This window comes from Arvicanthis niloticus, chromosome 4 (genome assembly GCF_011762505.2).
Source record: "Arvicanthis niloticus isolate mArvNil1 chromosome 4, mArvNil1.pat.X, whole genome shotgun sequence".
Lineage (NCBI taxonomy): Eukaryota > Metazoa > Chordata > Mammalia > Rodentia > Muridae > Arvicanthis > Arvicanthis niloticus.
In genome coordinates, this window is record NC_047661.1 from 8,609,504 (window position 1) to 8,897,861 (window position 288,358).

General features: G+C 41.7%; 1 protein-coding gene and 2 pseudogenes across 4 annotated transcripts; all 3 read left to right on the forward strand.

Annotated features, from left to right (window-relative positions):
* Window positions 1-5,747: 5,747 nt before the first annotated feature.
* On the forward strand, window positions 5,748-10,179 carry LOC117706795 (small ribosomal subunit protein uS11 pseudogene; annotated as a pseudogene).
* Window positions 10,180-57,199: 47,020 nt separating this feature from the next.
* On the forward strand, window positions 57,200-189,796 carry Tbl1xr1 (TBL1X/Y related 1). 4 transcript variants are annotated; one of them, XM_034499999.2, is made up of 16 exons: window positions 57,201-57,338; window positions 120,033-120,099; window positions 153,392-153,494; window positions 163,137-163,282; window positions 164,548-164,773; window positions 165,314-165,446; window positions 165,846-165,987; window positions 166,419-166,482; window positions 166,576-166,673; window positions 167,575-167,635; window positions 175,985-176,106; window positions 176,259-176,333; window positions 178,723-178,850; window positions 179,492-179,657; window positions 184,153-184,254; window positions 185,039-189,796. In XM_034499999.2, exons 3-16 carry the CDS (start codon window positions 153,437-153,439, stop codon window positions 185,063-185,065), a joined length of 1,548 nt encoding a protein of 515 aa, XP_034355890.1. In that variant the 5' UTR covers window positions 57,201-57,338; window positions 120,033-120,099; window positions 153,392-153,436; the 3' UTR covers window positions 185,066-189,796. The 4 variants fall into 4 exon arrangements, with proteins under 4 accessions (XP_076788304.1, XP_034355890.1, XP_076788303.1 ...); XM_076932188.1 differs by lacking the exon at window positions 57,201-57,338 and adding an exon at window positions 57,667-57,816 and having other exon boundaries at window positions 185,039-185,522; XM_076932189.1 differs by lacking the exon at window positions 120,033-120,099 and having other exon boundaries at window positions 57,200-57,338; window positions 185,039-185,314.
* Window positions 189,797-281,097: 91,301 nt separating this feature from the next.
* On the forward strand, window positions 281,098-281,773 carry LOC117706796 (Y-box-binding protein 3 pseudogene; annotated as a pseudogene).
* The last annotated feature ends 6,585 nt before the right edge of the window (window positions 281,774-288,358 follow it).

Below are 288,358 nucleotides of genomic sequence, written 5' to 3' on the forward strand. Positions count from 1 at the left end.
TTAGGACACTGGTCAGAAGCCTTTAGGATGCTGCCATGGTTTGAATGTGAAATGTCTGCAACAGACTTGCATGTTTGAACAGCTGGTCCTCAGTCAGTGGCCCTACTCTGAGAGACTGTGGAATGTTTTGGGACCTACCTGACAGAAGTAGGCCTGCTGAGACGGGAGTTGGAGATTGTAGCCCAGCCCTGGATGCACACACTGCATCATTCTGCTTCCTGGTCTGCAGTAGCATGAGTGGGTAGCTGCAAACTATGGGGTCACCACAATGAGTCACATGCCCTCAAACTGTGGAACAATACAAGATCCCCCCCCCCCCCCACACACACACACCCCTGTTTAAGTCACTTCTTCTCAGGCATTTGGTCCTAATGGCAAGAAAAGCATTAAGATTTCTAAAAAGCAGTGGGCTTACAACTAGTAAAATGACTTCCTTCAGTTAGTTCCTTTAAGATTGATATATTTTATGTATGTGAGTTCAGTGTCATTCTCCTCTGACACACCAGAGGCAGGTGTCAGATCATACTACAGAGGGTTGCTGGGAATTGAACTCAGGGCCTCTGGAAGAACAGCCAGTGCTCTTCACCACTGAGCCATCTCTCCAGCCCTTGGTTTAGTTCTTATTGGCAGGTATTTTAATGCTGGGCTGCTTTCCTAGAAGATACAGAAACATGGCACAAAGCAGAGACTAATGAATGTATTTCATGGTTTTATCTTTATTCCAAGCCAGAATATACAGACTTAGGAACCAAGAAAAGAAGCCAGGCACGAGGAGGCTGAGGCAGGAAGATCACCATGAATTAATTCAAAGCCAACATGGGCTAAAGAATGAGTTCATAGCCAAGTATCTCAATGTCTCCCGTATGGATCATTAATGAGAATTTTACCTGGACTGGCTCATAGCTCTGTGGTAGAGCATTTGCCTATTTATGCTCTAGGCTCTGATTCAGCTTCCAGCATCTGTAGAGAAAGTTATTTCATAGCCTCTGAGCCCAAGCTGTAAACACTAGAAATTGCTTTAAGACTCAAATTTCTATAAGGTACTTCCAGGTATTGTTGCTATAAATGTGTATGAGGGTCCATAGGGCACCCACTGAGATATTCACATTTGTGTTTGAACAAGGAACACATTAACACAGATAGAAATACAGATGGTTTACTAAGAAAGACAAATCACTTGGGAGAATGGAAGTAGGCAGAGAGCTGGGACAGGTCTGAGGCTCAAAGGCCACTGAGTCCTGAAGCTTTGAGGCTCAGCCGTGGAGCTGCTTTCTCCAGCATTTAGAGAGTGTGTTGGAACCTTGTGGGTTTTGTTTGTTCCATTTTTCATATGCCCCATCTCAGTAATGAAGCCCTCGTTTGGAAGAATTTTCAGTCTTCCTCTGCCATTGATTCCTTCTATGTATGTTTTTCTTGATGTCCCTAAGCCTCACTCTCCTGCCTTCTGCCATGTTCTTTCCTAAATGTGAAGAAGAAACTATAGCCCCCCTCCTCCCCCCGGCATGTCTAGAAACAGCTCTTGAAGAGTGACCGTGTGGGTTACTGCTGATTGAAGATCCCAGTAAACTGAATTAGCACTGGGCTAAAAATAGAAGCAACAAGGAATGCTTAATCTATGATGGAAGCGGTAAACAATCCAAAATGAATTGCAGAAAATACAGCTGATTCTGTTTGCTCTTGCTTTATTATGTCACTATAGTATGCATTTATAATTTAATATATATGTTACAAAATACCAAGCAGAAACATGGAAACACAATCATGGCTACATATATTAGATCTAGAAACAGTTTTGAATCTACTTGCTCCATGAGAGGGTAAAATCACCTCATTAGGAAAAGGGTTTTATTCTTATTTATGGGAGATGTATAGGTGCAGGTAGTGCAGGTAAGTGAAGGTGCAAGTGTGTGCCTATGTGCATGTGCATGTGTGTGTGTGTGTGTGTGTGCATGCGTGTGGGTCCATGTGCATGCATGCATGTGTTTGTGTGGAAGCCAGAAGACAGCCTTTGAGGCCATTTTTCATGTGCTATCACATTTTTTTTTAATTTGACATTTTATTCTTTATTATTTATTTGCGGGGTGGGGAGGAAGCATACATGCTACATACAGAATGTGCATATATACCAGAAGACAATTTATGGGATTTGTTTTTTTCTTTCCACGTGTGTCTTAGTTGAAGTTTCTACGGCTGTGATAAAACATGACCGTGGTGGTTTGAATATGTTTGGCCCATACAAAGTGGCACTACTAGGAGGTGTGGCCTTATTGGGGTAGGTGTGGTCTTGTTGGAGTGGGTGTGGCCTTGTGCAGTACTATGGGGGCTGGGCTTTGAAGCTCTGCCAAGAGGGAAAGAACCCTTCCTCCTGGCTGCCTGCAGAGGAGAGTTTTCTGCTGCTGCCATGGGATGAAGACATAGAACTCTCAGCTCCTCCAGCACCATGTCTGCATGCAGGCTCTCATGCTTCTGACCACAGTGATGATAATGGACTGAACCTCTGGACCTGTAAGCCAGACCCAGTTAAATGTTGTCCTTTATACGAGCTGCCTTGGTAGTGGTATCTCTTCACAGCAAAGAAATTCTAAGACAATGACAAGCAGCTTGGAAAGGGAAGGTCTTATTTTCACTTACAACTGATACATTCCTTACTGCTGGAAGTCAGGGTAGAAACTCATGCAGAGCAGAAGCCTAGAAGTGGAAAGTGAAGCAGAGACTATGGCTTGCTCCCCATAATTTTCTCAGCCTGATTTCTTACAGGACTCAGGAACACTAGTCCAGTGATGGCAACCCTCACAGTGAGCTTGGCCTTCCTCATCAGCCAGGAAAATACACCACAGGCCTACCCACACGCCAATTTAGCTGTGACATTTTTGCTATGGGGATTCCTTCTTTCAAAATGACTCTAGCTTTGTCAAGTTGACATAAAACTAACCACTACAATGTGGGTCCCAGGGATTAAATTTGGGTCTTCAGACCTGGTGACAAGCACTGTTATCCACTGAGCCATTTTTCAGTCTCATCCCATTTTGAAACAGGGTCTTTCACTGGGACCTGGAGTTCACTGCTTAGGTGGCCAGGTAGTCAGCCCAGGGGTGCCTACTGTTTCTGTAAGACCCCCCCGCAAGGGGACCCCCACCCAAGTCCGGACCTGCATGTCCTACCTCCTCCGTTGCCTCTGCTAACAGCAGAGAAACAGAATTTTCTCTTGGCTACAAGCTGTGGGACAGGACCTGCCTGTCTCACTGTTCTGCAGCAGCACTCACCAGCTGTTCTATCTCTTTTTCTGCTGGTGGTCATGTTATCTCTTTTTAACTTAGGATGTTTTACACAGTAATTTCAGTCCAGAAGAAAAGAAAAGAAACGACGATCGTCAGTCAGAGTCCAAGAACATATAAACCAAATAACACAGATAGCTCACCCCTGCCACGGGTGGCATAAACAACACAGATATCGCACCCCTGCCACGGGTGGCACAGAAAACACAGACAAACATACCTGGCCACATCGGCCAAACGCGACCTCAGACGGAGAAACACACCACGTCTTCTCCTCCAGATGGAGAACTCTGTCTCCCAGATTCAGAAACTCAACGGTTGAATCTTTCAACCGCCCGGCCGAATCCCTCGACCGTCAGATGGTCAAATCCCTTGACCTAGCCGGCTCTCCCAGCTCTTCTAGGGCATCCCCCAGGGTTGCAGCTACCGCTGGTCACTAAGTCCTGACGGCCTGTAGTGACCGCTGCCCAAAACCGAAACCATGGCACAGACACAGAAACCAAAACACAGAGACACAGACAGCAGCGCTGCACTCAGACACACTCCACTCATACAGACCTACCTCCAAGAGGTCTGTGTCGTGAGTCCTGGGGTCGCGCACTTCCCGGCCCATGCACCAAAATGTAAGACCCCCCCGCAAGGGGACCCCCACCCAAGTCCGGACCTGCACGCCCCAAGGACACACGAGAGACCTTCTTGATGCAATTGTAGAGGAGGTTTAATGACGAGGGCCCTCGGGCTGGAACATATCTCACACAGGAGATAGAGGTTCCGCGCCTGGACCCAGGGAACTTGGGATATTTATCGGTAGGGGTTGGGGAGAGCGGGAAAATTTGGCGCGGTTACATATGATTGGATATTTCAAACATCAGCAACTTGCAGAACTGGCAGAACTTGCAGAAACTTGGACCTCCCAGAAAAGGGAGGGAGAGAAAAGTAAACACCAGATAGCCCATTACTCACTTGGGCTTGTTTGGACTTGTCTGGGCATGCCCTTGTATGCCTTTATTTTTTGTCACCCTGCCCCTGCAGGGGCTTAATATTTTTATTATGACTATATTTAACAAATTGTTGGTGGTCTTTGCTGACTATGAATTTTTGTTATTGTTACAATGCTGCTTTCAAATTTTGTTCTCACATTTCTCCTCTCTAGCACTAAACATACAAGTCCATACTGACTTTCCTATGCTTTTATATTTCTTCTTGGAAAGAGACAGACTGGGCCATCTTTCTAGTTCATGTTCCTATTTCCTATAAGTTTAAGCTAATAATTAAACTCTTTTGTGACTGTCCAATATATTTAAAAGACTCTTTTTGGTTTTGATTGTGTGGTGCTTTGAATATGCTTGACCCAGGGAATAGTACTATTAGGAGGTGTGGCTTGTTGGAGTAGGTGAGGCCTTGCCGGAGGAAATGTATCACTTTGGAAGTAGACTTTGAGACCTTCCTCCAAGCTGCCTGAGAGACAGTCCTGTCATGGCTGCAGTTGATATAAAATTCTAAGTTCCTTCTCCAGCACCATGTCTGCCTGGATGCTGCCATGCTTTCTGTGGTGATGATAATGAACTGAACCTCTGAACCTGTAAGCCAGCCCTAATTATATGTTGTCCTTTATAAGAGTTGCCTTGGTCATGGTGTCTCTTTGCAGCAATGGAAACCTTAAGTGAAACAGATTGTTTCTTACTTTGTCTTGATCTTTTTAGGTGCAATCTTAAAACAGTTACTTCATAACTGTTAAAAATCAATGCAAACTAGCCTGGGATTGTATTAGGCTTAATTGGTAGTCTTTGCCTACCATGCACAAAGTCTTGGGTTCAATCCTCAGCATAAACTACGAGTGGTAGTACACACCCATAATCCTAGTATTCAGTAGGCGGAGACAGGAAAATCAGGGGTTCAAGGCCATCTTTAGCCAAAGACATATAGCAAGTTGAAGGCCAGCTTGTACTACATGAGACCCCGGAGGAGGGGACATGTAAGCTACCTGACGTCTACTATAGGGAACAATGGTGTAGATACACAGAACCGAATTTTGAATTTTACAGATTTGGAAACTTCTTCCTGCATCCAGCTGAAATCCTGTTGTTCTAGCGTGAGTAGCAGTGACTCTGCCAGCTTCTTCCTCTGGAGTGATCTGTGGGTTATGAAGACAATAGTGATGTTACATGATAACTTTTTCATTAGTTTAGTTCAGGATTTGCTTCAAATTATCATGCCTAGTAGCCTAATGTGTTTCTCCAACTCTATGTAAGGACAGCTATGTTTCACCTTTCCAAGTAAACTGGCTGCCGTTAAAAACTTCAATGGTATGTGAGCCAGGGCTCTGCTCCGTGGATACAGCACTGAGAACACTCAGCACCTCTGCTGGTTAGCCAGAATGGACCTCACTGTTTTTAAATAAGTCCCCCCCCCCCCACAACAAAAGCTATATATTCTCTTTCCAGTAAAGGAGTTTGGAGATGACTTTCAGAAATGGCACCTTGCAAAAGGAAAGAAAAGAAAAAAGAACAAGTCATTAACCTTGAACCTCAAGTGGCTGAAGGGAAAATAGATTTGGTGTCTGCTACATCTTTGCATCCTTCAATGATACCTTTGTCCATGTTACCGTTGGTTCCAGCCTGTGCTGCTCCATGCTGCCCCACATTTGGGGGTCAAGTGCTCTGGTCCGAGGGTCAGTCAACAGGGTCTAGCAAGAGAGAGAGTGGGGATGGAGGGGCAAGAGATGCAAAGAATGGAGACAAGATAGAAAGTCTGATCAAATCCCCCTTATTAAAAAAAAATCCTGGGTATTTATAGGCACAACAGGGGAAGACAGCTACAGACACTTTACCATGTGCACCTTGCAGCTGAGGGCACTAAACAACAAAACAAGGTATGTGCGAAAAACAAGATGTTTATCAGAGTGTGCTCAGTTGTTGTAGGCTGTTGAAAAACAAGTCTCTTGTCCGGGTATATGGTCCAAGATGGCTGCAAAAATGATAGCCGCTTTCTGCTAGGACTTGGCTCCCAACAACCGTTCTTCCTGGAAAGGAAGCCTCTGTAGCAGGATAGTTATTCTGCTACATTGTATTCACAGTGGAGCTTGGTGATTAGGCAGTAGAAGAAGAGGTGGAGCTGGGAGAAGAGTGGAAGGGAAGGGGAGAAAAAGAGGAACGGGAAGGGGAAGGGAGAAAGAGAGGAAGGGGAGGAGAGGAGGGGGCTATCAACCATAGAGGAAGACGGATGGGTTGAAAGCTGTCCTGGGTAGCAACTTCTATCAAAATATTAGATATTGGGTAACAATTCTAATTGTGTGGGCATCTTGTTATTTGAGCATTTCCAAATATATAAAGCTTTCGGATAATCTTTAAGCATTAAGGAGTCTCATTTCTACCACATACTGTGAGGATGGCAGATATTGTCTGGGTTCAGCTGAGCTTTATGGATGCAGCGTGGTGGATTGGCAGAGACCCAGAGTGTCTCATGGGTGCCAGGGCCTGTGCATCTAGCTAGCCAGAGCCCTGGTCAGAGCCAAGGAGCAGTGGGAACATGGCAGCTGCCCGGGAACAAGCCAGACCAGAAGCCATTTTCTAAATATCACCCCTACAAACCACCTGCCAAGTGACTGGTGCTATGAAAGAAAAGGCTGATTTTATGCTGGGCAGTGGTGATGCACGCCTTTAATCTCAGCACTTGGGAGGCAGAGGCAGGCGGATTTCTGTGTTCAAGGCCAGCCTGGTCTACAGAGTGAGTTCCAGGACACCCAGGGCTATACAGATAAACCCTGTCTCAAAAAAACAAAAAACCAAAAAAACCAAAAACCAAAAAAACCAAACAAACAAACAAACAAACAAACAAAAAAAAAAAAAAAAAAAAAAAAAAAAAAAAAAGGAAGAAAGGAAGGAAAGGAGAAAAAGCTGAAACTGACAGAGGTAATTCCTCTCTATATGCAGCCATGTTGGCTGCCCCAGTTGCAGCCCAGAGGGACAAGGATCTGGGCATCACTGCCTTTCATATCAAACTCCATGCCAAAGGAGAAAACAGGACCAATATTTTTAGACTTGGAGCTCAGTCAGCCCTCAGAGCTCTTGATTGCTAAGAGATGAATATTGGGTGGATTGAGGATGTCACCCTGTCCCCTCTGACAGCACTTGAAGGAAGGAGGATCGTAGGGGTACTGTCTGTAAACAGGGCTTCTCAAATTATTTTCTGTTAAGAATTTTTTTTGTGTAAGCAAAAAAAAAAGATATATGTGTTTATGTGTATATGTGTTTAATTATCTAAATAGATCTTATGTGCTATAATTGTATTTATAACATAGGTAACATATTCTATTCTGCATATGTTTAAAGCAAATATAGATTAGCTTAGATTAATAGACTCTGCTATATCAAAATTAGTCTTTCTAATGTAGCCATATGCTTGTTACCTCAAAGAATATTACTCATCCTGATGTTCTAAGCTGTTAATGAGACTCAGAAGTGGAAACACAGTATCTCATTATAACATTTTTGTAAACAGTGATTTATTGACATACAGGTGAGTTGAAGTTATGTTAAATAAAATATTACCAGGAAAAATATGTATGTTGAGAAATTCATAATTTGGCATCTATTAAAAGTGATGTCAACTCACCTGTATAAATATAGTTATTCTGTGATAGAGAGATATAGCTGTGTGTGTACAAATACCTGTGTTCTAGGCTATAAATGTAAGTATTTGTTGTATACTACAAGAAGAATCAAACTCAAGTCTCTCTTGTCATTCTAATGCCTATGTTCAAGCAATATTACTTTCATCAGGTACTTTGCTTAGCTGAGAAGCAATAAGCAAAAAAAAAAAAAAAAAAAACAAAAAAAAAAAAAAAAAAAAAAAAAAAAAAAAAAAACACCACGTGATCTTGGGGTGCAGACATGACCCCTAGAACTCTCAGAAAAAAGTAAAATAATGAGATTATAATACCAGGAAATACAGCCAACAAATGGTGCCAAGTGCCATGAAGAAAGTGTTCTGGCCAGGCAGTGGTGGCGCATGCCTTTAATCCCAGCACTTGGGAGGCAGAAGCAAGTGGATTTCGGAGTTCGAGCCAGCCTGGTCTACAGAGTGAGTTCCAGGACAGCCAGGGCTACACAGAGAAACCCTGTCTTAGGAAAAAAAGAAAAAAAGAAAAAAAGCATTTTGTGCTATGGGTCCTCAACAGTCGGGGAAATGGATCTGACAAGGTGATACTGGAACTGAAACCTGAACATGATGTCAGAGTAGCCAGTGTGCAGTGTCTGCTCTCGGGGTAGATGAGCGTGCAAAACAGCAGAAAGTAGCACTGACTCTGAACTTAGCTCACCACCATGAAGAAGACTGTGCCACCAGAACGGCTACCCAGGAGCCCTTGCCCCTCTTACTGGAGTGCTGCATTCCAGATATAGGACAACACAGCCAGCGTTTACTTTTTATTATTTAACCTGGGCTCTGAGACTTGAACTCCACTGTGAGACTCACACATCTCATGCTTTTGTTTGCTGAGCCATGTTCCTTACATTTAAAAGGAAATTATAATTATATGTGTGTGTGTGTGTGTGTGTGTGTGTGAATTTTTATATATTAAAAATAAAAAATTTTCATATTATCACCTGACTATAAATTTAAGAAACAGATTGAGAGAACTTAAGGGAAATAGCCAACACACAAAAACAAAACCCACTTAGCCTAAAGCACAGATAAACATTTTAGTGTGGATGTATTATATAAGCAGACTCAGTTTAAAATTCAAACTGCTCACTGAAGAGGAATTCATTGTCACTCCATGCCTTTTATGTCTAAAGTCCAGTGCACTGCACACTAGTGCTCTGGCATGAGCTCCAGGAAGCCCAGGGCCAGTAGAGGGCCAGCTCACCTGGATAAACAGCCCTGGGCCATTGCTTTCCCACTCACCTCTTGAACAGTAAGCCTTCTGGAATGTAAGCATTCAGGAATGCTCTGGGGGAGGAAAAGGGTCATGAGCAAGGACACATCTGGTAAAAATTAGAAATATCAAAGTCTCCAGAACCGTTGGAGTGATAAGGAGTCTGAGGGTGCCCCAGCTCTTGAACGGCACTCAGCAGAAGACACCTCTATGTGTTTGCAGGCTGCCAAGGTTCTGTTAATCACATCAGTGCCTGTGTGCAGCACCTACCCTACCTTTCAAGGTGTGTTTGATCTGTCTCCCATCCAATACAGCCATCTTTCTGAAGCCTCAAACCACCTGTTTAAAATAATAACAGTAAAGGAAAAGATAAGAACTATTCTTGAAGAGTTGTTGGGGAAAGAGCACACTGCACTTGACGAGAATGTCTTTTTAGGATTCACTACAGTTGATTTTCCTCAGTGTTGGAACTGAATGATGTCTGTTGGTTAAACACCTGCTGCACTGCTTGCCTTGCATTTGGAAGCCAAGGGATCGGGATGAATCTGTCTTCCTTTGTCACAGATGTATTCAGTGTGACAAGTGCTTTTACTAGCAGAGGCACCTGGGAACCAAATGGGAAAAGGACAGCTTTCTCTTCTATTCATGGGGGAAATTCAACACACACACACAAAAAAAACCCAAAAAACAAAAAAAACAAAAACCCCAAAAAACAAACAAACAAACAAACAAAAAGAAACAAACAAACAAACAAAAAAACCACCCAACCAGATAAGGGTAAAGATAATGAATGTCTTGCTTCTTTCAGGGACAATTGCAATTTCCCAGAAAAGAGAAGGAAAGAGGCGTCTCCCAAGTCACTTGGCCTTCTGCCTGCAGGAACTTTGTAGATTTTGGTCTGGAAATGCAGACCTCAGCAGAGCGCTGTCAGTGCCAGTGAACTATAGGAAGGCCTCAATGACTGAAAGAAAGAAAGCAAACACCACAGAGAAAGGGTCTCAGAAACCTGCCTTAGCTCTCTCCTGAGGGACTTTGAATAGCTGGAGTGTCCTCACACTCCCTACCTACCACTCTAACTGTTCTGGAGACACTGGTGTAGCAGCTGGGAATAACAACTTACTGGAAAGTACTATACAGTGTAGGAGCGTGGCATCTGGAGCAAATGGAGATTACAGGACCTCAGGGACCAGAAGGCAAACGAGGAACAACCGGAGCAAGAACAGAGCAGAAAGGAAGCTGACTGCTGACTGCCAGGGAACACTGGGGCTTCAGAACGACATTTATTGTCACAAGTAGTTGGAAGTTGGGGGGGGGGGGGGGGAGGGCGCAGGGGCGGAACTGCATTCAGTGAATAGAGATCAGCTGTGCTGAAAGCCTCAGAGTAGAGCCTGGTGAGTTCAAATCACCAGAACCCGTGTAAAAGTCTTCACCTGCTTGTAATCCTGGCATTTGGGAGTACAGGCAGGAAATCGGCAGACGAGTTGGCTAGAAAGACTGGCTGAGTGGGTGAGCACTGCGTCCAACAGGAGATCCTGCCTTAATAAGGGAAGTGGCAAGCCATCAAGGAAGATAGCCAATGGTAGCCTCTGATCTCTTCAAACCCCTGAACATGAACACACAAGCACGCACATGTAAGTGCACACACATACACCACCTTAAAAAAAAAATCATGATGCTGTTAACAAGTGCTTACTGCCCTTTGCCGGGGACCTATGGTCAGTTTGTCGTATCCACATCAATTGTCTCCTACCATCCATAACTCCAGCTCTAAGGAATCCAATTCCTCTGGTCTACAGGGGCACTTGCACTCACATGTATACACATATATATTGCAATTAAATATAAAATTTAAAACATTAGATTCCAAATGCTAGTAGTCCTGAAGATATGAAAACTGATAAAAGTTAAAATAACAAACAAAAATACATCTGATTAAAATAAGTCTATTTTGCTTTAAATGTACTAATATTATTTTATTTTGTTTGACAGTCTTACTTTATAGCCCATCCCATCCTGGAATTCAACTTGTTACACAGCCTTTTACTGGAGGCAATCCTCCAGTAACTTAAGGCTACTTTAGAGATGACATAACAAAATATAAAAGCAAAGAGGCCTGGCATGGGGCCCGTGACCACAGTCTCAGCATGTGGGAAGTATACCAGGGAGGATCAGGAGTAAAGGTCATCCTTGGCTACAAAGAAAATTTAAGGTCAGCCTGATTTAAGGTCAGCCTGGGATACATGAGACTCTGTCAAAAAAAAAAAAAAAAAAAAAAAAAAAGGAGAAAAACTAAAATAGAGCACACACTAATATTCATTTAAGTAGATAGCAACTCACAAAAAGAACTGTTGAGGTTTTATCTGTTGCTATGTCTTGGTTTTTTGTTTGTTTGTTTGTTTGTTTTTCGAGACAGGGTTTCTCTGTGTAGCCCTGGCTGTCCTGGGACTCACTCTGTAGACCAGGCTGGCCTTGAACTCAGAATATCAGCCTGCCTCTGCCTCCCAAGTGCTGGGATTAAAGGTGTGCACCACCACCACCCGGCTGTTCTATGTCTTGTAATGCTAAATTCTATGCACAAAGTCTAAGCAAGTTCTTTATTGAGCAAACCTTGTTCCTTGATTTAAAACTATTGGTTAAATAAAATTGGCTATATCCAATTATTGGACAGATTAGAGATAGATGGGTTTGGCGTGACCTGGTTAACGGAGAGAGAGAGGAAGAGGAGGAAGAAGGAGAAAGAGGTGGAAGCCGCCTTGAGGGGAGAGGAACCATGAGCACATGGCCAGGAGAAACAGTAAGTATCTGGGGTACACCACTGGAGAGGTAGCCAGACCAGTAGTTAGAAGAGCAGGTCAGGGATTACTCCTTATTAATTGTAAAAGAGCCAAATAAAATAAGTATGGTCTGCATCTTATTTATTGGTAAGCTTGGGGAGGATAAGTTTAAATTGGTGGTACTACAAAGAACAACGACACTGTTGAAAGGAAAGAGAATTAAAGATAAGTATTCTAGTCAGGGTTGTTTTGTTTTGTTTCTGTTGTTGTTTGTTTGCTACAATGAAACATTATGACCAAAAAGCAAGTTGGGGAGGAAACGGTTTATTCAATTTACCACTTCCACATCACTGTTCATCACTGAAGAAAGTCAGGACAGGAATTCAAACAGGGCAGGAACCTAAAGGTAGGAACCAATGCAGAGGAGAGTCCTGCTTACTGGCTTGCTCCCCATGACCTATGGCTTGCCCATCCTGCTTTCTTTAGAACCCAGAACTACCATCCCAGGGATGCCACCACCCACAATGGGCTAGCCTTTCCCCCATTGATCACTAATTAAGAAAATACCTTACAGCTGGATCTCATGTGCATTTCCTCAACTGAAGCTCCTTTCTCTCTGATGACTCTAGCTTGTGTCAAGTTGACACACAAAAACAGCCGGTACAATAAGAGATTTCAGAAACTTCTTTAGAAACATAATCACAATGTCCAATATAAGTTATGTGTATATTTATGATAGCCTCACTATGCAGCCTTGACTGGCCTGAACCTCTGGGTTGGCTCTAATCATGCTCTAGTCCTCCAACGTCTTCCTTCCCACACGCTGGGATTACTTTACAGTTGTGAGTCACCATATGCAGCGCATATAAAAATATGTAAACATCTGAGAAGCAAAGAACTTTATTGCAGAAAACACAAGGTCCTTAGAAAGATAATCAAGGAGAAAGCACCTGATAGAACCACACGGGCAGTTGTGAGCACTGCCGTGGACCTGAAGAAAACCTGAGCACAACCAAGACAGAAGTAGGAGCTGTAAGGGACCCACACATTCCCAGGACCAGAGGAGCAACTAGTCCAGGTAAAAATTCACCAGTTCTCAAAAGATTAAGAGTGGCAAAGCAAAAACTATAAACACTTCTGAAAGTAAAGCAGCCTCAAATAAATGAAGATAGAATGAGATACAATGTGTTTATGTCACTTTCCTAGTACCCGAGGTTGTGATCATTAAATCCCCTCCAAATAGATGTGTGGCTTCAGTGAAATTCCTATCATGTATCAGCAGGCCTCCTGGCCCCCACAAATTGACAAATGATTTTGACATGGATGATTAATTATAAAAAATAAAGCATGGGGTTGTCAAAATAGCTCAGCAGAAAAAACTGCACTTGTGGTCAAGCCCAGTGACCTAGGTTCGATACACAGGACCCACATGGTAGAAGGAGAGAACCAACCTGATAATTTGACTATTTTATTTATTTAAAATTGTTTGTGTATGACTGTTTTGCCTGTGTGTATATATGTATGCTACATGCCTGTGCCTGGTGCTCTTAGGGAAAGTCGTGCCTACCATGAAGATACTCAATTGTGCAGAGTAAGTTCTGTAGGGGAGGGTTCAGCCTTTCAAAGTGAAAGATTTCATCTTCCTAGCTATGTGAGGGAGTTAGCCCCATTGTCTTTCCTCCAGTACCTACAGATAATATCTGGATAGCAACTTCATGGAAAGCCCCAGGGTAAATGCTTAGTGAAGCAAGTGGTTATTTTCTGACCCAAAGAAGATAAGAGGGATTGCTATTTATTTATTTATCTATTTATTTATTCATTTATTTATTGTGGGCATTAGGGTTTCTCTGTGTAGTCCTGGATGTCCTGGAACTCACTCTTTATAGACAGGCTGGTCTCAAAATCAGAGAGCTGTCTGCCTCTGAGGATTAAAGGCATATGCCACCACCATCCTGCAGTATCTTTTTTTCTATTTTCTTTTTTATATTATTTGTGGTGGCAGTGGTAGTGGTGGTTTGTTGGTTTGAGCCATGCATGGTCTCATATAGCTCAGGCTAGTCTCAAACTTGCTTTGTTGATCGGGCTCACCTTGAGTTTCTTATCTTCTGACTTCTATGTCCTGAGGTCTGGTATTACAGGTTACAGCCAACACTCTATTTTAATATCTGTAATTGACTGTAGCCATTAAATTTTGGCATAATTTGTTACCCGGTAGTAAATAACTGACATAGATTTCCAACTGTAGGATTTATTGAAGAAAATTAATTTTATAATATGGGTAGCTAGCTAATAAGCCCTGTAAAGCTTTTGTTGTTGTGGGGGGGGGGGGGAGGGGTGGCTCTTAAAATGAACTTATAATGTATCTGGAAGGCATTTGGAAAGAAAAATACCAGAAGTGACCAAGTTGTATTAGAAAGTGGCCAGTTTAATCTGGATGAACTAAAGGTTGCTTCATCTTTTTGTGCCTCCAAAATTAAAGAAGAATATTCCACAGGAAAAACTGGTACCTCTTTTAGAGAGTTAAACACACAGAGAAGGGTCAGAGAAGCCAAAGCAAGAAGGAAAGTGGAAGTGGATCTGGACGTGCCAAGATGGAACATAGAAATTAGTAAGTAGTAATTGGAATTATCTTTGGGAGGTAGATTCTAGCAGCATGAAGGCTAGGCAGTTGCCCAGCCATTTGGCTGCTTGAGGCATATTGAAATATAAAGGCTATCTGTTTGTCTTTTATTTGGTAACAAACCCTGCACCAGAATTTATTAATTAAAATATTAACACATCAGGCGTGGTGAAGCATGACTATAACCCCCACACTTAGGATATAGGGGCATGAGAACTAGGGTCACCTTCCTTCAGGTTCATACTGAGTTCTAGCCAACCTGGGGCACATGAGAATCTATCGAAAAAGAATGATATATTATTAAAATATAAAATAATAGTACTAAATAGAAAACATGAATTTTGGCATTCTTTCTATTAAAAACTATTTTATCAATAATCACATCGTGCAAATATTTCAATACATCCAGCAAAGGAACTAAAAGTAGGTTGGGGATCCAGGTTTGGTTGCATACACCTGGAATCTCAGTTCTTTGAGGGTATAGGCAGCAAGATCAGCAGTTCAGGGTCAGCTTCAGCTACATATTGAATGGTAAGCCAGCCTGGGCTACAAGACAACATGTCAAAAAAAAAAAAAAAAAAGGAGAATGAGGAAGAGAAATTGCCCAAGCATTACAAGCATGTGGTCAGTTTGTTTGACGCAAATACGTGATGATAACTCAATAGCAAAATAATAATTGTTATTGTTGAAGGGCTCTATAACAGGACAAAGTGTGCCAAACGTGGTGTACACAGGTTTTTCTCTTTCTTCTTTTTTTTTCCCTTGCTAAACCATGAGATTACATTTCTAAAGCTAGCCCCCAAGGTCTGTCCCTTATTTAGCCACTGACTCATATCTGAGACAAATCACCAAGGTCCAGCAATCAAAATTCATTACTTGGCTATATTGGCTAGCCTATCCAATCAGGATTTACCAACTCACCCTAGCACAAATTCCCCCTTTTCTCCTTAAAACCCACCTTTGCAGAGACACCTGTTGCTTGCTGTCTGCTTTATCAGACCTAGAGGCAACAGTCCCACCACCACCCCAAACCCATCCCCTATCCCACCCCTATACCCCTGTTTAGACATATAGGGTAATAGATCTCCTTTGTGCTGAGACTTTAGTGTCTGGATGTGTTCTGCACTCACTCAGAGGTACGCCTTTTACAGTTGTAGTGTTAGGAGTTGGACTCTGGGTTATGCGTAGGAGAAGTGCATGCTCTGACACAGGGCTGTACCCTAAGGTCCTCAAGAATAATTTTCTAACTGTATAACCGTGTCTGCAAACTAAGGAAAAAAAAACACCATGAAAAAAATGATATCAAACATTTAAACCAGGAATCATAAAAGAAAAAAAATTATAAATGTACTCCGCCAAAATTAATTTTTTTCTATTCTTAAGTAAGTACTGATCTAAAAAAAGTACTGCTCTTCAAGAAGAAACACTGTTAAGAAAACTGGAGAGTGAAGAAAGAGTATTGTGAATTCAAGGCCAGTCTGGGCTACATACCCCTTTGAAGGAAGGAAGGGAGGGAGGGAGGGAGGGAGGGAGGGAGGGAGGGAGGGAAAGAGGAAGGGAAGAAGGAGATAAAGGAAGGAAGGAAGGAAAGAAGGAAGGAAGGAAGGAAGGATGGATGTTGGGCCTTGGACGAGGTAACTCCATTTAACCTGTTACCTTCAGTCACGTAGGGCACAGGTAGAGGGCATGATTAACAAGTCTCTACCTCCAGAGATTTAAATATTAATGAATTATCAAAAGGCCAGGGGCGTAGCTAATTAAGTTTTTCCCTCCCCTTTTTCCTTCCCTATAAAATGAGAGTCCCCTGGCCTTTGGCGGGGGAAGCGTATACCACTTGTGTCCATTCACCATGCCATGAACAATAAAAGCTTTGGAAAACCGGACTCCACGTGTCCATGGTCTCTCCGCCTGATTCCCAGCTTTTGGAACCCTGGAGCCCGCCGGCCCGCCCACCGACAGCTGCGTGAATGTGGGATCCTCTGCTGGCGGGATGGGAAGCCCGCCAATGAGACCCGCCGCCGGACTCCCCCCCCCCCCCCCCCCCCCCCCCCCCCCCGCCCGCGAGATTTCTTCCCCACAGAAGGACATTTAACAGCTAAGTCACAGACAGGGAAAATCTCTTTGCCACTCACGTAACTTGTAACCAGAATCTTTACAAACTAATTAAGAAAACAAATGTCTCAACTAAAAATAAGGCAAGCGATGAAATGGCTCAGTGAGGCCACTTGCCATCAGCCTAATGACCAAGTGTGATCCTGGGACCCTATAGTAGAAGGAGAGAACCAACTTCCACGTGTTACATGTGTGTGTGTGTGTGTGTGTGTGTGTGTGTGTGTGTGTGTACACCCACATGCATACAAAGATAAATGTGATTTAACATTTTCTTAAAGCAGACAAGACACATGCCAGGCAGTAGTGGCACACGCCTTTAATCCCAGCACTTGGGAGGCAGAGCAGGCAGATCTCTGAGTTCAAGGCCAGCCTGGTCTACAGAGTGAGTTCCAGGACAGCCAGGGTTACACAATGAAACCCTGACTCAAAAAACCAAAGGGGAAAAAAAAAAAAAAACCAGACAAGACACAACAAACCTCACACAGAGATTTATTGGAAGAAACACAAAAGGGTGGCTGTCTCTGCTCAGGCAAGAAGCAACAGAGAACTGAGCAGAGACAGGCTTATATAGAGTTTTCTGGAGGTGCACTTTTCCACAGTGAAGAGATCCAGAGTGAGAAATGGTAGGATTTCAAGCCCAAAAACTAGTGGGATTTCAAGCTCAAGAATTTACTGTATTTGGATTTTACCATGTGTGGGTTTTGCCATGTTTTCAAACCCAGAAGTGGGCTTGAAACTTTTACCCTACATGGGGACATGTTTTTTTTAAAACAAAAATACAATGTGAAATGTCTGAAGAAAGTTAGGATCTTTATCGTACAGGCATGGCTGGATACAAGCAGAGCAGAATAAATGAAAATGAAAATTTTAAATCAACAAAGTTGGTGATGTTTGCTATTCTCAGGAAAAAAGAAAACGTCAAAAACTTGCAGGTGTGAAACAGTGTGTCAAAGGTCTGCCATTGACTGGATTATGGGTTTACAGTGGTGACATGGATTATTAGAAAATAATTAACAAGACGTAAGGAAGACAGCCACCAGCAAACCTGACAACCTGAATTGTAAGACCTGAGCCTACAAGGTGAAAAGAGAGTTAGCCCAACAAGTTGTCCTCTAACCGCTACATGGATGTGACATAGGAGTAAACATTCATTCACAAAAGCAAGTGCAAATGCACACACACACACACACACACACATCATGAATAATATGACTAAATAATAAAGACATTGTTTTTTTTTTTAAAAATTAACACATGTCTTTAGTATTCTGGGGAGGAAAAAATCATCTGCAGTCTATAAATTTGAACCATATTAAACTGACATTTGGTTTTGAGAGTTAGAGGGGGAAAAAACCACTTTCAGATAATCAGGACTCTAAAAATACATCCTCCTTTCCCCAGATCCTCTCAGAACTTCTCATCTATGGCTCCCTGTTTGTTGCCTGCTTCTGATGTCTTCCCAGCACCTCTTTTGCCTGGTCCAGCTGGGTCTTTGCATCAGGCAAGCTGCACCCTTCCTTCCTCTATGAATATCCCTAGGGAACTTCTCATTCCTCTCCAGTTGCTGTCTCTTCTCAGCATATACTATAAGCCATTCTTATCTCCCACTTCTCTCTGTTCTCTGGACCACCATCTTTGATTGTCTAGAATGTTACATGTCCTTCCTTGGCTAGCAATGTTCTTCCCCTGCTGTTGCTTCATGCTTTGGCATCTTGATCCCTGTGTTGTCTCCCCAGAAAACTGAGATTCCAATCACCTGTTCTCACTCTTTTATCATTGACTCTAATGGCATTCTCCCCATACACCTTCCCTTACGTTTGTAATCATTGTGTTACAAGCTATAACTAAATGTATTGTAATAACTTGTTGAGTGTCTTTTCATCAATAGATAGTCAGCTATACACAAGTGGTCTCACTTTACCCACAGTTCTGTGGATGAGAATGCAATCTCTATGTATGTCTTTGGGGTTTTTTGTTGGTTTGTTTGTTTTGTTTTGTTTTGTTTGCCAAGCCTCTGAAAACAGTACCTCTCCAGCTTCTCGTGGTTATTTGGCCACATTCTAACCAAAGACATTAAGCAGAATTGTGACTGTGTTCAACTTTGGTTTTGATCTTAAAGAGAACACTTTAGTCTTCACTTCAATGTGCCCCTTCTACTAGCTAGTAACCTTCATAAAACTGGCTGAGTCCAGCACCTCAGATGGAGACAGCAATAGTTCAGAGGCAAATGCCTCTGACCCCAAGGAAACCTGTCTTACAGTGTTTTTCTTTGGCTGGCTGTTTATTTTGTGGTGCTGGGATTTGAACCCTGGTCTTGCATATGCTAACAAGAGCTCTACAATTTCCAATTCTACATTTCCAATTCGTGAACTATACATGAATATGAGAGACAAAGACAGAAAGACAGGTTAGAGACTGCTGCCAGGCAGTAATGCACACCTTTAGTCCTAGCACTTGGGAAGCAGAAACAGACAGATCTCTGAATTCAAGACCTACAGAGTTCACAGGCATCCATAGCTAAACAGAAAAACAAAACAAAACAGAAAAAAGAAGAGAGATTTGATTTCTCGAGCCTAGACTCCTTCCTGAAAACTACTTCCCCTCCCCCACAGGAAGTATTTCCAAGCAGTCTTTGTTCTCACTACAGTTCCTCATATTCTTCCCCTTTCTCTCAAGGGTCCCATAAATATTTATTATATTCAATGATCTTTTTATATAACCTTTCAATTTTTTATTATCTAGTTATCTGGATGCCCTCTATGAGACTCACTCCCTCGTGCCTTCAATCTTACATTATAATGGGCAAAGGAGATTTAAGTGCAAATGCGTCTTACGGGTTATATTTGGAATCTAAACATGTCCCTGCCTCTACGATAGATGGAATAACCATGCTGAAATGGCAAAATCTAAGTCAGTGTGTAAAGGTCAAAGTATACCTTGAGTTCCCAGGGATACTGGTGAAAAGAACCACAGAGTTTGTTGTGCAAATGGTCACATATGGTGATGCACAGTGTAATCCCTTCATATACACACCCAGGAGGTTGAGGTAGAAGATCAGGCTACAATGTAAACTCAAGAAGGCCAATCTGGACTACAAGAGACCTTGTCTCAAAAAACTAAGAAGGAAAATAAACATGCAAACCTTTGCAGCACAGTCTCTTGGTGGTTTCTATTTTCACTGTACCCCCTTGAATTGCCCTGCCTAAAATATCTTACTAAAATGAACATTTGTCTGTGTCTGATCCTCTGCTTTGAATCCTTTCCTAGATTCCATTGCTCTGTGAAAAAACACCAAAATTGACTCTGTGGCTTGAGAGCCCTTTAGAAAGCCTCTGCCTACTCCCCCGCCCTGTTCACATGTCCCTCTCCCTGGCTTTCTGCACACCAGATCCATCTCCCTCCCTTCATCTCCTTCCAAAGTGCCACTGCTTACCCAGGGAAAAGCTGGACAAAGATTTCCCCCCTCCCCACCCCACTTTGGACTCATCTTCTTTCCTCATTCCTCCCTCAATAGTTTAATGCCTCCTGAAATAACAGGTTTCTAGAATACAATGCCTGAATCCATTCGTCAATTCCAGGTTGTCAACTTGTCATGGTGTAGAATCATCTAGAGCCATGCCTCTGGGTGTGTCTGTGAGGGCATTTCTAGATTGGATTGAGGTGGGAAGGGATTGAGGTAGGAAGACTGCAGCAGAACTGTAGGAAAGCTTTTTAAACAGAAAGGTAAACAACTCAAAATAGCTTCAGGAAATCCCTGAAACTGACCAGATTCACTAGGCACTTCCCTGCCCGAGTAAACAAAGCCAACAGCAAGGAAAAGAGCTACCAAGAAAACTGCAGCAAGCTGAGCTCCGAAGACTCAGGGCAAAAACTAGAACAGCTACCTAGAAGCAACAGAAATCAGTCAAGTTGCTTAGAAGAGGCTTAGTCCAACTGAGGTACCTGAACCAATCCAGGCATGGGGCACTCTGCCTAACTATGACATGTCATGATAAATTGACAAGTAGAGCTTTCGTCTGCTTAGGACAGCAGTTCTCAACCTGTGGGTTATAACATCTTTGGAGGTCAGGAGACCCTTTCACAGGGGTCGCCTGAGACCATTGGAAAGCACAGATATTTACATTCATAACAGTTATAAAATTACAGTTATGAAATAGCAACAAAGTATTTTTATGGTTGGGGGGGGAGCTCGCCACAACATAAGGAATTGTATCAAAGGTTCACACAATTAGAGAGGATGAGGACCAATGGCTTAAGATGATGATTTTAGGTTTCACTGTTTTGTATTCTCTTTTTGTTGTTTAAGCATCTATGTATCAAAGGTCCCTTACTATTTACTTTTCAAATAAAAAGATTCTAAATCACTATGCATTTCAAGGGGGAAAAAGATGTAAGAATTAAGAACTGGAGTGAGTTAGAAATATTTTCTCTTTCCTTTTTTAAAAAAATAAAATTGGTATATCTGCTTCCTGAGCCTCCCCCAGCAGCCCCATTGATCAGATATTTGAAAACAGAAGGTGTGCACTAGCCCCTGAGTGCTAAATTACTTTTCTTTGGCTGGCTGTACCTGCAAATCAGTCTTTTCTGTTCCATTCTCCCAGGAAGAGTAACATTTCCATAAATCTTTTGTATTATCATGTTTCCCATAGAGATAGAGAGTTGGACCTGTCAGCTGTGTGTACTTTTCTAGCACCTTGAAAATATCTGATAAAAAAAAAAATCATAGACTTCAGAAGCTGCAAAAGACTAGACGCTGATTGTAATCTGCACTTCCTGCTTGCCTTTCCTCACATGATACTTGCTTGATCTCAACCAGAATTTTCTCTTAAAGACATAAAATAACCTCCTTGTCTTACATAGAGCAAATAAAGTACCTAATCACATTGTAGAACTACCCGATAATGACTCTACCTGTTGATATATCTCAGTCTACTGACTTTTAATAGGTACCTTTTCTTATATGCCAATATAAGTTGGCAACACTATAATGGCAACACTATAGGTAGCCGTTTTGTCCCCTATACCTAATATTTCAGCCTTTTGTAGAAGATAAAGGGTGATGTGCTCTCTTCTGCAACAGTTTTCTTCTGAAATTAAGATGCCACATTATCAGGGTCCAGGAAGACTGGAATACTAGTTGAAGGTCTGGAGGGGATTCAGGCAATGGGCATTTATCAGAAGCATCTAGTTAAGAGACCCAGGTGAACAGACAGGGAGCAGTGATGTCAGTTGGACTGGTTCACACCAGCTTGCAGCAACCCCAGGGCTCACAGCCATTTGGAGCAGTTTATAGCATGCAGCTGATTCTTGGATTGTGTCTTTCAGTCAAGTGGAAATCTGCTGAGATAGATATATACAAAGGACAAAAGTTAAAGTTTAGAAATTTTAAGGGAAATCTTACATTTGGAACTTTTTTTGGGGGGAGGGGGTTCTCTGTGTAGCCCTGGCTGTCCTGGAACTCACTCAGTAGACCAGGCTGGCCTCGAACTCAGAAATCCACCTGCCTCTACTTCCCAAGTGGTGGGATTAAAGGCGTGCGCCACCACTGCCTGGCCATTTGGAACTTTCAAGACCATAGGCCTGATAGTTTGGGGAGGAAAGAACTCCTAAGCCCAGGGTAACAAGAGAGATCACACCACACCCTCAGGAATACTGAGGTGGGAAAGAGAGATCACAGCCTCAGGAACACTTAGGTGGGAAAACCCAAGCTGTACTTATCTGGAACCCATTTGACTTTTGAGAGGTGGGTCCAAGTCTTATGATTCCCTCAACTCCATAAAGCTTGCATGGATTTTTTAGTTTACAAAAAGAGATAAACATTTTAGATATATTAGCATTACTACTGTTCTGAAATCCATGTTGTTGAAAAAGCTAACAGGTGGCTGTAAGACAGCTGGAATGAACTCACTCCTTTAAGTCATAGTAAAAGCTATGCATTGGGTTAAAAAGCATGAACATTCTTTCCTCTCTCCAGAAGGATGAGTATATATAGATTGGACACAGATGTTTTGAGCTCAATGAGAAGCCTTTAAGTCTATACTTAGAAAACAACCAAGGGAAATTTGAAATATTGTACTTGTGACTGATAATAGTAAGTCCTTTACCAGTGTATCAGTACTCTATTGATCAATATTAAAACTCAGAACTTTTGAAATCTAAGTATAATAGCATAGAAGAAGAAAAGAAAAAGACAAGTCCCTAGAGCAAGACCAGACCCAAAGCAGAAGCCCCTGCTATGCTAAACACACATATATAGGCACTTATGCTGGACAGGGGTCATTTCTTCTATTTCCAGATTAATATTTGTTGGAAAGGGGACCATGACAAGTGACAAAGGGATCAGTTTTTCAAAAACAAGTATGAAGTAATTACAGAGGAAAAAACATAATGGTTCACAGGGAATGAGTTAAGTCATGATTCTTTATTGGTACTGACCCGGCCCCAAACCACCAGTCCTTCAGTGGCACACCCAGCAGCCCACTGAGCTGGGGCCACATGGAAGTTCTGAAGGCAGAAGGGTTGGAATAGGGCCTACTTGGCTATAGTAAAAGTGTCCACACCAGGAGAGTACACTTGTATGTTACCCGTAGCCACAGCCCCGCTCCTCCAGGCTTCTATTAGATTTACAAATATATAAATACATTATATACAATAGTGGGTCTGGGAGGCAGGCTTCCCACAGAGGCTCAGCTGATAGTTATGTCTCAGAATTCTAAAAAGGGCACTGGGCTCCCAGAAATGCATTCCGTGTGCTGAGAACATTTACTTAGACCCTCCAAACTTACATAAACTTAAAATCTTTTCTATCCAATCATTTACCATGAGACACAAGTGATTGGTTACTGAGAACAGTCATTGCAAAGCAAGTTCATAAAGTTACGTTTGAAACCTGTTTATCACTGGGCAGTGGTGGCGCATGCCTTTGATCCCAGCACTTGGAGGGCAGAGACAGGCAGATTTCTGAGTTTGAGGCCAGCCTGGTCTACAGAGTGAGTTCCAGGAAACAAACCCTGTTTATCTGTTAATAGGAAGCCTGTTATCAAGGCAAAACTGTCTTTCTTTCTCAGTAGGAGATCTAGTAGCTCCAGAAAAAGCAAAGCCTGATTCTTACATATAAAATGACCTGAGAAGGTAGCTGCAACCTTGGGGAAGAAGCTGGTTGCTGCTGTCAAACCTAGCTATCCTAGCTGTCTGTCAGTGCCATCAGAGATTTGAGAAGGATAAATTACAGCTGAAAGCGTAATCCAAATGGTCTATGTATTCATTAAAATGACAAAAACTTACTAACTACCTAGGGGATTAGCCTAGGCTCCCTTGGTCTTGATGACTTCATCAGGGCCAGAGGCCTCAGTGATTGTCGGTTCAGAAAATCTGACCTTCCTGGGTAGAAGTCTGGTATACCTTGCCTAGGCAAAGTGGGTCAATGATCTCTCCAATGTCCTGCTTGTCCACAGTCTGGGCAGAGTCTTGTGGTGGGGGAAGCATGGGGAATTTTGCTCAGTGGTTAGCCACAATCCAGTGTGTACCCTACTTTTCTTATTTGGAAAGTAAGAGTTGCATCTAGGAGCTGGCATTTCTGTCTATCACGGGAAGTTTTTTTCCTTTAAATATTTTAAATGCTTTATTCAGCAGATCTCTGAAGAGTTTGAGGACCATGTTCTATTAAATATACATGATTTTTAAACAAACTTTGTTTTTAGTTACTAGCTTTAGGCTTAACCTTGAAAACATACAAAAGGCTAAATAAAGTTTGTCACTGTAAATGAATTATATCTGAACTTAGGGTGACTATAAACATAGTTCTGAGAACATTAAAGAATATGCTTGTTTATGAGGTGATTGACCATTAACTTGCATGTCTTAACTATCTTGGACAGTTTATATTAAATTAGTATCTTTTATAAGATTAGAATTTGTAGCTTTATCTTTATTAAATTTGGGCCTTAAAAAAACAGTTTCTAGATTGAAGCTTTTCTAGTATTAAAATAAAACTTTGAATCATAAATACATTCCATGGGGAGATTGGCAACTTTACTTTCCCAGTATTTTTATAGTACACAATTATAAAAATAGCACAGTTTCTTATATTTTTCAGTTTATCAAAATACCTAAAGATTATCAAAATTAGCAAAAACAAAGAGGTTAGACATACATTCTTAAATTAGTTCCTGTTGGCCTGAATAGACCATTAGTAAGAAGAAACATTCAACAGACTCTGGCAGACTGCTTAGTTCATGTCTTGCTGCGGCAATGTATGAAAGACATAAATATCCCAGTTTCTGGTGTTTAGTGTTTGGGGCTCATAGCTATGTCCCTAAGTAGTTAGTCTTTTACTTGTTTTATTTTTAAGATTGGTTATTAATAAAGACATCATAATATAAAACAGTTTATAAACATAAATATACTATAGCCTTATAAATTTAAATATTTAATGAAAATATCTTTTTTTCATTTAAATTTTCTGAAAAATTCTAAGATTTCCTTTTAAAGAAGTTTAAAATATCTCAACTGTAGGTTCCTGCAATATCAAAAAAATAAAATAAGTACAAATTTTAAAGTATTTTTTAAAAAATTATTTATTTAGCCGGGCGGTGATGGCGCACACCTTTAATATCCCGGCACTTGGGAGGCAGAGACAGGTGGATTTCTGAGTTCGAGGCCAACCTGATCTACAGAGTGAGTTCCAGGACAGCCAGGACTACACAGAAAAATCCTGTCTCGAAAAACCAAAAATAAATAAATAAATAAATAAATAAAAACTAAAAAAAAAAAATATTTACTTTATGTATATGAGTACATTGTAGCTGTCTTCAGACACACCAGACGAGGGAATCAGATTCCATTACAGATGGTTGTGAGCTACCATGTGGTTGCTTGGAACTGAACTCAGGACCTTTGGAAGAACAGTCAGTGCTCTTAACCACTGAGCCATCTCTCCAGGCTCCCCCCACCCCCTCCTTTTTTTTTTTTTTTTTTTTAACTTCAAGAAAGAAACAGGGCACAACCATAATCTAGACAGGGAAAAAAAAATAATCTTCAACAGTACAAACAACTCAATGCTCAATATCTGGCAGTCACTCACAATTTTCTGGGCTTCCCCAAGGGGCTTGGCTCACCTCTCTAGCCCCGCCCTCTCGACACATACAGCCTGTCTTCCAGGCCCTAGCAGGCTCCGATTCATAGCAGCTATTGCTTCGAGTGACCATCACATGGCAACAGCATCTCCTAAACTGCCGTGGTCCCTCTCCTGGGCGCTCTTCAGGAACTCTAGCCCGGCCACATAGTGCCAAGCCTCAGCTGCTCTCCAAGACCCCTCATGTCTTGAAACAAATATCTCCTGGGTAACTCTCACTCTAAAATGTTTACCTGCCAGGGAGAGGTATTTTCTTGTGTATGAACACATGGAGGTAAAGTTTTAATACCTTATTAAATAAACCGTGTTTTTATGACATTGTTTTCAGGATAAAAGTTATCATACAAAATTCATCCTAATCTAAAATATCTTGGAGACCTATTTTTGTCTTCTTGGTTGGTTTATATAATGCGGTTACCTTTAATCTGCATGGTGATGAAGACGCATGACATCCACCCTCTCCAACACCATCAAAGATGGTTGCTAACCATGTAGCTGCCTCCGTCCCAATAGAGCGAATATGGCAGCAAGCCACATGTTGCTTATATCTCAGGGTGACAGCATAGCACATGGTTCTTTTAAATTTATCTACATATAAATTTAACCATCAACCCGCCCTGTGTTACAAGATTTAAGCTAACTTTTTTTGGTTACAGATTTTAACAATACCAATAAATCTTGAGGTAAAAATGTTCACATAATAGTCTTATAAATCCTGAGACAAGATTTATGTCTCAGGAAAGTTTTAGACAGTTAAATGAAACCAGTTTTGTTTTGTTTATTTGTTTGTTTGGTTTGGTTTGGTTTTGGCTGTTCTGATTTCCTTTCTTCTCTCAGTCACAGAGTCAAGTAGTCAAGTGGCATGCCTGGCATCCTGGCATAGAGGAAACTTTTAGGTAAGTATGCTTGGGTCTAGACAGGAAAGAGCCATATCCTAACCCCAAAACCAGCTTTTCAATAAAGTAGTACAGCATAAAACAACTATTATCCACGCTCAAAAGACACTTTAATCCCTGTTAAACTGAATGTTAAACTGAATCCAGTGACCAGAAAGCTCAGTGGTAAATTCTGAGCCCTTGCCATCAAATCAGCTGTGGCAAGTAGTAGTATCAGTGGTGCCTGGCCGCAGTAGAGACAGCAAAAACAAACCAATAAAGCCGAACACAGAAAGATCACAGACTCAAAGGAGACCAGTCAGAAAACAAACATGGAGTGGCCACAATCATTCATAAATTCAACTGTTCCTGACCCGTATCTGTCTTGCTCCTATGTTTGCAACAAAATGTACAGACACACCAGAAAACACACATTTAAAAAAAAAAAAAAAAAAAAAAAAAAAAAAAAGGCAGGAAAAACTTTCCAAATAACCAGAACCAGGCAGCAGGCAGGCAGATTGCCATAGATTGGAGAGTATTTAGGTCCTATTGAATGCCTCCAGGTCCCGGATTGAAATTCCACAGAACCTATCCAGATGTGACTTACCAGGGGAGGCATCCATAGATGCTTGCTTCTTTTCTCAACATGGCAGTTCATTCTGGTAGTCTGCAAAACTAAAAGCCAGAACCTAGGAACATCTCAAGGTGTACACTTCCTGATGTGGCTCTTCAACCCTAGATCTGGCTTTACAATTTGGATGGTCTCATTTCGCTGGGGCCTCCAGAAAATGTTAATCCCACAAAGCAAGAATAACACCACTACCATAAATATTGAGATAAACTTGAAGCAAGCTTTAGCAAATATTAGCAAGGGTGATGGGCATTAATCCATACACAGGATTCCCAGAAAATGGACGCAAATTATAGTATTCCGGTGTTTATAAAGGCAAAACCTATAAGGCTTCTCCCCTTTATCCAATATGGGGACCAGTACATCCTGACATACCTCATGCCCACATACCTCCTATGTGTAGCAAAGCACATCCTGTGCAGTTGGGGTAAACAACCTTGTTTACAGAAGTAAAAACATGTGGCTTGTTATCCTACATAAACAGCCCCCAGAATCCCAGGCAGTCATTTGTCTTTGGGTACGCGGGGCTTATAGAATAGAAGCATTTCTGTCTTATAGATCTCTTAAGTACAGTAATTTAAACTTAAAACATAATTTTAGCCCTCACATTTGGTTCTTTTATCCCCCTGTTGGTTTTTATTTTATTTATTTTAAGTGCTTATTTGTTTTCTAATAAGAGAAAGAAAGGAAGGGTGTGAATTTATGAGGGTAGGGAGGTGTGGATGATCTGGGATGAGTTGGGGGAGAGGAAAGTAATTAGAATATTTTTTAAAAGCTATTTTCAATGAAAGAAAAAATAGTACTTGGTCTGTGAGATGGCTTAACAAGTAGAAGTGCATGTGATTCAGGCCTGATGACCTGGTTCAATCCCCAGATTCTACTGTGAGATAAGAGATTCATCTCTTGAAGGTTCTGACTTTTACATGTTAGCCACAGCAAGTGCACACCAGAATTACACACACACACACAAAGAGAGAGAGACAGAGACAGAAACAGAGACAGACAGACAGACAGACAGACAGAGACAGAGAGCGCGGGACAGAGACAGAAGCAGAGAAACAGAGATGATAGTTTCTCTTGATAATGAGATTATAGGATTGTTTATGTTTGTATCATGATTTCCATAACTGGACACTCACTTTGTGACTAACAGAGAACTATAACCCATTCACATATCCAGTTGTCCATGACTCTGGGGTCAATCTTTTCCAGTTGACCCAATCTTAAGGCCAAACAAAATTAAAGATGGTGAGAAAATTGTCAGTTATGCTCTCAGTATACTTTTCAGTGGACTCTTTTGTGTGTATGATCTATAAATCTAAAATTCCAGATGATGTGTATGGTTTAATTAATTGTATATTTGTTGCTAGTCTATGCTTATATGAAGACCCTGCCTAGAAAATGGCTGAGAGTTCATCATGAATGTCAGTGTTGCTTTCCATTTGGGTAGCAGTTCCCAACCTGTGGGTAATGACTTCTTTGCAAACCTCTTTCTACAAAATACATTATGATTCATAACAGTAGCAAAACTATAGTTACAAAGCAGCAATAAAAATAATTTTATAGTTCAGGGTCACCAGAACATGAAGAACTGTGTTAAAGGGTTGCAACATTGGGAAAGTTGAGAACCACTGCTTTGCAGCTTTGCTCAGTCACTTAGGGGAGTATGGTGGAAGAGGCTAGATAGTAATGAACGTGTGTGGCAGTTTCCTGTAGGAGAAAGGAGTGAGACTTTGTAGCTGACCTAATGTTATATCTGTAGTTCCACCAAAGACTTCTTCTCCCTGCTATGTTTATCAATAATTTAGCTATTATGGGACACAGAAGAAGTGGTTTATATTTACAGAAAAAAAATATTGAAACCTCTGCAGAACATAAGGCTACCTGGTCCAGCAGTAAATCTGCGTGCGTATGTAGTAATTACTACCTTTCATATGCTGTCTAAAGCTCTAGTCAGTCAAAAGTGCTGTTTTTCTTCTATGAGCACGGGCTGGCATGGAAAGCACATTGTATGAGTTTTGTCACTGACTTGCTCTGAGACATGGCATAGCAGGTAAATATAAAGTTCAGGTTTTACAACAACTCCAACACATTCTCCAGAAACTGCTCCATTGAAGTGTGTGTATATCCACATAATTCAAGGGTCTGTATATGTACACATGTGCTATTTAGGAAGAAGTTCATTATATAAGGTTCATGTATTTTTAAGACTAAGAATGTCATTTCATGAACTATATTTTTGCAGGCCATGTAAAATTAGATTCCTTAAGTCAAATTCCTTGTATCATTAAAAATTAAATGATAAGGTGGTTCTGCTTGTAATCTCAACACATGGGAGATAGAAGCTAGAGTCTCTGAAGTTCAAAGTCATCTTTCACTATCAGGGGGTTTGAGATTAGCCTGGGATACAGAAGACTCTGTCTCAAAAGTGGGAGGGAGTATGATTGCAATATTTAAAAATGTAACGGTTTTGAAAAATTTAGAGACTAGTACAGAGAGAATGTATTGCTTTAAAAATATCCATATTGTAACATTGATATCATAGAGAAGAAGATACATTTTGCTGTTTGTCTCTGCAGCCAGGACTATGCACAACTGAAGTCAAGTGCGTGCTGGTTTTTTATTTTTCCTTTTTAGAAGCAGCTGCAAATCACTGAAGACTTGAGGTAAAGATGTAAATATAGCAGTGTGGTAAAGCGACACCAGAGACAGGGAATGACCAGGGAGGTTCTGTGTGCTGGGATCCTCAGCTTTCAGGGACAGGAAGGAAATGCTGTAAATGACTTTTTTCTCGATCTCTACCAGCTCACTGTTTTATTTGCTCATTTGTTTAGAAACTAGTACAGAGAGAATGTGTTGGTTTTTCCTCCTCCTCTTTGAACGAAGTCTCACTCTATAGTAGCTCAGGTTGATCTGAGACTTACTGTAGAGCCCAGGCTCGTCAGGAACAGAGCCTCTGCCTCCTAAGTGTGAGAGTGGCTCTTTCATCCCAGAGAGTTACCTCTTCGCTATTTTTAAATACTTATTTTTCTTTCAAATTCTTATACTGTACTCATTCCAATTTCTATTACGTAATGTAGAGAGGGGCCTGGGGATATAGCTCAGTGACGGTATGCTTGACTGGCCTGCATAATGTCATTGGTTCCATCCCTTCATGGTGATGGTAGTGTTGGTGTTAATGGTGATGATGAGGGTAGTGGTAATGACAAAGAAAATTAAGGTAAACAATCCTAGTGATCATTTCTAATATGGCCCCTTTGTTCTGTCCCTTCAGGGTCAATGGGAAAATATCTGGCACCTTCCTACAAAGAGCACCAAAAGCCTTGCTTTCCAGATTCCAGAAGCCAATGGAAATCCTGGCTGCTTCTAGGGCTGCCCATAGCCACTGACAGAGAAGATCCCAGATGGTGAGAGCCTTTCCTTTGCCTTGTGTCTTAGTAACTTTTCTATTGCTGGAAAAAGCACCATAACCAAAGCAGCTTACAGAAGACAATTTATTGGTGCTTATGGTTATAGAGGGTTTGTCCATGACCATTGTGTATGGAAGCAGATTGGTAGGCATGGTGCTAGAACAATAGCTGAGAGCTTCATTTGCAGGAGGCAGAGAAAAAAGAGCTATCTGGGAACATCAGTGGTTCTTAAAACATCAAAGCTCCCCACCCCCAGTGACACACCTCCTCTAACAAGGCCACACCTCTTAATCCTCCCCAAACAATTCCACCAACTGGTACCAAGCTTTTAAATATATTGGCCTAGGGGAATCATTTTCACTCAGACTACGTACCTTCCATATTTCTCACCAAACTATTTTCTTTCTTTTCTCTCTCTCTCCCTGCCCCCTCTCTTTTCTTTTTTCTTTGTGTGTGTGTGTGTGTGTGTGTGTGTGTGTGTATTTAAGAGCCATAATGGATTTCTAGTGATTACCTCTTTAATCTATTCTGTCTTTAAGTCTCTCTCTCTCTGTGTATCTCTGTATCTCTCTCTCTTTGTGTGTGTGTGTGTGTGTGTGTGTGTGTGTGTGTGTGTGTGTGTATGACAGGGTATTTGTGTACCCTTGGCTGTCCTGGAGCTCATTCTATAGAGCAGGCTGGTCTCAAACTCACAAAGGTCCACCTCCCTTTTCCTCCCAAGTGCTGGGATTAAAGTCGTGCAGTACTACCACTTGGCACAAATCCATTTTCTTGGCAGAGCTGAGGTGAATCTAAAACCCTTCTAGCAAAGGAGGGTAAGAAAAGTTTCTCTAAGGTTGCCAGCTTGTAAAACAGGGAAGACATAGAGTGAAGAATCCAGAGACCTCCAGACAATACTCCTCTCCTTTGTGTATTACCCAATCAATGCAAGTAGTTCTGTTGGACTGGAATAGAAGCATTAAATATGCATGGGGAAGACACATTACTGGCTGGAGAGAACTGGAGAGAAGGAAAAGGAAAGGGAGAGAAAGAGAGACTTAAAGACAGAATAGATTAAATAGGTATTCACTAGAAATCCATTATGGCTCTTAAAGAGGAAGGCTACATCATTTAAAACAATCCTTTAGGACAAGGACAGGAATGGACTTCCTGGTTGTGTGCGGTAGCAGCCTAAACAGAAAACAAGGTAGAAATCGCAAGTAGGGAAGTCTTTCAGAAGACAATGTTAAGAACCCTCTAGTGGCATGCGAAGTTTGTAGTACAAGTCAGAAAAACCCCAAGTAAGGAAGGGCCTTTGTGGAAGATGTGGCCCCTGGTCAAGAAGAAATATTCTGTTCTTAACAATATTCTAGTATAGCTAGTAGGACACACCTTTAATCCCAGCAGTAGGGGAGGCAAAAGCAGGCAGATCTCTGAGTTTGAGGCCAGCTTCTTTTACGGAGTGAACAGGACAGCCAGGGTACACGGAAAACCCTGTCTCAAAACGAACAAACAACACTAACAACAAAACTTTCTGGTATCATGAAGCAATATAGCTCAGTTGGTACAGTGCATGTCTGCAGGTTAAACAACAACAACAACAACCACCCTGCATTTAATTCCCAGAACTATATAAACTGGGTGTGGTGGTGCACATCTGTAATGTCAGCAAAACAAAGCAAGAACAATAAACGGCACTTTTTATAATGAACTCCATCTTCTGCTCCACCCTGCAGGGAGCTATGCTTCTGTCAGACTCATCTGTCAGACTTCTGCATGCATATGTCATCTACAGCCCTTCAGGACACGCATCCTCATCTCGCAGGTCTTTATAGGGCTTTTCTGGAGACAGTGAGACCTAGAATGGCTGCTCTTTTAGTGGGCAGAGGCAAATTAGAAGGAAACATCAATGTCATTAGAAGGTCAGGGGAGAGAGATAATAGAATCTTGTGCCCTTCTCTGTTTTCCTTCTTCCATTTTTCCTTCTTTTGTAATTCTTATTTCTTTTTTCTTAAAACAAGGTCTCATATAGATTTGGGTGACCTGATTTGCAACATCTCTAATCCTCTGGCTTCCTTGCCACTCCAGATTTTGAAGATTATAGGTGTGGCTACCACACCCAGTGTATGCAGTGCTGAGTGTGGGACCCAGGGTTTTGGTTTTCTTAGGCCTATACTCTACCCTCTGAGCCACATCTCCAGTCCTCTCTGACTTTCTTCCTTTCATCCTGCTCCCCAACTTTCACAGCAAATTCTCTTTATATTCTGTATCTTCATTAACCAACTCAGCCCACATTGAATATCAACTCCAGTGTCTGACTGCCTCATGTGTTATCTATACAAACAATAGCAACACTCCTTCTAAAAGGTATTATAAGTATGTGGCCACTCCCAGAAAACATGGGAGTTTCTACAGCTGTCAAATAGTCAGTATAAGCTTAGATTTTTTTCAAATCCTACTTTTAAATGCTTTAACCTCCCTTCTAGCCCACTACCTGCCAGGAATGGAAAAGGAAAGTTATTAGGATACAGGGAAAGTAGACCTGTTTAGAAATTGTTCTTTGGAGCAATTCAATCTGTATTGTCAGAAAATTAGCAGTTCAGAAAATCACCGGAATGAATCATCAGCAGCAACTCGATCCACTCAGAAACACTTTATGAATATACCTGCAGTCCAGTTCACTAGTACTGAGATGGCAAACACGAATCAGCAACAGTGACATAATCTAGCAGAAACACCCAGGCTTCCTCCAAATCAACCTGAGCCAGAAAGTCAGCGGGAGCAACTGGGACCAGCAGGGGCACCAGGAGAAGTTCTTAGCTGTGCCTCTCTCAAGGAAGTGAAAATAGGCGTGGATGCAAGACCAATGAAGCATTGCAAAGCTAGCTATGCAAGTTCCCCCACCCCCATCCCATCACCCCCATCACTGTCCATTGGGTCCTATTTATACTTCCTCAAAACGTCATGTGTCTTCCCATGGATCTTGCCTCACCATGTGAGTCTGTCTTAGAAAATCTCCATGTGAGTCTGTCAGCTGACATTACTTTGCCAATTGGCCTGAGCCCCCAGAAGCAGCAAGAAGCTGCCTGAATACCACCAGAGGTTTTTTGGTGCATTTCCTTCTATAAAGTCACAACAAATGATGACCATTAAGGAATAGCAAGGCATACCAATCCCATCCAAATCTTCTACCATCTTTTGAATCCTTCTTAACGTCATGTGTCCTTTTACGTGTTTGTTTAGTGAAACATCCTTTCACCTGTGTCTGCCTCAGGAAAACAGCCTTTGACATAACTGACTCTCCAAAGAAACCAGAAGTTTCCACTTCAGTTAGGGAGATCACATGTTGGCATAGCAGCACAGTTAGCATTTGTAGAAGCCTAGTTGATGAAGTCATATGGTAGGACTCAAGAGAAGACTGATATTGGAAGTTAGAAGAAAGGGAAGTCAAGGCTGGGGTCAAGGTTAAGGTTTTAATGAAGCTAGGACCTAGAGACACAAACAGACAGAGGGATTGATGTGGACTAAAATACTGTAAGAGGAATTTAGTGACAGGAATCTGGAGCATAAAGAATACAAAAACTTGCTGGGCAGTGGTGGCGTATGCCTTCAATCCCAGCACTTGGGGGGCAGAGGCAGGCAGATTTCTGAGTTCGAGGCCAGCCTGGTCTACAAAGTGAGTTCCAGGAGAGCCAGAGCTATACAGAGAAACCCTGCCTCAAAAACAAACAAACCAAAAACCAGAAAAAAAAAAAATACAGAAATTTAGAACATGGGTCTCCTGGCCCTTCTCATGACTTTTATATCAGTCTGGTCTCAGCAGCTTGCCACAGTTAAAGAAAGACTTGCGGCTCTGCATCCTGTCTGTGTATTTAAGAGCACTCTGAATTCATCTGTATTTGTTCCTGAAACAGACCAACAAGAACTGCTGACTACAAAGGAACAAAATTAGCTCATCCCTGTAATTGGGGAAGATCTGTCTGTGGGAGAATCAGTTCATTGGATGAAAAGTCTTGTTGTGATCTATTCTTCTATACTTAATGTCCCTTTAACCTGATAGAAACTTTTATAAATCTTCATTTAAAATACAGATGTTGAGTAGCTGAAAAATATTTATCATTCAAAGACAGATTATATAGTTAAAAAGAGAGTGAAGAATGAATAGATAAGAGAAATGCAATCTATTAACACAATGGAACTGTCTTCAGCCAGTAATGTTTTGGGGAAAAAAAAGACACAACAGGACATGAACACAAATAGAGCAAATTACGCCCATCACAGATAGATAAACATGCTTTGTAGAATTTGTCGTTCTCAGATTTTGTATAGATGAATAAAAATTCTGTGTGCATATATGATACCGAAATAGAAGTAAAGCTGCCCAGAGGACAGAGGTGTCTGAGAGACTGGGGAAGAATGAGCGCAAGGAGTATGTTCAACATGTAATACATGCATGTATGAAGCTTTAAAAAAATAACAATTTAAAATGTAGATCAATTCTCATGTATTGAAGACACTGAGCGTGCAATGCGAAAGCTTAGAATTGAATTTTGGAATTGATAATTCAAAGTTTAGAATGCTAAATCAATTAAATAATATCTTAAGGGTTTTACTGGGGGTGGTGGAGGCTACAAAAATGCCTCAGCACTTACAAGCATTTGCTTCTCTTGCAGAGGATCCAAATTAAATTCCCAGCCCCCACACAAAGCAATTCACAACTGCCTGTAGCCATAGCTTCAAGAGTTCCGTGGGTACTGTATTCATATGTACACAATGATACAAAGACACACACTTATATGCACAATTAAAAAGAAATAAAATCTTTAAAAAGTGTTTAAATATCCAGGGGATGGTGGTGTATACCTTTAATCCCAGCACTCAGGAGGTAGAAGCAGGTAGATCTCGAGTTCAAGGCCAGCCTGGTCTACAAAGTCAGTTTCAGGCCAGCCAGGACTATTCGGAGAAACCCTGAAGAAAAAAGAAAACAATTTAAATTGGAATATTTAACAAATTACATAATAAATTTAAATGACTGGCTAAATAAGATAGAAGATTTTATCAATTGAATTACTGATCCATTTGACATGCATACAAATAACCCTGTAGAGACATTCAGATGTGGTCCAAGAAATGACTCAATAAACTTGGCTACCTGAGATGTTTAGTTTATTTATACTTATCTAGTTTAATTTATTGAAATCCTTATTTGTCTAGTGAAAAGCTAGCCTCAGATAGACTTCCCATAACCCACAATAAAAGGGAAGAACCAGCTCCCCCAAATTGTCCTGTGATATCTACATGTATACCACAGTACACGTGCATGTATGCACATACACCATACACACCCCCACCACCCACCCACACAATTATAAGGAAAATAAAAATTAAAATGGTCTAACTGTGTGTATATGCAACTTGAGTAAAGAAGCTAAATGCCTATTTTCTTCTTTATAATAGATAATTTCTGACTAAATTATTGGAAAATTAAATTGGTATTTCACATTTGTCTGCCTGTATAAATCAAAATGCCATAGTTTAGTTAAAAATAATCAAGCCAGTTGGGCATAGAGGCACATGTCTTTGATCCCAGAACTCGGAAGGCAGAGGCAAGTAGATGTTCAAACCTAGCCTGTTCTACAGAGTGAGTTCCTAGGATAGCAGGGATACATGAAGAAACCTTGTCTCAAATGGTCCACAAAAAACAACAAATAAAAAAACAAAAAACAAAAATAAAAACCTCACTAGATAGGAATGGCCTAGGAATTACCCTTAAGAAATGTACTACTGACTTTGGTGTTAATGATAGCAACCACAGTAATTTGTTTCAGCCAAAACCAAACCAAACCAAACAAACAAACAAAACAAAACAAAAACAAAAAAACAAATTTACACACACACACACACACACACACACACCCCTAACTTACCATGTCCTATTTCCTGGAAAGGGAAAAATGTAATAAATTAAACACAAAGAATATATTATGACTGTGATGGTTTGAATGAGAATGGCCTCCACAGGCTCATATATTTAAATGTTTAGTCACCAAAGAGTGGAACAGTTTAGAAAGGATTGGGGGGCATGGCCTTGTTGAAGTAGCTGTGTCCTTAATGGATGTGTGTAACTGTGTGCTGAAGTTCCAAAATCCCATGGCCTCGATTTCTCTCTCTCTCTCTCTCTCTCTCTCTCTCTCTCTCTCTCTCTCTCTCTCTGCCAGCTGCCTGAAGCTTTGATCATGGTGTCTTTCACAGCGATAGAAAAGCAATTAAGACAATGACTGTTGATATGCGTATCGTTAGCTCTTCTAAAGTTGACACAAATATTGTCATTGGCCATGTTTTCCTTTTTTATAAAATATTTTTATTATATTTTCATGTATGTGTATTTTTAATACATGTGTGTATATATAATACATGTATTATGTATCTGTGTGTATGTCTATATTGCATGTGTGTCTGTATGTGTGTGTGTGTGTGTCTGTCTATCTATATGTATGTGTGCATGCATATACATGTGTGGAGGTGAGGGAACAGTTTCCAGAATCAGCTCTCTAATTCTACCCTACAGCTCCAACTCAAGTCACCAGGGTTGGTGGCAAGTGACCCCACTTACTGAGCTATCCTGTCAGTCACCACCACCATCCTTTTTCATTCTTTTTAGAACACGGTATCAGGTCACCCAGGCTGCCCTTGGACTGCTATGCACTATGTAGCTAAAGATAATCCTGAACTCCTGCTACCTCTACTCTTCAAGTGCTGAAGTAATAGGACGTTTTGGGTTCTGTTTTTGTTCCTGGTTTTGAGACGTGGTCTTTCTACCTAGTTTTCTCTGACTGGCTTCAGATTCTCAGCAAGCTTTCCTCAGCTTTCTGAATGTTCATCATCATAGTACTCATTCTGGACAGTCCAGATGTGAGCGACAAAACACTGGACCACAAAGGCTGTACAGGATAAGAGTATGGCCAGGATTTAGACATGTACATTTCTCAGCCAGCAAGCCTGTCTACTGCCCTGCTAGTTCTCAGGGAAACGAACTTTATTTGTCCAGTGAGAAGTCTGCCTTGGACAGACTCCTGGATGATATTATGTTATGACTCTGATGGGGGAAATGGCCAATCATCTGCTCTTTTCCTACCTCCTTACAGTCTTTTGTCTTCTTGTCCTAATTGCACCCTAACTTAGAATCATGAAGTGAAAAATCATTTAGGACCAAACCCAGTAGCCTCTTATTGTCTGCATGGTGGAACTGAGGCTACTGTATACTTCCCACTTTCTTCTGTACCACTTAATTCTTCCAGGGTCCATGCATCTTATAAAATATTCACAAACTCCTGTGAAATATGAGCTAAAAAGTGTGATCATTGATGGGCTGGGGAGGCAGCTCAGTTGGGAGGGAGCTTGCCTAGCATGGTTTGAAGCCCTGGAATCTAACCTTAGTCCTGCATAAACTCATTATAGTGAAATAAACCTATAATCTCCCAACACTTGGGAGATAGCATCAGAAAGCTTAAAAGTTCAAGGTCATCCATTTCTACATACAAGGTCAGCCTGGGTTATATAAAACATTTTTTTTTAAGCAAGGGGGCAGAAAATTGCATTGCCTAGTTTGCAAGCAAATAGAATTTATAATAGAACACAATTCATATGTCCTACAAGAGTAGAGAATCTTATCTTTTTTTAAAATCATTTTTTGAGATTACAATTCCTCCTCTCTTTTTGTCTTTGTTAGGATTTTACTGCTGTGAAGAGACACCATGACCAAGGCAACTCTTATAAGGACAATGTTTAATTGGGGCTAGCTTCCTGTTCAGAGGTTCAGTCCATTACCATACAGACAGGAGTATGGCAGTGTCCAGGCAGTCACTGGGCTAGAGGAGCTGAGAGTTCTTCTCCCTCTTGTTTCAAAGGCAACTAGCAGAAGACTGACTTCCAGGAAGCTAGGATGAAGGTCTCAAAGCCCACGGCCACAATGACACACCTACTCCAATAAGGCCACACCTCCTAATAGTGCCACTCCCTGGGCCAAGCATCATATTTGTCTTTCCCCAGCCTCTCCTATGTACTCTTTATTATATTCATGGAGGGGCTGTGTTTTTTAAAAAAGGTTTCTTTATATCTACAGGATCCAACACAGTATTGTGAATGCCCAGGGGGTTCACAAATTTTAGTAGTGGATGATAAGCCAGTCTTCCCCCCCCCCCCCCCCCCCCCCCAGCTATCAGCATTATCCCACATAATCACCAGACAGGGAAGAGTCAGTTCTGCTTTTACAGATCTCCAGGGAGTGTAAATCCAAACCTTCTTCCATAACTCATTTCATTGTCTAGTCAGCCTTAGCATCTGCTAGAAGCTTCTTTCTAAAAGGGTAGTATTTATAAACAAAGGATTCCCTGGATTAGACCCAGCCACTTGAATAACCAAGTCCACCCTCATGAGAAGGATTTAGCTGGGACCCTAGAGTGGATACTGGTGGGAGGTGTGGGAAAAGAGACAGCAATAGGTTTGCTTCCTGCTGGGAGGAAGTAGCTTAGTGTTGAGTGGATAAAATTGGCCAATGCTAGTGTGGCTGGAGACTGCAAGAGTCAGGAAGCTGTACATGTGCAGTGCTCAGTAATGGTACACATCGAATCTGCAATTGGTTATCCACCATTTTAGACCCTTGGGAGGTCTAAAAGCAGGGAAGGGCCTAAAAACTGCCAGCACTTTTTCCATTATTACTCAATGATATCCATGCTACTTCCCATCGATAAGAAAGGGAAATACACACTTATGATAACAAATGATGTTCAGAACTTCCTCTGTAATGTGGTGTGTACATGCCTGATTGTGATATGGGTATGGGTGCTTGGAGTTGGGGTTGGGGTGGGGACTTGGAGTGACCAGAGGTGAAAGAAGGAAAGGTTAGTCCCTTAGGTCCTTTTGTTGTTGTTTTTGAGACATCATCTCACCGTATAGCTCTGGCTGTCCCAGAACTCACTATGTAGACCAGGCTGGCCTCGAACTCACAGAGATCATCCTGCTTCTGCCTCCTATGTGCTGGGATTAAAGGTTTGTGCTTAGTCCCATGGATCTTAATAAACAAAGGTAAGGTATCTGAATTAGAACTAGAAATCAGCCAGGAGCACCTTTAATCCCAGCACTGGAGAACCAGACGAAGGTGGATCTCTGTGAGTTTGAAGTCAGCCTGGTCTACAAAGCAGACCTACTAGGACAGCCAGAGCTACATAAAGAAACCTTGTCTCAAAAAACCAACCAACCAACCAACCAACCACCCAACCAACCACCCAACCAACCAACCAACCAGCCAACCAACCAACAAACCTACCCGGAAAATCAAAACTGACAACTAAAGAGAAGCATTGAGAACTCAGTGAAGCTTAGGACAGGAAGGGAGAAGACAAAGCCAACAGGGCCAGTTGAGGAAGGGCTGTGAAAAAGTAAAGCAGCTGAGACGCTGACCACATTAAGGTGGAAACAAACCTTGACCTCCCAGAAAATCGGCTTGTAGAAGAAGCCCATTCTGAAGGCAGTTTCCATTCTCTGGTTAGGACTTCCAGCACTCAGGGAGCATGGCCTGGCTGCAAGAAAGTGACCATATACTGTAATCAGAAGCCACACCTCCCTGCAGGGACTAAGCACCAAGTGCCCCTAGGTCTGCTGAGTGCTACTAGAGAGGAGAGGAAGTATTCAGTCAGGGAACAAACATGCCTCAAATTCTATTGAGCTCCAACTGTTTTGCAGGAGAAAAAATATGGCCTACATTTAGCAGTATGCTTGCTTTCAGGATGTCAGGAGCAGAAAGAATGGGTTGTGGACGACTAGCAGAGTGGATTGGTACTTCAGTGATAACATGGCCTGAGTCACTTAAGAGAATCTAGGTCAGTTTAGGGGGGAAACTTTCTGGCCTACCATGTCTAGTCCTTTTCCTCCAGGGTCCTCACAACCAGAAACTGCATTTGACTGGAGAGCAGTGGGAAACTGTGGCTTGAATAAACCTAGCTGACAAAAGAAGCCTGCTAGAACTGAGAGCTTTCAGATGGAGAGTGGGTAGAAAGGTGGGAGCTGAGAGTAGTGACTGGCAATGCTTCTAAATACTGTCCACCTTTCAGACTAAGACAAAGGCTCTGTCCACTTCCTCCATCTCCTCATCTCCATCTGCTGTTAAATGTCAATATACATACATGCATGCATACATACATACATACATTTTCCAGCCTGCTGGAGCTCTTCTCAACTTGTACATAAATGGTTTATTTTATGAATACTGAATCAAACAAAGAAAATCTCCACATAAGAGACAAACCCCTGGAGAAATGGTTCAGTGTTTAAGAACACTTGCTGCTCCTGTAGAGGACCTGAGTTGAGTTGACGGCTCCAGAGGCAGTTGAACCTCAAAGAATGGAGTCCATAAATGAAGCCGACTAAAGTCTCCTGGAATAGCCAAATTCATTTAGGGCCCCCAGACAATTTATACTCTTAGTCTTAAGAAAGGTCAACTGAGTAAAGTTCTTATGGGTTTAAGCTGTGTACAATCACGAGGGGAAAAAAAAAAACATGTTTTTCCATAGGAGCATATAAAGGCATTTAATTAACAGCAGCTGTTAGGAACCAGGTCTTCCCACCCCCCATCCTGCCTTCAGCAACTCAGCAGCAGCAGCAGCCCATGGAACACTCATACTCTTTAAAAGATTTCTACCAAGTCCTGCACCCTCTTCCTCCCCCCACCTCTTGTTCCTGCTTAGAGGCTGCCTCCCCCTGTTCCCTCTCTATAAATTTCTTGCATGAGATCTGTTGCATGGTATGATTTCTGCCCCCATCTACCTAGGGACTCTTCTGCTTCTAAACCTTAACATTGATGCTAAGACTCAGATAGGATACCTTGGTGTCTGTGCTCCCCTTCAGTATCTGAGCCTCACTAGGCACCAGGACCCTACTGGCCCTCTCTGTCCCCAACATATCCACCTTCTGGCCCGCCAATCACTGACAACTAGTGAGTGATTCCTCTCAGTCTCTGATACTCTTGGGGGCAGAGGTACCCAGCTCTGACTCTTTCTCTTGGGCTAAGCTTCTTTTTTGAGCTCAATTTTAAACTTTTGACTTCATTCAAAATTCCTGGTACCAGGCTCCCCTTGGGCTTTTAGCCCTGACCCTACCTTATGAGGTGACAACCTATTAAATAGCTGTGCCTCCCTCTTTTTGTCCCCTTGAGCCCTGAGGACATCTTGGACTTCAGGCCTTAGACCTTCCCTTCTTACTCATCTATGTGAACATCATCCACAGAAAACATCCAGTAGCTCCTGATGACTTGAAGGCTCCAATTTATTCACTTAAGCTACAGTTGATGGATGTGTAAGTTTGTTGCAAAGTGGGAGCCAGAGCCAGACTTAGCTAGAGGGGGGAGTTGGGAGTAGGGGCAAAAAAGTGGGTCAGCTCAGTGTTTACACACTGGCGTTAGAGTGTAGCTCAGAGTACTTGTTCAGCAGGATCAAGGTCTTGGGTTCAGTGCCCAGCATTTCACAAAACTGGGTATGATGATGCATGTTTGTAACCACAGCATACACTGTCTCAAATACAAATAAAAACATATAATCAAGAATAGACTTTATTGTTAGCATTTCACATATAAAGTAGGAAGTCTTTGGGGACTTCCTACTTTATATGTGAAATTATATATAGCTTGGGGAGAGAGAGAATCTTGGGAATATGATCGAACAAACAGCCATTTTACTAAGAAGCCCCTGTCTGGTCTTCAGCACTGTGGCTCCTTACTTGTAAAGCTGAACTCTTCAACGGAGATGTAACAGAGTTAAACTGACTACTTCCTTCTTGCTAGGGCAAGCTTCTCAAAGATGTGGACATATTTATTTCATTTGGAGTCCTGAGAATGAAAGAGTTCAAATCCACTTCCCTTAGAGCTCAGCCTTGCTGAGGTTCACAGCTTTGCAGGATTATCACAGGCACCAGTTTCCAAACAAGATGTGGCATGAAACAGAATTCTTGCCCAGTTGCTCATGTGTGCAGCTGTGCACGGCATAAAAATGCCAAGGCTTCTGCTTCCCAAACAGTTAGCTGAGTGGAGCCAGTAGAATGGAGCTCAGTGGAACCAAGCACACATTGCAAGAGCATCTTCAGTCAGCTCACCATGGCCTTTCCTTATCAGAGCCCATTTCTCTGTCCTGGGAGGTCTTGTTTCAAAACAAGCAGCCAAGAGAGCTGAGGAGGCCAGGATCAAACTTTAAAGTAAGTGTGTGTGTGTGTGTACAGATATTATTATAGCAGAAATAAACAAAATGTAACCTACAGATAACCTTCTTGCTATGAACAGTTTCTAATCTATTAAATGGTTAACAGGGAGGAGAAGGAGAATAAAGAAAAGCACAGCCTAAAATGTACTACCTGGCAGTGAACTTTGCTGAGCCCAGCTCAGAGCACCTGGTTGCCCTTTGACCTACACTCCCCTTTCTTGACCCCTCGTCATTCCCTCTAGAAAGGAACTGACCTAGTTTTTCCTCAGCTGGTGATCATTTACCAGCAAATACAGCTCGCCTTTCTGCTCAAAGGCAAAGCCACCAAAAGCTGCATTTCCCAGCCAACAGGATACTTCACTCCTCTTCTCCTACTGCCATTCCCTGGGCTTCCCCCATGGAATCAGGGATAGTGACGCCCCGCCTCCAAGCAGTGAGAGTCCAGCTTTTCGTTACTCAGGGCAGTGGAGAGGCGTCCTCTAGACATGAATCCTTTCGGACTCAAGGAAGGGTTCATGAGGCCCTGGACTCAATATGAAGACCCGGAGTGCTTTTAGACCACCGGCCCTTCACTAATTCTTTCCATTGCTAAGCTGAGATCTGCCCATCGTATGTTGTGGTAGTTAAAATTTTGAACTCAGGCTTGAGATGTAGCTTACGTGGTGGAATGCTTGCCTACCATGCACAAAAGCCCTAGGTTCAACTCCAGTGGTGTGTGAACCCAGTATGACGTACACTGCTAGTCCCTGCACCCCAGTGGTGAAGGCAGGGGCATTCTTACATACATGGTGAGTTAGAGGCTAGCCTGAGATGCTTGAGATTCTGGCACAAAGCACGAAACAAAGTTTTAAAATTAATTCCCTAAATAAAATGTAGTTCTGGAGACATTGGTCTCTTAGTGAGCTAGTGGCTTGGTTTTTTTTTTATCATGGATAGGGGAATAACAGTATTTTCTATATCACTGAACTATATAATAATTCAATTATTTCGTCTGTATCACGTTGTTTTGAACTCATGGTAAGTTGCCAGTTAAGCGCCAGCTCTCTGTTGCTTAGTATTCTGAGGCTTAAGCAGTGTCATGGCTGGCTTCAGCCACAGTCTGTACTTCTTTGCACCAATATAGCTTAAAGAAAAGTCCATTTTAAATTTAGGTCAGGCCAGCTCCACAGGGCTGGCAAGAACAGATAAAGCATGTTGATAAGGCTTCTCAGCTCTTTTTTTTATTTCTTGATGTGTAGGGGTGGGTTAGAGTGGGTAGAGTGGGCTGGGTTGGGTCAGAGTTCAGTTGGGGGTTGAGATAGGGTATCATGTAGCCCAAGGTGGCCTTGAACTCACTATGTATCAAAGGATGACCTTGAACTTCTGATCCTCCTGCTTTTAGCTCCCAAGTGCTGGGATGACAGGTATGCGTCACAATACCCAACTCTCCTTTGCTCTTTGTGTGTATATGCATGGGTTGGTTTCATTGATAAACCCTGACTGCAGAAGCTAAGAAAATAACAACAGTAACAGTAACAAAAACCAAGAAATAAAATAAACCTGAGAGCTCTCGTTTACATTCTAACGCAATTGTCCTTATGTTTAACAAAAAGAAATAAAATCAATACAATTTATCCAATACTATTTAAAAAAACAAACAAACAAACAAACAAACAAACTCCATTTCATACAGTGTTGGCTTTCCAAGATTGTGAAAAGTGTGATCGAACTGGGTGTAATGTACAGGACTGTAATTGTAACACCATTGAGGGTGAAGCAGGTGGTTCTCTAGTTTGAAGGCTGTGTGGCCTGTGTATTGAGATCCTGTCTGAACAAACAAAGCAATGTAGTGGTTAAAGTCTTTAATCCTGGCATGTGGGAGGCAGAAGCAGATGGATCTTTGTGAGTTAAAGGCCAGTGTGGTCTACACGGTAAATTCCCAGATAGCCAGGTCTATGTAGAGACAGACCTTAGAGAAAAGAAAATAGCAAAACACAAAGAAGGGGGAAAATGAGGTTCAAATGTATTTATGTTTTAAATCAATTATTTTCTGTGCACATGTGGGTGTGTCAGTGCTATGGTGTATGTGTATGGAGATCAGAGGACCTCTTTGTACCTTTCCATGGACTTAGGGATCTCATCCAGGCTGTATGTCAAGTGCCTTTACTACCTCACTACTCATTTTATACATTTTTATATCTGGACTTTATATAAGGTTTTTCCAGTTTTTACCATGCCAACAAGCACCATACATATCAGGAAGGCAACTTTAATGTGGTATTTACTCCCTCACCCTCATAAGACAGGTTCTTATGTAGCCTAGGGTAGCATCCAATTTACTATGTCGTAATCATGAGAACTGGTCCTGCTCTCTTTACCTAAGTTGGTAGAGAGCTGGAAGAATACACATGTACCACCACAGCTGTTATATGCAGTGCTGGAGCTGGAACCACGGGCTTTGTGCATTCTGGGCCATCACTCTACCAACAGATCTCTAAACTCCCCCCCCCTTTTTTTTTTAATGCTATAATACTTTACTTTCAGAAGCATGCATGCATTAAACGGCCCTCTTGAGTTCATAAGGATTAACTGTAGTTTTAATAGCTGTTAAATCGCCAAAAGACTGGACAATCTTCAGAAAACGTAGTGGATTTCTATTCTAGTGCCTATAAGACTGGTGTGTTTGTGACTTTATCGGTGTCAGGGCTAGCCACTTGCATGTACCCATGGCATGTCCAGGGTTGTATCAGGATGTATCAGGTTGTATCTAATAGGTGGGTTACAAAGCCCAACTGTTGTGAAGAAACAGTGTAAACAGAACTGTCTGCAGGCATTGTTTCTAGATCACTCTTTGAAGGGGCAGGACTTGCCACTGGTTGGTTTCAAGGAAGGTTTAAGGTCTTTCAACCATATTGAGAAATACTGTCAAGTGTTCTGTCTTCAGCCAGCATCTGCCAGCACAGTTAGCCATTTCATGCACTGGACAAGCATCTACTGTGACCTGAATATTTGTGGCCCCCCACCACAAATTCATATATTGCCATACAACACCAAAGGTGACATAAGAGGTAGAACTCTGCCAGCCCTCATGAAAGAGTGTGCTAGTCTTCCTAAAGAAACAGGAGCTAGGTTGTCCTCTGTGCCTTGTGAAGAAGACAACAAGAAGTTGCTAGCTGAGCACAGAAGTGGTCCTTTCACCTGACACCAGATCTGCCAGAAGCAGCATCTTGGAATTTCAAGCTTTCAGAATTAAGGAGAAATTTCTGTTGTCTAGAAGTTACCCAGTTTATATAATTTGAAGTAACAGTCTAATCCAAGATAACTTCTCAGGTTACCTGGGATAGAAGAACTCTTTATTTTTATACGAATGTCTGTGTGTTATCTACCTGTGTGAGTATATGGCACATGTGTGAAGGTATGTATGGAGGCCACAGAAGGCAGCAGTCCCTGAAGCTGAAGTTACAGACTGCTGTGAACTGATCCATGCGGGTGCTGGCAACTGAACTGTAGTCTTTTGAAAGATAGGCAAAGGCTTTCAATCACTGGGCTATCTCTTGGATTCCAAAAATTGTTTATTTAAGGAATAACTTTATTTTTGATTCAGGACAACTCAAAGCTAAAGAAAGCAATATGCAAAATAAAACCATAGTACTGGTGTTTTTCCTTATTTGAAAATATTTTTTCCATATCTGTATTTTGGTATTTTCATATTTATATTTGGTATTTTTGTGGGATTTTTTTAAATTGTTTATTTTATGGGGGAGGTAGTGTGTCAAGTAGTGTAGGCTGGCTTGCAGTTCATTATGTAGCCAAGTACGTCCTTGAATTCCCCATCCTCCTGCAAGTTAGTATTACAAAATTTTGTTTGGATAACTCTTTTAAATTTCAATACAATTTAACATTTTAGAATACCTAATAGGGCCATTGAGATGGCTCAAAAGCTAAGAGTACTTGTTGACTTCAATTGGATCCCTGGGACCCATATGGCAGAAGGCTATTATCAAATGTGGACTGGGGCATGTACACATAACAAATAAGTGTAATAAAAAAAGAATATCAAATTATTTCATAAAGCCAATGTAAAACGTGTAAATTAGAACTATGATTGATTTAGATTTGTGGTTTCAGGTTAAGAAGATATGAATTTTACTAAATCTATAAACATGTTTGTAATGTTCATAAGAACTTGAGTCACATTTTAGAACTAGTCAGTCATACTTATGAACATTACTTAACTGCTTTTTCTACTTGTGAACAATTTAAGCTTTTTATTTGTTTGTTTTCTGATTTTTTTTTTTTTTTTTTTTTTTTTTTTTTTTTTTTTTTTGGTGGTGGTGGTGTTTTGTTTTAAGACATGGCTCTCTGTGTAGCCCTGGCTATGCTGGAACTCACTCTGTAGACCAGGTTGGCCTTGAATGTGAAGACCCACATGCCTCTGCTTCCCCAAAGTTGGGATTAAAGGTGTGTACCTCTACTATTGGACTCTCAAATGTACACATGCAGCTAAATACACGGGAATTTAATTAACCAAACTACTGCATACCTCTAAAAGGGATGGAGTCTTAATCTTTACCTTTTACTTGTCATTTTGACACAGCATTTCACTCTTAGCTTATGCAGGCCTTGAACTTGTGGCCTTAGGCTCCGGTGTGATCACAGGCGAATGTTGCTATGCTAGGCTCTATAACTTTAATCTCAAAGGTTAAAAGAACAGTCAGGTTTTCAAATGTATCACTAATAAGATTACTGTAGACTGGAGACCCTGTAACCATGTTGTCATGTGGTCACAGGAAGGTGGTGGGCAGAGCAAGAGAGAATGGCTACTCACGTTGTTTTTCTAATCAGTACATACTCTAATACAATTGAGACCCCAGAGGACATCCACATGACTGACCAGCTCTATCTGTAGCTCATGCATATTTTCCTGTGCTTGGGTAGGAATCCCGTGACACACATCCCACTGATGCGCTCCTTTCCATTAAGCAGCTCTGCTCACTTAGAATATGGGCCTCACATTTTCTTTATAGTCAAGGACAATCTTGAACATCTGATCCTTCGGCTTCCACTTCTACATCTTTGGGATTTTCCATGTGTGCCACTGTAAACAGTGGAACCTCCAGCTTTGTTCCCCCAATGCTAAGTAGTTGCTCAACCAACTGAGCCAAATCTGCAGCCCAAACATCAAAGGTTGCTTTGTTTTGTTTTCCTTCTACCACCCCGCCCCGACCCAGAAATCCTTTGCCCTTTCTTGTGTAGACTTGAAAGTCTCCCACCACGGAAATGGAGACTGTGTTAGCAGAAGCCTTAAGTTTGTGTTCTTGGCTTCCCTGCAGCATGACCTGGGATCCACTATTTGACTTCATTATGTTGTGCATCCGACTGTGGGTCCAGGGCCCAAATAAGAGACAGAAAGACCTTGTTTCCTTTCTCTGCTGTTAGAACGGAGGGAGAAGGGTCACCAGAACCTGACCATGTTGATACCTTGAACTCAGGCCTCCTCATCTCCAAAACTGTGAGGAATGTTTGGCCTTTATGCTATCCTAAGGAAGACATTGCCTTTTACAATATGTCTTGAAAGTGCTTGCACCATGCATTACAATGTTACAGATGAGAGAAACTAACACTGCCCATGGCTTTAGTCAGTATTCTCATGTATACAAAGTCACTGTGTACTGACCCGTGATTACATATGTTGAACAGGACACTCCTAATTAAAAAAAAAAAAAAAAATAGCTGGGCTTGGTGGAACAGACTTTGGATGCCAGCACATGTGGGAAAAAGCAGGTTTATCTATCTCTGTGAGTTCAAAGCTTACCTGATCCCATCTCAAACAAACAAACAAACAAACAAAAAAAACATTTAAGCCAGGCTTGGTGGTGCATCAGCAAAATCCTAGTACTATAGAAGTTGAGTCAGGTCAGGCGGTGGTGGCGCACGCCTTTAATCTCAGCACTTGGGAGGCAGAGGCAGGCAGATTTCTGAGTTTGAGGCCAGCCTGGTCTACAGAGTGAGTTCCAGGACAGCCAGGGCTACACAGAGAAACCCTGTCTTGAAACACCTGTCTTGAAAAGAAATTGAGTCAGGAGGATCAGAAGTTCAAGGTCATCCTCAGCTATATAGTGAGTTTCAGGTCAACCTGGGCTATATGAAACCCTGTCTGAAAACAAAGAAACAAACAAAAACAACAACAAAACAGAACAAAGCATGTGGAACACAAGACACTTGGAGCTGTCAGATAACTCAGTATTCTTTACATTGACTGTTTAGTTTACTGTGTCTATACCCATCATTTTATTTAAATTACATTTATCACGTGTGTGGGTGTACATGTGTGCAGATGCCACAGCACTCACGTAGAGGTCAGAGGATAACTTTTGAGAATCTATTATCTGTCCCTAAGGTTGAATCTAGATTGCCAAACTTCTTAGCGAGTCTTAAAGTCACTTCTCCAGTTCCGGTTGCCTTGGAACACCAGATGTACAAATCTGTCTGTTGGGTCCTGCATTTTCCTGGAGACATTTCATACTCACCAAACGATAAAAACAAATACTTGTTTTTAAAAATTGATCCCCTCTTCTCCACCTCTGAAAATGGCAACTTCCTTCTTCTAGATCCTTGGTCTACACCTAGTGATCATCTTTGGACTCCATTTGTTATCTTGACAAGTGCATCACTGAGTCAGATACAGGGACTTACACCTCTACTGTTAGTACTTGGCGGCTGAGATAGGAGGAGCACAGACCTCAAGGCCAGCCTCCAAACACCGAGTTGTGGGTCATCCTGGGTACAGAGTAAGACCCTGCCTGTACACGATCTAATTTTTCTAACTAGTATCTGACACCATCTCTCGGATTTGATTTTTGTGAGTCCTTAGCACCCTCTTGCACTTGGTACTCTATGTAGGAACCAGAGCCATGTTCTGTAAAGGAAGAGGGCCAAGCAGTGTGTTTGCTCAAGGCTTTTCTGCGGCTTTCTATGTCTGAGAAGTGAAAGGCCCCTTTACCCCTCTTTGCTTCATACCAAGCAGTTGACATTTGTTCTTGTTTCCAGGATACAGCAGTTGTGCTTTTCTTTTTTGTTGTTGTTGGGTTTTTTTTGTTTTTGCTTTTCGAGACAGGGTTTCTCTGTGTAGTCCTGGCTGTCCTGGAACTCACTCTGTAGACCAGGCTGGCCTCAAACTCAGAAATCCACCTGCCTCTGCCTGCCACGTGCTGGGATTAAAGGTGTGCGCCACCACTGCCCGGCCAGTTGTGTTTTTCTTGTTTCCATGTACTTAATGTCCCCTCTACCTATAAGGCTCCTTTTCTGATGCCCGGTCCTTAAAGTTCTGCTCATGTGTCAACATAACTCAGCAGCCTTTGCTATCTAAACCAACACACCATGCTTAAGCTTTACTGTTATTTCACTCTTCAGTGTGGTTACCTAATTCCTGGTATGTGCAATGCTAGAGAGGAGAACGTCCACCAGGGGCTGGACTTGACTGTGACAGTGAGACCCTGAAAAGCCACTGCTGCATGGAGGCGGTATGCTATAGAGTAGAGCAATGTAGCTTTTTTGTGTGTATGCATGTTTGTACACTTTGTGTATATGCTTGAGCTTATGCGCGTGTATATGTGTGGGGCACATGTACACATGCATGTGGACATCAGAGGACATCTTCATGTAGCTGTTTTTCTCCTTTCTTTCAATGGGTTCTGGAGGTTGAACTCATCAGGTTTGCACAGAAAGCAGCTTTACCAAGAGTCATCTTTTTGGCTCATGCTCAGCATCTGCGTGGGTGGTGATGATCGAACTTAGGGCTTCAAGCTTGCAAGGCAAGCACTTTCGTAAGCCATCTCTCTGGCCCCCAAAGCTCGGTCTTTGACAGCTTATTCAAATGTTTCCAACTCTCGGTCAGCAGTAAAAGGACAAACCTCACCGAGCCATTTTATATTCTTTGTGACAAAAGTTAAACCATAATGCAACTGTGGTGGTTTGAATATGCTTGGCCCATGGGAAGTGGCACTATTAGGAGGTGTGACCTTGTAGAAGGAAGGACATCACTGTGGGGGTGGGCTTTGAAACTCTGCCCATTGTGGATAAGCCATTCTTCTCCTAGTGGCCTTTAGATATAGAACTCTCAGCTCTTCCTGAGCCATCCCTTCCTGGACACTGCCATGCTACTGCCTTGATGATAATGGGCTGAACCTCTGAACTTGTGAGCCAGCCCCAATTAAATGTTCTTTATAAGGACATGCGTTGGTCATGGTGTCCCTTCATAGCAATGGAAACTCAAAGTAAGACAGCAACTTAATTTTTTTTTTTTTTTGGACAATTTCACATAGTCCAAGATGGCCACAAACTTTATGTGTAGTTAGAATGACCTTGGATATCTGATCTCCTTTAATCTACTTTATGTAGTGCTGAGGATGAAACCCTGACTTCACACACGATAGGTAAGCTCTCTAGCAGCAGAGCCAACAAAGCCTCAATTGTTCAACGTGGATATATTTTTGAAAGTTTCTTTATGCTCTTCCCTCCTTCCCCCCTTAGTACAAGACTAAAATGTAAACTCCATAAAGCATAGGGGCTGTTTGGTTCACTGTAAACAGCTTTGGAATGCCTTCTCACACTAAGCATTTGATAAATATTTGTTGAATGAATACTGTGTGAACACAGTATGAAGCGTTTCATGCTGCCAGAACAGTACAAGACTCTCAATAAAAGTAGGTGGTTGGTAAGACAATTTGCTGTGTATGGTTGGCTTTCTGTTCTGACTGAATCATGAACAGGATATAATCTGCTACTTCCATATTATGAGAGATATGAATAGTTTATAACTGTGATTTTTTTCTTTCAAGATTTTTATTATTTTAAAAATTCTATGTGTACGTGCGCATCTGTATGTAGATATGTTCAGTTGCCTGTGGAGGCCAGAAGGAAACACCGACTCCCTTGGAGCTGAAGTTCAAGGCGGTTGTGAGCTGCTTGGCATGAGTTCTTAACTGATAAGCTGTCTTTTTAGCCCCTTTTCTTTTTTTGGTTTTTCAAGACAGGGTTGCTGTCTTGGGACCTGATTTGTGTTACTGGTAACATTTAAATCAGTGGCACCTGATCTAGCTCGTAGTTACAGAGCTGGCATCTTCCTGACCAGGCAAGGCCTGAGGCCACGAGCTGTGGCATGTTCTTGCTCCTGCTGCAGCTCAGGTGGGCCAGAACACCGGCCCTGGCAGCCACGAGACGCCAGAGTGGGAGATGGTTTCTGCCTATCTACCACACTGTCACCACGAGGGTGGGCTGAGTGGAGTGCTTTAATCTCAAGGAAACTGTTTTACAACTGTGTGTGTGTGTGAAGCTAGAGTTTTGAAGCTAGAGTTAATAGTCAGTTGTAAGCCACTTGGGTTCTCTGCGAGAGCAGCAAGCACTCTTAACCCCTGAACTATTTCTTCAGCATCTGCATCTTAGAGATGCAGATAAATGGGCTACAGCACAACTGTAGAATGAAATGTTCATCACCTCAACCTTTAGCCATTCCAACGTACAAAATCAAAGGCAAAATTCAAGCAATAATTAGACCTGTACAAATTCACAAAAAAAGTTACAAATTTTTAATGGTTTAAATATAAATGTTATGTTTCTAAAAAGGACAGATTATTACCACTAAGAAGTTCTATAGGAAAGGGACACATTAAGAAACATCTCTTAGTTGGTAATTCAGTTGGGAAAATGATTGCCTTGTTCCTAGGGACCATCTCCAGCACTGCCTAAAGTGAAGCTAGTGCTGCACATTTATAATCCAAGAACTTGGGAGGTAGAAACAGTAGGAGCAGTTCAAACCATCCTCTGCTATGGAATGAATTCAAGAACAGTAGTCTGGACCATTTGAGACAGAGGGAGAAGGAGAGGGAGAGAACAAGAAGTAAGTTTTAGGGCCAGAGAGGCTGCTCATTTGCTCATCTGGTACTATTTCCACACACACACACACACACACACACACACACACACACACACACACACACTGGCTAAACTATAAGTTGTCTTACTTTGAGAACACTTTACCCAAGGAGCATTATATAGCAAGATTTTAACCACTATGATGCTTTAAAATGTTTATATTATGTAGCCCATATAATTAAAATATTCAAAACAACAGTATGTAGATGCATCGTACCACAAGTATTAGCCCCGTGCTTTAACTTGTGTCTTTCATTCACCCTAACACTCCTCAGTGGCTCATGCTAGCCGGGCTTCCGTAGGCATCCTTTCCGGTGCACTGGCTGGTTTCTGTTTCCTTCTGATTTGTGCAGAGCTTCTGTGGTTCTTGGGCTCCCAAACTGTGCTGTCAAGACTAATGAACAGCTTGACCACAGCTCAGCACCTGAGCTTCTCTCTCCATCTGTGCAGGGTGTACTCCTTGTGACCTCTGCTCATCAGCAATGACTTTGTCACTGTGCTCCTTGACCTGTGATCACATTCCATAGGTGTTGGTCCTGATATAGTCTCTCAAACCCACCAAGCTACATGAGGAAAAGCCTGCTACCTCATCTCCCTTGTTCTCCTAGCCAATCAGAGACGGCCACTCTACTCTAACCCTCGGGCGGGGGTTTGGGGGAACATCCCCCTTCTTCTCCCTGGAGCCACATTTAAAATGGCTATGTGACAGTTGGCCATAGCTGTCTTTGCCCAATCCAGAGCAGTTGTAAAACAGAGATTAAAGCACTCCATGCAGCCTGTATGCTCAAGCAGTGACGTAAGCAAAACTATCTTTAAGAACCCCCTAAAACTGATCAGATTCACTGGTAAATAAAAGCTGACAGTCCCTCTCCTAGAAAGTGAAGCTGAGCCACTAAGACTTTGAGAGGAGGAAAGTTGTAAACCAGAGTCCAAGACCAGACCATCTGTTTGGATGAAGTAGAGACCAGCTGAGCTGCATGGAAGAGGTTTAGAACAACTGAGGTACATAGAAATGACACTCTCTAACCTGTTGAGTGTCTGCAGACGGTGTGCTGTGCTCCAGGTTCCCAGCTTTGTGAGTTGTCACCTATGCTTGGGTGGGCTTTGGTGATGCAGCTGTCTTTGAGTCATTTCTGTACCTGTAAAGAACTCCAATAAAGCTCATTGGTCACCAAGTTGGAGTTTGCTGGTGGTCTGTACTTTGGTTTGTTGTAGGTTCCCTGTTGTGGGTGAATAGATGAGTGTTTTATCTCCCAAAGAAAAGTTCTCTGTCTCTTTCTGTCTCTCCTCCCCCCCCCCCCCCCCCCCCACTTCACACTCAAGATTAGAAAAAACAAAACATAAGAAATCCTGAAGCTACACTGAGTTTTCAGATGGGTTCCAGAATCCAGAAACTATAGCAGCCAAGCTCCAGGGTCAGGTGAGCAGGGAGGCTCAAATATTTTCCACATTTAGGCGCTTTTTTTGTGGGGGGTGGGGGGGGAGGAAGGAGAACATCTGAAAGAATGTTGGGATTCTGTTGATTTTGTGTATTAAGTGTATGTGAATATAGAGTATGGACTCAGAGGACAACCTTCAGGATTTGGTTCTAACTTTCTTCCTTATTTTTGGATCAGGGTACGTAGCCTTGGCTGGCTTGGAACTAACCATGTAGACCTGACTGGCCTCAACTCAGACGTCTGTCTGCCTGATTCTGCCTCCTGTGTGCTGGGATTAAAGGTGTGCCTCAAGGTCTCTCTTGCCTCCAGTTTTGCTCTACTGTAAACTTGGCAGGTGGCATGTCAATCTGCTGAGCTACCTCAAAGGCCCAATTACTGTTTAATAATGGTAAGAGATCCTCCTAGCTGTTGGGAGGGTGAGACAGGAGGATTGTCAAGACTTTGAGATCAGCCTCAGCTATGCAGGAAAATCCTCAGAATCAAACACACACAAAAGACCAAACAAACCATGAAAGCAAATCTTCCAAAACTCCAACCAACAAACAAAACATAAAAACAAAAAGCCTGAAAGGGCACTTTACTGGAGCAAGTTTAAGGTACAGACCCCCCAACCTTGGTGACTTCTGTCATGACATTCAAATAAAGCAGTTTATGTACACCTACCAAATGAACAGGTTCTCACCCTCATTGTCTAGTGCACACAAAAAAACTTGAGGAGCAACCTAGCTCAGGCTGTAAGAGCTTCTGCCTGGAAGGAGGATGGTCTTTGGAAGAGATGTCTCATGGGAGGTTGGGAATCACCTGCTTGGAGCCGGCTGTAAAGACTGGTGAACATCATTATCCAATCAAAGTGTGGTTTGATTTTCTTGTAGCTGTTGTTTAGGACAAGGGCTGGGAATCTTAGCTCCCTCTAGCCATCCCAACACCCTAAAATAGTGGGTGTTTTCGACAAAGAACCTGCATTGCAGTGTGAGGTTTATGTTGATCAGACAACATACCAGGGGGCAGTTCTTACACACATGGGAAAATACTAAATTCTCTGGGCAGCAGAAGGCCTGCCTCAGCTTTGGCTTCCTCTGCAGTTTCCCTAAATGTCCAGCAGTGTTTTGGAAACCCAGCATAATCTACATTCTCATCAGGTGACATTGTTTAATCTAACATTCCCTCTTTCACATGTGACAATAGCTCCAGGGACACCCAGGCTCAGGCTTTGAACTTTTCTGGTAGAAAGGGCGTTTCCAACTCCATAGACTTTCTTTGGTGGCCCTTCCACTCTCTTCCAGCTCTGCCTGTCATAACATGCAACCGAGTGACGTCTCCAGGGAGGGGCCCATCATCAGAGAGTCACTGACCTTGGCTGAAAGAAATCTAGTCTAGTCACGGAGTTGGTTAGGCGGCACAGTCTACGGTTGTGAAAGTTATTTCAAATGATACTTTGTTTGAAAATTTATGTTTGAAGCACTAAAGACCACTGCTTGACAGGAATACACGTTTCCCAATGTTTTGACAACCTGAAACTAGAACCTTTCACCAAAGAAGGCTGCAAAGTATTTTTAAAGATAGTAACAGAAAAGCAGAATTTCAAGATACATGTTAGAATTAAAAGGAATGCTGCCTCTTCCGCCCCAGGTCTCTGGAAGGCTCAGCAAGGTCACCGCAGTATTTAAAATCCTCTGCGCTCCCGCAGTCACTTTTGACATTATTGAGCAGCCAAACTGTACTTTAGAAACCGCCTTCACGTGCCAGACGCATGCAGAAAGTAGAGGACATAAACTCCCGTGGATACCACACCGCGGTGCATACTTAGTGAACATTCATTCTATGGCTTTATTTTCGCTCAATGAGAACTGATCGATCAAACCTTCCCGATAGACCCAGCACACAAGTCGCACACTTGGGCGCACAAACTTCCATTACAGCTTTGCGTTTTCACCAAACCCCTCTCGCCGTGCGCGCGTCTCCCCGCGCTCGGTGCTCCGGGTCCCATCCTAGGATTTGCTCAGGGCAGGCGAAGCCCCTTTTCAGGTACACTTCGGAGCAGGCGTGTTTACGCGGATCGCAGTGTGCGGCGCTTTGCACGCGGAGTCCGTGCGGAGCCCATGCCGAGCTCCCGCACCTGCCCGCCGCCTCCGGGGATCGAGCGGCCGCGGCTCGCAGAATTGCTCCGGGCGAAGGGACCGGAGCGCCACCCAAGCCGCGGGACAGCACAGGCTGCGGGCTCAGGAACTAATGCGCGGCGAGCCCAGCCCCCAGCGCCGCGAGCGAGCCAGGGAGGCTGGGTGGAGGGAGAGCGCAGAGAGTGAAGAAGCCGAGTGTGGAACGGCTAGCCGGCCGCCACCCCCACCGCCGCGCTGCCTCCGCCGCGGCCCCGCCCCTCCGGCGTGCCCCTCCCCCACCCGTGCTCTTCCCCCTATATTTCCCCTCCCAGGTCCCCCTCCCCGCTGAGGTTCCCCTCCCCCATCCCAGGCTCAGGCTCCCTTCCCCCTCGCCTGTCCTACTCTGGGCTCCCTTCCCCCTCCACAGTCCCTTTCCCCACCCCTCCTCCAGGCTCCCCTCCCCCGCACAGCTCTCCTCTTCCACCACCGGGCTCCCCTCCCCCCTCCCGGGTTCCCCTCACTTCCTCCCCTCCCCCTCCGGGCGCGCCCCTCCCCTCGTCTCTCCCCTCCCCCCTCCTCGGGTCCTCCTCCCCTCCCCCTCCTCCCCTCCCCCTCTCCTGTCCCTCCTCCCTCCCCGCGCGCCGGGCGCAGGCCGCTCGGGTTTGTTTTGCTGCGCGGCCGCCGCCGCCGCCGCCGCCGCGGGCCCGGAGCTCATTTGTGCCTGGCTGGTCCCCGCGCTCCCCGGTGCCGAGCCGGAGCCGTTGGCCGCTCGCGCGCTTGGCTCTCTCCCTTAGTAACAGCTCCCCTCCTGCCTCGGTGCTGCGCCCTGCCCCCGCGCCCCTCCCCCGCCGGACCCGCTGCCCGGCTGTCAGCGCCCGCACCCCAGGGCGCCTCGGGGTGCCGTCGGCGGCCAGGAGGGGAGCGCCGCGCGTCCTGGAAGGGACAGCGTCGCCAAGCAGGTGAGCGCGGGTCCGGGGCGGCGGGCGCCGCGAACTTGGCCTGGGCGCGGGGGAGGGGCGGCTGCGCTCACGTGCTGCCCCCCGGGTCCTGGTGGCCGGGCTGCGGGAGGCGCTGGGCCCCGGCGAGCGGGCGTTGGGGGCGCAGGCTGGATGCGGGTCCGCAGCCGCCCTATGCTGGCATAGCGGGGGAGCGGGCAGGGCTCGGGATGGGTGCCTGTCCGCGCTCGGGCGCGCGGGCTGCAGTCGCCCGGTCGCGCACCCCTCGGGCTGTGCCGCGCGGAGACCCCGGGAGGCGGCGGGGACCGCGGGCGGCTGTTGGGGCGCGGGCGGGGGAGGGGCGCGGCCCTGCCTCGCTCGCTCAGGACGCGCGTGTGGGCACCTTGTGCCTGTGGCCTCTCCACAAGGAGGCCCTGGCCACAGCCTCGGTAAAGTTGGGTCAGAAGTGTATACAGTTGGCAAACTTATTGCCAGCTTCCTGGTAAGTTTTGGGGTGGCACACAAGTCACATTATCTTCTGACAGTATAGAGGCCACGTTGTGAATGTTTGCTGTGTGACTTCCTCTTTGCAACCAATGTCTTTTTTTTTTTTTTTTTTTTTTAAACGGGGACTGACTTTCATTAAGTAATTCCATGTTGAAAGGCAGCTCGAGGCGAATCATGCATGTGTTAGAGTGTTCGTTAATTTTGGAAGTTCTCAGTTTGGATTAAATTTAGGTTGTGAAAATGGTGTGTTCTGTGTAACATTTGGCTTGGGTGGTTTTTAAGAAACGCTCTCTTTGTTAGGTTACCCAACACTGAAAATAATTTGGTGATCACACAGAAGTGTTGGAATGTGGCTAAACACTACATTTCTTTAAGAGTCTGGAGTTTTCTTAAAACCTTGGACTTCACTGGCCCCAGGGTGAAGGGTTTTCCTACTTATGCCATTTAGTTAATTAGTGAAGTTTACTGCTGGCTTTCTTGTTTTCCCATATAAGAACCTTATGCTGGTCTAAACAGGTTAATAAGGTACGGTGGATGAAATGATGTGTTATTTCTAGTTTGAATCCTGAGATGGAAATCTCCCCCACTAGTATAAAGTAAGCTCCGTTTTTGGAGCAACAACACAAAGCCCTATCTTACTGACTTGACTTAGCTAAAACGTTCTGCAGGATCTTGATAGTCCATTGAAGGTAGTGAATGAGTTTTGGGTTTCACTGTGTGATTCACGTTCAGTTTTGTTAAATAAGACCAATGCTTATTGGAGCACTTCAGTAATCCTGACTTCCTGGGACTGCGTGTTCTCACCACTTTATTAAGTTTATAGTCTGGGAAAGTAGGGCATCTTTATCTGCACAAAAACACTGTGTATCAGTTGGATTGGATCGTGGGAGTTAATGGCAAACTTCCCAAATTATCACTGAGAGTTCTAGAAACAGTTGGCATTTAGCTGTGGGGGAGGGGTGGTAGGTCGCAGGCGTGCCTGAAAGGAGTTGGGCAGGTCCTGTGTGACCTTCGTGTCTAAGTAGATAGAGGCTTTTCTGCTGCTTTGAATGTTTCTCTCGTAGTTTTGCTGGTCTGCATGGCATAAAGTCAGTAATCATAAACTTTAAACACTCAAATTATTTTTCGTGTTTCCTTTCGTTTGAAGAGTCGGCCCTCTAGAATTTCGGACAAACGCTAATCCTGTGAGGGAAGATAATATGTGTAAAAAGCTAAGCAACTTAATTAACTTGTTAATGACGTCAAAATTCTTGCAGTTCACCCTGTCTTTGAAGCACACTTCCAATCTGTACCTGTTAACATAGGAGACTCCGGTGGTAAATGGAGTGTTTGTTTTGTTTTGCCCCTCCCTCCACGCCCCCCAATATTGGGAATTGAGCCTAGAGTCTCACTGTAGCTACCCCAGGCAAGTGCTCCACCCCTGAGCTACTGCCCAATCTTGAGATTATATTTTGAATTGACTGGTTAAACATTTTAACTTTTTTACATAAACCCAAGAACCTCTTTTGGAACTTGAAGTCTCCTTCCTAATTAAGGTTTTTGCAAGACTGATTATCATAATACCTGTCTGCCAAGAGATCCAGAAATAACTGCTTCCTGTGAAACTGGTAAGCTTTCAAGCTAGTAAGCAGGAAGGAAGCTACTGCTTCATAAACATGGGGTCTCCGATGAAAGGGTGTGACACAAGGACCTTTGAAACTTGAACCTGTTGAGTGCTAGTTCCCATCCGAAGTTTCTCCACATAGTTTCTCAAAACTAGGATGGTTCCTGTGGACATTGACTGAACCCATGTAGATGGAGTTGAAACAGTTTGTTAAGTTTGATACATAAAAACAGAAATGCTTTGGAACTCCTGAGAGAGATGGTGGAAACATTGGCTCTGCTTACAACTGCTTTTCTAGTACATGTGAATTTGACTCATTTTCAGAAATATTTACAGTGTACATCCCTGAAGTGGGAAGAGGAAAGCAGTGAGCAGGAGACTTTTTACATTTTGACCTCATTACCCTGGTCCTTCACTTTGCCTGCTGAACTGCCACCAACAGAGACCAGTGATGATGGTCAGGAGGTCTGACTATGGAACTGCCTGTGGCATCCTACATAGTAAAAGTACAATTAATTGCCCTTTTACCAGAGAGCCAGAAGACAGGGACTCTGCCTGAGCAATCTTCAGGAAGGTGGGAGGCACTGCTGCTGTCATTCAGACATTCAGACTGATCCCCTGTGGTCAGTCTGTAGTGTTGGCTTTCTCTGAGGAGATGGAAAGGAGCTCCAAGGTGTTTATTATTGGCTTCGAAGAAGCCTCCACCCAGGCCTTTTTGACCCTTGTGCCATGCTCTTTCTAGATGACTGTTTATGACACATTTCCCTGCTGCCTTGCCACACTTGCATTTCTGATTTCCTGACAGACTTCTTGTTTCTAATTGGAATGAGCTCTGAGGTACCTCTGTCAGGTGATGGAGTGGTTGGATGAATAGTCTAGGAGTCCTGGCATCTTGCTTAAGCCCTGTAACTGTCTGCTGAGGTGTGGTGTCTTGTCAGTTACTGTTTTTCCTAATAATGTAGCCTCCAAATCCTGGTGGTGGGAAGAGAGTATTAAGAATGGAGAGCAGAGTGTAGCCAACAGTCTACACAACTGAAGGTTACTGCATGTTGTGTTGTGTTGTAGTGGTCTGAGCAAGGGTGCTTTTGATAACTACTCAGTCTCTGTCTCTTTCAGGTGATCTACTTGGAGGGTAGTACTTATGCCTTAAGATTTCCCCTTGTATCACAGAGTTGAGACAACGAAGCTAGATGTGTAATGTTCCGAACAGTGTTTGACACACCACGTATTGCCAGAGTGTCAAACTGTGCATTGGGTTGGGAGGTAGCTTCTTTGTATTACATTTTACTTCTTGTTACTCCTTTCCATGGGGGCATAATGCCATGAAAAGCCCTTGGCAGGTCTGTTTCCTAAGTTCCTGGGCAACATTCTTGAAATGAACAGCATAATTTATTTATTCTCAAAATTAGACTGTACTGTCAACATTTCCTGGGCTCATCCATTTTCTTGGGTGATGTGGATACAGGGCAGTGTGGGGGTCGGTGGGTGAGGTGGGGTACAGGGTTGGTCCCATGCCTTGCTTACTGTCTCTTCTGACAGTTGTGGTTAAGGCTTCAAATTTGGGTGTCCCACTGAAAACAGTTTTCAAGTGTTTAGCTAAAAAGGAATTCTTGAAGCTGAGTTCAGCAGGACTTGCAGTGTGTATTACAGGTAGATGTTTTTCTGCTCTCCGGCTTTGACCAGCTTTGAATCTGCACTCCGTGTCTAAAGCCGCCAAGACAGCTTTCCTCAGGAATACTTGTTTAGGTAGTAGTCCTCGGTGCCACTAATACTGTGTGTCAGTGTGTGAGATCTGTACTGGTGCTTTGACAAGTCCTCGTGACAGTATGAGCAACTGGTACCCTAAATTTAACTGAGGATCAGAGGCTCAGGTGGTGAGCTCTGAGGCCAGTGTCTTCTGGCATTGAGTCCACAGGAAGTCCATGGATGTGAGAGAGTTTTGTTTAGCCTTTGTGTTACTGTCTTTCTGAACAGATTTGTTCTCTTATCTACTGTAACTGACAGTGTCAATTGTTTAACTGATTTTCATCCGTTAGGTACCCCCTGGAAAACCCAAAATGGTTGCCTCTTGCCAACTGTCCTACCAAGGTCATGGGCTTCAGCCTGGCTTTTAGGGCTCTTTTTGACCTGTTCCACCTTCCCATGCTCCTCTCTGGCAGCTGAACTCCTGCCTGCCTCTCAGATCTTACAGCTCTGTCCCCGTTACCACTTCAATTTTGTCATGCCCTCCCTTTCCCTTGGCTTTTCCCCCTAGTTTTAGCTCCAGGTCTTGACAAGTGTCTTTTGCAGTCATGACACGTTCTCTGGTTCCATTGCATTTGATGCCTGGAGCAGCCCCTTCCCTCTTTTGCTTTCTTTGTGTAGGTAGGTCATGTTGTACCATGGTGTGCTGCTGTGTCTCTGCCTCTGAGGGGAAGACATGTTTTACTTAGAGAATTTGTTGAAGCTCTTGATTATTGTATCATGAGCTCAAATATTATTTTCATGAAAAAAAATCGGTTGTTTCTGTTAGGCCTGTGTTACAGTGAGCACTGATGTCTCTGCCCGTGGCATTGATGTACCAGAATCCTCAGTCTCACTTAGACTTCCTGGGCCTACGTAGTTTTATTATAGACTCGGGACTGTTCTGTCATTGCAGTTTTTATGCTGCTGGGAGTGGACAAGGGAGAAAACTTGGTTCATTCTTAGTGTTCAGTGAAAGTGGATAGGTTTGTGTCCTGTGCTCCAGATGGTTTCTCTGTGTAACCCTGGCTGTCTTAGAACTTGCTCTGTAGACTAGGCTAGCCTTGAACTCAGATCTGGTTGGGAGAACATCCACCTACCACTGCCTTCTAAGTGACAGAGATCAAAGGTGTGCACTAATCTTGCCTGGCTAGGTTTGTTCTTTGACCTGGAATAGTACCTGCAGTATTAAGGGAGAATGTGAGTCCAGTTAGGAATTGTGTCACCTAATCAACTCTGTCCCATTGCACATGCTGACTGCTTTTTACCTGAAGTGCCTAGGACTCAGAAATGTTTTGGATTTTTTTTTTTTAACTCAGGTTTTTCCATGTGCATCATGGGATCTTGGCCATGGAATGGAGTCTGAACCTGAAGGTTACTTTTGTCTCCTGTGCACCTTGTAGCACAGCATAAAGTAATGTCATATTTTATTTAGTGTTGCCTGTCTTGTCACCTGAGGTTGGGGTGGAGTTTGGGTCTGGCTGATGCTTATACGCTTTTGGATTTTTGGAGTATTTCAGATTGTGGTCTTTCTAATTAGCAATGTTCAACGTCTGTATGCCAATAAGATGCTTAAAAGTTTGGCCTTTGTGTGTGTTGAGACGGGCTCTCATTCTCCTGTAGCCTAGGCTTCCTTTGAACTGAGCACAGCCGAGGCTGGTCTCGATCTGTTTTCCACTTCTGCATTGTTGCTGTTTGATGTTGCCAGTTTGGCTGTTGTTCCCTTTAAAGATGTACAGGACTTTGCTTTCTAGATGCTTTTTATTTCTTTGGAATGTGTATGTATATTTTGGTATGCATTTGGGTAGTTTCACTAGTATATAGCATATATATACTAGATGTATAGTCTGGTCAGGAACTTGCAGTAGTCCTGCCTCTGCCTCCTGAGCGGCACCACCACATCCTGCCAGCATTTAATCGTTTTGGCCTTTTAACACAGGCTTCCTCAGCCTTATACCTAAATAAACTTGTGTTTTTAGCTTTCTTTGATTAGAACATTCTGATGAACACTGGAGCTTGATTTGAACCATCATTTTTAACATGCTGGCATTTAACGTAGGTCTGCTATTCAGGGTACCTGTGTGTGATCTACCAGAAGACCCTTGTCTTCGTCATCTTCTCTCTGGAGGTTTTTATGGCACAACAGTGCTGTATTCATTCTAACCCACGAGGGTAATGGATGCTAAAGGCAATTAATTGATTTGATGTTACGTCCTTTCAAAATGTCTAATTTAGAGTTTAAAAATGTGTGCTTTCCAGCATGATTTTGAGTGAACAAAATGAGTTGAGCGCTGCTTGGGAACTGTAGCTCAGAATGTGCTGCACACAGCATGCATGACCTCTACAGCACAGAGAGCCCAAAGGAAGGAGGAAACTGGGTGCTGGTGAGTGGGCAGCAGGCAGTGGAACTGTGGAGTCTGCCGCTTGGGCAGACTGTGTTTCCTTGAGGAGCTAGCTAGGAGAGAACTTGGGGAAGTCAGACATGATTGTTCTAGCATACTTAATATTTTCTTCCTGTGGTTTAGAGACAATGTATTCTGTAGCACTGTTTGACCTTGAACTCCCGATCCTTCCAACTACCCGGGATACAGATGTGTCTACCAGGTCTGGCTTTAGTAATTATGTGAAACTACTCTGGATGTTCAAACTTGTCCTCCTTCCTACATATCTTGTGTAATCCTGACTGGCTTTGAACTCTGATTCTCCTGCCTCTGTCTCCCAAATGCTGGGACTATAGGTTCAGGCACCATGCACGCACGACCTGTTCTTTTTCTATATTTTAAGTAAAGATGTAGTTAGAAAATTTAATTAATAAGTGAATTTTACTTTTTAGGAATTAGACTGTAATCTGCTTGTTTCCCCCCCACCCTCTCACTGAGCTGAATTCCGTGTAGTCCTGGTGGGATGGCCTCTTTCTGGATGCCTAGCTGAGGATGATCTTGGCTTCTGCCTTTAAGTGCTGGGTTTACAAAAGGGCACTGAATAGTCTGTTCATGCACTTCACGGGTTCCCCCCCCCCAACCCCCCCATGCTGGATAGCCTAGCACTTGGGGCCTTTGTATTCCCTCTGAGGTCAAAGGTATTAGTGGTTTCTTTCTTCTCTATGCTCTAGGAGTTAGTGTGAGTGAAGAGACAATCAGTGACTCTTTAGAAGGTTTACAGACTTGTACCATATTACTCTGTGTTTACTTGAATGTGGCAGCATTTTATATGCATCCAGTGCTAAGCCAAGATTTACCTTGGCTCTCAATTAGAACTATTATTATTTTTTACATTTATGATGTGTGCACTCCCACAGCTACTGCATGCCTGTGGAGGTTGACTTCTGAAAGTCAGCTCTCCTTCCCTCTTGGTGCATCTGGGTGTTGGATTCAGGGCTTCAGGCCTGGTGGCAAGTGCCTCTTTGCCCATGAAGTATCTTTCCAGCCCTTTTATTTCTTCTTGCCAGGGATTGAGCCCAACAGATGGTTAACACCCTACCCCCCATACAAACCATGGTTACAGAGGGGAAATCATTTAGCTTCTGTAAATTTGTATCAAGGTAATGAACTGAAGTACTTACTACCTGAAGTTTTCTCACTCAACTAATGATTGTTAGTATGCTCAGTATGTCACTTCTGTGTTGAGATGTGAGTCTTTCAGTTAAAAATAGTAAACATTTATTTTGTGTGTGAGTATCAGCGCGTATGTGTGTGTGTATGTGTGTGTGTGTTGTACTGTGTGGAGGTTAGGACAAACTGCAACAGACAGTTTTGTTCTTCTACCATGTAGGTTCTAGGGATAGGTCTCAGCCATTTTGCCAGCTCCAAGTTGGTTATTTTGTTTCAGAGACAAAGGCTCATGTTAACCCAGTGGGTCTTATTATATAGCTCATGCTGGTGTCTTGAGCTGCTGGATTCTTCTGTTTCCCAAATGCTGGGATTGTAGGCATGTATTAGCATGCTCAGCTCTCTTATAAAATTCCACTTTACCAGAATGTATATTTATTTAAGTTAGAGGACAACCTGGTAGAATCAGCTCTGCTTCCATGTGTGTCCTGGGAATTGAATTCAGATCTTTAGGGTTGGTAGTGAACCTGTTGAACCATCTTGCAGCCTCCAATTAAGCATTTTTTAATGTTCTAGACTGATTGTAGTTGCCGTTAATTCCAGGGAGGGTGGCAGAGACAGGTGGATCTCTAAGTTCAAGGTTAGCCTGGTCTACAAAGCCAGTGAGACCTTGTCTAAATAAATAAATAAATAAAGAAAGAAAGAAAGAAAGAAAGTAAAAAAAAAAAAGGGAAAAGAGACTCTTAATTTGGATAATTAGAAGAGGGAAGGGCCAGACTTGGTAGCTCAGATCTATAATTTCCAAATTCAGGAGGTGCAGGCAGGAGTATTGCCTGTTCAGGCTATCCTGGGCTGTATGGCAAACATGCAAACCTTTAAGGAGACCTGTATTTTTTCCCCACCTTTCCATTCAGTTCTGAAAGAGCTACATCCATTCATTTCCTGTAGCACTTGATATTTATTCCTCAGATTCATTGGCAGAATTAGAGTGTTATGTGATGGAATGTGTTGGAATATTTTTGTTGTTGGGTTTTGTTTTTGTTTCAAGACAGGGTCTTACTATATGCAACTCTGGTTAACCTGGAATTTGTTGTGTGGACCAGGCTGGTCTTGAACTCACAGAAATCCACCTGTCTCTGCCTCACAGATGCTGAGTAAATGGCCTGTGCCACCACACTACATGCTGGTATTTATTGTAGCTGGATCTTTTTTAAAGTTGATAAATAGAAATAAAAAGTTCTATTGTCCAGAAAGACCTCAGTATTCTTATTTCAAAAACATTGCTTCATCAGAAGTTTGTTAATCAGGTGAAAACCAATTCTCTTAGGCTGGTAGCAGGTTTAGTATTATGCTAATCTTTGGTTTGGTGGGATTGCGTTGCTGTGTGGAATCTGTGTGAATCTTATATAACATGGGAACTATATTGACTCCATGAAGACATTAGATTTCTAGTCTGCTTTTGGTTGCAGTTGCTATCACGTAGAGCTATGTCACTTGTACTTATCCATTAGTAAGTAATTTAGATTGCTGATGCAGGGGCTCACTTTCCAGTTATCTGTGTTATCTCATTTTCAGCTTAAGCTGGAGTAACTTGAATGTTCTGTTCTCATGCTAAGATTGCTGCCCTTATGAGATGTATGTCAGCCTTCCTGAGGCAGTGCCCTCTCTTGAGCAGTAACTAGAGACTAGACAGGGTCTGTTGGCATTGGCAGCAGACTTTACTCTAGCACGTTACTGTGCTGAAGAGCTGGCTCCAGGAAGTGCTGGCTTGATTCCTGTCCCTCCTATTTATCTGTGGATGGTTTTGTGAGATCATGTGACTATTCCAGTTGGTTTGCACATCTGGAAGTGGAAGTAAAGGATTAGCTCTTTGTTCATGGATTGGCTGTGAGGATCGAAATAAGAATGCATGTAAAGGAGTCAGCACGGGGCTGGCAAGGAGTTCTCGGTTGGTGTTGGCTGCTGCCTCACACCCTTTAACATTAAAAGAGATGTTTTTAAAATATGTGTTTGTGCTGAGTGTAGGTTTGTGGATAGGAGTACAGTCCTCAGGCTGGAGAAGGGTGTCCAGTATCGTGGAGCTGCAGTCACATGTGTTTGTGAGCTGCCTGATATGGATGCTGAGAGCTGAACTCTGGTCCTCAGCAAACCATCTTTATAGCCTGCTGCCCTTTGTCTGGGAAGTAGCAGTGTAGTGGAGAAGATTGGGCAGTGTAGAGTGTTGCTGTGTTTGAAATATGTAGGGTTTTTTTTTTTTTTGTTGTTGTTGTTGATTTTTTTTTTTTTTTTTTTTTTGAGGCAGGTTCTTGGGTAGCCCAGATTGACAAATGGTTATACAGTAGAGATTAACCTTGATACTCTTTGCCAAGTGCCTGAGCTTATAGCAATCTAAAACCATGCTTGTTCCAGATGTGCTGCTTTATGTAGTGTTTGGTGACACTGATGTTTCAGGAGGAAAGTCACCACCTTAGTAAATAAGTAAGTCGCTCAACTTTCTCCAGACCTGGGTCAGTCATTTCCCATGTATTTATAAATGTCAGGAAAAACTTATGACGTGATTGGTATTCATAGAAGCCTGGACGAAACGACACGGTTTGCGTGTGCAGAAGTAACTGAAATAACTAAGCACACAGGGGTTGTTAACAGGGTACAGTCATTTTCCATACTTCTCCCCTAGGCTTGACTGCATTTTCCCCCATATCTCTACCTCTTACTTCTCAACTTGATGTGCACTCCCTTCCATTCCCCTTCCCCATCTAAATTCACCTTTTGAACCCTAATTACTTCAATTTCTGCTACTCATATACAGGTTGGTGTGAGTTCGGCCAGTGGAGCATTGTTGACCTACCCCTAAATACAACTGACTCCCTCTCCCAGAAGTTACCAGCTGTCATTATTAACTCACTTAGGGGTGGTGGCTGACTAGCCTCTATGCCTTCTGTACTGGAATGTTGCCTGTCCTTGGTAATTTTGCATGTCTTACATAGGCAGCCACAGCAGCTGAGAATTTATGAGGGCATCAGTCCTGTCGTGTTTAGAGACACTATTTAGCATAGTCTTGCTGAACCTCTGCTTCTTCTGCTTCTTGCAGTCTCTCCCCACCCACTTGTTCTTGCTGTTCCCTGAACTCTGGGAACCCATGTATGGTTGAATACTCCACAGATCTTCTCTATATTCTGACCAGCTGTGCAATAATTATCATCTACTTCGTAAAGAAGCTGTCTCTCTCATAAGGTCTGAGTGCTGCACTAATATGTGGGTACAGATGTATGTATCTAGAGCTGCTTTGATATTATGTCCATTTAGCAATGTAATAGTATTACCACCCCTGGGGTTTAGAACTCTGGAGCCATGGGTTCTTGGCCAAACTTAGAGTGCCAGATAGAAGTTTCTTCCTGTGGAGCTAGCCCTGAAACCAGTTAAAGGAAGAAAGGAAAAGAAACAAAGCTACTTGCTACCCTGTAACATGATGTGCCAGGCTTGGACCTATAGTGCTTGGCAGTACTGTAAAAGTGAGCAAGCAGGGAGAAAGCGTCATTCCTCCATGTCCTATGACCATTCTTTTTAAACCTATAAATTGATTATAATTAAAGATATTTTATTATTAATTCAGTGAACTTGGGAACTGTGGATCTGAGGTAATATTGAAATATAATTTTCTATGTTTATGAGTTTATCATCAGTGTTCAGAATAGGAAGAAATTTGACATTCTTATTGGTAGAACACAGACAAATAAATTATGGTCATATTTATTGTTCCATGCCCTTGATTTTTTTTTTTTTTTTAATGTAGCTCAGGCTAGTCCTGAGCTTCTTCCCTCAGCCTCCTGAGTGTTGGCATCATAGGTGAGTCACTGTGCCAGGCTTTCTGGAGTCTGTGAGCTGTCACTTGTTTCTAGACCAGATGTCTGCAGACATGTCTTAATGCAGTTAGTTGGCTATTTGTAATCAGGTAGGGCCTTCCTGAGGACACTTGTCTTACCAGTGTTTTACCTGGAGCCTCTGATGAAGTAGAAACTGCAGACTCTGCTCATACTGAATTGGTGAGGCTTTCCAAATGATGTGAGGGGGTTTCTGGGCCTTCTAGAACTTTGTCTTTTGTCTCTTTGAAGGTCATATATGCCCAGAAAAGAATCTAGCAGTTCCTTGCTCCTCAGACTCGTGTGTTCAAAGTATTAGATTATCAGGCCTGCTTGGGTGTCCTGTTTTGCAGGTTGGGCTACCTCTAGAATCTTTTTTTTTGGGGGGGGGGGGGGGTTGGAGCAGCTTAGATATGCTGTTAAAATCAGGAATATTCCCAAAACCAGAGTAAAGAAGACTTGGACCTGAAGTTACTAGTTATAGCTGATTGAGTCATTGTCTCCTGGTTTGTGTTGGTTCCTAACTCTGTTCTTTGTAATGTGGTTCCCTGCTAAACCATTTCTCTTTCGTTCTGGTCTTCATGTGAGTTCTTGGTCCACTATATACCTCAGGTGGCTTGCTCTTTCACTGTGATGTACTTGGGGGGCTTTGAGGCTGTGCAGTACAAGTAATTAATTCTGTCTCCTGCTGGCTCTTGAGTCATTTGCTATGTCATGGAAGGAACTTGACTTTCTTCACGGGTCTGTGTTGAATGTTGGCTGATGGTAGAGCCCTTTCATTTCATGGTTATGAGTGGCAACAAAACGATGGAAGAAAAAAGAGCCGGGCGGTGGTGGTGCACGCCTTTAATCCCAGCACTTGGGAGGCAGAGACAGGTGGATTTCTGAGTTTGAGGCAGCCTGGTCTACAGAGTGAGTGCCAGGACAGCCAGGACTACACAGAGAAACCCTGTCTCAAAAAACCAAAAAAAAAAAAAAAAAAAAAAAAAAAAAAAAAAAAAGAAATAAAGAAAAAAACAAAAAAGAGAGGGTCAAGGTTGGGAGAAATAGAAGTAGCTCTTACGGTTGTGAGCTGGCCACGTCCTTAGCTGCTGATGCATACTTCCTAGATAATCCAAAACTTTGGCTACTGGAGATGTGTGGAGTAGAGGGATGTGCAGGGTAAGAAGTTAACTAGGCTGTCAGGATCTGGCGTTTTCAAATAATCCTTCAGAAGAGAACATCTTGATTATTTCTTTAGAACCAGATCTGCATTTGAGAAGACAGGGCTTCCCCTTTACAAATGAACTAAAGTGATTGCCACAATACTTCATTTATATTTTCAAAGAAGTAAAAGTTCACCAGTAACTTTTAAATTAGGAAGGAGAATGCAGTGAGAAGTGTGTGCTGCCACTTTGTCCTGGCGTTGGTCTGCGTAGCAGAGGGAGGGAGGTGTTCCTTTGGGCACTTCGTTTTGTAGTCTCCTGTGGGTAGCTTGACTCCTTGCAGCTGTACTCCGCTTGCTTGTGGATGTGCTTTTGCACTTGTTAATTCTCAATCTCTTTACTTTTGGGGCAGCTCTTGTGCAGAGCAGGCTGCCTTGCTTCATGACTACTTTGTCTTTGTTGTGTTTCTTGTCAGATGACTCAGTCTGGTGGCTGCATACCCTGGTAGGTTGTTCCCTCTGTTTGGACAAAGTGGCACAGATGATTTCTACAAGGTTTTGAGAAGTGCCTGCTCTCCCTTGACCCCCAGTCTGAGACAGTAGTTTACTGTTATCTTTAAGCAAACGCTGTGATGTCAGCCAGTGAGGTAAGTTTGGTTACCTCCAGGACTCATAGCCTGAGTTGAGTCGTTAGGACTCACATGTTAGGATGAGAGAAACTACTTCTGGAAGATGTCCTCTGACCTGCACTTGTGCAAGGTGGCACTTCCTGCTCACCTGCACATATGCCATCACACATATGTGTACATGGTGTAACTTAATGGCTGTGATTTGAAGCTGCCAGAGGGTTCAATTGTCAGTATGGATAGTGGGAGGAAAGCTGCTGAGTTCAGGAATAAAGGAAAGTTTGGAATCATTTAATTTACTAACTTCCTTTCCTTGCAAGATACTGCATATTTCTCATGGGTTTAAGTAGAATGGAAATTGGAGGACAAGCTCAGAAGAACGGTTCAGGGTGTGGAAGACGGGGAAGCTCTGCGACTGCACCAAGGCCGCTGCTCTGGCTTCCTTCTGCACTCTGGCCTCCCTGTCCTTGTTTTGCCTGAGGATCCACAGTACTGCTCACGAACTATAGCAGCTCAGGAGGCCAGAGAGCTCTTCCTTTTCAGGGCTTGTTTGGCTGGCCATCTTTTCAGTGTCTTCCCCCCACCCCCACCTTTGCCTTTTTGAGAGAGAGCCCTACACTGTAGCCCTGCTGGCCTGGAAAATGATGTGTAGACCAGTCTGGCCTCATACTCGGTTATGCCACTGTCCCAGCTTCTGCCTCCCTGGTGCTGGGATTGCTTCTAAGAGCTCCAGGCTTTTTGTCTTAACTACATCGGTCCCCCCCCCCCCCCCCCCCCCCGGGATTGGATTCTGCTCAAGTTCAGCAGTCTCAAACAGTTTGGTTTTTGTTTTTCTACCTGAGATTAAACATTTTTTCTCATGAGAAATTAGCCACTAAAATTTCTACTAGTGTTTTAATTTGGATTGTTAACTTTGGTAATGTTTGTCTGAAAGTTGTGTAAGGGTCCATGATTTGCTAAAGAATGATACCCCAGACTCAAATAGTATGGAAATGCAGAGTGTTTTATTCTATAGAGGTCCAGCATGCTGGGTTCTCCCGTTATCAGAATAGAGAGCTTGCAGGTCTGATTTAAAGCACATTAGGGAATTCCAGGGTAGGTGGCCCTTATGTTAATCTGTTGGGTCCCCTCTCTAAGAACATTGCATTATGGGGTATGGAGGCTGGGGGATGTCTGGAAACTGCTGCTGACCCCTTTGTCCTTGCCTCAGGTCAGGTGGTGGGCAGTTTCTGAGGCCTGGACTAGCCTGGAATTGCCCAGTTCTTGGAAACAGATTTAGACCCAGTCTCCTTAACTGCCAATTTGAAGCCTGTTAAGGACTCAGCCTAGCCTCTTCAGTTGTATGGGTTTTCAGTGTTTCATTTTTTCTGTTTTAAATTCCTATTGTCTTCAGCATTTGATTTTCCATAAACTGAAGTTTTCCACCAGTCTGAGTTGTGTTGAGAATATGTAGCAGAAATACCTTCATGTGTTGTTGTGTGGCATTGTGGAGATGTTTGTTGGCATTTTCTATTTTCTCAAACGGGCCACAATCTGTAATCTCAACAAGGATTGCAGCAGGAGGATTGCAACCAATAGCTAGCCTATTGAGTCCTGGATAGCCATGGATAAATGGTGATATTTGGTCCCCAAAATTCAGTCAACAAATAAAAAGGCTGAGTATGGTGGTTCACACATGTAATGCTAATGTTTTGGAGATGGAAGCAGGAGAATCAGAAATTGAAGCTTAAAATGGATTGACTTTTATTGCGGGCTATGTTAGAGCTCTTTACGAAGCTGGCATTCAGGGTGGGCTGGAGGAGGGGAGATTACATTGGTAGTTACATAATGGTTGTAGCTAGTTCTCAGTAGTTGAATCAAACTGGAAAAAAATAGGCAAAGGGATAGTTGAAGAACTAAAATAGTTGTGCTAAAATTTCAGCAAGTTACATTTCATTTCTTTCAATCTAGATATTTCATCATTCAGTAATAGGAGGTGGGCTAAAACCCCCAGTTTTATTGACAGAGGTTACGTTTACCTATTTACCTGGGAGGTGGTGGTGTTTAACTCTGATCTCCTTTCTAAGGTTGGCAGTGAGTCATAATGCAGGTGAGTTGTGCTATAGAAGCCCAAAGCAAGCTTTCAAAAGGGTTTATTCAAGCAGGGGCCTCATCAACATAGGGAATACAACACTTTCACTGAGTTATTCCCTTAGGGAAGAACAGCAGGGCTGGTACCAGGAATGTCTTGACACAACAGTCTAGCTGTTTTCACTCCTTCATAATGGTCTGGTCCTTACTGCCTTTAAAGTATAATGACAGTACCTGGAAAATTCCTGCAGGACTCTGAGCAGTGTAGCTGGAGAAGGGATCCCATTGTTGCATTAGAATTTGTTGCTCCAGAGTGCTGGAGGAGATGAGCTTGGGGACTGACAGGGGTAGCCATTTATAGCGGGAAGGCTGGATGTTACTTAAGATTGCCATTTACTCCGAAGTGACATTTATCTCTTCAGCTCTGTCACCCAGCTTTTTCAAATGAACCTGTTTTAAGATGAAGACCGAAGATTCTCTTTTGATAACATGTGTGATTTTCTTCAGTTTGTGTAGGGAGTAGGGGCTGATGGGGTCTGTGCTCAGAAGAAGCTCCACAGTAGGGATATGAGGGGGAAGGCAGCAAGTTCTTTATACAAATATTGGGGACATTGTAATTTTTGAGGAATAAAATCTAAGATTTATTCTGAAACTTTAATCCCAGTACTCAGAGGGAGAAACAGGTGATCTTTCTGTGAGTCTGAGGCCTGCCAGGACTAGAGAGAGAGAGAGAGAGAGAGAGAGAGAGAGAGAGAGAGAGAGAGAGAGCCTGTCTTGAAAGAAAAAAGATTTATTCTATTTATTTTATGGTATGTGTCTGTGTTTATTTTTGTGTGTACTTTTGTGCATGTGCATACAGCTGCTCATGGAGGCCAGAGGCTTCAGTGCCTCCTCTGGAGCAGGAGTTAAGCTGCCTGTCGTGGGTTTTAGCAACCAGACTTGAGTTTTCTATATGAACAGTACATGCCCTTAACTGCTGAGCCATCTCTCCAACCCTCTTTACTCTATATTTAAATAATTTCTGTGTGTAAAAAACTTTTAAGAAAATATTCAGTTCACCAAAGTAAAATGAGTTGCTGTGTAAAATAAGCTTGCTGAGACCTAAGGCATTTAATTTTTTTCTTCTTTTTTTTTGGGGGGTGGGGTGGGGGTGGGTTACTTTATTCCATGGTGGCCAGCACCTTTGTAGTCTAGGCTAAGTGCAAGGTGGTGGTGGTCGATCCTCTTGTTCCCTTTCCCTTACTTGTGGGATGTGCACAGTGAGCCACCACACCTGGCTGCCTCCTTTGAATTCTCTTGCTTTGTTTTTACCACCCAGGAGTATGACTTATCCTTGACATTTCATTATTCTCAGCCCTTTAATTACATATATGATTTAAACATGTTGGTCAGATTACATGGAAGATGTATGGTACTGAAACATTTCTCAGATACCTCAGTTAAAATTAGCAGTAAAGATTCATAGAGAAACTTGTATTCGTTCGTTTCATGAGGAGAATTAGTCACATCCTCTCAAACTATAGAGTCTACTAAAAGAAATACCAACCAAACCCATGACTGTGAATGCTGTTTTTCTCTAATGCATAATTGGCAGGACGGTTTTGAAAATTAAACTGTTTAAAAATAAGGTTTCACCTTGCTCTGTGTACGTTTTAAAACATTGTATTAAAATATATTAAATAATTGGAGAAAATGCTATTTGTATTTGTAATTTTTAAAGCAAAATCACTTTATTTATAGGTGTGTAAAACTTTACTGAAAGTTTCCAGAGATGGCCTCTCTAAGACAATGATAGTCTGCACTTGGTGAAAGTATTTCTGAGCAGAGAGCAGAGGGACCTGTGAGTGATAAGGTCAGGAACAGTGGACATGGCGTAGACCTACCTACTTGGGTTTCTCTTGCAAGTGCTTTAGTTTCTGTCTTAAGGGTACAGGGAAGGAGCCCAGCGAGGGTGCAGGCAGGAGAGCTTCTGCCCTGCCAGAGGGCATTTTCTGTGAGAGGGAATTGGGAGGACTGGATTGTTTTAAGCAGAGCAGCAGACCTTCAGCTGGGTACCTAGTGTGCGGTGGAGAAGGGACACTAATTCTGCAGAGTAAGGAAGTTCATTTGGTACAGTGTGTGGAGGACGTGCATGAGGGACATGTTCTGGCTATATTATAACCTGTGTTCTGATGTCTGCAGACACCATTGGGGTCCTACCAGCCTCTGTTGAATACTTCCATAGCACGCCCCTCATTAAATTAACTCAGTGAATCACAAAATAAAACAAAAAAGACAAGACTGTGGGAAAGTCTCTTAGAGGGAAGAGCTAGTGTGGGCTGGAGTTTACAAGTGGTTGGCTGGGAAGGTGGTTGCTTGGTGAGGCTGAGCCAGGCTGTATTGCTGGGGCCCTTATTGCTGGACCTTGCTCACCTCTCTTTGCTGGAGATACCAAAGTAGTTAAAGATTACTATCGCATGAATATCTAAAATAATTCTCAATCAAATAATAGAAGTTTTAGATTTAATAGGTAAATTCAGAAGTAGTTGGGATTTTATTTTTTATATTTAGATAATTTAAAAAAGTGTGTTGATACTGTGATAAAAATGCACAATTCTATAGACAGAGGGCATGGTGGACGCCTATGTACAGGGGCACCAGGAGGCAGGGAGACTGATCATTCAGGGAGTTGTATTTTGGAGCATTTAGAGAATTATTATTTCTTAACTTCTTTCATTTTAATTTTTATTTGAAATACACTTCTTAGAATTTTGCGCAAACGTGGGCAGTTAAATACAGTTTTATAGAAAAGGTTCATGGGCTCTCTGTCTCATTGAAGAAAAACAAAGGGGATCCTTTTTAATTTAATTAAAATATAATTACATTATTTCTCTGTCTTATCCATGCTCCTCCTTCTCCCACCATGTTTTGTGTAAATCCCATGGAGCACAACAAGCGGCAGCACTGGGTGCCAGAAACCAGCCAGCTTTAGAGAGGATGCCAGATGGGTGGAGGACCACAACTGCCACAGAGGGAGACCTGAAGCTGTGGCAAAGATGGGCAGAACTTGTTAGGAAAGAACTGAAAACCACCTGAGCAGGAGTGGAATGCTCTGTAGAACTGAGGAGCCTCACGGCTAGAAACCATAGGGAAGGGGAGGGACATGAAGATGAAATAGGTTTCAGCACAGCTTTGTTTTATTTTACTATAAAGTATGTAATACCCCTGTTTACCGCTTATGCCTTTAAAAGAGAAACATTGAAATATAAGGTGGTAAAATTTGTTTTTAAATCAGGGTGGTGGTGGTGGTGGTGGTGTGTGTATAACACAGTAAGTGTGTCTTTAGATAACCTTGTCCTGGTGATATTTTCCATAGCCAGTAACCTGGCATGACATAGAATTGGGCTGTGAGTGTCATGTAGATTACCGCTATTGTTGTTGGTGCACAGAGCATCCTAGTTGAATTTGGGGTAGCTTTTAGGTCTTGAGTTGTCTCTGTGCACCTGCTGTGGCAGAATTGCTCTATTAACTGAATACCATTCTATAACTGCAGACACAACAGAGAATGGTGCAGCTGTTTGGTTGATATTTTGAGTGTATCTAATTTAAAACTTTTAAATAAAAAGGAGGGGGGGTTCATATGTGTGATAGAAGCGATCAGGCAGAGCAATTGCCCACTGTGTATGAGACCTGAAAAAAGAGACAAAGACATACAGAGGGACATGCCTGGCTACTATCATATTTATATATTTTTATTTCATCTTATATTGAAAAGCAATGGGAGCTGTTAATTTCTTACTTCATGTAACTGGAGAGTAGTAATTATGAGGTTTTGCTCTGTAACAATGTTTTAAAAAGAGTTGGTTTGCTTAGGTCTGTTAGGTTTGCAGTGACAAGTCAGAAGGAAGGGAGCTGTCCCTTCCTGGGCTTTGTTCCCAGTGGCCAGTTAGTATTACCCAGAATTCCACGTCAAGCTGCTGCTCATAGTACATTTTGACAAATATGATGTGTGACTGCTGTACAGTATTATGTGAAGCATCTCCCTACCTTGTCCCCATCTCCCTGACTCTGGCCACCTGGGATCTTCGTTTAATCTCCATTGTTGGCTTTTCTCAGGCTATGTGTATGACTCAGACAATGTGTGGCCTTTTCAGATTTGTTTCTTAGAGTACTGATGTTTTCAAACCTCTTTCCTGTCTTGTCTCCTCAGTTTATAGCACCTTTTTCTATAGTGCAGAACACATGACTGTCTGCATGAACATGGCTTTATCTGGTGACCTACTGATTATCTTGGTTAGCTCTGAGTCTGAGTAGTTAAGAACAAAGCTGCTAGGAACAACTATGTGTGGGTCTTTGGGTCAACATAAAGTTTTTCTTGTGTGAGTTTATGTAGACATCAAGTAGCATAATTGTTGGAATATATATTAAGGCTGTATTGTTTTATAAGGAACAAAGAAGAAGTCTTCCAAAGTGTGTCTGTTGTGCAGCAACAAGAACATCCTGTCTCAGAGTCCTCCCAGTGGTTGGTGGTGATTTGGACTGTTTCCATAGGTGTGTGGCAGTGTCATTTTAATTTTTATTTTCATGGTCAGTATATGATACTAAATATTTCTCATATGCTTAATTTCCACATATGTATCCTTTTCCTTCTTTTACATTTATTTATTTTGTGTTTGCGCATGTGCATGCTTGTTAGTGTAGTGGGCAGAATTCAGATAAGTGCATTGCTTTCTTTTTGAGGTAGGTTGTCTGTCTCATTGAACTTGGAGCTCACTGATTAAGCTAGACTGGCTGGCCAGCAAGCTCTCTGAGGCACTGGGTTACAAATACGTGCCACCACATCTAGCTTTTACATGAGGTACTGGGAATCTGAAATTAAGCATTCTTGTTTGGTGCCTCAAGTGCCTTAATGACTGAGCCATCTTCCCAGCCCCAACTGTTTTCTTATTGATGAGTTTTAGTGGTTTTTACTATGTGCCAGGCCCTACTTTTGAGCCATAGCTACTGGGAAAATGTGTTCTTTGTATAGTTGGTTAGTGATCTTTTATCTGATATATCTTGCAAACATTTCTCTGTGTTTTGTAGCCTCTTCTCATTCTGCAGACATTGTCATTACGGAGCGGAAAATGTTAATTTAAATGAAGTTCTGATTATCTGTTGTCTCCTTTATGAATTTGTCCTGTCACTTCTGTGATCTGTTGATGTCTTGGGTTCTTTATCTTTGAGAAGTTTTAAATAGTTCTGTTTCACAATTAGGTATCGATCTGCTCCATTGCTGTGATGAATTGGTGGTCTGTGTCTGGATTCCAATATTGTTTATTTATCTCTTTTCTCTCCCCTTCCCTCCCCCCTTCCCCTTCCCCTCCCCCTCCCCCTCCCTTCCCCTCTTGTGTATGGGCATTTTGTCTGCATCTGTGTCAATGCACCAAGTGTTTGACTTGGTTTGTGAGACCAAAAGAAGGATGTTAGATCCCCAGAGATTAGAGTTACAGGTGAGCTGCCATGTGCATACTGGGAATTGAACCCAAGTCCCCTAGAAAAGCAGCCCATGTTCTTAATCACTGAATGCCCAGGATTCGTTATTATTGTAATCACTCCAGCAGCGTTTGTTGGAAAGAACCTCTGCAGCATGTTTTGGGAGCTCTGTTCTTCCTCCTTCCCTAGCTCCCAGTCTTAATTAGTACAGCCCAACAGTCTTGAGGCCCAGGTCTCTCTCCTCAATATTAAATAGGCTATTCTGGATCTTTTGCATATAAACTTACATAAAAGTTTTGGGTTTAGTTGCTAATACACATAAACTAACTTGTCAAGATTTTGACTGGGATTGAATTAAATCCTTTGTTCAACAGTTGGGACATTGGTGTTGTCTTGATAGTATTGATTATTCCTGTCTGTAGACATGGGATACATCTCATTTACTCGGTTCTTTGACTTACATCGTGTAGTTCAGATTTACGTTTAAATATTTCATTTGTTTGGATGCCATCTTAGCCTGTTTTCCATTATACCACAATATTTAAGACACGGTAGTTCATTAATATCAAAGCTTGTTTGGCTCCTGGCTCTCAGGCCCAAGAGCAGGGTGCTGCTCTCTGCTTGGTAGCACTGAAGGCCTTCTGCTGCACTGTGTAGTGGTCAGTGTGCTAGGTGTACATATGTGTGGCTCAGGAAATGTCGTAGCTGAGGATAATTTGACATTAGTAAAATGAACAGACGGTCAGTGTCCGGCCTTGATTGGTTCTGACAGCTTTATCTGTCTGGATGCTATCTGTGACCCACTCTAGCCTGTGATTCTTTACCCTTCTGCCCTCAGGCCACGTGCCTTTCCTTTCCTTTACGTAAATGAAGATGATCAAGCTTGGCGTACAGGCTCCTGCCTGAAGTCTCAGCCTTTCGACGAGGCCGAGACATGAGAGCAATGAGACACACACACAACACACACACACAACAACATGCACATACACATGCACACTTCTGTGTCCATGATTTTTTTTTTTTTTTTTTTCTTCGAGACAGGGTTTCTCTGTGTAGTTCTGGCTGTCCTGGAACTCACTCTGTAGACCATGTGTCCATGATTTTTTAAGGTGTGTCTTTTTACTTGTACTGTGATGACTGTGATGACAGGTGAAGACTGTGTGCTGTCACTCCTGCTGGGCTCCTTTGATCCCTCCACACTGACCACGATAGACCTGTGCTCAGTCCAGACCCCAAATCAGCCCTCCTAATTTATTTAGTTCGCTAGGTAGCTGGGGCTTTGCTGTATCACCATGCTGTGTCAAGCAGTGTCCTCTCTCCCAACCTCTTTCTTTCCAGATAGTTTGATTTTTTTTTTCCCCCTCTTCTACCTCTTTTCTACAGGCTTTCACTTCACCACCATGGACCAGATTAGTCAAATTAGTCTGGGTGTTAAGAGCTTTACGGAGGTAGCTACCTCATACAAGGAATGCCACCTTGCCCAAGCTATGTTTTGCTTTGTCTTGTACAAAAGCCCTAATTGGACCTTGAGTCCTCTGCCCAGAGACTATTTACTGTTGATTATAAATTTTTTTTTCAGACAGCGTTTTATGTTGCCTAGGGTGACTTGAACTTAGTGTCATTCTGTCTCTACCTCCTGCATGCTGGGATTACAAGAATGCAGTACTATTACTCCTGTGGGCTTCATAAGAGGATTGACAGTTTTTTGTTTTTGTTGTTTGTTTGTTTGTTTTTTTTTTTTTTTTCCCAGAAAGAGATTGGTGAGCAGCACTGTCTCTTCTCCAGGGAGGTCTTGGCAATGGCATTAGATTGGTGACATTGCCCAAGCTGGTAGTGCAGCCTGTGGTGCCATGTTACTTGTCATTGCTGGTCATCATCAGAAGCTTCCTGGGCACAGAACCTTGGGCACAGTGCTTCTGGAGTGGGAAAATGGCTCACAGCTCAGAGCCAAAGCAGCCTGCTAACTGCATGGACTGAGATGCTGGTATTTGACATTTTGTTCCCTTGAAGTCTCTTTATATGGGGATAGTGGATATTATGCCAGAATAGTGGCATCTTGGGTGGGGTGACGATCTCCTTGGAGTACTGGGTCCCCCCCATGGTGACAAGTGCCTTGAACTATTGGTGGGCCACTGGTTACGCAGCACAGACTTGTTTCTGTATCTGTTAATCAGAGGTCAACTTGACTCATCTTTTTTTCTTATTGTTTTCCTGAGACAAGGTTTCACCGTGCTTCCCTGTCTTGGAACTCATTCTGTAGACTAGACTGGCCTCCATCTGTCTGCCTCCACCTCGCGGATGTTGGGATTAAAGATGTGCACCATTACAGCCTAGCTAACTGGACTTACCTTAACATTAATTATGTGACTTCATAGGGTCGAGAGAGAGAGAGAACCTTGCTCCTGGGGCTTGTTGAGCTCTATGTGTGACCAGATGGCCTGGTCACTCCTTGTCTTTAGTATTGCCTTCAGGATTTAGGTGATCTCAGCACTGCTGTGACCGTGGCCTTGCAAAGGTTGTCCTGGTACTCTTGGTACCTGCCTCTTCACATAGTATCATCCACCTTTTACTACCCAAGGGTGTTGCCCTTGTGGTAGAAGTGATATTTTGGATTTCAGCTTTGGGCTGTTCTGAGTAAAACTCGAGGATGTTATAGTCTTCACATCTTTTTACAACGTTAGACTTGGAACTGATGGTATGTCAACATAGTCTGTAAACTTCAGTGGTTCGTTGCCCAGGGCCTCTCAAGGTGGTTATACCAACCTGCCCAGCAGCTGTTGGTATATTAGCAGGCTCTGCCTGCTCCATGCTTTGGTTCACACATATTTTTTTAAACCTGTTTGACCCCCCCCCCCCCAAAAAAAAAAGAAAAGAAAAGAAAAGAAAAAAAATCACAGTAGCTGTAACCAAACACTTTGGTTACAGTTTGGATTCTGGTGCTTTGTCAGGGGTTTGGTTGGTTTTATGGAGCTTCAGGAAATAAGGAGGTTGCTCATAGGGCTGACAGTATTTCCAAATTATGTAGGGTCTTTATAGCTTTAAATTTAGCATTTCTTTCTTTTTCTTTGTGTGTGTGTGTGTTTCTTTTTTGCTGTTTTATTTTAAGGCATGGTGTCTCCAAGTAGCACAGACTAGCCTCGGCTGCCAGCTACTAGGGGTCACAAGTACGGGCCACTATGCCAGGCTTAATTTATCATTTTCTGTTGCATGCTTCTCTTGTACATACATGAGAGAAAAATTGTGAATGATTGAAATATCCACTTTGATCTGCCAGTGTGTTGTTCACTTTGCTGCAAGCAGTAGAGCAAGTTAGCTGGGAGTGCATCTGAAGTGAGTCTAGAGGGAGAAATCCCACTGGGGCCAGGCTCTTAAGCTGGTTTTGCAGTTGAAGAACTAGCCTGGTTTCCTTTTCCTCTTCCCTCCCCTCCCCTCCTTCCCTCTTCTCTCCTCTTTTCCTCCCCATTCTAGGCTTAGGAATCTTGGCAAGTGTTTCCGATTCTATCCCTGAGTCCCTCTCTTAAATCTCTGGTTGTCTGTTACTTTGGAAGGTCCACTCACACTGTTGGTTCAGGTCTAGTTCTGTTTTATGAAAATGGGAACACTGGTCACCCAACAGTAATTATAAGATAAATACCTTCAGATGGTATCCTACAATTAATGATCGTGCATGTGTGAGAGTGAGCCAACAAGCAGCATCCCTCTGTGGTTTCTGTTTCCATTCCCTTGCCTATCGACAGCCCAGTGATGTAATGTGACCTAGAAGTATAGTCTCAACGTACCCTTTCCTTGCTTAAGCTGGGTTTGGTCAGTGATATTACAGCAGGAAACTAGGTTTATACTGGTTCCGGGGTTTGTATGCTTTCTGGATTACCAGTGGCTGTCTAGTGTTCTGTATAGGATGGTATTCAGCCAGGGTTATATGTAGTTCTGCAGCCTACATTATTCTTCAGGCCTGTCAGTGGCTTAACTCCTGTTCCTGCTTCTGAGCTGCTTCCAACAAAGTAGCGCTTGCAAAAAAAAAAAAAAAAAGTAGCATGCAGATTTAGAATTGTGCCTTGACTGCTTGGCTTGACTGGGGTCTTCTTCTCTGTCTGTGTGCATACACTGTCATTGCAGTGTGCTATGCATAAGAGCTGCTCTGTTCCAGTTTGTATCATGTACTATATGTGAGAGACAAGGTATCAGTAGTCCAGACTTGTTATGTAATTAAACTTGTTATGTAATTAAAGGTGATCTTATTCTGATCCTCCTGCCTCTCTCTACTTATGAGCGCTGAGATTACAGGCGTGTACCTGTATCTACCCACATATGTCCTCACATACTTGGGCCGGGGTTGGAGCCCAGGTCTTCAGGCATGCAACAAAGAAACAGTCTGCCCACTGAGCTGTGTCCCCAGTCCTTACACATTAGCTTTAATTAGCTTAATTATTGTGCTGTTCATTCTTATGATTCTCTGAATTATTTTAAAGAGGGTTGATGTAATTCTAGATTAGAGCAATTTCTTTGTTGGGGGAAGAATTATCATGATCTGTTTTTTTTTTTGTTTTTGTTTTTGTTTTTCGAGACAGGGTTTCTCTGTATAGCCTTGGCTGTCCTGGAACTCAGAAATCCAGACCAGGCTGGCCTCGAACTCAGAAATCCAGACCAGGCTGGCCTCGAACTCAGAAATACGCCTGCCTCTGCCTCCCAAGTGCTGGGATTAAAGGCGTGCACCACCACCACCCGGCTATCATGATCTGTTAAATGGCCTTGCCATTTACCAAGGGACCCAGGGCTGGGCAATGCAGTGGTCCCAAGGTTGTAAAAGATTGTGATGATGAATGCCATCATTACAGAACAGCCTGTGTGGGCATGTAAGCAGAGATGAGCATGAACTTGGCCACTTTCCAGAAACCTGCCTGGAAAACAGAAAAAGCAGAGGGGTATGGGAGGGAGAGGAAAGGGAGAGAGGGGAAAGAGATATGAAAGCAATATACTCCCTCAATTAGGGCTAGATGAAAGGACAGTGAGTGGAGTATCAAATGTGGAAGGAAACTATCGATGTCTCCAAGGCTGGCCTTGAACTTTCGATCTTCCTACATATATCAGAGATAGCAGGGAAAACAGGCAGGCACCAGCACTTGGAGCTATGAGGTATTTTTAAGCACAGATGACATTAGCATGGCTTATTTCACTAGCATCAAGGGACAGTATCATTGGGGAACAGTGGCACTTTGTCCTGCTGCATCAAACAGGCTCACTGTAGATTCTGCTGTACCCGGAGCCTGCAGTATGTCCTCTCAGCTTCTGTGAACCTCAGAACAACTTTTCACTGCTCAAGGATAAACGATTCCCACTAGACTATGTTCATTTGCACTAAAATCTGTTACATACAGTTAATCCAGATTGGTTCAATGAGATAACAGTGTGAGGGAAATTCAGGAATAAATCCAATATAATTATAGTGAATTAATATTTGTTTGGGCTGGCTGTGCTGAAATCCTCATGTAGCTGCCGCACGTGTGCTGTCACCCTACTGTCTTGGTCTTTAGGACCTTTTGAATGCTATCTTCACTCCTTCCAGTGTACTCTTATCTTCTCCAGACATGCACGATGTGAGCCATTCTGTCCTCCAGCTATTACAGACAGCTGCTGTGCTTATAGGCATTTCTCTCACCCACTGAATTGTGTATATACACATACATACATGCATACGCACAGATACTAATGTACACATCTGCATGCACACATATGTTCTCCTCAGTGGTCCTGATGTTCGAAGCCAGGGCCTCACCCCTCCCCTCCCCTCCCCTCCCCTCCCCTCCCCTCCCCTCCCCTCCCCTCCCCTCCCCTCCCCTCCCCTCCCCCCCACCCTCCTCTCTTTCTTTCTTTTTCAATACAGGGTTTCTCTGTGTAGCCCTGGCTGTCCTGGAACTCACTCTGTAGACCAGGCTGGCCTCGAACTCAGAAATCCACCTGCCTCTGCCTCCCATCCCGGCTTAGGCAAAAACTCTTTAAGCTACACATCCAACTTAACGTTTTCTAGATAACAATAGATTCTGTAGGCATCCACTCTCAAGAATTTTCTCCCAACTGATCACCCCATCTCTCTTCTGAGACAGGTCTAAACATACCCTACTTTGGCCTGGAACTTGAACTTCTTCTGCTCTTGTGTCCCTGGGATTTTAAGCCTGTGTAACCCAGCCCAATGTTTTCTTGGAATAATTGACTTTTAGGAGCACACTATTCAGTTTCCTGATTATTTTAGTTTCCTGAGATCTCTCTAATGCTGATTGCTGATTTTATTTCACTGTTCTCACAGTGTTAGGCCAGTTTGTTTGATAATATTCAAATCTTTTATTTAGTGTTTCCTGAGTTTTCTGTTCTCTCTTTAGTCAGTAACTAAGAATCAGATACTCAACTTGCTCAGCCATTGGGCACACAAGTTCTGTTTCTTTGTGGAACTTTGTTTTTGCTTTATTTATTTTGAAGTAATGTGATGAGGTTTATGAATGCTTAGTGTTTTTTCCCTGTGTTGTTGATCCTTTATTATTACTACCTTTTTACCTTGCTCATATTCTGTGCTCTGACAGTCTGCCTTATCTGATGTTTCTGCAGTCATTTCATCTCTCTCTGTAGTAGAGCTGGCATGGTCTGTGTGTTTCCCTCTTGATTTTGTTTCTCTGACTATCTGTGAGGTCTGAGTATGTGTGATATGGAGTAGCCTTGCTTGTTGAGCTAGTTTCTATCTCTGCTTTGGATTAATAGAAACATTTCATTGTACCTGATTACTGCCTTGGACTGTTAGGTCAAGCTCTATCCTTTAATCACCACCCATGTTGAAGTCCTCGTAAGGGCTTACCATTCTCCTCACTCCTCTTTCTGTTGTATATGCAGATGGATCCATCTGGTATCCTGTTCTGCCTTAGTAAAACTTGTCTTATGCTGCAGGACTGCTGGTTATTATTTTACCTTTGTAGATCTGAAATAGTCATTTTATCTTCTCTGCTGGCTAGTTTTATGTCAACGTGAAACAAACTAGAGTGACCACTAGAAGTGGGAGCCTCAACTGAGAAAATATCTCCTTAAGATCAGGTTGCAGGGAGGCTTTGTTAAGTCATTTTCTTAATTAGTGATTGATGGAGGAGGGCCCAGTCCATAGTGGGAGGGCTGACCTTGGGGTAGTGGTCCTGGCTTTGTTCTATCATAGAGTAGGCTGAATGAATTCTAAGGAGCAAGTCAATAAGCAGTACCCCTCCATGGGCTCTGCCTCATCTCCTGCCTCCAGGTTCCTGCCCTGTTTGAATTCCTGTCCTATCTTCTTCAGTGATGAACAGTGACAGGAAGTGTAAGCCGAATAATACCTTTCCTTTCCAAGTTCCATTAGTCATGGTGTTTAATCATTGCAATGATAATTTAATTATGAAACCTTCATTTTTTATTTTGTTTAATTTTTTTATTACACTAATTTTTTAGATTTTATATGTGTGTGTACATCATGACCCAGGAGTAGAAGTCAGGCATCTACTCTATGGAGTTGGTTTTTTTTTTCTAGGGATTCAGCTGTGTCAGCCTTTGCAGATGCGCTGTCTGCTCAGCCATCTTGCTGGCTTATTACTTGGGCTTTATAGTTAGCATACAAAGCAGTAGGCTTCCTTTTGGCGCCCTCACACACACTTTGTTCTTACTGGGCTTCTCCTGGTGCTTCCGTTTCCTGACTTGTGCTGTTCTCTTCCCTTCCTTCTTGTTGGCACCTTTCTGCTTCTGTGACTTGAATTCATGCACCTTCCTCCTGCTTACCGTCTCCTCTCTTTTACGGACCCCTTTCCAGGACAGCCCCACCCCCAATACACCTGTAAAAGGACTAAAATCTAGGATTTGCATAGGGAGAAAATGTGGTAGTTGACTTTTCTGAGTCAGAGTTATCTTAGCACAGTTGTAGAATGCATATGATTTTCTGTTAATGTCTTGATTTTGGTGTTTTGTAAGGCTAAATTAAATTCCATTGTGAACATTAACCATATTTTCTTTCTTTTTTTTAATATGAGGTATCTAGACAGGTCCTATCTCCTGGGTATTGCAAACTGTGCATTAGTAAACAGCTCTGTGGCACGTAGACTTTTCTACTATACGTCCACACAGGTTAGGTCTGGATCAGGGGCACAGTTCTAATTCTAACACTGATTTCCTTAGTGGCTATACTTGGCTTATTTTTCCTGCCAGCAAAGGAGGAGTTACTCCCCCACTTGTCAGCATGATTTAGCTGCTGTTCTCTTGGTGCTAGCCATTCTTTCTGTGGTGCATTGGAATATCAGCACTACTGTGCTATTTCCCAAATGGTTAAGGTTGTTGAACGTTTCTTCAAATATTTAGAATATATACACTTTAAAAATGTGTATGACAGTTGTTTTCTTTACTGTTCAGAAGCCTTTTAGTTTCATGTTTTCCTACTTGCCAGTATGGAGACTATTTCCTGTGCTATTGTTTCAGAAAGTTGTTCCCTGTGTTTTCTCTGTGTTTCAACATTTTAGTGTTTCAGATCGTACATTAAGGTCTGTGGTCCATTATGAATTGATTTTTATGCAAGGTGAGAGATAGGGATCTAATTTTATTCTGCATGTGAGTATCTAGTTTCCTGCACCATTATTTGGAGAGCTTTTTTCCATGTATATATTTTTTTATACTTGTCATAAATTTGGTAGTAGTAGATGTAGGGGTAACTTTTTGTGCTCATTGTTGTCTGTGGCACTATAGAATCATTTGAGGAAAGGTATTAAAATATATTTAGCATTGTTTTTGGCCAGTGTTGGTTTGTTTCCTTCTTTCCTTCTTCCCTCCCTCCCTCCCTCCCTCCCTCCCTTCCTTCCTTCCTTCCTTCCTTCCTTCCTTCTTCCCTCCCTCCCTCCCTCCCTCCCTCCTTCCTTCCTTTTTAAAAAAATGTCTTTGTGTATGGGTGTTTTGTCCGCATTTTTATCTGTATACTATGTGTATGCAGTGCCCATGGGGGCCGTCTAATCCACTGGAATTGGAGATACAGATGGTTGTGAGCTGCCATGTAATTGCTGGTAAATGAACCCAGATACTCTGGAAGAGCACCTAGTGGTCTTCACTGGCGCGTCATCTCTCCAGGCTGATTGCTGTGATGGTAGTGGTCTTTCTTTGAACCAGATTGATCTGGAGGTTACTGTGTAGCCCAGGCTGCTCAAAGACATAATGATGCATCTGCCTCAGGTTCTGGGATTACAGATATACTATCAGTCCTGGCTTTCTAGTAATATTCTTTGTGTTTAGGTTGCTTTGGCTCTTTGGAGTATTTTTTGTTTCCATATGAACTCTAGATCTGTGAAAAATTAAAATTTTGATGGGCACTGGCAATGGATCTGCTGTAGCACCTTTTGGTACATTATCTTTCACAAGATTTGTAATTCCACCCGTCTGTGAGTGTAGAAGGTCTTTCAATACTCACGTCTCAGTTTCCTTCTATGGTCAGAAAGTTTTCTGCAGAGGTCTTCCTTCCACTTTCTTGCTTAGGTCCATACGTGGGTGTTTTATTTATTTTTAAACTATCACAGGATATTTGTCTTGATTTCTTTTTTACAAAGTTTTCTAATTGACTTATAGGAAAGCTACTGGTGTGTCTGTGTGTGTGCATTTATATTTGTATTCTGTTAGGTGGTTTCTGGTCAAGTGCTTAAAGTCTTTTGAATATAGGTGTGTTTAATAAGCAAATATAGATAAATTTTCTATTTCTTATTTCTCTTATTGTTCTAAGTAAGAGAATACTATGTTGAATAACAGTGGCGAGAGAGGATACTCTTGTCCTTTTGCAAAGTTTGAAAGAATTTTTTTTTTTTTTTTTTCTGCCTAGTGTTGGCTAATACTTTGTCATGCATGGCCTTGGCTCTGCCGTGTTTAGTCCTTGAGGACTTTTATCAGGATGGGACTTTGAATTCTGTCATAGTTCATTGAAATGACCATGTGGCTTCTATCCTGAAGTCTGTTTATGTGTTGTAATACATTGTCTACCTTATGTACTTGAGCCAACCTTGCATCTGTCTATAGAAGAAACTTAATTAACCGTGCTGTTTGTTCATTGGAATGTGTTTTTAAATTTGATTTGCTGGAAGATATTTGAAAGTTTTCGCATCTGTGTATATCACAGAACTAGATCTATAATTTTCTTTTTTGTTGTGTCATCTAGTTTTGATACCAGGAACAACACCTGTTTTTTAGCATGAATTCAGTAGTATGTATTCTCTTCTGCTTTGTGGAACAGTTTGAGAAATACTGATCTCAAACTAAATGATTTGGTTAAATTCAGCAATGAATCACTCTGATGTTGGGCTTTTCCTTGTAGGAGACTATGTTAGTCAATGCTCTTGTATTAGAACGTATAAAGTGAATCTTTCTCTATGTAGGAAGGAGATTTATTAGAAAACTTTACAGGCTGTAGTCCAGCGAGTCCAACAATGGCCGTGTGTGAACCCAGAGTCCAAGAATCCAGTAGACCTCAGTAGGCTGGATGTCTCATTTGGTGTTTACTAAGTGCTGGTATCTGAAAGAAGTAGACTGTAATGCCAGTGAATGCTAGCACCGTGAGAACAAGCAGGCGAAGAGCAAGTGCTTCCTCCTTTCATGACTCTCTCACTCACTCACTCACTCACTCACTCACTCACTCACTCTAAGGAGTATGTGTGGAGGTGAAGGAAATAAACTCCATGGCTCTTGCCAATATACAAACCAGGCTACCTGGCCTGGAAGCTTCTATCTTCCATGCAGTGTAGGTACACTGAGATTATGGGCTTATCTGGCTTTATTCGAGTTCTTAGGATCCACACTCCTTCCTTATGTTGGGGCGCTCTACCTGCTGAGCCATCACCTGTGCTGTTTCTGTGTTGACTTTTAGCTTAGATGATCTATCTAAAGATGAAAGTGATGTGACCTTTTGTGCTCATTTGTGTTTGTTGCCTATATCCTTAAAATGACTACATCTGTTGGTTGTATTGTCCCCTTTTCATGTGTGGTGGTCTTTTTTCTTCCAATTTTTACTTGAAGTCTCCTGTATGAGATATCCACATGACTTGGCTTTGGTGTTTATTTTTATAAAGTCAAATATGTTGACTTTTAGCTGTTACCAGTTTGTGAGTGGCTTTGCTGGTAAGGTGTTTTTCTTGGAGACATCATAAAGTTGGATCTATTTCTCCGTTTGTCTCTGTCTCTCTCTGTCTCTGCCTCCCCCACCCCCTTTTGTTCAGATAGTTTATGTGTCTCTTTTTATGAGTTGTGACAATTTACATTTAAGAACATCATTGAGAGTGATTTACTAATTTACGTAATTTCATTGGTTCTTTTTCTAGTTGGTTAGGTTTTATTGTTTGCTCTTCCCCCCATCCCTGCCTCCGCATATATATGTATTATATATATATATATGTATTAAGGCCCCCCCCCTTCTTAAATGTATTTGAGTTTTGTGTTGGACTAGTGGGTTTATTCCTGAGCTCTCATTGTTTATGTCTTGGTACTATGATGGTGTCTGCATTTCCCCTGTGCATTGTATTTCTGTGCACAGCATTTCTGCGGTGCTGGTGGTCGTGGGCTGCCTTAGCCTGTGCTTCCCTACAGCATTCTGCTTCCCCACCCTCTTTAAAGGGTAAGTTTGATGGATATAGCAAAGTCTTGCCTTGTATTTCTTCATTGTTTGATACCTAACTTCCTGTGCTTTGTTGGCCTTTAGAGTTGCTGATGAGGGTTGGATGTTACTCTGATGTGCTTTTCCTTACAGTAGCCTTTAAGACTTTTTGTGTTGTTGACTTATGATGTGTTATATAGAGGTTGTTTTCTGACCTTGTTTGGAGTTTAAATGCTTCCTATCTTTTATGTCATTGTTTTTTTTTTTTTTTTTTCAAATCTGAAAATATTTTCTGGTATAATTTCATTGAACAGGTTTCCCATGCCCTTAGTTTGAGTTTCAGCTCTTGTACAATGGTCTCTGGATTGTATCATGACTGTCTATCATACTCGTGCACCTATTAGGTATGGATTTTCTCTGTCTGGCATTTTATTCTTGATACTCCTCTTGGTGAATCTGTTAATAGTGTCTCCCCATTTCTAATTTTTCCCTTTTTAAAAAAGGGAAAAATCTTAATTTTTGTGGAGAATGTTCCATGTTTCTGACTTTCTTGTTCATACTACTTGTTCTCTTTCATTCTGGATGTTGTGTGTCACTTTTCTCTCTAGGTCTTCTAGAGGTTAATGTATCAGTTTTACTAGTAATCTTTTGGGAGTTTGATATGGCATTTTCCTGTCTGCATATCAGAGTTGAGTTGTAATCTTTTGGAGGATTCAGATTGCCTTGCTTTTCATGTTTCTGCGTTGAGAATCCGTGCACCTGTATGTCCTCTGTTTTATTTGAGAATCTTCTCACTGAGCGGCCTATGCTTGAAGCACCAGCCCTTTCTTAATGGCACTTCTTCCCTCCACATACCAGGAGCCTCCGCTGGAGCCTTGTTTGGCTGGAGTGTCACCCTCTTCTCTTTCACTGTCTTGGTGAATTTTCAAGGCTCAATTTTTCTGTCTGTCTCACTGATTTGCCTCCTTACTGGGGTTATGTAGAGGGATCTTTCAGTCTGTCATCTTACCAAGAAGGTTTTCTGGTTTTCGCCTTATGTTCCCTGGGTTCTTTCTCTTGATTTGTTCTGGTTTTTCAGTTTTTCTTATGAGTAATGTGTAAGTTTTTGAAAGTCTGAAAATATTTGAATGGCAGATTTCACTTAGGAGAGTGCCACTGCCCGATGAGTTTCAAGCCCTTACTGGAAGATATTTGAGTGGTAGGTGAGGCTACTTTCTACAGTCGCTTCTGGCTACACATTTGGTCACTGACTAGAAATGCACAAGGGGTCAACTCTAGGATATAGGAGTCTGGGTCAAATCTTTTTCTCCTGTCACTTGAGGATCAGAGACTTGTTTTCCGCTTTCAGATTTCACTAGCATTAGTGTAGTAATAGAACAATAGGTAATTTTATCCGTGTCCCCACACCTTGGTGCCGGGATCATGCTTAGGCTCTTAGACCATGCTAGGAAAAAACTCTTACATCCACAGTCCTTTTTGTTACTCTCCATTTTGACACAGTGACCACTAAGGCTAGCCAACCGTGGTCCTCCTGCCTTAGCTTCCAGGTAGATAGGATTGCAGGTCTGTGCCCCTGTGGCTGGCTTTACCTTTGTTTTTTGTGACAGGATGTGGTATGTTGGATTCGAGGTAGAGTTATATATGCCCTCCTGGGCTTGTGATTGATGCTTCATCGACTCCAATAGTTGACGTTAAATCTCGGTTCTGCCCTTCTGCTGTTGCTGTATGCTAACATGTGACTGCTTTGAAGAGACTCAGTCCCTGTTGCTCATAGTGTTTGCTGTTGGTTGTTGAGATTGCTTGTTCTTTTTTAATTTTATGTGCATAGGGTGCATGCCTGGTGCCTGTGGAGGCCAGAAGAGGGCACCAGATACTCTGGGATGATTGTGAGTCACCATATGGGTACTGGAAACCACACTCAGGCCCTCCCTCTTGAAGAGCAGGAAATACTCCTGACTCCTGTGTCAGTTCTCTAGCTTCTGCTTGTGTGTTTGATTGGAACATAATAGGTGCCTCCCTCTTGAAGAGCAGGAAATACTCCTGACTCCTGTGTCAGTTCTCTAGCTTCTGCTTGTGTGTTTGATTGGAACATAATAGGTGCACACTTACTGGGTACAGTGTGGTATTTTGAAGCACACAGCTAGGCTATAATTATAAAATCATTAATTAGATGGTTATCTCAAACACTACTTACATTAGGAGCATTCAGAGCCCCATTGTCTTTGAAATACAAATGTTATGAGTTTATGAGTGTTTTGTATATAATGCTGAAAATATAAGTTAAGACAGTTATTCAAGAGATAGTATGCACAATTTAGGGATTGACCTTACTGGAGCCATGAAGTAAGTAAGAACCATGTGTAGGTACAGCTAGGAGTTGGTGGCCAGAGGGCGCTGAAGGAGATGCTTTTCACTTAACACCTCCTTGTTTATTGCTTGTGGTCAAGAGTGTTAGGCCCACACTGTCCAGGTGTTTCACATGAGATCGGGTGAAAACTGGAAAGACTGTAGTGTATTATCGTGCCAGTAAAGAGGACTGGCCGTGTCCGACTCAAAGGCAGCATGCCTACCTTGCATACACAAGATCTGTACAATCCCCAGGCCAGGGTTGAGGGCAGTAAAGATAGTGCCAATGCCCAGGACTTTTGAGTCTTAACATGAGCTGCTTTATACATATGTGCGTGAAGTAGGAACTAGAGTTTCATGAAAAAAGTAATTTGCCTGGATCCTATACACTCATATTTTCTTTTTTCTTTCTTTCTTTTTTTAATGGATCTGACTTGGCTGGGTATAATCCTTTCATGCCTGCAATCCTAGGATTGAAGAAAGTGAGGCAGGGGGATTATGGGCTATAGGCAGGCTGAGCTACACAGCAAGACTCTCCCTGTTTCCATGTATGACTCATTTATTGTATTTATTTCATGATGTGTACTAAGTGGATGAGTTGTGCAGCTTGAAAACCACAGTGAGTCTTAGAGTAATGGGAAGACAGAACAAGCTGGAGGCTAGACAATGTTAGGTTCGAGATTAATGGTTGTGATGGATGTAATTATTTTTTCCTGTAGAAACACACAGATGAACCTGCCATGCAGGAGGAGAGGGGTGTTCTTGTATTAGAAATATAATAAGGAAGTCCAGGTGGGAATCAGAGTTGTGGTATTTGAGTTGTGTCCAGCTCACAGGTTCAAGGTTACCTAAGGGAAAATGGAGTGCCAACAGCTGGGGCTGTACAGCCATAGCTGACGAACTTCCTTTGTAGTTTCATGGTTACTTGTCATGTGTTCTAGATCACAGTCTTCTTAGGGACTTGAATTCTTTTTGTTCCCCTCAGCAACAGCAGCTTTTAGGCCTCCAGGCCTACAACTTTGCCATTACAGCTTGGTTCTTTGTCTCTTAGTAGGTCTCTTAGTCTGCTCTCAGCATCCTCTGTGCTTTCGGCTGTACGGTGACTTCCGGTGGCCTCCATCATGTATAGTTTTATATATTCTCAGTTTGTTGTTGTTGTTGGTGGTGGTGACAAGCAGCAGAGTCTAATTAATTGAAGAAAAAGAGGAAGGGCACAGTTGTAGTTCATTTAATTATAGAAAACTTAAGGAAGAGAAACCAGATTGTAGGTCAGTAGCTGGCTGAGTCCTGAGTGGTGGATTGTCTTCAGTTATTTACCTTGAGAACCTTATGTTTTCTCCAGCAGAGTAATAGACAGTATGGTCTAATTCCAAGACTACAGCGGAAGCTGTATATAGTTGCTTCATTGTAAAGTCAGAGGTATGGAAACCACAGATTTCAGTACTAAATTACTGCCTAAAAGTGACATTCCAGAGAGCAGCCCCTTCACACCCAGTATCTCCTGGGGCTGCCTGCTGAGCTCACACAGGGGGTATGGGTGTGTCTGTTGAGCTCACACGGGGTTCAGAAGGTGATCAGAACTTTAGGAGCTGTATGAAATTAGAGTCAGGATATTTATCCTGACCCTGTGTAAGAGTGGAAGTAGACAGATGAACCCTTACATAGTACTTTTGGATTCTTGTATTTTAAAATGTGAAGCTATGTGATCCTGTTTCTTCCGTAGTACATGACTGGAGAGGCAGCAGACCTGAAAGAATGCTGGTCCTAGTTGAAATCCTTACATATGTCTGTGTATGGCCCACTTTCCCTTTCTGGGTAGTTTAATTTTTTTGCATTTGTTCATATGTTCCAGTCCTGGGACATGTGAGTTTCTCATCTTAAAGCCTTGTGTCTTTGTTGTGGTCATCTGCCTAGGATCTTGTACCCCTGGTTGTCCCTTGCTTGGATTCTTCTTGTTTGGCCCTCAGCTCATGCTTCTTCCTCTTTTCTGGTTATCTTCTATCTATTCTCAGGGGCCTTGGTTTTTACTAAGAAGCAGTACATTGTTTTATTTGTTACTTTTAAGTTACAATTAGGGACTTTCACAAAGGCTGTAGACAGGCAGAGTAGCTGCTGAAAACTTGCCACAGCCTAAATGACAGCCCTTCCCTGGAGATGTTTCTGGGAAAGGATGCTGTAGAGTTATTTGGGTTGAAGTCCTCAGCTCTAGCTGCCTCCCTTTTAGCAGCTACCTGTTCCTGTCTTGAACCACTGCTGCGTTCGCAGGTACCTGGAGTATCAGACAGCTCCCAGTACAGTCCAATGGGGGCCTTTCATGTCTCATGCCCGTGGCATTATAATCAAGTCCAGTGGCATATATTTCCCCAACACACCCCTGTGTACTCTTGCTGCCTGCATGTGTGCACGCATGCGTGTGTGCGTGTGCATGTGCCTGTGTGTGTGTCTCACCAAAATCTCTCTGCTCATAGTAAACAACTACTGGTTTACAAATCAGCCTCTGGCCTATATCAGGGGTCTCCACTGTTTGGGGGTTATCAGTGCTGTCATTGTGTAGTTAATAACCCCTTGAGTACTTTTATGTCTATGTTGTTTGTTTACTCTTCTATTAGACTATGCGTGCTAGTAGACAAGGAATTGTGCCTGTATTGGAAGGTGCCGGGAGTTATCCAAATATCTTAAAATTTGATGAAAACTACTCGGAGCAGAAAGTGTCTGTATCATTTTGGGATGGTGGTTTTTTAGTTGTAGTCACTCAGTGTGTGATACTCCACACTGTCAGGTGCAGTAATGAGGAATGGCAGGAGTATCTTTGTTTGATTCTCCCTTCTGGGTCTTTGTGTTTAGGCAAATGTCGCTTCACTTATTTGTGTTGCTGGTTATCTTGTAGGAAGAGTTAGAAATGCAAAATATTCTCCAAACAGGCTGCCACTAAAAGAACGTATTTCATCTCTTCCTATAATCCTAGTACGTAGGGGACTGAATTTGAGGTTAAAAGCAGCCTAGGCTGCATAATTAGAGTCCGCTAATTCCCCAGCAAGAAAACAAACAAAGTATCACCAAAGAAATCCTATTATTTTAGTATTTATTATCAGGTTGGGGACCAATTAAAGAATAGCAGCTACTCTTTGAGTGTTTCTTTCCTACAACAAACAAGTGAACTGTGTGTGCTTGTGTTTCTGCCCCTCCCCCACCAAGACATCAGGGCTAGAGTAATATTTCTGTTTTACAAAACTTCAGTGTGAGGCTGGAATTACTGTGCATGTGAAGTACTATGTTTAAGACCATGGTTAGTAATTACTGGCTAAGGCAGATTTGGCTGCAGATAGAAGTTACTGTGTTCCTGTACTATTTAGAAGGGAGGATGTCAAGAATCTTACAGTGAGTGGCTAGCTACTCTGACCTTTCAGCACAGATGAAAACAGTCTCCCTTTACATTCACTGATTCCAGAGCGACAAAACACTGCTTGTCCATTCCCTGCTTCATTGTATACTCATGCTCATATCAAGTGTACCCTCACGGACTAAAATGTTTTGACCATGCTTTCTGAAGCCTTCAGGTGGTCTCTAGAAACCCTTTTGATGAGTTGAGGCTCTGACCATCTCTTTATGAATCTCTGCTTTTCATTCCTTGTAAGTCACTAGTATTCAGCTTAGTTGTTTAGAACTTTTGAGTATTATAGCTCCAATTTAAAGTGTAAAAAGTGTGTGCAGTAAGGGGGCTTTGACACCAGTTTCCAGGGACTTGTGTCTTCTTTCTGAAGCAAGTGGTGCTGTTAGTTCTTGGGAGTCCCTCCAGAGGTGATAGTGTTATATACAAAAATGTAAAATACTTTCAATTTTATTTTTTTCAATTAAAATTTTATTGTAATTTATCTGTGTGTTTTTGAATTTGACTGCCAGAGCCCTTTTTCCTGGAGGTTTTGTGATTGGCACTCCACATGCAAGTGGAGTTTACATGTGACCCTGTTGGTTACCAAACTGGAAGATGATGCTTTTTCAAGTAAGGAACTTGAAAAATAAAACAAAAACATTATTAGTGAGAGATTAGGCAGACACAAAATCTGTATATCTTGGTGTGCTTCTGTAAAGTTAGAACAGCCATTTTGAAATGTAGAACTTCATATTATATTTTAGATTTTCACTGTTAGAGATATTTTTAGGCACTTGTCCACCACAGAAATTTAAAAAAAAAAAGTGTTACAGGATTAAAGCCAGAAAATAACTTTAAATCCTGTTTCATGACTTGTATTTTTTTTTTTTAAAGCTTTTATTGTATGGTGTTGTGAGTCAGCCTTTCACTTGTTTTAGCTTAACAATATGTTAAAATCAGGCCAATAAGTTCAGCTGAAAACTGGTTTTTGTATTTATTTTTCCAATTAGATATGCTATTGCTAGCTTCATATTGCACAACAGGTTGTTTCATTTCTTTTGATAATGTTGCCATGAATAACATTGGAACAAGTTATTTTAAAATGTGGGCACATTTTTTGGAGGATAAATTCAGTGAAATTTTAATCAAAATGAAAATCTATGTGCTTTTGAATTTGACTGCCAGAGCCTTTTTCCCTGGAGGTTTTGTGATTGGCACTCCACATGCAAGTGGAGTTTACATGTGACCGTGGTGGTTACCAAACTGGAAGAGGAAGCTAGGATCATCATACACAAAAGAAAGCAGGTATCACACAGTTGAAGAGACTTGTGTGTAAAAGGAATCTTTTATTGGCCTGATTTAATTGTTGTTTCCGAGGCTTACTGCCTCAGTCTGCTAACCTAGAAGTCCTGGAAGCTTCTGACCTATGTACAATCTAATCTAAGCCTAGAGTGTTTTCAGCCTCTGAGACTTGCTGCTGAATATGAATAAGCTCACCCTTTCTTGTTCTTTCTGGTCTCAGGCTGGCTGGTTCAGTTTAGCTGTTCTGGCATTAAACTCCTCTCTATGCTGACTGATTTAATCTGACTTCTTTCAGGTTCTCCTGAATTGCTCTGCTTGACTGCAACTAACTTTGGCAGTCTGTTCTAATCAAATGGCTCTTTTTCATTCTTTGGCTTGTTCTGTCTTCACCTGTCTCTACGTTGTTTTCTTCAACCTGTCTCTGTACAGCTGTCCCAGTAAGTAAAACTGCCTTCTCCTTTTCAGGACTGCTCACTTAAGTAGCCTCTCTTTTCCTCTCTCTTCTCCTGAGAGTTTATATCCTATTCTGTCAAATCTTTCTCTGATCCACCACTTTGTCTGCCACTCAAATAGGCATCACTTTTAAATGGGAGCCTCCTTCTACAAACTAACTTTACCTTCATTTGTTTGTAAAAAATGATGATGTCCTTGGGCTGGAGAGACAGCTCAGTGGGCAAAAGTACCTGCTACTCTTGTAGAGGGCCAGGTTTAGATCCCAGCACCCACATACCTATATATGGTGGCTTAGAACTATTTGTTACTCTAATTTCTGGGGATTTAGTGTCCTCTTCTGGCTTTCTTGACCATTAGATATGCACACAGTATACAAACAGGCATGCAGACAAGCATGTATAAACATAAAATAGAAATAAATACATAAAAAGGGAGTGCTAATGTTTAAAGTAAGGTCTGAATAAGGAGTGAAAGTGAGCATGGTGCTTGAAGACAGAGCTGCTCCAGCGTCAGCGTGAGCGAGGCAGGGCTCCAGCTCCGGGACATCCCACATCTTCTTCTGGACTCTGGCACCTGCACTCACACTTGCTTATGTTTGTGAGTGTGCACAGACTAACTTAACAATTTACAACTGTTTGTTTTTAGTAATAATAAATGAGTTAATTTTACAAGTTTTATTTTTATATTTGTAACAAGATTTTCAATGTTTTGATAGGTTTATAAATACCACTAATTAGGAACGCCTGGCTTGATTTTAATCTTGGTCATTTTGCAGCACTATACTACATGTGAAATGGCTCTAAACCATACTTTCCAAGCTCCTTAAACTTGACTATAAAGTTTCATATGGCTATTTTTTCATTGTCCAGTCTTACTTTGAAAGCTGTCAAAGATAAAGGCAGAATAGGAAATTTCTGGTACTTTTCTTCTTTAGTTGCTGGAGTGTTCTGCATTTCATTTGCTTCTGAAATGTTGAAATGTGGATATTGTTTCTTATATTACCACGAAGCGTGAAAGACTAGTAATAACAATAAAAGACCTGAGCGTGATCACCTATACGCTGGAAGGAGGGTGGTGGAAGGAGGGAACTGACTCATAGGTTGTGTCTGATCTCCATGCTCACACTGGGCCCCTCTCTCTCTCTCTCTCTCTCTCTCTCTCTCTCTCTCTCTCTCTCTCTCTTTCTCTCTCTCTACCTACCTAAACTGTAAATAATAGGCAAACATACTCAATAGAAAAATGTAAAAAAAAAAAAAAAAACCTATAAATAATAGGTAGGCCTTTTACTTTTTTCTTTCACAGTCTACAAAGGGCAGACAGATAAGATGTTATATTAAGCAGTCACCTACAGTTGTCACAGAGTGATTGTAATCCATGATACTACAAAGGAGATAATTTTAAACAGTCAGAGCTTCTGAATCTTTTGCGATTTCTGTGATGTTGGCTATACCATGGACGAGTGATTCTTGTTCTGAAGGGAATTTGTGGGAACTGAACACGAATTGATGCTCTGTATAATACTCAGGCAGCTGCATGTTGAGACACAGCCCACAGCAAAGAAGTGTTTGTCTGTGTTTTGAGACAGGTCTGTAACCTGGCTGGCCTAGAAAATCACTGTAACTGAGACTGGCCTTGAGCTTCTGGTCATTCTGTGCCTTCTTTTCAAGTGCTGGGATTTAAAAAACATGCTGCCATACCTGCTTCCCAGTACTTTCTTCGTTTTAACTAGGTTGTGTGTGTGCGTATGTGCATATATGCATGAAACTTTTGTGGAGGCCAAAGGACAACCTGCGATGTTAGCACTCAGGTACCCTTCAGTGTGTGTTTTCTTTTTTTGTAGATAGGGTCATAACTGTGTGTCCTTGGCTGGCAGGGAACTCATTGTGTAGTCAGACTGGCCTTACTTTTACAGGGATATAGCTAACTCCATCCGAGATTAAAGTTACCGGGCTCCATCCAAAGATATTTAATGCATCATGTTGTCAGTGACAGATTAATCTTGAAAACAAATGGCCTGTTATTTTACACAAATTTATTTTTCAAGAGAACTGTAGTTGTATTTGTTAAAAGTGAGGTTTGAGCTACCCATTCTGGTGTTCTTAGAATTTAATGTAAAGTTAGCTGGTTTTATTTAGTTTATTTCTCTGCTAACACCTGTCAGGATTTTGTTGTTGTTCTGGGATGCAACCAAGGATACGTTATCATGTCTTTGTATGTACGTGTGCTGAGCACGTGTTTCAGTGTTTGAGGTTGTGCTGGAAGTTCTAAGGCCCTGGGTCACTGTTGAGTGGCTGAGATGTAATACCTAAGCAGGTGAAACGGTGCTGGTCACCATCTTAAAGTGCTTAGAAGTGAAAGGTTCAGTGAAGCTGGAAGGAGTCGGAAGGTATTTCTAGCTGTGGACATGATGGAGGAGAGGCTCAAGGCATCTCTTAGGTTTATCAGTAGTAACAGTTGAGCTACACAGCACGAAGAGAGCCCTGGCAAGATTTAAGTTTCTGGGTTTTTCAAAAACAAATTGTCTTTAAAAAAAAATAAATTTGTAAGTATATTACAAAAGATTGATATTTGTCTTACAAGAAAGCTTAAAAAGGAAAGGAAGAGCCTTGTGATGACACTGAGATACAGGATAGGCCAGGTTAGGCCCTTCCTAGGGTTTCAGGACATTGCTGTGAATAAAGCAGGCATTTCTTATATGTTAGGGGGCCAACTATTTCCATTTTCAGCCCTCAGGTTTCATCTTTTGTTTGGTTCTGCTTATATGAAGCAATTACTTGTTTGTTCAATAAAGAAAGAAAGAAGTTACAAAACCCGTTTCTACTATAGAAGAGGCAGGTAGTAAGCACTGCCAGATTTCTTTTCTTTTCTTTTCTTTTTTTTTTTTTTTTTCGAGACAGGGTTTCTCTGTGTACCCCTGGCTGTCCTGGAACTCACTCGGTAGACCAGGCTGGCCTCGAACTCAGAAATCCGCCTGCCTCTGCCTCCCAAGTGCTGGGATTAAAGGCGTGCACCACCACCTCCCGGCACTGCCAGATTTCTTTATTCTTTCTCTGGTTGATTGATCAGTCATTGGTCTTGAAGATTCAAGAATTAGGTTAGTCAATAATTCTAAAATGTAGTTGAGCTGTGCTGCTAAAAGACCCACGATTTCTGCTTAAGGAACAAATCCAGTAGCAACTTTGTTGTCCCAGTGAGTCTGTATCTTTGTGCTCAGATCTATCAGGACAGGGCTGAGTTAGTCTCTGGCTGCTGTCACCAGGGGCTCTGACACTTAGCTGGTTGGTTAGGCAGCTTTTTTCCACCTTTGTTCACATCTGAGACAGGTAGAAACAGAGATGTGGGTCAACAGGATGAGTTGTGTATGAATATAGTCACCATGAGTTGGGGTTTCACACAGTGGTCCCAGGAGGCACACAGTAAATTTTGTCTTCTATAGGCCCTTGGGAGAACTTCATAAGGTCTTCAGTGACTCTTAATGTCCCTGGATGCCTGCACGGTGGGTGGCATTTCATTGGCTGTATTTTCAGGTCCAGTATTTAGCTGGAGTCTCCTAAAGTTTCACTTAGAGTAACTAGCCCATTTCGAGTAGTCTCTTGGTAATGTTGCCTGGAAGAACCCTAGATTGGTAATGGAACATATTCTCCTTTATTAGATTATGAATAATCTTAGTCTATACCTCTTACATACTACACAGGGTCAGGGTCTGGCCTTAGGCTAGACCTCGGATCTTCATACTGAAGGCCTTAGTGTTTGATAACAAAATTTAGCTGCTAGGCAGGGTACCGCTGAACCTGAACTCTACCCCAGCCATCAGAAGTTCCTCTGCTTCAGTGATTGCCACTGTTTTCTCTTTTGGCTGGTTGAGGCTCAGCCAGTACTGGATTTGAGTGAGACCTTATGCCTCCAGTGGCAGTATTACCAGTAGTCAGTGAAGGGCTTTCCTGTAAATGGCTGAGATGTCACTGAGCCCCCAAAATGGACATGAAAGCAGTCCTCCCCTGCTGCTGGTCATGGAGGACTTTGAGCACTCCTGCCACAGCAGCAGTTACTTGTCAGGTTGGGTCATTAGTAGCATCTAATGACGTTTGTGCACCTTTGTTTTTCAGGGACTTTTACAAAATACAGACACAGCTGTCCAAGCCATTCTTAATTTTGTATGCAGCCTGTAGCTTTCAAAGATAGGATCTTAACTATGTAGCCCTGTCTGTCGGTAATCTGTCAGACTAGTAGTTTCTCTTAAACCTAGTCAAACATTCACAGGTCTGCAGCATGTTCAGTTAAGGTGTTGCCACAGTTACTCTAATTGCCAACAGGGGTTTTCTGTGAACCTCTTCTGAATTAGCACTTGAGCATTTTTCTCTCTCTGCTCCCACCCTACTTCTTCCTCTACTGCTTAGACAAAGCCAAGGTCGTTGGCTTCTCTGTGCTCTCAGCTGCATAGTTAAGGCTTGCTTTAGTTTTGTCCGTCTTGTTTACACAACAGATTTGAGATGTCTTGCTCCCCAGTGTTGCTGCATACCAGTGAGTATGTTCTCTTCCCGCACGTTTGGCAGCATTCAAAAGTTCACCTTGAGCTGGTGGATCAGTGAGATTGGCTGTATCCTTTTCAGTGTAATGTGAGAACAGCTGAATAAATAGTAATGCCTGCTTCTTCCTCTTACTCCTGACGCCTATCACACTGTAATAGCCTGTTTCTAGGGTGGTAGTTTTACCTGTGTCGAGAGCAGTAATCCAACACTGTAGGTTCTAGTAGGAATGCTACTGTACACACAGCTTTGCCATATTAAGCCCGTTCATGTGTTACCAAAGCTTGCATTCTTGTGCATGCCCAGTGTTTACCAATGACTCCTTATAATATCCTCAGGTTTGATAAGTGAAGTCTGACAACTGATTGCTATATCCTTAATGTTACATGTTTTATTCGCTAAAGGATAATTTGAGATGATCCTGAAGTATAATAACTTGAGTGTAGTCCTGGCAGAATTTAAGAGTTCCTGGTAACAGGTTAAAAATGCCCTTAGTGGCATCCAGCTGTGCTTTATTTAGCAGGTCTTCCTGCGTCTATAAAAGAACAGACATTCCCAGCCCAGATACTCCTTTAAAGTGTGCTTTCTATCATACCAGCTTTATTAGGTCAGTACAATTATTCCACACTTTATAAAAGTCATTCTTCGTAAGCTGATTATGTAAGTATAAAATCATGTTACTATGAAGAGGAATTTTGCTTAAAATTACTAAAAAATAAAACTACAATATTGTGTGTATGCGTGCACATGTGTGTGTGTGTGTGTGTACAGCGTAATACTGTAACTCAGAGGTCAACTCAAGAAATTGGTTTTCTCCTACCATATGAGCTGTAAGATGTGCTGTGATGCATGGACCCACCTAGAATTCAGAATGAGTTATTATTGTAGTAATTGGTAATGTGACATGCAGGACATACACACCTTGGTGTATAGTAAATGAGTTATTATTATAGTAATTGGCAATGTCTGCATGCATGACATTCACACCTTGGTGTGGATTTTCATTTTTTTTTTTTTTTTTAACAAGCTTGACACCTGCCAGTTACATAGTTAACCTTGTAAGGACTTAGCCAACAGCATTAGTTGGCCCTACCTCCACCAGCTGGATCTGAGTTTTAGTCTCCTGTATTCATTACTGTTTGTACTGACAGGCATTTTGGGTTGTGGAGTCTCTGCTCACCGACTCTCTGTGCTCTGTGGAGTATCTGCTTGCAATTTACAGTTGCCTCTTTCTGAGTTGTATTTTAGGTACAAAGTCCCTTCTGGAGTGATTTGATAGAGTCTTTTCTTTGGGGTGCCTTCTTATGCCTATTGAAATAGAAGGTTGAAACCTGGGATGCCAGTTGACTTTCTCCTTTTGTTGGTGGGTTTAGCAGTGTTTAAGAAACCACTGCTTTATTCCAGACCATAAAGACTTATTCCTCTGATTTTTTTTTTTTTCTTTAGCTTCCCACTCAGGGTGCGCTGTTTATGCATACAAAGTCAGTTTGTACCACTGCATGTCTTTTGATGTCCTTTACCACACACAAGCTCTCATGAATGTTGTCCTTTGAGACCAGATTTTGTTTTGTAGCCCAGGCTGGCCTGAAGTGTATCATTCTCACCTCAGAGTCTTCAGGACTGGGAGCACAGGCACCAGCCAACACTTCTTCACACTCCCTAGCTCATTTTAACACATTTTCTAGCAACTTAAAGTAAGTTTTGTCATTGTTATCTTTAAACTTCAAAACTGCAGCTCAGGTATGAGAGACTGTGAGAAAGACAGGCTTTCCAGGAGTTTGAGTAGAGATAGCCTTGCTTTGGGTATTTCTCAAGTCTCCAGTTAGAAGTTCAAAGTGAACCCCAGAGAAGAGATAGTGATTAAAGCTGTCTAGTAAGGCAGTCTCAAGTAACTTGCAGTCAGCACAGAAATGATTGTGTACTAGCTATGATGCCCCGTCCTGGATCTCTGAATATCCCCTAGGCCGATTGTCAGGGTTTCCATTTCCCTTCTAGATAACACCCACATTTGTTGAGCTTTTCCCCTTTAAGGCTCACCCTTTCTTAAATCATGCCAAGTAGCGGAATGAGAGCAAGGGAGTGAGAGGTTTTGTCTCAAGTGACTGAACTCTGGAAGGACACTTTGGTTTGGCTTCATTATGTGTCATCATGGAGGTTGGTGTCAGAGCCCATTCCTTTACCCTGATCAAAGTAATCTTGCTTCCCATGTACTCAAAGAACTGGAGAAGGGAGAGGGGATGACCCTTGCTGGCCAGCAACCCTTGGGATGTGCTTTTCTCTATCTTGCCATTTCTGGGATTGTAGGCATGCAGCAGCATACTCCACTTTTTACAGGTGTTTTGTTTTGTTTTTTTCTTAATGGGATCCAGATGAATGCAGGTCCTAAAGATGCTTGCATGACAAGCACTTTCCCAGCTGAACCCAGCCCATTTGGCTTTTGGTAATACTGGTTGAGTGGACTAAGAATCTGAATTTTAGCTGTAAGACTTGAACTTCAGAATACTGTGTTTCTCAAAAGTAAGTTTGGGATCATAAGCACATGTCTATCATCTTAGAGGGATACTTTGTGGATACTCTTCTCTTTGCAATTATGAGCACAGGTCTGTCACTTTAGAGGGATACTCTGTGGACACTCTCCTCCTCCTCCTTTGTTGCTTGCAGTCATGATTGGGTGTGTGTCTGTTTAGAGTGGTACTTTGTGGATCCTCTTCCCTCCTCTGTTTTGCTCTGGCTCTGCGGAAGATGGAATCCCAGGCCTTCACAAGTTTGTGAGCATGCTACTGCTGAGCCTTATTTTAAGTAGGAAAAGCTTTTTGAAGTAGTCCTTCATGTGTTGCTTAACACTTATCTTTCCTTTTTGAGTCTTAGGAATTTTTCCTTTTAATAGATTTTTCTAGATTTTTATTTTGAGCAAAGCCTGGAATTTCTTGGCTAGGAATTTGCATGGAAAACCTTTTTTTTTTTTTTTTTTTTTTTTTTTTTGGAATGTTGTGGGTATGTACAGTGGAGAAACTGGACTTTTGAAGACAAACAAAAATTGTGTAGTGAGTACTTGTGATTAAGAAGTTAAAAATAGTCAGTGCCGGTGATACAGCATATTTTCCTTGCTATTTGGGAAGCTGACCCAGGTAAATCACAAGTTCAACTGCAACCATAGCTACACAGAGGTAGTACCCAAGACTATCTGGGTAACTGTGAGATCCTATCTCAAAGTTAAAAAATAAACAAGGTGGACAGGAGTTGTATCACAATGGTAAGACGGGCACAGCATATTGGAGGTCCTAGCTTCAGTCCATGGGGATAAAAAAATAAAATACTGTTTCAGTGATAAGAGTTCTCTGAGGTTACATATAAGTTGTTATAATAATTAAGATACTTCTTTTATTTTTGAAAGACCATCTTAGGGTTTCTGTTGCTATGAATAGACATTATGGTCCCAGTAACTGTTATAAAGGAAAACATTTAATTTGGAGGAAGGCTTAAAGTTTAGAGGTTTAGTCATTGTCATAATAGCAGCAAGCATGGTGGCGTGCAGGCTGACATGGTTCTGGAAAAGGAATGGAGAGTTCTGAATCTGGATCAGCAGGCAGCAGAAAGAGAGGAGACACTGGGCCTGGCTTGAGCATCTGAAACCTCAAAGCCACTTCCTCCTTCAAGGCCACACTTCCTAATAATATTAGTCTCTATGATCCAGTGGGGACCATTTTTATTCAGACCACAACAGCGACCCATTTAAAGATTGCATTCTTTAGATTTTTTTTCTCCTCATTTCACCTGGAGTTAGTCAGAACTTTAACCCCCTCTGCTGTCATTTATAGGAAAAGCCACAGAACATAGAGTATTGTGTATGTTGTTGTCCTGTAGCTTCATTCTTGTTTATAATGTTTAGCAATCTTGTTAAAGGAATTTGTGTTAAAGAGTACCCACATTCAAGGGCAGTAAGCTCTATTTTTATTTTAAAAATGCCATTCTGGGGCTTAGACTTTCAGGTTTCTAGTGATAACTTTTTGTTACTTGTATCCACGGGACACTAAATCACTCATAAAATCAAAAGTTATGTCAGGTATGAAGGTACTTTGATGTGTGGTGGTTTGAGTGAAAATGGCCCCAATGGTTTATGGGGACTGGCACTATTAGAAGGTGTAACCTTGATGGAAGTAGTGCATCACTGTAGGTAGCTTTGACATTTCAGATGCTCAAGCCAGACCCAGTGTCTCATTGTCTCTTACTGCTGCTTGTTGATCCATATTCAGAACTCTCAGTTCCTTTTTCAGTATAATGTCTGCCTGTATGTCACCATGTTCTCCGTGATGGTAATGGTCTAAACCTCTGAACTGTAAGCCAGCCCCAGTTAAATGCTTTTTTTTTTTTTTTTTATAAGAGTTGCCACGGACATGGTGTCTCTTCACAGCAGTAGAACCATAACTTAGACACTTGCCACAAACAGCCTTGTGGAGCCTTCGGTTCTCACACCCCAGTAACAACATCATTTGTGAAAGTTTGGTTTTCCATGTGCCAAAGAAAGAGCCAGGGCTGGAAGGTGTTACTGGGGTTTTTGGACCGTGTACTTTATGTTGATCACCAGATAAGACAGAACCTTTCCATCACTAATATGTGTATCTGACTAAAATGGTAGTGTTTAGCATGGAGCTAAAACTTGGAAGATGCGTGAACTCAAGTTGGGCTGCTTTGTGAAGGGAGACTGTAGAAGGAAAGGGGATTGACTTACAGCATTTTCATCGCTCAACAAACAGCTTTATCGTAAAACATTTAGCATACAAGATTTGAAAGTGTATAAGAGATACACAAATTTCCAGGCTTTTTCTGCTTATCACACTAGCAGTTAACAAAATACAGTCCCTCCCTCTTTTCCTCCCCATTTCTCCACTCCTTGTCCCCACGCCCCTTCTTTCTCTCTTTGGTGATGTGGTACTGAGCACCGGCAGCCTTTGCCTCCAGTGCCGCCTTCAGCTTCTCAACAGTTCCTGATTGTTCCCACTTTGGTGACTGTGAAGACTGTTTCTTGTGGAGAATATTTGATTGATTGACTTTAGAGTTAGAGTTAGTTTCAGCTTAGTGTATTTAATTAATATATAAATGAGAACCCATGTCTGAAGACAGAAGTCAGAATGCAAAGAATCTGGACCAGAAGTCTTGAGATCTTGTTCTCAGCCGACAATTTAGTGGTTATTAAGAACATGGACTGAGTGTCTGCACTCTTATGGGTTGGTAACTGTTGTGAATAGTTGTATAGATGTAGAACAGACAATGTAACATCTTAGAGTGTTTGTAAAATATGGCTTGGTTCCTGCCTTCGGAGATAACAGTACAAAGTACTGTGTTCTATCATGTTAGTTAATAGAAATTCTAGCATGAGTTAAAAGTGTGGAAAGAGTGCTGTGACTGGGGGAGCTAGCCTGTGGTCTGTTATTTAATGTGCTCAATTTGGATAAACTTGATGTGGAGAGTTGGGGTTAGATGAATACGGAGATAGTCTTAGAGGAGGTTAGAAGAACAGTTGGAATGTGAAACATGAAGTCATGTCTTTGCATGCTTTTGGACCTTGTTCCCCAGCTCTGGGCAGTGCTTGGTGGACTGTAGCATTTGTTTAAGGGGAAGAATATTACCAGCAGGACATAGTCTGTAGTAATTAGCTGAGTTAGTTGAGTCTTGAAAAATGACCTTAAAGATATGTAGGTCCAAATAGTAAATCAAATCAGTAACATTGAAACAAAGAAGGCACCATTAGAAATAGAAGCCAGGTCAGAAGTGGTTGGAAAGTGGTGACAACACACAAAGGTTATCTATACTGTTATTTGCTGCAGAATCTTAGTATTAGGCTTGGCACTTAACTTTCGTGAGGTAGGAACATGCCCCTCATAGGTACTTCATAAAGGTTGATGAGATGGCTGTTTCTCAGTATTGGGAGATGTCTTGTAGACTCTAGCCCCAAGGGGTTTTCTGTTTGAGAAGCTGTATCCTTGTTCTCTTATTTGTGATATTTGTTGTAACAAATCCCAAGACTTGTGGAAGGAAAAGGTAATGATAATGACAGCTCCAGTAAATGACCTTGAAGAAAATTGACCTAAGACCTAAATACAAAATACAGATTCAATTTTGAGGCTGAAGAGTTCTTTGGACATGTTTTTTTTTTTTTTTTTACTTGTGGTTGGTTAGAGTATCCAGAGAGTCAACATCCTAAGTATGATATTGGTTTTGGAGCAATAGGAAGCAGTCTTGGAGATATTAAAGGAACTGCACAGTAGATAGCACTGTTGTTGCCCAGCTGTATCTAAGCCAGCCCCACAGCACAGACAGCCACAGGGCAGGGCAGCGCAGCACTGCAAGTACTCTTGCTAGTTAAGAGCAGTTTCAACCATCCATCCTATGGTAATTAAGAAACAAAGGCAAGGTACCAGTATTTTCTTTTGCAGTTCTTCCTATCCCTTTTGGTAACCATTTATCCCACTCATCTCTCTACAGATGCATTAACCAAGGTTCTCTAGAGCAAGTTCTGAACCTTCCTCACACTGTGAGTTTTCATGTTGTGGTGACCCCCAACCATAAAATTATTTGGTTTCTACTTCATAACTGTAATTTTGCTGTTGCTATGAATTGTAGATTCTCAAGCTGTGAGTGTCTCAACCCCTTAGAGATCTAGCAACACTTTCACAGAGATCCCATATCCATCATATCAGATATCTACAATTCATAGATATCTAATGCCAGTGAAGGAATGGACTTGCCAGTGAGAGCAGGCAAGCAGGGAGAGTAAGTTTCCTTCTTCCATGTCCATGAAAGGCAGGCAGGTTAGCTCACCACTGCGCGCGTGCGCGCGTGCGCACACACACACACACACACACACACACACACACACACACACACACACCGCCTTATTTTATTATGCTCTAAGCAGCTCAGTGGCTGGGTACTTTCAAACTCCTGGCAGGTAACACCCTCTCCTCTCTGATATTCCTGAATTATGACTTACTAAACTCTATATTCTAACTTAGTTGCCTGGCCCCGTAGGCAGACCTCTCAGGCTGCCATGCTCTCCTGGCTCCTTCACATGACTGTTCGCTCTCACTTCTCCATGTCTTAAGTCCTGTCTTCCCAATCATGGCCATTCTCTAAACTCTTCCTCTTGCCCCCCTTTGCCTGGAAAATCTAAAGTCCTGCCTCTGTCTCTCTGTCCAGCTGCTGGCCACCGGCAACTTTATTTCACCAAAGTCAACCGGGGGCAGGGATCGTCAGTGTCACAGGCAAACATGCTGGCTCCTGTGTAATTTGGGGAGCTGAATTAACACAACTAGCATTAGAACCGGCCCACAATAGTGGGGTACATGGCTGGAAGCAGCACTCATGGTGGCAGGAGCAGAAGAGCGGAGACCTCACATCTCAACCACTTACTAGAAGCACAGTGGACTGGAAGTGGGATGAGGCATTAGACTCCCAAAGCTGGCCCATCATCTGGCTCCTCCTGAGGCTCCACCTCCCTGTAGTTTGTCCAAACAGCATCAACATCTGGGGAGCAGATGTTGAAATGATGTCTGAGCTTATAAGAAATATTCTCATTCATATCACTATGTTTGATTTGTTGCTGAGTATTGATTGATATATATATATATAACAGTTGAAGTTCCTAAGTTAGTCCCTCCCTCCCTCCCTCCCTCCCTCCCTCCCTCCCTCCCTCCCTCCCTCTCAAAACTTGATTATCAGCCATGTTCATAACCTGCAGTCTCAGCACTTGATGGCAGAGGCAGGAGTACTGACATGAATTCAAGGTTACACTAGGCTGGATAGTGAATTGAAGTCCAGTATAGTTTACAGAGTTAAAAACTCTGGGGAAACCAACAAGCCAGCCAGTCAGCCAGCCAACCAAACAGCTTGATTATTTAGACTCTTGAGTTATTCTTTGTTTCCTCAAGCTGTTGTTTAGCGTCTCCTGTTGACATTGCACCCAAAAACACTCTGCATGTGTTGTGATGGGTACATTTTGTTTGTCTTCAGTTAAAAAATATACCTTTAGTTTTTCTGACTGGCAGCTAGAATTTCGTATGACCCTTGCCGTCACTCAGTATCCAGCTAGCTTTGGTGAGTGAACAAACAGGTGTGGTATTTCACAGCATAGCGAGAGAGCCTGACAAATCACAGACAGATTCATTTCCGAAGCCCCAAAGCCTGTCTTCTAATTTGTTCTCTGGCCTTCTTTTTATGGCCCTTATTTTGAACAGTGAAATTATTTTGAATGTTTTAATTTTGTCTAGGAATATAGTTTATCTTTGGATAAAAATAGAGACCTCATTAGGTGGTTTTGAGCCATAAGACTCTGTACTTGGAGGGAAAGGGCAGGTGATTTGGAAAGTCAGATTTCAGAACCCAGAATTGTAGAAGTAATGAATGCATGCACTGAAGTAGTCAGGAGCCGACATTTTTTCCCTTTCTTTCTTCCTTTTTCTGAGGCAGGGTCTTGCTATATGGTCAAAGTTGTTTCTGCTATGGTCAAAGCTGTTCCTGAATTCTGATCTTCCTGCCTCAGCTGCCTAAATGCTGAGATCATAGGCACGTGCCATTGCCCCAGCTTAAATAAACTTTGAATGAGTGACTGTTGAATGAATGTTCTACAGACTCTGAAGAAATGAATTAATTTTGAAGGTGCAGAAGCTGGGCTTTTATATATTGGCTGGACTCACCTACTTTCTTACTGCCTGAGTTAGGGCATGCATTACTTTATTATTCTACAAATATGCCCTGGGTTATGGCTGGTAAACAGGAACTAGTAATGGAGACTGAAAAGCCACAATTCATACACTTAGGAAATCTCTAGGTGGCCATTGGCTCAAGACTTGCTTTCAGATTGCTATGGTCTTGCATAGCAGTGACGTCTGGCTCTGGATTGCCATGCACCCTGGAATTGAACCCACTCTGCTTCTCCATCTTGTGAATGAACAGCCAGTTTTGTCTTATGCTTCTCACCTAGTGATGTGCAAAGTAGGACTTGCAGGTTTCTTTTAAATTTGAGTAGTCACAGTACCAGAGGAATTAGAAATGGGACCGAAGCAGATTGTAAACACCTTTATTACCAGTGAAGATGCATCGTGATAAAATTTGGATATTCATTTAGTTTGCTCAAGTAACCAACATCTAGAAAAGTGAATGTTTACTGTCTATAAGGCACAACTTTATATGAAAATGTGCAACTTGGTCTGTTAATGTTTTAAAATTATTTTCATGTCATATGTAGATGAAAAAAATAGGCAATATTCAGAGAATTCTGGGTGACTGTCAAGATCAAAATAAAGGCACTGTTTAGAATTTCTGAGTAACCAAAGAAGGAATCATGAAACCTGCTAAGTTTACCCATTAACTGTTGTCATGAAAATAGTCTCTCAGGAATACAGTCTTGCTGATTTGGGCAGTAGTTTAAAAAAGATTTTTGGTTTTTAGAATTGCTTATTCCATTTTATATGTCTGAGTGTTTTGCCTGAATATATGTACACATACCACATGCATACATGGTGCCGCAGAGGCCAGAAGAAGGCATTGGATCCCTAGAACTGGAGTTTTGAATGGTTGTGAACTACTTCTTGGATACTGGGAATTAAACCTGGGTCTTCTGCGAGAGCAACAAATGCTCTAAACCATTGAGCCATATCTCTAGCCCCTATACAAAAGTTTTATTTGCTTTATTAGTGCTTGGAAGCCAAGAAGTGGGAATACTGTTTAATAATGTTAAATTGTTAGAGGTTTTTTTTTTTTTTTTTTTTTTTTAAAAGGTTGTTTGGTTAGTTCATTACTCATGATCATTTTTAAAATGGCTTATTTTTAAATTTTTATTTTTAAAAGAAGTCTCAATGTTACCTAGTATAAGTTTGAACTCCAGGTCAGGTGAGCTTCCTTAGTTTTTTTTTTTTTTTGGGCGGGGGGGGGGGTGGTCAGGGGCATGGTAATGGCCCATCCTGTTTTTTACATTGAGATTTTTCAGAATGCTTATATACAGCTTTGTTTAAGAACAAAGTCCCAGTTTAGTGTTTAGTAACCTGTACATTCACATTAGGTGTGTTGGTTGGTACTTTACCACATCACATCAGTGGTTCTAGAAAGGGTGGACCAATGTTTTTCACCACACAAAAATCTAAGCTAAAGACATGGCTAGCATGTATTAAGCACATCTCAGTTCCTAGATCTTGCTGCACATCTGCTTAGACACTTGGTTCAGTGTACGTCTCTGTAAGTAGCACTGTACTCGACATCTGCAGAGGGCTTGGCTGGCAGAGAACTGTCAGGCTGTTCTGTGCTCCACCAGTCTAGAGCTTTCAAGTTCTTTCTCTGTTGATTTCCAAATAGTTTATAAAGAATGGCTGAACTGAGGCCAGCAGTCATGCTCAGCAGCCTGATTACCTTAGTTCCATACCGAGCCCAGGCTCGGGGAGAGCCGACTCCTGGGAGTTGTTCTTTAGACACACTCTCTACTGCACACATGCATGGACATGCACATGTGTACACAAAAACAGTAAAACCAGGATGAAAAAAAAGACTAGACGAGTCCCTGAAAAGGAAAGCACTTAAATGTGTTATTGAATATTATAATGTGTACTAATACAGCTGGAAAATTTTGAGAGACATTTGTGTTTACATTTGTATTTTGTAAGCTTCACAGGTGAAATAGCCTGGTTTGGCACAAGCATATACAATGTTGAGATACCCAGATCAGGAGGAGAAGAGGAACAGAAGTGTGTGTGGATGACTAAGCCAGCTGTGTGATTGTCTTCTTATGCACTCCTTTTCATGGTGGCCACCAGAGAATCTGGCAGACAGTGAGAATGGTGACCAACTTTGCATTAAGCCCTTGAACTATATCATGTTGTCAACAAAGAAACTGTCTCTCTTCCAGAAGGAAGACCCACTTGTCCTCACCTGTCTGATTTTCTGAAGTGCCCTTTCTAGCTAGGTGCCATTCCCTTTAACTGTTGGGAACAAGGAAGGCTGGAGAGGTGGCTCCGGAGTTAAGAATACTTGTTGCTCTTGGATTCAGTTCTTAACAGTCATGATGGGCAGGTTATAATGACTTAGAGCAGTTTTAGGCCTGCTTGGATGTCTGCATGGAGTGTGGCACATGCACTTAAGTTGCACCCCTGCCCCAATAAGCCTTAAAACAAAACAAGGCAAAATAGAAAAGCTGCAGTGAAACTTAGTTGATTAGATGCTAGCACTAACATATGTTCACAGAGCTCCAGGGAGGAGCTGGCCTTGTCCTCACAGTGAGTGATGCTGGTGCTGTTACTCTTTTGAGGTCTCTACTGACCTGCTGCTCTGCTCTGACCTGAAGAAAGATTCAAGCTATAGACCCACGGGAGGAAAATATGGGCAATACCTTTGAAGAACAATGGTTATATGTGTGTATGTAGCATGAACCTTGTATGATGTAGTGCTTCAAAGATGTAGAAATTAGTGGATAATGTACCTTCAGGCATACAATATTTCAAAACTGAGGATGATTATTAAATCATCTTAGTTACCATTCCTTACCTTTACAACAGAAATACACTTGTAGCATTCTGAACTTCAGATATTGTTTGCATCTGTTACACTTTGTCTTCCTATTTTTTGTTGTGAAGGAGTTAAAAAGTATTATCACCATTGATCTATATATCCTTCCTCCCTCTCTCCCACCTGAGGAAATGATACCGTTTAAACTACTTACTAACCCTTCATGGGAGGCTACAACAAGACAGTCTGTTCTCCATAGGTTCTGAAGTAGTATCTCTCAGGTTACATCTTCTAGTTGAGGAGACAGTCATGAAATGACTAGCTACAGTGTTGGCAAAGGTTTGGTAAAGTATGGGTCCCCTGACAGTTAGCCAGGGGATGCTCAGCTGCAAACATGTGAAGAAGCACTTAGAAATAGCAAGGAATTGGAGCTTTCTTAGTGGCAGGAGGCAGAGGAAGGAGAAGCTGTATTTACAGACTAGTGCAAGTCTGGGGTGAAAGTTGAATTGAGATGCGTTGGGAAATAACTAAAAATGGGAGGGGGCACCTCATTTACTTCATGTAATGACCTGGAAGCCAGTTTGGGCAGAAGGGCAGTTTTCTGTTTTCTATTCTTTGCTTGAGAATTGACTACTGCTGCTGGGAGTTGCACAGTTTAAGGAGGAAGTGCATCAGTGTACTCCCCGTGCGCCAATAATCTGCTTCAGCCCTGTATCATCAAGAACAGGGGAACTATTTGTGCACGCTATGCTGTTGCTTTGAACGAAATTGAGATTTCATTAACAGTAGCACCTGAACTGGTATAACTAAGTGAATGATTAAGCATTATCATAACCAAGAAACCCTCTGTTGACAGTTTGCTTCAAAATTTAAAGAACTTGAAGTTTAGATACCAGCGATGTCGTACTTACTACACATTTTGGGAGGCGTGCCTCTTTAAAATATTTTGGCCTTTAGACTTTATCAGCATTGCAGAAGTGAAGCACATTTGGAAGGGAGTTGACGAAGCTTGGAGGTGACTGGGCAGGCAGACACGACAAGTTGGATGGCTTTTTCAACTTTGGGTTGGGTAACTGCATAGAAATATAGCTCTCTCCCAAAGTATGTAAGGGATACCATGACTCCTGGAACAAAGATTGAAGTTACCCCTAAATACATGTTCCAATGTGGTAATAGTCTTATGAAGCCCACCTTTTTTATTTTTTTATTTTTAGAAGCTTTCAGAGGCTCTTAGGCTGATCAATCAAACCCAGACATGCTTTGTAGGAGATGAGATAGTAGCTAGCTGTTTTGTCAGAGCCAGTATGGACAAAGGACTAAGGTGCCTCATTCCTCCTCCTGTGCCTTATATTTCAGAACTCTCGAGTTAGAAGTGTCACCATGGAGTTTACTGTTGCTGCCCACCAATTGGGGAAATGGGGGAGGGATGAAATGAAGGTTCATAAGCATTGGTAGAGCCGAACCTATCCCAAGGCTGAGCTTCCTTGCAGGCTATGCTGAGAGTGCTTGTAAGCTTAGGTTATATGTGGGAGAATATTTCTTAGACAGTTCCTGGCTGAGACACTGTCTCTCAAGGATGATTTTTTTAGGTTGGCCCATTTCCAGAATCTCCCTTCTCTCCCTGTTCAGGTCTGTCTGTCCTCCTGTCTGTGTGCTGCCTAGCATCTCCCAGTGCGTTGTAGGCGTGACTTAGGTACAGACTTATTCCAGGGAATTTACCAGTAAAAGAAGGCCAGCTAGCCTCCCTGGGATCCTAGAGCTGCACATTTTTCAAACAAGTCTCTTCTTGCTCTTCATCTTCTAATGCACAGTGGGACACAGTTGAGGGGAACCCTTCACAGAACAAGGCCAAGGCCGGCTGGGTTGGGGGCTGCTTTTCCATACTTGAAAGAGCTTTGGTTGTCTTGATTTTACCAGTGAAATATTTTTAAAGTAGTGGTTATAGGTGTACATGTTTTCTGGGAATGCTTCGAGCATCTGTAGCTATTTCAACAAGGTTTCCTGTCTAGGCTGCCGAGAGCTGATGAGAACGCAGTGCACGTTTATTCTTTCAGTGACGTTTTCCTGTTTCCTGCTATCACATGTCTTGGGAAAATTTTATACATCGTTTTTAAGAATGTTAGAACACTTTTATGGAAATTTATTTAGAGTCAGACTGATAAAATTACTCAGGTAATAAATGGGATCCCTGACAACCTGAGTTGAGTCTTGGGAGCTAGAAAGGAAAGAACCAACTCCTAAAGACTGTAAATTTTTGACCTCCACATAATGGCATGCGTGGGCATGTGCCCTTGCACACACATATCACATATACACAAATAATAATATTTTAAATTGAACTTGTTATGAACAATTAAAAGAAAAATTTCTGACTTGTGTATCTCCTCAGTAGCATTTGATACTGTTTATGATACCCTTCATAATACAACTCTAGGTAAATCTCTATATTAGAATGTCTAGTATCGATCTCTCTTAGGGATTGCAGCTTTATTTGTAAAAGATGGAAGATACATTTTTTTTTTTTTTTAATCAACAAATGAGGAAGGATCAGTTGGAACTGATTTACTTATATAGCTCCCTTAAAAATAGCCCCATTTGGAATCGGCTCATTTATCATCTTGGAAATCATGTACTAAGGGCACTGGAAATTTCTCCCCAGGAATTCATTTAATAAAATCTTCTTTACCTTCTTATTTATGGAGCTGGGGTGAACCACAGCTGTGCATGCTACGTCCATCTTAATGAACACAGTCGGCTATGGTAAGATTGTAATTTTTCCTCAGGTCTAAATGTGACTTTCAGAGTTTTCCACACAGAATGGAAACTCATTGCTGTCTTGCTTCTTTAAGTACTGCCATGCACTTAGTTGCACAGGCTATTGGTCACAGGCTGTGTTGCTCCCTGTAGATAGATGGTTGTTGTGTTGGCACTTTCCCTGAGGCACGAGCCAGCTTCCAATCAGTGAGCTGAATGAATTAATTCTTAGAAACTAGTCAAGTAATTTTGTTATTTTGCAGATATTTTTTCATAAATAAAAAGCCTATTTTTTACATTAAAAAAGCCTGGTTATATGGTTACTGGCATTACTTGGGAGATGTTTGCGTAGTCACAATGTCCATGCTAAAGGCCCTTTCTAAGATTATTGCATTATTCACTTTAGGTACATGCTGATAATAGCTTAAAAAAAACCAGAATTATTTTGTTTGGAGACTAAATGAACTTTAACAGTCTATAAAGTTAGCTTTGTAATTTATGAGGTGTACTTTAATTTTCTGTTAGTGGAATGTCAATCTGTCCCTGCCACCTTCTGGACGTGGAGAGCAAAGGCTCTCGTCATGAGAATAGTGGCCAGCCACTGTCTCTTCAGTCCATGTGTTTGGTCGGTGCCTAGATCCCACACCTGTGCTGTTACAACAGTGAATCCAAAGAACTACACATCTTCCAGGTGCTAGTCTCAGTTATAGAGGTGAGCAAATGGGCCCTGATGTACAGAAAGGGCTGGGGAGGCATGCTGGACAGCTATGGGAGAGAGGTATGCTGAGGGAGCACCCTCCCCGTGGCTGGTCACGTAAGGGGCAGTTCCATGTGGGTTAAATCCTGGAGGAAGGAATGGGGCTAGGTTTGAGGGAAGAACCTCTTTGTAAGTGCATTTCCAGTACTGAAATGTCAGTGCCACTCAGAGGCAGCCACAGAGGATTGAAGGCTGAGGTAGAGGAGCTGACAGAACCAGACATAACGTGGGCCATAGTGCACAAGTGCCAGGGCATTGCACGTCCCAAGCTACATGGGCTACCAGGCAGATTGAGATTGTGTCTTCAGAAAACAAATGGAAATTAAAAGGCAGATGTGCAGGACACAGCTTTACAGCTTGGCTCTCATTTGTCCTGTGATTAAAGCACATCTGTAATGTGCTTCTTCTTTGCAAGTGTGTGTCTGTCCTACAAGTTTAATTTTTGTGTGTGTCATTTGCTTTTGAAATGTGCTGCACAGTATTTAGGTGGCTACAGGTAAATGTTGCTTCATCTCAGAACTGTGATATGGCCTTCGGTGTGTTGATAAGAATTCCTGTCTTTAAGTTGAATTACCTTGACACAGCTGTGTTTCACTATCTGCTGTTTTCTGAAGATGAACTTGTCCTTGATGCTGTAGAAACAGTTATTTACTTAACCATTTAAATGGTACTTCTCTTAAGGATAGAAGTCTAAGGAAAAGTTAAATAAAAAACTAAAGAGTATTGAGGAGAGATAAGTAGTAGAACTTCCATTAAATACATCTGTAGGGGTCATAAGGAAAATTCTCACTGATGCCAAGGAAGAAAAAGAGCCCTGGAAAGAAGGAAACTAACTGGAATGGGCTGGATCAGTATTTTACCCAAGTAATGTGTGGCAGTTCATGTGTGTGGATGGATACACAGATGTGTGTGGTTAGACACACACATATGTAGAGCGTCCTTGCTAGTTTATTGACACTCAGTTGAAGTGACAGCAATGTTTCAGACACTTGATAAGGGCTCAGGCCTCCAGTGCAGCTGGCACTGATGGACACCGTTCGCTCTCCTGTTGTCATCCCATCTCCCAGCAGATGTCAGTGGTCACTGTAACTTTGTCCTGTGGATGTTTGGATAATGGTATCTACTTTTTAACGAACTTTACAAGAATATTCTTAGGAAGAAGCTGCATATTGAAGTGAGAATGGACAGGGTAGTAGAGTTAATTTTTAGAAACTAAAATGAACACCTACCTGCTCAATCTAATCACCATAGGTGTCTGAAATTAAAGATTGTCAAGGAAGCAGGCACGTTCCTTTTGAAACTATTAGTCTAAGTGCAAGCTGTGTCTTACCTTTTTTTCTTGCTGTTCTGGAACTCACTATGTAGTTGAGCAGTCTGGCCTTGAACTTAGAAATCCCCTTCTCCCCCCCACCCCCAGCTCCTCATACTTAAAATGAAGGTTTCACACCTAGGTCAGTGGACTGGTGTGTGTTGCCATGACCTTCTGTAACTAATGCTAAGTTGAGTTCTGAGTATCACCTCTTAGATGTGGCATATGAAACATAATTTTTTCTTTGTTATCTCGTTTATTAAATCCCGACTTCAGGTTTTTCTCCTTTTTCCCATTTCCATTCTTCCACCCATCCCCCCATCTATTCTGCCTTCATTTCTGTTCAGAAAAGGATATACCTACCATGGACATCAACCAAACATAATATATCAAGTTGCAGTGAAACTTGGTATGTCCCCTCATATTATGACTGGACTAGGTAACCCAGTAGGAGGGAAAAAGAGCCCTAAAAGCAGGCAGAAGAATCAGAGACAGGTCCCCTTTGTCCCCTCCCCCTCCTCCTCCTCCTGTTAAAAGTCCCACAAGATGACCCAGCTGCACAACTGTAATACATGTGCAGAGGGCCTAGGTCAGACCCATGAAGCTCCCTGGTTCTCAGTTCAGTTCTTGTGCTCCTGTGAGCCCGCTTTAGTTGATTCTCTAGGTTTTCTTGATGTGTCTTTGACTCCTCTGCCTCCTGTAATACTTTTCCCTCTTTAGCAGGATTCCCTAAGCTCGGCTGTGGGTCTCTCTGCATCTGTTTACATTAATTTCTGGATGAAGCCTCTCCGATGACAGTTGGACTAGGTACTGATCTATATGTATAGCAGAGTATAATGAAGAATCATATCACTGACTTTTTATTGTTGTTTTGCTAGTGATATTTGATTCTATACCAGGTCTGTGGGCTAGCTCTCCAGATAGTGTCAGTGGTGGCCTCCCTCTTGTGGCATGGGTCTCAAGCTAGACCAATCATTGGTTGGCTATTTCCACAATTTCTGCACTACCTTTGGGCCGCAAACCCGGTCTCCCCTGCCCCACCTCACCCCGCCTATCTTGTAGGCAGGACAAAGTATAGGTTGAAGGTTTTGTGTCTGGATGGTGTGTGGGAGATGGGAAGACAGATCTTTTATGTTCATGGAGCAGTACAATTAACATAGTAAAAGTGGTCATCCTCCCCAAAGTAATGACAGATTCGATGAAATCCCCTTCACATTTACAACATTATTCTTTACAGAACAGTTGAAAGAACAATACTCAACTTTATATGGAAAACCAGAAAACCCAGGATTAGCTAAAACAGTCAATCTTGTACAATAAAAAACAACTTCAGGAAATATCATCTTTTCTGATTTCAAGCTGTACTAGAGAGTTATAGTAATAAAATCCACATGTTTAGCGTAAAAACAGTTGATCAGTGGAATTGAATTGAAGACCCAAACATAAATCTACATACTCTTGAACACCTGATTTTTGATAAAGAAGCCAAAATTATTTAACAGAAAAAAGAAAGCATGTTCAACAAATGGTGCTGGTCTAATTGGATATCTGCATGTAAAAGAATGCAAATAGATTTATTTCTACCACCATGCAGAAAACTGATGTCCACGTGGATCAAAGACCTCAACATAAAACCAGATACATTGAACCAGGTAGAAAGTGAGGAACAGCCTTGAACACATTGGCACAGCGGATAACTTCCTGAACAGAACACCAGTACTGCACAAGCAGGAAGAGCAACAATTAATAAATGAGACCTCATGAAGCTAACAAGCTTCTGTCAGGCAGAGCAAACATGACTTTTCTGATGCAGATGTCCCATGGGTAAGGGGCCTGTGAGTCACCCACCAGGGCAATAGAGGGGAAAGCCTGGAAGATATAAAGTCTGAGATGAGCACCTGACGTGTGATTGAAACAATTCCAAAACCAGATAAATGTGTCTGTCATCACAATATATAGAATGTATGTTCCCATCATTCCCATGGCTCATGGCCATGTCTGAAGAACTTTAATGCAGTTGTACTCTCTGGGAGTGAGCTGAATCGGGGAGGTCACACACGACCTTCCCCAGATGCTGGGCGGAAACTGGATTAGCCTCTCAGGACTATAAGCATGCAGTGTTTGCTGCTGCTTGTGACACAGCTGTGGTGGAGAGTCTCACTGTTGGGACACTGAAGACTTGTATAAATGAGTATTTTGAACATGTGGAGGTTGGCATGGGAAATCTTAAGTTGAATTTGGGCACTGAAACTATTTTCCTTTTCCTTAGCCTCAGCAGCTTGTGATTGGTAGTTGGATATCCAGTTGCACATCCTCACATCAATGCACTGCCAATGGTAAGGTGCTTCTTCTTTTTCTCCTGTCCGTGTTAGTGCTTTATAGCTGTGTTTATTCTTGTTTTTTTTTTTTTTTTAAGAGACTACTGAGAAAAATTTCTGAAAAATCTCAGAAAACACAAAAGTTTAGAATTTATAGCTAAAGGAACCCTATTTTAAAATTTCTCATTTTCCTGTAATTTGTGTGGTTACCCAGTGCCTTACTTTTTTTGTTGTTGTGCTGAGTCAATATGACTAAGGCAACTTACAGAAGAAAGCCCTTCTGTTACAGATGGGGGCATATGGTTTTGAAGTGTTCGAGTCCATGACCACGGAGGCAGGGAACACCAAGGCAGGGAGCGTGGTAGTAGTCAGGTCGGCACAGTGCTTGAGCAGTGACTGAGAGCTTACGTGCTGAGACAGCAGCTGTGAGACAGTGAGAGAGACCTAACTGTGAGTTGAGTTGGTGAGATTGTGAAACCAAGTCCACCCCCAGTTATACATCTGTCTCTTCCAGTAAGGCCACACCTCCTAATTCTTCCCAGTTTCAGCACCTAGGACCCAAGCATTTGAATACAGGGGACTGTGGGGCCATTCACATTCACATTCAGACCACCACATGTGATGTAAATATGATCTTTTGTGAAATGAACTACATTTTGTGAGTAGAATTAATTGCTTTTGTTAAAAATTTGATATTGATAGTAATAATTCCTTTATTTTTTGTTCATCATTTTAGTGAGTTTTACGATATTGTGCTTATCCTGATATTACTAGTTAATGTGCAGCTAAATGTATAATATTTTACATTTTTATTTAGTTGTTAACTTTAGGGGAAAGACACCTTTACCTTTTTAGAAAGGTTTAGAGGTCTTTAATTTTGAATTGTAAATCTCAGCTGTTATGTAAAAATGACTACATTTCCTGTTTGATGACAATAGTAAAGTTGTATTAAATTCCTAAGATTTGTTTGTGCTATAGGTTCAGTGAGCTCACAAACTAAAATTCAGAATGATTTTATTTTAGTCTAATATTGTGTGTTTGGGGGTCCTTTTGCTTTGTGTCTTAGACATTTTTTTTAATTAAAAATTTATTTGACTGTGTGTATCATGCATTTTGACATGTTTCATTTTCCTGTCTTCACTCCCACCCCCCTTTACTCCCTCTGGGATATTCCTTCTTTCTAACATATGCATGTGCCACCTGTACCCCCTCTTTTTCTTCTTCTTCTTCTTCTTCTTCTTTTTTTTTTTTTGAGACGGGGTCTTACTATTAACTTAGGTTGATGTAAAATTCAGAGAGATCAGCCTGCCTCTGCCTCCCAAGTGCTGGGACTGAAGGTGTGTGTGTACCACTGCATCAACCATGGGCTTCATCATGGTTTATTTCGGTGAGTGGGTGCTTATGTGCTGGAGCAAGGATAGCTTTCCAGTGGCTACCCTTTTGAAGGGAAAGGACATCCCGGCCCCCCAGCAGTCATTACCACCCACTGGAGCCTTTTAAACAGTAGTCTTCCTACTTGGCTGTTGTGTGTTTGGGAATAAATAGAATGACTGGCAGTCCCTTATACCCCACATTTATATTGCTGAGATGTGATTACCTTTATTACATCAACAATGATCTGAAAATATTAAATAGAAAATTATACAAATAAACTGTTTACTGATTTTTAAGCTGAGCACTGCTATGAAGACTGTGCTTGTCCTGTTGTGGATGGGAAGCTTCCTACTGTCTAGTGATCCACTTTTCCTGCCCATTTGTCAAGGGTACATGCATGCCAGTAATTTTTTTAAAAACTTAATAATACCCCTTAGGGAGGACGAAGACCTTCCACTGGTTAGAGGAGATAACTTTGTGGCCACATAGCCGTAGCTGGGGAAAGGCTCAGTGTATACAGTGTATACTAAGTGCAGTGTCAGAAGTTTATTTCCCCAGTTGAAGGAAGAGATTATTTCCCGTTTTCCTCTGAACATTTCATGTGCCATTGCACTGGTGAGAGGGCCTAGTCCTGGTGAGTGCTGCTGATATAAACACTGGGGATTGGTGACCCCTTTGCCACCTTCCCTGGACCATACGTTGAGTTTACACTGCCTTACCTCTTAAAATGCACTTTATATGACCAGAACTGACAGTTTTCCTTTCTCAAAGTCTCTTCATGTTAGTGGGACTCATTGGCTAACAGGGTATGTGATATTAGAGAGAAAAGTTACAGCTCCCTCTCCCATCCACAGCCCCTGTTACAGATGCTCTTTCTGACAAATTGTGCACTGCTATGTCCTGCCTGATTATTGTACCGGTTTCATCTCGAAATATTTCAGTATTAGAAGTTGCATACTCCTATATAATTAAAATAGCATTTTCTGCCTTAAACTGGCATTAACTTTTTCATGTGAAAAGGAACGTGAGTACATGTTATTCATATTGGAAACCACAGAACAGGTGCTGTCTTCACCATTGTTGACTCGGCAGTGGTTGGGTGTCCATCTAGACCTGTGCCTCCTTCATTTTTTTCCTCCGGGTAAGAGTAAGTTAGGGCCCTTCTGGAAACAACATTGTAACAATACTTGTCTCTTCCTGATTGTCCTCTTTTAGTTTCCATATATGGTATCTGGATGTCCGTCCATGTTGTAGCCAGTAGCACAGTCTCCTGTCTTACTTGCCTTTCTTTTTCTGAGATGGTCTCATTTAGCCTTGCTGGCTTGGAACTCACCAAGGTCTACCTGTTTGTCTCCTCAGTGCTTGTGATAAAGGTGTGTACCATCATGTCTGTTCTGTTCCCTGCTTATTTTCAAAGGCTGAAGAACACACCATTTTATGCATATTTTTTTCTTTGATTAGTGTTTTGCTTTGTGGGCATTTGGATTGGTTCTGGTTTGGTTTATTCATGGTAGTTATCTGAGATCTTGATTTCAGATTTTAAGAAGTTCCTTTTGGCTTTCTGAGCAGGCTTCTTGGAGCGTGTTGTGTTTTAGTTTAACATTTTTGAGGATTTTCATACTGTGGACAAGATGTTGGTTATTTCATAGGTGTGAGATGTTGACAATTTTTAATAGCCATTTTAAGCTTCTTGAATTTATGTTTTTATAGAATGTTGACAAAATGCCTAGTTGCTGTGCACAGTTTACTTAATTATCCCTTTCTTCCTGTCTGTAAAGCTTCCCCTACTCTGTTTTGTTAATTATATTTCTTTAGGGAAATGTTCATCTTTTCTTTGTATTTTCTGCAAGTCAGCTAGGTTCAAGGGTTTGATGTAATTTTGGTCTCCTCCCTCATTATGTGGAAGCCATGGAGGGCTTTACTAGTGCATCCCAGAAGAAGCATCTAATAGTCGAGGAGGCTCATCGGTGACTGTGACCGAGATGCCAAATTCATTCTTCCAACAGTGTACACAGACATTAGTGCTTCTACAAAGGAAACCTCGTGTCCTGCCTTGTACAGGAGATGCATGCACCTTGGTTTTGTTTGTTTGTTTGTTTGGGTGGTTGTTTTTTTCCCCTTTCTTTACTGGTTTTAAAATACTGACTTGTTCCCCAGGTTCCTAGAAGGTAGGGTTTGTTTAAGTGTTATTGTGTGCTTATAGATTGACCATCTGACATATTTATTGCTTTGTGGTTTTATTATTACTAATGTCAGATTTTCTTGGCTAAAGGAGCCTTTTCAAGCTGACTTCAGTCTTTGAAATGACGGTAGCAAACATGGATAGATCCCTGCTGTCCATCACAAGATAGTCCATCGCCTTCTGCATGGCTCTAGTCTCCACATCAGTCTGTTTGCTCTCAGTACAAAGCAGAAGTAAGGCCACAGGAATGGGTTCAGGAAGTAGGTTGATTCTGGGGAAGCAATGTATGTGTATTTCTTATATAAATTTTGCATTTTATTTTTAAAATTCAACTTCTCTGTCAGTTTTTTCATGATGAAAGATACATAACAAATTAGGAAATATTTAAAAATAAACAAGACTATAAAGGAAAAAACTCACCAATATGTTAAATATTAGTAATCATATTAATCATAGCTAATGTTGACTATATAATTGCTATATTGCTTATATATTAATAATATAATATATAATTATTGTTAACAATCATGTTAATTTCATCCAGTATTTAAATTACATTTAATAGTGAACAATAAAACAATAAAATGACATGTAATTAAATATATTAAATGTAGACTTCTGTTCTCTGAGTCAGAGTCTCTGTATATATGTACGTTCTTATGTACGTATGTATATAGCTCAGGCTGACCTTCAATTCAGGTTTCCTTTCTCAGCCTTTTAGTGCTGAGGTTACAGTGCACCACCTGTCCTTCCAGAGCACAGCTTAGTATCCAGGGTGCAGGAGCCAGTGCTCCTCTGAGATCTGGAAAGGAATGAGTGCTGTGTTATCTCCTCCTGCCTGTGTCCTGCTGGTTTAGTGTTGTGTTTTGAAATTGTTGTTTGTCTCATTCTGGCTCAGGTTGGCCTTGACCTCACTGTGCCATCAACCTGAACTGACACATTTGCTTCCTGGGTTTCTGAGTGCTGGGATGACAGACTTGAGGTCCACATTTTATTAATGCATTTAGGTAATCCTTGGTTGGCTGCATTGGATTTCTGTCTAGTATTTGGCTAAATTTTTGATTGGATACCATTTCTTGGTGTGGTATAGTCTTGCTTTTTCTCTGTAAGTGCTTAAAAAAAAGAAAACAACCCAAACTACAGTTTGTCTAGCTTTAAAAATGTAGGCTAAAGAAGTAATAATCTCATGCCCTTTTTTGGACGCACACCCTCTTGTCGACTCCTTGGATACCAGGCACATGTGGTGCATAGACATACACGCAGGCAGATTATTTACCCATTAGATAAAAATAAATAAATAAGCTTTGTTTGCATGTGTGTTTGTGTATAAAATGGGCATTTTAGAGTGCATCTTGTAATCAGCTGAGATTGTTTACTGTGGTTCTTCTGATTGACATTTCTGCTAGAAGGTGTTTTGATGACTATATGCAGGTCCTATTCTTTAAATATTCCAAAAGCAATTTTGCTTAACAGATAAATTTGTGAACCTGTTCCATCAATTTGTTTAGCCCCATTTTTTTGTTGTTGTTCTGATTCTACAGTCATTCCCCAACATGTAAAATATAACTTCATTTAACAAGAGTTCTTCTCATCTTAGAACCATGAAGGGCTCTGTTAGGCTTATTAGTTTCTATAGAATTGAACACTTAGTCACATCTGTTTGTTTTCAAGTACATCTAAATGTTCTGCTGTGTGGACAGGGTATGAGGAGGGCAGGTCAGGGCTGCCCAGCATTTCCTAATGACCTGTCACCCATTCGTGCACAGCCTTGCTTTGTCCAGGTGCTCGGGAAAGTTGGATGGTGTGTTCAGGTTGATTATCCTAAAAGAGCAATCTAGGTAAGACTTCCAGGAGGTTATGTTTGTGTGTGTCTCTGTGTTTCTTCCTCTGCCTTAGTTGTCTAGGTAAGACTCAAAGCACTATGGTGATAAGAATTGAGAGAGTAGGGTCCCTGAGAGGAAACAGTTTTCCTCCCATTTAGTATAATGCTGGCCATAGGTTTGTTGTATAGAACCTTTGTTACATTGAGGTATGCTCCTTCTAATTCTTGGCTTTTTTTTTTTTTTTTTAAATGAAGAGGTTTTGTCCTTAATTCTCTTTATGTGCTGACTCGCACTTAGAGTTTTGTGTACGTTGAACCAAGCTTGCATCCCCGTATCAACTTGGGTGTGTGATCTTAATGTATTCTTGAACTTGATTTATAAGAGTTTTATGAGAGTTTTTACATATGTGTTCATTTGGGAAATTATCTGAGGCTTGCTCTCTGTGTAGTTGCCCAGTTTGGGTATGAATGTAATGCTGTTGTAGTAGAATGAGTTGGAGGACCTGCATGGTAGGAAGGGAGAACTCTGACAAGTGTCTGTCCTGAACGACAGTGTGAGCTGTGACAACCCCTTCTCTCCTAGAGAAGAAGTATAACAAAGTTACAAGTTTGGTAGGCTTTGCCCGTCATCCATCTAAATGTGCACTTTTCTTTATTGACAACCTTTCAAATTCCTGCTTCAATGGCACTGATACCAGGTTGCTTATATCATTTTAATTCTGGTAGGGCCTACATGGGTTAGAAACTTCCATTCCATGTAGAGGTTTTTAGAGTATAAATGATTACAGAATTGCTAAATTATTGGCTTATTAAATTGAAAGCTGTAGGAACCCCACCCCCACATCACCCCCACCCCTTTACCACTAAATGTATTTGTTTTCTCTTTTTTTCTTCTGGCCAGTTTGTTATTCTTCGTGGTGTTCCCCCCCCCCCCCCCCCCAAGGAATTAGTGCAGTTTGACTGATTGGTTGTATGGTTGTTTTTAGCCTCAGTTTCACAAATTTCAGCCTCTGCCTTTTAGCACTGCTGCCATCTGTAGTTTTGTTGTTTGTTTGTTTGTTTTTCTTTTGGATTACTCTTACTCTTGTTTTCCAGGACATTGGGGTACGTTGTTAGCTTATTTGTGATTCCCCTCCCCAAGTAAGCTCTCAGCGGTAAACTTTCCTCTTAGAACTGCCCTGGCTGTCCCAAATGACATGGCTTGCTAGCTTTCATATCCATGATCTTTGCTTTGCTGAGGGTCTCAGTGGTCATCTCAGGGTATGTTGTTCTATCTCCATGCATTCCTGCAGTTTTTTAGTTTTCTAGTAATTGGTTTCAAACTTTATTGCATGTTGATCTGATGGATAAGAGGTTATTTTGATTCTGAGTCATCCTAGCAAGCCTAGATTGGTATGCAGAGCACTCTGTGGTCTCAAACTTGTTGAGCTTCTGCCTTTTTCCTGAATGCAGGGATTAAAGTTCTGCACCAGCACACCAGCCTGTTCCCGTTAGTGCATCTGTAAGCCTAATCATCATCAAATATTTGAAAAACTGTTATTTCTAGCCACATAATGGATGTCTTTGTTAGGGTCTTACTGGAACAAACACCATGACCAAGGCAACTGTTACAAGGACAACAGTTAATTGTCCTTACATGTTCAGAGATTCAGTCCATTATCATTTGGTGGGAGCATGGCAGTATCCAGGCAGGCACGGTGTAGGCAGAGCTGAGACTTCTCCATCTTTATCTGAAGGCTGTTAGTGGAAGACTGACTTCCAGGCAGCTAGGGTGAGGGTCTTAAGCTCAACGTCCACAGTGACACACCTACTCCAACAGGGCCACACCTCCTAATAGTGCCACCGCCTGGGACAAGCATGTACAATCACAATAGGAAATTTCTTTCAAAATCCTAGGAAATGGAAATTTCTTTCAAAAATACATTTTTCTTTTATCTGTTTCTTATCATGTGACAATACATGTGACAGTACATGCCGCAGTGTACACACCAGTGTTACTGACTCGACCATCGATTTAGGCATGTTGACATCCTCTCTTACCCATTCTGACAAATTTAGGATGGAATTTCATAGTAGTTTATATTTGCATTTTCTTGATGACTGTGAGTGGTGAACATGTCTTTTAGTGCTTCTCTTGAGTTTCCTCTGTTGAGAATCTACTCCTTAGAGTTGTATTAATTAAATTACTTAGTTTGTTTCTGTCTGGTTTTTTTGAGTTCTTGATATAGTTGGGTATTAGTCCTCTATCAGATGTGGTATTAGTGAAAATCTTTTTGTATTCTGTGTACTGCCGTTTTGACCTGTTGACAGTGTCCTTTGCCTTATAGAAGCTTTCCAGTTTCAACTTATTAATTGTTTTAGTGTCTGTGCTTTCCTTGTTCTGTTCAGGAAGTTGTCTCCTGTGCTTGTGTATTCAAGGCAGTTCCCCACTTTCTCTTCTGTAGAGTCCAGTGCATGTGGTTTTGACCTCTTGGATCTGAGTTTGGTGCAAGATGATAAACATTGATCAATTTGCATTCTTCTACATGCAGGCATCCAGTTTGACCAGCATCATCTGTTGAAGATGGGCTCCTCACCCCACCCCCATTGGTTGTTTTTGGCGTCTTTATCAAAACATCAGGTGGCCAGAGGTGTCTGGATTTATGTCTGTGTCTTCATTTCGATTCAGTTGGTCATCTTGTCTGTTTTTGTACCAATAGCATGCTTGTCTTTATACCAATAGCATGCTTGTTTTTATTACCATAGCTTTGTCATACAACATGAAATTGGGAGTGGTGAGACCTCCAGTTAGGATGGTTTTAGCTATCCTTTTGTTGTTGTTTTGTTTTGTTTGTTTTTGTTGCTTGGTTAAAGTTACCCCAAGATATTTCATCATTTGTGACAATTGTGAAAAGTGATATTTTTCTGTTTTTTTTTTTTTTTTTTTTTTTTGGGGAGGGTGTTTTTGTTTTCCCAGCTCATTTGAAATTTTTGCATAGGAGGGCTACTGATTTTTTTTTTTTTTTTTGAGCTAATCTTGTATCCAGCCAGTTCCCTGAAGGTGTTTTATTAGTTGTATGAGTTTCCTGGTAGAATATTCAGGGTTGATCCTATCCTATCTTCAGCAAATAGGGATACTTTGGCTTCTTCCTTTCCAGTTTGTATCCTCTTGATCTTCTTTAGTTGTCTTATTGTTCCAGCTAGAACTTTAAGTATGGTATTGAATAGATATGGAGCGAGTGGACAGTCTTGTTTTATTTCTGATTTAGTGAAATTGCTTTGAGTTTGTTTCCATTTAATTTGATGTTGGCTATTGGCTTACTGTGAACTGCTTTTCTTATATTTAGGTATGTCCCTTTTATCCCTAATCTCTCCAAGACTTTTATCATGAAGGGGTGTTAGATTTTGTCAAAGACCTTTGGCATCTAATAAGATGATCATGTGTTTTTCCTTTCAGTTTGTTTATATGGAGGATTAGATTGATAGAATGTATGGGATGAAGCCTACACGATCATTGTGAATGATGTTTTTGATGTGTCCTTGGACTCAGTGTACAAGTACTGTTTTATTGAGTATTTTAGCATTTATGTTCATAGAGGAAATTAATTCTCTTTGTTGAATTTTTGTATGGTTTTGGTGTCAGGGTAACTTTGGCTTATTAAAATGAATTTGGCAGTATTCCTTCTGTTTGTATGTTGTGGAATAATTTGGAGTATATTGGCCTTAGCTCGTCTTTGAAAGTCTGGTAGAATTCCTCTGGTTCTCTGGCTGAAGTGGCCTATTCTTGAGTAGAAGGTCTCCATCTGAGTGGGGGGCTAGACTACTGACAGCAGGGATGGCCTCTGTTCAAGCAGAGGGTTTCTGCTGAATTGCCAGGGCTAGACTTCTGGCAGCCAGTGTGGCCTCTGGTGTAGCCCGGGGTCTTCCTCGGTAATTGAAGGCAGCTATACAGTGATAAGGAAGTGGGGGAGGGCTGGATAGGCACTGAGAAATTGGGGGTGGTTTGCTGATGGCAGTGTACCTTGGGTTTCTGTGTGCCAGTGTGGCCTCTGGGGAAACAGGGGACTTTAGCTGGAGGTGTGGGTCAGGATAGGGTGACTAGGAGATGGGTGCCGGGGAAGTGTTGGTGGTCCTTGTGCCAGGGGGCTTTTCTGGTGATCTGTGGGACTAGGTAGACTGGTAGCATTCACTGGAGGTGCGGGTTGGGATATAGGCAATTATTAGTCTTTAAATTTTTCATGTTGCTTCCAGGAAACATCAAATTTATATAAATGTGGCATACTTTTGGGGTCTATGGAGTGGTGGCATTCCATTTCTTGACAGACCAAGCTACATGAGCATGATCTGCACCTCCTTTCCAGCTGGTGAAACTAAGCAGAGCACCAGAGTGTGCTCCGGTGCCTGCATGAGGAGAGGGACAACCCTTACGGTTCAGATTGTATCACAGAGCAGAGGTGGGTGGAAGATTGGTTAAATTGTTCCCAGTTTTCAATTTTAATTATATTAATTATGCATAATGGCTTTTAGTAGAACATTTTCATGTATATAATATATTTTGATCTCCCCCAATACCTTCTCTCAAACCTCTCTTATTTTCTTTGATCTCTTTCTTCTATCTAGCCAGCCTCTCTTGGATTTTCATTGCTTTCTTGTCTTCTCTCTCTCATTTCCTTCCCTCCTTTCCTCCTTCCCTCCCTCCCTCCCTCTAAATGATGGAGTGACAGCATATTTTTAATTAAAGTTTTTATAGGACCGTGAATCAAAGGTTATTTACAGATGCATGGACAGTTTTACTGGTGACTACAGTAAAATGTCCTTTCCTCCTGAGGCCCTCTCCTGCCAACTGTTAAACTGCTTCTACATCCTCAGGGAGGGGAGGGGCCTAGCAAGTAGTCCCTCCTCCAAGAATGGTTGGCAGCGAATCACATAAAGTTTGAACAATATTCATTCCTGGTGATACTGACTGGGGCTATAGGGTTGGGGGTAGAGTGCTGGGGGTGATAGTATGCAGGTGAGAAGAAGTTTGTCCTACTGTTCTCGAAAGTTAAAAGATTGTTATTTCAGAAAAGGCTTTTTAAAAAAATTTTTTTATGTCCAGCTTTCTTTTTATTGGATATTTTATTTACATTTCAGATGTTATTCCCTTACTGCAATTCCTCCTCACCCAGGAACCCCCATCCCATCCCCCTTCTCCTGCTTCTGTGAGGATGTTTCTCTCCCCCCCCCCCCCCAATGGCATGCAGCCTTCATGGGACCAAGGATCTCCTCTCCCACCTATGCCCAACAAGGCCATCCTCTCCTACATATACAGCTGGAGCCATGTGTCCCTCCCTATGTGCTCCCAGGCTGGTGGTTTAGACCCTGGGAGCTCTGGTTGGTTGGTATTGTTGCTCTCCTCATGGGGCCACAAACCCTTTCAGCTCCTTCAGCTCCTCCTCTCTAACCCCTCCTTTGGGACACCCTTGATCAGTTCAATGGTTAGCTGTGAGCATCCACCTCTGAATATTTCAGGCTCTGGCAGACCTCTAAGGACACAGCTATATCAGGCTCTTGTCAGCATGCACTTCCTGACACCCACATCAGCATCTACCTTTGGTGACTGTACATGGGGTGGATACCCAAGTGGAATGGTTTCCTTCAGTTTCTGTCCCACACTTTGTCTCCATATTTGCTCCTTTGAGTATTTTGTTACTCTTTCTAAAAAGGACTGAAGCACCCACACTTAATCTTCCTTCTTGATGAGCTTCATGTGGTCTATGAGTTGAATCTTGGGTATTGCAAGCTTCATTTGAAATAACAAAAAAAACCCAGGATAGCAAAAACTATTCTCAACAATAAAAGAACTTCTGGGGGAATCACTATCCCTGACCTCAAGCTGTACTACAGAGCAATAGTGATAAAAACTGCATGGTATTGGTACAGAGACAGGCAGGAAGATCAGTGGAATAGAATTGAAGACACAGAAGTGAAACCCGATCCTTGACATAGGAGCTAAAACCGTCCAGTGGAAAAAGGACAGCATTGTCAACAAATGGTGCTGGTTCAACTGGAGAACAACATGTAGAAGAATGCAAATTGATCCATTCTTATCTCCTTGTACAGAGCTCATGTCCAGGTGGATAAAGGACCTCCACATAAAACCAGATACACTGAAACTAATAGAAGAGAAGGTGGGGAAGAACCTTGAATACTTGGGCACAGGGAAAAAGTTCCTGAAGAGAACACCAATGGCTTATGCTCTAAGATCAAGAATTGACAAATGAGACCTCATAAAATTGCAAAGTTTCTATAAGGCAAAGGACACTGTCAATAGGGATAGTGAATGTGGGCTTTCCATTGTTTTTGTCGTTGTTGAAGGCCAGCCTTAGTCCGTGGTGGTCTAATAGGATGCAAGGGATTATTTCAATATTTTTGTATCTGTTGAGGCCTGCTTTGTGACCAATTATATGGTCTGTTTTGGAGAAGGTACCATGAGGTGCTGAGCAAAGGGTATATTCTTTTGTTTTAGGATGAAATGTTCTATAGATATCTGTTAACTCCATTTGGTTCATAACTTCTGTTAATTCCACTGTGTTTCTGTTTAGTTTCTGTTTCCATGATCTGTACATTGCTAAGAGTGGGGTGTTGAAATCCCCCACTGTTATTGTGTGAGGTGCAATGTATGCTTTGAGCTTTAGTAAAGTTTCTTTTATGAATGTGGGTGCCCTTGCATTTGGGGCATAGATGTTCAGAACTGAGATTTTAGTAAAGTTTCTTTTATGAATGTGGTGCCCTTGCATTTGGGGCATAGATGTTCAGAACTGAGAGTTCATCTTGGTAGATTTTTCCTTTGATGAGTATGAAGTGTCCTTCCTTATCTTCTTTGATAACTTTTGGTTGAAAGTCTATTTTATTTGAAATAGAATGGCTATGCCAGCTAGTTTCTTGGGACCATTTGCTTGGAAAATTGTTTTCCACCCTTTACTTTGAGGTAGTATTTGTCTTTGCCACTGAGTTGCGTTTCCTGTATGCAGCAAAATTCTGGGTCCTGTTTACGTATTCAGCCTGTTAGTCTACGTCTTTTTATTGGGGAAATTGAGTCCATTGATGTTAAGAGATATTAAGGAAAAGTGATTGTTTCTTCCTGTTATTTTTTTATTAGAGGTGTAATCATGTTTTTGTAGTTATCTTCTTTTGGGTTTGTTGAAAGATTACTTTCTTGCTTTTTCTGTGTTGTCGTTTCTCTCCTTGTGTTGGAGTTTTCCATCTATTATCCTTTGTAGGGCTGGATTTGTGGGAGGATATTATGTAAATTTGGTTTTGTCATGGAATATCTTGGTTTCTCCATCTATAGTGATTGAGAGTTTTGCTGGGTATAGTACGCTGGGCTGGCATTTGTGTTCTCGTTGGTATGACATCTCTCCAGGGTCTTCTGGCTTTTATAGTCTCTGGTGAGAAGTCTGGTGTAAATCTTATATGTCTGCCTTTATATATTACTTGACCTTTTTCCCTTACTGCTTTTAGTACTTTTTCTTTGTTTTGTGCATTTGATGTTTTGATTATTATGTGACGGGAGGAATTTCTTTTCTGGTCTAGTCTATTTGGAGTTCTGTAGGCTTCTTGTATGTTCATGGGCATCTCTTTCTTTAGGTTAGGCAAGTTTTCGTCTATCATTTTGTTGAAGATATTTACTGGCCCTTTAAGTTGGGAATCTTCACTCTCATCTATACCTATTATCCTTAGGTTTGGTCTTCTCATTGTGTCCTGGATTTCCTGGATGTTTTGGGTTAGGAGCTTTTTGCATTTTGCATTTTCTTTGACAGTTGTGTCAATGTTTTCCATGGTATCTTCTGCACATGAGATTCTCTCTTTTTATCTCTTTTATTCTGTTGGTGATGCTTATGTCTATGACTCCTGATCTCTTTCCTAGGTTTTCTACCATAGCAAGTCCTGGACACACTATCACACTGGAAATGCAGGATTCAGATTTAAAGTCACTTCTCATGAGGATGATAGAGGACTTCAAGAAGGATAATCTGGGGTAGTCTGCCTTTGAGATTTCTTTATTGTTTCTACTTCTATTTTTAGATCTGGATGGTTTTGTTTAATTCTTTTACCTGTTTGGTTGTGTTTTCTTGCAATTCTTTAAGGGATTTTTATGTTTCCTCTTTAAGGGCTTCTACATGTTTGCCTGTGTTCTCCTGTATTTCTTTAAGGGAGTTGTTTATGTCCTTCTTAAAGTCCTCTATCATCCTCATGAGAAGTGATTTTAAATCTGAATCCTGCTTTTCAGGTGTGATGTGGTGTCCAGGACTTGCTATGGTAGGAGAACTGTGTTCTGATGATGCCAGATAACTTTGGTTTCTATTGCTTATATTCTTACACTTGCCTTTCACCATCTGGTTAACTCTAGTGCTACCTGCACTCACTGTCTCTGACTGGAGACTGTCTTTCTAGTTATCTTGCTTATGTCAGAACTCCTCAGAGTCCAGATGTCTCTGTGATCCTGTGATCCTGAGCTCCTGTGTGGAAGAACTCCTGGGACTCGGGCTTCCTCTGGGATCCTGAAATCCTGCTCCCCTGAGTGCAGTGGTTCCACCACTGCTCTAAGATGGTTCAGGATATGGTGTCTTCACAGGAGCAGACCTGCTAGGTGTCTGTTCTAGCCAAAAGGACCAAGCAAGGGACGGAAGGGGAGTGGTATTCCAGAGGGGCGGGGTTTGGGTGGGTGATGGGTCCAGAGTGCCCCAGGCTCCCAATTGTCGTTCTGGGGCATAGGGTTGTCGGGGAGGGTTCTCACCAGGTACTGTAGGAAGGTTCAGGATAAGGTGTCTTCATGGGAGCAGACCTGCTAGGTGTCTGCCCCAGCCCAAAGGACCAAGCGAGGGTTGGATGTGTAGTGGTTTTTCAGAGGGGTGTCGATGGGTGATGGGTCCAGAGTGCCCCAGGCTCCCAGTTGTGGTAGGTTAGGATAAGGTGCCTTCATGGAGCAGACCAGCCAGGTGTCTGCCCCAGCCAAAAGCTTATTTTAAAACTATTTTACTTTTCAGTGTAATTTTTCTTATATTTTAATATTTTTTCTTATTCTGTTGTAATTTCATAGGAAGATCTATTATTCTCTGCTGTTTTTTTTTTTTCACATTACTTTGTCTAATGATGCTTTTCATTCAGTCTTGAAATGTCCGTTTGACTCTGTGCTGTGCATGCCTTTGAGGCTGATTTCCTTTCTGTTTAGGGCCTCTCGGATAAATTTTCAAGGCATCTTCTTAGGCTTAGCATTTGTTACTGTTGTCCCTTGTCTCTTGCTCCTTGCTCCGTTTGGTTTGTGTGTTGAGTAGTTTGGAGCTCTATTGTCTCTGGACAGTGTTAATTTAACATTTGGCCTTAATTTCAGAAATTGCAATAGGTAATGAAGATGCTTAGGCATGGAATCTAGGCTGAGCCCTAGCCCTTGGCAGTGAACAGTGTCTACCAGACTTTGGAGTCTACTGGCTCTGCTGGTCTCTGAAGCACTCGATCCTCAGGATCTCAAAGGTCTTACCATAATTGATGCTGTGGTGTACATGGTGACATCACCTGGTGAGTTTGTGTTGGTTCATAGAGAGTTACTTGAGTCACATCAGCAACTCTTTAGGTTGGGTATTTTCTCTTACTTTCTAGTTTTGCTGCGTGTATTTCATGACTTAGCTTGGCCTTTTTATTTTTCACCTCTTGAGTAAGGAATATGTTTGAGGCAAGGGTCTTGCTTTGTAGCTCAGCCTCCTAGGTATGGGAGTCGGGTGAATGCTGTCAGGGTTTGTGTCTCAGCTTTTAAAACTGAAAGTAACTTAATCAAAATATTAAGGGTTGAAAATAGGAAAGTATGTCATTTTGTGTTATCATTGTGTGTTTTATAGATAGTAGAGGGTTTTAATTAGGGAGAATAAGGAGTGGCTCCTATGCAACAGACCCCCCCACAAGTACTACTGCAGTTCATGGACAACCCATGAGAAAATGAACCCTGAAATAGTCCAGGAACAGGCTTCTTTGACACAGGAGTCACAAAGATTCAACACCTTTATACACTGTGATAGAGTAATATGTGAGGAAGGAGGAGGTGTGGGTAAAACCCACACCGAATGAGGTCCCGAACTGTGCTCTGAGATCTGGTGATGGGTATTGCTGTCCACAGCCTACAATGATGAAGCCTGGAGAACACACTACTGTGAACCTGAGTCTTTCTGAGTAACAGAAGGACTGTGCTGTCTATCTAGCAGCTAGGATTCAGCTTAAAGCATGAAGGTGGGCTTGCACACGGCCGCCGTAGTTGTGGTGTCTAGTGTAAGGAAATGCTGACGCTTTGTGAGCATTCTAGTTTCTGTGTGTGTCTGAAAAATTTCATAAAATCTTATAAAAAACTAAAGACTAGTAGGGGGAGGTGTCTAAATCAGGTTCCTTTGTTAGTTGAAGTTGTATTCAGTTCTCACAACTAGAATAAATTTACCAATAGCTCATGATTCATTGGCAGCAGTGCTCTGTCTGCCCTTAGCTCTGAACTACAGGGGTAGAGAAAAATAGAAAACCGTGAGTAACAGTGAGTGTGAGAAGACAAAGCACACTTACCTAAGTAGTTTGTTAAGTTCAAGAACTTAACAAAACTGGTCAGTTACAATCCGAGGATGTTAAGTAGAGAAACCAGAAATGAGCACTGTGTAACTTCTACATAGTGTGCAATCTTGGGCTTCTTATCTACCAAGGGGTAAAAGTCCTTTTACCTTGCATCCAGACTGTATATGCTGTCCACCAGTGTGGCTAGTGTTGCATTAGAGTGCCGTGCTGACATTTTAAAGTCTCTTACCATATTTTATTTGTAAACTAAATTGTTGTATACAAGAGAAATAAAGTATATGTATGATTTGTTAACATCTGCTCTTTTGGGCTGATTGGGGGGCTTGTAGACTCCTTGGCAGATAAGGGATGCTGTTTGCTGTGTTTCAGAATGGTAATAGAAAGAATGAAACCTTCTATGAAATGTATTCTTGGAGTGGATGGATACCACTTGCTTTGGTTCAACTGAGACTGGTGAAAGACCCAGTTGTTGGGATCACACATCAAGAGGTTTTAAAAATGCTATCATAGGACATGATTTCACTTTCTGCTTACTGTCTTACTTGAGACCAAATTATCAGTTACAAATAGAGTTTAAAACAATTTTTTCAAGAAAGATGTGTTAAATGAACATAACTTTGATAATATGCTGATATTATCTAGGTCTTCAATCTAGGTAGCCAGCAGACGGTCAGTGAAGTAAGTGTTTGCTGTACAACTATGTGGTTGTGGGTTTGGATCACAGAAACCACACATGGTCATGGGTACACATTTATAACCTCAATACTAAGATGATAGAGACTGGCAAATCCTGGGGTCTCAGTGGCCAGTCATTTTAGTCAAATTGTTGAGCTTTTAGTGAGAGACTATCTCAAAAAACAAGCTGGAGAGAAAGCAATTGAGGAAAGCTACAATCATGGACCCCTGGCATACATACCTACATGATGTACATACATATGAACACGTATGTGTGTGCCACACACAAGTCTGCATTTAGACTTTAGGTGACAGTTTGTTACTGAGTTGCTGAGTTAATAATAATAATAATAATAATAATAATAATGTAAATAATCACAGTTGTTGTGCACTTGTGTGGCTTCTTTAGAGAGCTGAGACTGAGAGACACACTGCCACTAAAATCATGCATTGCAGTGATGTCCAACTTTATTTGTTGAAAGTGAGGGGGTTCTCATATGCTGTTAACTATCTTTGCATTTGCCTTGTAGCTAAGGATGGCCTTGAACTTGTCATCTTGCATTCATTTCGTGGTGCAGTAAGCACCATGCCTGACTGCAAACTTCAGCTCAAGAGTGCTCAGGTTTCTGTTCCTTTCACCCTTTTGTCTTTCTCACCTAATAAATATATTGCAATAACTAGTATAAAGCATATCCCTCCAGTGCTTGTAACTGTTAGAGCAGCACCACCTTGTGCTGGGCTGAAGCAATCTTGTTCATTCAGACTGTCTATATCTAAGACAAGCATTTTAGTCTTTAGACTTTGGAAATATAGTTTTAAAAAAAAATGTGTGCTTACTCGTGCAATAGGAGGCATGGGGATGAGATTATAGTGTAGGGCAGAGCACATGTCTAGCATGGATGAGGCCCTGGGATTTGTTCTTCACTGTCTTAAAGTTTCATTGCTATAAAGAGACACCGTGACCAAGATAACTCTTATAAAAGAAAATATTGAATTGGGACTGGCTTACCATTTCAGAGGTTCAGTCTATTATCATCATGGTGGGAAGCATGGCAGCATACGGTACTGGAGGAGCCAATAGTTCTACATCTTGACCCAATGGCAACAGTAGGAGACTCCGTTCTGCTGGCAGCTAGGAAGGCACAGGACCTTAAAACCCACCCCCACAGTGACATACTTCCTCCACACAAAGGCCACAACTCCTAATAGTGCCACTTCCCATGAGCCAAGCATATATAAACTACTGTACCCACCAACCCCCTAAAGTAGGAACTTTAGCCAGGAGCAATCAAATGGGTGTGCCAGTTCACATATCAACTACTTACTTAAATGCCCAAACCTTACCTGTGTGGTGATGTTTATTTATATGGGTGACTCTTGTCTGCTGGTGTTTGTGTATGAGTGACTTCTTCCAGGACAGTGTGACCTAAGGGAGATTAATTTGTACAGAGGTGCCTGTACAGTATTGTTCTATGTTTCAGTGTGTTCATTTCTACTATTAAATGTCTTGGGCTGAGAGGATGACTCAATCGAGAACCTGAGTTTGCAACCAAGAACTCATAGGAAAATCCCACTGCTCCTAGAATGAGATGGAAGAAGAGACAGACGATGCCCTGGAAACTCATGGACCATTTATCCTGGCATGCGCAGCAGCCAACAACAAAAAACACTTGTCTGAAAGAAGGTGTAAGGAGAGGACACACACACACACACACACACACACACACACCAGATAATATCTTAATGCTTAAGTCTCTGTGGGAAGACAGATGGAAAAAATGACAAAGTGGCTCTTGATGAACTGGAGCCCTAATAATGACCATTGCATGTGATGGCATTTAATCAGCTTGCTACATCGGTTAGTCATAATCTCAAAAGTACAATTGAAAATATAATCAGCATAAATGATTATAATCTTTGGAACTTTTGTTCCAAAGCTTTTGATCCTAGGACCACTGTTTCATTTCCACCATGATGGCTTTATTTTACTCTTGTTTTTTTTTAAGTGGAAAAATTCTGTTAGTGATTCTAAATATTACTTTAGATACTATATCTTGCCAGGCTAAAGTATTCTGATGACTAAAATGTGAATTGTGTATATGCTAAGTTATTTTAAAATCACTTTAGGTAATTTGCATTAAAATGAGCTTGAAAGCTATTCTTTTAACAAGTTTGATTAGCATAAATTAATTGTTTAAAATAACTGGTCTGGTTGCAATGCTTTTGTTCTCCTCTGAGTATCTAATAGGTATACCATAACTATAGTCTCCTCAGCCCCCACCACACAGCCTCCCCTGCTAACAAGTCCTTGTAATTTGAATGCTTGATTATGTCCATGTCTGCTAGAAGATGACCTGGGCGAGTTGTGATAGATTCCTGCTATACAGTTAAGCCTGGTAGTTCTCATGCTCACAGCGTTCTCAGTTCATCAGTGTGAACACAAGAATGGCAGATGGCTTGTCTTCAGTTTCAACCATAGTTAAGTATGTTGGACACTGGACTGTAGGTTGCATTTGAGCAGTCAGTTAGAGTCAGGAAACAAGGTGGAAAACCCTGACGGCTGGAATTCTCACAGGATCTTGCTGGTCATCTGCTTATAGATGTGTAAATTCTTTGAGTAGAAAACAAACATTAAGATGTGTGCACCAATCAAAGGAGGAAGAAAGTAATGAAAAAAGAGCGGGAAGGTTTCTTAATTTAGCCTTGTCAAAAAGGAAAGCCAGATCCTGTTTTTTGAGATTTAGCCAGAAAAATAAAATTATGCATAGGAAAATAGCATCATTAACAGTGAAATGTCAGAGGCATAGTTAATTTATCACATATTAAAATAAAATAAACAGTTACTTAATTTATCATCTTCCTTGTCATTTCTTCAGTATCTGAGTTGGTGACTGTTTTAAGTACGTAGTACTAGCTCTCAAACATGGCATGTTGGCAGTACATGTCTGACTGGCATTTAGGCCATGGTTATGGAATGAGTGTTCTTACTACATGATGGTGGTGCTGTCCTTGACACTCAGCAGTTATCCTGCCTACTATCTGCAGTTAAACACTGCCACTAACAGAGCGCCCTCTTTGACTGCTTCTTAGCTAACAACTCAGGATCTCTGTGGGATGACAGTAGCTTTCTTGGTCCCTCATTCCAAGACCCCCAGGATTGCCTTCCACATGGACATAGTGTGTTTTCTCTATGTACATATAGCTTGGATCACATGTATTAACGAAAAGAAAGGTCAGCAGTGAGGGAAATGGAGATTATTTTCCACCATGGGGAAGTTTTAAGCCAGGTTTAATGTGTGTACCTCAAGTAGGGAAATGGGGAAAAGAGTGGTGTTGTGTCTTAATTCATTGCCCTCATTTTTCACACAAACTGTGATGGAGGTAGAGCTCTCCTGATTGACTCAGGAATTGCATCACACCATTCAGCGTGATGTTTCTTGGTTTTTGAGACAGGGTTTCACCATGTAGCTATGGCTATCCTGTAACTCACTATGTAGACCAGGCTGGGCTTGAGCTCACAAAGACCCACCTGCCTGTGCCTCCCAAGTGCTGGGATTAAAGGCTTGTGCCACCACTGCTACTACAGCCTGATATCTTACTTGATTGAAATAATTAACATCACACACAGAGTGAGCTTTTAAACAAATTAAAATTTAAAAAACTAAATGAGCACACAAAATGTTTTTTTTTCCTTTGTACATTAGCTGCCTCTTATCAATCTCAAGTTGTTTTCTAATTTTAATCAACTATATTGTATATTGGCAAATTAAGGTCATTACAAATATTTTGGGTACTAGCTGAGGGTGTAATATTCAGTAGTATGATACCTACCTTGACTAGGTGGGGTTCAGAGACAGCTCCCTGCACTGCCACACTGCATGCTGCCCACAGATCTTCAATATTGGTTACTTTAAAGGTTTTATTTTGGGCACTACAGCTTCTTAAATTTGATCACTGTTATTTAAGGAAAACTCTGAGTAAGGCAGTTGCTTATTCTCCAGCTCCTTTGGTCTGACCAGGCACCATAGCTGTGGCAGGAAATATGGATAAGGTCATGAACTTAACTGCATAAATTGAATTAAAAGCAAATACAAGAGTTTGGCCAAGGTCTGAGAAGAAATAAGAGCAGTTTGTGTGAGTGAAATACCAAAAAGCCAAGAATTATTAGCCAAAAATACAGCATGCTTGGCAGCAAAACAGCCTGTGGGCACAGGGAGGAGATTGTATTTATGTTGCAAGTTGCATTGTTTGTTTTTCTACATTGATGCTCACTCAGCCTCAAGTTGGCTCATGTGCCCCCTTAGTAGAACCTTACCAGCCTAGGGTGGCTTTGCCTGCTTTCTGATTTGGCAGCCCTACAGTGTCATGTGGTCTTTGAGGTCCCTGAAGGACTGTTACAAGTTCTTGAGTGAGCTCACATATGTTCGCTTGGGTTCGTCCCACATGAATTGATACTTGTGAATGAAAGGGAGGGGTTCTAAAGCAGCTCATTGTGTTACGGAGGCTGAGAGGTCTGACATGCCATTTGCAAGTGGCAGAACAAGAAAGAACTTCCAGAGCCTCAGAATCAGGTGGTTGATGTGTGTGTAGGTGGAGGCCTAAGTAAGACAAGAGAGCCTGGGGAGCTGTGTAGGCCTGCAGTTGAGCTGGGCTCCAGAGGCCTACATGGGAGGGAAGAGCTATGCTGAAGGGGAGAGGCAGCACACGCCACACATTCGCTGTGGTTTGGGTAGCAGATGAAAGTGGATCATATGTATAGTCCACAGTGCCAAGCTCTTCTAGAAACACCTTGGGTAAATGTGTCTCAATTGGTGTTCCCTTGATGATGGCCTGTTCTGTGAACTGCCATACTTGTATTTCCATCCTTGTTCCCTTAAACTTCCTATATGTCGCCATCAGGTGTTTTGTGGAATGTGTTGCCTGACGGGACTTGAGATTTTAACTCGTTATTGAATGATTTTCTCAAGTAGCTGGCTATTAACTCATAATCTTCCTGCCTTGGCCTGGGATTCCAGTGCTGGTGTTTGTTTGTAACTCATTCTAAACTCAAGCTCACTGTGTAGCTAGTGCTACTGAAGACTACTTTCCAAGTGCTGGAATCAGAGTTTTTGTGTCAGTGAAATAGGCAACCCTTACATTTTACTGTATACTAAAGCATTGATGCTAAACAATAAATATTGCTTTAACTTTTTGAATGGGTTTTATGTCACAGGGTCCCAAAGGACAAATTTTTACAAGACAAATTTATAAATGCATTAAAGTTTTGGCATTCATTGCCTGTCTACATTCATTTGTAAAACTTAACTGGTCTGTATACAAGTTAACAGTTGAGATTGAGATAAAGTGTGAGAAGACAGACATGTAGATATATGTCATGGCGATTTTCCTGGAAAGAGGTCTAAAGAAAGATCAGGTACAGATAATGCTCTATTTTGATGAAGGCAAATTGAATCATGCAAATACTGTTTGTTTTATCTTACTCTAGAGCAGTGGTTCTCAATCTGTAAGTTGTGACCCCTTTGGCAAACCTCTCTCTCTAATAATATTTACAGTTCATAACCATAGCAAAATCACAGTTATGAAGGAACAATGAAGCAATTTTCTGGTTGGAGTCACCACAACATAAAGAACTGTATTAACGGGTTGCAGCGTTAGGGAAACTGAGAGCCACTGTGGCAGAACATGAGAACTTTGACAATGGTGCCGTGCTGTGTTTAAGCACTCCCCCCTGTAAGGTATGGAGACTGCATTTTTACCTGCTGGACAAGTGAAATGGATGGCACAGTGAGGTTAGGTGACTGTGCTCAATGTTAAAGCTCGTAAAGGGGAACATCGGTTTCCTAACTTAGAACTATTTCTTTGAAGAGTAATGTCGTAATACTTTGGGACACAGAGGAAAGTATCCCATGTCATTCGGTATGATATTTGAGCAAGTATCACAGGGAGAACAACATTTTTACATAGTTGTGAATGGTTTAGAAAGGTTTCTGACCAAGTCGATGGCTGGTTTTAACCAGAATTCAGATGAGGATTACTACTTGATTTTTGTGGCTGAGTTTTCATCGATTTTTGCTTTTAAATTTTTGTTAGGTACTGAAGATCAAAGCCAGACCTTGTTCATGCTAGGGTGGCTGTCTACAAGGTTGCTAAAATTGTTCAAATCCCTTCCACTTACAGTAAGAATCAAGAAATTGATTCATTTGCACTGTAATATTCCTAGAGCTAAATAACCTTTCCTTGATAGTATATCTAAAAGGCCGAGATGCAGCTGAGTGACAGTATACCTGCATATTGTTTAACATTGTTAACACTACTTCTGACATTTCTGGAAAGTAGTGATTTGAGACTTAATTTTCTTCATTTCATATTCTTTAAACATAAGTATTGCCTTTACAGTATACCAATATAGTATAAACCTTATGGTTATATTCCTTTCATTGGTACTGATACTAACTAGTAAGGTGTTACTCTAATCTCTCTTCTGGGGTCTGTTATAAGTATTTTCCATTGATGAAATGAGTCAGTTCAACCCAAATTAAAGTAAAAAAGCAGGTTTACTGGGAAGCTGCTATTGGTTGGGTTCACTGGTCCTAAGGAAAGGTGCCAGGGAAGTTGCAATGGGGAGGGAGACAGACAGAGGGCATGGGAAAGAGAAGATCGTGCACACACATGGAGAAAATGCAGAGTGAGGGAAACAGGAGACCAAAAATGTCTGGACTGTATAGGGAAGAGTTTCATGGGGAGGGAAGATAGAAAGTTCAGAAAAGAGGGCCCAGTGTGCCAACCATGCCCTGTAACAGATAGGGAGGGACTGAGGGATGCTGGGAGAACCTGGAGGATAGGTCCGCTTTGGTATGTAAAATATGTACCTCAGCTGCTTGTGCTGCGTCTGAATCCCAGTCTGAACACTATATCTCTTCATGTTGGAATTTAGTCTCAGTGTGTTGTGCTGGGATGCGAGTCCTTGAGTATGTGATGCATGTAGGTTTCCATATGGTTTTTCTAATATCCTTTAGTGTTATTCTTTTCTCTGTCCTTGTCTCTGCCCTCTCCTCCCTCCCTCCCCCTTATTATTCTTCCTTTTTTATATACCAGTATGGGTAGACCCCAGGACTCTAGAAAGGGACTTTTGGTGGGAAAGGAAAAGAAAGATCTAACAGGAGGAGGCTAGTAGAACACAGGTGGTGTACCGGATATTCTGACAGGCTCTTCCTTGAAGACTACATCTTTTGGTGTCTATATTATTACTGCTGTATATTCTATAGATAGAAGTAGCTTATAGAGGACAGTGCTATGCCATGAGGAGATGAAAATTTTTCAGTATTGTTTATCTTATTGAAAATGCTCCTTTGTCATATATTTAACCTAATTTCTTGTTTTTAAAAAAATTCTAATTAGTAGTAAGCCCGAGTTTTTGTTGCTGGGTAATAATGGCATGTCTTAGTGGCTACTGGGATGAAGGCTCAATTTGCTCAGATGGGGATCATACCTTCATAACCATGTTTTTTGCCAAACCTCTGAGGTGCAGGTGCTGGGTTAGTTCTTATCATGTTAAAAATCTGAACTATTATATTATTATTATTATCTGAACTATTATTACTATCATAGTAAGCTTATTGAGTACTAGTTTAGTAGTTTAAAAGTGTTACTAAAAAGCCCTTTTATGTGGAAACACCATCCCCCTCCTCCCCTCTCAATTCCTCCAGCACTATGAATGGCACCATTTGGGAACAGTCTTGTGAGTTAGCAATCAGCTCACATTGAATGATTAGAGTGAGCTTGCTTGCTTCAGTGTGGACAGAGTTCTGGTAAAACTGGCACGCTAGACAGAGTGGACGCTGGCCATGTACAGATGACACAGAAGCAAGCAGATGCACTGGGCTGAGGAAAGAACCAGATGAGTGTGGTAGCTCCCAAGAGGCCTGCCATTTGCTTGGGCTTTCAGTTGTGGTCAGTAGAGCTGAGATGAGTTCTATGAGCTTGGTTCTAGCCATGTAGAAACTGTGCAGATGGATGCCGACTTGAGTACTTTGTGGTTGAAAAGCTGCTGCTTTTAAATCGGTGTGTTTTGCAGAGATATAAGCATATTTTTATTGTGATAAATTACTCTATTCTTAGAATGCTGCTATGTTTCTGGGGAGTTGGAAAGGACATAGTTCTCAAGTTTACTTACTGGATTAGTCTCTGTACTGGAAAGTTGGTAGTTTAGGCTGGATGGAGGTGGAAGGGGTCCTATCTCTGTTGAGGCTTCCCAGTGGACTACAGTGGTAATGACTTATATACGTATAGGGATTTGAGGAAAGGAGAGCCTTGTTATGTTTGAGTATTTTCTAATTCATCCACATTTTTTATGTCGTTACCTCCAGCAGTGTGCATGTGTAGATTCTACTTTTGACCTTGTTAGACACTTTGGCCCGTTTTCTTGACCTCTTTGCTCACATTGTTAGAGTGTACAGTGGTGGGTATACAGATTGTTAGAGTATACAGTGGTGGGTATACAGATTGTTAGAGTGTACAGTGGTGGGTATACAGATTGTTAGAGTATACAGTGGTGGGTATACAGATTTTTAGAGTGTACAGTGGTGGGTATACAGATTGTTAGAGTGTACAGTGGTGGGTATACAGATTGTTAGAGTGTACAGTGGTGGGTATACAGATTGTTAGAGTGTACAGTGGTGGGTATACAGATTGTTAGAGTATACAGTGGTGGGTATACAGATTGTTAGAGTGTACAGTGGTGGGTATACAGATTGTTAGAGTGTACAGTGGTGGGTATACAGATTGTTAGAGTGTACAGTGGTGGGTATACAGATTGTTAGAGTGTACAGTGGTGGGTATACAGATTGTTAGAGTGTACAGTAGTGGGTATACAGATTGGACCACCTGTAACCTGCTAAACTGGCTGAGAAGAATTTGAGAACTGTTTTGCAGCCAGTATCTTTATTTTTATTTCTGTACCACTACCAGGTGCAGTACGTAGTAAATGTGATTCTGCAGTGCCCAGGCTCTGTTTCTTTGATGCCATATATATTGCAAAGTAAGCTATAGTCCTCTGTAGCCTTGAACAGGATCTCTCTCTGAAGTAAAGCTATGGGAGAGAGCTCAGTTTCAAGTTGCAGCTGCAGTGAAACACTCTTAGTAACTAGATCTCAGCAGCAGAGAAGCTGCTTCTCCACCCAAGCCTGCCTCTCAGTGTAGAGGCTGTTGTGGAATGGGATGCAGCCTAGAATGTCTACAAGGCCTGCTGCTGCTTTCCTCCTCCTCCTCCTCCTCCTCCTCCTCCTCCTCCTCCTCCTCCTCCTCCTCCTCCTCCTCCTCCTCCTCCTCCTCTTCTTCCTCCTCCTCCTCCTCCTCTTCTTCCTCCTCTTCCTCCTCCTCCACCACTACCAGCACTTCCTCCTCCACTTAAATATATACTCTAATTTTGATTTTATTTTATTTATTTATTTATTTATTTATTTTTTGCACGTAGAATAATAGTTTTTAGTGACATTGTTTGATAGAACTGTGGTATAGTGAGGTAGAAGGTGGTGCCTCTGCAGGCCCATGCTGAGACATCCCTTCCCCTGAGATACCAGCCACACAATGGATATAGTATAGAATAGAGTTTATTTAGGGAATGGGGAGGGCACTTGAGAATGGAGTAGAGATGCAGAAAGTGGGGGAGGGAGGAGAGAGAGAAGAGACTGTCTAGGAACATGTGGAAAGAGAGGCAGGAGGGGAATGAAGAGAAGAGACAGAGAGGGTAAGAGAATGAGGAGGGGGCAAACAGCCCCTTTTGTAGTGAGTCAGCCATTCCTGGCTGTTGCCAGGTAACTGTGGGGCAGAGCCTAGAAGTAATGCTAACAGACATTTTTGTGAACATGTCATTGTGATTAGTTCATATTTGCCTCTCTGTTGTTTTCTTTGTTCTTACTTATTTTACAATTTTTGTAAATCAGTCAGTCTGTCTGCCTATCTATCTATCTATCTATCTATCTATCCATCCATCCATCCATCCATCCATCCATGCCAATCTATTCCAATCCAATCTATTCAGTCTAATCTATTCAATCTAATCTAATCTATCCATGACAAAGTGTCTATACAGCTCTGGCTGTCCTGGAACTCTTGTAGATCAAGCTGGCCTTGAATTCATAGAGATCTGTCTGCCTCTCCCACCTGACTGCTAGGATTAAGGATTCATACTACCACAACTGCCTCAAATTTACTTATTTTTATTTAACAAGTATTAGTGTTTTGCCTGCATGTATATATGTGCTCTGTGTGCATACTTGGTACCTAAAGAGTTCACAAGAGGGTGCTAGATCCCCTGGGACTGGAGTTACGGATGGTTGTAAGTTGCCATATATAGAGATGCTTGGAACTGAACCCTGGTCCTCTGTAAGAATAAGAAAAGTGCTGAGTCATCTCATTCATGTCTCTATATTTAATGTTAATGGGTCTCTATGGGATAGAACAATGACAGGAATACATGCAGACAAAAATAATGTGTGGTATGTACTATTGGTATTTACTGCATCAGATACTAAAAGTGTAAAAATTTATAATTCACATTTTAACATAACTTCATGCATAACATAGTAACACAGATCATGTGTTTTATGAAATAAAAGTGTTTTCCAAGAAAAGCATTTAGATGACATTGTTTTATGTTTTTGCAAATCCTTTAATCTCTGGCTTGATGCACAGCTGGGTATTCACATCTGCTCTGAATTCGAGTCTGAAGATGGTGCTGCTGCAGTTGAAACATATGGGGAGCCCTGGCTGTGCAGGAGGGCTGGAGTGTTTCCCAATTAAAACCAGAATGTATTTTTGGAGTAAGTTTCATAGTCTTCTTTATTACCAAACTAAAATATCAGCAGATGAACAGTTCTTTTAAGGGTTCACTGTGAGCTGGGTCAGTGAAGGTTTTGCATATGTGTTTGTTGTTGTTATTTTTAATTAAGTGTACATGTGTAGGTATGTGCCTGAAGAGGCCAGAGCATGCCTGCATCTCAAGCTCCTCCCTCATTTGGTGCTGGAACACTGCTCCTGACTCCTGAGCTCTCTGCCCCCTTCTGTAGTTCTTTCATGTTAAAAATATACAGCAGACTTGTCTCAGAGTCACAGAGATAGATCCACCTACCTCTGCCTTTCAGGTTCTGGATTAATGTCTGCCGCTATGCCTGGCCCTTTCTCAGCACATTCTCCATTCCTATGTAATTGTGTAAGTTTTGTGCTGGCCATTTGAAAAAGAGTTTCTAAGTTAAGAAAACTTTTCCCAAGCTTGTGATACAATATTAAAATATCAGAACCATTAATTAATTCACCATTTTTTTCATTATCATTAGGTGCTGGGACATTAACAACTTATAACAGTGTTTCTAAAAATCATAAGATTTTTTTTAATTGAAAAGTTTAAATTTAATCTTTGCCAACAAATTTTTGTATTTATTTGGAAGTGAAAGTTTTACCTTTTTCATTTGTAAGAAATATTCATGGGATGCCAACTGAGAATCCATTTTGCTATTTGAAGTGCAAGTTAGCTCCAGAAGCCAAGGCCTGTGTGAGCTTGATGCTCTGTGAACTGGGTATTAAAGGACATACTGACTTTAAGATACTGATAAAACTAACTCTTAAGGGGGAGCTTTTCATTTGGTTTTGTTGTTGTGCATAGTGATGAAAAATTCCTAACATGGTGTTCGTATCTGTGAGATGGGAAGCACATCTTTGCTAGCTAGATATGTGCAAACGTTAACTCTGTTAGAGAAGGGAATACGGTATAAGACTGGGTGAAAGAAAGCTTGCCCCCACAGCGCCATAAAACCCTGTAGACCTTCTCTAGAGACGCAGTACTACCCTGAGTTTTAAAGCTGATCACCTTTTGCTATGCCCACAAGTGTATTTATTATACCTGACTTGAAGCTCTGAGTACCTGGGCCACCTTAACAATGAAACATATTTTCTGTCAAGTGGAGAGGATGCATCTTTCTACACAATACCTGCTTCTCATTGCAACTAGAGATTGTATAGCTTTACTGGCAAGACACTACAAAGGTCTGAACCCTGTTTGGCCTCAGGTGGGTGTGAAAGAGTTCTTTGCTTAGTGTATTTGCCTTGGTTCCTCTGTGGGGTTTTTGGTTTGTTTTGTTTTGTTGTTTGCCTGCTTGCCTTTTGGTGCAGAAAACCTTGGAAGCGCTGTCACCCACCCTCTTGCTTTTCCCCAGTTTTCAAGGTGGGTGGATTGTTGGTTCCTGAGTACTGAATGCAGCTTATGCTCACCCTTTGCTCTTGACCTTTAACGGGCACTCGTCGTCCATTAGGCCACTGATGATTCGAAGGTTTTCTTCTGTTTTGAGATACTACACTGGGAACTTAGTCTCTGTTGACCCCCTGTTTGCTACAGGTCCATCTGGTACACATTCGACTCTTGCTCTTCTAAAGAATTCTAAATACATCAATATGTGAACACCTTTCTCACCTTACTGAAGGCTCAGTGGTCTTAGTTTACTTATACACCTCCTTACTCTGGAGCTGTTTTCATAAGCATCATTATAATGTCGTGTTCTTCCACCTTGGCTCCGCATGGTTTTCTCGATCATAGTACCTGAATTTTGAGCAGAGAGCTTAATCAGTTCTGGTGGTTAGCCAACTTTTGGAAAGCATGGACTGTTTAGTCTTGTATTCTCATAGGACTGAAGTTGCAATGATAGATTAGATTGATTTAATTTGAGAAGATTGTGCTACCTTTTCTATGCTAGTAGAAGAGTGTAGCTTTTTGGTTTGATTTCCCATATGGACTTTGTCCTATTCTTTCTCAATGAGAAAGTGGTGAGGAAATGTATCATATAACCTGTGCTCTGTCTACTAGATTTCATGTCTCACTCTTCAGTGTCCTGTCTACCTGGTTGAACTATAATTGATTCAGTTTTCAACACATAGTTAATGAATTCTGTATACTCTCCATTTTCAAAGGATCTTAGATACTTCTGTAAACTGTCACTCTTTTGAATGTTTAGAATGTTTTATAAATTGAAGACAACATCTGAACTATGAAGTGATCCATCACAGGTCTGTTAATGTTAATGAAGTTGACTCTACGTGTAGATTCTGGTTGACTACTAGATTCATTTCTAAGATTCTTTCAAGTGGCTACATTGTGATTCCAATCTAGTGTTCTATAGTATCAAACTGTGGTGACTATCTTGTTTGAAAACAACACAAAATTAACTGTAAATACAGGAAGAAAGTACCCCTTTATGTAAAATGGACATGCTGCCAAGTGTATTCTTTGGAGACTTACCTGAAGATGATCACATGTCAAGAGAGAATGGTGAATTCCATTCATAACTGTTTTCTGCTTTTACTACTTTCTTAGATCCCTTTTTTCTGTTACGTGTGAAGCTCTCGTTGGCTATCTGTACAATAGAGCGCCATATTTAAAGAATTAAATGTGACTTGTAAGAAAACAGGTGATGTAGATTCAGTGATTTTTTATTTTAAAAGGATTTTTTTTTCCACTTTGGTGTGAATTTCATAGAATGAGTCCTAGGATTGAAAATACTATATAAACAGCATTTATCCTTCTCTTAGGAGTGAGGTTTCTCTCTTTTTAAAAGTCTACCCAGATGGCACGGATGTGTTTGTGTGTGAGCTAGGCAGTGTAGCACCCTGTGCATATAGAGGAGGAGCCTCACCTCCTACCTTGTTGTTTGCTGCTGTGTTTTTCTGCCAGCTCCCAAGATGGTCCTGTCTCTGCTCTCTGTCTCATGCTAGGATTGCTGGGGTGAGAAACCCATGCTGTGATTTCCAGCTTTTATGTGGTGCTAGTATCTGGATTCCACTCCTCCTGCTTTTGTGGCTAGTGCTTTGATCAATGAGCTGTCTTTCCAACCTGGGAGTGTGCCAGCAGCCATCCTTAAATCTTATGCACAGAAACCATAGTGTTGACACACACAAAAGTAGGAATATTATTAGCTGTTGCTTAAAGAATTTAATTGATTTGGCCATGCATGGGGTCACACCTTTAATCCCAGGATTTGCACACAGAGGCAAGTGGATCTTTGTGAGTTCAAGGCTAGCCAGAGCTACATAGAGAGACTCTGTGTCAAAAAACTAGAGTTCAAAAAGAATTGATTTGATTTTGATAAAGTGGGTCTTAAATTAATTTTTCATTAGTTAATCAAGCAACCTGGGATATATATTTTATTCAGAGGGTTTCTTCCTGAGATTGTATTAAGATCTTCATATTTTCTTTACTTTACAGTTTACAAATGTGTTTTCATAAGAAGGGTATTATTTAGTCTTTAAATAATAAAAATTCTTTACCTTTTAAGATATGTTTCAGAAGATGTGAAAATGTCTCAAAGCTCTCATTTCTTTAATGTACTTTATACATACAAAATTGTATTACCTTAAACATTTGTAAAGTTTTAATTATTTTTAATGAGATGGGAAATTGAAAGTAGCGTGTTTTTAGTGCTGTTCCAGAGAGGGTTTTACTGGGGAAAAATAGGACGTTGGCTGGCTGGCAGAGGCTGCGAAGTGTTAGTGTTCATCTACCCCTCTTCAGTCATTCCTAAAGGGTATGGAATGTTCAAAGATGGAATCTGGTTCTGAAGGACAGATTCAAGCTCTGAATTCAGCTGTTAAATTTATAGGTATCAAAGAATGATCCCATAGTTTCAGACGTGGCAGTGATGAAGCCACATGTGGTGGCTGACATGTACCTGTAGTACCAAGCCAGTGACTTGGGAAGTAGAAACAAGGTCAGCGTCAGCGAGACAAGCTCAAAAGGTTGTTAATACTTAGGGTACCATGGTGAAGTCTTCCCACTAAAAACAAAACCAAACAATAATGGTTTTACATTTGCTATAGCTACTATAACAAATCCCACTCCCCCCCTCCCCCCCCCCAAACAAAACAAAACAAAAAACCAAAGCCTATTCTCAGGATCCAGGGTGCTGGACATCCAAGTTCAAGGGATTAGGATCACTGTCTTCTGAAGCTCTCTTAGGTGTTAAGGTTGGTGTTTTCTAAAGCTGCTTTGTGCCCATATACCTGTGGGGTATCTCTTAGAAGGGTACATCCCCCACCCCCCACCCCCCACCAAAAAAACCCTCTAAAACCGAAAAGCTTTATTTGAACTTACAGATCTTGAAAGACTGTCTTCAACACAGTCATGTGTGAGGTGGGTCACTTCTTATGCACTAGTACACAGTGCAACAGTCTACTGTTGTTCCTAGTTACGATACTTTGGATGTAGAGTTAAAAGGTGTAACAAACTCACCATGTTAAAGAGGTGCCTGTGCTGCACCTCTTGGCTTCACACAGTCACTTGGCATAGCTCTTAATGAGGTCCTAGTGAGCAGCCTGGTCACAGATGAATGAAGATTGCTTTCCTGGCATTGAGAGCTCACCCTCCTCCCCCCCCACCCCACCCCCACCCCCCAATTCAGGAGTGTGCTAGTAGAAGATGCTCTGTCTATCTAAGTCCTTGTTCGTTAGGGATTACATTGTCTGTGTATGACATGTTCTGTCTGCCTTCGAAGATGTGATAACATCTAAGCCGCTATTGCTCATGTAGATTGGTGACTTGGGTCAAGGTTTGAGATTAGCAGTGAGACCTACTAGTGTGGAGTTTTTCCTACTGATCTCATTTGTCCACTCTGTCCTGTACTTCTGGTAACCATCAGAGATTAGTACTTGAATATTTCTGAGTAGTAGCCCTGTCCATAGGGTGATTTTCTCATTTGTCAGTCTCATATTGAAGTGAGGAACGTAATACTGAAAAAGGAAGGATGTTTCTTTTTTCTTGAAAGGTTTTTTTATTTCTCATTTTGGTTTTCTTTTTAAAAACTATGATGGGGTGGGGTGGGGCTAATATTTAACATACAATAATTACTGTGAAGTGTAAGTTTCAGTGTCCATAAATAAAAGTTTTAGTGGAACACAAGCATGCTCTTTTGTTTGCCTTTATTGTTTTATACCACATGGTAACACTGAATAGTTGTGACAGGCTGTCTGGCTGACAGAACCTCAAGTCTTTACTGGCTCTTAAGAGAAAATTTCCGACCTCTTTTTAAATTATGAAAATAGATTTATGCTAATATATACCTAAGTCTTGTCTTAGTATGTCGCTGGCACTATATCATTCTATCAGTAAGAGAATGTGGCATTATAAGACTGTTCCAGCCTCATGGCTTTATGAATATTCAGATCCTGTGTATATAGGTACACAGACTTGATCCCTGTGTTAGGAGCTGGAGAGATCAGGTCCACTAGGAGTGCAGAGATCACGGAGAGAGCTAGAGGACAGACAGGACTGAGGCTCCTCCCTGCTCAGGCCTTTAAGACTGTGCCTTTTTTCAATAACTGTTACCCTAGAATCTTAAATCTTGCCTTTTTTTTTTTTTTTTTTTTTTTTTAAGTTAAAGAGACTAAAGGGAGTTTTACATTACTTGCAGTGCTAAAGGCCTTTGTGAATCTTTACCTTTTCCACAGGATGTTACCCTATAGAAAAATAGCAGTAGCTATGCTTTGATTGTGTATGTTGTTTTACTACCTATGGAATAACTATGTTAATACTGCAAAGCAGTATTTTTTTTTTTACATCACTTAATAAAATTCAATTTTTTTTTACAACATTGTTTGCATTTTGTTGTAGTGTACTTGTACTGAGAAAATAATGACCTTTGTTTTGTTTTTAGGGTTATGTCCTGTGGTGTGAGCTCATGGTTTAAGTGGGAATAAAGATGAGCATAAGCAGTGATGAGGTCAACTTCTTGGTATATAGGTACTTGCAAGAGTCAGGTGAGTACTGCTGCAGAGTCATGGGCCGCAAATCCTTTCACTAGTCTCCAAATGTAACAGTCCAAACTGATGAGCTTTGTCTGTTTCTTGATGTCTGGATTGCCACTTTAAAACTGTGTTTGCTGCATGGTTTAGCTCTCTGATTCTTTCAAATATGTTGGGATCATCTCGGGCAAATATGTATAACTAGCAGTTTGTCTTTTGATGTTGAGAGGTCATCTTTAATTAGGAAGGTGTTATAACGTGACATTGTTGCATATGTTTAGTAAGGACTCAGAAACATCAGCTTAGTAATGTATATTGCATGTACACAGCTAATTATTACTTCTACTTATGGCAAGAACTGTAAAAGCTAAATTAACAATATTCAGAATATTTTCATAGGTATTAATCCCAGTATATTTATTAAATATATTTTGATCTGAATTCTGATTGATGTATTCAGGTGGTTATTACTATAGGTAATTGAATGTGGTTTGCAATTAATATTGAGATGTTGGTCATATCAGTTTTCTAGATAAAGAGGCCTAATCATAAAATAGAAGTAAGATTGCAAGTCAGACTGTTGCTGGACCAGGCAAAAGGTATACATACCACTATTCCTCTCTGAGTAGCTGGGAAGATATTATGTGATCAGAAAGAGCAGAGAGTAAAAGAACACTCACAGTAACCAACCACGGTGGGAGGGGGCACAGAAAGAGAGAAAGAAGTATTAAATGAGTGGGGGCTGGGTGGGGATACTGAAACTAACCAACCACGGGGGGGGGGGGGGGTTGAAGGCATATGGTGAAGAACAACCACAGGGAGGGAGGCAAGGAGAGACCTCAGAGACAAGGGTAGCCACCCAACAGAGAATCACCTTCTGGGACGCTTTGGAGTTTGTTTATACTGTGAGGGGGAAAGCAGAACAAACAGAGCCCAGAGACTTTTAATATGCTATGATTAATAAAGTCACAGTACAGTAGCCCTGGTGACTGTTCCCAGTATAGCCAGTGAAAGTGTTTACAAGTTATTATGTAACACTTTGCCCAACATGGGAAGGATTGGTTAGGTGGACACCAATAGCTCAAACCACAGTTTTGAAGCTTTTGGACAAATAGGCATCAAGCAGTGTGAAGGACTGGTAGGTGGGGATTTGTTAGGAAGTTTCATGTGGTGTATTAGAAAGACTACTGCTTAGGTCAAACCACTGGGCATTACTGTTTGAGAACATCAGAAACAGCTGAGCACCTTATGCTGTGAGGCCTTATAGTACCTTATAGTGTTTACTGTTTGCTCAGATTCTCCTGGTTCTAAACACTTCTACAAACTGCTGTTTATATCCCTACAAGAAAATAATCAGAAAAGGGGGGAGGCAGCAAAATACCCATCTGTTTAATTTATGAAAGAATATCTGATAATGCGATAATAAAATCTCATAAGGTTACCTGCATTCTTTGTGAAAAATGTGAATTACATACATATTTGGGTGGTGTAGGTTACAGTGGAGATCAAAGGAGAGAAGCTGGCAGTGTGGTGCCACCCATGACCCAGTGCGGAGTCGCAGGGTCAGAGAGTTAGTGTCACCTCCAGCTACAGATGGTTTAAGGTCAGCCTGAGCTATATATAAGATCTTCTCCCATCAAAAGTAAACCTAAAGCAAGAATTGTATTTTTAAAGACCCTGAATAATTAACTCAAGTCACCTTATGTAATCAGTGTGTATTGCATTACCAAATGGGTCTTTTGTTATGTCTCACCATTATATTTTCATCGTACTGCTATTGAAGAATTAGTAAATACCGTGTTTAGAAGTGAAAAGGTATCATTATAAAAACTGTAACTTACTATGACAGGAGAAAATCGGTATACCTGATGGCATTTTAACTGAAAGTATTTATCTTCCTGGTGTATGTTGCCATAAATGTCATCATACCTTCTGTCCCAGAGTTTGTGTCTGGTATTGTTTGTGTCCTTGGCTGCTTATATTAGAATCACTTGGGAAAGAGCAGGCAGTCCAGGTGATTCAGGCCAAACAAAGTTTAAAGGGCACTATTGTGTGTCTGTCATAGGACAGTTTAAAATCGACAGAGATGGCTGGCAGAATGGCTCCATGCATGGAAAGGCGCTTGCCTTGAACCCTGATTGCCCACTTTGGATCCCTGGAACCCATGAAAAGGTGAAAGAGAACAGAGTCCATGAAGTTCTCTTACTCTATCTCCCCCAGTAATAATAACAACAACAACAAATAAAATTTAAATTAGTTACTTTTTGTTTTCAAAAAGAGACAGGGAAGGAAGTATACATCACATATGCAAACATGCTCATGATATTACATAAAAAACTTTAGCAACTAATGACTAGAGTCTAGAGTGAACAGCCTGAAAGGTATACATACTGAGATGTGGACTGAGCTGTGTCTTCTGAGAACCATCATTGATAGTGCTGAGTGTGTAGACAAAGGTTGAGCAAGCAATGGGGTGTGCTTTTTTAATATAAGATTCCACCAGACTTTGCTTTTAAGTTTCTTCCAGATACAGAAGACAGTAGAGTTGAAGAATGGTACAGTTCTGTGAATTAAATACAAGATCTGGAACCTAGTATCCCAGCCACAACAGACTATTGGCTGTAGATCTAAGCACTTACCTCGTGTTCAGAAAGCTAAGACTTGGTTCTGACATCTACCGATATATGATTGTGGTTATCTCTGTATCAGCACCATTGATTTCAGGGGTGCTTATGGCAATCAGTTCAATTTAAGCAATATGATACAAGTTGCTTGAGTCATAACTATTTCTCTTGAAATGTCTAACAACACAAAAGAAGCCTTCCTACTCCTTACCACATCCCCTATGAAATAAACAGCTAGACAGAAAGGAGGCTAAGGCATAGAGCCTGTAACGGGAATGCTTTAAAACTCATCTGCGGAGTGACTGGACTAGAATAAAGTGCCTCTTTCTGGCTCTCAGGTGAGGAAAGCCTTAGGAAGCTTTGGTTCTGTTTTGATAAATAATTGGTTTAGAAGTAACTTTTTTTCAGTAAGAATTTGTAATGTCTTTTTCCTGAACACTATTTAATGTTGGCTAGACTGTGGTATCCTTCTATAGAAGGAATGAAGCTATTTTAGTCTTAAGTCTCTAGATGACTAGCTTCAGAGATGAGGTTGCTTATTGAAAAGAGATGGCATGGTGGTGGTTTTCAGTACTCTGTTGGGGTTGCCTTTCCAAATTGGCTGGCCCTCACACGCCAAGATGAAGACAAAAGTATTGACCATTAGGCTTGTATTAAGGATTATAACTATGCACTTCTCAGTTTCGGCTCAGTTAACGTCATGACAAGAACATTGCTGAGGCCCCCACCGTTCAGCAGTTTTAGGAAGCCAGCCCAATGTAGCAAATACCTCTTAGGAAATGATTTTATTTCCCCTTTGAGGCATCTTAAAAATTCGAAGTACTTGTTCTATGTAAGTAAGGATTGACTTGAGCCAGTGTTCCTCCTGTAGTTAGTGTTTACCTCAAGGTATACATTTTTATTGCTTATTCACTCACTTGGCATCTTTGTGCAGTACTTACTAGGCCATGGTGAGTCTTGTAATGGAACCCAACAGTGTTTGCTATAGCTAAACTGCTGTGGCTCTTTCCTATCACCACCACCCCCATACACATCCAATTTTGTTTTTTAGGTGGGGGTGTTCAATAAAATTTTCTGGTAATTTCTTGTGAACTTAACTGGTATTTATTCTTCTAGCTTCGTTGTTCAAGAAGATAAAATTTGAGCCAACCACTGGTGGTGCATGCCTTTAATCCTAGCACTTGGGAGGCAAAGGCAGGTAGATCTCTGAGGTCAAGGCCACCCAGGTCTGCAGAGAAACCTTTTGCTTCTTTTGTATATTTGGTTGGAGAAGTCTTCACAGATTTGAGTGTCACTGCACATGTTCAGTTGCTTGGTAAACATCTCTGTTGATAATGCCATGAAACAGATACATTTATGATTGACCAAGTAGAAATTGCAAAAATCAAAATGCACTTACTACTACTAAAACCATTAAATTATTAGATTATGATGTTGGAAAGTCTTAGGAAGAAAACCACCATGGTTTTAGAACCGAGAGTTATGGTACAGACAGTCCAGGTTAGCACCTCTTCAAAAGGTATCCAGTCTCCTGGATGTAAGCCAAGTACCATACCATAATTTCTGTGATAAGTGTTTGTCCAAATGATGTAGAAAGTGGATGCTCCTAATAGAAAAATCTGATATCTAAACTGTTTCAAAATCCAATATCATTTAATAACTAATTTAATAGAAATAGAAAATTCATCATTTAATCTCATGTTGACCTGTCTCAGTTAAAATACAGGCACAATACAATGTTACAAAGAATCTCTCCAGATTTTTATAACAAGTGATGTGTACCATAAACAAATCTGTTTTAAGAGGGGTATCAGTCTCAAGAAAGCAATCTCCTTTTAGATGCGCAGATGATCCAAAATCTGAAGTTGGGAGCACATGTGACCATTTTAGACATGGAATACTTGACCCATGCTTTAGTTACAAGATCACACATCAGAACCACCCATGTTACTGTCTTTGACTTAGAACAACTTGACAATTTTTAACATTAAGCTTCTGTGCCAGTCGTACTGCATTATCTCTCTGTTTTGGCAGTTTTCAGTTACCCTCAGTAGTGTTAATAAAATGTCAGTAACGAAATGACAACACAGTTTCTGTTGACTCATACAAATAAGTAAGTAGGCAATCTTTCTGCCCTATACCAAGCAGGCCTCACTCCTCATGTTAAACTGGCAGTCAGGAATTCACCTCTAGCCATAAAGAACAGAGCAGAAGGTAGTTGAGGTTGTGTCTAGCTTCAGTTTGCCTTTCTGTGTGTGTTTAATGAGAAAGATGAGTAGTCACAGAAGTGCAAGTCAACATTTATGCTTCTTTATAAAATGTATGTAATAAATTAAGAATTAGGACTGTAAGACCTTCGAGTCAGTTTTTCTTATTTTGTAAGTAGAATGATCATTTTGTATAGTATAGGAAGTTTCTATTTCTCATTTCAAGTGACAGTGTTAAAGACAAAAGACACCAGTCCAGAGTACTTGCTCAGTGTTAGTCTCACTGTCTTTTCCTTTGCCTTTGTTTTGGGTTGTTATTTTTGACATGGTATGGCAGAACTACAAAGAAGCATGTGTACCTTGCTAGTGGCTTTATGTATTTGTGTAGTTTTTTGAAAACAGCATGATGGTTGGTCATAATGATCATCCTTAAATTCTCTCTCTGTCTCTGTCTCTGTCTCTGTCTGTCTGTCTGTCTGTCTGTCTCTCTGTCTGTCACACACACACACACACATACACACACACACACACACACACACATACACACACACACACACACACACTTTGAGGGAAACTTTCCTCAGGAGGAGGAAAACCTTTATGTATGGCAAAGACCATCCATATACACAAGATAAGAATCTATACAAAAATTTACATTGTGAAAGCCAAGTGGTCAGGCTGAGGCATGAGTGACTCCATGGCTCGGTGCTGTGATCTTGGTTAAATAGTTCAGAGGGTGTAATATTCATATAAATTCTAAACTAGTTAGTAGATTTGCTTTTTGCCTGGTTGAGGGTGTGGAGAATGCTAGGCATCAAACAAGCCAGGCCCTTGTATGAAGGTGGTCTAGCACCATGCTGATTCCTCAGTCCTTTTTTTTTAAAGCAAAAATTAGGGGATAAAAGGTGGATCTACTGTGTGAGTACTGTCCATAGCTCTGCAAAACCGAACATTTGGTAGAACCCCTACCCTTTGTCTTTTCTGAAAGCTGAGTCTAGAAGGCACAGCTATAGGGTGTGGGCAGCATAAACAGTGTGCAGGTTCTGAGCATTACAGGCTGAAATAAATCAGCTCCATCTCCCTACTTGAGACTGCTGTGGGACAGAGAGGAGGTACTTTGCTTGCCCAAGTGCCCTATACAATAACCATGATATTCAAGAACCATTTCTCTTTTTTAATTGTCTGTTGTGTTTGCAAAGTAGAGCTACCAGGCTCCTGAGAACGCATTCTCTTCTTAAAGCCCACCTTGTCCTTGGAAAACACTACTCGCTTAACCAAGCAGTGTAGAAAATCAGGAACTGCATGATTGACTGTATAACTCAGGCACACATACACACTCACACATGCACACATACACACCCTGCCACTGTTTATCTGTTGAGGGGCTCCTCTGCCTCCTGTTCTTAGATATCTTACACTCACTGTTGAGGTGCTGCTTACATCAGATTCACTTGTACCTGTGAAAAGAAGGGATGCTGTCTTCAATGAGACAGATTTGAACAGTTCACAGGTTTAAGAAATTCACTTTGTTCCTGTGTAAATTTAACAGCATTTTCTTCAAATAAGTGGGAACTTAAAGGCAAACATAAACCTGGTTCACATTTTAGTGGTTTCTCTCTCTCTCTCTCTCTCTCTCTCTCTCTCTCTCTCTCTCTCTCTCTCTCTCTCTCTGTGTGTGTGTGTTTGTTTTTTAAACAAAGATTATGTTTCTTTCTGGATTGATCGATTTTTACACATTCTAAAATGTGTTATAATGGAGTAGCATTTTGAACAGATTATTGAGCAAGTAACTTAGTTTCTCAGAGTTAAAGGATTACTATATTTCAACTGTTTCCTTGGCTGCCACATCAAGTAGCCAAAGTAGATTGTTCATTTTGGTATTTACTGTACGTGTGTAACTGCTAAGATTACAGGAGAAACTAATTAGCCCAGCATAGTGAGATGACACATAAGAAGACTGTCAGGCTCAGAGGCACAGGCTAGTGGAGCATGGTGAAGACGTCAGATACCATTTGCCATCACTTAGACTTAGTGTGTGCTCTGGGAACAGGGCTGCCCTGTGAAGTTGTGGGGAGATGAAACTATGGGGAAAGTTAGGACTAAGCTGCAGAAATGGCTTTGTCTATTTTACAGGGCTTTATTGTGGCAGATTACCAGGAGGGTTTGTTAAGTAATGCTGTCAGCTTTCAGTGAGTAGTCCGGTAACTGAAAGGAGGAAGGGAGGGTCAGATGGATTTAGGAGCAGGAACCGTCCAAAAAGAGTGAGGAAGACTAAACTGTGTTCTAGATGACAGGGATAGGTTCAAAGAGAATCTTAACAGTATGGCACTAGGAGCATTCAGCCTGATGGAGATTTAACATGAGTGGCCCAAGGGGAAGTGGGAGTTTGTGTTTGTGTAACTGACCTCAAGGTGAGGTCAGCTGGAAATTTTTCCTAGGAAAAGAGTTTCCAGAAGGGAAAGAAGAGTGGCTGTGAATAGGCCAGCACTGAGTTACCCTGTGTGTGAGTACAGCTGGAGAAGTCATTGTAGATCAGTGGCTGGTCAGATGTGTATACATAGGCCTTTCTTGGGGGTAGCAGGATGGAGAGGCCAGATAGCCAGAAGCTGTTCCTGGTTGACCCCTTACTGTTTGAGATCACTAGCCTTTCTTTACGTCTGGTAAAACCAGTCCTAAACATGCTCAGCTTTCCTGCTCAGAGTTGGATTCTGCCTGCTACTGCAAGCACTTACATTCCTGGGCGGATCATTAAGCTTACACTGGAAGAAAGTTGGATAGGGCCTGGGATCTAATAGTGCTGAGCAATGCTCCATTTGAGGAGAATGTAGAGAAAATCAGGTTTCATTCAGTTTATAACTTTAAATGAATACAGTCACCTTCCCCATCCTGGTTGTAAGGTTAGTAAGGTGTTCCAATGTTTCATGTCATGGTCTGTCCTGTTTCTCAGTCCCTGAGGGACCACTGCTCTCTGGCTGGATGTATAATCTTGCTCCCATATTTTGCCTTTTTCCGAGACAGGATACAGAATGGATTTGAGTCTTTTTGGTGTCCTGTGACTATTTTTCAGCCTCAATTCATAATAGAGTGTAATCAAAATCTAATGTACATATGTTGTATAGTACACAGTATTTTCCATAATAGCATCTTCTATTTTAAAGTTTTCCCACGTGGTTCCCCTGGCCCCATTTTTTTGTTGAGGGAGGGCCTGTGCTGTTCCTTACAAAAAAATCTCCTGTCTCCAACTTTATCTCCTCACCTCCAGCTATTTTCTCTGATGCTTCCAGTGCTTAGTCTTGCCTTTCTGTGCCGTTGCTCTGTGACCTGCCAGATTCAGGACCTTGGAATTTCTGAAGGATAATGCCTCAGAATGGTTTCTTCCATCTCATGCCACATTCACCTCAGCCACTGTGATCTCAAACTAAACACAAAACTCTTAAAATGTCTTTAATCACAAACTAGTCTGTGGGTAGAAATCATGAAGTTAAAAGAAATGCCTTTCTCTCTTCTCCCACTGTGGGCCATTAAGGCAGAAGTAGAAGCTTTGAGAACCCAAACAGATGCACATGCGTCACCCTGGGCCTTTCCCAGCCAAGTGCATTTTCGAACTTGGTGAACTGTGATGGGATTTCAGTGGAGAGTGACCAGCCTGTCCGTTACTGGAACTTCACTTTGCTATTTGGACTAGGTTTTCATAACACTGTGAATGAAACTCATATAAGGAGGTTGGCAATGTACCCTTGTGCTTTTAAGTATTTTTTTTAATTTAATTTTTTGAGATGACCCGTGTGGCCCATTCCTACCTACCCTGGAATATGGCAGGTAATCCGTTTGCCTCTGCCTCCTGAGTGCTGGGACTAATTGTTAAAGGAGGGCTAGAAACTGTGTTTTCATTTTGTTGTTCTTACGAGTATTTTTAGAGCCGGGTGGTAGAGGCACATGGCTTTGATCCCAGCACTCAGGAGGCAGAGGCAGGCATAGATCTCTGTGAGTTTGAGCCAGTTTGTTCTGGAGAGAGCAAGGTCCAGGACAGCCAGGGCTGCACAAAGAAACCTTATCGTAGAAAAACAACAAAAAGTTTGATTTCCTGAGTTATTACTAAATAGTAAAATCAATATATTTTTAGTCAATGAATATATAAAAATAATGTTTGAATTCAGTTACAATTTGATTTTTATTTCCTTTGGAAACGGTCTTATACAGCCCAGGTTGCTCTCTATGTAGTCAAAGGTAATCTGCAAGTCTGATCTTCCCAGCCCTGCACTTCTGAGTGCCGCAGTCCAGGTGGGCACCATTGCACACAGCCTGCCAGTGTTGCTCCCCAAACCTAATGCATGCTGGCCCACCCATGGCTGCAGCCCCAGGCTGCAACATTTGGTCTTGTTTCTGTTGTTTTCTAGTTTAGATTTATTTCCTAAGTCTTTTTTTTTTTTTTTTTAATATGCCACAGAAATATTACCTGTCACATGAATCTTTATTTCATTTTGTCTCATGAGGCAGTCGAAGTGTGTTGTAACTCATGGCTTTTCAGTGTTTTGCATTTGATGCATTTTCTTGAGGAAAGTTGTATTACTGTTGTACAGTTAGAAAAACAGAAGCCATGTAACCCATTAGAAGCCATGTTACATTGAGCCGTGAACAAAAGAAAATAAAAGGCTGACATGTTTCTCTTTTAATATTTTTTCTATTTTAAATCATATTTTAGCTGTCTATTTACAATGTCAAGTGATGGTATGTAATTATAAAAGATAACAAAGTTTCTTTCTGTTTGTAATTTAATGTGATGTTACTAGCAACATAAGTTCTCACAGTGTTTCTTTTGCTTTTAGGATTTTCTCATTCTGCCTTTACCTTTGGTATAGAGAGCCATATAAGTCAGTCCAACATAAATGGTGCCCTGGTCCCACCCGCTGCACTCATCTCTATCATCCAGAAAGGCCTGCAGTATGTAGAGGCAGAAGTTAGCATAAATGAGGTAAGGCAGAGCAGTTTCAGTCCACACACTGATTCTGATTCTTAAATGTGTGTTTTTTTTTTTATTTATTTATTTTTTTTATTGAGTATCTGACCTTGATTTTACAGGTTCAAACAGATTAAGATTATTTTTCATAAATGTACCAGTCTCCATACCACTGGACAGTGTTTGTAGATTATTCCGTTCAGTGTGTGTGTGTGTGTGTGTGTGTGTGTGTGTGTGTGTGTGTGTGTGTAAGCAAAGGAAGTCATGTTTAACACATAAGTGATAGCAAAGACTTAGAAAACCATTGTTAGTTTCATGTACCCTAATTTTGGAAGCCAATTTATTTATAATAATTGATGCCAACTTTGATGCTCAGAGCTGCATGTCCAAGGTTCATATATAAGCAGTGTGTTTGTTTCAGGTGTTGGCATGCTACTGGTACCTGAGGCAATCTTACCTGCTCCCTGATTCTATAAGTCAGCTTTGTGGCACAGCCACACTCATTTACTTCTGGGCTGTCTGGCTAGCTACTGGGAACATGAGGCACTGTGACAGGGATCTTACAGCCTTCAAAGCATTAATAAGTACACACTGCATTTTCTTTCTGAGCAGAACGTTGTAGCTGCAATGTTTAGTGTATGGCCAGAACTCAGAATATGTAGGGGTGAACACATGCCCCCTCCCCTCTTTATTTTGGTAAAAGTGAAAAGATTTTAGCTGTTTGAAGTAGTCCAGTAGTCCCCTGTTGGTATCCTCAGAGATGGGTCCTACATCACCACAGTTTCCTTTGTCTGTGGGTGCTCTTCATTTACACCTAATATCAAGTTTGTGTATTATACACATATAGATCAGTTACATGTTATGATCATCCTGTAATGTTTAGAGAAAACCAGTAAGATGAAGATCTGCTTCAGGTGAGTATAGGTGCATTCGTTTATTCCAAGGCCTTGATCCTTGTTGTATGACCTGTTCATATTGGTCAGTATTTTTTACTAATAGCTTTCCTTACCTGAATGTTATACATCATCATTTTATTATCTTTAAGCTTTTGTGAATGGCCTCTTGAACTGGTTTATTTTTGTGCAGAGTTGAGTAGGACCTCAGTGACAGTTGGTGGCTGTTTGCATCTGCCTCTTGCATTGTCATTCTTGCTCCCTCCCTCCTCCTCAATCACATTCATGGTTTCCTTAGAATGAAGTTCTTCATTTTGTTAATGAAATGGATGTCAACCTCACGACTACATCTCTCTCTCTTTTTTCCCCCTGGTTTTCCAACCCCAGGATGGCACCTTATTTGATGGTCGACCCATCGAATCTCTGTCCCTGATAGATGCTGTTATGCCCGATGTAGTCCAAACAAGACAACAAGCCTACAGAGACAAGCTTGCACAACAGCATGCAGCTGCAGCAGCTGCTGCTGCGGCAGCAGCCACTAACCAGCAAGGATCTGCAAAAAATGGAGAGAACACAGCAAATGGGGAAGAGAATGGAGCACACACCATTGCAAGTGAGCAGAGAGTGCTTAGAGATGCTCAGTACACGCTGCTTTACACGTGGCTTTACTGCAGTGCCCCATTGCTAGAGCTGCACTGATACCCGGTGTTTGCCTCTACCCCCAACTTGCATCACAGAGTTCATATTTTATACCTAAGGTTCCAAAAAAGCTAAATGTACTGTATGTTTGTTCCTAAATGTTTCTGAAACCTTTTCTACTCTTAAGTGAATTTTGCATCTGCATTTGATTTCTAAGTAAAATTTATAGTAGTCTCTGTTACAAACATCCAGCAAGGCTCTGACATTGAGGAATAAAGATGACTCGTGTTATATGAATGATATCAGCAACACCTACTGGCAGAACTCAGAATAGTCTTGTTTACAGACTTTAATTCAGCAATGCTGAGGTGTGATCTTTTTTTCCTTTTCTTCTTACCACTTCCACACTCGACACATTCTCTGGGTATAAATACTCACACTTTTAAAGTTAGTTTGCTCATACTTGCTAGAAATGTGCTTACCATCTGACAGACTCCTGCTTCTCATGATGCAGATAATCACACCGACATGATGGAAGTAGATGGCGATGTGGAAATCCCTTCCAATAAAGCAGTTGTGCTTCGGGGCCATGAATCTGAAGTTTTTATCTGTGCCTGGAACCCTGTTAGTGATCTCCTGGCATCAGGGTAGGTTTTTCTAAGAGCTTTCTGGCTGTTGAGTATTTTCTTTGGTTTTAGACAGGATTCACTGTTTAAGCTTGACTTGTTGATCCACCTGTGTTGTGGGACTATTGGCCTTCTTCACCATGCCCAGCACTACGGTGGCATTTTAAGAATGCCTCAACAAATATTTCACTTGCTAGCCACTTCTGTTGATTGCTTATGATCGTTTTGCCTTAGTAAGTTGGTATTTTCTTGTGAAGTAATTTTAGAGTTACTTGGTAGGACCTCTAAGATATGGAATAAGAGAAATATTAGAACTGTTTGTGCCTCGCAGTCTACTTGTTGCTCAGGTGCTCAGTGTGTGACTTGGGCTCTGGAACGCCTGCTCATATAAACACTTAATTTGATGTTTTGACTCTGAAGGTCTGGAGACTCCACGGCAAGAATCTGGAACCTCAGTGAGAACAGCACAAGCGGCCCCACACAGCTGGTGCTTAGACACTGCATACGGGAAGGGGGACAGGATGTGCCCAGTAACAAGGATGTCACCTCTCTAGATTGGAATGTGAGTGCTCTTTTCCTGCTTAAGTGGTCTGTGAGTGAAGTCTTGAAATTAGATCCCAATTTCAGCTTGAACCCGGCTTCATATTCCTAGAATCCTAATCAGAGTTTAAAAATAAATTGAAAGCTTTACTTTTTACTTCTTATATATATTTGTGGTGTTCTTCCTGGTCTATACCTGCCCCATCCTCACTCGTGGACATCTGTGAAATGTTCCGCAGAGGGAACACAGTCCCACTCCACAGTGCTTCCTGCTGGTGCTCACACTTGAGATGGGCCTGTCAGAGAACACTGGCTTCATCAGGGACGGGGTTTTGCCAGCTGCCAGCCTTTGTTGACACTCACATATAGATCTAGATCTTTTGTACCTGGAACTTAAACAGGCAATGTGTATAGTAATGAGTTGTGTAATGAGCAAAATGTATTTCTCTCCAGAGTGAAGGTACACTTCTAGCGACTGGGTCATATGATGGATTTGCCAGAATATGGACTAAAGATGGTAAGAAATTTTCTAACTTTATTGATGTTCTAAATTATAAAGTTTGAAGTAATTTTAAAGATTTTTTTGTTTCTTTTTTTTTTTTTAATTTAGGTAATCTTGCCAGCACCTTGGGGCAGCATAAAGGCCCTATATTTGCATTAAAATGGAATAAGAAAGGAAATTTCATCCTAAGTGCTGGTGTAGATAAGGTAAATGGACATTCAGCCAAGCTTTATCAAGAATGTATTTGAAAGTCATTTTTTTCTTCCTGCTAACCACTTAAGCAGACTTCACTTCATTTAAGCATGAATTTGTGACAGTAATAGAAATTTCTTATATTGTCTGCTTGTTTTCCTGAATCTATACATTGTATCTTTTGTTGATATGACCACTCCTCGTTTTTGCTGGAATTTGAACTTAGTGAAGCATCAGAATTAATCACTTTGTGCTTCCCAGTTTATCTCAGTAACGACTGTGGCTATTTCCATCCAGCAAAAAACAGGCTATTAATCAGTTGGGTAGTACTGGGGAAGGGGACATAAACTGGCTTAGAATCATATTTTCAGTGAGCAGTTTTAAAAGAGAGATGAAGGAATCTGGAAAATCGAGGGAAAGGAAAGAGCCAGCACCTGTCACTTCCATAGGCAGTTTCATGACCTGCTTTAAGTGGTATCAAAATATAAATGGCCCCTCTTTTTTTTTTTTTTTTTTTTTTTGGTGGTTGTGGGGTCAATGTCAGGTTCAAGAAAAGAAACCTTTTAGTGGTGCTGTTACTATAACAAGAACTTACCTCCTTATAAACCCCAGAGCTGGAAAAACTCATTAAATGCACCATTGCAGTGATACCCATTAAACAGTCTAATACAATACAGATACTTTGTTGACAAACAGTAATTGTTATTGGAAATAAGTTGGCGAGAAATCACCACAGAAAAGCTAAGCTGCATCATGATCCTTCTGCCTGAGCTGAGTGTGGGTGGGTGGCCTTGTACTGTGAGGAATAGAAACAGTGATGATGGAGTTCAATACACAGCATCCTTCTGTCTTAATGTAGTCAGGTGTTCATTTCACCATTCACACACTCTTTAATTTTTCTTCTTTTAATCTCAGACCACCATCATTTGGGATGCGCATACTGGTGAAGCCAAGCAGCAGTTCCCTTTCCATTCAGGTAAATCTTGATGACACACATGGCAACTGACTTGCTCTTCAGAATTTACTCAGGGCAGCCTCCAGTGTCAGGTGCCAGTTCTCTCAGGAGGCATTCCATAGCTATCTAAGGGTTCCTTCTCAGAAGATCAGCAGCTTGGTTTTGTTGTTGTTGTTTGTTTGGTTGGTTTTTTTTTTGGGGGGGGGGGGTAAAATGTGCCATAAAGAAAGTACACAGGCTATGTAATTAGAGGGATGATGTAGAATTGGAAGGTGTAGTCAGGGTGGCACTGTAGAGTTGCCAGGTCTGGCTATAATTGTACTTCCTCCACTTGGTAAGCTCTCAGGTCACTTAACCTTTATAGCTTCATTTTCACTATATGTAAATGAGGGCTCTTGATAGCCATTTACTGCAAAGACACGAAAAATGTCTTAGAATAAATTAAACTGTTTACTGTTCACGTATCACCGCCATCTTGTATATTTTAGATTGATTTGTCTAGTTCAACCCTCTTTTGTCTGTGAGGTATAAGATGGGTATTCTCTGTGTCTTTTGTGGGTTTCTTCCTGTGTGACATACAGCACTACTCTGGGCATGAGCTCAGTGCCCTCTTTGCCTTCAGCCCAGAACCACTGTGTCTGAGAAGGCAAAGAGGAACAGCATCTTGCTATGTATACCACCTGGCTTCAGAGCCACACACTTCTTCCTCTTCCTCAGCCTCCAGAGTATGGGGAGTGTAGGTGTGCACCATTGGTCTGGCTTCTCAGTGAATTTCTTGATGGCAGGAAAGATTGTCAGGGTAGTAGTTTTAGCACTGCCTGATAATAATGACTGCTTTGAGACTTATACTCTGAGGATTTACACTGTAGCTAATCAGGAAGCAGTGGTTATCATCCTCATGCTTTTAGTAATGAGCAGCCATGTACAAAGAGGCGGAAGTGAGAGCAAGCAAACCGACCAGGAGTATGATCTGAGTAGAGTGGTTTGCAGACAGTGTTGAGCCCTTAAACATTTAACTCTGTCATAGAGTTTCCACACTAAAGTGTTGTCTGCTTACCAGTTCTGCTTCTCTTTCAGCCTGGCTTCTAGTCCTTCCCCAGCTAGAGTTTTCCTTGGTCTCTGGCTAGTCCCGCGTGTTTCCTCCTACTTCTCAGCAGTGATATAAAATTAAAGGAGTTGGGTGACACACATGCTTAGCCACAGTGTAAAGAATGACAGCCATTTTTAAGGTGTTTCTCAGTGTGTTCTCTCAGACTTTGAACCAGAGCTTGCTGAGGGAAAGGCTGTTTGACCCTTCCCAGTGTAAGCATGTGTGTGTTATGGGATACTGGACTAAGGGACATGGTACTCTTTCAGATGGAAACCAAAAGACAAGGAAACAAGAACCTGAGAGAAAGAAATTAGTTAGGGAAGGAAGAGAAGGAGGGAACTGAAAGTTTTTAGAATAAGGAGTTGTACTTTAACAAAGGTTTGCTGAGGAGTCGTTGACATATGGACTGAGTGTATTTATCTTGAAATGCTTACACATGTATTCCCCATTGAAATAGTCACACTGAACATGACAGGCTTACCTGTTCCCATCAGGCTTCTCTCTGCCCTCTGTGGCCGCCCTCTCCAGGCACTCACAGTGTCATCAAAGGTTAGTTTACAATGTACATGTACATGTCACAGGCGTGTTCATTCAGTACTGTCTTTTGCTGGCAAGGTCTCTTTGGATGGCCTATATACTGTGTTTGCCCACTATTTTAGTGTGTTCTGTTTGGTCTTATTACAGATAAAACAACTATGAACATTCAAACGTCTTTAAATGAGCATGCAATTTTATTTCTTAGAATAATGAGTAGTAAAGTTACTGCATTGCTCAGAAACTGAAATTGTTCTGTAAAGCAATTTAGCCTCACCAGCCACAGACCATCAGATCTCTCTGTATCCTTTCTAGACCTTAGTGTGTGACCCTATTTTTAGTTGTAGCCAATTTGATTATTTTGTGATGGCATTTTACTGTGGTTCTTTCTAATTTGACTATTTTTCTAAGGAACTAGAATGTGTCTTGAGCGAGGGGCGCAGGTGTATATGGAGGCCAAAAGGTCGCTATCAGCTCCTCAGGAGTCTTCCTCTATTACTGTCCACCTTAGTTTTTGAGGCAGGGTCTCATTATTTTGATATACTGACTGGGTGACAAGCTCCAAGGACCGTCCTGTTATTACCTCTCTAGTGCTGAGATTGGAAGTACACACTACCTACCATGTCTGACTTCTGTGTAGCTTCTGGTCATCCAAACTCATCTTCATGTTTCCTGCAAAGCAGGGAATTTATCTAGTGAACCATTTCCCCTCTTCTTTTGTTATTTCTATTTCCTTCACACAAGTATACTTACTAGGTATATAGCAGACATTTTCTCTTCATCTGTGGTTTATCTTTGCTTTTGTTACATTTTATTTTTGGCGCAGAGACGGTGCTCCTAGGTCACAGACATGTGCTTCGTGTTGGGTGTTCTTACTGTTGATGAGTTCCACAGTTAGTCTGCACCTTAACTGTTCCTTGTTACTTGTTTGTAAGACAGATTGTCAGCAGGTAGCCCAGGCTGGTTGGGAGCTTGAGATAGTCCTACCTTAGCCATCTGAGTGCTGAAATTCTAGGCTTCTCCCATGCAACTTCTGTTTGCATGGGTGAGCTTTCCATTTCTCTCAAAATGACTTTTTGAATGATTTTTTTTCTTTGAATTGGTGGAAAATTTAAATTATGTTACTTGGTTTCTAAGTTTTGGAGCTTTTCTCGATGTCTCTCAAATACTGATTGCTAATTAGGCTTCACTCTTCTTATAAATATAAACATCATGCAGACCGATGTTTGTTAGCATTTAATGTTAACATTACTGGGTTTTCACCTCTTACTGCTTTTCCATCTGTAGACCATCCATTTTTGAGAGACAGATATTGAAATCTCCCAACTATTGGAAAACACACAATCTCTCTCCTTCTCCCTCCCTCACTTCTCTCCTCCTCTTTCCCTCTTCCTCCTTCCCTCCCTCCCTCCTTTCCTCTCTGTGGCTTTTTTTTTCTCCTCCTCCTCTTCTTCTTCTTCTTCTTCTTCTTCTTCTTCTTCTTCTTCTTCTTCTTCTTCTTCTTCTTCTTCTTCTTCTTCTTTTTTTTTTTTCGTGTGTGCGTGCATGTACAGAAGTCAGAGGATAATGTCAGGCTTGGTTGCCTCTTGCCTATCCACTGTCTAAATTTATCCCTTTGAGGCAGGGTCTCACACTGCACTTGGAACTCACTGGTGGCCAGCAAGCTCTAACAGTTTTTCTGAGTCTACCTTCCACGAAGGAGGCACTGATTCAACACCGGTGTGGCCATCTCTGCCTTGTCATGGGTGGTGCGATCAGCACTCAGGCCTTTTTGCTTCTTTAGCATGCCCTTATGCTCACTGAGCCATCTCTTCACCCAGATGTTCCTGGAAGGTAAATTAGAGTTGACCTAGAACTGAGGCAGGTGTGGGACTGTGAGTTAGTGAGTTAGTAGTAATAGTATTTAGGAAATTTTAGAAATAAGGAGACAGGTCCATAACAGTTGTAGCATGTAATTATTAAAAATCAATCTATGGGAACACAACTCAGTCTCCCTTACCCCACTGGGCTCTTGCAAGCTGTGGTCTTCCCAGGTTCTCATGATTAACCTGCCGCCAAACCCCTCTCATTTCCCAAGCTATCCTTCCCCTGCAGCTAGCCTGAGACTGGCAGCCACTGGCTCTAAACTCCTAGCCCCTTATAATGAAAACTCCAGAGGCTTATAAATTGTTAGTCCGATTTTTAACAGTAAATCTTCAGCCCCCAAAATGCCCACACAAAGAACTCAAAAGTCAATTAATATAGATACAAGTTATACACCAAGATGGGGCAAATGTACCCTGTATTACTCTATTGCCCTTCTATGATATTGTGGCTCTTTAGGCCATGTGGGTGGATCTGGTACGTCTTCTTGTCCTATAGGTTCTCCTCGTCTCTGTCTGTCTGTCTGTCTGTCTGTCTCCCTCCCTCCCCCTCTCTCCCTCTCCCTTCCTCCCTCCCTCTCTAAAACTTTCTGCTCCACCTTCCATCCCACTGCCCACTCACTGGCTGAAGCCTTATCTGAGTAACAAACAATGAATATAAGTAACGCTACAAATTTGTGTATTTGTAACAAGTTAAATTTTTGGTATGTATGTCTTAGTCATTGTTCTGTTGTTACAAAGAGACATCACGACCTAGGCAACTCTTAAAAAATAAAGCATTTAATTGGGACCTTGCTTACAGTTTCAGACATTTAGCTAGTTACGGTGATAGGAAGCATGGTAGCGGGCAAGCGTGGTGCTATGGAAGTAGCTTAGAGTTACACCCTGATCCATGGGCCATGAGAGAGACAGAGACTGGCAGGGCTCTTGATACCCCAGAGCCCAGGCCACGCCCAGTAACACACTTTCTCCAGCAGGGCTACACCTTCTGATCCTTTCAAAGAGCACTACTTCCTGATGACATAAGCATTCAAATATTGGAGCCTATGGGGGCTATCTCACTCAAACACCATAAAGTATTTGGTCACAAAATTTAAAACTAATGAAATACTCTTACCACTATTGACTGAAACACTTGAAATGGGTAAATTACATCTCAGTAAAGCCATTAAAAATGCCAGTTAATTTTCAAAGGGAAAACTAAGAAATAAGAAAATACTAATAATAAGTAAATGTGTCGTTTTCATCATAGTTTATTTTTTTCAAAATTACGGAATCTAAGTGGATTTTTTAAAAACAAATCAGAAGAGAGAATTTCTCATTTTAGCTCTAGAAGTTTAAAAATGTATCATACTGGGAAGTTTACCTTTCATAGCTTCCTCTAAGTATGTAAAATATGACCATAATAATAAACAGAACTTTCCTGTGTTAGGTGCATGTTGGGTTAGGTTTGTAGTCTTAAAGGACGCACTGCCTGGTCCTGTCTTAGGGCTGCCTTTTCTCTAGTGTTTCCCTGGGCTGCCAGGGGGCTGGGAACATGGCAGACACTTTTATCCTAACACTCAGTTTAGCATTCCTAGCTGAAGTTCTTAGTTATACAATCCATCCATCCATCCATCCATCCATCCATCCATCCTTCCTTCCTTCCTTCCTTCCTTCCTTCCTTCCTTCCTTCCTTCTCTCTCTCTCTCTCTCTCTCTCTCTCTCTCTCTTTCTTTCTTTCTTTCTTTCTTTTTCTTTTTTTGTATTTAACAATCCATTTCATTTTTTTCATCAGGCAAGTTTGCCTAGAAGATTGAAAAATCCAGAAAAATCTTAAGTTTACATTTGGTTTTGATGCTATGATGGTTTATATATGCTTGGCCCAGGGAGTGGCACTACTTGAAGGTGTGGCCCTGTTGGAGTAGGTGTGTCATTGTGGGTGTGGGCCTAAGACCCTCATCCTAACTACCTGAAAGTCAGTATTCTGTTAGCAGTTTTCAGATGAAGATGTAGAACTCTCAGTTTCTCCTGTACCATGTCTTCCTGGATGCTGCCATGTTACCATCTTGATGATAATGGACTGACCCTCTGAACCTGTAAGCCAGCCCCGATTAAGTGTTGTTCTCATAAGAGTTGCCTTGGCCATAGTATCTGTTCACAGTAAATCTCTAAGCAAAGGTCCTTCCCCATGTCTTGCTGATGCTTATGTTTTTTTTCCATTAATTTATTTGTTCACTTTAAATCCCAGTCACTGCCCCCCACCCACCCACACAACCCCTCTCCCATCCTGTCTTCCCCTTCTCTGAGAAGAGGGCAGCCCCCCTTGAGTACCAAACCACCCAGGCACATCAGTTCACTGTAGGACTAGGCACATCCTCTTCTACTAAGCCAGATAAGGCAGCCCAGTTAGGGGAACAGGATTCACAGGCAGGCATCAGAGTCAGGGACAGCCCCTGCTCTAGTTGTTGGGAAACCCACATGAACACCAAACTGCATATCTGCTACATGTGTGGGACCTGGGTCCAGACCATGTATGTTCTGTGGTGGTTCAGACTCCGAGAACTCCTAAGGGTCCAGATTAGTTGACTCTGTTGGTTTTCCTATGGAGTATCTCCCCTCTAGGTACCTCAGTCCTTTGCCAGACTCTACCACAAGTCTCCCTGAGCTCCACCTAATGTTTGGCTGTGACTCTGCATTGTTTTCAGTCATCTGCTAGGTGGAACCTCTCAGAGAACACTTCTGCTAAGCTCCTGTCTGTAAGCGTAACAGAGTATCATTAGTAGTGTTAAGGATTGGTTCTTACCCATGAGAAGGGTCTCAGTTTGAGTCAGTCATCGATTAGCCATTCCCTCCTTCTCTGCTCCATCTTTATCTTTGCATGTCCTATAGGCAGAACAGATTTTGGGTAGAAGGTTTTGTGGGTAGGGACTCCCAATGGAAGGAGTTCTGCCTCACTACAGGATATAGTTTCCCTTTTTCCCTGAACCCAAGGTATGCCTCTTTAGTGTGGCTTGCGAGTTGCCATCTTCCTCTCAAGTTTAGAGGCCACTCAGGCTTTTAGAGGTCATGTCAGACATTTGTCCTTCTTCATATTTTTTGTACAATTATCTATTTTCTAAAAGAATTAAAAATTCTAGCCTCCTCCTCTTCCTCCCTTATCTTCTACTTCTTAATATTAGTTATATTTTATTAAAAATAAATTTAATATTTTAAAGAATGATATTTTATGTTAATTTTTACAATGTTTACTGAATTGGGATTTTGACAGGAAGACAGTCTATACTTGGGAATCCAAGAAAGGGACTAAAGCAGAAGGAAATCATTGTAGCAGTGTTGGGAGGAGGGAACATTAAAGGCAGTGAGGTCACCCAGAGAGATTGACGATGCTGCCAGTCCAGTGGGAATCTGAACCACTGGGAAGAGGTTGCCTAGTAATAGTAAGGACCACTGAGAAACCCAGACTGAGCTAGGGGTAGGAACAATGTTTCTCCTCCCACGCCCCTTGTGCTTCTGTTCCCCTCTCTGTGAAGCAAGCTCAGGACTAGGAAGGGAAAGGGGAGGTTGTGAGAATTAGTCTCATGGTTGGGGTGAGCCTGCAGACACACTAAAGTGAACAGGACAGCTTGCTTCACAATGGATGCACCAAATATTTGCCGACAGTTACATGCTGCTGACCAGGGTGGGCACAGCCACTGACTGGTATAGGTTGCATCCTCCTGGAAGTTATACCTAGCCAAATGTGAATGAAGTGATCCCAAAAAAGCAGCTGGGGAAAGCATCCTTCACTCTCCTGTTTCTCCTGGTCTCTAAGTAGGCTTGACAGCCTTACCAAGGTTCAGAAAGTAGCTTTTTCTAGTGTTGTAGACTATGCGAATATGTTGTACTGAGACTGAGTCTAAATGTCCTATTACTTCCCCTGTGAAAGACCCTTCATCACAGCTGACTGGAGTATGAAGACAGTGTTCTCCATGTGTTCACCCTCAACCCAGTTACTTGCGACCCTTGCCTTGATCTGTAAGGCTAATATCATGGAACTATTCTGCTTGATGTAGGGGAAAGAAATATGTAATCTTCATATTAAGTCTTAGCCAACTTTTGGACATTTGAAATTTTAAACTTTTTTAAGAGTCACTTGATTTTTCTTAAGAAAAAAATTTTTTTAAAGGAAACATATTTGTCAATAACATTCATTGTTGTTGACAATTGGGATGGCTCTGATTCATTTATCTGACTTGTAGTTTGTAGTATTCTTTTGACATGCTTGCTTGGTCTTGGCAGCATCCTCAAGTACTAAGTGAAGTTTAGAGGTGGGGTATTAACTGCAGCCACTGAATGAAGGATCACCATACTAGGTTCAGTAATTTGCTTGGTTTAAATCATAGCAGTGGTAGAACCATAGTTTTCTATCTATTACACATGCACAGGCAAATGAAATAGAAATAGAAAGAGTTAGTCACCAGGTTTGTTTTGGGTTTTTTTTTTGTTGTTTTTTGTTTGTTTGTTTGTTTGTTTTTGGCTATACAAAAGAGAAGCCAAGGCTCTAGTTCACAGCATGAGTTATCCTGCACAGTGATCACACAGCTACAAGTTGTTACATTTTTGATTTCCCCCACCACCCCCCAAAGTTAAAGTAGGAGCTAGAGATGTCTCAGTGGATGAGAACACCAGCTATTCTTCCAGAGGATCCAGGTTTAATTCCTAGCACCTGTGTGGCAGTTCACAATTTCTGAGTAACTCCAATTCCAGAGGATCTGACATACATTCAGGTAAAACTCCAGTGCACATATGAATGAGTGAGTGAATAGTAAAATCTTTAAGTACTGCTTAGGACATGCTTCAGAGCTAAAACTCCTGGGTGACACACATGTCTCAGTGCAGAACCCCGCCTGTGCTCCCTTCTAGCCCCAGCACTGGACGTCGACTGGCAGAGCAACAACACCTTTGCATCCTGTAGTACGGACATGTGCATTCACGTCTGCAAACTAGGACAAGACAGACCTATCAAAACATTCCAGGGACACACGGTAAGAAGGCTCTCCCTTCTCCCTTCTGAAAATAGGTATTTTGAGTGAATAATCAAGTAATATTTCAGAATAGTTTTAAATTAAGCATATTAAATATTAAATAGTAGCCTGTTGTATAAAATGGAAATATAAATATTTACTGTTGTTTTTAGAATGAAGTAAACGCTATCAAATGGGACCCAACTGGTAATCTCCTAGCTTCCTGTTCAGATGACATGACATTAAAGGTAATTCAAATAGTGGGTGCTTAATGTCCCATGGGCATTTTAAGGCTTCTGTTTTTCCTTTCTTTTTTCTTTTTTCTTTTTTTTTTCTTTCTTTTTTTTTTTTTAAGGGTCTCATTATATACCTCTGGCTGTCTTGGAACTCAACTATGTAGACCAGGCTGGCCTTGGACTCCAGTGATTTCCCATCCTCTGCCTCTTGAGTGCTAGATAATGGCTTATACCTGGCTTAAAGCTATTTAAAATCTCTTCTTGCTATATAAACCTAAATGAGGAGTTTTCTAGCTTTTTAATGGTTAATCTTGTTTCCTCTGAAATGCTTATATACTTGAATATAGGAAATGTTATTAAAAGAATGGCTGTGCAGGTGGATTATGCTGCTGTATTTATTACAGTTCTCACTGGTGGTGAGGCAGTCAGAGCGCAGTTTAATCTATAAGAGACTTACGAAAATCTGTACACAATCAGAGAGGTTGCGAATTCTCTGTTGCTTTCAGACTGGAAACCCACGAATGCTAGTGTCTTACTTTTCTTTTGTTATGCTAAGATACTATGATGAAGGCAACTTATAGAAGAATTTATTGGGCCTGACAATTTCAGACGGGGAATCCATGACCATGGCAAGGGGCATGACAACAGGCAGACAGGCAAGGCATTGGCTCACGTCAATCATCACAAGGCAGAGAAGTGAAATGGGAATTTTATCAGTCTTTGAAGTAAAAGAGCCCATCCCCAGCAATACACATCGTCCAACAAGGCCATACCTCCTCCTCATTCCAGAGTAGTTCCACCAACCAGGGACTAAGCATTTAAATACATAAGTCTATGGGGGCCATTCTCAGCCAAACGCCCATAGGCAGCCAGGTGGTTTCAAACTTGAAGCTCAGGCAGTGCCAGGGCCGTTGAGTAAGCCCAGGCTGAAAGCAGAAACATTGTATTTCAGCTCAGTATTGAAGGTAGAGAAGATAGTGGTTGCTACCTACATGAATGCTATCCATCCACATAGACAGTGCAATCTGCTTTTTCTTACTGACAGACATGGGGAAGTAATGCTTAACCAGATATCTGAGTCTCCCATGACTCAGTCAAGGTGAGATAGGAAATTACCCATCCAGGAACACAGTGTGATGTGACTTCATCCCACAGGTAGTAAAAACATCATGTTGAGGTAAACACCAACCTAGTGCTAGTCTTTGCAATGACTGAGCCTTTTCACTTCCTCATGCCACACATGCTCTACTGAAAACATATATCCTCAGCCTCAGTGCCAGTGGCCTTTGTGACAACCCTTACAGATAGGGTAATCCTGCAGAAAAATAATGTGGTTTTTCTATGAAGAGGCTAAGTGTTCCTTCCCCTACCTTCAGCTCCAGGGTGAGATGGAGGACTTGGTGCGCTGAGGAAGCATGGCAGCAATGAGCACCGTTGCCGCGCCTTGTTTTTGTTGGGTTTGGTTTATTTTTTGTTGTTGTTTTTGGTTTTGTGTGCCATAATCTCATGATGTAGCCCAGGCTGACTTTGAATTTAAGACCCTGTACATCCTCAAGCACTGGGTATACGACGATACCACTATACTGGTTTTCTTGCTGTTGTGTTTTCTTCTCGTGCACATGCATTAAAGCTTATATTATGAAGGCATGCCAATATTCAGAGAAACTTATTTCATAAATTGAGCTGCAAGCTGAAGAGTCTGGAACTTTTTTTCACCCAACAAAGAAATTTGGGTCACAGAGAATTTCAAAGCAGGAATGAAATGGGTGGTGTGTTATGAACAGCAGGCTATGTAGGATGATAAACCTCAAGAACCAGAGTTCCCTAGGTAAAGAAGATTGCCACAGTGGATAGAGAAATGTGACAAGGGCTACAGGGTGACAGGTTAAGCAGTACCAAAAGCTTGGAAACAAAAACAGTCTTAGAACTGTGTGTTCAGCTTCATTTCTCAGGACTGTAAGCATCTGAGCTACAGAGTACTGTCACGTTCTTTTAGCTGCTTACTACATTTCAAGAGGGTGAATGAATTACAGTTGGGTTTTGGTGTTTGTATTTGTGTATCGGGAACTGAACCAGGGGCCCCACACAATGCTAAATCACTCATACATGTGCCCTCCCTCCTGTTGAGTGACTGGAACCCTCCATCAAGGACTTTGTAAATGTTGAGATGAGTTAGTCCATTCAGCTTTCAAGTTCAGGAATATTTGAGAAGAGTTAATACATTTTTCTGAATCAAAGTTAAGTACATTCAACTACTTTTACATTTCTTTGTTGTAATTCTCTTGATGTTTTGCTGTGGGTTTTTTTTTTTTTTTTTTTTTTTTTTTTTAACTTTAAAGATCGTGCTTTTAAAAGTATCTGTTCTACAGAAAACTACCACATTTTTTTTCTTTTGATTTAGATCTGGAGTATGAAGCAAGATAACTGTGTCCATGATTTGCAAGCACATAATAAAGAAATTTATACTATCAAATGGAGTCCAACAGGACCAGGGACAAATAATCCAAATGCCAACCTTATGCTAGCAAGGTGATGTGTCTGTTTCAGTTTTCCTTTTGAGTCTCTCATGAATAAAAATTTTGGGAAAAATATGGTAGAAAACAGGGAGCATATTCTGAGGGGAATATATTTCAATGGGAACCTATAAACAATTCAGGGCTTAATGCCTTTTTTATATCTATTGATATAAAACCCAATATGAATAAAACCCAATAGTTAGGCTTTGCTTATTGGCACATGCTTATAATCCAGCACTTGGGCCAGTGTGCCTAACATAGTGAGCCTGGAATCAACCTGGGCTCTATAGTGACACTGTCTATTTCAATTAACAGCATATCAACTATTTCAATTAACAGCATATCAACTGGGCATAGATTAATAAAAGTCTATCAGCATCTTTTTTTTTTTTTTTTTAAGAGATAAATCCCAAAATATAATCAGTTTGATGTTCAGAACCATGGACTAATAACCAGGGTTGCTAGAAGTAAAGTGACTGGGCAAAGGCCAAGCCCTTCCTTCAGTCTTTCATGTTTCCCTTCCGGTTTCCACAACACTTGGGTTTTAGCAGTGTAATCTACTAGCCCATTAGGTTGGCAGAATGTGAGAGTATGGGGGCAAGGCAAGGAGAATATTTGATTACTTATAAAATGGTTTTTCCTTTCCATTTTCAGTGCATCCTTTGATTCTACAGTTAGGTTATGGGACGTAGACCGGGGGATTTGCATCCATACTTTGACAAAACATCAAGAGCCCGTGTACAGTGTGGCTTTTAGTCCTGATGGCAGGTATTTGGCAAGTGGTTCTTTTGACAAGTGTGTGCACATCTGGAACACACAGGTATGTCCCATTAATTTAAGCTGCACTTACTAAGTTAGAAGCATGTACCTATTTACTTATATTTCTGTTTTTCTTTATGTGACATCAATTTAATGCTTAGTTTTAATAGTCTAAGAGCACTTTGAGGCACTTTATAGCTGAATCAACACTGATTGAAAGTTGCATTTTTATGTGCAAAGTCAATTTAGAAATAGATCTCTGGTTTTACTCTTTTATTCTTGAACAGCATAATAGATATAAAATGAACAAGCTTATGGTGAACTTGACATTTGTTGAGGACGAGATCTCCTGAGTGACTTAACGCTTCACTGCCTTTTCAGGGACAGTAAAGAGCTGCCTCACAATAGAAGCCAGTATGTTGCTTTTTTATTATTTTTTTAAATTATTTATTTATTTTATGTATATGAGTACACTGTTACTCCCTTCAGACATACTAGAAGAGGGCATCAGACTCCATTACAGATGGCTGTGAGCCACCATGTGGTTGCTGGGAATGGGACTCAGGACCTCTGGAAGAGCAGTCAGTGCTCTTAACCACTGAGTCATCTCCAGCCCCAGTATGCTGCTTTTGCTTACACTTTACAGCTTTTCTGTTGTGCCTCGTGAACCGCCCACTGTGGTCTTCAGGTCTTTGTTAGTGTAGGGCATACTAATACATTGTAGGCAGCCATTCCCTGGTGTAGAGTGGATGTTCACCGTAGTTTATTTGATGAGTTACTTGCTATAAACCATCATATTTGAGTATTTTTCATTAACTTGAATATCCGATGACTCAAGAAGGTCCATAACAAGGAGCTTTTGGCCATCTTTGCCTTCATGGCCAGCAGAGGTTTTTCTTCCTAGCTTCTCTTTCATCCTTATTGCACAAAGCACCCTGCGTCTGGCTCATACTCGGCTGGAGTCCGGTTTCTAGGTAGAGGAAGATATTTCAGTGAGGTTCCAAGTTTACATTATTATGGGAAGTAAAGCTGAGGATCCTTATGTACTTCAGTATGTAAGCTGACTTATGCAGTGTTAAAAATTCTGTACTATTCAAGATGACCATCAACAGATAAATGAAGAGAGCAGAGGAAATGTGTACACACAATGTTAGGTAGCCTTAGAGAAAAATTAGCCATGATGTTTTACACGAAAACTAGAGGAACTGGAAAGTATTGTTAAGCAAAATATGCCAGACTCAGAAAGACAAATACATGTTTTCTGTGATGAGTATCCTGCAGCTTAGCGTTTATTAATGTAAGTTGGAGTACACATCATGAAACTACAGACAGGTTTAAGAGAGAGATTAGGGAAGAGCCTTAATGCTGAGCGGGGGGAGGGGGAAGAGGACAACATGAGGCTGGCATGGCAGCTGGGGGAAGTGAAGGGAGGGGTGGGCAAAGGGTCAGAAAGAGGAGCAGGAGACAGGCTTGTTAATAAAAGCAAAGTATGTACAGAGTGCCATAATGATGTTCTTTAGTTTAAATGCTAGTTTTTAAAAGTAAAATCCAAAAGAATTTCTGCTTTATAACCATAGGAGTTTATGGATGTCTAAAATAGTGGTTTGATTTATTTTATTATTGGTGAAATATAATATTCTAAAAAAGGAATCAAACATTTTCTAATTCTTGTATGGCCATTTGTTCAGTGTGCACATCTGTGTGTATGTGTGTATTTGTTTGTGGATACTCACAAAGGAAACTATGGGTTCATGAAGTGTTCATGCCCCACTCCTACCAAGATAACCCACACCAGTTTGCACTTCCATTTTTCCTCTTTCCTGAATTCTCAGTCTGCCAAATGTTTCTGTGATTTGGTGGATGGCAAGGATTCCCTTGTCCTTTCTTAGTTACTGTGTTAAGTTGTACATTGTGTTTGGAGTGGATACAGCCCAGCTTCCCCGCTCTTTGTGTTCTTTGTGTATTCTGGGCATTCTTGTGTCTTGGCTGTGATCACAGTGGTCTTTTTTCCAGCTGCTTCATGGGGAAGTTACTATATCACTCTTTTAAATAAGTGCTTTAAATTATAATTTAAATTTAAATTATAGCTTTATGTATTGTTGATATACAGTGTCTCTGGGATCTATGATACAGTGCTTAAGCTTGATTTTGTGGTTCCTCTGGTATTGGTCAGTGTGGTGTAAGGTCTGGAAAGAAAATTATCTTTATGCATTAGTAGGCAGTTGTCTTGGAATCCTTCGTGGTCCCCTTACTGTTATCACATGGACCAAGTTTGTAATCTGTGTGCATGATTGCCTTGCTGCTTGCTCCTTGCCTCACAGACCTCAGTGGTGCTGGGAAAGCGCCCTGTACTGAATTGCATCTCTAGCCCTCAGTGGTGCTGGGAAAGCGCCCTGTACTGAATTGCATCTCTAGCCCCCAGTCCTCTTTTGTACTGTCAGTACTTCTGTGCATAGCTGAATCCACAGTCACAGGCCTACTCACTGTCCACAGGATGTGTCTTGATCCTTGCCAGTCTTCAGATTTTCTGTTCTTGGTACTTTAGTCTTCAGCATTTCCCAAAATAAATAGTAGTAGGTTTCTGGATTTGTTTGATCCCTAAGTTTACAGGTTACCTTGTGTTCATTACCCAGGAATGTGCTATATCTGCTTGTCTGTCTATCTTTTCAATAAATACATAGTCTTTGTACTTGTTAAATATTTGGAAGACTTTCCAGTGGGAATTCATTGTGACATAATAACTGTAGTGACATGGAGTTGACTTAAGGTACATGGTCAGTGGTCTGCTGTTTAGTGACATGAAGCTCACATAAGGTACATGGTCATCGGTCTGCTGGTTTGAACTGTTTTACCTTTTGAAAGTTGAGTGTGAAATGGTAGATGGCATCTGGTGATAAATTCAGGCTTTGCTTTCATTCCTTCATGTCGATCACAGTGTGCCTCCTGTGGGTATGACAGGCATTCTAGCATACAGGTCAGATGATGTGACCCACTAACCCTCTCTCTCATAGTTCTGCCTACTTAGACTTGTTTGGGTTCATTATTGTTCTGTATGAACTTGGAGATAGATTGGCACCTGTTCTTATAAGGTGGGTAGGTAGATAGGTAGTTTTGGGCAGGCTGGTGGCCATTTGTTTTATCCCGTATTCATCCACCAGTGGTAGGTCTGCAGGTTCACTGGGTTTGTCCCACTCACTTCCTTTGGACTGACTGTTCTTTCCTTTCCTCTACTCAGATTTTTCTTAGTCTACAATCCTGAAAACTCTTAAGAAGGACAAAAAATTTTCAAATTTCAATCAAATTTCTGATCACACTTCATGTGTGGCTTACACCTGATGTTGGGCTGGATTTGAACAGGAACTACCCATGCACTTTGCACTATCTAGCTGCCACTGTGCGTCCTCTGCCCTCTGCCCTGCTGCTTCACAGAATAGTACATTTCTGGTCTGAATTTAGTTCTATAACAGGCAAAGTTTTGGATTTGTTGAAAGAATAAAATAGCTGTACTTGAATTCAGCTAAGAGAATGGGATTGTTCACATTCCTAGACACATTTTTAAGGAACTTCCGTAACATCTTTTAAGAGGACTATGTCCACCTATTCTTCCTTTATCTTCTTTGGACTGCCTCTGGACTACGCCCACTACTCTAGGAAACATGCTGTAAACAGCAAGAACACAATGTCTTTTTTAATTTTTACATTTTGTCTTTGTGATGCATTTTTTGTTGGCAGAATGCATGTGCCTTCTAGTAACAAAGTGTCCTTCATGTTCTACACCCACTGTTCGTTGTAGGTATTATTTCAAAGAAGCTAAAATCCTGTCAGGAATGGTCACCAACACTGGGAAAGCAGTTTGTGCTGAAACCATCCTTTGAGGATAGTCTGATAACATTTGTGAAAGGGTTACTGTAGAATTATTATTACTAGAGGTTTATAACCTGCTTATATTGTTATATGAAACCAAGTCCCACCTCTGATTGTTAGAAAATTAATGCATGATCATATTTTTGACTCATTCTCAGGCCCAGTCTATTTATATATTCTTTTGTCTTTGACCGTTCATTTTGAGCCCACATACTGCCTTTTAAATTAATTATTTATACTGTTTATATGGATTACTATAATTCTGTAGTAGCCTCTTAAGTAGGTTCTCTCCTCACTCCCCCTTTTCCTCTCTTCCCAGTCTTTTCCAATTAAAAATTACTATATAGTAACTATACATAATAACATGTTTTATCATGATATGCTTATAAATGATACAGTGCACTTGGAGCAGCCCTCCTCCACCATTCTCTGTCACACTCCAATGGATTCCCTCCTCCCATTTAGTTCTCTTTGTCTAACAGCATCTGGGGGATTGGAATAGAGTTACTTATGGGAGCACAACTTATTAGTGGGTACACCACTGAAGAAAATCTCTCTTCCTCCTCCAGCAACCATGAACTACTTAGAGATCCTCAAGGAGGGGTGGAGGTGGGAATGGGGTTTCGTGACTCCCTTTCCCACATGACAGGTTTCTATGATGATACTTAGGATTCTGTTTTTCATATTTTTAGACAGGTGCTCTAGTTCACAGTTACAGGGGAACAGGTGGGATTTTTGAAGTTTGCTGGAATGCAGCAGGAGACAAAGTTGGAGCCAGTGCTTCGGATGGTTCAGTGAGTATGCACATGAATTTTTAAAGAGAAGGGGACATGTTAGGTTCACAGTCGTGTTCATATTTACAAACTAACAAATTTTGGTTAAGGTATCAACACCATTCCCAACACCCCTCCCTAGGCTGTATGCTAAATATGCCCATTATATTTATATAAGTAAAACTTAGGAGTGACTTTGTCAAATTGTCTTTATAAACAAGTAATGAGCAATTTTCAATGTAAATCTTCTATTAGTGGGATTACACGTCATGAAGTATCTCTTGCTAAGTGGCATTTTTAAGGCCCTTTCCCCGACTCTCCTCGCAGTAGAGGGATGTTGGAGGTTGAAGGATGGAGGCTGATTTCTGCCGGGAGATATTTGGTACTGACCTTCAGGATGTCGTTACCGTGTAGCCTCTACCATTCTAAAGCAGTGAAAGCTAGAGAGAGAAAGCTGAGCTGCTGGATGAGATGGCCCCATAGTGTCTTCTGTTCAAACCTGAGAGAGAGAGTTAGAAACAGTCTGCTCTCTTGTGTTTACCATCTCCTTTTTGCTGACTATAAAGACTGATTACTAAAACTTAGAGCGGCATTTCTTAGTTAATATAGCTCAGGAGGGCTCACATCACAGCACAGTGACCTGATGTCCTTCAGCTAAGGTTTCCTTCCAGGATTTGTTACTTTGATTTTTATGAATTTGCATCTTAGAAACAGATTGTAAATTACACTGTACTCTTCATAGAAGCTTAGCTTGCAGTGTAAGGTAGATTTCTTGATACTGGCTGACTGTTGTCATCTCTTACAGGTTTGTGTCTTAGACCTTCGGAAATAGCGTTACTAGTTGGAAGCCATGGACCGACTATGAATGTGTACATAGCCACAAGACTATCCCTGACCCACATACTGCTATAGTCCTACTTGAACCATGGCCAGTCCACTACATCCAAATCTAAGAGAAGTATATACATGCAGTATATATGAACACAGCTGTACCCTGAAGACGACAGTCTCATCCCAGCTTGTGAATTCTGCTCACCAAGTGCTGGGATCTAACCTGCTGTGCCCCTAATAGCATTTAGAAGTTTGGATATGAAAACCACAAGAGAAGGAATATGCGGTATAAGAGCAAACCACACATGTCCCAGTTTTAAATATTAATGACAGCCTTGTTTGAATATTAATGATAGCCTTGTTTCTCCCCTTTGAATCAGCAGACACCATGGATTATGTTCTTTTTCCCCTTCAGTAGTGCGCAGTTTGTATGTACAGAGAACATGGACTTAACAAAAGCTTGCGGCAGTAGTTGGTTCTTGCTTCCAAGTTTGTTTTGGTTTAGATTACGGATGCATGAAGTAAGGGAGTGAATCATTTTCTTGCTTTTTTTTTTTTTTTTTCCCCTCACCTTTTAAACAACAAAGAAAAAAATCTTAAAAATATTTTACTGCATTTTTTGGAAGAGGTAGATGTTTGGTCCATTTGGTGGCTCCCAGAGCATGTACTCAATAGGCGCATATTTTGGAGGGAATTGGAATAATAGGAAACTCCATGACTTCCGGCGTGCCACTCTCTGAGACGAATCAGCAAAGGGTGTTATGTTATCTTTGTTTTGGGTTTTTTGTTTTAGTTCTTTGTGTGTGTGTGTGTGTGTGTGTGTATTTGAGAGAGAGAGAAAGTGAGAGAGAGAGCGAGTGTGAGTGCTTAATACAATAGTTTTCTTTTGGGGGACATATTTCTGCCAATTAAAGACTAGAAGGGCACAACCTTTTTTTTTTTTTTTTTTTTTTTTTTATTAAATACCATAAAGAAGAGACTTTAAAAAAAATCTTCTGATGTTTTGTAGCCATAACTAAATTATGGTTAAAATGTGCACTATTGTGAGAAGGAGCAACATAGTTTGGGGCTTTTATTTTATTTTTTATTTTACCATTTGTCTGTTTTACTTTGTTTCTTAAGAGATTAAAATCTTTCTGGATAAGGATTAGCTTCGCAAAGTGTCCATCATTCTGTATAGAAGCTTAAATATGTAATGTAACCAGATTCCAGTATTAATAAATCTCTCATGTTAGTTTTCTTTTTACAAAGCAAGATTACAGCATATAATAACACTGCCAGTACATGGCTAAATGTTTGCTACCTTAGTTTTAAAAACAGTTTTTAAAGGCTTGCTTTGAGGTATTTTTGAATAGCAGTGATGGAGAATTTAGGAGAAGTGTGGCTGAGGCTAGCCCTCTGCCTGCATCTATGGCGCCAAAGCTGCACTTTGTCAAGCACTGTAGATCTAAGCTGCTGGTTTTCCAATAATCACTACTATATCATGTCTTTTACTCTCAATTATATCAAGTATTTTTTTTTTAAAGATATAGGTATCCAATCAGATCTCTTATGTTCAGCTAAAAGTAAAATATACCTACAAATGTTCACCAGAGGCTGTGTTTGTAAAGGTGGTTAACAGGACAGTCGATATTAACAAAAGAACCCAGGAATGTTGGTTCTGAAGAGAAAGAACAGTTGTCAAATTTATATCTTTAAATTTTTAATTAAGAAATTACTTAGCAAATTTATAACACTATTTGTGTCGATAGTTGAGGCCTTTGACTCCTGAATCCCACCTTGTATTCTACGAAGAGGCTCTAACCCAGCCCCGCAGCTCGGATGCTCTGTATTTGCTGCCTTGCTCTTTACAAAACAGCGTTGATTGACGCAGGTCTTGGCTTCACGAAGGTAGGGTGGCATTTGCTTTTGGTAAAGAGGATGAATACACTTAAATTTTACCATATCTCGTTATATCTGCCCCATTGTTGTCAGTGGGGACTATGATACTGTAATAATATTAAGAGCTGTATCCAGAGAGGCCATCATCTATGGTTTGTGCCAGGTGTTTTTAGGGTTTGATCACATTGAGATATTTAGAACCCATTGCTCTGTGGCTCTGTAGGAATTCTAAAATGTTGAGTGTCTGGCACTTGAGATTTTGCTTTTACTGCAAGGGGGTCACATCTGTTGGCCTCTGTTGTTGTTTAAAAAATAATAATAAAAATAAAAAAACTGTGCAATAATTTTTAAATGTGCTCCCAGGAATAGACACAAACGTTTTGAGTATGCCTAAGCTGCATTTCCTTCAGCGATGCATTTGTCAATTGCACTGAATCTGAACCTGAAAGTCAGAGGTGATTGTTGATAGTGCTTTTGTATTTTGATATGGACATTTTATTCATTTGCATACAGTCATTGACTGTTCTTCCCAGCTGATTCAAAGACAGTCACAAATTCCCGAAATACAGCTGCCAAAATGACAGCTGACTTTTTTGATAGTGTCTTGCTTTCTGTTGGGCGTATGTTTATTGGTTTGTTTTGTTATTGTTGTTGGTTTTCTTCATATTTCTTTGGCTATTTTACTGCAGCACAGTAGCTGTGGTAGATCGTCTGATAGATGGTAAGTGCAGAGCTTTGCTGTCCCAAAGCCTCTGGTCTTTCCCTCGCAGATGTGGCGGAAGACATGCGCAGATGTGGCGGAAGACATCCACCTTTAGGTTGGTTCTCTGTGAGCGTAGGACTGTGTGCTTTGCTGCTGCTCTCACTGTCACTGTAGCCTGCTGACGTGCCACAATGCTGCTCCACAGACACCACACCATGTCTTCACCCGAGCAGTCAGATGATCACCGGAGACCACACTTGGGTGTGTCAAGTGCTGTCATGGGGTTCTCACTTTCCTTCTTGTCTTTTTCTGAGGATTGGCTCTGAAGATCCAGAGTCCAGTAGTCTTTCTATGATGTTCATTTAGATCATTGTTTTATATATATGCTACTATAAGGAAGACAATAGGAGGCTTAAATGATTATCATTGATTAAAGTAGACTGGAGGGAGCAGTTGCCACCCTTGAAAGGCATGAAGGAACCAGTGTACTCCATGCAGGAGACCCCTGGGGACTTAGGTTTACCCCACTCCTGTTTTCCCTGATCAGGTAATATCATTTGACTTTCAAATGATTTAGGAGTGGTAACTGGAATAGGTCTTAGAGTGTAGCAAATTCTGTTTTCATGAGTTATCCTCTAGGTGAGTATGTTTTAGGATTAAACACCCTTACAGATACTGAAAGTGCCTCCTTTTGTGGTATACAAAAACAAATTATGGTGCAAAAAGTAATCAGTAGATTGAATCACATGAAGGGTTTTTTGCTTTTTGACATAATGTCAAGAGACAGGCCAAAGATTTGTACTTTTCACTTATAAAGCACTCCTTTTTTTTCCTTAAGATTCTTTCTGTCGATCAGATTTAATGAAAGAGTACTATTTTTAAGGAGCTATCTGTTTATGTAGAATGATTTTGTTAAAAGAGTAATGTAAACTATGAATGAGGCGCAGAGGCCCGCAGAGGACTGGGCCTTTTGCTATTTAAAGGAATCACGGCTGACCAGGCTTCTGCAAGCACACCCGACAAGTTTTACTGAATGCATAGGAAAACCATCTCAGACAGCGCTGTCTTGCTCTTTTAAATATCATTTACATTTTTGTAAGCGCATTGCACATTTCCACAGAAGCTGGATTCTCAGGAGCTCAGAGCGGTACTTGCACAGTTGCTGCAGAAATCCTGCCTCCGTGGACCAACATCGTGGCACAGCAGCAAAAGCTAGCATATGGAGGCTAGCAGCCAGCCTACAGAGACCCTGGGGGTGGTTTTCTGTTTGTTTTTCATTCCCTCCTTTTGTCTGAAGTCATCAGGGAGGGATCAGTAATAGCTCTGAAGTGTCACATTTAATATCAGTCTTTTAATACACAATCCTAGTCAAATGTAGGAGAGAAAAAGGAGTGCTCACATTTTTTTAATCCGCTCATTTGGAATCCGGTGTCTATAGCAGTTCTGAGGTGTCCATCGTAGTCTTTATTTCTGTCCTTCTGTGACAGTGTTGAAGCAGGATGAATAAGTAGGCTTTTTCTTTTCTTTCTTTAACCTAGTCAGGTGTTTCATGTTTTCTTTGGAATTTCTGGATAAGTTTGAGGAAACATTCTGCATGTTCTATCTGGTGTGCTTTTCTCATCTCATTACAAACAAACAGACTTCATTGTGTATCTCTGCCATCCTTAAATACAGAAGTGATTCTCTTTCCTGACTTTGACATTGTTGCTATATATAATGTTTTTATTTGAGTTTTGCAAATCCTTTGGGTCTAATTCTGTGAGCCTACCTTAGCACTGGGTGATGACGTCTGCAGCCTTTCGTTAGTTCCACAGTTAACCTTAAAGCTGTTGTAGATGTGTAAACCAGCCCGTGACAGTTTTTTGTACATGCTTAAGAACTTGATTGTTGAATTTTCATGATTGTGTAAGGAAGACTGATACAGGTCTCGATCTCTCCTGGACCATGTCAATGACACTTAGGATGTATTTTGGTTCTACATCACAGTGATTTGTCCCCAATGACCCTTTGACCCTTTCCAGGCACATTTTGTGTGTGTGTGTGTGTGTGTATTGTTGTTCCAGTTTTCCCTTTGCATTGTATTGCTTTGACAACTGTAATTTGAATCAGATCTGAAAGAGGTCCAGAATAAAATATATTTTGATATTATGTTGGCTGTGTACATATATAAAGCCTTTGATATCTATGTGGTTTGTATAGACTATTTAGTCAAGTACAGAGAGGGATGGTGTTTGTTTACAATTTCCTGTTTACATTTCAATTGCTTTCATCCCCCACTATTGAGTGTAGAATAAATGAGTTTGCTCCAAGAGTCTTCCCTACTCCAACCTCTCTGTCCTAGCTCTTACCATCTCCAGTGAATATAACTGCCATGGGAATCACTGTTTTCATAAACATTGTTTCCAAGATGTATACTTTAAAGAAGCCCATAGATGAAATTAAAGTTTTTGCTATTTTATTACTTCTTGCAGGGGATAAGATTTTTTAAAATGAAGGGGTTATTTTCTATATTTGTTAAATAATAGCATGTAATCAGCTAAGGATGATGATGGCTCCTGAGTGATTTTGAAATACTGATAGTTTATTTAGATGATTTTACACATGAACTAAGACTCCAGGTTCACTGTTAGTTTAGCATCCAGTGGCACAAGCAAGGCATACCAAGTATGTGGCTGAGGGCTTTCAGTGCAGGAGCTCTTCCTTCTGCTGCTCTCCTGGCTGTGCCAACCAAACATACTACAGTGGTTTCCACCCGTACCTCATTGCACTACAAACCTAGCAACTGATGAGGAACATCCCAAGGCACCATATAGCCTCACTCTCAACTCTTATAGTTGGTTTTCTTGGTCAAGTTGCCTTCTCTATGCCCTCTGCCTTTCTTGTGTTTCCTTGGTAGATACAGGCAGCTATAGCCTTGTCCTGCCCTCACAACTGCTAAAGCTAACAACCTTTAGTTTTCAAGGGGTTCATTTCTATTGCATGGCATAGGTTGTTAATGGCGTTCTGTTTTTACACTTTTCCAGAAAGCATTGGGCTGCCAAGGATTAGAGTCCATATGAGCCCGAAGTTAAGCAGAAGTTCATTGAGCCACCACTGCAGGGAGGTTACTTTTGATTTCATAGTTCTCATACTTTATCATGAATTAGATTTCTTACCTACTATAATATGTAGCTGATTAAAGTTTACTGCTTTATTTTTTTCCTATATATTCATCTTAAACTTACAGTAGAGGAAAAGCCATTATGGACACTTGGTTTTGTGGTGCTTTTCTCTGCTGTACCAAGGCTCTGTCACCAGTGAAAATGTTAACCCTATGCTACCTTGCCCTGCATGCTTCTTTAAATGTCATCTACCTATGCTTAATTGTCCTAACTTGTAATATTTTTGTATTAAATTTTTTAGGAGTTCCTTGTAATTTCTTTATAATTTAAAATATATTAAACACAAAGTGTTTAGTAAAGTACAGATGACAATTACTAATGTTTCTTGGTTGTTGGGTTTGTATGATCAGGTGGGAAGGAAAATTCTCACTTTTAAGAACTGAGATCAGTGGGATGGATTCACCACTGGAAAAAAAAATCACAACTATTTCATTTAAAATAATGAACTGGTATACTGTCAGAGTAGGCTGCCCTAAAACATGCCACCCTGCTGGCCATGAAAAGCACGGGCTGAGTTATACTACCATGGGGAAAACAGGCTCGTGCAAACCTGAGAGCCAAACATATTAGTTCCAGAGTCTCTCATAACTCAGGAAAGTAAAGCACCAGTGCACTGCCAGAAGCTTTCCTTTGTATCACCCATGTCGCAGATACCATTGTCATGTGAGGAGACTTGCAGAAAGAGGAGGGCCAGACAAGCACGTACGTATTTGGTGGATATGATACAGAGAGCAGAGTTATCAGAGCAAATCTAGCTTGCACAAGCATGCCTGTGAGCAGAGTGGGTGGATACTTGCAATCCTAGCACTTGGAAAGTGGAGTCGGGAAGTTTAGTTCAAGTTCAGTCTGAGGCCAGCCTAGGCTACATGAGATCCTGTCTCCCTCCCCGCCCCAAAGTAAGGAAAATGAACCTGTATTGTAATAGTCTTAATATTTCCAGCTGGGTTGGCTAATATATTTTAATATGCAGTAATAAGCATAGACACGGGACATGGACTGAAGTCAAGTCGTTCAGATAGGAATAGTAACAGATGTAAGTTAGTCTTAACTTAAAAAATAAAGTGTACCTGAAATTTGCATTAGGATTATTTTAAACATGAAATGGCTGGCTCACCTCTGACCTAATAGGGAGCAATATGATCACAGTGAATGTGCTTTCCTCCCTGAGCTTGTTTGTGTAAGGCTGACACAAGTCGGGGTGAGGCTGTCTTTGGCATTCAGTTAATTGCAGGCCATGCATACAAAGAAACGAAAATATAAAATGTAAGAACAGATCTGATCCTAAGCCTTAACCAGTTCCTCATACCCACTGTTAGCAGTTCCATGTGTTCTTCAAAGCAGTGTCAGTGTACAGTTTCTAAACTGGCCTTTATGTGAGATACCTAGAGACTTTGGTATCTTTTCTCCAGATGTAGCATATTTGGCTTGTCTGCTCAGCTCCACCTTCATGACTGACATGCTTTCTCATCTGTAAAATGTGCTTGAAGTAGGTACTTACTAGATTGGCCATGAAGATTAACATTGTAATCCATCTGAAACCCTTAAAGAACAGTACATGTAAACCACACTGTGTTGCTATTTTTAAGTAATTTTATTTGGTATATGAGTAGAAGTGCTACCTGCATGTGTATGGAAGTCAAAAGACAACTTTTGGGAGTTGGTTTTCCTCCAACTTGGTTTGTTTTTGTTTTTGCAATTATGTATTGGGGTTCTCTTAGCATCTCTCCCTCTCTCTTCCTCCCTCCCTTGACAGAGAGAGACACACACACAAGCACACAGAATTTATTGTAATGACTTAATAGACTATAGTCCAACTAATTCAACAATTTCCATTTGTGAATGGAAAGTCCGAAATGTAGTAGTTAGTCCCACTAGGCTCGGTGACTTAGTTGGTCTTATGTGTATGCAAGAATCCTGAAGAAGAGGGTCTGATGCCAGTGAAGAAATAGATATGCTAACAGGACAAGGGCAAGCAGGTGAAGAATGAACCTTCCTTCCATTGTCCTTATATAGGCCCCCAGCAGAAGGTGTGGCCCAGATTAAAGGTGTGTCTTCCTGTCTCAAGATCTGGATCACAGGGATGCCCTTCATTCCTGGATTATAGTTCATTCCACACATGGTCTGGTTGACAACCCACAGTAGCTCTTCCAGGTGGGGTTTCATTGTTCCTGTCAGGGTGCTTGCATAATACTTCATGCTTAGTTGGGTCTTGAGCTTCCAGCCAATTCTCTTGTCTGCATTCAGTATCCTCTTAGGAGAGCTGGGAATACAGATGCAGCCACTGTATCCAGATTTTTATCTGGGTTCTGGCATGTACAGCAAATGGTTTTACATGCTGCTCCATCTCCTTAGTCTGTATCCTACAACTTCAACTTTTCCTAGCCACATTGTGTTATACATCAAAGTCCAGCTGCCCCTTAGACATTCCTTTATAGACTTATTACAGATTAAATTACACAAATTCATGGGTAGAACAGATTCATCAGTCTGCCTCAGGTGCACAGCGTGGCTTGGAGTAAGTTTAAAGTCCAAGAAGATGAATTGCTGAACTTCCATTTCAAAAGGGAACCATTTAGGAATTTATAGAAGGAGGAGTCCCTGTTTTCATTTTCTCCATGCAGATACAGAAGAGCAAGAGGTCAAAGTGATGGTCCAAAGGCTCAGCCTTTTATTATGAAGGCATATAATCATTGAATACTAAAAAGACAGTGCAGATTTTATTAAACATGAAGGGTTTTGTTGGATGTGTGCTTTGCATGTGCACATGTGTAAACTCAAAGTTCCACGGAGCTTCCTTTTTTTGCAATGGACTCTTAACTACATAGTCCAAGTTGGGCTCAGTATTGGAATTCTCCTTCCATATCCTGAATTACTATGTCACCACTCTGGGCACCTTTACCAAATCTTTTGGATGAGAGGCTCCTGGTTCATGGACTATCTTAGCATACATTTGGAGTTGTTTACTGTGATTCTTTGTGATCTTTTGAATATGCTTGGCCCAGGGTGTGACATTATTTGGAGGTGTGGCCTTGTTAAAGGAAGTACCTCACTGTGGGCATGGGCCTTAAGATCTTCCTAACTACGTGGGGACAAGTCTTACTGACCTTCAGATGAAGATATAGAATTCTCAGCTCCTCCTTCACCATGCCTGCCTGGATGCTGCCATGCTCCTTCCTGCCTTGATAATGGACTGAACCTTTGAACCTGTAAGCGAGCCTCAATAAATTGTTGGCCTTACAACAGTTGCCTTGGTCATGGTGTCTGTTCACAGAAGTAAAACTCTTAACTAATACAATCTTTTAAAACCATTTTTAACATATTTCCTTCTTTCTAGTTCCTTTCTTCATTGAGTATTTGTTGAACTGAAGACCCCCAAACTTGGGAGACCCTTACTCAAGTCTCTGGAAATCACGGCCACCCAAAAATCGCAGGACACCGTGCCTGGATGCAATCAGCAGAAGTTTGTTAGGGAGAGTTGGCTAGCCAAGGTCAGTTCGGTTCACTCACGCAGGAGTTGAATTGACAAAGCCAGTCAGTCTGAGAAGGGCTTTTAAAGGGGGAAACCACAAACCTGGAGAGTGAGGAGGGGGTGAAAGGTTGCTAAGGAAATATAACAATAAAAATAGAGAATTCTAGAGGAACGCAATCTAAGTGAATCAGGGTTATGTGGAAAATACTCTGTATTCTCAAAATGTAGTCTTGCCCTGTCACTAGCTCAACTATTTCTCAGTTGTTATCCTGTCACTTGCCCTGTCCTCATGGCTACTAACTTCTCAACCCCACCTAGATGACTTGCATCTTTTTTTTTTTTTTTTTTTGTGGTCAGGAATGTGTCTTCCTGCTTTGGGCCTTCCCCACCCACAGGTGGGTTCTTTTCCCTGAGGCTTGAGGAATGTTAATCTAGCAAGTGTCCTCTGACTCAGAGATAATGTAATATATCCCGGGGCAGTGAAGGCCTGAAATCTTACATTCAGTTATGCTTTCTGGAACCTGCATTCTTTTGCTCAGGTCTAGGGGTTTTTTTTAAAAAAAAAAAAAAAAGCCTATATATAGTTTATAAAATGGTCTTTATAATTTTTCACTCTACAGAACATTTTCTCCTAACATTGTAAATGCTGTAATGAGCCAGTCAAGAACAGACTGTTACTGTGAAGTGTGACTTCAAGGGAAGATAGTTTGCATTGTTCTATAAAAGGAATGAATTAGAACTATCTAAAATTTTTGTTAATTCAAACTGATCCAACTGGTATTTGGTTCAGGTGATGCATTCTGGTTTGAGGTGCTGTGTATAGGAAAACAATCCGGAGAGGCTGAGGGTTTGCATCTGTAGGCAGTAGAGTAGCTTGCCTAGGACCTGGTACTATGCACTGGTTACTTTTTTATTGCTCTGAAAAGACTCCATGATGAAGAAATTTATAAAAGAGAGCATTTAATAGGGGCCGTGTTCAGAGTGAATCCATGGTCTTGGTCAGGAGCCTGGTGGAAAGCATGGCACTATAACAGAAGCCAAGAGCTTATGTCTGATCTACAAGCAAAGGGCAGAGAGAGAAAGCCAGCTGGAATCGTGTGGACTTCTGCAACCTCAAAGCCCACCCCCAGTGACACACCTCCTCCAATGAGGCCATACCTCCTAATCCTTCCCAAATAGTTGTACCAAGTGGGTGCCAAGTGTTTAAACATGTAACACTCATTTTACATTCACACTCAAACCACCAGACACCAACTAGTCCTCTGGCTCACAGTACACTTGTACTTGTCACGTTCTCTATTAAATATGAGCACTCTTTTAACTGTCTTCAGACAAAACAGAAGAGTGAATTGGATCGCATTAGAGATGGACGTGAGCTACCGGGTAGTTGTGCCATGTCCGGCATGGCTGTGTGAGGGGAGGTGTGACAGACAGTTCCTGGCCCCAGAGCATTACCAACTCATTGATCTCCATGAGTGCCAATGACTGCTGTTGGTCTGAAACTCATCTGCTATCTCTTCTGTTTTACTTTCAATCTCTCTCTCTGGGGAATACACTTCCCCCACTACTCAGAACTAATCACTCCATGATGAATGAGATGCAGTACTCAGGAATGAGGAATGGAGGTGGTCAAGAGGCTGTGGAGGGTGAGAAACAGGCCTTCCACTTGACCTTTGGGGCCATGGGACAGGATCTAGACAATATAACCACAAGGTCCATAAAAGCCTACATGGTCCTTTATAGAACTATAAATTGCCACACTTTACCTTGAATTTAAAAGAATGAGGAGAAGGGAGAAAGTTAAAAAAAAAATGAGGAAGAAGGAAGGTGAAGAATGATGAGAATCCCCAGGAACAGAGAATACCTGAACTGACAGCTTGCATCCATTCCTGACTTGGAGTCATTGAATTAGCACAACTTCCAATCCTGCCTTACTTCAGGACCACCCTCACGCTGTGACTGGACTTTGATGTGTTTGCTGGAAATTGAACTCAGGACCTCTGGAAGAGTGGTTAAGAGCATTGACTGAACCATCTTTCCAGCCCCTCTCCTTGCTGTCTTAACTACAAATGGCGAGGAATTGAGTATTTATCTTAGTTCTCACTAGGAAAGGTAAGCCCAGTGAAGCAATGACTCCTGAGAACAAAAACTTGGAGACTGGAATTGTGTGCCTGTCATGTTCTTCAAACTACCAGATTTCCAAAAACTGAACCGTATTTCAGAGCATTTCAGTTGTCTTGACATCTTTGTATTCCATTCAGCCCTCAAGAGACCACTTTGGAACTAGTGACTTGGGTATGTTATACTAATATCTGACAACCAAGGTCATAATCACTATGATGACATATTTCCCAAATAAACTACACATAGGAAGATTTCTAAAACCACAAATCCATATCAAAAATAGAGATGTCTATCCTAAATTCTTAAAGAGTTTTGACAAATCTTGAGACTACTGTGACATGGTTGCTGATAGGGGTTACCAGGAAAAAGGAAAAGGCTCTCCCAAAGGAGCCTCACCACAGCTTCCTGATGAGAACATTCATTAGATATGCCTTAGCTAAAGTGCTTTAAAGGGTTGTCATAGAAGCTAAGCTCTCATCATCATCTGGATAGTCAGGTCAACATACTCTTTCTTCGCAAGTCTTGTTCTGTTACATGGGAGTGACTGCTGCATCTGATTGGTAAGGCTTACATATACTTTACTGCATAGTGAGTGTATAGGAAGCCTGAGAAATATAATCATTGTCTTCCCTTGGTCATGTTGCTGGAAGATGCTAGATTGATACGTGAGAATGCCCTTGTGTTGAGAATGAAGTTGTGCTTGTAATCACAGCCAATGCTGTTTTGCTGCACATGTTGGGAGTTCAATTCCCATTTGCAAACTATCCTGTGGATTGCGTGTTTGTTTCAAGATGGTACATTCTGTTTCTTGCTGAATAGTCTGAGTTTTCTGTTATAACTTGACACTGTATATTATATTTAATCACATTTTTTTTTTCTCTTAGGATTCAGTTATCAGTATAAGTGGAGGAGTCCCAATGTGAGATGCGCTGTTCCTTCTTAGATTTACTTGAGGGCGATGGATGTGGAGTGAGCAACAGCGTCCTCTCATACCTGCTCTAGTGGTGTGCTGAGCTTGTTAAATCTGCAGTCTCAGCAGACGGCGCACCACTACCTCCTGCTCACCTTGGTTCCATGCTGATGTATGAGATCAATGTGGCCCATTCTCCCTATAGATTAATTTTTAATATCTAGAGTCCAGAAGATTCCATGACATTAAAATTTGGTAAATTTGGGGGGGAGGGGGGGATAAAATGATTACTTCTAAATCTTTCCCAGACCATTCACATTTCCTTTTACCTAAAAGGAATGATCAAAATAAAGCTTATAATTGAGTTCCTTTTCATGATTCTTGCTACAGGCCTAGCTTCAGAGAGTCACCGTGAATATAAAATATTATACCACTTGACTACACCACATGTAAGATTTCTATTTTTTTTTCTCCAGTATTGCTCTACAGTAGAAACTTTAACTAAGACAGAAGTTAGTACCAGGAGGGTAGTATTGTTGTGATAGGCCTGACTGCTTTTGTTTGGATTAATGTAGATTTGGGGACTTTGGGCTTGGAAAGCCATGGAATGATTTAAGTGGGCCATCCTAGTAGGAATATGGAAGACACTGATGCTAAGGTTGATTCGAACTCTGGGGGTCATTCTTATGATGCTTTGGTGAAGAACGATGCTGGTTTTTGCCCTTGTCTGAAGAGTCTGCCTGAGGCTAAGGTAAAGATCTTTATATTAATTGTATTGACAAAGAAAGTCTCAAAAAAGCCCAGCATAGACTTTGTCCTCTGATTTACTCTCATGAAGAGGCACTATGACCAAAGCAACTCTTTTAAAGGCAAACATTTAGTTCAGCTGGCTTACAGATTCAGAGGTTTAGTTCAGGAAGCATGGCAGCCTGCAGGCAGACATGGTGCTAGAGAAGGAGCTGAGAGTTCTGCATCTTGATTCAAAGGCAACCAGTAGAGGCTGACATCCTCAGACAGGTAGAACAAAGCCCTCTTCTGTAATAGGTAGAGCCTGAGCACAGGAGGAGACCTCCAAAAGCCACCCTCCGAGTGACACACTTCTTGCAAACAAGGACATCCGTCCTATACCACTCCCTATGGACCAAGCATATTCAAACCACCACAAGGTGCTTCCTTTTTCTTGCCTTCCTATTTGTAGAATTGGTCCTCACTCTTTAAGAGTGAGAAATATTTGAGACCAAATCACTAAAATGCAAAGACCATTGTACTTTTCTCTGGATCTCTGGAGCTTAGCTCTGGGCCTTACCTCTAACTTGAATGGGAGTGGTCTGAGCTGACTTGTTTTATTTCACTAAAGAGGGATCAGCATTCATTCTTTTCCCAAAAAGTTTGATGTCCATAAATATTTTTCCAGGTGCCTTTTATGTAGTTAAAGAAATCACTGTTTTCTTTCTAGTTGGTTGAAAATTCTATTGTGAATAAATATTGAATTACATACAAATGCTCTGTTCATTCAGATACTGTTCGGCATCTTCAGTTTTGATGTCTTTAACTTTGTAGATTGGGTTTTAAAAGTTGAACCAACCTTACATTCCTAGAATAGTTTTTGGGTTACTTTGCTAAGTTTTTGTTCCATGTTCCTAAGGTCTGTTGTTAGGGGACCAAGTAATGAAGACTGAGCTGCACATCTGCTACAAATGTGTAGAGGGCCTAGGTCCAGCCCCTGCATGCTCTTTGGTTGGTGGTTCAGTCTCTGTGATCCCCAAGGGCTCAGCCTAGTTGACTGTAGGTTTTCTTGTGGTGTCTTTGATCTCTCTAGCTCCCTCTATTCTATCCCCAACTCTTCCACAAGACTCCCCTTGCTCCACCTCATGTTTGGCTGTGGGTCTCTGCATGTTTCCATCAGCTGCTACATGAAGACTCTCAGATGACAATTATGCTAGCTCCTTTCTGCAAGCAGAACAGTGTATCATTAATGGTGTCAGAGGTAGTTTCTCATCCATGAGATGGGTCTCAAGTTGGGCCAGTCATTGGATGTCCATTCCATAAGTCTCTGCTCCATCTTTACAAAAACTGAAGTGACAGCACATGCTGGTGAGGAAGTGAAGCAAGGGGAACACTTCTCTATTGCTTGTGGGAGTGCAAATATTTGGCTGTTTCTCAGAAAATTGAAAATAGCTCTACTTCAAGATCCAGCTATACCACTCTTAGGCATATACTCAAAAGATGCCCCACCATACCACAAAAACTCTTGCTCATAGCAGGTTTGTGATAGCCAGAAACTGGAAACAACCTAGATGCTGCTCATCTGAAGAATGGATAAAGAAAATGTGGTACATTTACACAATGGAATACTACTCAACTAATAAAAAGAAAGATATCATGACATTTTCAGGCAACATCATCCTGAGTGAAGTAACCCAGACCCCCCAAAACACGCATGGTATGTATTCACTTATAAGTGGACATTAGCCATAAAGTACTGGATATCCGTGCTTCAATTCATAGATCCAAAGAAGCTAAGAAGCAAGGAGAACCCCACACAGAGGGGAAATAAAATAGGCATCTGAGGTGTTGTGGGAGGAACGGAACTGGGTGGGAAAGATGTGGAGGAGGGGAACGGGGATGAAGATGAGGTTGAGAGGAGAAGGCTAGAAGAGAGAAGTGAGATTTCAGGGGTAGGGGTGGGGGTGGGCAACTCTTAGGCATAGCCACAGACCTGGGATGTGGAGACTGTGGATGGACGTGACCCTAGCTGAGACCTGCTAGCAGCTAGGGATATGGAGACTGAAGTCGCACAGGAGGCAGGGCTTCCAGTGGAGGGATAAGAACACCAACCCATCCACAAAATCTGCCCAAAATTTGGTGTGCTCACATTTTTTTATTGTATTATTATTATTATTATTCTGTTTTCCAGAAAGGACAAAACAAACAGCAATTAATACTAATGTGCACTTAAAAGTAGATTTAATTTCTTTTTAAAGTACACATTGTGTTGTTTTTAATTAGCAAGTTTGAGATTACAGCAGATTTATTTATTTTTTTTTTTTTTTTTTTTTTTTTAGTGTACTTCATCTGTCCACTGGTGCAGTTTTTCTCTGGCAGAGGAAGAGCCAGCATTTCTAGGGAGGCTTTGGCTTTTGGATGGTGTTTATGTGCATATTAATGAAACGCTACAACTTTCCTATTTTAACTTTGCTGCCATCTCTGCTGATTACGGGCCTGGATAATTGCCACCGTGAAGCCTATATTTAGTGGAAACAAAGTATATTGATGACAAACATGTCTCTTATCAAAAGCCAGGAGGATGGGTCTGACTGAATGGGGGAGAACCCAGGGTGTGAACAGAGTTGTGCGCAGGCTCCAAATCTACAGCTGGCTTAGAAAAAAACCACCAAGGGCAGTTTCAGCTCTGAGGAGAGATACAGCATTAAGATGTAGGGATACAAAAGCAAGGCTGAAGAACAGACAAGCTCTTGCAGAGATGCATATGAAGTAATCCAAGCCCCAGGGAAGTGGCAGGACAAAGTGCTGAGTCAATGTGGGGGGGAAGCTGGTGGGCTGGAGTGGCCTGGCCAAGGTCATTGATTCTCTACCTGTTGGGTCCTGGACCTGCCTGAGCAGAGAAGTAAAGCAGAGACTGGAGGCCCAGGCTTTCTTTGTATCTGTTTAAATAGCCATGTATGTATGTATGTATGTATGTATGTATGTATGTATGTATGTATTTACAAAAGCAAGAGGTTTATTTTCTGGAGCGTTGGGGTCAACACTCCATCAGTCTCTCGAAGCAAGTGACTAGAAGGTGACCCCAAATGGCTATTACAAGCAGTTTTTTATATTTTTTAGGAGCACAGGTTACATCAGCAAGGTTATAGTTCAAACATACTGACCTTTAAATCTATTGGCTAGCAAGCATGACATGCATTTGAACTCTACCTGAAACTTCCCAGAGGTCAGGTGACTAGCAGTCAGTACATTCTGAGGATGTTTTACTCAAGAATGATATTTTGGGTGGAGAAGGGAACTTGGTCTAGCTTTGGTCACCGGCTGGAGTGGGGGAAGCTGTAAGGAGGGTGTGGGACTGGAAAAAGCCCTTAGGGTCCCTCAAATGCCTGCTGTGGAGTGGTATGTGGTGGTTTGAATAAGAATGGTTTGTGTGGACTCATGTATTTGAATGCTTAGGGAGTTGCTTTAGGACAATGTGATCCTGTTTAGCTTTTTAATTAAAAATGAAGATTCTCACCAGGGGTGTACACCTTTAATCCCAGCACTCTGAAAGTCCAGACAGGCAGATCCCTGAGTTTAAAGCCAGACTGTTCACAGAAAGAGTTTTAGCACAGCCAGGGCTACACAGAAAAAAAAACTGTCTTGAATCCACCCTTCCCCCACACTCCCCTCACCCCCCCCCCAAAAAAAAAAAATCTCATTTCACATAGTGTATTTAACTGGAACTAACATATCAGAATCCATGTTCCCTGTCACCACAGGCACCAGTGAGCTGAGACAAACATGGACTCTTTAGAATGCAATGTGTTTGGGGCTGGATTGGCACAGCCTGCTGAGCAAGGGCAGAGAACAGACTGTGGGGATTGGTTCTCTCCACGGCCTGGAGCACAGCTTGTCAGGCGTGGGCGATGTTGAGGTTTAGGAATCAACAAACAAACTGTATGAACACTGCTCTTAGTTAAGCAGGAATAGTTTATTGAATGCACACTCCAGTACTGGTCAGGGACATAGCTCAGAAATAGTTGAACTAAGACGATGACTAACTTTTTCTGTCAGCTTATAAAGGAAAACACACACATACACACACAAACCCCACAATGAGCTTATATGCAGGTATAGGAAATGCTGTCTAGTGGTCAGCTCTTAACTCAAGATATTTTATACATAACAGTTCATATTGATATAAAGCTTTGTGGAATTTCTTAAGATTAGCAAACCTCATGCAGAACATGCAGAACAAAACAGGGTCTATGATCAGCATGTCTGATCCAAGTCACTTCTCCGTGTCAGTGACTGGCAGGCATGTTACAGCAATAGTATGAAATAGCTGGCAGACATGGAATACAATGGCAAGGGCTATTGGGGAGAGGGTGTCAGACCATAGCAGGCAGCACACACTGTACCACTGAGCCATCTCACCTATCCAGGAACTGAGCCTTTAAATTAGGCTTCCATCACACATCAGACAATCTGAGGAGACAATGAATGTGTAATATCACAGCAGATTACACAGAGGATGAGGACAAAGGGAACTATCACAACTCTTTCTGTGCAGGTCAGCCTTGGCTCTGAGATCCCAGGTATTGGTGGCCTTCCTGTCTTCTCTACACTCTTCTCTCATTATCAGCTTTCTCTGCACCTGGGTTTGTATCCTTCTCAGTGATAAGCTTTTCTTCCCTCAGACATTTGAACTTGGACTGATACAGAACAAACCAGCCATTAGTAGTATTTCCCTTTTGAGATATTTACAATGTATATGTACAGATTTTCCCCCTGTACAAATGTGCTCTTTTTAAAAATATGTTTACATATATATATATATATATATATATATATATATATATATATATACACACACACACACACACACACACACACACACACAGCGGTTAGAAGAGGGTGCCAGATCCCCTAAAGCTGGTGGTTGTATGTTTCTGAGAAAGGTGCTAGGAATTGAACTCAGATCTTCTGCAAAAATAGCACGTGCTATTAACTAATGAGCCACCTGTAATCCCACAAATGTGTTTGGCTTGGTCATTGTTCTATTTCTTTGAAGAGACACCTTGACCAAAGTAACTAACACTTGTATAAAAAAGACATTTATTTGGGGCTTGCTTACAATTTCAGTAGTTATTACCATTATTAGGGCATAGTGGCATGCATAGTGCTAAAGATTTATGCTGATCTCTTGAGGGTAGAGGAGGAAGAGGGAAGGGAGTATAGCAGAGAGGGAAGGAAGTGAATGAGCACAAGTGACTGGATCTGGCCTGGGCTTTTGAAACCTCAAAATACACTTTCCAGTGACACACTTCCTCTAACAAGGCCATACTTCCTAATCCTTCTAATCCTTTCAAATAGTGCCAGTCCCTGGCGACTAAGCATTCAAATATCTTAGCCTATAGGGGGCATTCTTATTCAAATTACTACAGTGTTGTGTTAAAAGTGCAGCTCATCTTGACAGATCATACTAGACCAGTACAGTTCCACAGGAGAGGTTTACTGTGGGGTTGAAAGGACAAAAAGGAGGCCATGAAACAAAGAGGGATAGTAAGTGAAGGTCAGGAGGGGTCTGCCTTTTATTTGGGCTGTGACATAAGTGCTGGCAGGTAAAGGTGGGAGGTGGACCAAGTGGACACTGGGAATATACGGCGATTGCCATGGCAACAAATGCACAGTTTTCTGTCACCAATGGGTGACATCACCATCGCTGGTTTTGGAGATGTCCTGTGACCATAAAGCCGATTCCTGACTGTAAAGCCAGGTCCTGATGCCAAGAGTGTCCTTATAATACAGAATATATAAGCCCCCTATCCATTGTCCAGCTCATATTTGTGCTAGAAATTGGGCCAAACTTTTTAAGTATGACAGACAAGCATTCTACATGGACCTACATCATAGCCCCTGCTATGTGTATCTTTACTGTATTTTTCAACTTAAAGACAAGGATTTGGGGGCTGAGGGATTGTTCCATCAGTAAAATGCCCATATGCATGAGGACCAGTGTTCCAGCTCTTGAACTTGTGTAAAACACTTGGCTAGGTGCCATGCACTAATTCTGGGGAGGCAGAGAAAAAAAGGTTCCTGGGGCTTGCTGGCCAGCTAGTCTAGGCTAAGTGGTGAGTTCTAAGCCAATGCAAGACCCTGCCTCAGGAGGTAGTGTTTCTCAGGAACACACACACACACACAGAGGAACATTAAATGAACAAAACAAAAAACAAAATTGACAGCATCTTTCACTAGGACACTCTCTAGTTTGAAGGGGGAAGTTGAAAGTACACTGACTACATGCTGTAGGTCCAACACCACAGCCTGGTTCATTTTGTCATTAGCATGCTCAAAGCACTCAGGGTACTCCAAATTGAGCATTGCAAGAGAGTATCATACTGCATGTCACTAGCCTGGGAAGAACTCAAAATTCAAACATAGAAGTACGTTTTCTACTGAATGTTTTTGAGCTTTTCACCATGGAAAAGTTGAAAATTTTTAAAGAGAAGCATCAGAACTTAAAGACCATCCCTATTGGCTGTTTATACTCACACTCGTCAGACATATTTAACTAATTTTGAATTATTTGTGGATAGCTTTTACTAAAGAGCTAAATTCTAGGTTGCTAAAACACAGGCAGTTTCTCACTGTGTACCTTAAGTGGTCACCATTACCTGGCCTGTAGAGAAAGCCAATGATATCCTAGGATAAGGCTTTGAGGTCCATCTTGGGAAGAATGTAGTTACCTTTTATACCACCTTGGTAAAATACCTGATAAAAGCAATGTAATATGGCCTCATGACCTAGGGAAGAACAGCAGTCCATCATGGTGCAAAGCCCTGGTGGGTAAGCAGCTCTGTGCATATTAGAGGGAACATGATGTGGTTCTTCATGTCTTGATAGTCTAGAAAGCAGATTTTGGGTGAAAACCAGATCCCCTTTTGGCAGCAAGGCCTAAGGTTCTACAACCGTCCAAGACAGTGCCACCTGCTAGGGACTAAATATTCAAACACATCTGTCTGTTGGGGGCAGTTAGATAGTGAGGTGAAGCCTCTGGTGTCCTCCTGTCTGTTAGACAGATGTCAGGCTGCCTCTGTTCCTATATGTTGATGAGTTGAGTTTTCATTTTCAGGAGATGGAAACACTCCTAATGATTCCTCTGGCATAGGAGGAATTCCAAACCACAATGCTAAATATCACTGTGAGCTTCTCCGTATACCACAAACCCACCAAAATATGCTAAAATTACTAAGAAGGCATCATTTAAAATCCCATCTATGTCCTCTGCCTGTTTGGAATCTTCTTGTAAATGCCTTCTACCATAAACTAGAATTTACAACATGGTAACATCCATAATCTTGAGCCCTCCCCCCAAAATTAAAAGTTAGATCTTAAAAATTGTCCTTATTAACAAATTTGTACACACTCTACTGTCACTATTGGCTATAAGATCTCCTAGTAACTAACACTGTAGAAAGTAAGTAGAACGCCGGGCGGTGGTGGCGCACACCTTTATTTCCAGCACTTGGGAGGCAGAGGCAGGCGGATTTCTGAGTTCAAGGCCAGCCTGCTCTACAGAGTGAGTTCCAGGACAGCCAGGGCTATACAGAGAAACCGTGTCTCGAAAAACAAAACAAAACAAAACAAAAAAGTAAGTAGAACTTACCCAAACACATTTCTGTTTTCTTTCCCTTTGCTTCCGAATGCTTCTAGCACCAGTTTCTCCCTTTAATCCTAAGACTGAGCTGGGATTATTGCTTATTCTATTTACCAAGTTTGGCGTGACAGTGACTAGGGAGGAATTACAGACCTCAAACTATTAAGATCATAAAAGGAAAACATTGTACCTAGAAGTTTCCATATCACTACTTTTCTTTTTGTTGTGTCACTGACAAAATACACTGACAGAAATGAGTCAAAAAAGGAGTGGCGGAGGATGAAGAAAGCATGAGGTAGCTGCTTCCACTGCATTGCAGTCAGGAAGCTCACTCCTTTTTACTCAGTCCAAGATGCCAGCCCAGGAATTGGGGTAGGAGAACGTTCATTTAGGGTGTGTCTGCCCTTGTCAGTTAAACCTTTCCACAAACAGTATGTTCAGAGGTTTGATTTTAAGGTGACTCTGGCTCCTGTAAGGTTGGCAGTATTACTATCTCAGTGTCTGTGTTTGCAGTTCTGGTCATAAAGGACTTTAGAAGGAGACTCCAAGAAGCAGGTTTTCAAAGAGTGATCTTGACCCTAAAGAATTCCCATCAACTTGAATTTTCCTTAGATTTTAGGCTGCACTGTTTCTGAATGTCACTAGGTTCCCTGTGCATCCTCTCCCTGTGTGTAATTTACCATTTTAACAATGTTCTCCTGACTTTTGACTCCTTGCTTGAATCTGCTTTTGTTTTCATTATTCATTTGGTAACAAGTATATGAAGAGGTTTAGCTTCTTATGTATTAGAAGAACACCCCTCCCCCTTCTGTTTTTCTTTCAGTATGTTTCTGAATTACGTTAAATCTATTTGGATGACGAAATTTTTATGCTCACGTACAAATATGCATTATTCAATAATAAAAGTGGTGAGTGTCCTTGAAGCAAAAGCTCTGGTAATTGCATGATCTTTAAATTAATTAATGAGCCAAAGGCTGCTAAATGCTAGCATTTGGTAAGATCTGTGCAGCTTTTGCCTCTAATGAGTTCATTGCAATCCATCACAACCCGTCTTGGAAAACTGAGGCTGCATTTAATCACACTCAATCAGATCTATCATTGAAATTAGGAACACAAGGCGCTGCTGAGTGTGAAATTGCCATGGCATGTTAATTGTTAAACAGATTTCTGTTGCTGCTTCTAGTTGAATGGTAACTTGGTGAGGAAGGAAGTAATTTGTATACAGTTGGCTGTTTGTTCAGTATTAAGAAATTCTATGGTGTCCTGACTCTAACCACTCACATGTTAATAATTGTCTCAGCCACTTGAGAGCGTCAACTACCTGCACGAAAAAAGCTTCTGACTTCTACCTTCAAGTCTGTGAGTTTTTGCTTTCTTAAAATGACAGAAACATATCTGAAGACTGTGTTTGGAAACATGTTATTTTAATATTGATTTATAGCATAAAGCCTTTTATTTTTTGAGATAGGACTTTACACTGTATTCCAGACTGGCCTTGAATTTGTGGTAATCAGTCTGCTTCAGCCTCTCAAGAAAAAGTTTTAATGAAAAAACAAACAAACAGACAAACAAACAAACAAACAGTGATAATCTAGAAGACCTTTCCCCCAGTTTGTCTTTGTTTAACTGGCCAGCCACACTCTGAGGTAACTACCACCCCACCTTTCATAGCACTGGGTCTTACCTGTTTTTTGTTTGAAGTAAGTGGGGTCATTTAAAATAAGACAATATCTATTTTGTTGTCTAGTTTTTTTTTTTTTCTCTTGACATTATGTTTATAAGGTTTATTTGGATTACCGTATATCATAGACCACTTTTTTTCTTATTATTGGGCAATCCTCCACTGACTGAATAGCTCACCCATTTTAAAGTTGAAAAGCAGCTGGTTAGTTTCTAGTTTCATACTAGTATGAGGTGTGCTACTCTGAATGTTCTAGTACAGACTTTGTTTTTATTTATGTCAAACTGTCATTAACTGTGGGTATGATGTACTTGCCATCTATCCACTTTAAGTGTTCAACTGAGTAAAGAAAATTAAATAAGTGGAAGCCACTGGCCTGTGGCTGCCTTTGCCCTTAACGCTTATAAAGGAAATTGCAATGTGACTTAATGAATAGTCATACTCCAGCCTAAAGTTGGTGTGTGTGTGTGTGTGTGTGTGTGTGTATGTATGTGTGCACGTGCGTGCCACAAATAGTTGTGTTTTATAAACAGCCAGGCTTTAATCAATCCGAGGCAGCCAGTAGATTAGAACAGTACAGCAAATATGAACTAATCCAGGGCCCAAATAAAGCAAATGCTTCCTTTTGGTCAGCATGTTAATAACTTCCTTATTACTATGTTAAAATACCATGACAAAAACAACTTTAGGGAGAAAGGACTTATTTTAACTTACATTTCTGTCATGGTGGAAAAGACATTGCCGCAGTTAGGGAAGACATAAGACACAGGAGGCTGGCTGATCATGTTGAACCCACACTTTAGCAGAGTACAGAAGTGGAGTTGTATTATAAAACATCAGGTCTAATATCCACGTATCAGTGAGTAAATACCATGTGGGTTCTTTTATGACTGGGTTACCTCACTCAGGATGATATTTTCTAGTTCCATCTATTTACCAAAAAATTTCTCAAATTTATTGTTTTTAATAGCTGAGTAATACTGCATTGTGTAAATGTATTACATGTTTTGTATCCATTCCTCTGTTGAAGGACATCTGGGTTCTTTTGAGCTTCTGGCTATTATAAATAAGGTTGCTATAAACATACTGGAACATGTGTCCTTGTTATATGTTGGAGTATCTTCCCGGTATATGCCCAGGAGTGGTATAGCTGGGTCCTCAGTCCAATTTTCTGAGTAACCGCCAGACTGATTTCCAGAGTGGTTGCACCATCTTGTGTCTCGGCCCGTATTGCCCGGCTTTGTGGGCCAAAATGTTTCGGCCTGCTCCGCTCCACGCTTGGCGGCCACTGTGTCTTAGCCCAAGCTGCCGTTCCAGTCCGAGGGTCAGGGTCTAGCGAGAGAGAGAGTGGGGATAAAGGGGAAGAGACGCGAAGAATGGAGACAAGACAGAAAGTCTGATCAAGTCTCGTTTATTGAAGGGAATTCTGAGCTATTTATAGGCTTTTGCCATGTGCCTTGTAGGCGCGTGGATACCACGTGCCTTGTAGGTGTTGATATGACGTAAGCTTTACAGGCGTCTATAGCGTGGACAGCACGTGCACCGCAATGCCTTGCAGGTGTGGATAGCACATGCGCCTTATAAGCATGTATGGCGTAGATAGCACGTGGACAGCACATGAACTGCATGCCTTGCAGGCGTGGCCACCACGTGCACCTTGCAGCTGGGGGCAGTAAACAGCAACACAAAATATGTGGGATATCAGAGTGTGCTTCAGCTGTTGTAGGCTATTGAAAACCAAATCTTTTGTCAGGGTATATGGTTCCAGATGGCTGCAAAGTTGATCTAGCTGCTTTCTACTAAAGTCGGCTCCCAACAGGTCCCCCTTTTTAAATTTTTTTCAAAAGGGAAGGCTGGGAAAACTTACGGAAACTGTGCCTGTCCTAGGTTGGAACAAAGGACCCCAGCCTCCCTTTCCCGTCCTTGGATACTCAACAGCCATTGGTTGAGCTCCTGTCTTAGGATGGTGAGGCCTCCCTTCTTTTAGGGGCAAGGGTCTCGGTATGTTCTCTTACCCGTCACTGACTATCCAGCTTAGCACGTAAGTTAGGGGTTAATCCTCGTCTGTCTTGATGACAGAGGTTTCAGAGTCCCCTACTTCCAGCCTGTAATATTGGACCTGTATGGGTTTCATTTGAATAGCATCTATCTGTTGCCATACAAAAGCCATCAGTTTGTTGAACCGTATCAACCCAAGAGACAAGAGACTTAGCAATGCCTACATATTCAGTATAAAAGCAACACTCTTTTTTAAGGGTATCTCACAAAAATACAGAATTGATCATAGCTTTGATCTTAACAAAACAAGTAAGGAAATCCCTGTCCCCGCTCAATCAATCTCAAACCCCAAAACAACTATAATAACTGTGGTAGTGGGTTTAAACAATATACCCCACTAAATCATAAGTCAGGGAATCAAGAGTCCAATAGAGCCACCCTGAAGATGTGGGTGGTGATGTCTCCTTCAGCACTGAGAACTTCCCAAGTCAGGTTTACTCGTTGATCTGTTCCAGTTTGAAAGCAATTGTGAAGCATCTTCATGTTTCCTTCATATTTCCTGCAAAGAAAAAATACACTTTTCAGGGGGTTTCTCCTCCCTGGATTTGTTATTGTTGTCTATTTGTTTAATCAGTCTCTCTGGCAGCCAACATGCAGCATCTGCAGTTTGGGAATATATGCAAACAGAACCTCTTCCCCAGATAAGAACTGGATCTGGCCCATTCCAGGTTCCAGTTAATGGGTCTTTCCAGAGGACTGTTGCAAAATTCTTTCTGGTATCAGGATGCCAGAATCTATCTGCAGCAGATTTTCCTTCAGAATCCAAAGTTTAAAAATTTAAAATAAAAAGTGCATGATGAAGGATATTTCTGGGGGATCCCTTCGTAGGATACCATTTCCCTTTTTTAATTGTTTCAAATTGACATTTAATGGTTTGATGTGCCCTTTCTACCATACCTTGGCCCTGTGGATTATATGGAATACCCGTTTTATGTAGTATTCCCAATTTCTCACAAAATTGGTGGAAACTGGAGCTTGTATACCCTGGGCCATTGTCAGTTTTTATCTGTTTAGGCACACCCAATATAGCGATTGTAGTAAACATATGAGCGATCACATGCTTGCTTGTTTCTCCAGTTTGTAATGTTGTATAAATGAAACCACTGTATGTGTCTACACATACATGTATATATTTCTGTTTTCTAAATTCAGTATAATGAGTAACATCCATTTGCCAGATACTGTTTGGTATCAGTCCCTTTGGATTTACACCCAAATGAGGAACTGGTAAAAGTTTAACACATGATTGACATTGTTTGACAATTTGTCTAGCTTGTTCTCTGGTAATTTTAAACATAACTCTTAAGGTTTTAGAATTAAGGTGATGTAACTCATGAGCCTTTATGGCCTGATCTAAATTAGATTTTTGATATGATAAAGTCACTGCAGCTATCTGAGTAGCTAGGTCTGTCTTGGTATTTCCTTCAGAGAGAGGACCTGGTAGCCCAGTGTGGGCTCTCAGGTGTCCTATAAAGAATTTACACTTTCTCCTCAAAATTAATTGTTGGCACTGTAAAAACAAATCAGCTGCTTCTGAGGAATGCTTTATTTGTGTAGCAGTTTCTAGCAGAGGGATAGACTGAGCTATATATGAGCTATCTGTATAAATATTAATAGTTTGATTTGGAAATGTTTGAAACACCGCAATAACAGCATGTAATTCAACCAATTGAGCTGATACAGGTGATGAAGCAAAAGAGATTACTTGATCCTTAAAGGCATAAGCAGCTGTTCCTGATGAGGAACCATCAGTGAAAATTAGCAATGTTTCCTTGATAGGTTCATGTGTAGTACGAGATGGAAAAACAAATTCATGATGATTACAAAACTGAACCAATTTATCTGGTGGATAATGATTATCTATCTGACCAGCAAATGAGGCACATGCAATAGGCCAGACTTTAGAATTCTGCATAAGCCAATCAACCTGATGCCTTGTATAAGGTTGTACTATGACATCAGGATCTTTTCCAAAATATTTTTGACTGTTATCTCTGTCTAACATAATCATATCTGCTACAGCTGTATAGTATGGATTAAGAACCTTCTTGGGGGATGAGGGAAGATGAACCCATAATATGGGTGCAGTTTGTCAAAAAACTGCAGTAGGAGTCAGTTTAGTCTTAAAAATAAGAAAATATAAAGGCTTAGAATAATTAATATGAGTTACAAATTGGGATGAAATAGCATTCTCTACCTTCTGTAAGGCTTTTCTACCCTCTTCTGTTAGAGCCCTGCCAGATTTAGGGTCAGGATCTCCCTTGAGAATATCAAACAGAGGCTTCAATTCTCCTGTTGTAAGTTTCAAATATGGTCTTAGCCAATTAATGTCTCCCAGTAGTTTTTGAAAATCATTAAGTGTCTTAAGGGAATCAGTCCTCAGTGTGGCTTTATTATTAATAATACTTGGACCGTTAATCTGAAATCCTAAATAAGTATATGGATCTTGTAATTGCACCTTTTCTGGTGCTATTTGTAACCCTGCAGTCTGTAAAGCTGTTCTAAGATCATCAAAGCACTGGAGTACCTGTTTTCCATCTTTTCTAGCTATCAAAATATCATCCATGAAATGAATCATGCAAATTTGCTTCCACATAGTTCTAACACCCTCTATGGCAGAAGCCACAAACTTTTGGCACAAGGTAGGATTGTTAGCCACACCCTGAGGCAATACCTTCCATTGATATCTTTTCATAGGTTCTCTAAAGTTTATAGAGGGAATACTGAAAGCAAAACGTTTTCTATCATTAGGATGTAAGGGGATAGTAAAAAAACAGTCTTTTAAATCTATAACTATTTTATAATAACCTAAAGGTATGGCCACTGGTGTGGGCAGCCCAGGTTGTAAGGCTCCCATTTTAATCATGGTTGCGACAACAGCCCTCAAGTCTTGTAGCAACCTACACTTTCCTGACTTTTTCTTAATGACAAATATTGGGGTGTTCCAGGGAGAGTTACTCTCTTCTAAATGTCCTGCCTGTAATTGTTCCTGCACTAGCAACTGGGCAGCTTGTAATTTTTCAGTGGTTAGGGACCACTGATCCACCCAGATGGGCGAGTCCCCTTTCCAGGTGATGGGATCCGCACAACGTCCTAGGGGTGCAGCTGAATCAGTAGCCCCCATCAAAAATACCCCAAGCCTTTTCTTCTAGTGTTACCATAAACCTCAATAGGTTGAGTGATCCCATCTTCACTTTTTCCTAATCCTTTCCCTGGGGAAAATCCAGAGTTTATCATTTGAGCTGTGATTACTTCATTAGGGCTGCACATAATCAATCCCAACTGGGATAACAGATCTCTGCCCCAGAGATTAATGGGAAGGCCTGAGATGACATAGGGTTGTATATGTCCTGTATTTCCTTCTTTATCTTTCCATGTCAGCACCTTAGAGCTTTGTAGTGGGTTTTGACTTTGGCCAATACCCCTTAAATTGGTTAAGGTTGGGGTAAGAGGCCAGGTAGCAGGCCAATCACTTTGTTTTAGGATAGTCACATCAGCTCCTGTGTCAACCAAGCCTTGGAATGCCTTTCCATCTAGCCAGATTGTCATCATAGGTTTTTGTTTAACTATAGGCTGTACCCAGTATGTATCAGAGGAACCAAAACCTTGATCCCCTCTTTTAGGATTCTTATATTTGTGATTAGTAGGGTACAATGGAAGTAACAATAGTTGAGCTATCCTCTTTCCTGTAGGAATGTTGTCTATGTTCTGAATTGCCTGTGCCATTACCTTAATCTCACCCTGATAATCATTATCTATAACTCCAGGAAAAATTTGTAGTCCCTGCATAGTAGCACTGCTTCTTCCCACTATCAGGCCAAACACATTTGGGTAAAGCGGTCCAAACACTCCAGTGGGTAAAGCCTGAGGTCCCATTTCTGGGGTTAATACTGTGTGGGTGGTAGAACTGAGGTCCAGTCCTGTGCTTCCTGGTGTTGTTCAACTAAATTCAGAAAGGGATTGGTATTTGTTGGTAGGACACTGACTGCTCCATAAGCCTGTTTTGGCTTGTGTCGGTTCGGGGCCTGGAGCTGGCCCCTGTTCCCGTTTCCCTGATCATAGGAAAGGGTGTTACCTTGTGCGTCTCTTTTAGATATACAATGACTAGCCCAATGCCTTCCACGTTTGCAAATTGGGCAGAGCCCAGGCTGTTTTCTGGGCTGTCTCTGGCTTAACCCATTTTCTACCCTGCAATCTCTTGCAAAGTGTCCAGGCTTACCATATTAAAAACATGCCTTTCTGTCTTTATTTGTCAAAAAATCTCTTACAGATTGTCCTTGCATAGCAGCCGCCATAGCTAAGCCCTGTTGGTAAGAGGGACCTATGTCAGAACAGACCTATGTCAGAACCTATGTCTGATATACCCTGTAAGATCCGTCTTTTTCCTGTAGGGTCTAATGGCCGCTTGGCAGGCAGAATTGGCATTTTCATATGCAAGTTGTTTCACATAATCTATACCTGCCTCTGCATTGCCAAAAATCCTCCCTGCTGTTGTCATTAATCGATGAACAAAGTCAGAAAATCGTTCATCAGGCCCTTGCCTGACTGCTGTTAAAGATGCACCAGGGTCTCCCTTTATTGGAACTTTACGCCAAGCCTTCATGGCTGCATTTTGAATTTGAGCATATAAACCTGGGTCATATTGCATCTGGTTATCACTAGAAGCAAATTGCCCTTCTCCTACTAAGGCATCAAAGGACCAACCATTGCCTGCCTGAATGTTTCTCCTAGCTGTCTCTTTACAATTCTCATGATACTCTGATTTCCAAATAAGATAGTCACCACCACTAAGAACTGCTCTCAATAACATATTCCAATCACTAGGAGTTAGCCACTCCTCTGCAGCTGATTCTAAAATCGCAAGAGTAAAGGGAACAGTGGCACCATATTGAGATACTGCATTTTTTAATTCTTTAATTGAAAATTAAATCCTGTGTGATGTCTCCAAGCAACCCCTTGAGCATCTCTGGTTTCTGATACAGGGAAAGCCTTAGTATCTCCCTCCTCTGGCTGATCTGTAGCTGAACTAAAGCTAGAGGATAGGGACTGCCTTTGGACACCAGGTTGAGGAACGTGAAAATCCGAGGGATTTTCGCAGTTAGTCTCTTGAGACCTCTTCCCTGTCTTTAATTTCTGTAACTGGTTACTTAAGCCCTGATACTCTTTTTCTAACTCTATCAGTTGTTTAAGGGTAGTAATTTTGTCCTGTAACTCCTTTTTAGGATCTACAACCATTGTCTCCATTGGGGGAGCACTTGGAGGTAGAGGCACATAGGGAAAGGGCATTTCAGTGTCATAAAATTTGACTTCCTCTTCCTCTCGGTCAGCACAATCTGGCTCTGACAAATTGTCATCAACCTTTGGCTGTATTTTGGATTCTAACTTATGCTTCTTTTTATTTTGAACAAAAAAGACAGCATTCAAGAACAAAAGCAGAAAATTAACACATGTGAGCAGCAAACAAAACTGAAATAGAGAGTTGAATTCAAGTTGACTAATTTTGGATTCAGGTTGACTAATTTCTTGTCCCATTTTCCTTACCTTTCTCAACGCGGCAGATTCGTGATCACCTTCTTCCAGTAACGTCCGTCACTGGGTCTCTTGTTCCCGCTGCCTCTCGTTGAGTGCCAAACTGCCGCGCTAACTGGAGCCCCACGTTGGGCGCCAAACTGTCTCGGCCCATATTGCCCGGCTTTGTGGGCCAAAATGTTTCGGCCTGCTCCGCTCCACGCTTGGCGGCCACTGTGTCTTAGCCCAAGCTGCCATTCCAGTCCGAGGGTCAGGGTCTAGCGAGAGAGAGAGTGGGGATAAAGGGGAAGAGACGCGAAGAATGGAGACAAGACAGAAAGTCTGATCAAGTCTCGTTTATTGAAGGGAATTCTGAGCTATTTATAGGCTTTTGCCATGTGCCTTGTAGGCGCGTGGATACCACGTGCCTTGTAGGTGTTGATATGACGTAAGCTTTACAGGCGTCTATAGCGTGGACAGCACGTGCACCGCAATGCCTTGCAGGTGTGGATAGCACATGCGCCTTATAAGCATGTATGGCGTAGATAGCACGTGGACAGCACATGAACTGCATGCCTTGCAGGCGTGGCCACCACGTGCACCTTGCAGCTGGGGGCAGTAAACAGCAACACAAAATATGTGGGATATCAGAGTGTGCTTCAGCTGTTGTAGGCTATTGAAAACCAAATCTTTTGTCAGGGCATATGGTTCCAGATGGCTGCAAAGTTGATCTAGCCGCTTTCTACTAAAGTCGGCTCCCAACAATCTTGCAATTCCACCAACAATAAGGAGTGTTTCTCTTTCTCCACATCCTCGCCAGCATCTACTATCACCTGAGTTTTTGATCTTAGCCATTCTGACTGGTGTGAGGCGACATCATAGGGTTGTTTTGATTTGCATTTTCCTGATGACTAAGGATGCTGAACATTCCTTTAGGTGCTTCTCGGCCATTCGAGTTTCCTCAGTTGAGAATTCTTTGTTTAGCTCTGTACCCCATTTTTTAATAGTTTTATTTGGTTATCTGGAGTCTAATTTCTTGAGTTCTTTGTATATATTGGATATTAGCCCTCTAGCTGATGTAGGATTGGTAAAGGTCTTTTCCCAATCTGTTTGTTGCCATTTTGTCCTATTGACAGTGTCCTTTGCCTCACAGAAGCTTTGCAGTTTTATGAGGTCCCATTTGCTAATTTTCGATCTTCGAGCATAAGCCATTGGTGTTCTCTTCAGGAACTTTATCCCTGTGCCCAAGTATTTAAGGTTCTTCCCCACTTTCTCTTCTATTAGTTTCAGTGTATCTGGTTTTATGTGAAGGTCCTTTATCCATTTGGACTTGAGCTTTGCACAAGGAGATAAGAATGGATCAATTTGCATTCTTTTAATACTGACTTCCAGTTGAGCCAGCACCATTCATTGAAAATGCTGTCCTTTTTTCACTGGATGGTTTTAGCTCCTTTGTCAAAGATCAAGTGATCATAGGTGTGTGTGTTCATTTCTGTGTCTTCAATTCTATTCCATTGATCTTCTTGCCTATCTCTGTACCAATACCATGCAGTTTTTACCACTATTGCTCTGTAGTACAGCTTGAGGTCAGGGTGATTCCTCCAGAAGTTCTTTTATTGTTGAGAATAGTTTTTGCTATCCTGGGTTTTTTGTTATTTCAAATGAAGCTCACAATACCCAAGATTCAACTCACAAACCACATGAAGCTCATGAAGAAGAAAGACCAACTGTGGGTGCTTCAATCCTTCTTAGGACGAGTAACAAAATACTCATGGGAGCAAATATGGAGAGAAAGTGTGGGACACAAAGCGAAGGAGGAGCCATCTGGAGACCATTCCACCTGGGTATCCACCCCATGTGCAGTCACCAAAGGTAGACACTGATGTGGATGTCAGCAAGTGCATGCTAACAGGAGCCTGATATAGCTGTCTCCTTAGAGGTCTGCCAGAGTCTGACATATTCAGAGGCAGATGCTCACAGCTAACCATTGAACTGATCAAGGGGTTCCCAAAGGAGGGGTTAGAGAGAAGGAGCTAAAGGAGCTAAAAGGGTTTGTGGTCCCATGAGGAGAGCAACAATACCAACCAACCAGAGCTTCCAGGGTCTAAACCACCAGCCTGGGAGCACATAGAAAGGGACACATGGCTCCAGCTGTATATGTAGGGGAGGATGGCCTTTTGGGGCATAGGTGGAAGAGGAGATACTTGGTCTCATGAAGGCTGGATGCCCTAGTGTGGGAGAATTTGAGGATGGGGAGGTGGGATTGGGGGGGGTGAGTAAGGGCACATCCTCATAGAAGCAGGAGGAGGGGGATAGAATAGGGGGTTCTTGGGCAGGGGGCAAGTGGGTTAAAGGGATAACATCTGAAATATAAGTAAAATATCCAATAAAAAAATAAAGCGTCAAGTCCATACCCAAAACCCACTTTTTTGAGTGAGGCTCCACCTCTTAGTGGTTCCACAGCCTTCCTCAACAGAGCCATCAACTGGGGACTAAGAGTTTATATCCAAAAGCTTTTGGGAATATTTTGCAATATGACAGTCAGATCGGTTTTCTGCTTTACTTCTATATTCAGCCTATAAGAACTAGCCATTCTTCCTATGAATTGTACATTGATTGAAATCCATTAAAATTAACTTACCTGTGCTTAATTTGGAGATGAAGAGATAGCTCAACCTCTAAAAGTGTCTTTGGCTCTTGCAGTAGACCTGGGTTGGGCTCCCAAGACCCACATCAGGTGGCTCACAACCATGTGTAACCCCAGTTTAAAGGGATCAAATGCCCTTTTTGGTCTCTGTAGGCATCAGGCATACACACGGTACACTTACATACATGCAAGTACTTACATGTACTCAAAAGTAGTTTTTTAAAAACATGATCACACTGTTGTGTAATTACTTTATTTTTTATTATGCAAAACTGAAATTCTTTGCTCATTAAACAACTCCCCATTCCATGGTTAACATTTATGAATCTGACTGTTGTAGGTACATCCTTTAACTGAAACCACATATTTTTATATTTTAAATGTAGTTTTATATTTTTAGATATAATTGCCTTATTTTATTTAACATAATGTACTCAAGGTTTGTCCAAATTATAGCATGTCAGAATTTTCTTTCTTTTAAAGAGTGAATGATACTGTATTAATTGTGTGTTTCATTTAAGAAGAAATGTGGGTTGTATCTGAGCTCAATTTTAGTGGCAGTATATGTGCTTAAGCCACAGAATGCATAATTTTGCCAACAGTTTCCAACAAAATTCACACCCATCAAACATGGTTGAAGCAGAAAGTTATTGTTCATTTTAGCTTCATATGAAACAGTGTCCACATGCCAGCAGATGTATTTTCACTGTTAACATGCATGCACTAGCTAAGTTATACTAAGGTAGCCATGGGCTTCTGCAAATAAGAGCTCATTTCTCACTAAGCACTTCAGTGCTTGTAGGCATTTCTGATGATGCAGCCCCCTTGCCTCTGTGAAATCGCTCCGTATTCTTGATTCTTTGCTGGATTTGTCATATTCAACATATGGTTTCCAAAAGCATTCTGAGATCTGTTATCAGACTAATGAACACAGAGGGGAATGTATGGTGTAGTTTTTACTGCCACAGTTGCATACTTTAATTTGTGCTAGGTTCTTGTTTTGTGTTCAAGAAGGATGATGAATGCAGACACTGAAGACTGAACCAAATGAGAATTTGTTGAGTGAAAGGGAAAACTGTCATCAGCCAAGAAGGTCCAGAGGGATTTGCAGAGAAGATACTGTGCTTGGGGTTTGTTTGTTTGTTTGTTTATTAAAAAGCATTTATTTTTGCTTTTAATTAATTAATTGATTAACATCCCAAACACTGCTGCTCTCCCTCCTAGAATCCCATTCCCCATCCCTCATCCCCTTCTCCTTTGATAGGGTGGGGGCCTCCCTGGGTATCCCCTCACTCTGGCTCTTCACATCTCTTACATATTAGGTGCATCCTCTCTCACTTAGGCCATACACGGCAGCTATGGAGACTGGTACATGCCTGCTACGTATGTGCCAGGGGCCTCATTCCAGCCTGTGTATGTGCCTTGGTTGGAGGCCCAGTCTCTGAGGGCTTCCAGGGGTCCAGGTTAGTTGACTCTGTTGGTCTTCCAATGGGGTTCCCTTCTCCTTCAGGGCCTTCAATCCTTCCCTCAGCTCTCCCGTAGGTGTCCTTCACCTCCATCAAATGTTTGGCTGTGGGTATCTGCATCTATTTCAGTCTGATGTTGGGTCAAGCTGCTCAGACGACAATTATGCTAGCCTGCAAGCATAATAGAGTATCATTAATAATGTCAGGGATTTTTGCTTGCCCATGGAATGGGTTTCAATTTGGACCTTTTACTGGTTGGCATTTCCATCAATCTTTGTCCATTCCTGCATTTGTTTTTGACAGGACAAAATATGGGTCAAAAGTTTTGTGGATAGGATAGTGTCCTTATCCCTCCACTGAGGATTCTTCCTGGCTACAGAAGATGGCCTCTTCAGGTTCCTTGTCCACACTGTTACTTACCTTGCCAAAGGTCACCAGCATTCACTCCTGAGAGCCTCCCCTGTTCCATGTCTCTGGCACTTCCTAAAGATTCCCCTCTCTCCCTACCCTGGCAGCTGCAGATTTCCATTTATTCTCCTGGCCCTCTGGGCCTCTCACCTATCTCTCTCCACACTTGATCCTGCCTCCCCATCCTTCTCTCCTTTTCTTCTCCCACCCAGTTACCTCCCTCCTACTGCTTCCTATGACTATCTTGTTTCCCCTTCTAAGTGTGATTCAAGCAAACTTGCTTGGGCCTTTTTTCTTGTTTAATTTTTTTGGGTTTGTGGGGTGAGTGTATCATGGGTATTCTATACTGTATGACTAATATCCATTTATCAGTGAGTACATACATGCCTGTCCTTTTGGGTCTGAGCTACCTCACTCAAGATGATATTTTCTAGTTCCATCCATTTGCCTGAAAAATTAATGATGTTCTTACTTTAAAATTTTAATTTAAAAATTTATTTACTTTACATCCTGCTCACTACCTGCCTCCTGGACACCTCCTCCCACAATCCTTTTCCCATATCCTACTCCCCTGAGTAGGAGAAGGATATCCCCCAACCCATAAAGTCTCTGCAGGGCTAGGCATATCCTCTCATATTGAAGTCAGACCAGGCAGCCCATCTAGAAGAACATATCACAGACAAACAACAGCTTTTTGGATAGCTCTCACTTCAGTTGTTCAAGACTCACATGAAGACTAAGCTGCACATCTGGTACATATGTGTATGTGTGGGAAAGCCTAGGTCCAGCTTGTGTATGCTTTTTGGTTGTTGGTTCAGTCTCTAAGAGCCTCATGAGTCCAGATTAGTTAACTGTTGGTTTTCCTGTTGAGTTCCTATCTCCTTCAGGCTGGCAATCCTTCCCTCAACTCTTGCATAAAAGTCCCCAAGCCTCTGCAGCTGCCTGTGTCATCTGCTTGGTGGAGCATCTCGGAGGACAGCTATGTTAGACTCCTTTCAGACCTAAGATCAACAGTTTATAAGTGGGACCTCATGAAGCTGAAAAGCTACTGTAAGGTAAAGGATACTATCAATAGGACAAAACGGCAGCCTACAGATTGGGAAAGAATCTTCTTTTACCTTGCATTTGACAGAGGGATAATATCCAAAATTTATAAAGAATGCAAGAAGCTAGACACTAACAATCCAAATAAAAAATGGGGTGCAGAGCTAAATAGAAATTTCTCAACCAAGGACTCCCAAATGGCTGAAGGGTACTTAACGAAATGTTCAAAGACCTTAGCCATCAGGGAATTTAAAATCAAAACAACTGTGAGGTGTGATCTTACACCCATCAGAATGGCTAAGATTAAAAAAAGTCAAGTGATAGCACATGCTGTCAAGGATGTGAAGCAAGGGGAATACACCTCTATTTGTGGTTAGTTTCATTGTTTCTCTGTTTAGTTTCTGTTTCCATGACCTGTCCATTGTTGAGAGTGGAGAGTTGAAGTGTCGACTATTATTGTGTGGAGTTTAATGTGTGCTTTGAGCTTTAATAAAGTTTCTTTTATGAAAGTGGGTACCCTTGCATTTGGGTCATAGATGTTCAGAATTGAGAAGTCATCTTGGTGGATTTTTCCTTTGATGAGTATGAAGTATCCTTCCCCATCTCTGCTGATTACTTTTGGTTAAAAATCTCTTTTATTAGAGCTTAGACTGGCTACTCCAGCTTGTTTCTTGGGTCCATTTGCTTGGAAAATCTTTTTCCAGCCCTTTACTCTGAGGCAGTGTCTATCTTTGTTGATGAGGTATGTTTCTTGTATGCAGCAGAATGATGAATTCTGTTTACTTATCCAGTCTTTTGGCCTGTGTCTTTTTATTGGTGAATTGAGTCCATTATGTTGAGAGATATTAATGACCAATAATTCTTAGTTTCTATTATTTTGTTGTTGGAGTTGTTACTGTGTGTGTTTAATTCTCTTCTTTTGGCTTTACTGAGATGATTAATTTTTTGGCTTATCCCAAGTGTAGTTATCTTTCTTGTGTTGGAGTATTTCCTTCTAGTAATCTGTAAGGCTAGATTAGTAGAAAGATAGTATTTAAATTTGGTTTTCTCATGAAATATATTGGTTTCTCCATCTATGGTGATTGAGAGTTTTACTGGGTATAGTAATCTGGCCTGGCATCTATGATTTCTTAGAGTCTGCAAGACATTTGTCCAGGATCTTCTGGCTTTTAGAGTCTCTGTTGAGACGTGAAGTATAATTCTGAAATGTCTGCCTTTATATGTTAGTTGGGCTTTTTGTATTGCAGCTTTTAATATTCTTTCTTTGTTCTGAACATTTAGTGTTTTGTTTATTATGTGGTTGGAGGAATTTCTTTTCTGGTCCAGTCTATTTAGTGTTCTGTAAGCTTCTTTATATCAATCTCTTCCTTTAGGTTAGGATTTTTTTTTTTTTTTTTTTTTTTTTTTTTTTTTTTTTGATTTTGTTGAAGATGTTTTCCAGACCCTTCAATTGGGAATCCTCACCTTCTTTTGTTTCTATTATTCTTAGGTTTGGTCTTTTCATTGTATCCCATATTTCCTGAATGTTTTGAGTTAGGAACTTTTTACATTTGGTATTTTGTTTGATTAATGAATCCATTTTTTTCTATTGTATCTTTTATGCCTGAAAGTCTCTCTTCCACCTTCTGTACTCTGTTAGCGATGCTTGCATCTTTAGTTCCTGTTCCCTTTCCTATATTTTCCATCTCCAAGGTTGCCTCCATTTGTGTTTTATTTATTGCTTCTATTTTGCTTTTTAGATCTTGGACAGTTTTTTTCATTTCCTTTGCATATTTGATTGTATTTTTCTGTGTTTCTTTAAGGGATTTATTCATTTCTTCTTTAAGGTCTTCTATTTCTTTGATTGTGTTTTTTGTATTTTTTAAGGTAATTATTCATATTCTTTCTAAAGGCCTCTACCAACTTCTTGAAATGGGATTTAAGGTTACAGGTTAGGATAGCCAGGGCTTGTTGTAGTAGGACAGCTGGGTTCTGGTGCTGCCATAATGTATTGGTTTCTGTTGATTAGTTCTTGCACTTGACTTTCACCACCTGGTTGTTTCTGGTGTTGGCTGGTCTGGGAGTCCTGAGTTGAAGCAGGCCTCCTGAGAGGTAGGCAGATCTGTGGTGTGGGGCATGGTGCACTGATCCTAGTCTGCTGCAGGTGCAGGTATGGACTGGAAGGAAGCTGGAGCTCTGAAAGCAGCAGAGGGCCAAGGGCTGCTAGACCTGCTGGGATTCCAGCAGGCTAAGAGATTGGGGCAGTGGAGGTGTGGTGTGGTGTGGTGTGGTGTGGTGTGGTGTGGCACGTGTCTTCCCTATGTGTATTGGGTTAGAATCTGCCTCTTGGAAGGCAGGCAAAGCTGTAGAAAGGTCCCGGGTATGCTGATCTTTGACTCCTGCAAATGTAGGTGTAGACCTGAAGGAAGGGTTCTTGCCTTTTTTTTTTTTTTTTTTAAATTTTATTTTATTTTAAATGGGCTTAGGTGGCCTGATTTACTGCTATGGTGTGTACTAAAAAAATAAATGAAAGTTAAGGTCCAATCGGAACAGAACCTGTGAAAACCAGGTAGGATTGTCACTTAAGTTCACAGCTCCATTTCTTCTCTTCCTTCCCTTGATGTGGCAGTGGAACTGGGGGTTCTGCAATGAGGAAGGCATAGCCAGGCTTTTGGCTACTTTGGATTTGTTTTCCCTACCACCTTTCTCTATTTTATTCCTTTCCAAATCCCCAACACTAGGTAGGAGAGAAAGAAGATTAGAGTGGACAGGGGCATTGATATCATTAGAGTCTCTCTGCTGATTAGGGGTGTCAAGTTCCTTGAGGCAAGATTGATGTTTGTTGTCAGGATATATCCAACCAGCAAACAGCAATCCAGCAATCCAGCAAACAGCAGCAGCAGCAGCAGCAGCTATCTCTGCTGCTGTCTCTCTTGGGGCTTTGGCATTTATAGACCCTTTGAAGAATTCCTTGAATTCCAAATGTAAACTATCTTCAGCTGGCAAAATCATACCCCTGCCATAACACAAGACAAATTATAGCTGCTGTGGGCAATCTGAAGCAGCCCCATAGACCACAAATGGGATTAAAACAAAAACACATTCACATAACATTTCTGTGTTTTTAAAGAAATCAGAATTCTCACTACAGGAAGGCTCGTACCTCTATCAGCATGACCCCACCTAGGTACAAAAGGAAGGGGGAAAGGTGTTCTTTGGCTGAGCCACTGTTTCCATTAAGAAGTGTATATCATGGTAAGGAGCATGAATACAAGATTGGCAGTTTGTCACCTTTGCCACACAGCCCTCTGTGTTTTTGTGTATAAGCCCCTCAGAAACTATGTTTTTTAGGATCCCTGGTTGTGAGTAGTTGATGACAGACATCAACAGAAGGACTTAGAAAAGTGGCTAGTGTCAGTACAGTAGAGACAAAACCAAAACCAAAAAAACCTTACTGTTATTGAGACACATCTCAATATTTTACAAAACACTTTTCTCTTAATAGCTTCTCATACAATCACTTACTGTAGAGATCTTGCTCAGAGCCATAAATAATCCAAAGTAAGGAGAGAAAAAAAGGGAGGAGAGAGAAAGAGAGAGAGAGAGAGAGAGAGAGAGAGAGAGAGAGAGAGAGAGAAAGAACACAGGAGAAGAAGGTGTGGGGGACAGAGAGAGGGGGGGGAGGAAAAGAAAGAGAATCCTAAGGAAACAGAAATACTGAGAAGCAAGGTCACCCAAGAGCACACAGGGATGAGGGATAAGGGATGAGGGATGAATGTTCCTACAGTCCTATCCTGCATTTTGGCAGATCCGTGATAAGTATCTGACATTTAATGTATAAAAGTCTTGATCTGAACCAAAACCTTGGACTTTTGTTGTTCCTGTCTTTAAAATGAGGTCTCATGTAGCCAAGTGTTCATAGAAGTCACCTCATGACCAGGAAACAATGCCCTGATCTACATGCTTCCATCTCTGGAGTGCTGGGATTACAAACACAGCTTTGGCTGTGTGAATGGCCTGGAAAAGCTTCGGGAGGATAGAGGGTGTCTTAGGGTTTTACTGCTGTGAACAGACACTATGGCCAAGGCAACTCTTATAAGGACAACATTTAATTGGGGCTGGCTTACAGGTTCACAGGTTCAGTCCACTATCATCAAGCTGGTACATGGCACCAATCAGGTTGGCATGATGCAGGAAGAACTGAGAGTTCTACATCTTCATCTTAAGGCTACTAGCAGAATACTGACTTCCAGGCAGCTAGGATGAGGGTCATAAAACCCACACCCACAATGACACAACTACTCCAACAGGGTCATACCCTCTAATAGTGCCACTCACTGGGTTGTACATATACAAACCCTCACAGAGGGCCTAGCATTGGTTATCTGTTCTCTAAAAACAATGGTTTGGGTTTGTAAACTAAAGGCAAATGCACAAAGAATCAGGGATCTCTACCCAGGATGCATATGTGTGTACATGGATGAGAGAGAGAGAGAGAGAGAGAGAGAGAGAGAGAGAGAGAGAGAGAGAGAGACAGAAGGAGAATGTGTGGGTAAGCAAGTGAGTGAGAGAGACAGAGAGACAGACAGAGAGGAGTCTGCCCTCTACTCTTTGTCCTGTAACACAGTGACCTGTATATGCTGCCTGTTGGAGTAGTTTCCTTTTATCTTCTTCTTAAAGTAAGTCTGTGAGTCTTGCTTATGTTGTAAGGCCACTCAGTGTAGGATGAGCTTTGAGGTTATAAGGACAAAGAGAGATGTAGGTTGGCACTCATCACTAAGCTGCATGTAACATCACTAAGGTGATGTTGGGGAAGGGAAAAATGGAGACCTCTGAAAATAGCTAATTGCTGTGCATCTGGGATCCTAACAGTGTGCAGTCACTGTATGTTTCATATTGTATACTATTTAATCCTCATGGCAAAGGAAACAATGAAGTCCAGAGTGTTGACATACTCAAAATCAGCTGGGATGTCAGGAAGTATGAGATGGTTCTATTTGACCACTGACCAGGTCAAGTGGCCCTCAGCCTCATGAGGTAATGAAGTTTGGATTGTTCTGTGTTGTGGTTTTGCCCTTAATTAAATCAACAGTACCTTTCAGAGAGTAATTCACTGCCATTACTATCTATCAGGGTGACCTTGTCTGCCAGTAGTCAGAGCTAGCTATGACTACTAGACAAGCTAAAAAGCAATGACACCTTTCTGAAGTTTTGATGTCAAAATATTCTTTTAATCTCTAAGTGATTTCTACATGTATATAATGTATACATACATATTTAGTATGTAAGAAAGGAACATACTTTTCAATTAAAATGATAATTGCCAATTCAAAATTTATGGGTCATGTTTTCTTGTCACTCCAAGTTTGCAATTTCTAGAAATTGCAGCTTATTTTCTAGATTTTGCCCATCAACTCTTCTATAAAACTGGGTACTGATAATTTTGCAAGTGGTGGTGGTGTACTGGGAGTTGATTCATTTTGCTGTGTTTTGTGTATCCAGGGCGACTGGGTCTCACAGCTCATTATAGTATGGAGTTGTTACAATGCACATCAATAAAAAGAAAAACATATTGCAGGGAACCATGCACTTTGTAAGAAGGTGACTTCTGTTTGTGTGCTGCATGTCAACTTGCCTCAAAATGATTTACTTACCAGTGAGAAACGCAAATTACTTCTTCAGCTACAAAAAGTTTGAGGTGTGAGCCAGTCAGGAGACCCTGTGGGAACCTCACAGAGTGTCACATTAAGAATTTCTGTCTGATTCTGCACCCCAAAGTACTAGCCTCACCAAATACTTGTACCAACTTAAGGGCATTTACACTTTCCACTTTTTTCTAACTTGTCATTTCAGTCTCAAGTAGTCTATTTGGTTAAGTCCACATTTAAATGAGTTGTAGTTACTTTATTAAGGTATCAGAGTAGGTGAATAGTAAAACTAAATTAACCCCATCCATACCCTCCAATCTCTCTCTCTCTCTCTTGCTCTCTTTCTCTCTTTTTTGCATGTGCTCTCTCTCTCTTTCTCTCTCTCTCTCTTGCTCTCTCCCTCTCTCACACACATTCAGGAAATATGATAGATTATTGTTCTTTTCTTCCACATGTGCCATAATTCAGAAACTGAACTAGGACCCCACCATTAGGGAAGATGCAGTGCTCAATGCAGCCACTATATTTCAGCTGATCCAGGCCCTCAGTAGTGCTTGCTTGTTTTGAATGTTCACATGTGGTTAGACATGAACATACCCATTAGTTCAGAAAGAACCCTAGAGGATCAAAGGTTTTTCTAGAAGGTCCTAGCCAGGATATGCCACACAGCATTCCACCCACAGTGTGTTTGTGGAAATGAGCTCTCTCTTGCTGGGGAGGTGCACATCTGTATTATGTATAACAAGCCAGGAAATTAGTAGACAGGTAGCTATCTCTGCCACACCAGACAGCATTTCATAGTCCAGATATAGCCTGGCAGAAAGTCTTTGGAAACATATGCAAGTTCGGCCTCTGACAAATCCAAATGTTTGAGGCTTAGTGGCCCAGACTCTCTGACTCTGCATCTTCCTTAGTTAGAAGTAGCAGTGGTAACGAATTGCTAGGACCTTTGTCAGCTAACATGTTCATAGTGAGCGAACGCAAGTGTGCTTTGAAATTTGAATGATCTCTCTCTCTCTCTCTCTCTCTCTCTCTCTCTCTCTCTCTCTCTCTCTCTCCATCCATCTAATCTATCATCTATTATCTGTATCTGTATATTTATCAATCAATTTAGCTTTCTATGATCCATCATTTGTGTATTTTCTATCTATCTATCTATCTATCTATCTATCTATCTATCTATCTATCATCTGTCTGTCTATCTGTCATCTTCTATCTATATCTATATATCATCTATCACCTATTATCTATAATAATTGCATGCTATATCACGTATGTCAATTATCCATCCTTGTAGCTTTGTGTATTATCATAAAACTCTGAAAAAATCATTTCTTGCCCTTGAATCTGCAGTGACCTTGTAATTTGTTTCAGCCACTACAATATGCTGGTTCTGAGCTTAAGAAACATTATAGGTTTCTCACCATAATGAGAAAAGCCTGCTCAGGTTGGTGATCTGGTCTAATGAGGAGGGGCTGATTGATGACACTTGACTCTTACTTTGTCCAGCCAATCTCAGCTGAGGCAGGACTTGAACAAAAATGTGACTTATACATAATGGAGCATTGTTACTTGCTTTACATCATTTTTAGTGGCAATAACCATTGTAACTACCCCGTTCATTTATATCTATTCACTTTATCTCTGTTTATATCTATTTACTTAAATAAAATTTAACACTTTAATCAGTATAAATGACCTAAACTAGTAAATGAGTCAAGAGCATGTTTGATTAGCTTTACAAAATATTTTCTTCCTTTCTTTCAATATTATTTGGCACTTTAGAAGCAGGGTCTGGGCTGGCCTCATACTCACAGAAATCCACTTGCATCTGCCTCCCAACTGCTGGGATTACCAGTATGCCCACATATTATTTTTATGACAATGGTTACTGAGTATTCTGCGGAGACAGTGGGTTGAGTAAGAACAATAGTTCTGCCCACTGGCAGACCGTTACTTTAGTAGGAAATGCAAATGTACAAGTAAAGTGTCAGCTGTGAGATGGCTCACTAAATGCTGCCTTTGTATAATGCCGTGAGTGAGAAGAGTGAGGATAATAAATAATGACACAGAAATTGAAGAGCACCAGAAGTCACACAAAGGGCAAAGGGACAGCTGAGAACTGCAAGGAAACAACAGTGTGGTGCAGAGAAGAGATGCAAGCATCATATAGTGCAGCCACAGTGCTCACCGGAAGCAAGAACCAAGAAACACATTTGAAAGCAGCATGTTTTGTGGTCTTTTAGAGAGACTGGGTATTGAGCCAAATCTACACAAAGATAGTGAAATGGTAGAAGTGCTGGAAGGGATGCAGAAGTCAGCTTCAGAAAAAAAAAAAATCATTGATTTTGAAGAGTAAACAAGTGAATGAACAGTGTAAGGAAAGCAATTTGGGTTCAAGATAAGAAAGTTGATAACACAAAGATTGAAAAATCCAGCAAAAAATAAGTTTTGAAACAAATAAATATTAGAACTGAAAACGCAATAAGCAAATAGAAAAACAACAACAACAATGACAAAACAAAAACCGGACAATTCAAAACATCAATAGACCACACAATCAGGAGAAAGAGTATCAGAGGTGGAAGGATGTTGGGATACCTTTTCTTAACACCGTGTGAAGGTGTATCACTGTATTTTCAACTGTTAATTCTGTACCAGCAAAGAGTCAAGTGCTGGCAGCATTCTGGTACTGTTATTTCTATGGCCCATCACCAGGTTTTCTTTTTTTTTGTAAATATTCATCCTTGCTCACCTGTCTAAGACAGTCTAGAGGTTGTATCAGAGGTTGTCTTGTTGTGGTTTGATTGTAATATAGAGCTGGCAGAGAATACCTTGGCAGGACAGAGGAGGATGGAACTTCTGGGCAGAGAAAATGATGCAAGGGAAGAAAGCAGACACAGGAGATTCAGAGAGGAGACATAGAGAGGAACTGACGAACCACAGCAAAGAGAAAGGTACAGAGCTAGCCACATGGCAGGTAGTAGGGAAGATAGTTGGGTTATGTTAGATGAGCTAGCTGGAGACTGTCTCAGCACAAGGCCTAAACTTTAAACTACATTAGAAGCATCTGTGTCATTATTTATACTGCTAGCAGGTCCAAGAAAGTCCTGCTATAGAAGAGCAGGTTGAAGAACTACTACTTAGTGGCAACAGTAAATAAAAGGAGGAGCCACAGTACTTAAGAGCTCTGGAGCATGGTCAATGAATAAATCTAAGTACCCACAGAGTAGAGCAAGGACCTTAGATCTAAAGGGAAGGTATAGGAAAGTCATTCAAGGAAATTATAGCAGTAAACCTCCAACGGCTGGGGGAAGATAGTGGCATGTAAGAACAAGAGACATTTAGAATCTTTCCAGAAGAGAACATTTTTCCAGATACAAACTACAAAGCAAAGGAACATCATGAAAATCTATAACTGGAAAAACACCATCTCGGAAAGGCAAAACCATTAAGAATAGCATCAGGCCCTTGAGCAGAAACCCTAAGAGATGGAAAGCTGAACGCAAATGACTGCTAGCCAAGGTATTCAGCAATGTTATTTTTAAAAATTGACAGAGAAATTAAGGACATTTCAAGACCATCAAAAAAACCCTAAAGCATGACTATGAAGCCCATATTGCAGAACATACAAAAAAGAATTCTACACAGGAGAAAGAAAATCAGTTATGATACTGCAGGAAAGAATAAAATTTATGAGAGGAACAGATAAATGGAGAAAGAACCAATCATGCTTGATAAAGTCAACCATCAAATCTCTAATATAAATAGGACAGAAAGAAAAGGGAAAAAATCAATCAGCAAAATGCCAAACAAAATAAGACATCAGCAAACCCCTCTCAATAATAACCCCAACTGTAAATCTTAATCATCTAATAAAAAGTCACAGACTATATTAAAAAATGAGACACAGCAGGTGGTGGTAGCTCATGCCTTTAAACCCTGTAGGCAAATCTTTGTGAGTCTGACACCAGCCTGGTCTGCACAGCTAGTTCCAGGACAGCCAGGACTACACAGAAAAATCCTGTCTCAGAAAACCAACAAAAAAGTGAGACACAACATTACGTTATCTTCCAAAATATATACCTTGCTGTCAAAGGCACACACAGATTGAGAATGCAAGGAAGGAAGGCAAGATTCTAAGCAAATGGAAAACAAAGCCCAGCAAGCAGCACTTTACTTACGCGATAGACTTTATGCAAATATGATTCAGAATAGATAAACAAAGCCACTATATATCACTAAAGGGAACTATTAAGTTAACTCTTCTTGAGGTGTCTTGAACAGACAGTTGCCAAAAATAGGCACCAGATACAGAACCAAAGATAGAGAGAAGGTAAGTAATTGATCCCATTCCAACTTGGTGAACTTAGTTTACTAAATTTACTAATAGGCACATGGGTGAGGGGTTACTTCTAGGAGTGTAACTGAGTCTAAAACAACTGCACCACTATAAAGTGCAGCCCATTGTGGATCACGACCTGATGGGAGCCACACTATTGAGTCCCTCTTCTAGTTAGCCTTTGACCTCCAACCTACTTTAGGGTATCCTAAGATCAGTTGCTCACGCGCTGCTTTACTGCGGAGTAGTGGCTGGAATTACAAGTGAGGATTCTGTAAGCACCCTCCTTCCAGAAGTAGCTTTAAGTTTTCCTTGGATCTCTTATGTCCATCTCTCTACCTAACTAGATTTAAATTCTCTGCATAATTCTCAGCATGTATTATATTTCACAACTGTGAATTTATGTCATTAGAGCAATGCTATTAGACAAATGCTGATGAGTTTAATTATATTGAAAATTAACCTATATTTGTGCTCAATGAAAATCAGTTAAACTAAAGTAAAATAGAAAACAATGTTAAGGAATATACCCATTTTTTATCTGTCTTTGGGGTTTTGTTGTTGTTGTTTTTGTTTGTTTGCTTTGTTTTGTTTTGTTCTTTTTTGATCAAAGGAGCAAGAAAACCCCAAAATTTTATTGCAATCCTAAAATTTTCCAAATTGTTCAATTATATAAAACACTATGTTAGAACACAATCCCCTCCTCCATAACTCACTGAAAATGCATTTAATGATGTGACTAACTGTCTGGAGAACAGGATATTTGCATTTTATTCAAATACGCATTCTCTGCTTCTGTCTCTGTCATTCTTGATTTGTGTGTGTCTCTATACTTTTTAAATTTTATTTATCTATTTATTCATTCATTTACTTTACATTCAACTCACTGCCCCCTTCCTGGTCACCTCCTCTCACAATTCTCACCCAGCCCTCTCCTTCTCCTCTGAGAGGGTGGAGCCCCCTGGGTATCCCCTCACCCTGGCACATCAAGTGTCTGAGAGGCTAAACACATCCTCTCCTATTTGAGGCCAGATCAGGCAACTCAGCTAGAAGACAGGCAACAGCTTTTGAGATAGCTCCCGCTTCACTTATTTGGGACCAACATGAAGACCAAGCTGGACATCTGCTACATACATGTGGGGAGGCCCAGGACCAGCCTGTAAATGCTTTTGGGTTGGTGGTTCAGTCTCTGAGAACCTCAAGTGTCCACGTTAATTGACTCTGTTGGTCTTCCTGTAGAGCTCCTATCCCCTTCAGGCCTACGATCCTACCCCCGACTCTATCATAAGAGTTACCAAACTCTGTCTACTGTTTGACTATGGGTATCTGCATCTGTCTGAGCCAACTGCTGGGTAGAGCCTCTAAGAGGGCAGCATGCTAGACTCCTGTCTGCAAGCATAATAGAGTATCATTAATAGTGTCAGAGATTGGTGCTTGCCCATGAAATGAATCTCAAGTTGGGCTGGTTATTGGTTGGTGGTTAACTTCAGTCTCTGCTCCTTCCCCTATTCCTGCATTTCTTGCTCACAAGATAAATTTTGAGTCAAAAGTTTTGTGGATGGTTTGGTGTTCATGTCGCTCCACTGGAGTTTCTGCCTGGTTATAGGAGGTATCCTCTTCAGGTTTTATACCCCCAATGCTGTGAGTCACAGATAAGGTCATCTCCACTGTTTCTGGGGTGTCTCCTTATCCCAGGTCTCTGTCTTGTCCTAGAGATGTCCCCTCATCTCTCCACCCCCATCAATTGTGGATTTCCATTCATTCTTATGGTAATATGGCCATCTATCCTGTCCCTCCTCACACCTGTTCCTGTATGCCCTTTTTCACTTCCCTACTCTCTTTCTCACACAGTTTCCTCCCTCCATCTGCCTTTTAATGACTATTTTTCCCCCTTTTAAGTGAGAATCAGGCATGCTTGCTTGTGCCTTCCTTCAAGTTTAGCTTCTTTGGGTCTGTGGAGTTCGACTTGAATTTTGTGCAGGGTAATAAATATGAATCTATTTTCATTCTACATGTAGACATCCAGTTAGACACCCACCATTTATTGGTGTTTTCTTTCTTCCATTATATGGGTTTGGCTTCTTTATCAAAAATCAAGAGTGTCCATAGGTATGTTGATTTATTTCTGGGTCTTTGATTTGATTCCATTGATCAACCTGTCTATGTAAGAAACAATACCATGCAGTTTTTATGACTTTTTGTCTGTAGTAGAGCTTGAGGTCAGAGATGGTGATTCCTCCAGAAGTTCTTTTATTGTTCAGGATTATTTTAGGTATCCAAGGTTTTTTGTTTTTCTATATGCAGTTGAAAATTGTCCTTTCAAGGTCTTTAAAACATTGTGTTCGAATTTTAATTGGGATTACATTGAATTAGTAGATTACTTTTGGTGGGATGGCCATTTTCCCTATGTTAATCTTACCTATCCATGAGCAAGAAAGATCTTTCCATCTTCTGAAATATTCTTCAATTCCTTTCTGCAGGGACTTAAAGTTCTTGTCATACAAATCTTTCACTTGCTTGGTTAGAGTTACACCAAGGTATTTTATATTTTTCATGGTTATTGTAAAGAGTGTTATTTCTATAATTTTTTTTCTCAGCCAGCTTATCATTTGTATAAAGGAGGGTTATTGATTTTTTTGAGGTAATTTTGTATCTAGACATTTTGCTGAAGTTGTTTATCAGCCATAGGAGCTTTCTGTAGAATTTTTGGATTGCTTATATATTATACTACCATATCATCTGCAAATAGCAATTCTTTGACTTCTTCCTTGCCAATTTGTATCTCCTTGGTCCTTTTGCTTTTATTGTGTTATTGCTTTGGCTAGAAATTCAAGCACTATATTGAATAGATAGGGAGAGAATGGACAGCCTTGTCTTGTTTCTAATTTGAGTAGAATTGCTTTAAGTTTCTCTCCACTTAGTTTGATAATGGCTATTGGATCACTGTATATTGCTTTGATCAGTTTAGCTATGTGCCTATTGCTGGTATTTCTCATAACATGAAGGTGTGTAAAAGGCTTTTCCAGCATCTAATGAGATGATCATGTAATTTTTTTTTCTTTCAGATTGTTTATATGGTGGATTATGTTTTTGGATTTTCATATTTTGAACCATCCCTGCATTCTTTGGATGAAGCTTACTTGATCATGGTTGATAGTACTTTTGTTTTGTTCCTAGATTCAGTTTGGGAGCATTTTATTGAGTATTTTTACAACAATGTACATAAAAGAAATTGGTCAGAAGTTCTCTTTCTTTGCTGAGTCTGTGCAGTTTAGGTGTCAGGGTGGCTTTGGCTTCATAGGATGAATTTGGCAGTGCTTTTTTTGTTTCTATTCTGTTGAATAGTTTGAGGAATATTAGTATTAGCTCTTCTTCAAAAGTCTAGCAAAATTCTGCACTAAAACCATCTATCTGGCTCTGGGCTTGTTTTGGTTGGGAGACTTTTGATGACTGCTTCTATTTATTTATGGGTTATAGGGCTGTTTATATAGTTTACTTGATCTTGGTTTAACTTTGGTAAGTGATATCTGTCTAGAAAATTGTTCATTTCATTAAGATTTTCCAGTTATGTGGAACACATGCTGTTGAAGTATAATCTAATGACTCTGAGTTTCCTCGGTATCTAAGTCTTCATTTCTGATTCTGTTTACTTGGATACTGTTTCTTTGTCTTTTGGTTAGTTTGGCTAAGTGTTTGGCTATCTTGTTGATTTTCTCAAAGAACCAACTCTTGGTTTTGTTAATTTTTTTGTATTTTTCCCTTTGTTTCTAACTGATTGATTTCAGCTCTGATTTTGATTATTTCCTGCCTTTTACTCCTCTTTAGTATACTTGATTCTTTTTGTTTTCTAGAGCTTTCAGGTATACTTTTAAATTGCTATTATGAACACTTTCTAATTTCTTTATGGAGTCACTTAGTGCAATGAACTTTCCTCTTAGCACTGCTTTCATTGTTTTTCATAAATTTAGGTATGTTGTACCTTTATTTTCATTGAATTATAGAAAGTCTGTAATTTCTTTCTTTATTTTTTTCCCTGACCCAAAGATCATTGATCAGGGAGTTATTCATGTTCCTTGAGTATGTAGGTTTTCTGGTATTTCTGTTGTTGAAATCCAGCTTTAATCCATGGTGATCTGATAAGATACAAAGCATTACTTCACTTTTCTTGTATCTTCTGAGGCTTGGTGTGTGACTGACTGTATGGTCAGTTTTGGAGAAGGATCCATGAGATGCTGAGAGGAAGGTATATTCTTTTGTGTGTTCTTAATAGATGTCTGTTAGGTCTATTTGGTTCACAATGACTGTTTCATTATTTCTCTGTTTACTTTTTGTATGGATGACATGTCAATAGGTAAGAGTGCAATGTTGAACTCTCCCTCTATTAATATGTGTGGTTCCATGTGTGATTTAAGCTTTAGCAATATATCTTTTACAAATGTGGGTGCCCTTGTGTTTAGGACATAGATGTTCAAAATTAAGATACCATTTTGGTAGATTTTTTTCTCTGATGAGTGTGGAGTGTCCTCTCCTGTTCCTTTTGGTTAATTTTGGCTGAAAGTCTATTTTATTAGGTATTAGAATGGCTACTCCAGCTTGCTTCTAGGGTTTGATTGTTGAGAAAACTTTTTCGAATCTTTTACTCTGATGAAATGTCTATCTTTAGTGTTGAGGTGTCTTTCTTGTATGCAGTACAATTGTTGATCCTGTTTTCACATATATTTTGTTAGACTGTTTTTTTTTTTAAATTGGGAAATTGAGTCCATTGATTTGAAAGATATTAATGATCAGTGATTGTTAATTCCTGTTATTTTCATATTGGTGGTGTTAGTGTGTGTGCTTCTCTTGTTTTTGCTGGTATAAAATTACTTATTTCCTGTGTTTTCTTATCCTTGGGCTGGAGTTTTCCTTCTAGTATTTTCTGTAAGACTGGATTTGTGGATAGATATTGTCTGAATTTGGATTTTTCTTTAAAAATGTGTAGCCTAGGTTGGCCTCGAACTTCTGATTCTGATCATCTTGTGTTGGGGCCCAAGCTCGGGTCCCTGTTCAGGCGCCAAAATAATGTTGGGGACCGCACTAGCCCCAAGTTGGGGCGGCCAAAATAAATGTTGCAGCCCAGGCAAAATGTTGAGGCCCGGGCCGACCCATGTTTGGGCGGCCACTGTATCCCAACCCAAGCTGCTGCTCTGGTCTGCAGGTCGGGTTTCAGCAAGAGCGAGGGTGAGGGCAGATTCTACCTAATGTCTGATGTGTATGAATCTCTCTCTCTCTCTCTCTCTCTCTCTCTCTCTCTCTCTCTCGTCTGATGTCTGGTTCTGTCTTCTATAGTCTGATTCTAAGCCACGCCTCTAAGTTACACCTTTAATCATGCCCTTAGGTCTTGTCTCTAACTCTGATCTCTCTACTTCTAAATCATACTCTTAAGTCACACACCTTTAATCTCACACACCTTTAATCTCACGCGCCTTTAATCTCAAGATATCTAAACCAAGATTATCGGAGTGTTCTCAGCTGTTGTAGGCTATTGTAATTCAAGTCTCATGTCAGGGTATATGGCTGCAAAGCTGATAACCGCTTTCTTCTAAAAGTCGGCCCCCAACAGGTCCCCCTTTAAAAAAATTTTTTTTTCAAAAGGGAAGGCTGGGAAAACTTATGGAAACCGTGCCTGTCCTAGGTTGGAGCAAAGGACCCCAGCCTCCCTTTCCCGTCCTTGGATACTCAACAGCCATTGGTTGAGCTCCTGTCTTAGGATGGTGAGGCCTCCCTTCTTTTAGGGGCAAGGGTCTCGGTATGCTCTCTTACCCGTCACTGACTATCCAGCTTAGCGCGTAAGTTAGGGGATATACCTCATTAGTCTTGATGACAGAGGTTTTACAATCCCTTACTTCCAGCCTGTAATAATGGACCTGTGTGGGTTTCATTTGAATAGCATCTCATACAAAAGCCATCAGTTTGTTGAACCGCATGGACCCAAAAGACAAGAGACTTAACAATGCCTGAGTAGTTAGTATGACAGCAACACTCTTTTTAAAGGGCAACATATAACTCCCTCTATCAGAGGAGTAAAAAGTGTAAGCCTCTTCTATTCTGTTTATAAATGTCTTATATCAGAATCTAAATCTATATAAATACAAAACTGATCATAGCTTTGATCTAAAGAAAACTAAGGAAATCCCTGTTCCTGCTCTAGTCAATCTAAAACCCAAAAAACAACTATAGTAACTGTGGTAGTGGGTTTCTCCTGGGTCTAAACAATCTAAATTCCCATTAAATCTAAAATAATCTAGTTCCCCACTAAATCATAAGTCAGGGAATCAAGAGTCCAATAGAGCCACCCTGGAGATATGGGTGGTGATGTCTTCTTCAGCACTGATAACTTCCCAAGTCAGGTTTACTCGTTGATCTGTTCCAGTTTTAAGGCAATTGTGAAGCATCTTCATGTTTCCTGTGAAGAAAAATTACACTTCTCAGGGGGTTTCTCCTCCCTGGATTTGTTATTGTTGTCTATTTGTTTAATCAGTCTCTCTGGCAGCCAACGTGCAGCATCTGCAGTTTGGGAATATATGCAAACAGAACCTCTTTCCCAGATAAGCACTGGATCTGGCCCATTCCAGGTTCCAGTTAATGGGTCTTTCCAGAGGACTGTTGCAAAATTCTTTTTGGTATCAGGATGCCAGAATCTATCTGCAGCAGATTTTCCTTCAGAATCCAAATTTAAAAAATTTAAAATGAAGAGTGCATGATGAAGGATATTTCTGGGGGATCCCTTGGTAGGGTACCATTCCCCCTTTTTAATTTTTTCAAATTGACATTTAATGGTTTGATGTGCCCTTTCTACTATACCTTGGCCCTGTGGATTATATGGAATACCTGTTTTATGTAGTATTCCCAATCTTTCACAAAATTGGTGGAAACTGGAGCTTGTATAACCTGGGCCATTGTCAGTTTTTATCTGTTTAGGCACACCCATTACAGCGATTGTAGCAAGCATATGAGCAATCACATGCTTGCTTGCTTCTCCAGTTTGTAATGTTGCATAGATGAAACCACTGTATGTGTCTACACATACATGTATATATTTTTGCTTGCCAAATTCATTATAATGAGTAACATCCATTTGCCAGATACTGTTTGGTATCAGTCCCTTTGGATTTATACCCAAATGAGGAACTGGTAAAAGTTTAACACATGATTGACATTGTTTGACAATTTGTCTAGCTTGTTCTCTGGTAATTTTAAACATACCTTTTAAAGTTTTAGAATTAAGGTGATGTAACTCATGAGCCTTTATGGCCTTATCCAAGTTAGATTGCGAATCTGATAAAGTCACTGCAGCTATTTGAGTAGCTAGGTCTGCCTTGGTATTTCCTTCAGAGAGAGGACCTGGTAACCCAGGCTAACCTGGAACTCACTCTGTAGACCAGGCTGGCCTTGAACTCAGAAACCTGCCAGCCTCTGCCTCCCAAGTGCTGGGATTAAAGGCGTGCGCCACCACCGCCTGGCTTGATCCAAGTTAGATAATCTCTTCTCACTTTTTACTAATCCTTTCCCTGGGGGAAAATCCAGAGTTTATCATTTGAGCTGTGATTACTTCATTAGGGCTGCACATAATCAATCCCAACTGGGATAACAGATCTCTGCCCCAGAGATTAATGGGAAGGCCCGAGATGACATAGGGTTGTATATGTCCTGTATTTCCTTCTTTATCTTTCCACGTCAGCACCTTAGAGCTTTGTAGTGGATTTTGACTTTGGCCAATACCCCTTAAATTGGTTAAGGTTGGGGCCAGAGGCCAGGTAGCAGGCCAATCACTTTGTTTTAGGATAGTCACATCAGCTCCTGTGTCAACCAAGCCTTGAAATGCCTTTCCATCTAGCCAAATTGTCATCATAGGTTTTTGTTTAACTATAGGCTGTACCCAGTATGCATCAGAGGAACCAAAACCTTGATCCCCTCTTTTAGGATTCTTATATTTGTGATTAGTAGGGTACAATGGAAGTAACAATAGTTGAGCTATCCTCTTTCCTGTAGGAATGGTGACTATGTTCTGAATTGCCTGTGCCATTACCTTAATCTCACCCTAATAATCATTATCTATAACTCCAGGAAAAATTTGTAGTCCCTGCATAGTAGCACTGCTTCTTCCCACTATCAGGCCAAACACATTTGGGTAAAGCGGTCCAAACACTCCAGTGGGTAAGGCCTGAGGTCCCATTTCTGTGGTTAATACTGTGTGGGTGGCAGAACTGAGGTCTAGTCCTGCGCTTCCTGGTGTTGCTCGACTAAGTTCAGAAAGGGATTGGTGTTCGCTGGTAGGACACTGACTGCTCCATAAGCCTGTTTTGGCTTGTGTCGGTTCGGGGCCTGGAGCTGGCCCCTGTTCCCGTTTCCCTGATTATGGGAAAGGGTATTACCTTGTGTGTCTTGTTTAGACCTACAATCACTAGCCCAATGCCTTCCACATTTGCAAATTGGGCAGAGCCCAGGCTGTTTTCTGGGCTGTCTCTGGCTTAACTCATTTTCTACTTTGCAATCTCTTGCAAAGTGTCCAGGCTTACCACATTTAAAACATGCCTTTCTGTCTTTACTTGCCAAAAAATCTCTTACTGATTTTCCTTGCATGGCAGCCGCCATAGCTAAGCCCTGTTGGTAAGAAGGACCTATGTCAGAACAGAGTCTGATATAACCCGCAAGGTCTGTCTTTTTCCTATAAGGTCTAATGACCGCTTGGCAGGCAGGATTAGCATTTTCATATGCAAGTTGTTTCACATAATCTACACCAGCCTCTCCATTACCAAAAATCTTTCCTGCTGTTGTCATTAATCGATAAACAAAGTCAGAAAATCGCTCATCAGGTCCTTGCCTAACTGTTGTTAAAGATGCACCAGGGTCTCCCTTTATTGGAACTTTACGCCAAGCCTTCATGGCTGCATTTTGAATTTGAGCAAATAAACCTGGGTCATATTGCATCTGGTTACCACTAGAAGCAAATTGCCCTTCTCCTACTAAGGCATCAAAGGAACAACCATTGCCTGCCTGAATGTTTCTACTAGCTGTCTCTTTGCAATTCTCATGATACTCTGATTTCCAAATTAAATAGTCTCCACCAGTAAGAACTGCTCTCGCTAACGTATTCCAATCACTAGGAGTTAGCCACTTCTCTGCGGCAGAGTCTAAAATTGCAAGAGTAAAAGGAGCAGTGGCACCGTATTGAGATACTGCATTTTGTAATTCCTTAATAATTTGAAAATTAAAACCTGTGTGATGTCTCCAAGCAACTCCTTGATTGTCTCTAGTCTCGGATACAGGGAAAGCCTCAGCTTTTCCCTCCTCTGGCTGATCTGTGGCTAATCTTAAGCTAGGTGATAGGGACTGCCTTTGGATTCCTGGTTGAGGAATGCAAGGAGCCAGGGGATTTTTACATTTTACCTCTTGAGACATCTTTCCTGTCTTTAATTTTTGTAGCTGATTAATTAACTCCTGATACTCTTTTTCTAACTCTATTTGTTATTTAAGAACAGATATTTTTTTCCTGTAACTCCCTTATGGGATCTATAACTGCCATCTCCATTGGGGGAGCACTTGGAGGTGGAGACACATAGGGCATTTCAGCATCATAAAATTTGACTTCCTCTTTCTCTTGGTCAGCACAATCTGGCTCTGACAAATTGTCATCAACCTTTGGTTGTATTTTGGATTCTAACTTACGCTTCCTTTTATTTTGAACAAAAAAGACAGCATTCAAGAACAAAAGCAGAAAATTAACAAATGTGAGCAGCAAACAACAAAACCAAAACAGAGAGCTGAATTCAGGCTGACTAATTTCTTGTCCCATTTTCATTACCTTTCTCGAAGCAAACCAAGACAGAGAGTTGGATTCAGGTTGACTAATTTCTTGTCCCATTTCCTTACCTTTCTCAACGCGGCAGATTCCTGCGACAATCAACAGATCCTTCTTCCAGTAAGGTCCTTCACTGGGTCTCTCGTTCTTGCTGCCCCATGTTGGGCGCCAAAATAATGTTGGGGCCCAAGCTCGGGTCCCTGTTCGGGCGCCAAAATAATGTTGGGGGTCCACACTAGCCCCATGTTGGGCGCCAAAATAATGTTGAGGCCCAAGCTCGAGTCCCTGTTCGGGCGGCCAAAATAAATGTTGCAGCCCAGGCAAAATGTTGAGGCCCGGGCCGACCCATGTTTGGGCGGCCACTGTATCCCAACCCAAGCTGCTGCTCTGGTCTGCAGGTCGGGTTTCAGCAAGAGCGAGGGTGAGGGCAGATTCTACCTAATGTCTGATGTGTATGAATCTCTCTCTCTCTCTCTCTCTCTCTCTCTCTCTCTCTCTCTCGTCTGATGTCTGGTTCTGTCTTCTATAGTCTGATTCTAAGCCACGCCTCTAAGTTACACCTTTAATCATGCCCTTAGGTCTTGTCTCTAACTCTGATCTCTCTACTTCTAAATCATACTCTTAAGTCACACACCTTTAATCTCACACACCTTTAATCTCACGCGCCTTTAATCTCAAGATATCTAAACCAAGATTATCGGAGTGTTCTCAGCTGTTGTAGGCTATTGTAATTCAAGTCTCATGTCAGGGTATATGGCTGCAAAGCTGATAACCGCTTTCTTCTAAAAGTCGGCCCCCAACAGTCTTGCCTCTGTTTCCTTCAGTAAATCCTACCAGTGTGCACCACCATAACCACTGGATTTTTTTGAACTATCTTATTTTTCTTCATCAACAATGATTGAGCATTTTACTGGGTATAGTAGTCTAGGTTGGCATTTGTGGGTTTTTTAAGAGGATGCAAGATATCTGCCTAGGCCCTTTTAGCTTTTAGAGTCTCTGTTGAAAAGTTGGGTGTAATTCTGATAGGTCTGCCTTTGTATGTTAGTTGACCTTTTCCTCTTGCTGCTTTTAATATTGTTTCTTTGTCCTGGAGATTTTGTGTTTTAATAATTATGTGGTAGGAGGATTTTCTTTTCTGGCCCAGTCTAATTGGTGTTCTAGAAACTTCTATATTTACACAAATCACTTTCTTTATTTTGTGAAAGTTTTCTTCTATTATTTTGTTGGAAATGTTTTTGTGTCTTGGAGCTGGGACTCTTCACTGTCCTCTATTCATATTATTCCTAGCTTAGGTCTTTTCATGGTATCTCAGATTTCCTGGATGTTTTTTGGTTGGGATTTTTTTTTTTTTTTTTTTTTTTAAGATTTAACATTTTCTTTGACTTATGTATCAATTTCTTCTATTGTATTTTCTATGCCTGATTATCTCACTTCCATCTTCTGTATTCTGTTGGTGATGTTTTCTTCCCTCGATTTTCCATCTTCACATGTTCTACATCTGTTGTTCCTGTTTTCTTCCCTCTATTTTCAATCTCCAGGGTTCCTTCCATTTGTGTTTTTTTCTTTTCTTTTTAATTACTTCCATTTCCACTTTTAGGTCCTGTGTAGATTTATTTATTTATTTATTTATTTATTTATTCTTCACCTGTTTAATTGTATTCTCTTTTATATCTTTAAGGGATTTATTTGCTTCCTCTTTAAATACCTCTATCTGTTTGATTGTATTTTGTTGTATTTCTTTATGGGATTTATTCAGTTCCTTTTTAAAGGTCTTTATTATTTTTATAAGATTAGATTTAAGGCATTTTTTTATGCGTTGGTTGTGTTAGGATATTCTGTGCTTGCTGTAATAAGTTAGCTGTGCTCTGAAGATGTCATATTTCCCTGGCTGTTATTGATTGTGTCCTTTTGAGGATATTTAATCATCTGGGTGGCTTTGGTCACTGGATATTCCTGTTGTAGTAAGGTATTGGAAAGGGGTTAACTCCAATGGTCTCGGTGTGTGAGGCCTCTGGGTATCCTTACGCTGTATTGTTTTAGATCAGCATGTATGTATGGTTCAGGATCTGCAGGTCCAATGAAGTGGCAGAGAGATAGCAGGAGAATAAAGGTCCAGTGGGTATAGCAGACTTCTCAGGGCAGCTTGGAGCACCCTATAGGACTCAGCAAGCAGAAGAGATGGTGGAAGAAGGGAAGTTAAACTGTATGGTTCAGGATCTGCAGGTATGTTGATGAGGGATGTAGAGGTGGGGGGATAGGAGGCTGCTTTGGGCAGCTTGGTTTGCCTCAAAGCTCTGTATCTTCTTATTCAATTTAAGCAATTTGGGATACTAATAAGGCCATAACTTACTATTAACAAGTTGGTTCCACCATCATCATGATTGCTATTTTTGGTTGTCAAGTTAACTACATCTGGAATTAATTAAAACCCCCCAAAGCAGGACATACCTAAGAGATTCTTTTTTTCTTTTCTTTTCTTTCTTTCTTTCTTTCTTTCTTTCTTTTTTTTTTTTTTTGCCTAATTTGAAGTAGGAAGATTGATTTTTAAAATTTTTTTTAGTTTTTAATTTTGGCTGCCAGCCTGTTGATGTAGTTAGAGACAAGGTTTAACATTAACACGATGGACAAGAATAAAAGTATTCCCAGGACAAGAAGGGCTAGCCTAATCAAGCTATATATGCCATTCCTGAGGTTTGACTAAAATGGAAATACTGACCTCAGGCCATGGATAATTTTATCGGCATTATCTGCAGCATCAAAGCTCAACAGAGCAGCATTCTTTAAATTTATAGTCTCACTATGCAAAGTTAACACACCCAGAGTGGTGTTAGGATTATGCCAAATACCCTACACATGTCTTTAAACTTTTCTAATTATAATGACAATCATTGTAAATTTTTGAAGTAACACCACTCCAATGATATTTGTCATGACACTTGGGATGGCTCTTAACTCTTGAACCCTGAATCTCTTTCAGATAATTTGAATAGGTTATAGAGCACCATTCATTGTTCCAGATATCTATATAAATCCTTTTGTATACTCAGTACATTAGTAACATTTTTTTGCTAGATGGTTAACAAAAATAGTTGTCTTAACTCCTTGTGTCAATGCTATTGCAGAAGCAGTGGTGCTAGCAATTAATGGAATTAAAGCTGTTATACCAGCAATAATCAAGCCTGCTACCCTCTTGATTCTGCTTAAAACTGAACTCACTTCTTCCAACACTTTCAAGCTTTTTTCAGAGAATCAACGTTTTCTAACACTCAGGGCAGTGAGACAAAAGCGGGTTGAGAGACCCGTCTAACAGACATGTCAGGTTTCAACACACTAACACAATTGGAAATTATACAGTCAAATCAATTTATAATAAATACTGTAGAAGAGACAAAACCAATTTTAGCTTGACAATTAAAAGAGCCTTAAAACACGCACTAACCCTTGTTTAAAATCCAGATCCTGTCCCAACTTTATCTCTTGCTACCATAACATCATAGTGAACTACAGCTAACTTCCAAATATGTCTCTGAAAATGTCCAGATCCAGCCTTCCAAATGTAGACTGTTATTTCTAATATTGGATTGATTTCTAGACCAGTACATGATTGAGTCCTAATAGCTGGTCACCTTTAAGAAAAATACAAGAGACATTATAATTTCTCTTTTTGACTCTGTCCCACAAGGTTTAAAAATTTAAGACAAGGCAGTTTGTCCCATATGGGATATAGTCAAGCAAAGGTGGGTCAGGAACATATGTTTAATACATCTCCCCAGTCACCCTTGTCAGGGCACTCAGCAAGCTCACAGGTCATCATCATTCTTTGTCTCAGCAACAGCATGTCTCACCAATCTTTATAAAGTTCCGTGGGCCTCTTCCACAATACCTTGTCCTTGAGGATTATATGGAATCCTCATAATAAATTGTTGAAAAAAAGTGTCGACTGCTCGACTACAATTGCCAGCTCCATTATGTTTTTTATTGGATAATTTATTTAATTACCTTTCAGCATTATCCCCTCTCTCATTCACCTCCAAAACCCCTTATTCCACCCCCTTCGTCCTACTTCTATGAGGATGTCCCCCCACCCATCCACCCATTCCTGCCTCCCTGTTTTCAAATTCCCTAACACTAGGGCATACAAAATTTCAGGAATCAAGGCCCTCCTCTTCCACTGATGCCTGACAAGGTCATCCTCAACTACTTATACAGGTGGAGCCATGAGTCCCTCCCTTTGTGTTCCCAGGGTGGAGGTTTAGACCCTGGGAGCTCTGGTTGAGTATTTTGATACTCCTTCTAAGAAGGACCAAAGCACCCACACTTTGGCCCTCCTTCTTCTTGAGTTTCATGTGGTATATGTTTTGTATCTTTGGTATTGTGTTATCAGTGAGTACATACCAAGTGTGTTCTTTTGTGATTGGGTTACCTCACTCAGGATGATATTTTCTATTTTCATCCATTTGCCCAAGAATTTCATGAACTCATTGTTCTTAATAGATGAGTAGTACTCCATTGTGCAAATGAACCATATTTTCTTGCATCCATTCCTCTGTTGAAGGACCTCTGGGTTCTTTTCAGCTTCTGGCTATTATAAATAAGTCTGCTATGAACATAGTGGAGCATGTGTCCCTGTTGTATGTTGGAGCATCTTTTGGGCATATGCCCAGGAGTGGTATAGCTAGGTCGTCAGGTAATATGTTCAATTTTCTGAGGAACTGCCAGACTGCTTTCCATAGTGGTTGTAGCAGGAGTGTTCTTCTTTCTCCACATCCTTGTCAGCATCTGCTGTCACCTGAGTTTTTTTGATCTTAGCCATTCTGACTGGTGTGAGGTGAAATCTCAGGGTTGTTTTGATATGAATTTCTCTGATAACTAAGGATGTTGAACACTTCTTTAGATGCTTCTTGGCCATTCAAGATTCCTCAGTTGAGAATTCTTTGTTTAGCTCTGTACCCCACTTTTAAATGGTGTTGATTGTCTAGAGTCTAATTATTTCAGTTCTTTGTATACCTTGGACATTAGCCTTCTATCAGATGTAGGATTGGTAAAGATCTTTTTCTAATCAGTTGGTTGCCACTTTGTCCTATTGATGGTGACCCTTGCTTTACAGAAGCTTTGCAGTTTTATGAGTTCCCATTTGTCAATTTTTGATCTTAGAGCATAAGCCATTGGTACTCTGTTCAGGAAGTTTTCCCCTGTGCCCATGTGTTCAAGGCTTTTCTCCATTTTTTTCTTCTATTAGTTTCAGTGTATCTGGTTTTATGTGAAGGTCTTTTATCCACTTGGTTTTGAGCTTTGTACAAGGAGATAGGAATGGATCAATTTGCATGCTTTTAATGCTGACCTCCAGGTGAACCAGTACCATTTGTTGAAAATGCTGTCTATTTTCCACTGGACAGTTTTACCTCCTTTGTCAAAGATCAAGTGACCATAGGTATGTGGGTTCATTTCTGTGTCTTCAATTCTATTCCATTGATCTTCCTGCCTGTCTGTGTACCAATACCATGTAGTTTTTATCACTATTGCTCTGTAGTACAGCTTGAGGTCAGGGATGGTGATTCCCCCAGAAGTTTTTTTATTGTTGAGAATAGTTTTTGCTATCCTGGGTTTTTCATTATTCCAAATGAATTTGACAATTGCTTTTTCTATCTCTGTTGAAGAATTGAGTCAGAATTTTGATGGGGATTGCATTAAATCTGTTGATAGGTCTTGGCAACATAGCCAATTTTACTATGTTAATCCTTCCAACCCATGAGCATGGGAGATCTTTCCATCTTCTGAGATCTGCTTTGATTTCTTTCTTCAGGGACTTGAAGTTTTTATCATATAGATCTTTCACTTGCTTGGTTAGATTCACACCAAGGTATTTTATATTATTTCTGACTATTGTGAAGGGTGTCATTTCCCTAATTTTTTCTCAGCCTGTTTATCTTTTGAGTAGAGGAAGGCTACTGATTTGTTTAAGTTAATTTTATATCTAGCCACTTTGCTAAAGTTGTTTATCAGGTTTAGGAGTTCTCTGGTGGAAGTTTTGGGGTCACTTAAGTATACTATCATATCATCTGCATATAGTGATATTTTGACTTCTTCCTTTCCAATTTGTATTCTTTTGACCTCCTTTTGTTGCCTAATTGCTCTGGCTAGGACTTCCAGTACTATATTGAATAGGTAGGAAGAAAGTGGGTAGCCTTGTTTAGTCCCTGATTTTAGTGGGATTGCTTCAAGTTTCTCTACATTTAGTTTGATGTTGGCTACTGATTTGCTGTATATTGCTTTTTCTGTGTTTAGGTATGGGGCTTGGATTCCTGATCTTTTGAAGACTTTTACCATGAAGAGATGTTGAATTTCATCAAATGCTTTCTCACCATCTAGTGAGATGATTATATGTTTTTTTCTCTGAGTTTGTTAATGTAGTCGATTACATTGATGGATTTCTGTATATTGAACCATCCCAGCATTCCTGGGATAAAGCCTACTTGATCATGATGGATAATTGTTTTGATGTGTTCTTGGATTCAGTTTGCAAGAATTTTATTGAGTAGTTTTGCATTGATATTCATAAGGGAGATTGGTCTGAAGTTCTCTTTCTTTGTTTGGTCTTGGTGTGGTTTAGGTATAAGCGTTATTGTGGCTTTATAGAATGAATTGGCTAATGTTCCTTCTGTTTCTATTTTGTGGAACAGTTTATAGAGAACTGGTAATAGGTCTTCTTTGAAGGTTGATAGAACTCTGCACTAAAACCGTTTGGACCCGGACTTTTTTTTGGTAGGGAAACTTTTAATGACTGCTTCTATTTCTTTCAGGGTTATGAGACTGTTTAGATAGTTTATCTGGGCCTGATTTAACTTTGGTAACTGGTATTTGTCTAGAAAATTGTGCATTTAATCAAGATTTTCCAATTTTGTTGATTATAAACGTTTGTAGTAGGATCTGATGATTTTTTTTTTTAATTTTCTTGGTTTCTGTTGTTATGTCACCCTTTTCAGTTCTGATTTTATTAATTTGGATACTTTCTGTCTGCCCTCTGATTAGTCTGGCTAAGGGTTTATCTATCTTGTTGATTTTTTCAAAGAACCAGCTCCTGGTTTTATTGATTCTTAATATAGTTCTTTTTGTTTCTACTTGGTTGATTTCAGCCCTGAGTTTGATGATTTCCTGTCGTCTACTCCTTTTTGGTGTGTTTGCTTCTTTTTGTTCTAGAGCTTTCAGGTGTGTTGTCAGGCTGCTAGTGTATGCTCTCTCAAGCACTTAGAGCTTTGAGTTTTCCTCTTAGCACTGCTTTCATTATGTATCATAATAAGTTTTGGTATGATGTGTCTTCATTTTCATTAAATTCTAAAAAGTCTTTAATTTTTTCTTTATTTCTTTTCTGACCATGTTACCATTGAGTAGAGTGTTGTTCAGTTTCCATGTGAATGTGGGCTTTCCACTGTTTTTGTCATTATTGAAGACCAGCCTTAGTCCATGGTGATCTGATAGGATTCATGGGATTATTTCAGTTTTCTTATATCTGTTGAGGCCTGTTTTGTGACAAATTATATGGTCTATTTTGGAGAAACCTCCTTGAAATGCTGAGAAAAAGGTATATTCTTTTAGGATGAAATGTTCTATAGATATCTGTTAAATCCATTTGCTTCATAACCTTTGTTAGTTTCACTGTATCTCTGTTTAGTTTCTGTTTCCATGATCTGTCCATTGCTGAGAGTTGGGCGTTGAAGTCTCCCACTATTATTGTGTGAGGTGCAATGGGTGCTTTGAGCTTTAGTAAGGTTTCTTTTATGAAAGTGGATGCTATGATCTCATTTGGCTCATAGATGTTCAGAATTGAGAGTTCATGTTGGTTGACCTTTCCTTTGACATGTCTGAAATGTCCTTTCTTACCCTTTTTGATAACTTTAAGTTGAAAGTCAATTTTATTTGATATTAGAATGGCTACTCCACCTTGTTTCTTAGGACCATTTTATTGAAAAATTGTTTTATAGCCTTTTATTCTAAGGTAGTGTCTGTCTTTGTCGCTGAGGTGGGTTTCCTGTATGCAGCAAAACACTGGGTCCTGTTTGTGTATCCAGTCTGTTAGTCTATGTCTTTTTATTGGGGAATTGAGTCCATTGATGTTATGAGATATTAAGGAAAGGAGATTGATGCTTCCTGTTATTTTTGTTATTAGCTGTGGCATTGTTTGTGTAGCTACCTTCTTTTGGATTTGTTGGAAGATTAATTTCTTGCTCCTTCTAGGGTATAATTTCCCTCCATTATCCTTCATAGTGTTGGGTTTTGTAGTGTTTTGTAGTGTTTGGTATTGGAGTTTTCTCTCCATTATCCTTCGTAGTGTTGGGTTTGCGAAGGTTGGGTTGTGTAAATTTGGTTTTGTCATAGAATATCTTGGTTTCTCCATCTATGGTAATTGAGAGTTTTGCTGGGTATAGTAGCCTGGGCTGGCATTTGTGTTCTCTTAGGGTCTGAATGACATCTGTCCAGGATCTTCTTGCTTTTATAGTATCCGGTGAGAAGCCTGGTGTAATTCTGATAGGTCTGCCATTATATGTTACTTGGCCTTTCCCCTTTTCTGTTTTTACTATTCTTTCTTTGTTTTGTGCATTTGGTGTTTTGATTATTATGTAATGGTAGGTATTTCTTTTCAGTATGGGCCATTTGATATGGGCAGCCCTATCTCATCCTATGGTTAAACATTCATGACATAGGAATGCAGACCACTTACCATCTAGCACAATCTAACCAGAAGCCAATCCCTGGGACTCCTTAGCATATACCCCTGAGTTTTTAGATTACCTAATCCTTCTAGAAAGTTGTCCTAATTCCCTTTAAGAATGCATGTATGTCTTTGTCTAGAGTTGCCATTTTGAAGAATGGGTGACCTCTGCATGTTGGTTGTTTCTGCAGAATAAACACTCTTTGTCTTTGCATACTATCTTAGTCTGGGGTATTCTGTCAGCAATTTTTGGAACCTAACATTAGGATTTCTGCTCCAGGGGATCTGATTACCCTTGCACATATGCCTACACATAATGATAAAGTAAATCTTTTTAAATTAAGAAAGAAAGAAGGAAAGAGAAAGGAAGCAATGGAATTCTAAATGGTACCTTTTGCCTTCTCCAACAGGAGAGGATGAATAGCTTCATAGAATTGAACAAGGAAGGTGCTTGGCTGCAGAAATAGCACACACAGAACATCAGAGTTCCACTGATCTGCAAGCTTTAAGGAGCTCTGTGGTTTTGGTAGTGTATCCTGTGGAAAAGCCAATAAGAGTCAATTATACTCTTTTCAGAAAAACAAATGAAGCATTGTCACATAAATTGAAAGAAGATATATTTAGATCACAGTGTAAGAAATCATGGCTTTAGGGGCTGGAGCTGGCTTGGTGGAATACATGCTTGCTATACAGTATGAGGACTAGAGTTTTAGATCCTTAGCATCCAGATCAAAGCCAAGCAGGCAGTTGGGAGGGAGAGACAGTGGACACCTGAGGCAGGCTAAATAGCTAGATTTGTCTATAGACAAGCTCCAAGTTAAATTGAGAGACTCTGTCTTGAGAGATCATGAAAGGCCCTTTATATCAACCTCAGGCATCCATAGAACATATGCATAAACTTGCAATTGCACACACAGACTCACTCTCAGACATGCATGTCACATACATAATCCCATCCAAATTCACACAAAGAAAAGAAAATCATGTATTTTGTATTGCTTTTCTTTCTTTTTTTGCTTTTGTTGTTTCTGTTTTTGATTTAAGGTCTTACTATACAGCTTCAGCTTGCCCTCAGCTCTCTATCTAGTACTATCTGGCTGTGAACTTGCAGTGGTCTTCCTGCCTCTGCCTGCTAAGCACTGAAATAACAGGTATATATTGCCGTTCCTGGCCAAGAAAGCATGTTTTAACTTTTATTTTTGTTTTTCTTTAAAATTATTAATTATATGTATTTAATTCAGTGCATGCATTGGAGAACTTGGGAGCATATCTGCTAGAGCACACATATAGAGGTCAGAGGGTGAAGGGGTAGTAAGTTAATCTACTCTAAACGTCCCTCCAGTGCACTTGTGCTTCTCACTACCTGCCAAAACACTGCATTTACAAATGAAAGACACACACACACACACACACACACATGCACACACATGCCAGCTTATTTTTAATATGGTTTAAGCAGGCCAATGTCTGGACCACTCCCTAACTTCTCATGGCTAACACACACTCCCCTATGATATTCCTGATTTAATACTTACTAAATCTATATTTCATCTTTGCTACCCTGAACCCTGCTAGGCAGCTCTCCTGGAGCCACTCTTCCTCCTCCACCTTTCCAGTGTGGTCCATCTCCTATGCCTTGATCATGGAGGAATCCCCTCTTCCTCCTGTTTTGGTCCCTTCCCAGAAATCCTAAAAGTCCCACCTGTCTCTCTGCCAAGTCATTGGCCACCAGTAACTTTATTGACCAGTCAAAAACCAACTGGGGACAGGCTTCCTTTATTCCTAAGGTGCGGGACACTGCAAACAGGTTTTTGGTAACATAATTAGCATGAGAACACAAGCTGCTACAAGATGGCAACTTGTATGAGTCGGTTCTCTCCATCAATCCTGTGAATGCCAAGAATCAAATTCAAGTCATCACGCTTGTTGGGAAGTGTCTTTACTTGCTGAGCCATTTCATTCACCCTTAACAGTTTTCTCCAAACTCAGATTCGAATGAGCTTTAGTTTAACACATAATCCAGATAATTTCCCCTTTACATCATACTGTAGGAGATGAAAGAGAACACTAGAGATAGCCTGCTTTTCTGCTTGATCAGTTAGACATGCAGAGGATGCTAACAGTACAGAAAACCACGGTTCACATAGATAAAATGTTATCTCAGAAGGTCATGTGTAGAATCTGTTAGGAATCAGTTACAATGTGTGTTGGGAAGGGGATAATAAATAGGTCCAGGAGACCTCTTTATATTTTTTAATGTTAGGGTTGGGGAAATCTGTTCAGATAGACAGACTTAACCTTACTTGTGATCCAGGCCTACTGTAATCCCAGCTTTTGGGAAGCTGAAGCAGGAGGAATATGACCCTATCTCAAAAGGAGCAAACCAAGAAAGCAACAAGAAAGATCAAACAAGGAAAGAAAGGCACTTGAGTTATGAGCATCTTTGGTGGTTGGGGGTGGAGTTGGGGAGTGTGCAGCATTCTAAGTAGCCGTGGATGACCTGAAACCCACTCTACAGATGAGGCTAGATTGGCTTCAGACTTGCCCTAAGCCCCCTGCACCTGCCTCCCAATGCTGGAATTATAGGTATGAGCCTGGGTTGAGGGCTTCTCATGTCCTCTCCAGTTCATGAAGAGTAAACCAGCTTAACCACAGAGGTAACATATGTACAAGCTCCTTGGCATCTTCATGGCAATTATGGCTATTGACATTAGCATCTTCCTCCCTTGTTAAGTGAATATTGTCTCAGCTTTGAAATGAAATGAAAACAGAAAAAGAAGTGAATTCACATGGTAAAGAAGGGGGACATTATTTGTTCAAACAGTCTACTGTCGCACGCAAGTTGCCAGATTTAAAATTAATTTATATGTGTGGCTCCTGGTTGGCTAGGACACCTAAAAATGACCAGCCAGATGGCATGAGTTATTTATGCATCAGTTCTAAAAGGTTCAGGTTTCCTCATTAGAAATTCATTATGCTGGATGACATGGCAGTGAATTATTTCCTGTCCTGTAGCTTGGGTGGTTCCATGGCTATTATAACTTTTTGTAGGCAAGGAATAGATACCGAGAGGAAATATTTCTTGGCTTTACTTTCTTCCCCTCCCCCCCTCATTATTTTTTCTTCTGTCTTTTCACTGCCAGTTGTAGCAAAAGTTAAAAGGATTCAAAAGGATTACCAAAATATTGGGATGCCGCTGCTTAGTCTTTGTCATAAACTGTTCCCACCTGCAGACTAACATGTACACCTGGCTTGGCTGAAATAAGAAATATTGAGAGGAACTGAGAGACCAGACAAACATTTACCAGCATCCACTGTAAGGCAGTACACAACTAAAATGCTGATATGTGATGTTACTATGGACAGAGACTACTTCCCAGTGGTTCACACTGCTGAAGTCTTGGTGACAGTGACTTGAGTTTGAAGGTGCCTGGAAGAGTGAGGACAGTGTTCGAGAGTATGGTCATGTCTCAGAAGAAAGGGTCTGTGCTTGCATGGAAGAACTACAGTGCAGAGCAGTCTGTTCACCAGAGGGAATCTTTACTGGGAGCCCTTCATTTGCCAGGTGCAGTACTAGGATCTAATTACAGAACCATGAATGGAATGAAGCCCTGATCACATGGTGGGCCAGCCAACCAGCTTGAACCTGTCTTTACATGATATTATCATGTTGAGACAGAGAAAACCACTCAGCCTTCCCAAGCACCAGCTCACTATGTATACGGTTGATTTACATCATTTCCCTCATGGTTCTATTTGGAATAGACCTGGCTAGACAAGGTGCAGGGATCATGTATTAAGGAATCATTGTTGCTTTTTTAACATGTTGTAATTGTCAAGAGATGGGGCTTGTTTTTTAGGGGTGGGACAGGGTCCTGTCAGAAGAAGAAAAAGCTGTCACTTGCCTGGTAGAATGCAGTAAGTTGCAGGTAGGTATAGGGCTAGAGGAGAAGTATGTTTAGGGATGTAGCACTCGATTTGGAAAGCAGCAATGGAGGCTTGCTATCATGAAAGGAGACAACCAACACCAGCTCAGGTTCTTCATCTCACTGCCCTGCCTTAGCCTAACTCAAATTCAGAGGAGTGGGGCATGTGATAAGTCTAAATAATTTTCATCCAGATATTTCATATGATGAACATACTGAAGTATCCTAGATCGAGAAAAGAAAGGATTGAATGCATTTTGTGTTAAAAACAAAATGACTCAAGGTAGTATACAGCAGGTGGGAGAAATAGCTCAGTGGTAAGAGTATGTACCAGAATACGTGTACAGGGTATCTCTGTAAGGGCTCTTCTAGAGGACCTGAATTTGATTCTGAGTAGCTAGGTCAGTAAGCTCATAACCAGCTATAATCCAGCTTCAGAGAATCTAGCACATTCCTCTGGACTCTGTGGATACTTGCATATATACATACCCCACCCTACAAAAAAAAATAAAATCTGAAAAACAACAGAAATCCTTTACAGCAGCTTACTACCAGCTGATCGAGGGAAATGCCAGTCTGAAAAGTGTCACCCAATTCACAATTTAAAGAGTGTGCTATGAAGTCACCGATAATATTAGGACAACGTATTTTAGTACCTATCTCATCTGTCTGTCTGTCTGTCTGTCTATCTACCTAAGTTTTAATAGCTGAGCTATCTCTATGGTTTTATTTATATTTGAAAGAATCTCATGTAGTCCAGGTTGGCTTCAGACTCCCAGTATCTGAGGAGAGCTTGAACTCCTGCTGCCCCATCCTCCCATGAGCTGGGTAAGAGGTATGTACCACCATATCCAATGACAATGCATTTAAAATTTTCCTAAAGAGATTCGCTAGTCAACAGAGCAATGTTTTTTGAAGACAGTGTTAAGGATCATCTACATATATCACGTTTCTTCCTAAGAACTTAGGCTAGAAGGTTATGGACTTTTTTTTTTGTCTATTTTGTCTTTAAAAGTTTTTGTTTATCTTCTTGGTCATACTGCCCTAATACCTTCATCAAGCTGCAATTAAATCCTTTGGGATGGAGCTCTGTTTTTCCATGAGAGGTAATTATAAAAGCTGGATTAGTTTACCATTGAATTATTTATGTAAGCATAAATACTGTAGAAGCAATTAAACCTCAGAAATTTTTTTAAAAAAATTTTTATTTATTCATTTTATGTATGTGACACACCAGAAGAGGGCATCAGATCTCATCAAAGATGGTTGTGAGCCACCATGTGGTTGCTGGGAATTGAACTTAGGACCTTTGGAAGAGCAGTCGGTGCTCTTAACCGCTGAGCCATCTCTCCAGCCCCTCAGGGATTTTTTAAGGTGCAGATGAATCAATGTACATTGGGTACCTCTAGTTCATTTTAGAGGATGTGTGGCAGAAAATAGAAATCTCAGGCAAAAGGTAAAATTACACTAAAAGTCTATCTCTCCATTAATGTTCTTTGCTCTCTAAACATCATATAAAGTAATTTCATGTGTTATTGTAATTTTCTCTAACTGCCAGAGATAATAAGTCAAAAGATACTGAGCGTTTTCTTTTGTCAATACACAGAAGTTACTCTACTGTCTATTGTAGGGTAATTTAGCACAGTAAGAACCAACTGATTCCACAGATATTAACTATTAAATATAAAAACAGAAGAATTATAGGGAGAATAATTTCTCCTCTAACAGTAGAGATAACATAGCAATCAGAAAATGCAATCTTAATTTTGGTGTCCAAATTTATTCAATGACTGGAGCTTACCTGGAATGCCTCCCTTCTCCTCCCTAAAGCAGTGATTTGTGGAAATGAAACCCTCAGAATGCACATTATGCAGATGCTCTGAGGAAGTGACTCAAGGCATCTGCAAACATCGAAAGGAAAGTTATTACCTTTGTAGAGAAAGAATGCAAGGAAACCCTGTTAGACAGTGTTTTATGCATAGAGCCATCAAGGGGTCCTTTATGAAGAGGTGGCTGTGTGACAGACACCACAGTATCCAAACTCTAGCTGACCGTTCACCTTTCTCCATCCTAAGGCAAACGTGTCAGCTCTTCACCTTTGTCCCAGTGCTAGCAGTGGTTCCTCAACTTGTGCTTCTCAAACTTCTTTTAAAAACATTTTCATTGACAAAATCTTCCACGTTTAAACACTTAAAGCTTTCCCGTTATTATTATTGTGTAATTATATGTATGCACATTATGTGTGTGAGAATATGGGTAGAAGTCGGAGGACAACTTTGGGGAATAAGTTCTCTCCTACCTTTGAGTTCTGGGGTAAAATTCAGGTGATCAGGCTTCTGGCCAGGCACTTGCTGAGCAGATTTCTAATGCAGGACATGATGCTGAGAAAGGTGTGTGAATTTGTGGCATGGCATGGTTAAATAAAGATTATTATCATATGTCTTACTTTGTGTGTGTCATGTGTATGTATGTGTTGTGTGTTTCTTAAGAAAACTAAAACTTTACTCTCTGTGTTTTCTCAGTATAAATGTGTTGCTATTAACTAGAGCCACCACATTGAATGGTGGTCCCTTCAGCTTATCCGTCTCATTTGAACGGAAATGTTATATACTTGAATAATCTCTTTCTGATTCCCACAGTTCACCACAATCTGTGGTAATTTGAGTTTGTTCTCAGCTTCTATGAGCTCTTTGTTATTGATGGAGATGCCATGCCACTTGCTGAGTTTACATGTTTTAAACTCCACACGTAAGTGAGGCCATGTGGTGTCTATATTTCTCTATTTTTAAAGAAAGATTAAATTTTTATTTATGTGTATGAATCTCTTTTTGTATGCATACACTCAGGTGGTACCCATATAGGTAAGAAGGGGCATCAGACCTGCTGGAGCTGGAGTTTCAAATGGTTGTGAGTCCCCCGACCTGAGTGCTGAGAACTGAACTCAGGCCCTCCTCAAGAGCAGCAGTGCTTTCAATTGTGTGTGAGCTGTCTCTTATACACATTTGTATACCTGGGCCTGTGAGTGGGCATGTGAGTGCAAGACCATCAGTGAGCAAAAAAGAGCATTGGATCCCTTGTGCTGGAATTACAACTGCCTGCTATGAGTTATGGGAACCCAACTCTAGTCTACTGCAAGAGCAGTATGTCCTCTTTAGTACCGAGCCATCTCTCTAGCCCCTAGTATTTATCTATGTATGGTGTTTTGCTGAGGCACACAGGTGAAAGGATGTTTCACTAAAGCAGCCATGTGACAGAATGTTTCACTGAAGCAGACACAGGTGAAATGATGCTTTGCTAAAGCAGACATGTGAAAGAATAATGTTTAGAAGGAATGTCGATATAGCCCAATAGACACTGGATGTTGCTAGATAGCATTGGTATGTTTTACCATTGTTTATTGGTCATTGTTTATGATGACTCCACAGAGAGAAACACACACGCACACACACACGCACACGCACACACACACGCACGCACACACACACACGCACACACACACACTTGGCGGTGTTCTGGCAGGTTCTTGCTGCTTTCTTGGACTTGGGCTGATTGGCAGAGTAGAGTGGAAGTCTCTGGATATATCAGCCGATACAGACTCATGTGGGATTTTACTACACAGATTCACATGGAGTTTTGCTAAGACAGACTCACATGGTATTTTGCTGAGGTGAGACCTGTGGGAGGCAAGAGATGTGGGAGGACACATGATGTTTGGAGGGAGTATACGTAGGACTCAGTGGACAGTGATGGTGGGCTTGCATAGCTAGCTTTGCAACACTTTATTGGTCCTGCAAGAAGATTGCTTCGATGATCTTTGTTGAGAGGCACAGTGGAAAACTCCTAGGATTCTGGCAAAAGCCTGCCTGTTTCTGGTAGGCCATGTCACCGCTGCTGATTCATGTTTGTTATCCTGACACTACTGAACTGGACTGCTGGTATCCTGACAATTGGAGACTTAAATCTCCCTACTTCAAAACAGCATACAGCAGAGCCTTGCAACTTCTTCTGGACTGAGCTACTGCTACTGATTCATGTGAATTGAACTGCTGATATCCTGATAATGCAGATTGGATTTGCTCCAAAGAACTACTTTTAAATGGGTCCACTTCCCCTGTATCCTAATAACATTTCTTTTCCACTATCTTTGGTGGGCAGTGGGCTAGAAGGGAGGTTAACACATTTACAAATCCTCATTAAAAGTAGGTTTGAAAAATGTAAACTTAGATACTTACAATACTATCTGTAGAGTGGTGACAACATTCGCCATTACAAGATGGCGCTGGCATCTGGTGCTCCCGCAAGTAAACAACTAAACTGTGCATGTGCAAGTGGCAAAAGCACGCCAAGTCACTGCCCATCCCAGGGCATAATATGGGGTAATGAGTAAGCAGCCAATCAGAAGTGAACACGCCACTCTAGGGTGTATATAAGCAGTGCCTTTTTGGGGCTTGGGGTCTTCTGCTTCATCTTGCAATAAAGTGTGCTGTAGTAATACCCGACAACCGCCTCCCATGTCTCACTTGCGGGTGAGGGGATGCCGAGGAGGTGCAGACCCTGACATCTGGTGCCGAAACCCAGGAACTTCAAGGCGCCACGGTGACCCCCCCCCCCCCCCCGAGACTCGGGGCGGGTTAAAAGACTACAGGATTCAGGTACGTTTCTGAAAGGTATGTTTGGAGTAGAAGCCTTGGTTGTGAGCGGATTTTCAGCCTCCGCCTCGGCAGCGATTGTCAGCCTTTCGCATGTTCTGCTTGTATTTTTTGTCTTTTTGTGTTGTGCTTACTCTGCCCATCTCGGATTTATTTAGAACGCATAAGGCGGACGTAGATAAGTCGCGGCGTTTTCAGAGGGAGTGTTGGACAGACATAGATAAGCTGCAACCCTCCATCTTCTGTTGTCCTGTGAGTAATTTCCACGTAGATAAGTGGACAATATGGGACAAACCCACTCAGTGGTCGCATCAGTCAAGTCGCTCCTAAGACATTGCGACATTAATCTTTCTGATAAATGTATCCGCTCTTTTGTCAAGGAGGTGGAATGAGTGGCTCCATGGTTTGCCGTATCGGGCTCACTCATGATCCCCTCTTGGAACAAGCTGAAGAAAGATCTTGAGCGAGAAAAACGTGAGGGCAAGTTACATTTAGCCGCTTTATCTGTATGGCAGCTTGTATATAATTGTTTAGAGGACCCAACATGCAGCGCAGCCATTACCGCAAGCCAAGAAATCTTAGAAGAGGTTCACTACAGCGTATCAGAATCAGAACGGGTTAGCCGGCGACAGGTCAAAGAGCCTGGAGGAAAGAAAGATGGTTTGAAAAAAGAGTTTAAGGAAGCTAAAGACACTACAGGGCCTACCAAGAATAGTAGCCCTCCACTGGCTGGTGGGGAGAAAGTACAGATTAAAAAGACTCTCCTCTATCCTATAAAAGAACTCACAGCTGTAGGATTGAGTGATTCAGATGATGAATTGTCCCCGGAAGAGGAGGAGGATCTTGAGGAAGAAGCAGCTGCCTATGAACAAGATAGATATGGGTCGGCAGCCACAGGCAAAAACAGGAAGGGCCCTTGCCAGCGGCCCCACTGCCCCCCCCCACTGTTGCCTCTGCCCTATGCCTTGGGCCCCCCATCTAGCTCATTTTTTAACCCCGAAGACCGAAACAGCTACAGCTGGCATTTCCTATTTTTGAAGGGGGAGTAGAGGAAGCTCTGCCCCCAACACCATGAGTGGCCGTTTCTTTGACACTCTTCACCCTTAATTTTTAAAATCTTGACGATCAAGGCTGTTCTTCAGCTGAGCGTCATTGTTCAGAGCCTACTAGACCAAGAGATACGGTGAAATGGAAAGATGTTTTGACTGGTCAATGGAAAGGCCCGGATCCTATCCAAATAAGATCCAGGGGAACTGTCTGTGTTTTTCCACAGGAAGAAGACAACCCATTTTGGCTGCCAGAGTGACTGACACGGCAACTCGCGGTTCCTGAAGATGACCCCCCCGAAGGATTCACCTGCAGACGCTCTCAGTTCTCATTTGGACTCTCCTAAATTGGGTTCCTAGTATAGAGAGTGGACAAAGATGGGCAATATTGTCTGCCTTTCCAAAGTCCATGCCTGTTAGGCACAACGCAATGGTCTTCCCAAAATTTTTTACAACTAATAAGACATTGGATTTGCCATATCTTCCATATGATAAATTTTTGGCACCACTAGGTGAGAATCGTTCCTTTCAGGAACAAGGCTCCCTGTGTTTTCAATTAAAAAATAATGATACGGGTAAGTCTATGAGCCTCACAAACCGAGTCTTGGGGTTGTTTGATCTTAAGCAGCGGGACATGGTTAACTCAACCAGGACAATGTTGACCTCCGAAAATGAGACTTATTGTTATTATCAAACCCGTTTTTGGTATGAAGTCACTTGGATCAACGGCACGTTCTTGTCACCCAATTTTATTGATAGAAATCGCCCTCGCCAGCCAAAATTAGCTCCCTTTTGTATCGGGAAAGATGAGGGTATTATTCCACCCTAGACAGATTGTCAATCCCCTGTCACTCGCTGGGCGGATCAGGCTCAACCTTCTCCTTTTCTCCCAATATGTTGGCTGACCCAAGGGAGGAGCATATCTTGAAACAGGGACTCTTTTTACAAAGCCTAAGGATGAATCCCTTTGATAAATGGCTACTTTGTGGGATTAATGGTAGTTACACTGATCTTAACCCCCTGAGTTTTCTCCAAGGTAGTTCTGCTGGGAAGTCACGGTTTACTTTGATGTCTAATTTTACACAAAAGGAGCACCCCTCTCGAAGTGATTATGAAGTTGTAAATTCCACAACGATAGTTGCTGGGCTCAATAAAACCATAGTTAACCAGACCGATTATTTGCCCACCCCGGTCTGTGTTTATCCTCCCTTTATGTTCATTTTGACTAATAGATCTTTTCAAAATTGTACTAATGAAACTTGTTGGATGTCACAATGCTGGGATTCAAAACAGTTTTCCCATGCATTGATAGCTAGAGTACCACAATGGATTCCTGTCCCCATAGAGACTCCATCTACCCTGTCCTTATTTAGACAAAAAGGGGATTTTGGAATAACTACAGCTATCATAACAGCCATTTCTGTCAGTGCTATTGCTGCGACTGCTGCTGGAATTTCCATGTATTCCACAGTTCAAACGGGCACGAAACTTAACCAGTTGTCTGCCACTATGGCAGAGGCCATCAACCTTCAAACTACGGCTAGTGCCCATTTGAAGGGTGGTCTGATGATTATCAATCAACACCTAGACTTGGTGGAAGAAAGGTTAGATATTCTTTTCCAGCTGGCCCAATTAGGACGTGAAAGGAAATTAAGAGCACTTTACACTACCAGTGTACAATATGAAAATTATATGTGAGCAGCTAACCTGTCCAGACAATTAGCTTTGTATCTTGCAGGCAACTGGGCTGAAGGCTTCGATGAGACCCTTGACAAGTTAAAAATGACAGTGATAACCATCAACTCAACACGGGTGGACCTGTCGCTGACAGAAGGACTCTCCTCCTGGATTTCTTCAGCCTTTTCTTTCTTTAAAGAGTGGGTGGGGGTAGGCCTGTTTGGTGCAGCCCTATGTTGTGGATTAGTGTTCATGTTATGGTTGGTCTACAAGCTCAGAGCCCAACAAAAACGTGACAAGGTCGTTATTACCCAAGCACTCGTAGCCTTGGAATGTAGGGAGCCGCGGCGAGCGGTTACAACATTCGCCATTACAAGATGGCGCTGGCATCCGGTGCTCCCACAAGTAAACAACTAAACTGTGCAGGTGCAAGAGACGAAAGCATGCCAAGTCACTGCCCATCCCGGGGCGTAATATGGGGTGATGAGTGAACAGCCAATCAGAAGTGAACACGCCACTCTAGGGTGCATATAAGCAGTGCCTTTTCCGGGCTTGGGGTCTTCCGCTTCAGCTGATACAAGAATAAAGCCTCATTGTAGTAACTACCTGAACACTGCGTCCTGTGTCTCTTGCGGGCGAGAGGATTCGGAAGGGGCGCGGAACATCTGGTGCCGAAACCCGGGAACTTCAAGGTGCCATGGAAACCCCCCCCCCCAAGACTCGGGGCGGGTTAAAAGACTACAGGATCGAGGTATGTCTCTGAGAGGTATGTTTGGGGTGGAAGCCTTGGTTGCGAGTGGATTTTCACCCATTGCCGCTGCTACACTAGTTGGCCTCTTGTTTGTGTTGTTTTCGCTTTTAGCTTATTTGTGTTGTGGGGGTCCAGCTCGCAGCACAGCTATTAGGGCAAGTCAAGAGGTTTTAGAAGAGGTCCACTCCAGTGTATCAGAAACAGAGCGTGTTAGCCAGCATCAGGCCAAGAAGCCTGGGGAAAAAGATAAGGTCAAGGAGCCTGGAAAGGGAAGCAGGCAAGAAGGCCTGGACAAAAGAAGCAGACCCAGGAGTCTGGTAAAAAGGTAGAGTACTCAAAAGAAACAGAGGCCACTGCAGGGCCTGTTAAGAATAAGGACCCTTCACCGGCTGGTGAAGAGAGAGTGGAGGTCAAAAGGACCCCCCTTTACCCCATTAAGGAGCTTGCCGCCATAGACCTTAGCAGCTCCGAAGAAGATCTAACGCAAGGAGAGGAAGAAAGCCTAGAGGAAGAGGCAGCCGCCTATAAACAAAACAGATATGGACCAAAAAATAACTGTCCTGAGATAAGACTAAGAAAGACCTTGAGTCCCTCAGCCCCACCCTTGCCTCCAGCCTACGCCCCAGGCAGCGTCTCTAATTCATTTCTCAGCCCAGGAGATCGGAGACAGCTACAGCTGGCATTTACGGTCTTTGAAGGGGCAGAGGGAGCCCATGTTCATGCCCCAGTAGAGTATAGGCAGGTCAAAGAATTAGCTGAGGCAGTACGTGCATATGGAATTGGGGCTAATTTTACTGTATCCCAAGTGGAGAGATTAAGTACAGCTGCTATGATGCCAGGAGACTGGCAGGACACAGTGAAGGCGGTACTTACCAATATGGGCCAATATTTGGAATGGAAAACGCTCTGGCATGAGCAGTTACAAGCAAAAGCCAGAGCTAATGCAAGCATTGAGGGTCAACAATTATGGACTTTTGACATGCTGGCTGGAGTTGGCATACACGAGAACAACCAGACCACTCATCCCTGGCAGGTCTACGCACAGATAGCATCAGCTGCAATAAAGGCATGTAAGTCTCTCCCTAGGAAGGAAGGCAGTAACCTTTATTTGTCCAAGATAATTCAGACATCTAATGAGTTTTTTTCTGATTTTGTGGCCCGAATGACCGAGGCAGCGGGTAGGATTTTTGGTGACCCGGAACAGGTGATGCCATTGATAGAACAAATGGTCTTTGAAAATGCTACAGCGGAATGCTGCACAGTCATTGCCCCTCGTAGGAACAGAGGGTTACAAGACTGGTTGAGAGCCTGTTGCAGCTTGGGAGGTCCCCTTACTAATGCTGGACTTGCAGCAGCTAACTTAGAAATGGCTGCAGTCCTCCTTAAAGGTCAGAATCGTGGAAAATTCCCTTCAAAACAAATGGCCCGATGCTTTGCCTGTGGGAAGGCGGGACATATGAAGAAAGAGTGCCCAAATAATCAAATACCATCAAAACTGTGCACCAGGTGTGGAAAGGGCTATCATCTGGCTCGGGATTGCCGCTCTGTTAGAGATATAAGAGGTCAGACCCTCCCTCCAAATCCCTCAGCCATTAAGGAAGAAAAAATTTCAAAAAACGGACATACGGGCACAAGATCCCAGGGTCCCAAAAGATATGGGACACTGCTGAACACTCATCGGACTCTTTTCGCTGCAGAGCCACAAGGGGTTCCGAAGGAGTGGACCTCCATTCCACCTCCCGAGTCCTACTAATGCCACACATGGGAGTGCAGCTGATCCCGGTTGATTATAGAGGTCCCCTGCCAGGGGGAAGTGTCGGCCTTATTTTAGGCCACTCCTCTCTTACTTTAAAAGGACTCATGATACACCCCGGTGTAATAGATCAAGATTATACGGGAGAACTTCAAGTTCTCTGTTCTAGCCCACAAGGTGTATTCTCCATCTCCCCTGGGGACAGGATTGCTCAATTGGTTGTCCTTCCAAGCTTGCATGATTGTTTTCCATCCACCGGGAAGCTTAGAGGTGCTCACGGGCTTGGTTCCTCAGGAACTGACTTTGCTCATCTGGTGGTTGACCTTAAAACTAGACCCACCTTACAGTTAGCAATATAGGGGAAGAACTTTACTGGAATTCTGGACATGGGAGTGGATAAAAGTATTATTTCTTCTAATTGGTGGCCCAAGGCATGACCTGTAAAACGATTGTCCCACTCCCTACAAGAATTGGGATATGAGGCCAGCCCCACAGTTAGTTCTTGCTCGTTGACTTGACAGGCACCAGAAGGTCAAACAGGAAGTTTTATACCTTATGTGCTTCCTCTCCCTGTCAATCTCTGGGGAAGAGACATCTTACAAGACCTAGGGCTAGTTCTGACCAGTGAGTACTCCCTACAAGCTATAAACATTATGAAGAGAATGGGATTTAAAGAAGGGAAGGGTCTTGGCAGGAACGAACAAGGAAGGTTAGATCCTGTCCCACAAGAATCAAACACAGGAAGACAAGGCCTGGGTTTTCCCTAGATGCCATTGAGGGTTCTATGCCCATACCCTGGCTCACAGAGGAGGTCGTATGGGTTCCTCAGTGGCCCCTATCCTCTGAAAAATTGGAAGCTGCTACAAGACTAATTAAAGAACAAGTGCAGCTTGGTCATCTAGAACCTTCTACCTCTCCCTGGAATACACCCATATTTGTCATCAAAAAGAAATCCGGAAAATGGAGACTTTTGCATGATTTAAGAGCCATCAATGCACAGATGCGACTATTTGGCTCTGTGCAACAAGGCTTGCCTTTACTCTCTGCCTTGCCTAAGCAGTGGAAAATCAAAATTATAGATATTAAAGATTGTTTTTTTCTCAATTCCTTTGTGTTCACAAGATAGACCAAGATTTGCATTTAGCCTACCTACTATTAATCATTTTGAACCTGATAAAACATATCAGTGGAAAGTTCTGCCTCAGGGCATGGCCAACAGCCCCACTATATGTCAGCTGTATGTACAAATGGCCCTCGAGCCAATTAGGAAACAATTTCCCTCTCTGCTGCTGGCCCATTACACAGATGACATTATTATGTGTCATAAGGATTTAACTACTTTACAGACCTCATACCCCTTATTATTAAACACGTTGGAAGAGTGGGGTCTGCACGTTGCTACTGAGAAAGTTCAAATTTCAGAAATTGGCTCCTTTTTAGGGACAGTTATCTATCCAGAAAAGATAATTCCTCAGAAATTGGAGATTCGTAGAGACCATTTACATACTTTGAATGATTTTCAGAAATTATTAGGTGATATAAATTGGTTAAGACCATTTTTAAAAATTCCCTCGGCCGAGCTGAAACCTTTATTTGATATTTTGGAAGGGGATGCTCACATTCCTCACCGAGGGCCTTAACACCGGCTGCGAGCTGTGCTCTACAAGTAGTAGAAAATGCTTTACAAGATGCCCAGTTGAAACACATAGATGAAACCAAAACCTTTGATTTATGTGTTTTCAAATCTAGATGCTTACCCACCGCTGTATTATGGCAAGAGAGGCCTTTGTTATGGATTCATCCCAATGCTTCTCCCGCAAAGATTATTGAAAGGTATCCAGATTCAGTCACTCAGCTTGCCCTTCGTGGACTAAAAGCAGCCATTACCCATTTTGGAAGGGAGCCTAAGGTTTTGATAGTGCCTTATACTGCCCATCAAGTCCAAATACTAACGGAGACCTCTGATGTTTGGGCAGTGCTGGTTACTTCCTTCAATGGTCAAATAGATAATCATTATTCTAAGCATCCCATCTTACAATTTGCCTTAACTCAAGCTATCATATTTCCACATATTGTGTCTTAGGAGCCACTCCCAGATAGAATGGCAGTTTATACGGACGGGTCAAAAACAGGAGTGGGTGCCTATGTGGTTAATGATAAGGTTACATCCAAACAATATCATGAAACCTCACCTCAAATTGTGGAATGCCTAGTGGTGCCAAAGGTTCTGGAAATCTTTCCAGGTCCCTTAAATATTGTTTCAGATTCCTTCTATGTGGTTAATGCAGTAAAAGCATTAGAAGTTGCTGGGTTAATTAAGACATCTAGCAGACTTGTAGAAGTTTTTCAAAAGATTCAGCTTACCCTGGCTAAGCGAAGATTCCCTGTCTTTATAACTCATATTAGGGCTCACTCAGGCTTACTGGGACCTATGTCCCGTGGAAATGACCTGGCAGATCGAGCCACAAAGTTGATTGCAATTGTCCTTTCACCAAAATTGGATTTGGCTAAAGCCTTTCATAAAAGGTTTCATGTGACAGCTGAGACGCTACGATGTCGATTTAACATCACTAGAAAGGAGGCTAGAGATATCGCGACTCAATGCCAAAACTGCTGTCAATTCCTACCTGTTCCCCATACCGGAATTAACCCTTGGGGAATTAGGCCGTTACAGATCTGGCAAATGGATGTTACCCACATCCCATCCTTTGGCAAATTACAATATTTGCATGTCTCCACTGATACCTGTTCTGGAGTTATGTTCGCCTCTCCATTGACCGGAGAAAAGGCGGCCCATGTTATTCAACATTGTCTCGAGGCTTGGAGTGCCTGGGGAAAGCTTAAAATCCTTAAAACTGACAATGGACCAGCCTACACTTCTCAAAAAGTTTGGACAATTTTGTCGCCAAATGGAGGTGACACACCTGACGGGTCTTCCTTACAACCCTCAGGGACAGGGCATCATTGAGCATGCTCATCGTACCCTTAAAACTTATTTGATAAAACAAAAAGGAGAAGTTGAGGAAGCTCTGCCCACAGTGCCACGGGTTATTGTCTCTCTGGCACTTTTTACTCTTAATTTTTTGAATTTGGACAGTCAGTGCAACACGGCGGCTGATCGCCATTGCCTGGAATCAACTAGGCCAAAAGAAATGATAAAATGGAAAGATGTTTTGACTGGTCAATGGAAAGGCCCGGATCCTATTTTAATAAGATCCAGGGGAGCGGTTTGTGTTTTTCCACAGGAAGAAGACAACCCGTTTTGGTTGCTGGAACACCTGATGTGACGCCTCACAGTTGTGGACGATGATTCCTCACGGGTTCCCCTATGAATGCTTTTGATCGCTACATGGATTCTCCAAGCTTGGGTTCCTAGTATATATAGTGAATTTAGATGGGCTATCCTATCTGCTTTTCCAAAACCTATGCCCTTGCCTTCTTAAAAGGCGCCACTTCTGCTAAACAGAATTTCTCCTATACCTTTAACTATACCGAACGAATTAGTGCCTCACTCCAGTTTGTGTGTATCCTCCATTTCTTTTCATCTTATCCAACCACTCCTTTAATACTTGTACCAATGTAACTTGACTTATGTCCCAGTGCTGGTCTGCTCTTGTCTATAAACAGGCCCTAATAGCCAGAATACCACAATGGATCCATATCCCCATTCAGACATCTGGGACCTTGACTTTTTTTCGACAGAAGAGAGATTTTGATATAACGGCAGCCATTGTCACAGCCATTATGCTCGGAGCAGACGGTGCTACCATTGGAGTTATTGCCATGTTTCACCAAGTACAAACCACTGAATTTGTCAATATTTGGCAGAAAGAGTTAGCCAGGCAATGGCTACCCACTCTTCCTCAACAGCAGAACTGAAAGGAGGTATTATGATACCCAATCAGTGATTAGATTTGGTTGAGGAAAGACTGGATATCTTATTTCAGTTGACATAAATTGGCTGTGAAAGGAAATTCGGAGCTTTGTGTATTACCAACATTCAATACGAAAACTTTACAAAAGCAGCCAATCTCTCACGTAAATTGTCCTTATATCTTTCAGGAAATTGGTCTGAAAATTTTGGTAATCTTCTTGAACAACTTTGCAGAGAAATTATTCTTTTCAACTCCACCCGCCTGGATCCCTCCATCGTTAAAGGACTTTCTTCTTGAATTTCTTCTGCCTTTTCTTTCTTTAAGGAAAGGGTGCGGATAGGCCTGTTTGGTGCAGCCCTATGTTGTGGATTAGTGTTCATGTTATGGTTGGTCTGCAAGCTCAGAGCCCAACAAAAACGTGACAAGGTCGCTATTGCCCAAGCACTCATAGCCTTGGAACAAGGATCTTCCCCTGAAATTTGGCTATCTATGCTAAGAAAGTAACTGATGACTGAGACCCTCAGTCGATGCACCCCAAGGGTTCAGCCCATTGCACTGGGTAGATGAGAGGTCTAAGTGTAGCCAGCCCTTGCCTGAATAACTGTGGTACCTGAATATTTAGAGGTGTTTGCGAGTGGGTACTCAACAGGGAATGTTCCACGAGTGTGGATAGATTTCCCGAAAGTATGCCTGATTGCACAAAGGTTTGATGCCAAGAAACCTCCTCCCCTGGTGGTGCTCCAGGGTGGAGGCTCCCTTTCCCGACAAAAGGCATCGAGATGGGTATGGGAAGTATTACTCATTGCACGACGACAAGAGAAGAAACCCATTACAATATCTCATTTTGCACAGGGGATCAGGCCTCTGCTTTCCCTCATTGAGTTGGTGCCGCGCTTGATAGGCAAAAGGCTGTTCCATCTTAATAAAATAGAAAGGGGGAGATATAGGGAGCCGCGGCGAGCGGTACAACATTTGCCATTACAAGATGGCTCTGGCATCCGGTGCTCCCACAAGTAAACAACTAAACTGCGCAGGTGCAAGAGGCGAAAGCATGCCAAGTCACTGCCCATCCCGGGGCGTAATATGGGGTGATGAGTGAACAGCCAATCAGAAGTGAACACGCCACTCTAGGGTGCATATAAGCAGTGCCTTTTCCGGGCTTGGGGTCTTCCGCTTCAGCTGATACAAGAATAAAGCCTCATTGTAGTAACTACCTGAACACTGCGTCCTGTGTCTCTCTTGCGGGCGAGGGGATTCGGAAGGGGGCACGGAACATTGGAACAAGGATCATCCCCTGAAATTTGGCTATCTATGCTAAGAAAGTAACTGATGACTGAGACCCTCAGTCGACGCACCCCAAGGGTTCAGCCCATTGCACTGGGTCGATGAGAGGTTTAAATCTAGCCAGCCCTTTGCCTGAACAACTGTGATACCTGAATAGTTAGAGGTGTTTGTGAGTGGGTACTCGACAGGGCATGTTCTACGAGTGTGGATAGATTTCCCGAAAGTATGCCTGATTGCACAAAGGTTTGATGCCAAAACCTTCTCTCCGCGCATGGACGGCCGCCAGGCGCTGCAGAGAGGAGGCTCCCTTTCCCCGTCAAAAGACATCGAGATGGGTATGGAGAGTATTACTCATTTCGTGACGACAAGAGAAGAAACCCATTACAATATCTCAGGTTACACAGGGGATCAGGCCTCTGCTTTCCCTCACTGAGTTGGTGCCGCGCTTGATAGACAAAAGGCAGTTCCATCTAAATAAAATAAAAAGGAGGAGATGTAGAGAGCCGAGCCGTGACAACATTCGCCATTACAAGATGGCGCTGGCATCTGGTGCTCCCGCAAGTAAACAACTAAACTGTGCATGTGCAAGTGGCGAAAGCGCGCCAAGTCACTGCCCATCCCAGGGCCTAATATGGGGTAATGAGTAAGCAGCCAATTAGAAGTGAACACGCTGCTCTAGGGTGTATATAAGCAGTGCCTTTTTGGGGCTTGGGGTCTTCTGCTTCATCTTGCAATAAAGTGTGCTGTAGTAATACCCGACAACCGCCTCCCGTGTCTCACTTGCAGGTGAGGGGATGCCGAGGAGGTACAGACCCTGACAACTATCATCAAGGTATGCACATATTATCTCCAGTGACAAAGGCTGAGTACTATTCTGCTGTGAATTCATATCACCTTTACTTACTGAATGATGGATTCCTTGTATTGATTCCTAAGTTCCACTACATGATATTTCTAGTATACAAGGCAACGAAAACCAACTAGTTTTCTTCATCCAAATCATCTTGACTTAACTTTGAGCTTGTTAAGAGCAGAAGAACACTTAACAAATACAAATCGGTTCTACCATTTTATATGATGGATATAATAAACTGTTATAGATGAATAGAATGATCGAAAGTTCTAAATCAAAGACTTAGTACTTAAGAACACTGGTTGTTCTTCCAGAAGATGCAGGTAATTCTAGTTCCAGGGGATTCAGTTATCTCCCATGTGGTACAGAGGCAAAACACTCATAGAAATATAATAAAAATTCATTAAAAGAAGTTTTAAATTAAAATTAACCACATTCATATATTAACATATATCAAATGGAAGCTAGAGCAAAATCTACTACTGATTCAACAGGAAATACAATGTAAAAAATTCAAATGAACATAAATTTTTAAAAGTCAAAGTTGGTGTTCTGTAACTGGTAATGAGCAAAAATGGTCATGAAGGTTAAAGACGTGTCACTCTGAATGGTGGCTATTTTAAATAAAAAAGATTCTATTTCATAAAACTAAAAAATTCCTATATGAAAGATTTCTCCCTATAAACTAGCACTCAGGCCATCAAAGATGGAAAACTGAGGCCAAAGAAAATGTGCACAAAACAGACATTGTGGTACCTCATTTTCCCTGCTACTTCTCAACTAAGCACCCTTGCCTAAGTCCATCTCAGTCTCATAGTTGACTGCTTGGTCATGTTCTGTAGATAAGTCACTCTGTTTATATGGCTTTTTATTTCAGTGTCAGAACTCCTGTACTGCATATAGTTTCATTAAATAATATTATGTGCTTTCCACCTGCTCTTGTATCAGTTTAATTCTCAGACCTGTCTGGAACCGTAGAATGCTAGAGGTGGAGGTTCCAGACTCAGTATGAAAGCTGAAGTATGGGTTTCACTATGCCTTCAGTTCATGAACATGTTAGAAACAAGCTCAAAGCATTTACCATCATGATGGAACCCTGGGGAGGCAGCACAAGACCTGTTCCATCCTCTACGGCATGGAAGGAAGCTTTGTGGCAATGCAGGTCTCATTAAGTTCTCTCAGCTGAAAGCACATCTTTATAGTCAATATCCTACCACAGTTGCACATTCATGTTCAATTGCTGCTTTATTCACAAGAGCTAAGAATTATAACCAGCTTAAAAGCCCATCAACATGAATGGATAGCTAAAATGGCTTTGTTTGAAAAATGTCATAATCGGTATTCAAATACTTTATGTGCTAAGAAAATTAAAACTACATTAAAATAAATAAAAATGTTATTGATAATATGTTAAACAAACAAACAAACAAACAAAAAGAAGACAACAGCAATACCCCATTTTCTTAACCTCCCACTGTTCTTGGCATATATGACCAACATTTTCATATGGACCAGCAGAGTTCTTCAAGCCTCTTCTGCATCACTGTAAGTTCCTCTCATGATGTATCATCAGCTTTCACTCTCTTGAAAGTTCTCCTACAGAACATGGCTTGTGCTGTTTCATTGAGTTTGCCTTTCCTGTAGTCCCACAGACTCCTACTTCAGCACTACTTTTATCTCTCCACGCTGTGTGGATTTATCATGAGGAAAATTCATCATTGGTTCGAACTTCCCTAGCATAGTACCAGGCACCATTTCTCCAGTGATCTAGAGACTTATCTGGCTAGAGGCATGTGGGACTTCAGTGTCCTCTTCTCCCACTGCCTGGGAGCATTCCTGCACATTCTGTAGAAACTGTGATTTTTTTTTCCTGGAGATTTGGTCATGTTGGTTTTGTTTTTCTCAGAGGGTCTGATATGCCTTCTAAGAGCTAGTTTTTTGAAATTCAGTATTTGTGTGTGTGTGTGTGTGTGTGTGTGTGTGTGTGTGTGTGTGTGCATCTTACTGCTTTAGCAGGTAGCTTCTGTCTGTGAAGGCTGATAAGAGGTTAATGTCTACCTCATCCTGTAGAAGCATGCTGTTGCATGCTTTTTCTCTCTTGTAGTTCTTGCTCCTAAAACAGGCCCAATATTCAGTAGGGCCTGTTATATTCAGTAGTGTTTGTTAAAGTAGAGAAATTTATTCCAGTGTAGAGAATGAGGACTTAGTAGAGAAGGAGATGTTACATTTCATTTTATTTTTGAAACAATGTCTTGACTTATAGTCCTGGATATCCTCAAACTAGTTGTGGTTCTTCTGCTTCCTCTTCCCCCATGCTAGGTTTATAGGCATGTACCACCAGGCCGAGATAAGGAGATATTTAGAATGAGCCATGAAGGGGATGGGAAATGGAGTGTATGTGAATAGTAATGTCAAGTGTGTGGCTTTCTTGGTAAATGGGGAACATGATCAGGTATTGGTGCAGGGGGGGAGGGGGTTAGAAGAAAAATCCTGAGGGCCAGCAGAATGCATGGAAATATGTAACCTCGGGGTGAGAGGTGGGGGGACTCTCTGGAATGTACCAGAGACCTGGGAGGTGAGATGTGGGGCTGTAGCTCACACGTGGGTGTGGGTCCTGTTGAGCTGAGTAGTGGTTCCCACGTGTCTGCTACCCCAGGTGGCTAAAACCACAGCTTGGGGAGCAGAAGCTCAGGAATTTGACTGAGTTCACTCCATGCGGCACTGGGCAGATGTTGGGTTATGAGAAGTCACTGGACTCTGCCAGGGCATGGGGAGATCTCAGCCTGAAGTTCTGTGGGGGCAGAGCTTCTGGGTTGGGGGCCTCCAGGCAGAAGCAGCTAGATGGGGAGACTGGTGGTCTCAGCCCTTGGGCACTCAGACACCACTGAGGACCTCAGAAGGACAGAGACAGAGTGGGCATGCAGGCTAGACAGGCCCGCAGCTGAGAGGGACAAGAGGGAGAAGCTCCAGCAGTGCCCTGTGGAGTGGAGATTCTTGGTCAAAGCAACTCACTTGGCTGGTCATGGCTGGTTCGGCTAGCTTGCTTGAGTTGACAGGGCTCCATGTCTAGAACATAGAGAAGTTCTCCATGGGAGATCAGACAGCAGTGGCTTGGTAGTTGAAGGCCCCCTCTATGATTCTCCATGGTGGGCCCTAAAGATGAGAGAAAGTCTATGTTTTTAAAAGGTTTATTGTCATGGCAGAAAGTGGATGTAGCTGTAGCCTATAGCTCCAGGGCAGGCCTGAGGTTAAATACCATTTGTAAGGAGTATGGTCTGGGAAGGAATGCTTAATTGGCTACACCCTCTGGTCTTTAGGTATCTCATTAATATGGAGATCTCCTAAGGTTCTGTGGCCTGTAGTCACACCCTCTACCTGTGGAGGGTCTGCTAGGGGCATTGCCCTATGTGAGTGAAAGGCGAGGATCAATGGAGGTCTTCGGCTGTGTGTCAGGAGCCTAGAGTCTGGGAGCATGACGAAATGCATCCTGTCCCTTGCAGGGATACCTGCTGGGACTCTGGCCATCTCTAGCCAGTACTCCACCAAAAATCAAGCTATCCTTTCACAGTCCCACAATTGTTCCTTTTTTTTTTTTTAAAGGAGGGGCATTACTGGAGTGACTATGTCATTTGTACTGAAAATTTCAGATGAGGTGAAGTCAAAAGAAAACACTACATAGACTGTAGAGAGTAGCACAATTAGGTCATAAGGTAAGGAGCATTGAGGGTGGGGGTTGGGAAGGCAAGGGATCACTGAACAATTCACTAAAACAATTAATTGTTTTACAGGTTGTACAGTTTGAGGGTAATAACATCTGAATAATCTAGATAGACATTATGTTTTCCTTACTAATCTGTAACTTTTTCCAAGTTCAGTAGCCATTTGACTTTGACAAGAGTTTATCTATAGCTGGAATGTCTATGTCTGTCTTCTGTAGGACTCAGCACGTGTCTCTGGATCTCAGTGTGTGTCTCCGGAGCCTTCAGTCAGATGAGGTGTCTGGGGGAAGGCAGCTTGGTGTCCCAGGCAGGTTCCAGGAGATGGCATTGTATCTGCTGGATTTGTGGGAGCACCTGTAGATTGATCACAACAGGGGAGCAGCACTCTGGCAGGGGGATGTCTGCAAAGGGTGGGTAGCAAGCATTAGGCTACTTGGGAGCAAGAACATCATGGTCTGTTGTTATGATCCTAGAAAAGCAAGGGTGTTAGAGGAAATTTAGTCTTGGAAGGCACCCTTGAGTCTGTTTTGGATGGCTGAGGAAAAAAACCATCTTGTTAATTATGTATCTGGGATAGGCAGCAACAGTTTGTTTGTAAAAGGAAACTAGTTGTTAATTAGAGATTGAAAAAATGGTTATCAGCATAGTTGATTTGACATGTGGAAGTAGATTAGATGACTCTTGAACCTTAAAGAAATTTCAAAAGAATTGAAAAACATTTTTGGACATATATCACGAATGTTAGGGAGAAAAGGAAATGTTAGGAGAAAAGGAGAAAAAGAGCAAGAAAATTTTGAGTTGAAAAGCATGAACATTGTTTCAGGTATTCCTGTTAGGGAGAACAAGCATTTAAAACTTGGGTTAAGGGTCTCAGGTGTGCTTCTCTGTTGTCCTTCGTGGGTTTAGAAGCAGTGGGGGAGGGACCTGCTCTGCCATGTGGTGGCTGGGTGCTCTAGCAGAGAGGTCTCCTGTATTCCCCATTTGTTTTTCTTAGCTGATAAATACTAAATGTAGAGAAGGAGAAGAAAGGCCAACCTTGAAGAAAAGCTTAAAGGAAAAAGTGTAGAGTCTTGATGGGAGAGTCAGAGCCAGAAGGAGTTAAAGGCTGTGTAAAAGACTGAGCCATGGGGGAGACACGTGGAAGCTGGGTTGGAGCTGGCAGCTCCCAAGAACAGTTTCTCCAGGCCCTGCCTGGGGTCCTCAGCTGTGAGAAAGAAACTGTCTCAAAAGGAGAAGGGAAAATTTCATCCAAGGGAAAGTGTCTTAGAACGAGGGTCAGGGTAAGCACTGCGGCCTGAAAGGCAGTTGTGAGCTGTGAAGGAGCCCTTTCTGTGGGGCTGTGGGATGGGCAGAGAGTAGAGGCTAGGGGATTGTCACCATCTTGTCATTGAGCTGGAGACTGTAGCTAAAGGTCAAAGGGAAGAAGCTGGCCAGTAACACATGGAGAGAGACAGAGAGAGAGAGAGAGAGAGAGAGAGAGAGAGAGAGAGAGAGAGCAGTCTTTTGAACTAGGCAGGAGTTAGACTGTAGCTAAGAGTCAAAGGGGAGAAGCTGGCCAGGAACACACTTGGAGAGAGAAGGGGGGGTGCAGAGAGAGGCCTAGTCTTTTGAACTAGGCTGGGAGTTATTCACTGTCCTTGAGTTTCGTGGAATGGTTCTTCATGGGTACCAGCGGGGGTACTCTTGGAGTTGGCTTTGCCTGCATCTGGCTTGGTCAGGTGTGGGGGTCCAGGCCAAGGGGATAGAGTTTGAGCAGGGAGGGAGAATTGCCTCTGCTGCCTCTGCCTGTTTCTTCATTGTTGCTACCCAGTTGCTCCCAGGTATTGCACCTGTCTCTCTGTGCTGAGCCAGTCTGGGCTAGGCTGGTGAGAAGCTAGCTAGCTAGCAAGGAGGGGAGGGTCCTGAAGGCACTTTGGGAGAACAGATCTCTTCCCAAGTGTTGCAGCTCTTGCTACAGAAACTCTCAGACAATGGGATGATTCTTGCACACCTTTTCTTCTCTCAAATAGGGTTCTTATATATAGTTTTAAGGGTTGGGGTCTAACAGCAGATAACCCCTATTGGCTTCGTCTCAGAGCTTGGATATACCTCATCTACATGAGGGAGAGCCTAAGGCACTGTTCCTATGCAACTGATGGCCATAGACCTCTCTGTGGGAGGGGCTGTGGAGGGTTGAAGCTAAGTGAAAGGAACCAGGGGCCCAGGAGCAAGGCCAAACACCTATCATCCCATTAGGGTCCAGGGTTCGAGGTCTGTGTTCGACCAGGCACCCAGCTGCCTCTCACAGCCTACCACCCCACAGTGAGAGACTCTCAGGACTCAAAAAAAGGGACCTTAGATGAAATGCCCAACAGTGGGGAGAGGGAACTTGTAGAGTCCACTTCTAGTAGAAAGACAGGGCATCAGGTGGAGGGATGGGGTTGTCATCCCACAGTCAAAAACTCTGACCCAGAATTGTTCCTGTCTAAAAGAATTTCAGGGACAAGAAAGAAGAGTCTGAGGGAAAGGAGGCCCAGTGATAGGCACAACTTAGAATTCATCTGCACAGGCAGCTCCAAGGCCTGAAACTATTGCCGATGCAATGGTGTGCTTACAAGAGCCTAGCATGGCTGCCCTCTGAGAGGCCCAAGAAGCAACTGACTAAGACAGACACAAATACTTATACCCAACCATGAATTAAAGTCGGGGACACCTGTGGTTGAATTAAGGAAAGGCTGGAAGAGCTGAGGAGGGGGGATGACCCCATAGGAAGACCAGTAGTCTCAACTAACCTGGACCCCAGGAATCTCTCAGACGCTGAGCCACCAACCAGGCAGCATATACCAGCTGATATGAGGCCCCCAACACATATACAGCAGAGGACTGCCTGGTCTGGCCTCAGAGAGAAAAGATGCACCTAACCCTTGAGAGACTAGAGGCCTGATGTTTTTTGGGTGGGGATACGAGGAATGGGATGTGGAACTGTGGGAGGATGCACTGGGATGGTGATCATGACTGGACTGTAAAAAAAGATTAAAGATAATTAAAAAAAGTGAAACAGGGAATTAATAAATCATCTCTTGGGAATTCTCTTAAGGAGAAAAGTGAGAATGCAAACTTACATCTTAAAAACCAGATTCTTTTTTTTTTCAGTAATGAAATTTCCATATTTTTCCAATATTTTTAAAAATATTTATTATTAGTTTATATGCATAGATATTTTACATTCATGTATGTGTGTGCTCGATATGCATACCTGGTGCCCAGAGAAGTTAGAAGGTATTGAATTCCTCTGACCTGGAGTTATAGATGGCTATGAGCCACTAAATGGTACTGGGATTTGAACCCCAGTCTTCTGAAAGAGCAACCAGTGCTCTTAACAACTGAGCAATCTCTTTAGGCCTAGTAATTATTTTTACTGCAACTGCCATATGCAAACCATATCCTTTTAAATATTCTAGGGTATTATTTTTTAACTTTACTGGCTAGTTATAATGGCTAGGGGTTTTGGATATGCACAATGCTGATTTCCTTTTCATGAAATGGCTTCTGATAGCTGTGTCTTAAGTATGTTCTAATCACTTTCTCATATCTCTACATCATGAGCTGCACATGGACTGGCCATAATTCTAAAAGCATCTCCTCCTTTTCTGGTCTATTGTTTTGTTTGGTTTGAAGGAGACTAAAGGGCAAACAACTGGGTTAAAGTTGTGTAGTAAACAAAGGTCAGCCATGAGTCCATGGCAGGGCTTCTTTTAAAAAAAGTATTTATTTATATACCTCCTTTTGCACACGTGTATATGTGTTTGTGTGTGTGTGTGTATGTGTGTACATGCATGCATGTGGGTATACTCATGTCATCGAGCAGCTAGAGGTCAAATGTCAACTTTTGAGATTCAATTTTCATCTTCACTTAGCTGATGTATGTCTGCTGCTGTGCTGTGCACTCCAAACTAGCACGTCCACAAGTGATCCTCCTATCTGCACTTCCCATCTCATAACAGGAGCATGGGGCTTACAGGTGTGAGGTACTGCAGCTGTCTTTTTGCCTAAGTTCTGAGAACTGAATTAAGGCTGTTAGGATGGCATGGAAGTACTTTACCTGCTGAGCATGTCTGTGACCCAGATTTTAAGCTTTTCTAATTTGTGATCTCTTCTTGTCCAAGAACTTTTTATACAAGCACAGAGTCCTGAGTTCTATCCTCCAGAATTCCTGTTTAAACACAAAACTGAGCTTGTCACTCATGTCTGTAATTCCAGTACTGATGAGGTAGAGATAGGAGGTGTAGTGGTCTAATTATGCTTGGCCCATGGAGTGGCAGTATTAGGAGGTATGGCCTTGTTGGAGTAAGTATGTCAGTGTGGGTGTGGGATTTAAGAACTTTGTCCTAGCTGCCAGGTAGAGTTTTCTCCTGGTTGCCTTCAGAACAAGATGTAGAACTCTTCCACCATGACCGCCTGGATGCTGTCATTCTTCCTGCCACAAGAATAATGGACTGAACCTCTGAGTTTGTAAGGCAGCCCAATTAAATCTTGTCCTTTATATAAAAGTTGTCTTGGTTGTGGTGTCTCTTTAAAGCAATAGAAACCCTGACTAAGACAGGAGGTTCTCTGTGGCTTGCTGGCTAACTAGTCTAGACAAATCAGTAAGTTCCAGATTCAGTAAGTGTATTGGCTGGTTTTGTGTGTCAACTTGGCACAAGCTGGAGGTATCATAGAGAAAGGAGCCTCCCTTAAGGAAATGTCTCCATGAGATCTAGCTATAAGGCATTTTCCCAATTAGTGATCAAGGGGGTGGGACATTGTGGGTGGTGCCATCTCTGGGCTGGTAGTCTTGGATTCTATAAGAAAGCAAGCTGAGCAAGTCAGGGGAAGCAAGCCAGTAAGTAACATTCCTCCACGGCCTCTGCATCAGCTCATGCTTCCTGACCTCCTTGAGTTTCAGTTCTGACTTCTTTTGGTGATGAACAGCAGTGTGGAAGTGTAAGCTGAATATGCCCTTTCCTCTTCAACTTGCTTCTTGGTTATGATGTTTTGTGCAGGAATAGAAACCCTGACTAAGACAAATTGGTACCAGGAGTCAGGTATTCCTGTGACAACCTGACTGTTTTTGGGGGAGGACTGTGGGAGGACTTTGGAACTTTGGGGTAGAAGAGCTATTGGGTGTTAAGAGCTCTGTGAGATGTTCTGTAGGAGCTTAGAAGATAATGTTGAGAATAGTGCAGAAGATGGAGGCCTGGCTTACGAAAATTTAGAGGGATGCTTAAAGACTCTTATCAGGACTCTTATCTTTGGAAGCTGTATTCCAGAGATAGCCAAAGTTGTACCTGTAGCTGTACTTGGTAATGTGTAAGAGTCACCTAGGTAGTATTGGTTTTGAAGGCATGAGGGGTCATGAAGAGCAGCTGAGGCTTGGCACTGTCAGAGGTCATGGAAGACCATTGGTGAAGGTGCAGCCTCAGTTTCAGTTGATGACCTAGGACTGAAGGGGTCATGCTAAGAATTTGAGGCTTGGCACTATGAAGAGAGTCTTATGAGCTGCTGTTAAGAAAGCCTACTTGCAGCAGAAGACTTCAGTGTATTGGAGATGCCAGTGCTATGGAATGATCACCAAGAACAGCAGTGGCAGTGGAATGAATAAACCTGAGCTTAGAGTGCTACAGAGGGCAGAGCTGGAGAGGTGACACCAACCCTTTGGAGGAGCCCAGAAGATTGTGGGTGGATTCCAGACATTGGAGCATTAGACTTTGATTTGGCTTTTGATTGTGACTGTTCCCTGATACTTTTGCCTCTTGAAGGAAGATAGTATTTTAGTGAAGCCCAGTTAAGAGACTTTGAATTGTAAAAAGATGTTGAATTTTAAAAGAGATTGGATGTTTTAAAGGGATTGAAATTTTTTATTTTTTATTTTAAACTGGAGATGGTTTATTTACACAAAGCAAAGGATAAGTGCCAGCCCATGTCTACTTGTTGAGGAATTGACATGTGTACGTAACATTTCTCAGTTCATCGCCAGGTGCTTCTGCCGCAGATGCTTGTTCATTTTGGCTTGCAGGCCAAAGGGCGCAAGGCAGTGCGGGTACTTATAGACAGTCTTACCAGTCCCCAGATCATGGGTGCAGTGGTGGTGGTTGAGCTTGCTACCCTGGGCACAAGCATAGGGACACTGGTCATAGGTATAGGACCGCTGGCCATTTGTCAGGCCTAACACGAGATCTAATCTCCATTCCACCTTCACCCTTCAGTCACATACACAGGTGGAGGGCATGAAGAGGCCCTAGAGAGATTTACATACTAATGAGGTACCTGAAGGCCAGAGGTGAAGCCAATTAAACATTCCTCCCTAGCCCCTCCCCACACCTTCCCTCCCTATTCAACTCAGGTCCACCCTGGGTTTTAGGGGGTATGCATTCATATCCACCCACCATCCGCCATGTGAATAAACCAGTTTTGGAAACCCAAGTACTTCCTCATGTGTTGGGGCCACACCGCCATGAGGAACCATGAGGAGCCAGGGAGAGGCTTTTAGTTAATGAGCAGCCGGGCCCAACTTCAAGCTGGAGGAACCCAGAGTGTTTTCAGCCGACTACTCACAGCATGGTGGGAGGAACCCTGGATATCCCAGTCATATTTTTTCCCTACAGCTGGTGCCCAACATGGGGCCTTGGACAGCCACACAGCCACAGAAACTGATACAGAGGGAAGGTGAGCCCCCCCAACTTTTGAAACAAGCAATCTGTTTTTTCCTCCTGTGTTTCAGTTGGAGCTATCGTGCAGATTTAAGTAAGCCAAGGGAGTTTTTGCTACCTCCTGGCCAGGGCCACTCTCTGGAGTTGGTTCAAGGCTTCCCTGGCCTCTGCTTAAATCCCGACAGCCCATGACGGGCATTGGCAAAGACTATCTATCTAGACTCTCCTTAAAACAAAAGAAAAAAACCTGGTAACGCAGCAGCCATTTAAAAGCCACAGAGCGGCTGCCAGTCCTTAAATCTGTGGGAAGGCATGGCGCTCTTGGACCACTGTGGAATCCCCCAAAAGCCAATAGGCCAAGGGAACGTTCCCATTGGACAAAGCTTTTCTCCTCTTTCCTGTCATGGGGAACTCCACCTCACATAAACGTTCACCCCAGGCCAGGCAAATATATTCCCTACTAAAGACCCACGGAATAAAAATAGGCAAAAAAACAAGCCTCCTTGTTTTGGGAGGAAGTCCTTCAGATAGCACCATGCATGGCAGAGGATAATATTTACAGTCCAGACTCATGGAGCAAAGTAGCTTCCCTTATCAAAAACAGAGATAAAAAAAACCCTTATGAGTTTTTGCCGATCTTAGCTGCAATTCGGCAATGTATAGGACCATCGAAAATAGGACAGACTGAGAACAACAACACAGCCCCTGGGGCCCCTCAGTCAAATGAACCCAAAGATCAAGGTCCACAAAATCACCTTGTTTCAGACCTCCAGGCCCTTACCCAACTAATAAGAAAGATAAAATCCATATACCCACTCCTCCCCCCTTATGCCTTGGAGGAAATGCCAGTTAAACAATGTGCTCCTCCTGTCCCTCCCTCCCCCACCCAAAGGCAAGCCTCCATTAAAATGCCAAAGGAGCTCTTGCCTGCCTCTCCCCTTACTCCACCAACTCCTGTTCAACCAAAGAGAGATAAATCCCCTCCCCTTTCTCCAAGCAGACCTTCAAAATCCGTAGATTAAACCCAAACTGCTCGAGCATTCCCAGTTAATATACACCCCACTCAAGCTAAACCACTTAACTGGTACCCACTTCAAGCCTCCAACCTAAAAGAACTCAGGCAGGCAGTGAAGGAAGACGGCATTCATGCACCGTGGATAAAATCTCTCCTATAGAGCCATATTGCCAATTTAAACACCCCTCAAGATTGGAGAGATATTTGCCTTTCTGCTCTCCCTGGCCCAATGTTTCTAGAGTGGGAAGCCTATTATCGTGATGAGTGTCTTCAACAAGTCAGGCAAAACCAGGGAAGGGGCGATGATACTCCATGGGGTTTTAAAAAACTCTTTGGCCAGGAAGATTTCTCTACTGGGGCACAACAGGCAAACCAGCCATCAGGGTACTATGAACAGGTCCGCCTCTCTGCCATTCAAGCCTGGAACAGGCTCACTCCACCACCTTCAGGGTCACAAGACCCCGCCCACTCCCTGCTCTCCCTTCATCAGAAGTCTGGAGAATCCCTATCTGATTTTATTCTCAGAACTAAAATGAGCTTAGAAAGAAAAAATCTCCAACCCCACAGCTAGAGACCTTCTTCTTAAAAACATTGTTTGGGAAGGCATGACTTCTGAGTCTAGGCTAGCTTGGCAGGGTCTCCAGGAAGAGCATCACGATAGGTGGACTGTAGCAACCAGAGAAATAGGAACCCCATCAAACCAGGTTGCATCCATAGCGCAGACATTTGTGGCAGCAATAAAAACAGAAGAAATCTGCTTCAAATGTGGAGAGGCAGGACATTGGAAAGATGAATGCCCTACAACTTGCCATCCTTGGGGCCGGGAGACACAACGAGACTGTGAATGCTCGCGCCCCCTACCCTCGAGCTGCATGAGCAAGGCAGGCAGGGCCACCACTGGCAGCACCACGCTCCTGCAGGCTGTGGCCAATGCCGTGCCCTCCATGGCACCCCCAGATCCAGCGCCTAAAAGCCCTGCGGCCAGCGGTGTGCCCCAGGCCCGGTGCCAGCCACGCTGCTCGCAGGGAGCCCCGGCGGAGACGCAGCCCCCGGGCCTGCCCTGGCCTCATCAGCTCCCAAGGGCAGTGAGGATGCAGAGAAGAAGTTCTCTCCACCAAAGTCCTTGGCACTGTCAAATGGTTCAATGTCAAAAATGGATATGGATTTCTAAACCGAAATGACACCAAAGAAGATGTGTTTGTACACCAGACTGCCATCAAGAAGAATATTCCACGCAAGTATCTGCATAGTGTGGGGGATGGAGAAACTGTAGAGTTTGATGTGGTTGCAGGAAAAAGGGGTCCTAAAGCAGCAAATGTGACTGTCCCAGATGGAGTTCCGCTAGAAGGGAGTCGCTATGCTGCTGATCGGTGCTGATACAGACGCAGCTACTATGGCAGGCGCCATAAACCTCCCCATAATGCTGGTGAGATTGGAGAGATGAGAGATAGAGTCCCCGAGGGAACACAACTCCAGGTCCATCGGAATCCAACCTACGGCCTGAGGTTCCGCACACACCCACACAACTTTTTAAATCAAAGTGATTAAACATTCTGGGCAGACACTCCACTGACCAGAAATGCTGACTAGCTGCCATGTGGCACAAGCTGGCAGGATGGACTTGTCAACTCCCTAGACATACCAATCGTCTAGTACTCGAACCAAGTGAAAACCCCACTCTGTGCTTTGAAGCTCAAGGAGAGACCTCCCCACTCCCAAACATCAATTTGCTAATCTCTTTATATTGTAGTGATGCTTCTACATCTGTGAGAAAAGTAGTTTCTATTACTTAGTGGCCTAGTCTGTAGTAGATTTTTATGGTAGCTTGAGTTGATTAACATGGGAGGCTATATTAAATAGAACACTGCCTCAGAACCAGTTTAAAGTTGAGTTCTAGCTGTTTTTAATGTGTCTCCCATTCTATTTCAAAATTTTGTTACTAATAAAAGAGATTCTTTTTTTATTTTATATTTTATTTACATTTCAGATGCCATCCCCTTTCCCCATTTCCCCTCCCTAGAAAACCCCTATCCCATCCCCCCTTCTCCTTTTTGCTATAAAAGAGATTCTTATGATGCACATCAAGGTGGATGCTTTGGAGAAGCTCAGAGCCCACTCCTGGGGGTTATATAGGCCTGACAGGCATCTCATCCCTCTATTTCCTGTCCATTTTTAGGTCCTTATCTATACTTGAAGATGGTACCAAAAGTACCACAGGGCATTTGAAATAGGTTTGAGGAAGAATCTCTAGTAGCCCAGGCTACCTCAAACTTCCTATGTAGCCAACAAAGACTTGAACCTCTCTTGCCTCTACCTTTTATATATTGAGATTATAGTTGTATCCTAACAGAGCTCTTGAATTATTACATGTATATAAAACACAGTATATAAAAACACTTGCTAAAGAACTGAAGAGATGACCCAGCAGTTACGAACATTTGCTGAGCTGGGCAAAGTGTTGTGTGACTATAATCCTACTATTCAGGAGGTAGAGGCAGGAGGATCTCTGAGTTTGAGGATATTGTGGTTAACATATTGAGTTTCAGTTCAGTGAATTGGCTGAATAGTGACACTCTGTCTAAAAATAAAATAAAATAAAATAAAATAATAAAGTAAAATAAAGTAAAAATTTAAGAGCACTTGCTGTGTAAGCACACAGACTAAGGATTGAATCCCTGCATTCAGCGAACAATGAAATGTCCCCAGATGCCTGTTACCTTAGCTTCAGGTGGAGATAGACAGGAAGATCTCTGGTCTGTGCTGGCTTTCAGTATAGGTGAGAAAATGGTAGTCCTAGGTCCAGGGAGAGAGGTTGTCTCAAAGGAATAGGCAGAGAATAATAGAGAAGCTTACCAACACACAATTTTAATCTCTGTGAATACTCACATATGCACATACATCACATGGGCACATACATCCACCTATACATATGCACATATTGTGGAGAGCTTTTGGGGCTGCTTGACAGGAATCTGACATTGGCCTAAGAAAAGGAAATGGGCTTTAGGCAGGAATCTGACATTGGGCCAAGACAAGGAAGTAAGTTCAGGCAGGAATCTAATTTTAGGCTAAAACAGAGAAGTAATTTCAGTCAGAAATCTAAGTCATAGGCTAGAACAAAGAAGTAGGCCTCAGGCATGAATATGGCTGTGGGCTAAGGCAGGGAAGTAGGCTCTGATATTTTTGTCATCTGTTGCCGCCCGAGCTGCCCCACGTTGGGCACCAAAAATGTTGTGGACCTCTCTATCAATGTTAGAATCTGCACTACCAAAAGCCTTGGGGGCTAAGTTGTTAGAGCCTGCACTGCCCCAAGCTGCTCAAGTCTTCGGGTTGGGGTTCAGCAAGAGAGAGAGTGAGGACGGACTCGAAGAATGGAGACCAGACAGAATGTAATTCAATCCTGTTATTCTTCAGTCTCTCTTCTTCTCTTCAAATCCTAAGTCTTGAGTTCCTAGTCCCTAGTTCCTAGTCCCTAGTTCCTAGTCCCTAGTGCCTCCAAGTTCCAAGTTACTTCTTCCAAGTGCTAAGTGCCTAATGTCGAATTCCAAGTTCTTCCTCCAAGTGCCAAGTGCCTAATACCTAATGCCTAATAACTAACTCCAAGTTGTACTCCAAGTTGTACTCTAAGTTGTACTCTCTAACCAAATTCCTAGTTCCAAGTTGTATTCTCTGAAGTGTCTGATTCTCTGTTACTCCAAATTGTTCTGAACTCTCCTGTCTGCCTCTCGCCTTTTATATGTCTCACTTCTAAGCCACACCTCTAAGTCACTCCTTTAATCATGCCCTTAGGTCTTGTCTCTAAATCTGATCTCTAAGTCCTGCCCTTAAGTCACTCACCTTTAACTCTCACACACCCAAGGGAAAATCCTGGGTATCTAAAGCAAGATGTTATCAGAGTGTGCTCAGCTGTTGTAAGCTAATGCAATCAAGTCTCTGGTCAGGGTATATGACTCAAGATGGCTGCAAGGATGAAAGCCGCTTTCTGTCGGCTCCCCACAGACATCCTGATGAGCCCTTAGAAACAGTGATCATGAGAGTGATCACGCAACTTTGCTTATTGCCTTGCTTGTTCCTTGACTATTTGCATTTATCGTATTGCTAGTTCTTCAACCTAGAACTGACCTAAATACTTGCATGTCATTAAAATTGTTTAAGAGCAAATTAGGAAAAAATAAAACCACCTTAGCCTTCAGCCACAGAATTGGCTGGGGTCATGCTACAATGTTGTCTAATTGTCTTTTTTCTTTTTAATCCTCACTCCTGCGCTGGACAACCTGTTGACTGACTAAGCTGGCTTGGACAACATATGCTCACACAGGCATGTATATACACATACACATATGCATATAACCTCACGCAAGCACATATATCCACATATACATACGCACTCACGGTCACACAAACACATACAGTCACATATACATATGCACATAAGCTCACACAAACACATACATCTGTATATACATATGCACATACACTCACACAGGCACATAATCCACATATACATATGCACATACACTCATACTGGTGACACACAGCACAACACAAACAAACCTTAAACAACAAACTAAGGTCACAGCAGAGAGATGAGCTCAGCAAATATGAGGTGTGAGTTGATGTCATCCCACAGTGGTGGGCTAGTGGGGGTAGGAAAGCACAGTAAGCAGTGTAGGTGCTCAGGCAGCTGTTCTAGTCCTAGCCAGGCTATACTTGCTCGACTGTGCAGATGGGCAAGAACCCTCTTCTCAGACTCACTAGATTTCTTAGCTGATGACCTTGGCTTCCTTTGCTTCTTAGGTTCCTTCTGTCTGATACAGTTTCCTGACTGCAGATAAGACCATTTCTTGTTTCATGCTCCTGCTGCCTTGACATCCCCTTTACCCCCACCATGATGGGCTGCACCTTCAACTGTGAACCAGAGTAAACTTTTCCTTAAATTGCTTTTGCCTGGGAATTTTGTCACAGTTGCAAGAAAAGAAACTAAGTGACTATTTGACACCTGTCTATCCTTTTCTGGTCTTAAGTAATGTAACAGCATTGCCAAGTTCTGCCTGGGAATCTGAAAGCATTCCTTTGTGTTGTGAATAAAAAGCACTGGGGGAAAAGCACTATTCAGGCCCTGACTTTTGTCTAATGTGATTCCTTACCATGCCTCAGATTGTGCTTTTAGGGGTAGTTATTAATTATACACATTATAGATTATACAATCAATATGCCTGAGTTCCTCTAAATTATCCCTTAATTTGATCACAGAGCAACCCAGTTAACAAGGCAGAAATAACTTGTAAATGATGTCTAATTACCACCCTAGCCACCAGATGTCAGTTTTTAAATGCAGGTCATGGATCAAAAGGCATTTTTTTACAATTGTAAGGGAGGACTTGGTGGCTGGTGAAGAAGTTCAGCAGTCCCAGTCTGTGGCTTCCTGGGGAGTGTTCAGCAATTACTGATGAGTGACAGCAACTCTGGTTCTGAGTGAGCTTTGGTAGTATTTGTGTCTGTGTGCTTCATGGTTCTGTCACACTAAGGAGTGCATCCCTGAACCCCAGAAAATATTGGAAGAGCTCCAAATAGATGCGGATTAAAGCAGCTGTCAGGAAATGCTGGCTTGTAGGAAGGTGATGGGGGTCCATATGTACATCAGGGTAGGGTGGGAGGTCAGCCAAGTATCTCTGTCTCCCAACTGCTTTCTGTCTCAGTTTCTCTCTCGCTCTTTCCATTCCTTCCTCTCACCTCCCTACCATCCTTCACCATCTCTTTCTCTCTTCTTTCTTTAGTGAAATCTAATGCAGAGTTGCAAGTAACCTAGGGCTGGGATTACATCACTTTCCAATAGATTCAAGACAGATGGTGAAGAGCCGCCTCTGTATTCTTTCTCTAACATGTCCACCTTTCAACCTTAGTGCTGACAAGAGATATCAACATTTTCCTCTGATGATTTTATTCTATAAGTAGATAGTCTCAGTTTTAAAGCCACACATCATTCCCTGATTAAGGAAGGCCTGGTGGATGGAAGGAGAATGCTCTTTCCATTTGTATTAAAGATGCAGGTTTGTTGTAAACAATTTTGTTCTTTGAGACTGGTCTTTGGGGGATGAGTAGGCTCTCAAGTCCACAAGGGATATGTAGAAGAACGTCTTGTCTAAGAAGCAGAGAGTGGTGACAAAGGAGCTGTGCTCTCAGAAGATGCAGGAGTAGACTAATCAGAGTGATCGTTTCCTTTTCACTTAGGGCAAAGTAAGTTGAGGGTAAAATGTGGCCTACTGACACATTTAATATAATAATGTGATATGAAGATGATATGAAATATTGTAAACATAGTGCTGGATTTGGCTGGGACACAGGAACTTACAATCATCACAATGTCAAACATGGTCTTTGTCGTTGGGGAGATGGACCAGACAGTTAAGTGCTTGTCCCACAAATGGAAAGCCCAGATTGGTGGCACACCCTTGTAATTCCAGTACTAGAGTCAGAAACAGACAGGCAGATCCATGCGGCTCACCAGCCAGCCGGCCTAGCCTAGTTACAGGTGTCTGAGAGACTCTGTATGTGTGTCAGTTCGGAAGGGAAAAGCTTCCCATACAACTCTGCTCTGGCTGCTGCAGGGGTAAGTTTCCCCAGTGCAAGCTTATAGTTCTGTGGCAGGAGATAGTTTCCCCAGCAAAAGTGTTCCAGCTCTGCTCTAAGAGGTATACTGGCAACTGGAAGTCAAGGAGTATTACAGAGTCATACCACACAGCACAACAAACCTCACACACGAGGGAAAAAACCCAGGACGGTGACTGCCTCTGCTCAGGTGAGAAGCAGCGAGAACTGAACAGAAAGAAGGGTTTATACAGGGTATCTTGGGGTGGGAAAGAATCTTTTAAGGGTGAGAATTGGTGAAATTTCAATTCCGGAGCTTGGGTGAGCTCAGGGACTGGTGAGTTTGCCTGTTCAGGATTGGTGGATTTCTACAGCAAGTTCAAAGATCAGTGGGTTTCTGTTTCTTGGCCCTGGTCTTGGTCTTGTTGTAGGGTCAAGTCAGTATGAGGGTGTTTTTCCTCTACTTTTTTAATCCTACACTCTGTCTAAAAAAAAATAAGGCTGAGAAATAATAGCACTGCTTGACCTCTGGTTTCTGTATCATGTGCATGTGCGCTAGGCCTCTCACAAATTCTCATACATAAAACTATTATTCTCAACATCCACTGAACAAGATCCCTTTTATTTGCTTAGTTTTATAAACATTAAATCAAGACCTGAGACACAATACTTAACTAATATCACCTTTCTCATTTTGATATATCTTTTAAACCCCATCTGTTCTTCTACACATACTTTGAGGCTGACCTTGCCTTTTACCAACCAACTCCCACTGCCCAGATGCCTCCTCCTTTATTCCTTTCCATGGTTGCTTAGCAACCATGTGCTGCCCTATTTTCTTACTTTTTCTTCCCTGTCTTGTCTCCCCAGTGAAAGCTCTGGAAGTCAGACAGCTGCCTCCACTCAGTGTGTTTTGTCAGTCGTTAGAGTAGTTCAGAACAGAGGAGGCCAGTATTACCATGAATGACTGTCTCAGTTAGCTTTCTATTGCTGTGATAAACATTGTGACTAAAAACAACTGGGGGGGGGAGGGTTTATTTGGGTTATGCTTCCATATTACAGACTGTCATGAAGGGAAGTCAAGGCATGTACTCAGGACAGAAACTCAAGGCAGGAACTGAAGCAGAGGCCATGGATGAACACAGCTTACTGGCTTGCTTTTCATAACTTGCTCAGCCTGCTTTCCTATGTGTAAAAAGTAAGAAAATCCAGGACCATCTGCTCAGACCTATGTAGAGAACTGCCTCTCGTCCACCCCCCACCCCCCTTCACATCAATCAGTAATCAAGAAAATGCCTCACAGACTTGCTTACAGGTCAATCTGATACAGGCATTTTCTCAATTGAGCTTTCTTTTTCTAGGTGACTCTGGCTTACATCAAATACACACACACACACACACAGAAACCTTACAATTATTACAATAATGTAGAAGACTATAGATTCACAAACTAGAATGTAAACCTGATGAAAGAACATGTGGCTTTCTATGTTGTCTTATAGTTTGTGGGGAGCCGACAGAAGGCGGCAATCATCCTTGCAGCCA

What these genes read in the sequence shown, in the direction of transcription:
- Tbl1xr1 (XM_076932189.1), top strand. Translation starts at nt 153,437, where the DNA reads ATGAGCATAAGCAGTGATGAGGTCAACTTCTTGGTATATAGGTACTTG. An exon ending in TGGAGCACACACCATTGCAA is followed by an intron (nt 164,774 to 165,313) that starts GTGAGCAGAGAG and finishes CTCATGATGCAG; the next exon opens with ATAATCACACCGACATGATG. An exon ending in AGTGATCTCCTGGCATCAGG is followed by an intron (nt 165,447 to 165,845) that starts GTAGGTTTTTCT and finishes TTGACTCTGAAG; the next exon opens with GTCTGGAGACTCCACGGCAA.